Source organism: Uloborus diversus, chromosome 9, assembly GCF_026930045.1.
Source record: "Uloborus diversus isolate 005 chromosome 9, Udiv.v.3.1, whole genome shotgun sequence".
In the NCBI taxonomy this organism is placed as follows: Eukaryota; Metazoa; Arthropoda; class Arachnida; order Araneae; family Uloboridae; genus Uloborus; species Uloborus diversus.
In genome coordinates this window covers 99,705,187-99,993,544 of record NC_072739.1, presented here as the reverse complement: position 1 = coordinate 99,993,544, position 288,358 = coordinate 99,705,187, and the positions used below count along the sequence as shown (strand labels likewise).

At 33.7% G+C, this 288,358-nt stretch overlaps 1 protein-coding gene across 1 annotated transcript; it reads left to right on the top strand.

Moving 5' to 3' along the window:
• Positions 1 to 61,009: 61,009 nt before the first annotated feature.
• LOC129230392 (protogenin B-like) lies at positions 61,010 to 276,324 on the top strand. Its single transcript, XM_054864791.1, has 22 exons — positions 61,010 to 61,132; positions 190,640 to 190,776; positions 193,161 to 193,320; positions 207,990 to 208,137; positions 211,909 to 212,042; positions 213,608 to 213,739; positions 219,112 to 219,273; positions 222,221 to 222,496; positions 225,165 to 225,302; positions 226,882 to 227,034; positions 229,333 to 229,521; positions 229,978 to 230,103; positions 239,017 to 239,205; positions 240,490 to 240,609; positions 243,336 to 243,504; positions 246,767 to 246,897; positions 248,730 to 248,897; positions 251,549 to 251,707; positions 253,102 to 253,207; positions 254,064 to 254,277; positions 256,496 to 256,609; positions 275,767 to 276,324. The coding sequence occupies exons 1-22, from the start codon at positions 61,066 to 61,068 to the stop codon at positions 276,322 to 276,324; spliced, it is 3,750 nt and encodes a 1,249-aa protein (XP_054720766.1). The 5' UTR covers positions 61,010 to 61,065.
• Positions 276,325 to 288,358: the final 12,034 nt, after the last annotated feature.

Here is a 288,358-nt window from a genome sequence, read left to right as displayed (position 1 = left end):
TTTTCAATTATTTTCAGTCTTTAACTATTTTTTTACTTTTTAGTCTTTAACTAATTTCAAGCATTTCAGACTTAGATTATTTTTTTCGTGATTTCGATTTTTTTTTAAATATATTTTAGAGTTTGATCATTTTCTCGCTTGTTTTACCTTTATCGTTTTTTTTTTTTTTTCGATATTTTTAAACTTAGAAATTTTTTACAATTAGTGACAGGAATCGAACTTTCAAATTTTTCGAAACATTATCAGGTCTACAATTTTCATCCAACTATTTTAATTTAAAAACTTGCAATCAATTTACTCTTAGTAGTAATTAACACTCATCATTAACAAATGTTCACGGATTTTTAAAAAATCAAATTAATTTTTTCATGTAAGCAAATTTCGCACTCAAGTTACATTTCATCACTACATATGCTTTTCAAGAGTTTCATTTTATTTATCACATTTTATTTAATCAACTCTAATAATTCTTTTTTGATTAGTATTTAACTTAGTCATTTCATCGCATAGTATTTTACTTTATTTTTTTTTCATACTAGCACTCTTGTTACAATAAAACAAAATTTTCACGAAGTAGATTCACTTTGACTATTTCATTTTCCCAATAATATTTTATTTTACTTTACCATACTTTACTATTTTACTTACTGCGTTTTACTATTTATCATTCATTACAGCTTTTCCAAAATATTACTTTACAACCAACTAATTTCATTAACAGAATTTTCATTACAATTTATAAATTTCAGTTTTATTTAATTATTTTTACCTACGGTAAAATAAAACACATCACATAAAAATCTTAAACATCAATGAAGAACCCAAGAAATGTTAAAATTATAAGTCGAGTATCAAAACTTCATGTCAGCAAATTTTAAAAATAGACTCACCGAAAAATAACTTCTACTGAAATTCATTTCAAAACTTACAATCAATTTACTCTTAGCATTAATAAACACTTATCATTAAGAAATTTTCATGGATTTTAAAAATCATCTTAAATAATTTTTTCATGTAAGCAAATTTCGCGCTCAAGTTACATTTTATCACTACATATGCTTCTCAAGAGTTTTATTGAATTTATCACATTTTATTTAATTATTTTTGATTAGTATTTAACTTAATCATTTTCTTGCTTGTTTTTACTTTATCGTTTTTTTTTTCACCGATATTTTTAAACTTAGAAATTTTTCACAATTAGTAGACCTGATAATGTTTCGAAAAATTTGAAAGTTCGATTCCTGTCACTAATTGTGAAAAATTTCTAAGTTTAAAAATATCGGAAAAAAAAAACGATAAAGGTAAAACAAGCGAGAAAATGATCAAACTCTAAAATATACTTAAAAAAAAATCGAAATCACGAAAAAATAATCTAAGTCTGAAATGCTTGAAATTAGTTAAAGACTAAAAAGTAAAAAAATAGTTAAAGACTGAAAATAATTGAAAAACGCTAAAATAGTGAACAAAAATAATCAAAGTGCTAAATGACAGGAAAAAACGTTAAAGTTCAAAATGTATGAAAGAATATTTAAGTTAATTATTTCTTCGAAAATTTAACAAGTAAGAAAAAATATTTTGTTGTATGAAAGTAAAAAAAAAAATTGATTTCATTTTTATTCGTAATAAAAATAAAAAAAAATTACGAGTAAGAAAAAAATAGTTAAGAAAATTATTTCTTCGAAATTTTAACAAGTTAGAAAAAATATTTTGTTGTAAGAAAGTAAAAAAAAAAAAAAATTAGTTAAGAAAATTTTTCTTCGAAATTTTTACAAGTTAGAAAACTTATTTTGTAAATTTGACAAAGAAAAAAAAATTAGTTAAGAAAATTTAACAAGTTAGAAAAAATATTTTGTTGTATTAAAGTAAAAAAAAAGAAAAAAACATATTTAAGATGATTTTAAAAAATTCCGTGAAAATTTGTTAATGATAAGTGTTAATTAATGCTAAGAGTAAATTGATTGCAAGTTTTGAAATTCATGCAAAGAATCAATGTTGTAAAAAAAAAAAAAAATGATAAAGTTTGAAATGCATGAAAAAGAAAATCAAAGTTTAAAATATATTTCAAGTCCACAAAGCATTGAAATAAATCTAAAATCTCGAATGGGTTGTATTTAAATAAATCTTTACTTAAGTGAAAAACTTTGTTATTATAAAAAATAATAATAATGATGATAGTTTCAATTATGAGCTGAAATTTAGTTAATGATGTGCCATAATTAGTACTAAAGATTAAATTAATTGATGGTTTTAAATTTAATTTAATTGTAATATTCGTTGTCATGGTACAGATTCACATTAAGACTGAAAAAGTAAAAGGAAATATAGCATAGTGGTTAGCATACGTTTTTGCTAACTCAAAGTTTGGGTGTTACGATTCCCAACTCCGACACTCTAAAAATAAAAATAATTAAATTCAGGGAAATATTCTAAGTCCGGAAAAAAAATCAAAGTTACGATAGATGGCGCCACGAACGATCTTAAAAGTAAAAATCGAAAAGTTAAAACATAGCAACAAGTGTTGCCAACCGAAAACTAAAAACTCTGGTTGTCATAACGACCAAAACTTTGACGTTGCCATCCAAAAACTTACCTTCTACACAGTGTTGCCATTCCCTAAAAAGGAAAAAACGACAAAGTACAAAAACGCGGGAAAAAAAGCACGCGGGAAAAACCATTGTAACCTTTCATGACGAAGAGCGAAAACGCGGTCGTGCGAAAACCTTCGTATAAGGTTAGAAGAAAAAACGACAAAGTCCAAAAAGGCGCGAAAATATTCAAAAACGCAGGAAAAAACCCCGTCACCTTCTACGGGTTCTCGTGGCGGCCCTGGGAGGCGGCTATCAGGAGGAAGATCAACTCAAGGTCAGAGGGGGAGTGAGAGGCGCAATCAGGGAGTTGGAAGGCGGCTATGAGCCGCAGAGCCGCCTCTTGCAGCAGAACTCTCATTTATATACTACTCGTGTTGCTCCGTACTTAGAGAAAAAATATTAGAAGTTATGATTTGTAAAAGTTTGCTTTCATACTAAATAATTATTACATAAATACGGAAAAAAATAAGTAATAAAAGCATTTTTTATCTAGTAAAAAAAAAGTCAATTCTCCACTTAGCCCATAACTTTGACTCAAAATGTCAAATTTACCTATGATAGAGAACAAATGTTAAGTATAAAAATTTTTAAATATAAATGTGGCTTGCAACAGCCCACATAAGTCACCCTTTGAAACAAAAGACGTTGCTAAAGAAATTTTAATGGATTTTTAGCCCTCAAACTGTAACCACATTGATTACAATAAAACATAAGTTTGGCGTGCGAGTTGAACTATTTTGCTTCTCATAATTTTCAGTCTTGATTGAAATAGTGGCTTGATGGTATTGTGGCTTAATATTTCTAGATTCTAATCTGACTCTTATAAATTCATCCCTTTTGGTTAGAGAACAAACTGTACCTGACACTTCTTTTTCTTATTTTACCTAGTGTCTCACTGCTTTAGTATGACATGTGAGGTTTTGAGTATCTGACACTTCTTTCTCTTATTTTACCAATCGTCTCGCTGCTTTAGTATGACATGAGAGGTTTCGAAAACCATACTACTCAGTAGGTAGGGTCTGGTGGGGTAAAGTGGTCATAAAATCGTAGGTTTTCAACTTAGGTGGATAATAAATGCAACAAATTCTTTAAACACTTCAACTTTTTTTGTTGTTATTTTACATTGCATTATTAAAGAACACGGTACATTGAATTTTAGGAAGAAAAATATTGATTTTAGTACTTTTATAGAACTTTCTTTTCCCTATGTTTTTATGACCACTTTCCCCCGTGGGGTGGGGGAAAGTGGTCATAGCATGGGGTAAAGTGGTCATAGTTAAAAATAGTAGCAAAACCATTACAAAGAACCCTATGACTTGTATATTTCAATTGTATTTTATAATTAAAAGTATATTCACGAGTACATGCGTGTGTACACGAATATATACGTGTCGTGTTATACACGAGTAAACACGTTCCTACATGAGTAGATACATGAATACATCAGATACATGCATGCACGTGCCTACTCAAGTATATACGTGTATATACGAGTATATAAGCATGTATACTTGATTATCTACAGGAGTGTATAGGTGTTTACATGAGTACATACGTATCACATGTATATACGTGTCACGTATATGTACGTGTCACATGTATATACGAGTATATACGCGTATAAACGAACATCATATGCGCGCATGCACTTGTATCTCGAGAAAATATGTGCATACTTGAGTATATATGTGTATAGTAGACGTATATACGCATATATAAGTGTACATGCATACATATACGGGTATACACGAGTTAATTCGAGGATAAATCCAGTGCGTCTTTGTACGTGTCTACTCACGTATATATAATATGGATGCACGAGTATATACACATGTACACGTGTACACACGATTATATACCTGTGTGTTTGTGACCATATGTTCCTTATTAACTCTTGCTTCTTCTCCTCTCCTTTAATACCTTTTATTAATTTGCTCAAGAATGTAAACTCAGCCTGTACACTTTTATATCATATGCTTGTATGTAAGTGTCTACTCGAGTACGTACGCGTATATACGTGTCTACCTGAGTATATAAGTGTTCTTATATATACGAGTATAAGCGAGCATATACGTGTATAGTAGAATGTATAGCTGTGTGGATAAAAAATACTTGCAGATACCCATATATGTATTTATTGGCGCATTTATGTGAATACGTCTATGTACATGTCTACACGAGTATATATGCGTATATATACGCATATACTCGTATATTTAACCCAGTTTACTATAAAAACAATACATATTGAGTAAAATTAATATTTAATTTGTATCTGCCTTATACCTAAAGATTAAGTGACATTAGATTCGTTAAGCCTAATATTATGACCACTTTACCCCATCTTACTTAAATTGTTCTAATAAATTATCTAAAATAGATTCAGCTAACTGCTAATGAGTAAGAGTTCTTGAGAAATGTAGGAAGCTTCCTGTACAGTCAATCTGTTCCTAATTCTAACAAACAAAATTTCCCAAGGATGTTAAAATAGGTGTTTAGATTTTAAAATGTTTCATGTTCACGCAAAATATTTTTTTTTTACCAAATAAAATTTTTCCAGTTGTAAAATTTTGTATTCAAAATGTAGTTTCGAACTGCTTTACTCTAAAATAAAAGTTTCACATTCATTCGAACGTTTATTTCCAAGCTATAGCCATTTATTTGACGTATGACCACTTTACCCCATTGACCACTTTCCCCCACCAGACCCTACTCAAGATACAAGTGCATACACTCATATGATGTTCGTTTACACACATATATACCCGTACATACACGTGACACGTATATACTCGTGTATACACGCATGCACTCCTTTAGCTAATCACGTATGCATGCTTATATACACGTATATGCTTGAGTAGGCACGTGCATGCATGTATCTGATGCATACATGTATCTACTCATATATGAACGTGTTTACTAATGTTTAAACGACACGTATATACTCGTGTATACTCACATATGCTTGTGCATATACTTGTAACTATAAAAATAAGCGAAATATACAAATATTAGGGTTGATTATAATGGTTTTGCATCTATTTTTAACTATGACTACTTTACCCCATGCTATGACCACTTTCCCCCACCCCATGGGGTAAAGTGGTCATAAATACAAAGGGAAAAGAAAGTGTTATAATGCTACTTAAATCAATATTTATCTTCCTAAAACTCAATGTACCGTGTTCTTTAATAATGCAATGTAAAATAAAAATAAAAAAAGTTTAAGTGTTTAAAGAATTTATTGTATTTATTATTCACCTAAGTTGAAAAACCTATGATTTTATGACCACTTTACCCCACAAGACCCTACACCATCCAGCAATTTCTTTCAAAGTTTTATCGGAAGTCCCTTTTTTGAAAGCGGGAGCTGCCGAGTTTTACGAGTTCTGCTTATCGATGAGCTCATAGTAGTCTCTCAGCTTCAAAATTGAAATCTGGAATTATAAATGTTCATTGTCCATCTTCAAACTGGTCGTCGTAATACGTCTCGAAACAAGTTCTCTGATGATGGTCATCTGTAATGCCTGGTGTTATATTTTTTAGATTCTCAAAGTAACCAGTTTGCAGAATAAGAGCTGATGATTCAAACATAGCACAATGGCAAGTTTGAAGAATTCGATTGTATAGCGAAAATTTACAATTCCAGAATTCAACTTGAGTTCTTTGATAAGCAGAAGTGGGAAAACTCGGATGAACTTCTTAAAAAAGGAATATCAGATAAAACTTTAAAAGAAATGGTGCTTGAGGGCGTAACTACTGAATTATATGATTTCCAATACTCACGTTATACTAAAGCAGTGAGACGATGCGCAAAATTAGATGAAGAAGCGTCAACCACAGTTTGTCTAACAAGAGAGATGGATTTCTTAGAGTCAGATTAGAATCCAGAAAATAATACGACTTGCCAGCCAAACTATGTTTTATTGTATGAAATGTGGTTACAGTTTGAGAGCTCAAAAAACACTTAAAGGGGGGTTGTTTTGAGAGGTATTTTTCTCAGTTTTGGAGCGGGGCTCTTGCTTTTGAGGAGGGGGGGGGGGCTCCGAGATATTGAGGGGAGCACCCATGTCCTTAGTGGGTTGGGCACCTCTGGGTACGTGAACGATGCCACACGGACTAGAATAGCCAGATGTTATTCAAGGCCATGCGAGTAGAGGGGATTCTGTAAATAACTGGCTGTCTTTTGAGAGTAAGCAATATCTGGGAAATGGTTTGGTCTTAGAGAAAAAATCATAAGGACCATTTTTATAGAGAATTTTGAGATCTACAACTTTGGTCTGAGGTACTTTTAGATAAAACTTACCGTTTTTGAGAAAAATACAAAAAACCTAAAATTTTGACCTTTGACCCTGAATAACTTTTTTAGCTCACATGGGATCGACGGGGACTTTTGGCACCATTGAGAAGGAATACTAATGGAGGGAGCCATAGCAAATGTCTCAGTGAAATAAGCTTGGGATCCAATGTTTCCCAGGTCAGGTGACTTTTTTGGCTGGGAAGTTGTCGCGTTTTGGCACGCAGTCGTTCTTTTGGCATTAAATATTTTTCAGACGACGCGACGGCGCTTATTATGAAGTCGGGGCTGCAGATCAGAGCAACTCTGGCTCCAACTCCTTTACCGCATAATAATAAATAAATAAATAAATAACGGATACAAATACAGGCCTATCATTCAAATTCCCTCTCCCCACTTCTTTCCGGATTTTAAAATATAATGTAATTGCATTTTTCATGTATTTTGATGTTTATTCCCTAAAATGGCGGGCATGTACAAATAGTTTAAAGTGTTCTGTTATTGACTGAAAATTTATGGATTCATATGTATTGTAATCAATGTTTTGAAATGATTTCATACGCAGGCATACTAGTATTTAAGTTGAAGCATAAAAATAACAAATCTTTATTCTTGCGCATCTGCTGTTCACAGGAGCTTGGCGAGAAAATACACGCCAACAAAGCAAATGTACACAAAATGCTTAAAAGCCGTTAAAATAATTTCTAGATAAGTAAAAAGTGTTTTTATGGAACTAAAATGTTATTTGCACTCAAGATATATAATGTTTTACAACTTTTATAGGTAAAATAAGTACAAAAATTTAAAAATTACAAGCTACTGTGGAATATGTACTCGTTGAATGCATATAAATGTAATTTTTTCTTTCTTTAGAAGTAAACATTTGTACGTGCTAGGGAAAAGTTACTGGACCTCCTGGTGTGGCTTTTTCCTCACAGTTTACAATGCTAGAATACTTCACTATTACTATAAATCTAATTTTTCCCTTCTACAGTTAAAGGTTGTTATCATACATGGCTTCAGCTAATGAAAACTTCTTGTGCGGTTACGGTCAACTCGAAATTGCTCCCCAGGTCACATGGTACTGTTGCCGTATCGGGATAGTAGGGTTGCACTCTCTCAATCTATTCCTTCTCAATGTTTGGCACTTTATTTGTAATGCTAAACCCAAGGTCTCTAAAAAAATTTAGCTTTCCGGGAATTTTTGTTATTTGATCACTATTTTTTTGTCTAAATTGACCGGGCTATATATACTTTAACGGTACTATATATATAATCTGGAACTTCTCTAATCAAAGCCTTCAGTAATCCTCACCAAAATTCTCGTTCTTAAATATTTACTCTCTAACTAGACATAAAACAAGAATAGCAGCATTAGACACATTTCTTGTTTATAGCTTGACAAATACATACAAAACATCTCGCTCTTTTACTTTAACGTTTCAAATAATTTACGCTTAGTTTTGGTGAATAAAATTTATTATTGTCGCTGAACTATCTGCTGTACCTCAGATATAAGCGATAAAGAAGTAAACAACCGCAGCATAAATCTAAATTTCTTGCCATTTTGATTTAAACACTAATATAATGCTATCATTTTAAAAGAGCAAATAAATACTCCGAGAGCATTTCAGGTTATTTGAAGTTTACCAGATGACTTGGAATCTATTTTCTACTTTCCCGACGAAAGAATTTTCTCTGGGGTATTCTTATTTGTTCGAAGAAGCAAATTTCAGCTGATTTAAAGAAAACTTTTCTGACTGAATACAGATTAAAATGTTTTTCTTCGAAAGGGGGGGGGGGGACAATGCAGTCGAAATTATTCTTCTTTGAAGTTTTAATCCATCAAAATTCCCTTGAAGATGGATAGAAGTTTTGCTTCAGATTCAATGTTAAACGGTAATTTTAACTGTGGTTTTCATTTATTACGTGTATATAGAAGATCAGAGACTCCGTGGCCCTGTGGTAGACGCTTTGCTGCGTATGGCGCAGGTTGTGGGTTTGACTTCCACCGTTGGCCTGGGTGTTACTTCCTTCTTTTTGTGTTGTAAATATTTCCTAAAAATAATCCTTTCTTAAAATAAATAACATTTGTTGTTAGTGCAACAGTTTTTATAACTCATTCGAACAGTTTAAACAAATGGAGAACTTTGTTGTTTAATGTATTATTTACTAGCATTAATAAATTAGTTCAATTGGTAATCAATACGTTTTATTAGTGTATTCATAAATCAATTTTATTCTTAAAATGATATATCATTTAATGCTTAAACTGTTTGCTTTAGATTTGTTTCTAGTATTCACATTTTTTTTTTTTTTTTGAAGAAATAGGTTTTTCTTAATTTAAACTATGCAAACAAACTCTTTCATTTCTTCTTTTTTTGGTTAATGACGAAACATTTTGCAATTTCATCCTTAAACGTTTCTTTTTATTAGTTTCTTTAAAATGTAAATACATTCCTCAAAAGTTGCATATTTCGAGATTCACTACCTTGAACTGAAAATTATAGCAAAATGAAATAAAAAATAATAAGGCAGTTGTCTAATGACGAGAAATGTTGTCCCCAACCGTTTTTTTATTAGTTACCAAAAAAAAAGTGAGTGCAATCCTTAAAGGTTGTTTCTCTGCTGGGGTATTGTCAATGCAGAGAAAACAACATATACTCGCCACACTAAACAAATGCTTTCATATTTCGAGATTCACTACCTTGAACTGAAAATTGTAGCAAAATGAAAAAAAGAAAATAATAATAATAATAATAATAATAATAAGGCAGTGGTCTAATGACGAGAAACGTTGTCCCCAACCGTCTTTTTTTATTAGTTACCAAAAAAAAAAAGTGAGTGCATTCCTTAAAAGTTGTTTCTCTGCTGGGGTATTGTCAATGCAGAGAAAACAACATATACTCGCCACACTAAACAAATGCTTTCATATTTCGAGATTCACTACCTTGAACTGAAAATTGTAGCAAAATGAAAAATAATAATAATAATAATAATAATAATAATAATAATAAGGCAGTTGTCTAATGACGAGAAATGTTGTCCCCAACCGTCTTTTTTATTAGTTACCAAAAAAAAAAAGTGAGTGCATTCCTTAAAAGTTGTTTCTCTGCTGGGGTATTGTCAATGCAGAGAAAACAACATATACTCGCCACACTAAACAAATGCTTTCATATTTCGAGATTCACTACCTTAAACTGAAAATTTTAGCAAAATGAAAAAAAAAAATAATAATAAGGCAGTTGTCTAATGACGAGAAATGCTGTCCCCAACCGTCTTTTTTATTAGTTACCAAAAAAAAAAAAAAAAAGTGAGTGCATTCCTTAAAAGTTGCTTCTCTGTTGGGGTATTGTCAATGCAGAGAAAACAACACATACTCGCCACACTAAACAAATGCTTTCATATTTCGAGATTCACTACCTTAAACTGAAAATTGTAGCAAAATAAAATAAAAAATAATAAGGCAGTTGTCTAATGACGAGAAATGTTGTCCCCAACCGTCTTTTTTATTAGTTACCAAAAAAAAAAGTGAGTGCATTCCTTAAAAGTTGTTTTTCTGCTGGGGTACTTGCCAATGCAGGGAAAACATCCAGCATTCTTCACAATGTATAATGCTTTGATAATTATGATATTTCATAACCTTGAGCATGCACATGTTATCCAATAAAATAAAAAAGAGTAGGGCAGTTGTCTTTAAGTACGTTGCATGATAGGTTATGTCAAAATGCTGACAGGCAGTTTCGAGGGGGGACAGGGACCCCGAGAACAGAGGCTGATACAAGAGAAGGTTCATGGGGGTCATGCCTAAACCGCCGATAATGTTATCCATCCACCATCATCGTATATTGTATGCGTGCATAATTTATAAATTACACGCAAGACCGATATCAAATATCATGTAATATATTCTTACACACTGGGTTTAAATGATTAAAGAATAAACAAAATGTTTGTCGCATAATCTTTTCAATTTATTAATTTGTTTAAGTAAATATTTGAAATAATACTTTCCTTCTTGCTTATAAAGTTCATTAATAAAGTTTATGTCGTTATAGGTGCCATATACCTGGCGGATTTAGGGCGCTTTATTGATGCCCAAATAGTTCTCTAAATATTTCGCAACCAAAACTCTATATTTTCCAGCATGAACACCCCTAAAATGCTAGTCTGTGCCCCTGCTTGAGAAGTAATTTTACTAAAATTATCACCCACTCTTATAACAGTTTTGTGGGAATGCAATTGAAGGGAGTGAAGGAAAATACATGGTTTTACTTTGTTAACAAGTTATTATTTCATTACGCTTTGCTTGCGAAATTAAACTAGAATGAATCTTTATTGAGGCAATACTCGTCAAAACACTGTAAAACCAGCAGCGTCAATTTTAAATTTTGTTCAGATGGTACAATCTGTGTCAATCATTGCAGAGAGTTTACCTTCATAGTCTAGAAAGTTTTTGAATTTAGCTTATTGCTCATTTGGAAGAAGAGTGCCTCAGTAGGAAGAAATGAAATTTTACAAGAGAAGAGCGTTTGAAGTTGAACTCTTCAGGCAATTTGCATTAAGAAAAGTAAGTTTGTTGTGCTCTCCAGTGATTAATATTAGAACAAAAAGTCTGATTTTCCAAAGAAGATAACGTCCTTTGAAGGCCTTTAAGCGAAAAAAAAAATTAAATTTCATATTGTGGCACTCTTCTTCCAAACGCGCGATATGTTAAAATACAGAAAACAAAAAGTAAGTTATGGATAAAAACAACGTCAAAAAAGCACAAATTTTCAGAATTACATCATACACGTGTTTTGGCGTTTCAGGGAACGCCTGTTTCAATGCAAAAAGTAAAGAGCTTATGGATGAAAAGACATCCGACATCCTGTCTTTTCATCCACACTCTAAAAACAGCAATTTCAAAAGTGACGAAAAAGTACTCAAATTTGAACATATCGCGAGTCACAATGGCTCCGACTATGTGGTATTCAAATTTGAAACATTCAAATACTCATCAAGTGCTTAAATCAACATGTGTGCTCATTTTTGAGGGATTTGTTCTCATTTGTGAATATGTAATAATTTCAAAACTGAGTATTATGAGTATGAAATGAGATTTTGATGATTTTTGAGTATGAAATAATTCAGCACACAATTTAAAAACATGGGTACTCATATTTGAAACAAAAGGTTTCAAGAAAATTTGAAACCATGAATGTTCTCATTTTTGAAAACTTTATTTTTCTCAGTGCATAAGTTCTTTACTTTTTTGCATTGAAAAAGGCGTTCCCTGAAACGCCGAAACACGTGTATGATGTAATTCTGCAAATTTGTGCTTTTTTGACGTTGTTTTTGTTTACTTTACTGTTCAGCACAAAGGTATTTATTTATCTTAAGTTATGGATATTTTTTTTTTGTTTCCCCTGAAAAACATTCCTGGTCCGAGATACAGCTTGCCGAAGATGGCAACCTGGATGTCATTTCTTACTTCCGATTTTCGACAAAAATGTCAAACAAAATTGCTTTATCTCCAAAATGGTGAACGATACGTATTTTGTTAAAGTTTTCTTAATTTAAGAAGCAAATATAATATTTTCTTTAAAACCATATGCACCATTTCAAAACATGTGCAAAATATTTCTTGCTAAAGCGTTTTAATAATATATATATATATATATATATATATATATATATATATATATATATATATATATATATATTTTTTTTTTTTTTTCAAAAATACCAATTTCAAAAACTTTGATATTTTTAACTGTTGATCGGTATCACTGAATACTACATTCTTCGAAAATTAGAGCTTCCACTAATGAGTTTCACATGTTTTGGAGACATTTGAAAAAATAATTGTATTTTCGGGAACTCTGTAGTCTATATGTAAAAGTAGACGTAAAAATTCCAAATTTTATTCAGCAGCAAGTGGCCAGAAGGTACTTTTAATTTAGTTACATAGTCTCATTTTCATTTTTAGTTGCCACTTTAACCGGAATTTTTATTTTTGTGAAAACAAGAAGACACTATGCTAAGCGAGTCTTTTGGCACTACGCTGAAAGGTTGTGTGAGCAGAAAGGTTTCGATTGAGAAATCGACTAAGGACTGATATGGAATCAATTTTATTCATCAGTTATTTGAATTTAAAGTAAGTAATGTAAATTCTTACTTTAAATGGGGGAGATGTCAGATTGCCACTACTGAAATTTTCAGACTTAAGAGCAGCTACTACTGCATCAAATTTGAGGTTTGTGAAAAAATGGATAAAAGACTGAACAAATTGAAATTCTGGCATTTTTGTAAAATGAGACGATTAAGGAAGAGTTGGGCTATAATTCACTCATTGAGTTTCAAGAAAGGTAATCAATACTGTAGACACACAGTTTAAAAACAATAAAATATGTTTTACTGTGGCCACTATTACTGCATTTTAAACCTGAAGTGTCCACTACTGAAGCACTGGCCACTACTGGTGTGTTTATCTTTTACGAAAAAAAAAGTGTCTACTAGTCACTCACTGCTGATTAAAAGTTTGAATTTTTAAGCCGACCTTTAAATAGAGTATCTGAAAAACCATCATTTTTTCAAATGCCTTTAAAACCTGTTAAACTCAAAAGTAGAAGCTCTTTGTTTCAGGGAATGCAGTATTTAATAATATAAATTAACAGTAAAAAAACTCAAAATTTTTGAAAAATATTATAAAATTATATATATATATATATATATATATATATATATATATATATATATATATATATATATATATATATATATATATATATATATATATATTGAAAACACTGTAGCAAGGAAAAATATACGCAAGTTTCTAAATGATGCATATTGTCTCAAAGAAAAAAATATTTTCTTTCAAATAAACAAAAACCAAAACAAAATTTCTTGCTTCAGTGTAGCTTATAAGGATGCAACGGTGGTTGCCTCCTATTAGGCTACGGGAAAAGTTAGTCTTGCGTATGCGCTTTTTGGACGCTTGCCCGTCTATTTAAAGGGTTCGGTTGCCCATAGAATCGGTTTTCTCTTGTGTATCTCTTAAAGCTACTTCTATGACTGTATCTCGAGCCAGTAAATTTTTCCTGACAAAGAAAAATACCTCAATTTACTTTTTTCCGTGTTTTAGCATACGTCAAACTCAAAACCTTCATAGACTATGAAGGTAAGAGTTTTCCTTTTTTTGTCTGGATTGATATGCCAGATGTTAGTTCGGGTTTATCGGTGGTATATATTGTACAAGGCATTTTGTCTCATGGAAACCCCTACAATTTTACGTTTTTATAATCAATCCAATGTTTTTTCTGTGTATTAAAAAAAAAGTAACGTCAAACAAAATATGAAAGGAAGTCTGTGGCGGAGGTCTGTGTCCAGAAGCCGCCATAGCACCTATATCCTTGAAGCTTGGTGCAAAGTTACTTCGAGCGCCGAGAGTTTGCACCTGGGGTTTTTTATTTTAAATTTCAAATTAGTTTTTTTGTAACTAATTTTTTAAGCTAAAATTTCACGTAAGTTGCCTATTAAAGGGATGAAAGATATCCCACATCCCTTAGCATTCTATGTCGCTCGAAAGAGATTTTCTTTTTCTTGCATCAAATAAAGCTCGTTCAAACTTTCTCAATTAGTTAGAACAGCATATACAGTCAGACCTCAATATAAAGTCACCCGCTTATAAGGTCAACCTGTATGTAAGGTCACTTTTGTGAAGTCCTCGCCCACTGAATAGGAATTCTACGTTATGTCTTATCGGATATATGGTTAGGTCAAAATACATTAATCGCTTATAAGATCAATTCTGTCTGATTTCCTTATATAATTTCAGTGTTTAATGGATTCACATTCAAGAAATTTCCGCGATATACCATCCTTAAAAAAATGTAAGTTGCACATCAGTTTTCTGCTTGGGCATATTTGTATGCAGCTTTACTCTAAATGAAAGTTCTAGAAAATCATTCTAAAATTTCTTATTGATCAAAAAGTTTTAATTGGTTCAAATCTATTAAACTATTATAATCTAATTACTGATATTTTTGAACATATTAAATTTTGAAAAGAATTAATGTACTATATACATGTTTATTTATCAATAAATAAATGTGAATCTGTTATAAAGTCACCCAGCTTATAAGGTCAGTTTCCTGAAATCCTAAGGGGTGGCCTCATATCGAGGTCCGACTGTATAAGGGTTTTCTATTTCAACTTAAAATCTTTGGCTCAACTCAGTTCAAGCAAAATGTCTTACAAGGGACCACAAAATTGAAAGCGACTTTTCAAACGTACAAAACGTACGTTTTGCAATGCTCAAGAGCCCCTTTGCGCCTATAGCTCTGCAAGTTAGTACAAGTTAGTTCAAAACCCAATAAAGGGGTACTTTTTGATCCAATCGGTACGCTTTTTAGTCTGATTCTTTCTAACTGACGATTTAAAACTTCGCGAATCAAATAAGATTGCGAAGCAATCTTCGAGGATTGGTGAGCATCATCAACGAGCAGGGGGCGGAGCCCCAAGTATTGTTTACTGAAAACTTTGATTAAGAAAGGAATGGAAGCAAAACTGAGATGGCAAGACTTACTCGGAATGACTCTCACACATGATATTAAATGAAACCATGCAATAAAAATATAAAAAGAAAATAGTGTATTAAAGGCACGTGTACCGTTTTATCCCTTTTTTGCCTTTCAGGAAAAATCTTATTTGTATTTCCAAGCTTTTATACTAAATAAAGTCTCAAGTTCCAAGACTACTTACTGCCTTTACGAAGAAAAATATCGGATCTTATCTTATGTTAGAAATATTCGTTTTTATGTTTCTGGGTATTATAGATAAAAATATAAATATTTGTTTCATTTATTTACTCCTACAGGTTTCAACTTTTGCGAAGATAATATCCAATGCTGAGATTATAAATTAAAAGTAAAAGCAGGTCTTCACACTTTTAACTATTACTTCGACTAAAAACGATTAACAGCAATGGTGGAGAAACGCCGTTATTTTTCCTTTATAATGATTAAAAGAATGTCTTCAGATTATTTGCTCTTTTGTTTATGTTCGTTCACTGTGTTAAGAGAAATTATTTCTATTAACTTCCGCATGACAACAGCATTAATAAGATTTTTTTCTGGAAAAGAAACTAATACTGGAATTATATTTTCAGCAAGCTATTTTTCAAACTGATAAGACAAGAAAAATGTGTGTTTTTTTTTAAATTCTTAATTGGCTTATTATTAGCAATTTAGTTTAATTTATTCCCCATAGACAATTCTTTTAACTTTTTCATTTTCAATAAAAAGGACTAAAGAGTTTTAATTTGCTGAATTGAGAAAAGCTCGAAGTTTATTTTCATCTTAACTGAGCTACTAAAAATTTTTGTCAGTGATTTTTTCTTTAACTATATGATACATTTTAGAGAAAAAAATATCTCTTTTGGAGAGTTAACGGAAATATTTTCCCTTTTCATCACATTTTATTCAACAAGTATTAGAGGAAACGGAGTAAGATTTATTTAGGCATGGTAAACTGACATACCAGAGTTGTTGTTGTTGTTATGAGTGACTTCACTACGGTCGAAGAAAATGTGAATCTTTACTACTGTGTGCACTCGTAAGAGTTAGTGTAATAGAAACTAGTATACAATTTTGTACGATTAGCTTTTAATGTTCCGTCAACAAAAGGGGCCCCGAACTTAAATTTTTGAGTAGACAAATGTTCTCAATATTTTTCTTGTTTGTGTTTTTCGACGTTTTGTTTTGTGTTTTTCCTTTTTGTTTATTTGTGTCTTATGTTATTCTTGAATTTTTTTTTTGTCTGTTTAAGTTTTTGTGATTTTTACTTACTTTTGTAAGCTTCATGTTATACTTTGTAGTGCGTGAGGAGTTCTGAATAGATCTTAAATAAAAAAAAAAGAGTTCTCAATTTTTCGAATGGAACTTCAAATTTTGTCAAACTTAAAATTCGGGTACGCATACGTACATATGAAAAGGGACTTTCGGACGTTTAAAAATTTTAATTGTGTCCCGAATCGTCGGACAAATTTTGCAGAGTAAAGAAAAGTTTTGGGAGGTCCCAGTGACATCCCACGGAGAGTATCTGTTCCTCAATTTCTCCTTCTTTCAAAATTTTAGTTTCAATTTTAATGCCTGCTTTAGAATTAGCATAGGTGTAAAGAGCAAGAGCAATTTTTTATTGTTATGGTCAATAAGTCGTGTAATAATTCTCTTTTATACTCCTTGTTGGAGGTTAAACCTCTCGGATAACCGAGCCCGTTTTCACAATGCTATCCAATTTAAGGCAGACATGTACGGTTTGCTTTGCATAGCACCATGAGGGGGAAGTCTAATTTAGCTCAGACAGCACACGAAAGATAGAAGCACTATTTATCAATATTTCGATAATTCTGATGCAAATCAGAAGTCAACAACTCCTGGTTCAGCACCACCAAGGGTATTGATTTGGAATGAGGACTTGGAGGATTTTGACCACGATGCATTTAATGTGCACCAATCACCATTAGCGTACACAAAGGGTACATTAGCGTACTACCAGCTAGTATCGAACTCGACTCGCAACCCTTTAACCACGAGCCCCGTGCCTAACTGATCGGACTACTTCGGTCTCATTTCATACTTTTCAGTGCAAATCAAGAGAATGGAAATAATCTTTTGATTAAAATTGATTTTTAAAAACAAATATTTTACTATCTGTTAATTTTCGTTAAGAAATTTAGGGGTTTGTAATTACTGTTGTTCAACCTCTGTTATCAAAGTCAAAAATTTTCTTCCTAGGTAAAAGTGCAGCGCGGGAGAAAAGGGAAGCTTACGAGTGTCCAATTAACGATTATGTTAGATTATAAAGATATAAGGTTTAGTGGAGTTTTCAGCTTCTTCTTTTTTTTTTGAGTTGAGAGCGGTTGTTCTTTCCTCTTTGTAAACTCTTTGACTAAATTTTGATAACTTTCATTATTTAAACTTTTGAACGTTCACAAATAAAATCAGAGTATATAACATGCACTATTGCAAAAACGATTCGATTAATCGATAAATCAAATAATGCGTGTTATCAAATCAGTTTTCTACGTTGAAGCCTCAGTTATCCCAAAAAGGTAGCGGAATCTTTAAAATGAAAAATTGGTTGCATATTAAACTAGCCAATAGATAATATATAGTTTATTGAATTGTATTATCTAACAATGTATTTTTGCTTCCGAATTGATCATGGGGTCCGGGAAAAAGAATAACACGCTGTTAAACACAGAGATGCAAGTCTTAAGACAAGCAAGATGTAAGAATAATCCGCTTAAAGAGGAAGATGCTAAGATGAAAAAAGAAGTCTGTATGAAGATGTTCCAATGGATGATTAAGTTATACCAGACAAATTGTGAAATATGCTTTTTTTTTCTTTTTGAGCAATCACGATTGCTTATTTTTCTCACTTGACTGTTTTTGGCGTTACGCTGATTTTATTTTCCCACCGCCTCCCTCTGCCAGCACCGCCGTCGACCGGCCTCACGATGCTGCTCCTCTAGCGAAAACAGTCTTCAGGTTGCGTCCATATCCTACACACACGCATGCATACGCACACACACACTCACACACACATACCCACACACACCCACACCCTGACACTCATACCTGCACACAGACACAAACACACGCCTACACACATACACGCCTTCACACAAACATAAACACACGCACCTACACACTCACACTCACACACACACATATCCACACACATACACATATATGTACACACACATTCCTGCACACAGACACAAACCCACACGCCTACATACACGCATATTCACACACACACACATACACATGCCTGGCACATGCGTAAAAAACCACGTGATTGCGAAAAACATAATTTGAATTCAACATGTCAAAATTCAAGGTTTTTTTTTTCTTTTTTTCTTTTTTGCTCGCTGAACTCTTAGGACTTGTGCGAAAAAAAATAACATGGTTAAGTTTTTGCATTTCCTCCACTGTCTAGCAGCAGCTAGACATAATCCATGAGATCACGTTATTCTTAGAACGAATGGAGCTTAGGGTGGAAGCTTGAAAAGATCTTATATGGAAAAGGTTACAGATCTTTTTATATAAAAATGGCTGCATGTATGTGTTTGTGTGTATGTGTTGTGCGCGCGTGTTTATGTCGAATCTTTGTCAAATTTGGCACATAGATCCTGAACATTAATGATCAGGAATTCATGTAAAGGGGGTTTCGCTAGAAAATCCGTGAACCTTAATGTTTGCTCCTTTTAATAAAAGTGACTGAATTTTTGGAATTGTAAAAAAATCCAAAGAGGTATAATTTTAAATTTTGAGTTTTAAAATTGGTCTTTGCTACACGTTGACAGGAAATTTTCCACTATTTTGTTTTCTATTATTTAAGCGTGATTGTTGAACATGCGTCACTTGACACAATTTTCGAAGTTAACCGGGCAACGCCGGAAAACACAACTAGTCTATGTTATGTTTAACGCCCAAGAGTACTTCACTCCATACATTGAAAATCAGAAATACGCCCCAAAATTTTAGTCAAGCGTTTTTTGACGCTTTGTTCTTTTAAAATTGTGGATACTGTTGAAAAACAAATTTAAATATTACTTTCGAATATTTTGTTATTACTTATATTCCTGTTACATGGTAAAGGGATTATTGTAATCATGAAAAAAGAAAAAGAAAAGAAATCCCTCAAATTTTAGTCAAAATTTCCTTTTTACTAGCTCTTGAATGAATGTTGAGTTTTTGTACGGACAGTCGAAATGATCATTTTGACGATCCCCGAGTACCCGAGTTAATTATCACGAGTTTTCTTGTGACGTGTAATTGTGCGTATGTATGTACGTATCTCGCATAACTCAAAAACGGTATGCCGTAGAGAATTGAAATTTTATGTGTAGACTCTGAGTGGGGTCTAGTTATGCACCTCCTCTTTTAGTTGCACTCAGATGTTCCAAAATGGGTCTTTTTCACCTTTATGGGGCAAATTGGTGGACATTTCGATACAGATTTAAGTGATGTATAAATTGGCGATAACTTGGCGACAAATCACCAAGCTTTTGGTCTCCAGCGGGATGATATATAGCCAAGTTGGTGACAAAGTCGAAGAAAAATAATGATTTCTTCGTGTCTGGTTTAATTAGGCACTATTGGCGATATTTGACGAGATCCATTCAATCGTGTTAAAATTGTCGATACTTGGAAAATGAATCTCTGTATAAAACTTTTTTGCATTGATTCGTGACAAACTATGGTTGTAATAATGTGAAGTGTTTTCTTGTTCACTCAAAAGCACTATTATATTGTAATTTTGTTCTTTATAACATGTTCAAATGTTTTGTTATCATTGTTTTTATTTGCCCTGACGGTAATAAAAATATCACTTTTATTTACATTGGAAAGTACAATTCTCCACGTCTACCATACTCTTTTTATGGGTAGAAAAATGTCTAAAAAGATATACATTAAAAAAGTAGCGTTTCTAACGTTCGTGCATAAGTACCCGCCCCCTTTTTTCGAGCTATTAAAAAACGTCGATTATTAAATAAACGGCATAAACAGGTGCATCTATTAGTTTTTAGGGATGTCAGCGTTTGCAGATATATGCTAGCCTCTAAATTAAGCAGAGTCTCATTCAAATGAGCGGAACATGAGCATAAAAATTTTTACTTTTCCCCCTCATTCAGATAGACTCGTCTTAACTGGACGTTTGCCAATTCCATACAATCCGTGGTTGGACTGTAAGCAGATATTGTACTCTTAATTTCTTTCCCGACCATCTTCCAATAATTTCATCTTTAAAGACTGTGGTTTTTCTTATGCCCTTGTTTTTTTCTTTTCTTTTCTTTTTTTTTCTTCTAAAATCGATCGCTATAATGGTATGTGCCGCTTTCATATGTTTCATTTTTTTATAATTAATTCCACTTCTCTAAAAGATGTCAAGGAGTTCTTTCACGCCTTAAAAAAAAAGTCCTACAGCTGTATCTCTGAATCATATAGCATCCGCTTCTATGTTCTTATTAACTTTTTGCCTAATTTTTTTCTCTGTTTAAGATTAAAAAATGATTCATACATCAATTTTTGAAGCAACATGGTAATATTAGGTGATTTTTCCTTATCCTATAAGCCTAAGAATTGCTAACTAATCCTCATCTTTAAACCTTATTTTCCAATTTTTAATTTGTCAAAATGTTTTTAATTATTTTATTTATTTATTTATTTGTACTTTGCGATATTTTTACGATGCGTTAAGCCGCTTTTCACATCTTTATTCATATTTTTTTTTGAAGGAAAGTTGGCTAAAAAAAGAAAGCAACATAGTAGGCATTAAATTTGAAGGACAATATTTCGTGAAATTTTTTGAAACTGAAGTTTTTACACTGAACCTATCGTCATTTACTAAAAAGTCTTTGAGAAAAAATTGATCGTTTTAACGCTACTGTGGAGTTATAAGTTGTTTGGAGAAAACAAAGGACGAAATTAAACAAAGTTTGAAAAATACCTACTTAAAAAAATTAGGTTAAAAAACCTTAAAAGACTACCGTCTTTATTAGTTAAGGATTGAATAATATTTCTGAAACGATAAGCCAACGTGACAGATTTTTCCCCCCATTTATTGTTTGAGCATTACGTTAAATGATTTGGATGAGACAAAACACAGCTTTCTTATTTGTCGTTTAAATAAAACATTTCTCCAATAAAGACTATTATGAGCATTCAGAGAAAGAATGTCAGAAAAACTAATCTTTTATACGATAGTTAACTACGGAGTTCAAAAATAGAAAAATCCTCCTTTATTACTCCAGACAGTAATGATTTATGAAATAAACTTACCAGACTCGAGTCAGACATTACCAACTTTTTACTGTTAATAAATACCAAATTATGGAGAAAATGTTGAATTTGAAAGACTGGGAAAATAAATGAACCAAACTCTGAAAAATCCGGTTGACATCGGTGACATCAAAAGGAACTATTAATTATAAGTTGTAGATGAAAAAAAGTAGTCTGATTACCATTACAATTGATGAGAATTTTCTGAAAAGTTTAACTACTTTAAACCGAAAAGTATTGACTGAGCTGATGATGTAGAAAAAATAAATAAATCACTATTTATCCAGAAAACAACATAAAAATGGCGACTGATATTCTTATGAATTTTCAGGAAGTATAGCTGTGAGGCGAGAATGAAAAGCTTCGGGGCGTGTTTGTGTTGGGAGAAGTTGTTAATGTTAATGCAATTTCCTTTGAAGAAACTGGAACTTAAATGCATGTCTAGAATCAAAAATAAACAGTCTGGAAGCTGATAATATATGTTAGGCTCTTTTCTCGCTACCCACTGCGATTTTAGAATTAGTTTCTCAATTAAAGTTTTTAAATTAAACTAACTTTCTGACGAATAAGTTTGCTAATGTGTGTGCATGAAAAAGAAATAGTATGACTATGGCTTCTTAAGTTAATGATATTTCGTTAATGCTTTCAGCTGAAATTGCATGTATATATATATATGATTTAAAAAGGCAGAAAAGTGTAGGTATGTTAACGAATAAAGGTTCACAAACAAACAAACATTATTAGAACAAACAAGCTGCTTCTTCGTCAGTGTTTGTGCTTATAATGTTTGTTTATTTATGAACCTTTATTTGTTTACATACCTACATTTTTCTGCCTTTTTAAATCTTAAATATATGAATATATGATATGATTCTAAGTGCTGCAGTTTGCACCTTGTTTATATTGATCTTTCGTTCGTTTCACGTTCTCTCTCTCTCTCTCTCTCTCTCTCTCTCTCTCTCTCTCTCTCTATATATATATATATATATATATATATATATATATATATATATATATATATATATATATATATATATATATATATATATATAAGCATTATAAGTCAAGTGTGCGACAGTGAGTTAGGGCAGATTACAATTAGTTTTAATAGATGTGAAAAATTAGAGTTTTTACTCAAATTGAAAAAACAATTTTTGAAAATCAACAGAAAAGAATTTTAAAATAATAAAGTAAAAATTTTAAGACTGTTATCTCTAATTTCAGACCGATTTAGCGCTTGAGTGTATAGTGAAAGCAACTCAAGAACTACCTCTACAAATCTCAAACAGTTTGGAAAAGATTACCCATTAAGTAATTGATGCAAAAAAATGTAGTCATTAATATCAACGGTACGACTAATTATATTTTCTCTTTATGCGAAGGCTATAATTTGAACACTAACCGGAAAGAAATTAATAGCTTCAAATGTGGTTTTCTGGCTAGTATCTTGCGATGCATATGCTAAGCAACATTTATCAACCTTTTTTGTCCCGCTGAACGGTAAAGAATTTTTGAAATATTTCATGGATTGTTATTTTTATTTTACTTATTTTTTCTGCAAATGAAGAAACTTTATTAACTTAAAATAATTACATGAGTCAACTGTAAGATCTTTTCATATTATGATTTATACTTACAATAATAATCAAATGTAAAGATAAGTAGTTATTTTAAATTATACATAATGGTGTAGTAAATAATAGTCAAAATAAGGATGGGAAAAACAAAAAACATAAAGTTTTGAAAACTAGTACACACGTATAGAAAGGGAAGAAACCTGTTTCTAAGAAACTTGTTTTTACAGTGTAAAAACAAAAAACTTTTTGAAGATAATTTTACGCTCTTTAATTTATTAATCGACAATTTTGCTCGCTAGTAAAAAGTTTTTTAGACATAAGAGGAAAACGGGAAAAACACACCTAGAATCCAAGATGGCGGCACGAGTCCCCCCCCCCCCCCACTGGGGACTTTTAGTGTGCTCATCAGGAGTCCTTTCTGTACGTGTGTACCGTATTTCAAAACTACGTGTTTTCTTTGTAGTTCGTTGTCCACACTATGAGTGGAAATTTGTTTTGAAAATTACTGTACATAAAGAAAGAACAATGTATTTTATTATAAAACATGTATTGGAACATTATTTTTTATTTCTGACTAAACTTGTGCCTTAAAAAATATATAAATAAATGAAATAAATAAAAATAATAATAATAATCAAAAACAGGCATCATGGGACTGCCGACAGAAGTAAAAACTTAAAAATAAATTTGGTGTGTTTGTGCGCGCGCGCATGTAGGTGTGTGGTGTGTGTGTAATTTTCATTTCAAATTAATTGTAGTTTCAAAAATTAAAATTTTATAATATGCAAAATCAAAACATCAGCTACAGTCTAGTTTTTTCGTTTATCAGCAGTCTGAGCATCAATTATTTACATTTTGGTATGGTCTATTTCAGTTCGTTTATAAAGTTAATATTGATGCAAATATGGGAAATATTTGAAAATAAATTCTTAGTTTGTGTTTTTCACTTTTCTATGAATAAAAATAATTAAAAAAAACACATACTGAACTTTCCACTAATCAATTTACTGTATTACCCCTCTTTAGCCGACGTGCCGTGAGATTGGAGCCATTATGTCGGAAAACTCGAATTTTGAGGCATGCCAGATAATTCGGGGTTCATTTCAAGAAAAAAAAAAGTGACCTTTTTTGGATGAAAATACATTTAGCAAAAGCCAAATGACGATTTGTTTTCCCCGTCAGGGCAAAACAGCATTTATATGTTCAACTATGCATCTATTTTAAGTTTGATTTTAATCTTATGCAGCTGGTTTTGCATGATGATATAAAAAGTTTTGGTGACGTGTTATTTGAAATTTAATGGTTTTTAAATGTTTAAGACATCGATTTTAAGTTTAACTATATTTAAAAGTATAACTTAATCAATCACGAAAACTTCTAAAGCTTTTTTAAAAACTAAAAAAAGAAAAAAAAAAAAAAAAATCCGATTTAAGTATAAAAAATCTAATTTAAATATTTTTTTTAATTAAAAACAATCATGTTTTTTTTTTTTACACACTGATCATTATCATTATTATCACTATGTTCCAAAACTGAAACTATAGATTTATGGTAACTAAAATAGGAAATAAACAATTTTGATTCTTATCTATTTCAATATCTCTTAAAGACTGCATCAATTGTAATTTTATATCTCGTTCTGCTAAGATTGCGATCATTGGACATCGCTAAATTAAATTCTCAATTTAAAAATTCAAGTAATGGATTTTTAGCATCTGCAAAGTTGATGTTGAAATCCCCACTCAAAATCATTGGCAAATAATTAAAGCTCTTCCCAATTTTATCTTGAAGTAATGCAGAAACATCTTTAGAATAAATAAATACATTTTCATACAGAAATTCTCGTATTTCGCTTAAAGACTTATTCGTTGAAATATAAACCGCAACCCGCAATCATTACACGTAGCTGACAATTTTCAGAGTGGCAACTGCAAACACATATCTCACCGATATCAGAAACATTGTTTTTTCTCACCTCTAAAATACCCAATGCGCCTAAAGAAGTTTTCACTTCAAAAATATTATATAAGCTTAATCATGTTTACTTCTAAAGAAGAATTGCAATGCCCCGGGTGAGGATCGTCAGATCTTGAGACTGACGTGCTGCCAACTGCGCTACTGAGGCTGGGAATCCCAACGAAAACTACGAAAGTAAAGGAGCAGAACGAAGCCGCGCATGCTCTGTATTCCAAATGTCGGTGACGGTGTCGTGAAATAATGAATAGTTTTTCCCCACCTCAAAAATGCTCAACGCGCAGAAAGAAGTTTTCATTTTTAAAAAAAAGGAAAATTTTCTTTTTTTTTAATGGGACAAAGTGAAAAATAAAATATTTTTCTGATGAATTATTTTCTATTTGATTGTAAAAAAAAATGTCTTTGATCAAATAAATGACTGAGTAAATAAAAAGGGAATAAATAAATGAAAAGGTAATGAAACAATAAACTAAAAAGCAAATAAAATAATTAATATATGAGGCAAAATAAATGAATGAATAAAATAGTAAATGAATAAGAAAATAAGTTAATGAATGATAAATAAGTGCATTATTAAATGAAGGAATGTATTCTAATAAATTAATGCGCAAGTGATTTACTAAATAGTTGAACGGTAACAGAAATTAACTATTTCGCTTTGCCCCGCATGCATTTGACTCATTGCGCAAAATATTTAAAATACAAATAAGCTTAAGATTAACTTAATAAATACTGCACTGGATATTAATAGGATTCAATTAATATTTAATGTTAGGAGCAAGAACTCTTTACTATTTTATAACAATAAAATTTTTTTTAACTAACAACAAAATATTACTATTTGAGAATTAATTATTGAAAATTGCTTGTATTATCATATGCATGGATCTTCAATGGTAATTTTTTCCTGATTGGACTAGATTTCCTGTATTACAGCATATTTAAAATATTACCAGATAGGTGGTGTTAAAAGCAGAGTAAATATTTTATCATTTCACTTTGCGCTGCTATTTCACAATGAAGCAGCGCACCTTAAATTGCCATCCTGGCTGGTACTAGATAACATCAACAAGTTGCTCTACCTGCAATGACACTGCATAGCAGAGAAACAAATTTTACAAAATTTGTTAACTATATTGAGCATTTACCAGACAAGGACTTCGGCAGCAAAACATTAACATCCCTCAAGAAAAGAGGGAAGAATCTACAACCTTGCTAACCCATGAAAAGCAATCTTCTCTTAAATTTTCAAGATTTCTAAGCAGGAGGTGTAAAAGTGATGCACGAGGGGGAGAGAGAGAGAGAGAGAGATAAGATTTGATTGAGCAGACGAAGTTAGCTTACATTTTATGTGCAAAGTACAGTGACAGTCTGGAAATTCACACCAAGTGATTCAACTGTTGCTGTTGTTGTGTTGTTGTAGTGTGCCAGCTAGGCTGGCAGAGGCCGTGGTGGCCTGATCGGTAAGGCATCGGACTCGTAACCGGTGGGTGACGGGTTTGATGCTAGCCCGTCGAAGATCCACCGTCTTCATTAATGGTGACTGGGGGACGTTAAATATGCTCGAGGTCACAACGTCCTCCAAGTGAAGCGATACCTCTGGGGGTGCTGGACCAGGGATTGCTCGTTTTCTGGTCTAGATAAAAAAATCAGAGCTGTCTTGGTTAAACCACAAATAGTGGTAGGTACGGGGGACTCTGGAGCGAAAAGTGAAAAGAACTGTATAGCTAGGCTGGCAATTTTGGATGCGCTGCTTCACTTTCCCAACTGTACTGTACTTTGGTGTGAAATCCGACTTCCACGGTACACATGCGCCATTAGAGGACCCGTTTATAGGGTAGACAACCATTCACAGCATAACAACACATTCACACAAAGAAAGGAAAAGGACATGAGAGAGAAAGTACATTCATGCCGGAGCTGGGATTCGAACCCAGAACCTCCCCATCTGCAGTCAGATTTCTCTGATCACTAGACAAGGCGGGCGACTCTATTGTGCTTTTGAATGAATTATGTTTTCATGTTTGTTACTGTTTGTAAATAATTTTATTTTCTTTTCTGAATGGTTTTCAGTCATTTAATATCTTCATTTATCCACGTTCAAACTCGGTTCGTCATCGTTGTAACTAGAGACGTACCGAGTAGCACTTTGGCCGAGTAGCCGAGTACCGAGTACTCGGCTTTTCACTACTCGGCCGAGTACCGAGTTACCGAGTACTCGGCCTTTCACTACTCGGCCGAATTACCAAGTACCAATTATGTTTTAAGAAGAACCGCCGACAACCATGTGATGAATTTTGAACGTATTGGAATAGTAGTATAGACCTCCTTGTCCATATAATACTTTTTAAAACTAAATTCCTGCTGAAATTTAATTACGCATTATATATATACATCTTTGTTTGTGTCAAATATTTTACAAAAAAATTATTTTTAAAATTAAAAATAAATAAATAAAAGGTATCATTAATCAAATTGGAATTAAAACAAATTGCAGTAAAATCCCTCTAATGCGAACACTAACGGGACAAAATTTTTTTGTCCGCAATATAGAGGTGTCCGTAGGACAGGGGTTTAATAATGTTATTTGAATTGGAACTGGGGAATTAAAAATTGTCCGCATAAGAGGGGTGTCCGCCTTTGAGGGGTGTCCGTTAGGAGGGGTTTCACTGTATACCAATCAATTATAGTTCTAGTCCGCCAAACATAAATAATTTTTAAAAGCAGATAAAACAAATGTGCAGGAACACTGCAGACACGTGTTTCTGCCCCCCCCCCCCACTTCGTTACAAGGAACGTCTTTTTCAGTGCATAACATGTGAGCTAAAGAACGTAAAGACATTCGACAAAAAAATCCGACTTTTGTCAGATGCCTTTAAATCTACGAGCTCCCATTTTGTGCATTGAAAAAGGAATTCCTTGTAACGCCAAAACACGTGTCTGCAGTGTTCCTGCACTGTGCTTTTAACGTTGTTTTATTTCCTTTTATTTTTTAAGCAAAGGTATTTTTACATTTTTTATAACTAATTTTTTGTTTGTAGCAAGAATCCATTTTTAATATAAAAATTCCATATTTTCTATACTTACCGTTTTTTGCGTAATTTTTAATAAATAAGTTTTATTAACTTTGGGGACATTAAAATAAAGATTTACTCCACTGAAGCATTACAAACTTCATTATTCTCAATATTTAAATTTGACTTATAAATTTTAATTGTAAATGATTGCAGAATATAATGCTTGCTCTTTTTTATGTAAATTTTAGTATCTGTCTTGGACAATATTCAATTTTTTGCAACTACTCGGTATTGGCCGAGTATCTGATCAGAATTTGGCCGAGTTCCGAGTACTCGGCAAATGGGCCGAGTAGGCCGAGTACCGAGTAGTTACCGAGTACTCGCGGTACGTCTCTAGTTGTAACAATAAACCAAATTTTAGAATCAAAAGTGGAGTGTGTTCATAAATTCGCTCGAGATCTCAAAAACTTCTAAGAGTAAGAAAAAAGTTAGGAGAAACAACCTTTTTACAAAGTATACATTTCAAGTGGAAGAGAGGCTTAGTCTTATCCTAGGGATTGCAATACCGGACTAAAAATTCAATACCGGTATTTGGTATTTTTAAAACGCGATACCGAAATACCGGTATTAATATCGGTATTTCAAATTTCTCTAAAAATGCTTGAAAATATTGCGTATAATTTTGTAGAAAAATTGTAATGTTTTTGAAAACGTATTGTAAACAAATGTAAAATCAAGGAACAAACGTCGCATTAAAAAAATAATAAAAGTAAAAAACATAATGCATCTATTGGATTGTCTGAATTCGCGTAGATCGGTGGTACTGTTAACAGTGCGCGATACACTTCCTCTAATTGTCTGGAAGTCTTTCATCTTCAAATAATTCGGTTTCCTGCGTGTTATTTTTGAAAAATCCCTTTTGTGTGTGCGTTTTCTTTTCTTTCTTTTTTTTTTTGGGCGATACAATTATTGCGCGTAATTATCATATATAAACAACAATTGCGCATTATTATGATAAACTTGACTAAATTTAATATTGTTAGTTTCTCTTATTCGTTTTCGCGTTCTTTTCAAATTCTTGACAATTACAATTATGTAAATATCTGAAAATATGTTTCGAATGATTATGATTTACCTCTAAGCAAATTTGCAAGGCACTATAGAATTTCGAAATATTATCTTGCCAATTGTAAAGCAAGACATGACAACAAACCAATACCAATGGCAACAAACTACTATTTGTTTTACTAACAGGAAAAGTTTTTTTGCCAAAATTCAGTACAGTTGGGACAAACACTAATTGCAGCAATACTTTATGAAGTATCATAAATTATTACTGCAATCGATTGTAGGAATAAATTATTCGTAAAAGAAATACATACGAAACTACACTCGAAATTAACTTTCACAAAAGGGAAAGTGAGTGATCAGGGAAACAGAAAAAATAAAAACGCGGTGCACAAAAACGCACAAAACTGCAATTCATTTCACCATCTAGTAATGAAAATCTCATTTTGCAATCTTTCCGCTACCTTTGTTTAGTGATATTCTTAGTTCTTGATTTTAAAGCCAAATTTTTCCATTAATAGATTGATTTTGGTTCTGTATCATGGAAAAAGAAATATAGGTGCATTCAAAATATGAGTAGTTATTTAATTTTATGAATAGCTTTAAGTTTAATTGAGAAAGTTTTTTAATTAAAACTATTTATTATATTCAGCTAATAATGAAAATACCGGTATTTTACCTCAGCAAATATCGGTACTTCAAAATTCCAAAATTCTCGAAATACCGGTATTCAGTATACCGATATGCCGGTATTGCAATCCCTGATCTATACTATATAAGGCACCGGGGTAGTCCATTATTCAAGTTGCAACCAAATTGGGAAGGGCCATACACGATACTGACGTGGTTGAATGATGTCTTCGTCCGCAGCCAAATGTTTCATGACTAACGCATGTCGATGAATAGGTACTGTTTTATGAAAATTAAAGAATATCAGCTGCTCAAAAAGAAGTCCCCCTGTCGCGAGAAACAGGTTGCTTCTCTTGCACTGACCCTGTGATGGCAGAGAAACAGAGTTAATTATTTTTATTTAATTTACATCCGGAGACAATCATTTCATAATGCTTGAAAACAAGCTTCATTGACTCTTTTGAAAATTTATAGAGCCCAAATAAGTCGGTATCGACCGCTCTGGAAAACCCTAATTTCCTCAAACAAAAAGTTAGATCATAAATGCCACTTAAAAAAAAGCACCCTGTACCTTTGAAATTTCAATTTTTACTTTTAATCCGCCTCCAAAATTTAGTCGAACGCAGCTTGATATTTTCAATAAACTACATTAGAAAACGGCGTGCGGAATGCAGTTGAATTTTTTTTTAATATTATTTTTGAATGTTTTGTTCCAGCATCTCAAACATTATCAATGTAAAAAAAACAAACAAACTATTTCTTAATTCCCTGTCGTCTTTCGTTAGAAATTTCATCTTTATTTCCTTATCATTATTATATTCAAGTAGTGTTATAATTTGGCAAACACTTAATGATGTATATCGCTAGTCTTTTGGTCGCCAAGTTTTATCGCCAACTTGGCGACAAATTTGGAGATTTTTTTCTTCTTTTTTTTTTTAAATCTGTTTCAATTTGGCCACTATTGGTGATATTTAGGGAGTAAACTATTGAATCACATTAAAATTGCCATTAATGGGGAAATGATATTAAATTGGAGTAAAAAGAAGTCATGTGATGCACACATCAGCTCGTTTCAGTTACATATTCAGAGAATGTTATGCTTCATCGCATACAGGGGTTCCAATAGTAACTTCCCCGACTAACGAAGCCCTAGCGGCTATTCGTTGAACGAATCGAACCAAAATTTTAGATATGGTTATTTGAAGGTATGCGTTCGAGAGTATGATGATTTTAAACAACACAGTGCTCACAGTTGTAGTTACAGTGAACCAGTTTTTAAATTTTTGAATAGCAACGCCCTTTTTTATCTTGCTCAAATTGATCAGCATATTTAAAAAAACCACAAAAGCGTTGGAACGAATACATTGCCAATCGTTCCAACACCTTGTGCGGTTTTTCAATGTTATCAATTTGCGCAAGGAAAAAGCGGGGTTGTCATTCGAAAATTTCGAGATTTTCAAGCCCACTGTAACCGTAACCGTGAGAACCGCATTGTTTAAAATCCTCACAATTTCGAGTGCATACCTTTAAATAAGCATATTTAAAATTTTATCTCGATTGGTTCAGTGGATAGGGGGGTAAGGGAAGTTACTTTTAAACCACCCTATTAACCTTACCTTAAAATATAACAGGTTGTCCAGCTGCAAAGTATGTGACTTGTAGCTAGGCAGGGGACACACACCCCTGTATAAGACACATGTGAACAATTGAAGACTTATAATCAGTAAATTACCGCCCAATAGCCAGGGCTAAAGCAGAAATTCATAAAATACACCGCCAGCTCAGTCATTTCCAGCCGAGGACTGCAGTTTCGTGCTTATTAGCACTCATCAGCCCGGACTGCCTTAGGAGGAAAATGACTGAGCTGGAGATGGAAAACCTCTTAAGGTAGCCAAGAGTGCCAAACAAACTAGTAGCTAATATAGAATTAACGCAGACTAGACGAGTGACCGAAACAATGGTTCGGTTCAACTCGAATATTGAAGGCAAGGCATGGTATAATCAGTAAATTACCGCCCAATAGCCAGGTCTAAAGCAGAAATTCATGAAATACACCGCCAGCTTAGTCATTTCCAGCCGAGGACTGCAGTTTCGTGCTTATTAGCACTCATCAGCCCGGCATTTTTTTTTTTTTTTTTTGAAAAATAAAGAAATTAAAAAAAAAAAATTTCATAAAAGCCCCCCCCCCCCCCTTTTCTCTCTACATAGAAATTTATAGATGTATATCTCACGTTCTCACGTATATCGGGTTCAAGGGAAAACTTTATTTCTCAAAATGCGATAGCTTTAGTATATATAATGAATATTTTATTAAAGTTTAAAGTTTTGTACATTTGAATAATAGACATATTTGAATATTAAAATACATATGAGAAAATTTTTGTAATAATTTTGCCAATACTGTAGGAAAGTTATACCAATAGAGATCAGATAAATTAAAAACAATGCCAGTTCACTAACTTATTTAATAGGAAATTAAACTAATGGTATCACCTGAATGGGGTTAGTTTTATTTTACGGAAAACAGGCCAGAAGAGACAAGCAAAAATATTTTCTTCCAATAGAATAAAACCTAAAGCTTCGACTTCCGCATAGAAAGAAAATCGCAAAATTATCAATTAAAAAAAAATATATGTGATTGTTAATTCATGTACATTCAGATTTAAATCGTTCCGAAAGAGTAAATTCAATTTTCTTTTTCAAGAAGTCTGGAGAAAATTTCTTGCTCAGATAAATTTTATAGGAGTATATACGTGTATAGTAGACGTATATACGCAAATATAAGTATACATGCACACATAAACGGGTATACACGAGTTAATTCGTGGATACATCCACTGCGTCTTTGTACGTGTCTACTCACGCATTATATATATATATATATATATATATATATATATATATATGGAAGCACGAGTACATACGTATGTATATGTGTAAACAGGATTATATACCTGTATAGATGCATATGCGTGCTATTACGCGCATACACCAGTACATATATGTATACACGAGTATATACCCTTACATACATGTATGTCTACAGAGTGCATCCAAGCTCTTGGGCAAAAATCTAAGGGGTGTGAGAGGGGAGGATAAGAAGCAAAGAATCATAAGGAACTTATGGTCGCTGACGCACTACATGCACACAAAGCCAAAAATTGGTGGATGCAAAACAGGTCACGAATTTGTTGCACAAAGATGATTTTACCCAAAGTTTTAGTTTTAAAGAAATATTTAGAGCAGTTCTTAAAATTTACGGTCTGTAGTAGCTCTAATACAAGCATTGCAACAAAGACGCAGCAACTGATGAAAGTTTTTCATGCGTCTGGTTATTGTAAGAGAGTGATTTGTGATTACGACGGATGTAAGAAACAGCTGGAGGCCGCAAATTTTCATCAATCGCTTTAAAACTTTCTTAAGACCTCAAATGTTGTGTGAAATTGTCTTTGTGTAATAAATTTCTGACCTGTTTTGCATCCATCAGTTCCTGGCTTTGTGTGCATGTAGCGCGTCAGCATTGTGTTTGTGACCATATGTTCTTTATGGTTCTTACTTCTTATTCTCCCCTCTAACTCCTTTTAATAATTTGCTGATGAATGTAAACTCACCCTGTATATTTTTACATCATATGCTTGTATGTAAATGTCTACTCGTGTACGTACGCCTACCTAAGTATATAAGTGTTCGTATCTATACAAGTGTAAGCGAGGATATACGTGTATATATTTATAGAATGTATATATGTATAGATAAAAATACTTGCAGATGCCCTTATTCGTATTTATTGGTGCAGTTATGTGAATACGTTTATATACGTGCCTACACGAGTATATATACGTATGCATACGCATATACTCGTATATTTAACCCCGTTTACTGAAAAAACAATACACATTAAGTGAAATTAATAATTAATTTATATCTGCCTTATACTTAAAGATTAAATGACATTGAAAGAACAATATTCGTTTAAGCCTAATATTATGACCACTTTACCCCATCTTACTTAAACTGTTCTAAAAAATTATCTAAAATGGATTCAGATAACTGCTAATGAGTAAGAGTTCTTGAGATATGTAGGAAGTGACCTGTGCAGTTAATCTGTTCATAATTCCAGCAAACAAAATTTCTCAAGCAAGTTAAAAAAGGTGTTTAGATTTTTAAATTTTTCAAATTCACACACAATAATTTTTCTTACCAAATAAAGTTTTGGCAGTTGTAAAATTTTGTTTTCAAAATGTAGAGTTTCTAACTGTACTACTCTAAAATAAAATTTTCACATTCATTCGAACATATATTTCCAAGCTATAGCCATTTATTTGACGAATGACCACTTTACCCCATTGACCACTTTCCCCCACCAGACCCTAGTCTTTTACCGACGTGTCCATTTACAACAAAAGATAATAGCAAATTTACAAGGCTACAACTTAATAAATTTACGTTTTAGTCTGCATTATTTAACTTTTTATAATGGAATTACGGCTATAACGAACATTTTATTCGGTCCCTTCGCTATAAACCAGCGTTACTGTAAGACGTAATGAAAAATAAATGATGAGAATTAAACTAGAAGAATTGACATTTATACCTATCAGATATTGCTATGCGATATTTGTTCACGTTAACATTTTTAAAAATCATTAAAATAAGACATAAAATATCAAATTCATTAAAAAAGGAGGGTACACGCTATTTCGAAATAAATCAGAAGGTATACGCGTTTACCTTCCAATACGGCACTGTATTTACTGAAGATAAAAGTAAAATATACATTTTATGGGTAATATGTAAAAAAAGTTCATGTGAAAAATCGGAAAGTTCAATGTATTTAACATCAACGTGCAATCGATTAGCTGGCTATGCATCATAAATAGCTGACTTGCAAGTGGACTGGTAAAATTTTGACGCAAAGTACAGGATTCGTTCAAGCCATCAAAGTGATGCCCAGGTAATTTTAAAATTTAATGTCCTCTCAGAAGAAAATTCACCTATTTTCGAAGTTCAGTAGTAGTTTCTAAAATAAAAAAAAAAAGTGGAAGAAAGAAAAATTGAAATTTACCTTATTTGGTACCCCTAAAATAGTGGTGCCTGCAGTACCGTGCGTTAATCAAGCCGTGGCAGTGTATATTAACTAAATTGTTTAGATCCTAAGTAAATAAGGATCATTATTTTAAAAATAATAACTGCTGCTATTCAGAACTAGTAAATAAATCACTTTTATTTATATTGAACTTTTAAAATATTGAGTTGAGCGTCCCCTCCCCCCCCCCCAAATGGATATCAAAAACGCTCTCAAATTACACGCCCCTCCCGATCTCCTTAATTTCATTAGCGCAGTCTGTGTCGTGGATCTCCCCCCCCCCCCACACACACAAGAACCAAACATTCGATAAAATAAATTAAAATAAAAAAAATCTGTTGAAGTCATACGTTATTTTACAGAGGGAAAAATAAGATGTGCACACAGGTCAATTTTTTACTGCAAACATTCCAAGTTTTTGTCCAAATTATTCCAGACATAAATGTCAATGTTTAGTTATTTTAAAAATAAAACTTCGAAAAGGCATAACCTTTGATTCCATAACAATGTAGTTAATAAAAAAATATCTCAATTCGATTGAAAAAAAAAAACCTAAGACAGTTGGATGCAATGCATACAACATACAAGAGGTATTCTCTTAGAATTCAAGCGTTGTAACTATTTCAGCCATTTCCGTATGTCACTTCTTCTCTACATCATTAAAGAAAACGTGTTCTCAGTCTACTAGCTACACTCGTAAATAGTACCTGATTGATATATCAGCACAGAAACTTCAATAAATTGTTGTTTTTACCTAAGGAACAACGTTTGGTAAATTAATCATGAGAATGTTAGCTCCACCATAAAACGAGTCTGGTATCTCCGGTACACATGCAGTTGATGTATTTATTGCACTACTCCAGCCATTTTACCTATGTGAAGTGGAAACATTTCATTCGGATGGTTTCAACAGATATTTTATTTGAAATAGATTCAAGAGAGTTAGGAAAGAACGTAACTGCTAGAAAAGTATTTCTCATCGAACCGGATAGAAGCCTAAAAGCAGTGGCAGCACTTTGCAACAGGGACCTGTCAATGGGAGGTCACCAGGTACCAACTATGACTTTTGAAAGCACTAGGTACGGACTGTGGTCGGTGGCCCTCTCCTCCTTCCACATCCACAGTTTTTGCAATATAATGAAGTAATAAAGTGTTTGGAATTTGTGATTGATAAATGTTTTTAATTTGCTATTTACAATTTTTCTAAAGTGAGATATCAAATAACATTGGAGCGTATACTTTGTTGCTTGAATAACATGTTAAATAATTTACATTAGTGGTTATTGAGACTCTCAATTCAGTCCATACGAAGATACTTACTCAGTAAACCGACAATTTGGATTTATCAGTCATTGCTTTGCATTCACTGTTTTTTTAATACTGAAACACTAAATTACTTCCAACCAGTAACTTAGGAAGATGGTGCGGGGCTGCTGCCCACGCCATCACCAGTTTTAGGGGATGAAAAACATTTCTGTTCAATTAGTGCAACATATTTCGAAAGGAACTTATTAATTCTAGTAAGAAAAACGAAAACCATTAAATATGAAAGATTAAATACTGAATATTGAGCCGAAGAATGTAACGGTCTATATGCATTTCATTACTCTTTGAGACGCCCTGTGGTGCCCCGAAATTAAGTTTTTGGGCGAGCAAAAATTCTCAATTTGCCGAATGGAATTCCAAATTTTGCCGAATGAAATTCCAAATTTCACCGAATGATGATAACTCTTCCGAATAGTACTCCAAATTCTGCCGAATCGTCGGACAAAATTTGCCGAATAAGGAAATTTTGGGGAAGTCACAGTGACCTTCTGTGACTCCCCATCAGGACGCCCCTGAAGACAGCAATCTCTCTGCAAAAACAAAGGTTGTCACAAATTTCGCGACAGTTATGCCCATAAATCAAAAGATGCTTTCTTAAATTACTATTTAACTATTCAAGTCATACTTAAAAGTTTTCCATTTAACTATATATTTTTTAAAAAAGATATTTACTCTCTCTACCGGTTTAGTTTCACTGAAAGTGAACTTGATCATCGGAACAGAGTCAAATGTTCCGAGAACTGCTTCGTAAACCAAATACTAAACGGTAATATATTCGTAGAAACGTATTATATTTCTCACCACTATCGCCACCAGAGTTATCTCCTGGAGGGGGGGAGGAGGGTCATAAAAAGCAACAATTTTCTCCTGGTAGGTAACAGTCACAGCAGTACTTACATGTGTAATGTGTATGATCACTTTGGACATCGATTAACAAGTAGACTATTTTACTGTGTAATTAGCTAGAGATAACATGTCTTTGCAGCATATCCTCATATAAATAACAACCGATGATCGAGTAACCCGTGTGTTTCAACAATGAGACTCGCTCCACGGTAGGATAATTTGATAATATGTTTTGGTAATGTTTAACAAGCTGGGAAAGGCTTTATTGTGACAAGGCTGAACTTGATTCGGTAACTTAACTGTTTTACTGGTAAGACTGTCATTTCAGGAGAATGAGGGAACTAAAAAGCGGTCAACTATGAACGGTATCTACTGAAGTTCAAGGTTAATCCATTGAATTTAGGGTTAAAATTTCAACTACCAAAATATCATCAAACAGGCAATTGCTTCGTTAAAATGTAGAAAAAGAAAAGCAATTTTTACCCGTCATACCTTGATGGGCAACATTCTAGTCGTAAGAATAAAAGTGTATCGTAAATCGTGTTGAATAAACGTAATACAGTTGATTAAGATCAATTTTAGTAAATTAGTCAAAACTAGAAGTTGAAAAAAAAAAAAAAAAACAGGAACGCTAAATGGCTGCAAGGACCAGATTAAGGCATGGGCGCATGGAGCACAGGCCCGGGGCACCGAAGTTTGGGGGGCACCAAATCTGTATCAAAAGGTGGAAAAAAATTTAGTAATTTCATATTACACTATAGCAACATCAACATTAAATCTAAATCCACAATATTTTATTATTGCAATATATTGTAAAAAGGAGGGGGGGGGAGGACCAACTGAAGTTCGTGCCCAGTGTCCTCAAAAGTCATAATCGGGCCCTGATGACTGCGTCTATTATAAGTCTGTTATGGAGAACCATTTTTACATTTTTACTTCATCATCAGCAGTAGTGTTCCCATAGGGTATACTTTATATACGCTGTATACTCTCAAACATCTTAGTGGATTAACCAGCCACCAGTGGTGTTCCTATAGGGTATACTCTACATACGCCGTATACTCTCACACATTTTTTAGACATATAGTGTATAACCCTCAAGCTTCAGAAATCTTCATATTATGACATATTATGTATTACTTACTTATTTACTGGTAAGACTGTCATTTCAGGGGAATGAGGGAACTAAAAAGCGGTCAACTATGAACGGTATCTACTGAAGTTCAAGGTTAATCCATTGAATTTAGGGTTAAAATTTCAACTACCAAAATATCATCAAACAGGCAATTGCTTCGTTAAAATGTAGAAAAAGAGAAGCAATTTTTACCCGTCATACCTTGACGGGCAACATTCTAGTCGTAAGAATAAAAGTGTATCGTAAATCGTGTTGAATAAACGTAATACAGTTGATTAAGATCAATTTTAGTAAATTAGTCAAAACTAGAAGTTGAAAAAAAAAAAAAAAAACAGGAACGCTAAATGGCTGCAAGGACCAGATTAAGGCATGGGCGCATGGAGCACAGGCCCGGGGCACCGAAGTTTGGGGGGCACCAAATCTGTATCAAAAGGTGGAAAAAAATTTAGTAATTTCATATTACACTATAGCAACATCAACATTAAATCTAAATCCACAATATTTTATTATTGCAATATATTGTAAAAAGGAGGGGGGGGAGGACCAACTGAAGTTCGTGCCCAGTGTCCTCAAAAGTCATAATCGGGCCCTGATGACTGCGTCTATTATAAGTCTGTTATGGAGAACCATTTTTACATTTTTACTTCATCATCAGCAGTAGTGTTCCCATAGGGTATACTTTATATACGCTGTATACTCTCAAACATCTTAGTGGATTAACCAGCCACCAGTGGTGTTCCTATAGGGTATACTCTACATACGCCGTATACTCTCACACATTTTTTAGACATATAGTGTATAACCCTCAAGCTTCAGAAATCTTCATATTATGACATATTATGTATATGATCGCATACACATATTGTGCATAACTGATTACTGGGAGTATAATCTCAGAAAATTGATGGGAACAGCACTGATCATCAGTAATAATTCAAACATCTTAGTGGATTAACCAGCCACCAGTTCCTATAGGGTATACTCTACATACGCCGTATACTCTCACACATTTTTTAGACATATAGTGTATAACCCTCAAGCTTCAGAAATCTTCATATTATGACATATTATGTATATGATCGCATACACATATTGTGCATAACTGATTACTGGGAGTATAATCTCAGAAAATTGATGGGAACAGCACTGATCATCAGTAATAATTCAAACATCTTAGTGGATTAACCAGCCACCAGTGGTGTTCCTATAGGGTATACTCTACATACGCCGTATACTCTCACACATTTTTTAGACACATAGTGTATAACCCTCAAGCTTCAGAAATCTTCATAGTATGACATATTATGTATATGATCGCATACACATATTGTGCATAACTGATTACTGGGAGTATAATCTCAGAAAATTGATGGGAACAGAAATGATCATCAGTAATAATTCAAACATCTTAGTGGATTAACCAGCCACCAGTTCCTATAGGGTATACTCTACATACGCCGTATACTCTCACACATTTTTTAGACACATAGTGTATAACCCTCAAGCTTCAGAAATCTTCATATTATGACATATTATGTATATGATCGCATACACATATTGTGCATAACTGATTACTGGGAGTATAATCTCAGAAAATTGATGCGAACAGCACTGATCATCAGTAATAATTCAAACATCTTAGTGGATTAACCAGCCACCAGTGGTGTTCCTATAGGGTATACTCTACATACGCCGTATACTCTCACACATTTTTTAGACATATAGTGTATAACCCTCAAGCTTCAGAAATCTTCATATTATGACATATTATGTATATGATCGCATACACATATTGTGCATAACTGATTACTGGGAGTATAATCTCAGAAAATTGATGGGAACAGCACTGATCATCAGTAATAATTCAAACATCTTAGTGGATTAACCAGCCACCAGTTCCTATAGGGTATACTCTACATACGCCGTATACTCTCACACATTTTTTAGACATATAGTGTATAACCCTCAAGCTTCAGAAATCTTCATATTATGACATATTATGTATATGATCGCATACACATATTGTGCATAACTGATTACTGGGAGTATAATCTCAGAAAATTGATGGGAACAGCACTGATCATCAGTAATAATTCAAACATCTTAGTGGATTAACCAGCCACCAGTGGTGTTCCTATAGGGTATACTCTACATACGCCGTATACTCTCACACATTTTTTAGACACATAGTGTATAACCCTCAAGCTTCAGAAATCTTCATATTATGACATATTATGTATATGATCGCATACACATATTGTGCATAACTGATTACTGGGAGTATAATCTCAGAAAATTGATGGGAACAGCACTGATCATCAGTAATAATTCAAACATCTTAGTGGATTAACCAGCCACCAGTGGTGTTCCTATAGGGTATACTCTACATACGCCGTATACTCTCACACATTTTTTAGACACATAGTGTATAACCCTCAAGCTTCAGAAATCTTCATATTATGACATATTATGTATATGATCGCATACACATATTGTGCATAACTGATTACTGGGAGTATAATCTCAGAAAATTGATGGGAACAGCACTGATCATCAGTAATAATTCAAACATCTTAGTGGATTAACCAGCCACCAGTTCCTATAGGGTATACTCTACATACGCCGTATACTCTCACACATTTTTTAGACATATAGTGTATAACCCTCAAGCTTCAGAAATCTTCATATTATGACATATTATGTATATGATCGCATACACATATTGTGCATAACTGATTACTGGGAGTATAATCTCAGAAAATTGATGGGAACAGCACTGATCATCAGTAATAATTCAAACATCTTAGTGGATTAACCAGCCACCAGTGGTGTTCCTATAGGGTATACTCTACATACGCCGTATACTCTCACACATTTTTTAGACACATAGTGTATAACCCTCAAGCTTCAGAAATCTTCATATTATGACATATTATGTATATGATCGCATACACATATTGTGCATAACTGATTACTGGGAGTATATTCTCAGAAAATTGATGGGAACAGCACTAATCATCAGTAATAATTCCAACATCATGTGTACCAAGCCAATAAAAATTATTATTATTTCTATGCGTTCTTGCAAATTCAGCAGTATTTTTTAAATTTGTATCATCAACTTCCATTATTAGACCTACATAATACTTCATGGTTTTCTTTGATGTGTAAGTTCCACAAATTTTTTCAATTTGTATCATCAACTTCCATTATTAGACCTACATTATACTTTATGGTTTTCTTTGATATAAGTTCCAGAAATACGTAACACCAGCTTTAGCAGTTTTTGTAGTTGAACTAGCAATTCCTACTGGGTCCTCATAGCTATCTTGTATTTCATTAAATATAATTTTTTAATCAGGAATGCTTTTGATTTTTAAATCCTCATTATTATAGGGGGACCCACTTACCTGATAGCGAGGGGACCCACTTACCCCTAATAAAGAAAATTGACGGGATAAGTGAGACCCTTCCGTTTTAACACTTATTAATAATATTTTACACAAAAATTCTTGTTGCAAATTGCACTTTAAGTTAAACCATACGTGCAAGTATAATGATCATAAAAAATAATGGAAACTAACCTGGAAACACTTCTTTGAAAAATATTGCTTGAACTCGTCAAAAATTATTTTTCTCAGTTTTTTTTTTTTTTTTTTTTTGCCTAAGTTCTATGACCTAGAAAAAAATTCCACGAAACCCGAATGCATGCAAAAGCAATCACTGTGATGAAATATTACATTATCAGTGTAAAAAATTATAAAAATCATATGCATATTTTAGTTTTAGGAGGAAGACCGATTTACCCCAGTGACCCACTTCCCTCAACCAACCCTAGATTTTTTAAAAATATTATTTCATCCGTGTAAGACTTTAAAATAACGCCTATTAGTAAGTGAACTGAAATTTAATATCGGTTTTCTCTTAACGTTTTCATACTAACGAATAGTATGTTTTCTCGTGAAATAGATCGATTTTAATCTCAAGAAAACTGTTAAAAAATAAAAAAAAAAACCGTTCTGTAGAAACGCACCTACGTTCTTATATTCAAAAGAACAGGGATGTTAGAAAATATCTTTCTAGAATGAACGACATTTTATGAGAATAAATATTTCGTTTGAACGTGGTCTGTTTTCAGATGCAGAAGGAGAAAAATTTCCTGAAGGTCGCATTTCCTTTCAGCGTTTCTTAAATTGTGTTCCGCGGAGCCCCAGGGTTCCACGAAACTTTCACTTATAATTCAGATTACTTTTAAAATCGACAAAAAATAAGGTTTGAGTGAAACTTTTAATCGGTATTTTTCAAATGACTAATCAAGGAAACATCAAAATGAGATTTGGTTTAAAAATCCATTTATTGTCAATTTACGACATCCGACTACGTCAGTACAATAATACAAAATTTTCATTGAAGGACGTTCAATTATTTCAAGAAATTTTGTGTTACTTTTTTTATTACAAACAGCCCTATTTGAAATCATTTTCGTTTTTATTGCTAGCAAGCTAGTGAGCCATTTTTACTTTCTTTTACAAAAAAGGAAGTAGTGTATTCGCAAAAAAATTTTCACTCAAAAATCGATTTTAATTTCCATTTTGCTCACCCCCGAATAAATGTTGAGTTTTTTTTTTTTTTTTCGACTCAACCACACGTGGATAAGTGCCTAAGAACGTATAGACACGCGAAATATCCATTTTGACGATTCCCGAGTTAGTTACAACGAGTTTTCTCGTGACGTCTGTATTTAAGTATGTGCGTATGTATGTCGCATAATTCAAGAACAGTATGCCCTAGAAAGTTGAAATTTGGTACGTAGACTCCTAGTGGGGTCTAGTTGTGCACCTCCCCTTTTGGTTGCCTTCGGGTGTTTTTAAGGGGAGTTTTTGCCCCTTGGGGGGATCATTGTTAATTTCGATGTAGACTCAAGTGGTGTTACAATTTGGCGGACAATTGGCGATATATCGCCAGTCTTTTGGTCGCCAAGTTTTTTTTCGCCAACTTGGTAACAAATTTGGCGATTTTTTTAATATTTTTTATTTTTTTTAAAATCTGGTTTCAATTTGGCCACTGTTGATGATATTTAGAGAGTAAACTATTGAATCACATTAAAATTACCAATGATGGGGAAATGACATTAAATTGGAGTAAAAGGAAGTCATGTCAGGCACACATCAGCTCGTTAAATTTTGAATTCAAACTATGCAATCGAAGATAAATCAGGGTTCTTTGAAAAAAAAAAGTGAACGTTTAAAAAGGTACCACTTAAGATATAAACTAAGAGACGTTGCCTTGTAGTGATTGATCTTATTTAGTTGCATTTCGTAATAAAAATTTTGGACCAATTGGAATTGTTTTTGGGTAAGACCAGTTGGGAAAATTGGAAACATGTGGTAAATTAAAATTAAAAAAAACCTCTATTACAACCCTAATAGTGATTTTTAAATTGGTGAGTGAGGACTAGGCAACGCAAAGAAGACATTCCGAGAGTTCCGAGTGCATCTAAATAGTATAAGCCAAGAGTCATTATTGTTTGAAAATAATGCCGCGAAAAAGGTTGTTTAAAGTTTAGTGATATTACCTTTTCTTCTCCAGTTGGTCTACAAATGCGAAGTAACTCGTTACAGCTATAGTTTATTATATTTGTTACGTGGAAGGTCATTAAAAACATTTAGTCATGAATTTCATGTTCCCTGCTATTTTCGGTGTGCAATGTAGGTGTTTTACATTTAATTCATATATGCTGTACTGTAGGGTAAATGAAAACAAACTAAGTTTGTCATTCATCCTATTTTACTTTTTTTAATATGTTTATTTTTATTTGGAAGATCGAAGTGTCAATTTAGTGTTTCTTTTACATGAATTTAGCGCATACAGCAATTTCTTGTATGATTTAAAATGATTTTAGATTACGTTTGGAGCGATGGCGCGACCAAGGGTGGCATGAGGCTAAAAAAAAATATGGGTATGAACACACATGCAACGCCTTTCAGCCTTTAATTTCGAAAAATTTCATATGAACCAGCCCCCTCCCCTGAAACATTTCTCGCTACTCCACTGGTTTGCAGGGTTAAGCGGTTCGTATGGGACCTATGGGTTGCATATGAATTTATTGTTGGTGTGGGTCTTCTTAAGCTTTTTAACTGATTGTGTATATCGCGATTATCCACCCACATCAACCTCAAGGGTAAAGAAATCACTGTTTCCATTTACTCCGTATTCTATGGAATAAATGTAAACACGCAAGTTTTTCATAGGCAATTAGGCCTATTACAAACAAAACAGTAAGTTGAATCAACTTTTCGAAAAAGTTGCCTGTCAACTAGTCGACTGTAATTTCTCGTTGTGTTCACTCGAGAAAACTTAGTTGAATCTTTTTTTTTCTTCTAATAACCGAATTTATTCGAGCAGCTGCTCCCATAACGCTGTTAAAACTGAACCGAGTTGATTCTGAACCAGGGATTGCAATACCGGACCACAAATGCAAAACCGGTATTCGGTATTTTTTTAACGTGATACCGGAATTCCGGTATTAATACCGGTATTAGAAATTTCCCAAAAAACATGCAAAAACATAATGTTTCGTTGCCATATTTTATTGTACAAAAAATGCATTATTTACTTACTGAGAACAAATATAAAATGAAGGAACAAATACCATACTAAACAATCAATAATAACAAGAAACATAATTGTCACTGAGCCTGGAACTCATTTTAGTAAAAAATTTCCTGCAGCTAAAAATATTCTTACTGAATTCATGCAGAGCGGTGGTACTGTTAAGAATTTGAAATTTACGATGCATTTGATCTTGTTTGTTTGTTTCTTTTTTTTCCGTTTTCTTTCCGAAATTCTTTACAATTATGTAAATATCTGAAAATATGTTCCAACTTATTATGCCTTACCTCTATGCAAATTTCCAAGACATAACAAATATTATCTCACTTGGTATAAAGTTTAACAGCGAGACAGACAAGCACGCTAATATACCGGCGATAACAAACTAATTTTCGTTGTACTAACAAGAAAAAGTTTTTCTTCCAAATTCAGTTCAGTTGAGACAAGTGTTTCTTATGAAATATCATAAAGAATTGCTGCACTTAATTTTTCGAACAAATTGTTCTTTGCACTAACACATTCGTAATTAAAATTATTTTGACAGGAGAACAGACCAAGGAAATGGAGAAAATAAAAGCGTCACATAAACTCACGAAAGTACGTTTCATCACACCATCTGGTGATGAAAATATCATTTTGTAATGTATTTCCTCTACTTTTATATTCTTTAATATTCTATAAATTCATGCTTTTAAAGCCTAATTTTTACGTCAATTCAATGATTTCGGTACTGTCTCATCGGAAAAGAAACGTATATTTGAGATAACATTATATATATATAATTAGTTAAATTGAAACCTTTTTATTCAAAAGCTATTTATTATTTTTAGCTAATACCGAAAATACCGGTGTTCTACCTAAGAAAATACCGGTATTACGAAATCGCAAAATAGCTCCAAATACCGGTATTCGGTATACCGGTATTGCAATCACTACTCTCAACTAGTTTATTCTCGTGTTAGAGCAAACGCTTGACAATGTCCCGATGAGTTGAAGTGAATCAACTAAACAATTGATTCAACTCATCGGGATGAGAATTGTAGCGGCACATGTGCCTTGCATGCCTGATAAAAAAATTAATGAAAAAATATTACAAAGTTAAATTTAAAAATGAAAATAGTGCGCACTTTTTCTTTCCCTACCATCTTCCATTTCATCCTCGAGAAAGCTCGCTTTTTTTATGGATATATGCTGTGGTCCTCACTTGTTCCGTATATTTCTCTCCTCCAAAATGAATTACACTCATCTAAAAATGTCACGGAGTATTTTCAAGCCTTGGAAATAGTCCTCGCAAATATCTTTGCCTGAAACAACCCAAAAGGTCGGTTTTTCCATTAAACATTAAAATTATATTCCACAATATACATGATGCCCTTTTTAATGATGCGGGTTCCTTCATTATTGAAGAAAAAGGGAAAATAACAGATATGAATAGGAATAAATGCTCAAGAAAATGTCAGATGTAGTTGAAAGAATCAATAAAATCCACAGGAAACGAGCACTTTTTATATAGTAAACCTTTCATTTTTGAGAGCAGAGTTTTAAGACGTGAAAAAGGCAATTTATTCGACTAAGGACGACTTTTCGCTATCAATTTCCAAATTTACGTCTAATTTACTCGAACGAACTTGACATTTTACACCTTGCCATTGAGATTAATGTATTTATGTAGTTGGAATTTTACAAATAAGGATGTGGTCTAAAAGTTGTTGACTTGAAATGTGCTTATCAATGATGTTTTTTATTTATATAGTTGAATTAGAGAATATTTCCCGGGAAACTGTTGATTTTTTCGTTATGAAAAAATATCGAAATTTCAGCTTAGATCTCAAGAACAGCCCTGAAATTATTATTGTTTTATTATTTTTTTGAAGGGGGGGGGGGGGCTTCTCAATTTGCCAAAGGGAACTCAGAATTTTACCGAAGACTTACAAAATAAGAGCAGCCTATTCTACCAGCGTTGTTATTCCTAACACTAATAAATTGAGACTAGATATAACTTTAAAAATAAATAAATAAATAAATAAATAAAGTGCAATCTTGCACTACGATCTTCAAATTTACCAAATCATCATACAAAATCTACCAAACGAAGAATTATTTTTGGAGGCCACAGTGATGATGGCCCTGCTCAAGAACTGACAGCAATCTAAAACTCGCTTTAATTATACTGTTTTATCTTAATAAATTAACTAATATTTAGTATAGGAACTAAACAAATATCTTTGTGCAGGAAAGTAAAAAATTTAAAATAAAAAAGTTTTATTGCACAAAACTTGCAGACTACTTTATACATGTGTATCGTCATTACATGAGCCTCATTTTTCAATGTAAAAGAAGTCATCTTATGGATGAAAGACATCACTTATTTTGCAGAAAAAAGGCGTTCCTTATAACGCCGAAACACGTGTATGCAGTAATCTTCAAATTTTGTGCAGTAAAATGTTGTTATTTTTTAATTTTAATATTTAGTGTTTTTATTAGAAATTTGTTTTTTTTTTTTTTTTTTTTTTTTTGAAATTAATAGTTTGTATTAGGAATGCGCTGAATACAATATTTTGCCAAATACTGAATACCGATTTTTTTTTTAATTTTTTGTCTAATATCTAAATTTTTATTTTATGCCAATTTGAAATTTAAAAAATAAAATTAATCTGCATCTATTTTGTGCCTTTTGTGAAATGCATATGCACATCCATTTAACATTCTAAATTTATGTACATTTAGAATAACTATTAATTCAAAATAAATAAAAAATAAAATTTGGTCCTTCTAAAAGCAAAAGCGAATAATATAGTTAACGTCGAACCATCTTTTTATACATTTGGTGAAATGATTTTTTTAACTACTTATTTTATAAGAAACTAGCAGCTAAATGACTTAACGTATTTATGAGCACTTATTATTATGATTATTTAAATGATATATTAATAATAAGGTTGATGTAATGTGTCATAAGATTTTTAAAAAATTGAAAACAACAAAATTTATATTTAACATCTGAGTGTTTTCTTTTACATGAAAATTACTTTGAATTTGATAATATTACCCAGTTACAATTTGAATTATGCTTGCACAATGGTACCAGGGCCGTGTCCCAGAATTTCAAAAAAGGAGGGGTTTGAACTGTTTTCCTGTTACATCGTCAAAGGAAAACTAATTAAACGTGTTGAACAGCTCTTTTTAGTTCGATAGCTAGATTTTTTTTTACATTTTGTGTTTTTTTAAATAAAATCTTTTTATGAAAAGGTAACACATCATATTCCTTTTATGACACCTATTGCGAGTTTCTCTTTTTGTTGCAACACTTTGTTTTTTTCAGCCATTTTGTTTTATCTCAAGAAATGATTGTCTGAATGTGTCAAGAGAAATCTTTTTGAGGAAAGCATTCTGAAGTTTGCATTATCTGTTATATAAAACTAAAAAAAACAGCGAAGTGTAATTTTAAAGTATAGACAGTCGTTAATAATTAAGAGATATTTTTAGTTGCCACTGGGACATTCCGCGGAAAACGGTAATTTTGTCCCGCACGTGAGGCTTTATACATTTCATAAAAAAGAATAATTTAAAAGAATGATGAACAAAATTTTGTTGCTTAAGAAATCCCAAACGCATGTGTGACTTCTTACGCAAAAACTTTCTTCAAAAATTATTTCTTTTTTATGAAATATAGGAACTGTTACGTGCGGGACAAAAGGACCATTTTTAATGGAATGGGCAAAAACATATTTTTTTCCAATGGTAAAAATAATTATTTCTAAACTAATGTGATATGTTTCCTTTACGTTGGAACCATAGCTTTCAAAATCTACAATTTGTTTCGTCATTGCTGTAATAATAGAGCTAAAATCTTAGCTTATTCGTAAGCAAGTTCCCAGAGGTTGACTTTGGATGTCCCGCACGTGACGCATGTAAATAAATTTTATTTTAAATAACAAAATTGTTTAATAAAAATATTATTGTGTCAGGAGTATCTTTGTATCAAATGTAAAGAATAAAAAAAATGCTCATTCCCCTTTTTCATTAAAATATTAAGAGATATGACGAAATGTTGATGAAATTTAAGCGTATTTTTGTCCCGCACGTGGCGGTGGAATGGCCCCACTGATTGTTAATAATAGAACAAGTATGTTTGTAAAAATCTCATATTAGGAATACTTGATGTTGATCCCTTCGTTTATATAGGGACACATGATCCCAGGGATCAAGTATCCCTATAACAATATAAACACGAAAACAATATAACTGTAGTTTACTTAGCTGACTTTAATTTTTAACATTCGAAGCCATGTTAACGTAATATAATTTGTCATAGTATAAGTGATAGATATAAACAATCACTGCAGAAAATATGCTAAATTTTTAAAATGTCAGTTCGCACCACTAAAATTAAATAAATTCATAATATAAATAAAATTAAATAAATCAATAAAGTAAACCAAATAAATGATTTAAATAAAATAAAATAAAATGAATGAATAAATGAATAAAATGCAATGAAAATAAATCAATAAATAAAATAAAATAAAAATGAATTAATGAATAAATAAATAAAATAAAATTAACATAAATAAATAAAATAAAATAAAAATAAATCTGTGTCATTCAGAAGCAAAGGAGTGTTTGTGCAAAAATTAAAAATTTGGAGATAACCAGTACAAATGGTAGGAAAACATCTCCTTTGCTTTGAGACAAGGGCAAGATGTTGTACTAGTGTTTGCTACTGTAGCCCTAGTAGATACTGCTATACATCATCGCTTAGAAAAAAAAATCATTGAAAGCTTATCAAAGATTTGAGCTTTAAACGCGCTTTACTCTTTACTCAAAACTTTAAACATCCACTTAAATCCTTTTGTCTCTCACTGAGTCACATATAAATAAACAAAATAGAAGAAAAATAAGTGTAAATAAATGAATACGTATGGAAGTAAATAGCTGAATAAGAATACATATAAATAATATACACAACAAATAAATTTAAAAATAATAATCGATAAATCAATGGAATTAAAATAAATAAATAAACAAGACATATCAATATATAAAATAAAACAAAAATGAATGAATAAATAAATAAAATGAACAGAAAATAAATATCAGACATTTAGAAGCGAAGAGGTGTAAGAATTGTGTAATGTAAGAAGAGGTGTAAAAATTGAATAAAAATAAATATAAAGAAATTAATAAATAAATATGAATATAAGTAAATAAATCAATAAGAATAAAAGTATATAAATGAATAAAAAGAGAAGAAGAAAAGCACATAAATGAATGAATTAATAAGAATAAAAGTATAAATGAGTAAGAATCAAAGTGAATAAATGAATAAGTGAGTAATAAAAGTACATAAATAAATGAATGAAGATTATAGTGAATAAATGAGTAATAATTATGGTAAATAAATTAATAAGAATAAAAGAAATTAATGAATGAGAATAATTATGAATAAAAATAAAAGTAAGTAAATAAATAAATAATGAAAAAATACTAACAGTATAGGCAAATGTTATCAAAGACGGAAAATATATAACAATATACCATGTCACTACTATTCGGTTTGGTTTAAATTTCGTTCTCTGATAAAATTTCACAATAAAGCTTTCAGATATTTACTAAAAAGATTAGCGTCTTATTGAAACCTTTAAAAGCTTAGCAAATTTATATCTTAGCAATGTATATAGGCTTAAGGTTATCAAAAAGTAAAAATGTAATAGTTTGTCAAGTATCAAAACTATCCAGTTTCGAACTTTCTATTCCATGGAAAAGCTTTACAATAGCGCTTTGAAAAGTTTATTTTATGCTCTTAACTGTAAATACGAATTCGAGTGCAGACGAGTTAATAGAAATTTCATATTTTAGTGAAGAAAGAGTTGTTTTTTAGTTTACTTTTCCTTAAAAGTTTTTAAAAATTGAAAGAACGCTTAATGAGAGGCAAAAATATCGCTATTCCCTTTAAGTCAAAAATAAATAATTTAACAAACACGGAAAAATAAAAATTTTAAAGTATTATAGTGTTTCGAGATGGAGTTGAGGTAGCATTTGTCAACTTGTCGGCTGTCTGCTTATCAATAATTAATTAAGTAGTAATCTGCTTTTCAATTCATTTTTTTGACTTCTACAAGTTATTTAATTCCTTCAATCTATAGCAAATTTACCCTACTCTACGGTGCAAAATGATTATAATACCAAGCCTAAAAAAGTAATGATAAAACAGGAAGCTTTTTTTGTTCAGAGAAGCAAATAATTTTTTTTTTCTACTTTTAGATAGTGTAATGTTATATATCTGTCAAAAAATTCAAAAATATAAGTGGCTAGAAGTGTAGCTTAAAAAAGTTGATAATTCATGTTTTATTCAATCACAACTTTCATTGCAAAACTAGGTTTTAACCTAGCCCCCCCCCCCCCCCCCCCGAAAAAAAAAGCAAAATCTACAATTCTCAAAAAGTAAAAATACAGCACTTAGTAAAGTAACAATTATTCAATTTCAGCTTCCTTGCCCGTGGTAAAATTTCACAATAAAGCTTGGAGATGTTTATTACTCTTGTTTGTAAACATGAACCTGAGTGTAGGTGTACTAATCGAAATCTCTTTCTTCAAAGTGACGAAGGAGCTCTTTTTGTTTCAAAGTACGTGTACCTACATAATTTTCGTTGCAAATTTATGTTTTAACACCGCCTAATCTCCTTCAAAAAAGTATGTACAGTCAGAGGCGTGCAGGGGGGGGGGGGTGACCCGGACCCGAGCCTGAAGAGGGGCCCGAGATTTTTAAATTGAGGAGCGAAATGTATGTAGGGAAGTAGGATTAAACAATATGGAGGGGGGGGGGGGGGCGTAACAGTCATTTGTGACCGGCCCCGAAATTCTTGTGCACGCCCCTGCGTACAGTTATCTAAGAGTTTTACAGTAAAAATATGAAAATTCATGAAGTTTAAGCAATTTAATCTCATCTTCCTTTTCTGTAGTAAAATTTCTCAATAAAGCTTACAGGTGTTTTTTCACTCTTGATTGCATTAGCAAAGCCAGAAATATCTTCTGGGGGGGGGGGGGGGTGATCAAAAATACCTTCTGAAGGGGGTTTGTGATCAAAAATACCTCCTGGAGTGTTTTTTTTTTTTTTTAATAAAAAAACCTTCTGGAGAGGGTTTTTGATCAAAATACCATCTGGAGGGGGATTTTTTTTAATCAAAAATACCTTCTGGAGGTAGTTTTTTGATGAAACAGCCCTTTCATTTGCCTGTATTAGGTTAGTTAGGTAGGCATTAATGTTAAATCCAATGCCACTAGGGGGTGTATTTACCCTCAACCGCCTTCCCCCCTCGCTGCGCCACTGATTTGATTGTAAACATGACCTTGAGTGTAGGTGTGCTAATCGAGATCCCTCCACAGGAGCACATTCCAAGCACGAGAGATGAATGGAAAACAAGCGATATTGATCTGGGAAAATCTGTTTGAGCCGCCATTCGAGAATGATATCTCGAAAAACACATTCTTATGTTGTGTGCACAGATTTTTTTCGCATCATTGCCCTTTGATAAGAAAGCATTTTTCTTGGTTCAGTGAAGAGCCATCTTTGAAGATTGCCGCTTCCATTTAAGTCAGTTGACAAGTTGGCTGTGTTTAAAAATTACGCTCTCATAAACGTAAATTTTTACGGGCCATTTTCGTCTTCAGTTACGCCAAAATATTATACGATATCAAATGGAGAAAACACCTAATGCATCATTTTTTTTAGTCAAAAATAATAATATTCTTTCTTCTTCTTTTCACGCTTTATTGACGTTTAAAATTGTATTTGCTTTAGGACAATGCTTTTTTTCTTTATTCCCCCCCCCCCCCCCGCTTTATTGAAATTTAAAATTGTACCCATTTTAGAACACTGCTTTTCTTTTCTTTATTTCGTTCTTTTTTTTTTTAATTAAATCTCTTTTTTTTTAGAACAAAGGAAAAAAAATCCATTGCTTCATTAACATTTAAAATTGTATTTTATTTAGAACAATGCTTATTTTTCCTGCTTTATTGAATCATTGTTTAAAACTGTATTTTTTTTTGAGCAAAAAAAATTGTTTTTTTTTTATTTACACTAGGGATGCACCGTTAAGCAAATTGATCGATAACCGATTAATCGGCAAAAGACGATCGGCCGATGCCCATTAATGTAGGCTACCGATTTTTTACAAAGATAATGATTTTTAAAACTACAATTTCACCATCACCTTTTTTAAAAAAATTCGACTGCTCTGAATTAGTTAATAATTTATTTTTGAGAGCGATTATTTTTTCTTCTCCATTTTCATCCATTAAAATTGAATTTTTTGTTCTAGAACAATGCTTTGATGATTTTTTTTTTTTTTGCTTTATTTACATTTACATTTTACTGATCTTAGAACACCGCCGTGTTTCTTTTCTTTCTTCTTCCTTCTTTCTATTAACATTAAAAAGGTTTTTTAGAACAAAACTTAGTTTTTTTTCTCATTGCTTCATTAAATATAATGTTTCAAAATTTTATTCAAATTCTGCGAAGATATTTTATATTATTCTTGATAAAATTTCATCATGTTGTTATCTAGACATAAAATTCAAATATTTTGTTGATAGATCGTTGTGTGTGTGTGTATAGATTTTTTTTTAACTATTAGTAGCCATTTAATGCAGTCTTTTTATTTTTGCAAAAACTATGGTTATATTAAAGCACAGTACTAAAGGTAAGGTGTGTAGAAAAAATATTCAGTGTTTATAAAATTAAAAAAAGTGTATCAAAGCAAATTAAATAACATAAAAAAATTTATTGAATGAAAAGGTGATAATTTTAAAAGAAAATTTTAAAATATATGTCGTAATTGTATGCATAATGGGGAAATGACGGACACAAATACAAACAATTCATAACCTCCTGCCTTTTAAACGACAACTCAATAAATATTTAAAAAAGAATTATTTACCTTCTTAAAATTATATATTCTCATCATTATTATAAATAAATTTTATTTTTAATTACATGTAACCTTTTGTTGCTCAAAATTACATTTTTATTGTTAATGACTTCATTCAGCATAGTTTATTGTTCTAGGCATCCTTGTAGTAATTTTAATGGAAGCAAATATTTTCTGCCGTTTAATTGGTGCATCTCTTATGCTTACTCTGACGGAGGAAGAGACTTTTCTGCATATCAACTGTCAGTTAACTTATAGCTGGAAAAAACAGATTACCAAAATGAATGAAAACCCTTTCGTAAAACAAACCCTTTCATGCAGAACAATAATATGCAAACTTAAGAAATTAAATTTTTTTTACTTAAAATTCTGCATTTTTATGTAGAGTAAAAGGTAAAAAATAAGAAAAGTTTAATGCTTAGTGCGGAAATGACTAAGGAACTTATCAAATGCTGGTAACATATAACTGGTGGCATGGGCGCCCATATGCAAAATTGTAAGGGGGGGGGGGCTCAGATATTTTTACCATGGTTTAGCAAGATATTTTCCTCATGGAAGCAGATTTCAGGACAGATTAGAGTCATTAAAATTTGACATTTTTAATAATTTATTCATTAATGGCTGGAGAAGAAATGTTTTTACTTTTTTGCAAAGAAAAAAAGTATTAAAAGCAAGGAAGTTCTAATTTCTAAGAGAGGGAAGACTCAAGCTCCCCCCCCCCCCTTGCCCACCTATATGGGCACTCTTGACTGGTGGCTATAAAATGTTTGAAAAATATTTTTCAAATAAATATTTTAGAGCATTGTCGACAAGTTTAAAAAAAATGCTTTTAAACGAATTTCAAAAATTAATTACTTGTCAATTATGAAAGACAGGATTTTTTTAAATACATTAAAATTTAAGATGTCAAAGAATAATATTTCTAAAAGTTTAATCAAAACCTGGATGATCAGGTTGAGTGCCTTGCTGATTTGACATGGAATGACATTAATCAGTTAAAGCTAAGAAAGTAGCATTTACATATTAAAAAAAATGCTTTTAAACGAATTTCAAAAATTAATTACTTGCTGATTATAAAAGACAGAATTTTTTTTAAAATACATTCAAATTTAAGATGTCAAAGAATCATATTTCTAAAAGTTTAATCAAAACCTGGATGATCAGGTAGAGTGCCTTGCTGATTTGACATGGAAGGACATTAATCAGTTAAAGCTAAGAGAGTAGCATTTACATGCATACTGCCGTGTGCAGGTAAACGGCAGTATCTGCAGAAATGAATTTTCTACATATTTGAAGAAATGTGTGTCTGATTCAATATTAAATATAGGGAAATCTTGGAATGAGACTTTTTCGCGCGATTTTTTTTTTTTTTTTTTTTCAGCGGAAACCAAATAAGCGAGCTTGTACAATTAAGCTAAATTAAAGTCACTTTGGAAAGGAAAATATTCTTCTAAATATAACTGAAATATATGTCAGACACATTTGGTTTAAAAGCGTATTTTTTTTTTATGCTTGACATTTTTTTATACATAGAGTGAAGCACCATTTGTAACTTTTTCTTTTATACGTTTTTATCAATTATTATACATTTTTTAAATTAGTCCCTGCTCAGTCTAATACATATTAACGTATACCTATTTTTCGTTTTTCATTTGTACGCTTTTTCATACAGTCCCTTCTCAAACGTATAAAGAGTGCTTCACTGTAATTAGAGTTTTATTTATTTTCCACCAACCACCTTCAGTAGCTAGAAGATTCGCTTTTTATGCCATTCTCTTTAATGCTCCAAGACTGGCGTAAAGCAAATTTGGCGGCGCTATAAAAATTATTTCAATCAATATCTATATCTCTGCACACTTATCAATCTATTTAAATGTATCTATCTTTATAACTATCATAATCTGCTTATATCTATCTCTATACTTATATAATTTTCTCTATATATACATCAATTTATACTTATCTAATAATTTCAAGAATTAGATGCTTCACATTCCAAATCGATTAACTCCATAAAACAAAAAGTCGAGAAAAGTGATGAAGAAGATAGCGTTATCCATCGTAGTGAATGGGCCCTCGTGCTACATTTTCTGAAACCAGGATCAGAAATGTACTAAACCAAAAGTTTAATATAAATTCACATTCTAAGCATAGATTAAGCACTATTAAAGCAGAAATGAGGATTTTTCTAAAAAGGGGAGTTAATCGATTTGGCAACTGAGGCATCCATATATCAATCTACAGCTATTTAACTGTCTGTATTTAGTAACCTCTACCTATCCAGAGGCGTGCACAGAAATTTTGGGGCCCTTCACACATGACTTTTACGCCCCCTCCAAATTGTTTACCCCGGCGTCCCTACATATATTTCATCCCTCATTTTGAAAATCTCGGGCCCTCTTCGGGACGGGGCCAACAGGTGTCCCTTCTTCCAGGCCCAATTTCCCAATAGGCAGAGTAGGCAGTTTGTTGCCTAGGGCGGCACATTTTGCTTTAACCACGTTTTTTTTTTTCTGTTTTTTAAGTTATTACACTTGAAGTTAGTATTCTTTCATTTTCCATAGTGACATCCCTTTCTTGAAATTTAATAATGTTTACTTTCACTCATCTTATGAAAATGAAATATTTTTCAAGCATGTGGAAATAGATGTTTGTAAAGCAATAAGTTTGAAGACGAATAGCGGTGTGGATTGAAGAAAAGCAAGTGTCATTGTGTTTGACCAGAAACTCCAACAAGATTGGAGTTTGACAAAGATTTTTAGTGCCACAGTAAAGTTTATTCAGTTATGGTTTCTTCAGTGATTGACGTGTATTTTCTCTTCTACATTATTAATATTTAAAAACTTTTCGCTTAATAGTATTAAATGAAATTGAGCGAAAAAGGCTGAATGATTTTAAATGAAGAAAGCATGCTTAGTTAAAAACCGATGAGCAAAGGGGAGTTTTCAAAAAGTTTAAAAAAAAAATTATACATATTTTTCAAGTCGGCAGTTTTCAAAAGCGGAATCTTTGAGCTTTTTGGAATGTAATCCAGTAGCAATTTAAAAGTGAAATATCATCGAGCAATGAGGAGTGCTTAGAAACGTTAAGTGAGTGAACGTAATAACACAGAGGAAATTATTTAAATCGTTGATCACAGGTGAAAATAATTCTCAATTTGCCGAATGATAAAATACGAGCATGCACGAATATCATACATTCAGAACACCTAATTGGATGGAACGTTAAGCAACATTAAAGAACAATTTTTTAAATTAAAAAAAAAATGATAATAATAATCTGAATGTTGCAATTTTGTCTCTAAATTTTCGAAATAAGTAATTTTTGAGGAGGTCACATGTTTTTTTTTATTCACGGAAATTTTTCATCTTTTTTTTTTTTCGAGGGGGTGGGCGGCCTAGGCCCGGCTCCTGGGGTAGGCGACTAGGCAGCCGCCTAGAGCAGCAGATTTTAGGGGCGGCAAATTTCGAATTTGAAAATTTTTTTTAAATATGAATATCTCTTTCAGCACCATAAAATTCACTGTTTAAATGCTAATAATAATAGTAATAATAATAATTTAGGCTTATAGAGTGTGTACCTGTGCTTTGACATGCAAAGCATAGTTCGGAATTTAACTAGAAATTTCTTTTATAAAAGAATTTAACTAATTTAGAAGTGGGAAATTGCATGATTTTAAAGTCTTTTTAAAATATTAATATATGTTCTACTGCCACAAGATGCACTACTTTAATGTTAAAAAAGATAATTCAAAGTGTGTACGAGTGCTTGGATATGAAAAATCTCGTTTGGAATTTAACTAGAAACTCGCAAAATTTTAAGATAGTATTTCTGTTTTATTAATATACTAGTGGTACCCGCACGGCTTTGCCCGTAATAGAAAAAATAATAGGTCTTTTGGTTCGCCAGTATATTTACAAATAATATATGGTGAATTTTCTCGCCAATTGGCTTGTACCCATGTTACGGTTATACATTATGATAATTTCGTATCTCGCCTATTGGCTTGTGCCCATGTTACCGTTCCACGTTATAATAATTTCGTAACTTACTCTTCCATCTTATGATAATTTTGTTCTTAAAATTGGAATAGAAAAAGAATCACATCGAATTTTCGAAAAATCGCTACGAGGTGCACACCCCCAGCTACAAACTAATTCTGTGCCAAATTTCATGAAAATCGGCCGAACGGTCTAGGCGCTATGCGCGTCACAGAGATCCTGACAGATAGACACAGATCCGGACAGAGAGAGATCCTGACAGACAGAGATCCAGACAGAGAGACTTTCTTTCAGCTTTATTATTAGTAAAGATTATTATTTTTTTAAGTGGGGGGGGGAGGGCGGCACTTGTCAATATCGCCTACTTTAGTTGGCCTTAGATCTGCCTAGAGGCGGCATGGAGCTAAATTCGGCTCTGCCCCCCCCCCCAACCCCATATCTATTTATACATATCTGTATTAATCTCTCTCTATCTGTTCATACTTATTATCAAATCAATATCTATCTATATAAATATTAATTTCAAGAAGTTTTTTGTAAAATATAATTCTTTTCTCATCGTCTTCATCAAAATTGCTCTATATTTCAATCTATGTATCTTTATGGCATAACTCACAATCATGTATTTTTTTTTTAAGCTGAATTCTTGGGGAAAATTTCATTGAAAATTCTTAACATTTGAAGGCAATTAAAGTTAGCTTTGCTATTTGCAACAATACACAATGCACTTACTAGTTCAAACTCTGTTGGATAAAAAGTGCTGAAAATCACAAGTAATATTTAATAATTTTCTGATAGATTTATTGAAAAAATTGGGCTCCGCGGTGCATATAGACTCCAAAATCTACATCCTCAGCTGCATACCAAATTTCATGTTTCTAAGCCATACTGTTTACCCGGGTTACGATCCATAAACGCAAACTACTTATTTCATTTAGATGTAGATGTATAGGTGAAACGGTGAGGCAGTGGCGTAGTCAGAAAGAAAAAAAAAAGGAAAGAGGAAATTTTCTGAATATCGGGGGATGAGAGGGAGGGGGCGGGACGCCCCGCCTTAAGTTTTGCCAGGGTTAACACATACCGCCACAAGTACGCTACTGGTGACGTCTAGTCGTGTTAGCACTAAATTTTTTCTCTGACATCGGCGAATAAATGAAGCTTTGTTTAACATTTAATTTTTTAAAAAAATTTCTTCATTATCCTCTGCATTGTTTTTGTTGTGCTCAGTACGCTGCCAATATACTTCACTTATCGTGTGCTGGTTGGGAGTGAACCGCTGGTTTTATTTTATTGAGCAATCACGATTGCTTATTGTACTCATTTGACTGTTTGATGTGCTATCATTTTATTTTCCCGCCAGCACCCTCTGCAGCACCACCGTCGACCGGCTCCTCACGATGCTGCTCCTATAGCGAAAACCGTCTCCAGGTTGCATCCATATGCTACACACACGCGCATACATACACAGCTACACACACACACACACACACACACGCACATAAATACATACACCTACTACACACACTCAAACACATACATACACACACACGCATAAATAAAGGCACCTACACATACACACACACCTGCACACAACTACCCACACACTCATGCCTGCACACAAACACAAACACATATGCCTACACACACAAACACTCATACACACAACAACCCGCACACACTCATACCTGCACATAGACACAAACACACACATACACATACCCCCTACACACAAACACACATACCCCCCACACACACATAAACACACATGCCTACATAAACACACACACACACACTCGTGATTGCGAAAAACATGAATCGAATTCCGGATGTCAAATTTCAAGTTAATTTTTTTTTATTTATTTTCCTGAAAATAGTTCTGGTACACTCTCATTTTTTCCCCACCACTAACGAGTCCATTCACATTGCAGCGTATTGTTCTTAAATAAATTATTTAGTTGACTTTAATATATTGATGCTTTTGCGCATAGTTGAGTCATGGCTTTTTCTAATTTTTTTTTCCTAAGTTTTTTTTTTTTTTTTTTGGATGCTTATTATTGGAGAGACATTAGGTGCACTGGTTCTACATTTTTTACGGGGCCTCCTCACTAAATCATAATGCGGACCCCTTTCCAGTTCTGCCAAATTGAGAAAAATATAAGGAAAAATAAATTTTAATATCGCTCCGGCTCCATTGCTGTGGTACCCCTTGCCTCCCTCCATGATTAAGCATAATTTATTCGACATCTAATTTCTTTCTATTTTTAAAGTCAAATCTCATAGTAATCTTCCAATTTCTAAACATAATCAAATTTTAAAAATTAAAAAAATATATCAATCAAAATTTTATACACGTGTTTTGTAATTACAATGAATCTTTTCATCAGCGTAAAGAAATGTGAGAAAACCAGTCTTTGCACTCTACTGTTTCCAAACTTCTACGGGGGAATGTAATTTTTGCTTTGGTACATTTATGAGTATTGCCGCTGAAAATTGTTTTTTCAAGAGCATTTAAAAAATAAATAAACAAAAGAAAAAGGGTGTAAAGCATAAATAATTGTATAGAGTTTATCAAATGATATTAAATCAGTTCTAACTTTAATGCTGCGCTTTCCGGGACTTAGAGTTGCTCCGTTAAATTAAAACTATTTTTAAGAATGAAAAATAATTCAATCGTACACACGACAGTGATTGTTGAAAATAGTTACCTATCACAACCCACGCGCTTTTGTTGTGTAGCATTTAGGCGGGAAGCCGTTCACTTACGTTTACATCCTCCATTCACGCAGATACAGAAATCGCTGTCAACCCCTTTACTACAATACTACAACGTCACTAAAAAAAATTTGTAATCTTAGAAAATATGGGAATTATTTAAGCGAAATATCCAGTTTTAATGCAAAAGAGTGTCAATTTAGGAAAGGAAAATGAGTTTTTCGGAAGAACACGTTAAAAGAGAAAGCGAATTATTTGATAGGGGCGCGCGCGGAGTGACGGAACAGCGAGCGCAACAACAAACTACCGTAGAGTGCGTGAGTCGGTCTCCCGTTCTCATGTCATGTATTCCTACTCCGCGTAACACCACCTTATGTTGGAAAGTGGACAAAGTCTTTCTATGGAGTTTCTTAGGAGTGTGGATTTATGGCGCCCAGAATATCATCGCTGTATTGTTTGGTCATAATAGCACTGCTCATCGATTACGGAGAAGGTAAGCTTCCGAATTCCTAGTGCCGCGTACGTGTAGAAGCTCGCATCGCATCTTCGGCGAACGGAAATGTTTTTGGTCGGTCAACCTATCATGGCTGACCCCCTGCTTCCTCTCCTCCCCTTGCTCCCACCTCTCACACTGCGGGAATTAGACCTATCACCCTTTTGGAATGTTCGTCAATGTCCGCGACTTTTTTTGTGATAGCTAACGCTGTGTGGTTAGCGCCTTCTAATGGTTAGTCCGCTTGACCAGAATGTATAGTTTGCGCATAAGCACAGATGACGTCGGATTTCCCCGCGATTCAGCGCAGCGCTCGCAATGTTTTGAATCTCGTATTTTTTTTCCTTCTCTTAGCTTGATGTTTGTTTGGCAAAGAACCATGCTTACATGTACATCGGGAGTTGGCCGACTTTTTAACGATACTTTAAACATCCACTTTCTGAATCTCAGTCCGGTTAATTGCACATAAAACTGCAGTTAGGCTTCGCTCCGTGTTTATTATTATTCTGCACGCAGTTCCCTCTGTTTCCTTTTTTTTCTTGCTTTTGTCAAATCGCCTCAAGTCCGGACATTTGTTATTTTCTTCATTCTCACTTGAAAAATAAAAGCATTTCTATAAAGCGTGTTATATAACACGGTGGCAGAGCCATTACACCTCTAGCAAGAACTCTGCACTTCGTCGTGTTTACATGCGTGCGATGAATCTCAGTAAGAAAAGAATTTGCCAAAATTGCGGATTTGCAAGATCTCCGGTGCAATGCCCTTTGATAAAAATTAAATGGCTTAGCGTGCATTACTTGATACCTTACGTTTTCATTTACTTTTTTGACTATTTTGAGACTTTATCACTGATGTGTCATGTTAACAAGTGGTTCAACTAGCATTGTTTACAATTTCAAAACACTGTGTTCATCTCTTTTCCGATAAACAATAGGAAAAAAATCGTGTTTTATGAGTGAAAATCATTTGAATAATTGTTATTATTATTTGTTTTGAAGTGAATTTTGTGTTCTTGATTTTTGGTTGGATGTTTTAAAATACATAAATTCAAAATCAATTTTAAAGTTGTTAATTTTTTCATGAGTGGTTATATTAGTATTTAAAATTTGTTTTGGCAAAACAAATAAAGGAAAATTGTTGAACTTCGTAGTAAAAAAATAATTTCAAGGTTTATGCATACAACGATTTACAATTAAAAAATTTTAATTAAATTGCATTGCATTTCGTATAAGAAATAAATTTACATCATTAGAGGTACCCACGGGGGGGGGGGGGATCATGGCGTAGATTGTGCCATTGATTTTGGAGGAGCTCTCTTTTCGGGGGAAATACTCCGTAGCATTTGTGCGGTGATGAGCACCCCTGACATCATAATGATTTAGTGTTTGTACCTCTTTCATAATTTTTTCTTAACAAATGTCTAAATGTAAAGAATAAATTGCTAATATCCCAGATTTTCTAAATATACTTGATGTGTGAAATGTGATGAAAATGCTGATGATGATAATTTAATTCGTGAGGTAATTGGAACCGTTTCTTTGTATAAATATTCAACAAAGCATATTTACAGCTGCTAATCAATCCATGTTTGGTTTACATTTCATGAGCATGTGCAAAAACCAGTTTTTTGGATTTTTGCATTTTATTGCAGCTTGCTGGCCCGTCATTTAAAGGGGTCGATTGAGTATTCTATACATCCTTTACCCCTTCCCCCCACCTCACCGAAAAAAATCGAAGTGACATGCCTGTTTTGTTGTGGTTTTTTAATGCATCCTGAGTAAGCTAAATTGCTAGAGTTTTTTTTATTTTTTTTAATTAGTCATTTTATGTGTGCATTGTCATGAATTTAATTACAAAATATTATTTTTCAATGTTGAATAATTCTATGTGTTTTCAAATAATCAAGCTACACCTAAAAATCTCAATGCATGTACTAGTTAGCATTTAAAAACAAGAAGCCGAACGCATATTTTATAATTTTAAATTCATTACCAATACATGTGTTCAAATGTGTTGTTAACTTTCCCCAAAATTTCACAAATGATACTAATTGTTCTGTAAAACAACTTACTAAAATTATTAGAGGGTGTCCATAAATTCTGTTCATGTTTTTCGATCATTTTAGAGCTCCCTCGCTTCCTTGTCACTAAGTGTCATACCTCAGCTTACTCCCTCTCCTTATTACTTATCAACTTGTCATGCTATATTACCTAAACATTATTGCTGTTGGAAATGTTTTTGTTTTAACCAAAAATGTGTGAGGTCGCAATTTTGTTATCTCCTCTCTCCCCCTTGTCAAACTGCCACAATGTCACGAACTCCCCTCCCACCTCAAAGCGGGACATCTGTTGTGGATGTTATTTTTTATTCAGTCCCCTTCTTTAAAACTGTGTAAACACTTATTATAAGTTTTCTCGTTATTAAAATTATTAGTTTACAGTAATAACAGTTTTCCTTAGTTTGCTGAATAAAAATTTTGAAACATATTAATTTCATTCATTGCAAGTTTATTGTGTTCGTATATAACGTGTCACCTGAGCAGATTCTATATTTTATTTCTCTTTAGATTCTTTTTGAAAAAAATTTTCCATTATTCTATCCTGAATCGTAAAAATATGTACTTTTTTTTGAATTAAAAAATAAAAAACTTTGTATCAATATATAAATATTTTTTTGTTAAAAAAACACATTTTTAAATACTTCAAAAAATATTATGGTGTAATAAAAATGCCGTTATATTTGCTACTTGCAAGCGAGTATCGGCGATTGCTGCAGATATGTTGTAATGCACAAGTATAATAGAGTTCCAAAAAAAAAAAAAAAATTCATTGAAATTGTACATCTCGGAAACATCCTTAATAAAACGAGTGAACATAAAAAAAAAGTGTGACCTTTTTTTATAAAGCAATACGCAATCTGTCTATTTTTTCTCTTAAAGTATGAAATTACATTTGGTCGTGAAAATTATGTTATACTATTTTTTTAAAATTCAGTTTAAAAAATAGTTTATTGTTTGTGTGTGCGCGCGCACACTAGTGTACAACGTCAAACTCACTTCCTGGTTTGTCATCCCATGGGCCCCAATTTTTATCCAATATCGGCGGCTATGTCCAGAAGGCCCACATCCCCTAAAAAGCAATTCTCGCCCCTTCAGACTCGGCCAAGCGACACCCCCCCCCCCTCCCCCAAGTACAAGAGTCTCGCTGAAATAGATCTTAAAACCCCTTTAAAAAATTCAATTCCGCGGTCTGAGCCATGCAGCTTTTTGTCCGCACTCCTGGCTTATCGAAGTTACCACAAGTCACCATCATCTCTGGAAATAACGGAAGGAGCTTGAGGCTTAAGTTAAAGATTAGCGGATGCCACTTCCCACGTGGCGACTGAACAAAAAAGTAGAGACTAAAAGATTAAGTGACATATGCACCTCGCTCGCCACTTCATCTAACTCAGCACGTGTTGTCGACTTTCGCTAATGTCGTAAATTATAATTTATATTATTTATGTTTAATATTCCCTAAGCTTTATCCATAATTGCAAGAACTCAGATTATACCGCACTGGAATATCATTCAAATATACACTAAAAATACTTAAAATATGTACAAGAAATAAAAAAATATGCACAAATAATATTTTACTCACGTACAGAAAAGTTTGCCACATCTGAATCAAAATAATTAACCTTTCTATTTCTTTCTCTTTTTTTCAAGGCGATAAATTGTTTATTAAATGAATCAACTATTCACACACACAGAGAAAGCAGCGGCGTACGCAGACAAATCAGTTCGGGGGGGGGGGGGGGCTGAGCTCGAAAGTCTTTGAGCTGGGGGGGGGGATACTTATGAACTGGTAGCTAAGAAAAGTTCATGTATCGCTTTTCTGATATCAATACGAATGTAAGATTTCAAAAATACATCATAAAAAAAAACCTTGTTCTTTATTATAATTTTTATAATTAATTTTGAAAATTTCGGGGGGGGGGGCTGTAGCCCTATCAGCCCACCCCCTGGGTACGCCACTGAGAGAAAGGTACGCTTACGCGCATTAATTACTGTTATTGTAATAAATTGCTATGTGTTAAATCAAAGTTTTCTTCTGTTAGACTTTTCCGTTTTTAATGTTCTAAAATTAAAAATAACGTTTCAACTTCTACAGATGTTGTTAATAATCCCAAAATCTTATTAGCTCAGATCCATTTTAACGTTCTTTAATATTTTTTTCCATCTAATCAAATATTCTAATTTAGGGTCGCTCATTAACCCTCCTCTCCCCGGTATTCACTTTCTTTTCTAAATACGCACTGAAAGGGACAGTAGTCATTTCCACGAAATGGCTTCCTCGGGTCACCTGATTTTTCCTTCTTTGCGAAGAACAAAAAAAAATATTTAGTTTTGAAATTTCTTTCAAAGCAAAAGAATCAAAAACAAGTGAAAAACCTAGAACTTAATCATTTATTTTTCCGTTTTGTGCATTTTTAAGCACCCCCCCCCCACCCCTTAAAAAAAAAAAGAAAGAATAAAAAAGCAATTTGCATATGCACCTATCGGCTCCCCAAACTTTGGGAAGGCGGAAATTCTCAATTTGCCGAATGGAACTCCAAAATTTGCCGAATGATTATAATTTTGCCGCAACGAATCCCTAGTTTTGCCCAATGATGATAATTTTGCTTTTTGGAAGATCACAGTGACTTCGTTTGACCTCTCATTGGGATACACATGTGCATTATGCACATGTGTATCCGGGCTCCAATAATTACCATGATCTTTTTTTTTTTTTTTTTCAAAAATGGACTTTGCCCACTTTCACAATAAACGGTTCATATGTGCGATTCAGTTGTAAAGGATTAAGACAGAAATTGAATAAACGGACGAAGATGATTTTGCCCTGAGAAATTAACTTACCACACTCTCTTTATATTTCCTAATGTCACGTGGTTATAATCTGACCTCTATGTAGATTCACGATTCACATATTCTTCGTAAAGGTAATGTTTAAGCAGGGAGTTAATTAATTTGGCTTGGCAATTGCTCATATATGTTTACTAATAATAAAGCTGAAAGTCTCTCTGTCAGGATCTCTGTGACGCTCGTAGCGCCTAGACCGTTCTGCTGATTTTCATGAAATTGGGCACAGAATTAGTTTATAGCATGGGGGTGTGCACCTCGAAGCGATTTCTCGAAAATTCGATTTTGTTGTTTTCCTATTCCAATTTTAAGAATTTTTCACCAATTTTAAGAATTTATCACAACGTGGGCGAGTAAATTACCAAATTATCATTTCGTGGAACCGTAACATGGGCAAGCATAGCAAATTGGCGAGAAATTCATCATCCATTATTTGTAAATATACAGGCGAACCAAATGACCTTTTAATTTTCTACTGCGGGCAAAGCCGTGCAGGTACCACTAGTAGTATAATAAAGTACACAAAGTACATGTTACTTTTGAGAAGACTTTATATCTACTCAAAATTTATTGAAATTATTTTCTTACAGTAACCTCTATCAGTACCGATTTTTTAATAATATAAATAATAGATTAGACAAAGGCAGATCTAGTAATTTTTCAAGGGGAGGACTATCGATATATTGTACTAATCCTGAATTCTAGTTCCTAGTTCCGAACCTCATCTTTTCCCCAATGCAAAACGAGATGACCCACAATTTTTAAGACTTTCATTCCATTTAAGACTTCAATTCTGAAACTTTTTCGGGGGTGAGCCCCGAACTTCTCTTCCTCTAACATCATCAAAGATCATGTAAGATTGCGTTTTTGACGGTTCAATGTCGAAAATCTGCCGGTGGAAAGTTTTTTTATCTCAGGGGTTCTGAAACACTTAGGTCTTCTCCACCCTTTGAGCACTGATGCAAGATAAGCCCCCTCTCCCTCTATACAAATAGTACATTCGGAATTTGAAAATAAAGCTGATTAGAATAGCTGAAATTGGTGATTTAATTAAAATATAGATAATTTCGTTCACAAAAATCAAAATAACTGCTCTTATCTTTAGTTTCATCATGTTATGATTCGAACTCATGAAATCAAAAACTGAAAAAAAAAAAAAAAAAAAAAGGTATAGTATGTGTAGGTAAATTTGGCATTTCTAAAACTATTCGCTTTCATAAAATCGGTGGGAGGGCTGCCACTGTTTATCTTTCACAAGTTTTTAAATACATTAGCTTGTGACTGTGCACACCCCAAGGAACTTTCAATGTTTAGCTCGATATTTTGACTTTAGTTATGCTAATGTTGAAAATCTAGATTCAGAGGTATGTATGCGGATGAAAACCATACTGGAACTCCCGAAAAAAGTGATAACATTAAAAAAAAATTACGTGTGACTAAAAAAATTAAATAAAACACAGTGTTACTGTTTTACTTCATTTTTTAATACGTTCACGCCTCTCTTGAAATTCTTCTACACCCTTCTAGGGAGCCCCCCCCCCCCCCCCCCCGGTGAAAACCGCTGCTTTACCTGGCCTCCAAGGGGAAGGTAGGGGCGAACGCCCCTACCTCCGGCGTCCCGACCCTTCTTTGCATCCGCGCTTCAGGCTAGTGCAGAAAAGTTAACTTCTATACATTTTTGTATCAAACCATCTGTTATTTTTTACTTTCCATACCATCTTTCTCTTGTCATTATGTTCAAAAGTCTCATGAAAATGTGATACTTAAACATAAGCCTCGAGAATCCACTTAATAGCCTGCTCCTCATCCGTACTTGCCCAGGTCATCAAGAATAACTAATTAATAAAGCTTAAAAGTTCTTATATCTGCATAAAATTTATTTTTGGAATTAAAGAATTAGACCGGGATCTGAAGGGGGTTGAGCATGCATGGAAAGGCTGACGCAATATTATTTCTGATTATTGTTACAGACACGACGGTGATTATGAAACCACATGTCGTCGCCCCCCTGGGTGGTCGACAACCCCGGGGGAGGGGGGGAACGCAGTGTGGGGGGGGGGGGAGCAGTTTGCTAGAACACTCATAGCTCGCGAACTATTTGAAATAAAACACTGAAAAAAGTGGCAGTCGACGCAACACAACAAGGGCTTCATAAAAGTTAAATATGATTATGGACCTATGTTTGTTGGTTTCTGAGTAAAATTCCATTTTTTGCAAACAAGCAAAATTTTTGAATAAAATTCGCAAAACAAACTTTTTTTGACCAAAATGAATTCCAAATCAAAATTATTTGATTTTTTTTTTCAAATAAAGTCCTAAATATCATTATTCAGTTTGTTAAAACTATTTAAGTACTGTTAACGCGTTGAAAATCAAAATTACAGTAGGGGCATTCCACGGTATTTTTGACATTGTGTAGAGTCCGTAACGTGACCTTTTTTTTTGCCATAACTTTTTAATTTACCGTTTGATTTGCAAATTATTTTAATTTGAGCTGGTGTGTTGGTAGGAAAAGATCAAAATAAAATAATATGCTAATCAAACAGTAAATTAAAAAGTTATGGCAAAAAAGGTCACGTTACGGACTCTACATAAATGTCAAAAATACCGTGGAATGCCCCAGTAGCAAGCTCAAACACGATTTGCAGTATAGTTCAGGATCTGAAGGGGGGTTTTGAGCATGCATGGAGGACCTGACGCAAAATTATTTCTGATTAATGTCACAGGCACTATAGTGATTATGAAACCACATGTCGTAGCCCCCTGGGTGGTCGACAACACTGGGGAGGGGGGAAAGCAGTGTGGGGGGGGGAACCGTTTGCTAAAACTCATAACTTGCGAACTATTTGAAATAAAACACTGAAAAAAGTGGCAATCGACGCAACAAAACAAGGGCTTGATAAAAGCTAAATAAGACTATGCTCATATCTTTGTTAGTTTCTGAGTAAAATTCTATTTTTTACAAACAAGCAAAAATTTTGAATAAAATACGCTTTTTTTTTTTCAAATCATCAAAGTTATTTAACTGTTTAGGGATCCAATAAAATCTGAAACATCATTATTCAGTTTGTTTAAAATTACTTAATTATTATCAAAGCGTTGAAAAGTGAAATAAAAGCAAGCTCAAAAAGCATTTGAGGTAATTCACGAGAAAAAAAAAAAAAAAGTTTGCGGAATGTACCTTGAAGACTCGACATAAACCAAAGTAAATTTTGTGACTCTCCTGTTTTGGCGGTTTTGTTTCGTAATATTATCAAAACAATGTCCCAGTTAAGTAATTACTTAATTATTTAACCTTTAACGCATTATAGCTGCTTTGTATGGGTCACAATGGCACTTTAAAAAAAATTAAAACATGCAAGTTTGCAAGTACGAAGTAATTACGGAAAGGATAAACTATCAGGATAACCCTTTTGCAGATTTTACACCTGAGTTATGAAACATAGTGAGCGAGGCTATTGCCACATAAGCAGCATCAAAATTTCAGTGGAACGTTAAAGAAAATGTGAATAGTCTCTTATCCAGAGAAGTCCTGCAATGGCAATGTCTTCAATAGCAACTGCAAAACAGCAAAAGAAAACCAAAAAAAAAAAAAAAAAAACATTTAACCTGGGAAACGTTAGCTGAAAAGTGATGTTAGTTCATCTAAAAATCATTCCTATACAATAAGCCCAATGCTAGGTTAGGTTCATCAGAATGGATCACTGAAGCAAAGCGAAAGGTCCGATTTCGTGAATGTAATTGAAAATGATACTTCTTGCAGCAAAACTCTAGAGGAAGCACCCTATTTTAAGAACTAAGTTCAAGTTATCGATGGAATGACTCGGGTCCATATTGTCCCAAACACTACTTTCAAATGCAGCAAAGATTTTGCAGGTCTCCAAATAAAAAAATAATAAAATTTTCTCTCCAATAGTTAAACTACACGGGTGGACCTCAAACACGATCGGTACATCTCACTGTCGTTTTCATTACTTGAAAACCAGAAGTTCAGGAAAGTCTCCTTCGCTTATAAAAAAAATCACTAGGTACCAAACCAGTGGTTTCGTGTCATAGCCATTCCTGAAAATAAAAAGAACCTTTAAAAGTACATTTCAGAGTATGTAATATGTAACATATCCGTTCCTGCATCCAATCAGCATCTGGTGTCTGGTAACTCTGAAAACGAAAATGAATATTATTTAAAATCTGAGAGCCAAGTAATAAATTTCTCTGAAATGCCCGAGTCCAACCAGGACGAAGCGCGCAACAGAATCTATCTTCCTGCATATGATTCAGTGCAAAATATGGGAAAAAGTAACTAATAGTTTATGGATCAGAAACTAATGAATTCTTATTGGCAATCTTTGTTAAAGGACAGAGGTTGCCATTTCATGTGCTGGTGTTGTGAAAAGGAGAAGAGCTTTAGGATGGCATCTATCTTCAGGAGCACTTACGGAAAAAACATCTAAAATTTTACAAGCTTTTGATGCATTTTGCGATTCAACAAATAAAATAAGAACAAAAAAGTATGCTTTCTCTTTACCAAAAAAGTCGGAAACTGTTTTTTGTACACTAGAGTTATAATTAAAACAATATCTGAGTGCTTCAGAATTTCAACTGCTAGAAGCTGTATTATATAAAAAAAAATTGTCAAGAAAATAGGTATTTCTTGCGAATGCAACCATTACAATAATTTCTTGTCATCCCCCCCCATCAGAAATAAATATAATACCAGCTCTCTACCATGCTCCTGCAATTCTTTCTAACATGTGCTAAGAAGTATTGCTCATTTTTACTATTGAATCAATTCCCCTGTACTTAGCAGTGCCTTTAGATGTAACCAAGTTTAGGTTTCACTTGAATGAAAATAAAACAATAAAGCCCCACACCTTATGATGCAGCCAGTGTTACCAGAGAGTTTAATTCCACCCTGCGCAGGCATGAACTGTAAATAAGATTGTAAATGTTTTATTAATAATTCATCTTGCTGTAAATACTGTGCTATTAAGGCTAAAGCAAAAACCCATAAACTACAAAATACTCGGAAGAGAACGATTCAACAATTACAAGTCAACAAAAAAGAGTTATGATCCAGCTTTCAGAATTTCTGATATATTAATGCTTTATGTATGCATATTGATATTCTGCAATTATTTTTTGATACGCATTATTTTACTAATTTTATTTAATTAGTTTTTTTAGAACTCTAGTGTATAATTTTATATTTATATTCGTTTTCATAAAAGCTCAAAGATGCTTCTCATTTTTTATATTTATTTAGAACATATTATTTCTTGAATCATTGTTCTTTGTTGGGTAAATTATAAAAAACAATATCTGCAAAACAATACCCGCATTATTCTTTTGTGCAAATTTAAAATATAAATTAATAGAAATAAATAAAAATTGAATTGAAATTACTGTGGGCCTGGTTCCCTAGTTCCTCTCAAATTTAGAGCAGTATATAACAAAATTAAAGCCATAATTGAATACTTTGCAATTAGAATAAGTTTGTAAACTGAAGAATGAATAGCTCGTCATAAGGATAATAAGGCTATTTTTTTCTCCTTAGCATACTGCCGTTTTATTCAATGCGCTAACTTAGGCAGTGCTTGGATTTTTTATTTCGCTTTTTAACGCTCACGTTGGTAATAATTAAGTAGTTTTAAACAAACTGAATGATGAAGTTTAAGATTTTATTGATTCCCTAAACTGTTAAATAATTTTGAAAAAGAACATATCTTTGGAAAAAAAGCTTTTCGTATTTTATTCAAAATTTTTGCATGGCTGCTAAAAAAGGAATTTTACTTATAAACCAACAAAGATAGAACTATAAACATATTTAGGCTTTTCAAGCTCTTGTTCTGTTGCATCTTTTGCCACATTTTTAGTGCTTTACCTCCTACGGTTCGCGAGTTATGAGTGTTTTAGTAAACGGCGTCCCCTTACTGCTTTTCCCCTCCCCCGGGGATGTCGACCGCCGAGAGGGGGGACGACATGTGTTTTCATAATTACTATAGTGCCTGTAACAATAATCAAAAATAATTTTTCGTCAGGTCTTCCATGCATGCTCAAAACCCCTCTTCAGATCCTGAACTATACTACAAATAGTGTTCGAGCTTGCTACTGTCATTTTGTTTTTCAACGCGTTAACAGTACTTAAATAGTTTTAACAAACTAAATAATGATATTTAGGACTTTATTTGAAAAAAAAAAATCAAACAATTTTGATTTGGAATTTATTTTGGTCAAAAAAAAAAAAAAGTGTTTTGCGCATTTTATTCAAAAATTTTGCTTGTTTGCGAGAAATGGAATTTTACTCAGAAACCAACAAAGATAGGTCCATAATCATATTTAGCTTTTATGAAGCCCTTGTTTTGTTGCGTCGATTGCCACTTTTTCAGTGTTTTATCTCAAATAGTTCGCGAGTTATGAGTATTTTAGCAAACGGCTCCCCCCACTGCTTTCCCCCCTCCCCCGGGGTTGTCGATCACCCAGGGGGGGGGGCGACGACATGTGGTTTCATAATCACCATCGTGCCTGTAACAATAATCAGAAATAATATTGCGTCAGCCTTTCCATGCATGCTCAACCCCCTTCAGATCCTCTTTTGGCAGAGATACCATCTCTTGAGGGTGCAGCGAAATCGTTGATCTATGTGAGATCCAGGAAACCCCCTATTTATTTTAGACTTACTAATAGTATTATGCTGTTACAGTTCCAGCTTCTTACTCAAATTTTAAGAGGGTGCTCAATGACCCCTTAATTTAATATTAGCCGTACCCTGACAAATGCCAAATTTAGAAACATTTAATTTCCCCAGCTGTTTTTTCGTAAATAATTATTTTAATGCAATGTATATGCATATTACCATTGTATATTATAATTATGTAGCATTGTTTCTTAGTTCAATATATTTTTGTAACCCTCTCCCCATAGGTATGAAGTTTGGGGGAGGGGGTTGAGCACCCTCTTTCAGTTGAAACAGGAAGCTAAAATTCTTCCAGTAAATTTCTATCCACAAGTCTAAAAACATTGAAGAGTGTCCCGGTATCTAGGATGAAGTTTTTTTTTTACATGCTTTTTTGAACCACCCTAGGGGGGCATGCTGAAAAATGCCCCCCCCCCCGCCCATGAATGAACTTATGTGCTTAATTTGCTTGATCCTTAGGATAAATGCTAAAATGGTGGAAATCGGCCAGGAATAAGGCGCATAATTGGGCAGAAACGTTACTAATTAATTTCATAAACAAATGAAAAGAAGTATAGTAGTTCAAGTATTTTCTTTCAAAAATAATTGATAGGAAAGATTACTCAAATCGTTTACATTATATCCATTAAGTGTTTGTGAGAAGGATACACAATGTGGGACAGATAATATTGTCGACGGTTTAGAAGGGGGGGGGGCGAAGGGGGCCCCTAGTTTCTGGCTAGGCTGACGTCGACCTTGAAAGCGTGATTTTTTTTTTTTTTTTACCTCTCCTGTAAAATTCTTAAAAATGAATTCAACTGGTCTTGATACAAAACGCCTGATTTATCATTTTCCCGGTATTTTAAACAAAATTCTCAATTGTGCCAAAATTAAACATTTCATTCAAAAAGAAATCGAGTAAACATAAATTAACATTCTCATCACGCCAAGGCGAGATAAATTATTTAACACGCTTGGACACTCGGCTTTTTTTCCCCCCTTTGACAATGACGTGACCAAAAGTGGAAACAATCTTTGAAGCCCTCCTTTTTTGGAACTCTGAATTCTTGCAAATGGAAACAAGCTGTTTTTTCTCTTGAATCTACTGTTTGCTTCAAAGATAATCCTAAAATGAACAATTCATTTTTTCCCTCTCTTAAGCCGTCATCGGCGCTTTCTGCTACGTCACTGGCAATCCCCAATCGGAAATTAAATTAATGTGTTGAATCATCTGGCAGATGTTCCGAATTAATTTATGAAAGGAGCTTCTTTCTTCTCACTGGTTCAGATGTGTAACAAGGCATTTCCGAAACGATATTAAATTCCTCGTTTTAAGATTCGTGTCGTACTCTTATGTTTGTTTATTTTTGATGTGATTAGTTGTTTATTTTGTGGCATCTCGTTCATACAGGTTTTCTTTTTCGATTTCAAAGGGTTTTTTTTGGAATTGGAAGAAACTGTGCTGAGTTTCACCTTACCCCCTCCCCTTGTCACATGTCACGGTGTTTTTCATTCACGGTGTGACATTTCATTATTAAAATAATGTATGATGTCCATGCACACTTCTTGTTACCACTTCCCTCTCCCTCAATTTAACGTCACCCCCCCCTCCCAAAGGCGTGATACCATTTGTAAACGCGCCCAGAGATGTGTTTATCGTTATAGGTCAGCGATTCTCAACCGGTGGTCCGACCGCAGAAATATTTAACCGGTCCCCAGAAATTGTTGCTCCTCCACGGAAAAAAATGTTCCACATCTTTTACGTGAACTTTGTGATTAATTTTCGTACTTTGATTTTTCAGCAATGTTTATTACTTCTGTATAATCCTCATATAAATAATAGCCGATGATCGAGTAACCTGCGTGTTTCAACAATGAAACTCGCGCTACAGCATGATAATTTGATAAAATGTGTTGGTAATGTTTAACATGCAGGAAAAGGTTTGATTGCGACAAGGCTGAACTCGATCCGGCAACCTAACTGCTTTACTGATGTGTCATTTCAGGGGAATGAAGAAACGAAAAAATGGTCAACAATGAACGCTACCTACTGGAGTTTAAGGTTAATCCACGGGTGTCTTTCTAGTTGTTGCAATAATTACTTATCTTATTCTTAATATTGATATATTGTTGGTAAAAATTCTTTGCATCAAGTTAAGTTCAATTATTTTACCACTAGAGGTACCCGCACGGCTTTGCCCGTAGTTGAAAAATTAAAAAACCATTTGTTCGCCTGTATATTTACAAATGATGGATGACGAATTTCTCGCCAATTTGCTATGTTCATTTGCTCGCCAATGTTACGGTTCCACGATATGATAATTTCGTAATTTACTCTTCCACGTTGTGATAACTTGCTCGGTAAATTTTTCTTGAAATTGGAATATAAGAAGAACAAAATCGAATTTTCGAAAAATCTCTTCGAGGTGCACATCCCCCTGCTACGAATTATGTGCCAAATTTTATGAAAATCGGCCGAACGGTCTCGGCGCTATTCGTGTCACAGACATGCTGATAGACAGAGATCCAGATATCCAGACAGACTTTCAGCTTTATTATTAGTAAAGCTAAAGATTGTGTTTTGTAAAAAAGTAGTTCGCAAATAATTTTCACGAGTATTTGACAGTCCTCAAGTCTGTTCTCCCCTCCCTTTTTCCCCGCAAATAAAGGAAAAAAAAAAAAAACGTCAGCGGGTCAAAAAAAGGTTGTGAAACGATGTTTTAAGAAAAATTATTTTAAGCCTTCCACACACCATTTTCCCATTTATTGTAGAAATAGTTAGTAAAACATATGAAATATCGATGAACATTCGTCATAAGAAAGTTCAATCAGATTTTTTTTTTTTTTTTTGATGAGAGAGGGAAACTTTAGTTGGGGGGTAAATCTAATCTGTCAGTATCGCAATGCTCTGATTGGGATCTGCGTAGCCTTTACGATGCTTCCAGGTTAGGTTTATCCCAACTAAGTAGCTGCCGGTCGCTTCAAAAAAAATCCTCCCGCAAAATAATAATCGTCTTCGTGTTACCTGCAGAAACTTCAACTTCGATTACGACTTCATTTGCTAATCAGCGGTGTCCGAAGTACGCGCGGAGGCGGGGAAGAAGGGCGATTGGCTTCCGCTATTTTGGCCGCGTGCCAAAATGCTTCGGTTATTATTTTGGAGTAACTTAATAGGCTTTTTGAACTTTGGAATAAAAGGAAATAGAATTGAATTATATTGTTGGAATCCTGTTGACCAGCGATCCAGGAAAAACGATTAATTTTCCGTTGAATGATTCTTCTCTGCATTAAGGAGTTGTGTTCTCATCTTAATATCGAGAAGGAAGAGAATCATCATTGAAAGTAGTTATTATTATTATCATTTATTTATTTATCTGGCTTGAAATGAAGATATAAGAATGACAACTTTTCCATAACAATTACATGTCGTTTTTAATAAATATACATTTACACCCGAAACAGGGGCGGATCCAGAAATTTTTACTAGGAGAATCAAATTTCAATGGTCAGCGTTATATTTCCCACGTTAAAAAGTATCTCATCAAAAACAACCCTGTTGTAAAAATTTCCCCGCCAAGAAAACCTTTAACTTTTCCGCACAAAAAAAAAAAAAAAAAAAAAAAAAAAAAAAAAAGATTTCATTTGAAACCCAAAAACTCTCAGCCTTAAAAAGTTATACATCTAGTTTGCCCGCCAAGTATCTGCCAAACTATCATCCTCCCTCTTCTCTTTCATCACACCTACTTCCATTAGAACCTCCTCCCACCTTCAACTCCTCAGAAATGTGGATAGATCCTTAAAATTGTTTATCCTGTTTGGCGGGAAGGTTTTCAAAGTGAAGTGGTTGCTTGGTGGCCTGGCTGTAGTAATTCTGCCGCCCTAGGCGATATTGACAAGTGCCGCTCTCCCTCCCCCCATTGAATAATAATAATAATAATTTAAAATGATAGATTAATAAAATTAAAATAATAGTACAATAGTAAAGTACTTAAAATGAAAGTGATTTTCTAGTAAAATTTCTAACTGGGTTTTGCATATCCAAGCACTGGTACACGTTCTCATTTTAAATTATCTTATTTAACATTAAAGTAGTGCATCTGATGACACTGAAACATATATTGCAGGGTTGTTTGGTTTAAACCACGGTTTAAAACAAACAAATTCGGCAAATAAATTACATTTGTAACTTTTTTTAAATCTTTAAGCAAAATATGCGTTGTTGATCTTTTGATTTTTAAATTTTGATTTTGTTGCATAATGTAGATCAGACTTATGATTCATTTGCAGTTATGCAAAATACTTTCCATGTTTAAGAATGCGTGATTTCAAGTTTTCTTTTTTCTTTATAGTAGATATTTGTGATTATGAGGAAATTAATTTGCCAGAATTTATTCTTGGTAATTAGTAATTAATAATGCCTGAACTATCACAGTAAATTATTTCTTTGATTATTTATACCAAGACCCATTTACGTATTTTTTGTATTAGTTAAAAGATTTTCACAAACAATATTCTCCTACAGAAATATCTAAGTATGAGGAAATGAACTTAATTTTACTCTTAAATTTACTCTTAATTGTTTAATTACGCAAAAATTAGATGCAAATATGAATATTAAACGTTCTTTAACAATTAATTCATAAAATCTTCATGATTTTACTAGAATAAAATTATTTATGTTAGAAATAGTAATAAAAACCAAATAAGCCCGTTAAAAAAAAACCTGGTTTAAACCAAAAAAAAAGGGTTTTTTTTGGTTAATTTTTCAAAAAAAAAAAAAAAAGAAAGAAAAAAAAACTGGTTTTTATACTAACCCTGGTTTTCAAAAAGAATTTTAAATCACACAACTTGCCGCCTCTAAAATTAAATTGAAATTCTTGTTAAATTCCAAGCTATGTTTTGTATATCCAAGCCCTGGTACACCTCTAAATTAGCATTATGATAATTATTATTTTAGCATTGAAGCAGTGAATCTTATGGCGCTGAAATAGACATTCATACTTAAAAAAAAGAAAAATGTTTCAGTTTCGATATTTGCCGCCCTTAAAACCTGCCGCCCTAGGCAGCCGCCTAGGTCGGCACCTCAGTAGCCGGGCCTGCTACACACAGATATATTTTCTCTCCCCTCGTAAATCTAGTGAAATGGTGTTTTTGGTTGTAAGTTGTAAATAATTATTTATTTTGTGGCATTGTCTTCGATTTCGAACTTTTTAAAATTTTATTTGTGTATTTTTTAGTTTAAAATTTTGAAACAAAATGTGTTTAATTCATAAAAAAAGTATTTCGAAAAAAAAAAGAAAATGAAAAATTATACATGCATAAAAAGGCACGTTTTTATAGAAATATGAACTGATAAGTAATCAATATCTTACACAAAGAAACCAAGATCATGTAACTTACAATTCTTAAAATGCATTCAATTTTTTTGTAACCGGCGCTGTTGCAGTTAGTCGATTATTAATCTTAAAAAATGAAAAGGTAAAACAGTGATAATAAATACTAAAATCGGTATTTTTTTTTTGGAACAATTTCTTTAAAATTTGTTTAAAAGTCGTCTAACAATGGGGTGTTTCATTCAGTCAAAAGTACTACGTTTAGTTATTGAAGTTGATAGAATGAGGAAAAAAAAAAACATAGACCCAGAAAATACTTTCATTTTTTCAACAATTAATTTTTAATTAGTTCTTTTTAAATGCTCGATTTTTCAAACAAGGCATGGCCTTTATGACGTCATAAGAGGTGTACTTTGACGCGCATTCAATTGGCGCGCTGAATGTTTACGCTTGCTGTCTACCGCGTTTCCAGGTTATGATAATTCAGAAGCGAATTAAATATTGCGCTCTACGCTTGCTATAAAACTTATCGTTGCCAATACATGTGAGTAAAGAAGCGAATTAAATATTGAGCTCTGCGCTAATGGCATCAGTGAATGGCATTTCATCACTTGTAATGTCATGTGCAGAAGCGTAAAAAATGAAATTGAATCTGCACACCGGTTAAAATAATTGTTAAAAAATACTAAACTTTGTCAAATTATTTAAAGAATGGTCAAATGCTATGTTTTATGCATGCCCTTTCAGAAAAAAATACTTTAAATGGTTTCGAAAACGACCCCATTATCTATGGGTAAATATTCCGCATTTGCCACAAAACTATTGAACTTCATCGCGACAGAAATCGCGTATTACGTAATGTCATTATACATTACATAATTTCATTATGTACAGGGTTCGTACGGGTCATGGAAATCCTGGAAAGTCATGGAAAAAAATAACAGAACTTCAGACCTGGAAAAGTCATGGAAAATTGAAATTTTAATTGAAAGTCATGGAAATTTATTTCAAGTTATGGAAAAATTTCCTGGACAAAGAGAAAGGAACAGTAGCTAAAGGAGCATTAGAAATGAGTGATTTAACAGTATAGCACATAAAAGCTATTAAAAGTGGAAAATTGAAAGATCCAAAAATCAAATCTGAATTTTGAAATCTCATTGCATCCACTTCTGTCGCAGCTGCTTGACATTTTTTGCGATGTGATTTTACTGCCTGGACATCACTTAGTTTGAACTTTCTGTTATTTTCAACACTTCTTATGTTTCATATTCTGTAGTAGCAAAATTTCACGTTCTTAGTTTTGCCACGCCCACTCAAAAAAAAAAAAAAAAAAGCAATTCAATTGCATGCGATTTCGATTCCATCACTTGTAAGGACTTTATTATTAAATTTATCAGAGTTTATCTTAATTTGTTGAATGTTTTAGAAAATAAAGACCTTAAGTCAGGCGATAGAATACAGAAAACGAGGAATTCTAATGCTCTAAAGCAATAGTGCCCAACATACAACACGCAAAACTAATCCATGCGACCCACTGCTACGTTCAATGCCAAGAATCAAACATGTTCTGGAATTTCTGAATCTATTAATTTATATGCATTTAAATATATGCAAATTTGTAAACAAAACAAGTATACTTTTAAATCAGAAGATTAATTCATTACTGAATGGTTTTTTCATGAAAGAGCTGGTTTAGAAACATAAAGAACTAAACTATGTGGCTTTACTTCAAAGAACCAAAATACTGTCAAGTTACGTGGATGATTAAAGGCACTATTGACACTAAAAGGTAACTTTTGAAGCAAATTTATTGAAAGTAAGTGATGACTCATTCAACCTTTGTCCCATTCAATATCATTCTGCCTGTTTTAAAAAAAAAATCAGACATTTAAGCATCATCATATTCGCTTAACTGCATTTTTACTTTACTTAAATTTATATGATGAAGACAAATAAGAATAGTTTAGTTTTTTAAGTGTGCACTTATATTTTCCGTTACGATTAAGTGCTTCAATGAGGCTGTGGCATTCATATAGACGTTTTGCTATTGCTCATTTCCATATATTATCAAGTTTGAGATTAAATAGTGCTATTCTCTTCGTATAAAGAGGTCATGAAAATTTTCATTGAAGTCATGAAAAAGTCTTGGAAAAGTCATGGAATTTTTTCATTCAAATAGAGTATGAACCCTGTATGTAAAACATAATTAAGAAAGGAATTTCAAGGATTCGGCAATTAATTGTTCGATTAACGAATAAGTCTAGTGACAGAGGAGACTAGTCTGATGAGTAAAAAGAAAATCCTAAGAAAATCGTAATGAATGGTAGAGAGAGAGGGAGGGAGGGAATTTACACCCAGGGAAAGAGCGAGAAAGCCCCCCCCCCCTCTTTGTTTCCTACAAATGTAATTATTTTATATTAGTCACATTCCAGCTTGCGTAGCCCAAAAAGCATTTTAGTGAAAATAGTATCTTTTGTTGTTAAACTATTTAATAATGTCTTTTTCATAAATAAAACCCAAAACCCAGAAATCAAAATCCCAAGAACCCACGCTGTTAAAAGTTCAGAAAAATTTTAAGATAATTATCAAAGTAAAATAGAATGTTTATGGTACAGAAAAATGTTACAGTAAATTTTGAGGAAAAAATAAGCGATTGCAGCGTTACGTGACTTGTAACGTAAGGAAGGGAAGGCATAAAATTCCCCATTCCGATTCTGTTCTTGAGTCCCATTCAGTATAGAGACTACCGCGCCGTTCCGTAAACAGTAAGAAGGCTAGTTCGAAGCCCACTGCTTGAATCTTTTTAATCAGCGCAATTTGCCTCAGCTTTCTCCTTTTTCTACCGTAAAGTTGACACCAGTAAAATACCTTCTAGCGTGCAGCCTTAGTTTGTACACACGAATGCAGGGGCGGATACAACGGAAGAGTCATGGGAGTCATGACCCCCTCCCCCCTAAACATTCGAATTAAGTTTCCGTCCACATTGTGCACTAACACTTTATGAATAAAATGTCAACGAGTTCAGTATTCGTTTCAATTCATTAATCATTCTTAAAAGTAAATATTTGAAATAAAATTTCTTTTCATTGTTTATGAAATTAATTTGTAATTTTTATAGCCTATTGATGCATTTTTTCCTGGCCGATTTGGTGCTTTTTATTGGCACACAAACATTTTCAGAAATTTTTCGTACCCAAAACCGCGTAGTTTTGTTGTTTCGTTCATTAGAGGGGGGGGGGGGTCGTTCTTCAGCATGAAAAAACCCCTAAAATCGTAGTCTGTATCCGTCCCCGCGCGAGGTGTCCGTATAGGCACGGATACCTCGGAGCGGACGTGATGGCACATTGGGCCGAGGAAGGCACCGCACTTGGGCCACTGAGCATCAGCTCAGCTTGGAGTTTACCCCATTGTGTGAGTACCATGGTATGGGTCGCACCTCGTAGGTACGTTGTGTTTCCCTAAAATAAGAGTTACTGACAACATGGATGCCTGTTTATTTTATCCTAAATTTTCAGTAAATTTTTTAACAGTGCAAGATTTTTATTGAAAATCCAAGCTGTAGGGGCTCTGGAGCTCAGATCTGCGAATGTTCCGGCAATGACGATCATGACGACAGGGCTATGAAGTCGGGGTCAGGAGTTGATGGTTTAAAGTTCCAAGAGTGGCAGTCTGTTATTATTCCTGAAAGTCGGCAATTCTGCCAGTGCTTGAGGAGTTGGAGTCGGACTGATTTTGGCGTAAAGGAGTCGGAGTAGAAGGTTCTAAAATATCAGGAGCCCGAGTCGGTCATTTTCCCCCCGACTCCGTAACCCAGGTAAATGAGGGCATTGAAATAGGTGGAATCAGTCAGCTAAATTTAACTACAGAAATCGGAAGGGAGGGCATAAGTTCTTCGAGAATAAATAGCTCTGGGATGCTTTTCCTTTATTTTCGGGGAAACGCGGTATGTGCAAAATTTCATATAATTTGAACGTTTTGTAATGAATCAAAATTGAATTGAAAGATTCCATTATGTTCTTACATCTACGATTTACGTCCCGCATTTAACGTTTTTTCATATGGTCCCATCATCAGTTCTGCCCGCTGCTGTATATTTCCCGTATTTTACGCTTTTAACCCAGTCCCTTGAAAAACTTAAAGTTGAGGTTTCGCTGTATTTTAAAAGTTTTGAGACACATTTGATTGCAATTAGAAAAAAGTACGAGGGTCGATCCAAAAGTAAGGTTCTTATCCCTTGCGCAGCCAGATATACCTTCTGGAGGGGTGGGGGGGAAGAGGGTGATCAAAAATACCTTCTGGAGGGGGGTTTTTTGATCAAAAATATATTCTGAAGGTTTTTTTTTTTAAAATCAAAATAGCCCTTTCATATGCATAAACTACTGTATTAGAATTTACATTTATGTTAAAACCAATGACTCGGGGGAGGGGGGGTATCCCCCCTCCTTCGCAAAGCCACTGGTTCCTATCAATTTTCCAAATATACAGCAATGTCTATTCTCATTGAAATTTACATCGTTGGAAAGAAAAACGTTTCTCTAATTTTTCATATCGAGTGTCACAGAATTCCACCGCCAACCGCTGAGGAAGCGTTTCACCCTCTTTTGACTTCGTCGTCACTCCGGAGACGTTGGCCATCAAAGTGTTCCTTAAACTTGGGAAACAAGTGGCAATCACTAAACTCGAGCTCCGGACTGCAATCAAGAACGGAGTGGTTTGTTGACTGTCATGTCCCACTCTGGCTGCGCACAGTGGTTCAAGGGCGGAAAAAATAGCCATTTTTAAGTTTTAAGATAAAAAATATTTCATGCCGTAATTACTTAGCCCTTGAATTGTAGTAACTTACTCCATAAGAGTTTTTTGAAAAAAAAAATTCCTTTTTCACAAAAATAAGCCAAGATTGTTGAACAATTATGTTTTTACTTTTTTCGGACGTACGCCTTATACTTCAGTTTTAATTCATTCGTTCAATAAGGCGGACTAAAATGTAATAAAAGTCATTTCTGATTGATTTTTCACACTTATAGGATGCATATTACATCGTAATTAAAAATTAAAAATTCATCAAAATTGAAAAACTACCTGAATTAAAAAAACATTATTTTCTTAAAAATATAATGAAAATTATTGTGGAATATACTTTTATCGGCGGCTTCCAGTGGGCTAAAATTTACATATATCGATAGTTTAATCCTTCCTGTAAATAAGCAACAACATTTTAGCTGCGACCACCTGCGACTGCAGTCGTGGCAGATGTTTTTGTTTGATCTTCCCTATTTATGAATACCAATATAGTAAGTTAGAAAATAACTTGTAACGGTATGACGGGGGTAAATTGCTTTTTTATCAAAGAAATTGGTCATCAAATTTGACATGCTCCAGACAAACGTATGTCACAGTTTCACTACTTTGCAGGAGAGCCTAAAAACGTTCGTTTACTGTTTCCGAAAGTTGGGGCTTTTGAAACATTCATCAATAAATATAGAGAATTTTTCAAAAACAGATTTACGTTGTTATGGCTTAATGCGGAGCATTATTCTACATGCAATAAAGTAGTAACCTGAAAATAACAATTTTCGGACCCGTTTGGCTTTAAAGAAGATACATATGAGAAAGAAATTTTTAAAATTCATACAGAATTCTATATAAAAAGTTAAATAACCATTCTGTTCGTAAAACAATGAAATTAGAAAATCATTAAACGTTTGAAATTTCTGATTTCCTTTTCGAAATCATTCTAGTATAAAGCTGTTCTCAGTTTGTCAACATTGCCAGAAAAGATTGTTCGAGGGTATCAATTCCAATAAAAACACCTTCCGTGTGGCATACGACTGATTTAATTTATATTTTTCACTAAAAACAGAAATGAATTTGGACTACAGAGAAACCCCGATTTCACGTTTCTCAGAGGCCTGAATCAAACATAAAATACATAAAATATGGGAAAACGTCAATTCAAATCCAAAAACATAAAATATGGGAAAACGTAAAATACGGGAAATCTATAAAAAACAACAATCAGATAAGGAAAATAGTCAGTAATAATGAGTTATTGAATCCAAAGTAAATACAGCATCTTCCAGGGGATTGGAACACTTTGCAAAGTTTTTTCCTGTTCTTTATGATAAAGAAAAGAGTCTTTCACTATTATTAAGCTATTAAATGAAGTATTGAAAGAAGAGATGAGTTGTGTTTCCTCTTCTTCTTGTTCATCTTCATTGGCGGCCGTCGAGTCCATAAGGTCAGCTATGGATGGAGCAGAAGTGTTTCTGTTTTCATGGATTAACTTTCAAGAGAGTGGATTATGTTTAAAAATGCACAGAGGGAAACACTTTCCATCCGGGTTAAATTAATATTATTAGTGCACGGAAAAACTGAGACCTGATGATAAAAAACGTATAATGTGGGGAAAACATAGATTCGAGAGACGTAAAATCGGGGTTTCGCAGTGAATACGATCAGCAAGCATGAAGATAAATATTACCATGCAACAATTTTAACAATTTTCCAAAGCATTTTTTGAGAATATTCAAAGTTATTGAATTTTTTCCTCTTTTTTGTCGTTTTGAACCACTGTGCGGCGGTGGAATTCTGTGGCACTCGATACAGAAGTTAAGGCATCGTCGACAATAATGCACAGAGAAATATGCGATTATGCATAAAAATAGAGAAACGTTTTTTCTTTTCAACGATGTAAATTTCAATGAGAATGGATAGTGCTGTATATTTGTAAAATTGATGGGAACCTTACTTTTGGATCGACTCTCGTATTATTCCCTTTCTATCTGCTGCGAACTTTACTTTCATTTTTCTTTCATTTCAACATATTACTTTCAATTTTTCTGTTTTCATTAATGCAAGGTATCAAGTTTCGATGGGGGAAAAAAAGGGACATGGCCATTTTGGAATCTGATGCTGTAAGTTACTGGGCATGCATCCGGATTTTCAGTGTAATTAATTTTTAATTTGCGATAAAGCTTTTGCTTTGCAATCTCTTATAAACTTACGATCATTCCTTAATGCTTATCTTACGCTTGCTAAAGTTGTTTCTCATATCGCCCTTGATTTATTCATTCAAGTACTTTTGATATTTTCTCAATAATCTTTTATTGATGGCCTGAGTCGTTTCGAAGTAATTATTTTTGATGCTCCTTGTTGCAAATAAAGGCTGAAGTACTGGAAAACAATTTCACTAATGGATCACCAAGATAGTGGAGATTATTAACCTAGTCTTCGTGTTATAATCATAATGACATAGTTTCTAATTATTGCTGCCCATTTTTCTGGTTTTGGTGAAATTATGTGTAGGATTTAGCTTTTAATTGGATTAATATGGAAAAAAAATTGTACATCTTCATTTGAAGCAAACTATATTCTATACTGCATACTTTTTTCTACTTTAAAAACTAGATTAATTGGTTAAAGGGGATTCAAAAATAAAAAATTAAAAATACAATTAAACAAAATAATCCATATAAACAAAACAGAATATATATATGTGTGTGTATGTTCTCTATACAAATCCACAGTTTTCGTCGGTTGTCGACCAAATTTGCCAGGGAGGTACTTGGACACCCGAAAATGAACGTAGGGGTTTTTTTCGAACGCTAAAAAAGAATCGAACGGTTCGAATTTTAATTTTAGTGCGAATTTTAATTAAAAAAAAAGATATAAAACTAGCATAGATTTATAAAATTAGGAAAACCTGTTAGAACGGTTGAAACGTCGACCTTTACTTTCTTCCGGACACCGATTTTGATTTCAACTCAATTAATTTAATAAATATCATCCGAGTTATCATCATCAGATTCAAATCGCAAAAATGTTGAGTGACACATCATAACTTTTACATCTTTAGCGTCTTGTGAGTGGCCACCATCCAGAAGTTTTTCTAGGTTTTGGACTGCTTTCCAAAACGTTTATCACAATTGGGCATTAGAATCATCTTAGTCCGTTAACTAATGATTTATTCTGCGGTTAGCTTTTATTCATAATCGGCATATACTTTAATAAAAAATATTGTTCTGTTTTTAGTCATGAATCTGTGCTGGATTTACGGTTAAAGGTTTTATCAAAACGATAATGATTCTAATTGTTTCAATTTTTCGTGGGTTGCCAGACCTATTTTTTTTTTTTGAAAATATGCGACAGAGAAGCGTGTGTGGCCGTAATACACTGCCAGGGGCAGGGTTTGAAAATATCATGATATTTCCGAAAAATCGAAAATATCCGATATTTTCAGTCAGCACAAATTAATGCCTTGTATTATTAAATGCATCCTCAAATCACTTTTTATATTCTTATATTATTGTTACAATATGGTTCTTTCATTATTTAGATCTAATTTTCATTTTACATTTTTATAAATTTTAATGGAGTTAATTTAGGGTTAGCTGTTTCACCCATTTTTCTTCTACTTTTGCAGTTGCATGATTCAGAAATAAAAAATATGCATTAATCGTTGCACAGTCATAAGCCATTTTCTTTTTCTCTGACCAATATTTAATATTTAACTAGGCATTTTTAATATGAATTAAAATTGTTACATGACTAATTATTTCATGAATATAAAATAAAAAAGAAATATTATATTACTTTTTTATATTAATGATGCATTAATATATCATAAAAATATAGTACCTAACTTTTTGGTTGTTTTAAATGATAAATAAACAGTATCACTATGATTAATGTTTTTTTTTTTTTTTGAAAATACCTTATTTGAAAAAATAACTATCGAAAATATCAAAATATCACGATATTTTCAAAAATCAAAATAAATATCGGATATATATATATCTATATCATGATATATATACCCAGTGAAACAGTATGAAAAAAAAACAGTTTTCTTCCATTTTTTTTTTCCACGTAAGGGTTTATATTTCCACTCGGAAGGAACTGAAATTTTTGAAATTTCTGTCACAAAAAATGTATTCAGAAATTTATAATATTTATATTCCGAAGATTTTTTTAAAAACATATTTTTTACGTTCAGTATACCACATGAAAACACTAACTTTGATCATGCACGATACTTTAATGTCACTGTGCACCAAAGAATACTACCACTAATTGATAAGCTACTCAACAATTAGTGGAAATGTTTCAGTTCAAATTTTAACATATTTTCATTTAATGTGTGTGCAGGTATGTGAATACCCGAAACAAGCTTTTCATAGAGAAAGAAAAACAACTTCTTAGAATCTCACAATTTACAAAAGAAAAATAAATAAATAAATAAATAACTAAAATAAATAAATAAATAAATAAGAAATAATAATTAAAAAAACCCCTCAAATTTGTCAAAAAATGATTTAGCAGTTCATAAAGATCCCTTTCTCAAACTAACTGTCGAATGACGATCTGGTTATTTTGGGTAATTTTTGGATTCAGAAATCTACTGGAAGTTAGAAAAAAGTTTTCCCATGAAAACAACCCCGGAAAAAACTAGTTTTCTTCATCGAGCTTCAAAATTTTCGGGAATTTTACATCTCCAATTTTGACTTAATTTTTCCAGCTTGAAAGCATAACAGTTAAATGAGGGCAGGGGAGGGGGGGGGGGGCGAGGTAGTTTTCAAAATAGTAGCCTTAATAAATTCTTTTTGAATAGATTGTTTAAGTTGAAAGTAAATTTGTCATGATGAAGTATTCCGTGTGAACTTTTTTTTTTTACAGCTTAGTGCAATCAGCTTTAATATTTTGAGTTCTTCTCGAAGAATGCTTTTTGAAATATGAGTTCGGAAAAGTGCCGAAAATTTATTACTCTACTGTCTTATCAAGTGGTTGAGGAGAGCACTTAATGAAAATATTTTTCGCCTTTTCGTTTATTAAACATGCAATTGGAAACGAGCATTTTTGGTATTTATTCTCAATCGCATTAACTTTTTATAACTGGAAAATATTTATGATTTGACTGTGAACTTTGCCAATACCGAGAATCGAATTTTTATAATTGGTTCAGAATATCTGAACCAATATGTGGAGGTGCAAAATTTTAAAAAGCAATTTCTCATTTGCCGTTTTGCATGGCAGAATAAAGCTTAATGAAATATTTTTATAATATAACTAGTGATGCCCGCACGGCTTTGCCCGTAATAGAAAAATCAAAAGGTCTTTTGGTTCGCCTGTATATTTACAAATAATGTATGGTGAATTTTCTCGCCAGTTGGCTTGTACCCATCTTACGGTTCCACGTTATGATAATTTCGTATCTCGCCAATTGGCTTCTGCCCATGTTACGGTTCCACGTTATGATAATTTCGTAATTTACTCGTCCATCTTATGATATTTTTTTTTTCTTAAAATTGGAATAGAAAAGGAACCACATCGAATTTTCAAAAAATCGCTTCGAGGTGCACACCACCATGCTACATACTAACTTTGTGCCAAATTTCATGAATATCGGCCGAACGGTCTAGACGCTATGCGCGTCACAGACATCCTACAGACATCCTACAGACATCCAGACATCCTCCCTTGAAAAATTTCTGGATCCGTCCTTGAACTTCTTGTTACTCCGAAGGGGGCCCAATGTTTTTAAAACTAGGGCTGAAATGTAGGGATAAACAATATGGAGGGGGACCCGGAAAAGTCATTTGTGACGGGCCCGAAAATTTCTGTGCACGCCCCTGATTACCTGTACAAATAGTAGGGGAACATCTCTGTTATGGGGCGGGAGATAGTACTAGTAGTTGTCCCCATAGGTACTGCTATATGCGGCTTGGTTTTGAAAAAATTTTAAAGCCTGCCTAGAATCTGAACTTAAAACGCGTTTTACTCGAAACTGTAAAAAGTCCACATACACCCCCTTGCTTCTCATTTCCTCATTTGTGGACAGCCCCTTAGTCGGAAAAAACTGGGGGCCCGGCTCGAAACCGGAGTAGCATTAGTTTTAAGTTTTATGAGAGGAGTTGATTTTTTTTTTTGGGGGGGGGGGGACATTAGCACGCTTCATTTGTTCTGTCCATAAAAAGTTCTGTTAAAGATCACACTGTGTGCATTATAATCATCATTCATTAGAACCACCCTTTGAAGCATTCCTTTCAAGCAATGTCACTTTAGTACATCAAGATCTATATTTCTGGTTGGAAGTCAAAGTGTTACTTTCTTCGACAACTTATTATACATAAACGGAACATTACGGCAAAGTCTATTACATTCACTCAACGCTATTCGAAAACACTTAGCGCCCTACAAGGAACTCTTAAGGGCAATAATCGCTTAATTTTCCAGAAGAAACATCAATTTGTTCAACGACCTTTTAAATTCTTCCTTATTTCTCCCATCTCCATCCGCTATCCCGCAGTTCGAATAAAAGTAAAAGTTAATAAATTAATGAAAAAAGAAAGAACCCAGAGGGGAGAATGAACCTAAGCAAGCTTTAATGATGCGGTATAAACTGCGGTAGCATATGGCAACAAAAGTGTTATTAGCATAACGGAAAACGAGAGGAACGGAAAAGATTAGTTGGCGACTGAATCAGCAATAAAAGTGCCTATTCTACTATTTGAATAAACTTAACCTGATCAGGTATTTAAATGGTGTTCTACAATGGGAGCCGCTCTTACACGCATCGCTGGCTGCCTGAGCGTTACGTACAAGGGCTTGCATTTGTGTTTGGTGTGTATTAGTTTTCCGGAATTGTGAATACACTTGTATTTAGCTGTCGTTTTTTGTGTGCTCGTTTTATTTTTCGTCCGACGCTTTGTCATCACCTGTTTTGTATTGCGCTTTTTTTCTGTGTAACAGGAGGGTTATCTATTATTTAATTATTCTGCAGCTTTTTGCCTTTGAAATTGGAGCAGTAGATATTCTTATTTAGTCTACCCACAGGGCCGCCTTTGTCAGTTCCTGTCGCTGGAACCCCCCCCCCCCCAAAAAAAAAAGAGAAAAAAAAGGGAAAAAAAAAGAAAAGGAGGCAAGAAGAAAAAAAAAGGAAAAAGAAAAACAAAGGGAAGAAGAAAAATGGGGGGGGGGGGATCAAAACTGCTTAAAACAATTAACTCTATTTTAAGTGCTACAACAGTGAATACGAAAAGAGTAAATTTTACGTAATCTTTACGTTTTCTCTTGTTCGGAGTCCCCCCCTTTTTTTCTTTCTTCCTTTCTTTTTTCTTACTTTTTTTTGCGTCCGTGTCGCCCCCTCCCCCCCAAGGCCCGGGCCCCTAGTTTCCGACTAGGTTGACATAGCCTCTCGTTAGGCCTGTCTACCCGAAACAGTAAATGATATTTGAGCATTGTTTGTTTTTGGTTGTTTGTTTGTTGTCTTGTCCCACAGCTGTGGGAAGAAGGGTGCCATTGCCACACAAGGAGGGTAGATTTATAATAAGAGCAACTTTCACAATGCAACTTTTTTTCACGAACAGGAAGGCACAAGAAATGTTTGTAGAAATTCTTTTTAGTCGACTCAAAACAGTAAAATTTGAGCATTGCTTGTTGTTTGTTTATTTGTTATCCTGTCCCAAAGAAAGGGGAAGAAGAGTGCCATTGCCTCACAAGGAGGGTAGATTTATAAAAATTAAAATATTAACTTGAATTCTGAAATTTTGAATTCAAATTACGTTTTTCGCAATCACGAGTTGCGACAAGACCCTACTCATTGGAGTTATTGTTTCTAGAAACTGCTCCTGTCCCCCCAAACCTGCCCCCCTCCTGGGCGGTTACGTGTGTATATTGGTGTGTGAAGGCGTGTGTGCGTACATGTGTATGCTTGTGTGTGTGCGTAGATCTGTGTGTATGCACGTAGGCGTGTGTGTGAGTTTGTATTTGTGAGAGTGTGCATGCGTATGAGCGTGCCTGTTTGTAAGACATGGACACCACCGACCAGCAGCAGCGGATTCCGGGGGACAGTACTCAGGACCAGAGGCCGGTGGTGCTGCAGAGTCCCCTGGTCCAAGCTGAAAAAGGAACCAAACGCCTAGGACGGTGAAGTGAGAACAATAAGCAATCGTGATTGCTCAAAAAGAGCAACTTTCACAGTGCAACTTTTTTTTCACGAACAGGACAACACAGGAAATGTTAGTAGAAATTCTTCCTTAGTCGACCCAAAACAGTAAAATCTAAGCGTTGCTTGTTGTTTGTTTATTTGTTATCGTGTCCCGAAGAAAAGGGGAGAAGGGTACGTGTGGGAAGAAGGGTACCATTGCCTCACGAGCAGGGTGGATTACTTATACACACAGTAGTACAACTTTTCTTTCTCGAACAGCTCTATCTGAGCATTTGGAAACATACATTAATTGTTATTTTCTAGATTATCCTCGTTCTCGCGTCTTCGAACCTCTCTCCTTCCTTTTCTCTCTTCTTTTTTTTCTCTCCTTTTTTAAACCGGAAGATGAGGATAGTTCTTAATTAAATCATATAAGTCAGAATCTTTCCCGATTTTCATAAAACTTTCATAAATCTTACTTTTTGACATCATAAACGTATATTTGATTTAGAAAAATCTTTCTTTGATAACTGAAGAGTAATTACTTTTAGAAGTTTGCTAAAAGCAGACTCTTTTTGAAAATTTTGAGTGTTTCAATACAAACATTTAATAACTCGTATATTTTTTTCAAAATTTTTTAAAGACACTATCTCCAAATTTTCTGAATTTTTGAACTTTAAAATTTTGTGAAAAGAAAAATCCCTCGTAGTAATGAAAGATAGCTTGACATGTGACGGAGGGAGAGGTTTAAAATGAAACGTGACACTTTATGACGAAGAGGGTAGGGGGGGGGTCAAAAATGTTAAAAACAAGTGTAACATCATTTATGTGCAGCCCCTTATCTAGTATACCCCTTTTATAGTAGTAGTTTTCAGCCCACGGAAGAAAAAAAAATTTTTTTTTTCTTGATATGGAACTCAAGAAAAAATGCTGACGAACTCAATCAAGCTATTTAAAAAAATTCTTTCGAAGCTACTGAAAAAAGAAAATTCCTTGACGTCACTTAGTGAGGCTGAGCTTTGTTTTTCGCCAAATTTTATTGCCAACTCATTGATATTTCACCTTTGATCACAGGAAGGTCGTAATAGCAAACAATTTGCGAGTGCTCAATCCAATTTCCTTCTCTTTCGTTGATGCATTCTTCTACTAAAACCTTCCATCGTCTAGAAATTCCATCGCATCTTCATTCGACGTCAGTTCTCACATTTAACGATTTTGCTGGTGCAGCTTAATTTGTACCGTCGAACATTGCATGAGTTCTGATCGTTTTTCGCAACATTTCCATCAGCTGAGATCCTCCCCCGCGTCGAATGTTCGATAATTAGTTCTTAGGTTACTTGAAGATGATGATTGGCGCGCTGTCGCTAAGTGATAAGTATTTTATGAGGGGTAGCATGTAGCGCGTCATGTACTAGCCAACTTGGATTGGTTGTAGAGATGGCATTTCCCTCTGTGCGGAATTTAAACAAGTTTAATTAAGCCCAGACATGAGCGTATTCGAATATTTTACACTTGCAAATCTTCTGTATCCTAATTAGACAAAGGGGTTCAGGCTATATTTTCCCAAAAGAAGTGTAATATATTGAATGGGCTAGGTGATTAGGTGATGAAGAGTAGGGTCTGGTGGGGTAAAGTGGTCATAAAATCATAGGTTTTCAACTTATGTGAAGAATAGATACAATAAATTCTTTAAATATTTAAACTCTTTTTGTTTTATATTTACATTGCATTATTAAAGAACACAGTACATTGAGTTTTAGGAAAATAAATATTGATTTAAGTAGTTTTATAACACTTTCTTTTCCCTTTGTATTTATGACCACTTTACCCCATAGGGTGGGGGAAAGTGGTCATAGCATGGGGTAAAGTGGTCATAGTTCAAAATTGATGCAAAACCATTATAAACAACCCTAATATTTGTAGATTTCGGTTATTTTTATAGTTACAAGTATATGCACAAGCGTATGTGTGTATACACGAGTATATACGTGTCGTGTAAACATTAGTAAACACGTTCATATATGAGTAGATACATGTGTGCATCAGATGCATGCATGCACGTGCCTACTCAAGTATACGTGTATACACGAGTATATAAGCATGTATACGTGATTACCTACAGGAGTGTATACGTGTCTACACGGGTATATACGTATCACGTGTATATACGGGTCACGTGTACGTACGGGTATATACGAGTGTAAACGAATATCATATGCGTGTATGCACTTGCATATCGAGTACATACGTGCATACCTGAGTATATACGTGTACAGTAGACGTATACACGCATATATAAATGTATATAGACACATATACGGGTATAAACGAGTTAATTCGTGGATACATTTAGTGCGTGTTTGGGGGGGGGGGGTACGTGCCTACTCTCATATATATATTGTGAAGCACGAGTATATACGTATGTACGTGCAAACACGATTATGTCCTGTATAGACGTATATAAGTACATTTACGTGTATACACCAGTACATGTATGTATACACGAGTATATAAGCTTACATACATGTGCGCCTGCAGAATGAGCAAAAGCTCTTAGGCAAAAATCTAAGGAGTGTGAAAGGGGAGGATAAGAAGCAAAGAATTTATATGGAACTTACGTTCACTGACGCGCTACAAGCACACAAAGCCAGAAACTGATGGATGCAAACAAATTGCAATTTTGTTACACAAAAGATGATTTTAACCAACATTTTAGTTTTTAAGAAATATTTTGAGCAGTTGGTAAAAGTTACGGCCTGTAGTAGCTCTAATACAAGCATTGCAACAAAGGCGCAGCGACAGATGAAACTTTTTCAAAAGTCTCGTTATTGCAAGAGAGTGCTTTGTGATTGCGACGCACATGTATTACAGCAGCAGGCAGCAAATTTCATCAATCTCTTTAAAATTTTCTTGAGCCCTACAATGTTGTGTTAAATTTTCTTTGTGTAAGATATAAATTTGTGACTTGTTTTGCATCCATTAGTTTCTGGCTTTGCGTGCATGTAGTGCGTCAGCATTGTGTTTGTGACCATATGTTCCTTATGAATCTTGCTTCTTATCCTCCTCTCTAACACATTTTGAAAATTTGCCTAAAAGTTTAAACTCACCCTGTTTACTTGTATACCATATGCTTGTATGTAAGTGTATACTCGAGTACGTACGCGTATATTCGTGTCTACATGAGTATACAAGTGTTTATACATATACGAGTATAAGCGAGTATGTACGTGTATAGTCGAATGTATATCTGCATAGATTTAAAATACTTGCAGATACTCATATACGTATTTATTGGTGCATTTATGTGAATACTTCTATATACGTCCCTACACGAGTATATGCGTATGCATATGCATATACTCGTAAATTTAACCCCGTTTACTGTAAAAACAATACATATTAAGTGAAATTACTATTTTAATTTATATGTTCCTTATACTTAACGATTAAGTGGCATTAGAAGAACAATATTTGTTAAGCCTAGTATTATGACCACTTTACCCCATCTTACTTAAATTGGTCTAAAAAATTATCTAAAAGAGATTTAGCTAACTGCTAATGAGTAAGAGTTCTTGAGAGATGTAGAAAGCTTTCTATGCAGTCAATCTGTTCATAATTCTAACAAACAAAATTTCCCTAGGAAGTTAAAAGATGTGTTTAGATATTTAAAACTTTTCATATTTACACAAAATATTTTTTTCACCAAATAAAATTTTGCCAGTTGTAAAATTTTATATTCAAAATGTAGTTTCTAACTTCCCTACTCTATAATAAAATTGTCACATTCATTGAAACATTTATTTCCAAGCTATAGTCATTTATTTCACGAATGACCACTTTACCCCATATACCACTTTCCCCCACCAGACCCTATTTAAATATTTCACTCACACATATCTAATTTAAAAAAAAAATCTTATTTTCTTTTCAAAAAAATTTACCAAATAACATATATATATATATATATATATATATTATTTTACTCACATTAACTAAAAAGAAGTTACTTTAAGTTACTTAAGTTACTTTTTAGTTAAGACTTAATTAAAAAGAAGTTAAGATCTTAATTTTCTTTTCAAAAATTTTTACCTGAGCGGACAATGACTTAGCGACATAATTCGCGAACACATAATGCAGATAGCATTTAACTATCATGTGATTAGCAAATTATATAAAAGTAAAGGAAATATATACAAAAATGAGGTTTAGTTAACGATTACAATACCGGACCAAAAATACTATTCCGATGGATACCGACGGAACACCAGGATACCAGTATTGGAGACTTTCAAAAAAGGAACAAACTTATACTCGTTTCATTCCAATATTAGAATTTATTAACAATAAAAATATGAGCAATTTCATTGAGATCAAATGTTGTGATAAAATATTAATAGTAAAAACCGTATAATATAGTTTATTACGTTAGATACAATAAATAAAGTAAAAATGAGCAATTACAAGCAAGTATTATCATTAAATAAATGAATAAAACGTATGGCGTTATTATGAAATAAAGCAAACAGTAACACTTCTTTTTTTACCCGCGAAAATAAGACTTATCACACCAAAAGTGATAAAAACTCCGTGCTTTGATTCTCTGTTGATTTGTGTTTTTAAAGTCAAATTTTGGAATCAATTGATTGCAAAAAATAAAATAAATAAAAATAAAATAAATAAATAAATAAATAAAAATAGATTAATTAATTAATAAATAAAATGAATAAGAGTTGACATGAAGCTCTGAAATAAAAAAAAATCTATTTAGTATTTGCTGCAAATCCCTAAAATATCGATATTTTGCTTTATGAAATAGTAGTGGTACCCGCACGACTTTGCCCGTAGTAGAAAATTAAAAGGGGATATGGTTCACCTGTAAATTAACAAATAATGGATGATGAATTTATCGCCAATTGGCCATGTTAAATGGCTCGCCCCTGTTACGGATCCACGTTATGATGATTTCGTAATTTACTATTCCACTTTGTGATCATTTGCTCGGAAAAATTTTCTTAAAATTGGAATAGAAAAAGAACAAAATCGAATTTTTGAAAAATCGCTTTGAGGTGCACACTTCCATGCTACAAACTAACTCTGCCAAATTTCATGAAAATCGGCCGAACGGTCTAAGCGCTATGCGCGTCACAGAAAAACTGACAGGCAGAGAGAGAGATCCTGGCTGAGAGAGAGAGAGAGATCCGGACAGAGAGACTTACAGCTTTATTGTTAGCAAAGAAGATTGGTTTTACGAAATTGCAAAAGCACTAATAAATACCGGTATTCTTAAATCTGGAGAACCGGTATTGTAATCACTAGGTGTAGTACATTGAATGGATTACATGATTAGGCAGGGGTGCATCCCCCTCCCCAAGAGCAAGGGTGCCCCTTTAAATACCACCAAGACCCCCAAAGCCCCCCCCCCCCCAAAAAAGAGAAAATACCTCTAAATATGAGGCAATTACTGATTTCATTCAGAAAAGAGTCTAGGGAATGTATTTTCTAAAGTGTTATACATTGAATTGACTAATAAATAAATAGAAAATATACTTCGTTAAAATACGTACGAGAGCCTTTGTTTAAATTTTGCACAGACTTACTACGCAGCAAAATTTTATTTTTGCTCTATATTCACAGCAGTATCTAAAACTGGAAACTGCAGATGAAATGAGTTTAAAATTTTAATAACTTTGTTCTTGCGATTCTGACTTACTATTTTCGTGAAATAACCTAAAAGAGCATTTTATTCGCTTTATCGAACGTTTTGAATTATTCATTTCATTGTGAAGTTTCCACGTTCCGGCATGATTTCTTCCGGAAATTTGCAGTTTTTGCTAAAAATGTTTTTTTTTCTTTTTCTTTTTTTCTTCTTGCATCTGCGGAATTCAGGTTCAGTCTTACGATTTATAAGTCGAAAAGTTAATAATCGGAATTCCGATTCATTTTAGACTGCGTCAGCATTTTATAAATTTATTTCTTTATTATTCTTTTATAAATTTATTACTTATACTGTATTTTCATTATGGTTCAGATAATAATCGTTTCTGGTGGGAGTTACCTGTTGCTGTAGCGTCCAATGAAGGTATGTTGTAGCTGGGTTGCCTATCAGAAGGGATCATGGTGCAAATTTGCGCCGTTATAATATTTATGGATATTTTTCTTTTTGGGTTCAGTGGGTGGGGAGAGCTCTAGTTCTGGGGGGGGGGGGGGTGCGAAATCTCCCTTGGAATGCCTTGGAGGAGCATACCAGGGTTCCAATTTCCAAATTTTAAAATGAAATAATCCATTTCATTCACTTATTCAAGCTTTTGTAAAAGCACTTACCTATTCAGTAATTAGTAGTTGTTTCATTTACATTTTTTCATTTAAAAATTCCCTATTTATTCATTTGTTTACTTATTTTCTTACTCATTCACTATTTTATTCATTCGTTTAATATTCTCACACATTCATTTGTTTATCTGTTTATTTATCCGTTTGTTGTTTAATTTTATTTTCATTTATTCGTTCATTCTTTTATTTACTCATTTATTTATAAAAAATATCTTTAACAATCGAATAAAAAATATTTTATTAGAAAAATATTTTATTTTTCACTTTGCTTCATAAAAAAAAAGAAGGGAAGAATTTCCACGTTTTTATAAAAGTACAAATTTGCTGTCCAAGGAAAAAAAAATGTTTAAATGCAAGTTTTGTTATAAAATATATGATCCTTTTTTTGTACTGTTAATTTCAAAACTATTTTCCAATTTGTTCATTTTGAAAAAAAAAAAAAAATACTATTTCACTTTGCCCCACATTCCCCTACTTGATTCTTTTCCTATGAATATTTTACTCAAATTCAATTGTTGTTTTTATGAAAATAAATTTAGTATGCATGGCAAATCAGATGAAGGTTGGTGATCAACATTTCTTTAGGAAAACTATTAAATTTTTCCATTTATCCGTAGAATGCTGTTTTATAAACAAAATAAAATGTTAACTACATTATATTTGATTCTCAGTTTTCATGGTAATAACCTGTACAGGACAGTGTTCTCAAGGGTTTCAACACAAGAATTTCTCAAGGGAGGGGCGGAGGGGGGGGGGGGGGGCTCCAGGATCGAAGGTCCGCTATTCTCATATCATACTCCCAACACGCATCCAAACATTTTTTTTTTTTTTTGATTTTATCGATTTTCGGGTACAAAAAACATTTTGAATAATTGAATAATTAATAAAAATTAATAAAATCAATCAGTAGATAAAATTAATTAATGAATAACAAATACTAAATTAAAACACTAGGAAGCGCAAGAATGAATGTATTTACTTTTCTCATACTAAAAAAATTAAAAACAGCGAAGCAAAATCATCATCCTAGAACAATTTATGTTCACAGTTCGATTTTGTAAGAAAGAGAGAAAATTAATTTAATTTTTTTCATTTATTAAGTCTGAAATAATTTTTGCTTGGAATTATTTTACGTAATGCATACATAGGATTATAGTCCATTAAAAAAACTCAAAGACCCATGGGAGGGATCCGGACCCCCTGGACCCTCCCCTTGTGTGCGCCACTGGTACAGGATACAAATCAAGAAAAAGTAAACTTATTTTTGGTTCCATTAAATTACTTTCGACTTTGATTATCGTTAGTTTAAAGTAATTCTTTCTCTTCGTAATTGATCTGGTTCATTAATTTTCAAATTAATTTATAGTTTCTACTTCTTGGTTCAAGAGTCAGAATTTTATTTCCGTTGTTGATTGCGCACTACTTCCAATGTTTTCGTTTATGTTTTTATCATTACCCTGATACAAAATGTTCCCACGTCATTGTTCTACATTGCATCATTTCTAAAAATATCAACAATCAAACTCCACCACCTGTCGGATGTTCGATTGATTTCTTTCTACAGAAAAGTTCCTTTTACGCCCTTAGTGTTACGAATCACGTTTCCAGTAGGCCTTGCAAAGTGGGACGGACCCCTTTAACTTTGATTTCCGGATAACCTGTCTTTGCTTTGCTTCTTGTTCAGCAGCGTTAGAGGAGGGGGGGGGGAGGTGTTCTGAAAAGATGTCATTAATTTAACCGTTTTTTTTTTTCAAAAAGCAGTCAAGCACCTAGTCTAAAATTTCGAAGAAGCATTTTTAGCGTCCCATAAAAAATATTCTATCAGGATAAAACATTTTAAATTGAAAAAGGATAAACATTTAGTTATGTTCAGGATGTTTATAAAATCTTGCACTGATGGGAAAATTTATTAAAAAAATATACTTCAGAATCATACATTTTTTTAAAATGTATGATATATTGATCCTTATCTCAAACGGTTTTTTTTCGCAACTTCAATACATTTCTACTAGTGCACCGTTCGTAGTTCTGAGAAAATTTAGGCGATTTTCAACTTCGCGTGAGTCGGTAGCGCAGCCAGGATTTACCTTTTGTGGGATGAGGGTTTGGTCATGGCAGTTCTTATATTGATACTAGCAGCGTCGCCCGGCTTTGCACGGTCTACCTCGAGAATAAAAGTAATTTCAAGTGATGCGGTGATGCGTGTTCAACAATCAGGCTTGGGGAAAAAAAAGAAAAAAAAAATCAGTAAAGTTTTGCGGCAGATTGCGTAAGAGTAACCAAAAATGAAACATTTTAAATCCCCGGTTTCAGTAAAAGCCTCAAAACAAAAGCCAGAATTTTATTTGATCATATTCGAGGGGAAAAAATAGCAACAGATCTTTCTTCTCAATGATTTTCTTCAGACTATAAATTTTAATAAAAGCTTTGTTCGGAAAGTTGAGATGAAGCATTGAGTAATAATTTGAATGAAGGAAAGCCATCGAAAAATAGTGATTTTATGTCGAAATCTAAGTATCATAATTAGTAGTTTTTAATTGATATCACAACAACTTATTATTATCGGAGGATTATGTTAAATAGCCAAACATAAAGACGGGGAAATTACGAATCTATCGGTACCTGCTTCGATGGCCAGTTCACTAGCGTTCGGGAGAAGTAACTGGGACATAGATACATAGGTAAAAACATACATAGATACACACGCTCATTTTTTAATTATATAAAATAGACTGTCATAGTATTGGAATTGCCAATACGTGCTAAAACAAGGGTTCTGCGGGATTGACTCTCAAAACCTCCCTTTCAGCGCTCCTGAGAGTTTTTTCTTTGCCAGACGCCATTTTCAGTTTTGGATGTTCACGTTAACCAATATGCCTATGATAATATTGTATTAATGTGGGGAAAAACTTGTAGAAATCAAAATCAAAACTGGGGGGGGGGGGGATGTGTGTCGTAAAGACACACGATGGAAGTGAAACTTTGATCTTTTCTTGTTTTTACATTCTGAACTGTCATTTCAACAGCATTGTTTTCTATCATACCCCGCTCTTGTTATTTTTGCGCAATACTAAGACATATTGACAACAAAATTGTACATTTTAATGAAAAAAATAAATTTAAAGCAACGAGAAAACAAAACAATGCTCGAAATAAGCTTTTTAATTGTTGCCAAAAACAATGAAAATAATAGTCATTATAAAGTTAATTTATTAACAAACTAATTTCAAGGCTGAACCTCAGCAATGTGGATTACGCTTTTAAACTGATCACTTGACTTTTGAATCAAAGAAATCTTCGAAAACCTACATTATTGGTAAAGTTATGCCCAAAATCCAATTATATACTTGCTTAATTACCTCAGCTTTGAAATTTTTTGATTAAATATATTAACAAAACTAACCTTATAATTATATTCAGTAAGTTACCGCCCATTAGCTAGGGCTAAGGCAGAAATACATGAAATACACCGCCAGCTCAGTCATTTCCAGTCGAGGACTGCAGTTTCGTGCTTATTAGCACTCATCAGCCCGGCATAGGAAAGTGACTGAGCTGGAGATGGAAAAACCTCTTAATGAAGCCAAGAGTGCCAAACAAACTGGTAGCTAATATAGAATTAGCTCAGCTATAGAATTAGCTCAGCTAACTTGCCTTGCCTTCAATGTTCGAGTCGAACCGAACCATTGTTTCGGTCACTCGTCTGGTCTGAGCTAACTCTATATTAACTACCAGTTTGTTTGGCACTCTTGGCTTCATTAAGAGGTTTTTCCATCTCCAGCTCAGTCACTTTCCTATGCCGGGCTGCTAATAAGCACGAAACTGCAGCCCTCGGCTGGAAATGACTGAGCTGGCGGTGTATTTCATGTAACCATATAATTACTATTATTTTTCATTGTTTTTGGCAACAATTAAAAAACGAAAGTAATTTAACATTATGATTTTTTTTTTCTCCGTTCTTTTTTGGCAACCATTAAAAATCAACTACGTCGCTTCTGTCTCACAAAAAGCTTGCGGATCGGAATTTCAAAGCACTCGCATAAAAAATTTCACTTCAAAATAAAAAAAAAACACCCTGAAATAGTTTTTTTTTTTCGGAGCAATCTCTATTGCTAATTGATTTCACGACCGTCCTTGTTCTTTTTTCAGCTTGGACCATGAACCTCTACAGCACCAACGCCCGTCGGCCTTTGCAGGCGCGCCTCCTCTGCTCCTGACCACTGTCCCCCGGAATCCGGTAGCGCATGTCTCACACACACGCGCGCTCATATACACACTCAAACACACGCGCGCTCTCATACACACTCACACACACGCGCGCTCTCATACACACACGCGCGCTCATACACACGCGCGTGCCTTTAAGCCTTGGTTTTCTAGGAGCAAATACGCCGATCGTCGACGTCGTTCCTCGCCGAGGCGAAAACTTGATTCTTCTGCGCATGCGCGCCCGAGCTAAATCGACGTCGTGAATGGCCACGCCGGAATCTACTTGACTTTGATTTCAGCGTCACGGCGAGGTGCAATGTCAAAGATCGGCGATTCGCTTCTAGGAAACCAGGGCTTTACACACATACCTACTGACACACACACGCCCGCCTTTACACATACACTCACGCCTACGTGCACACACACAAGCCTAGCCTACACATGCATGCACGTCTACACACGCACACGCCTGCACACACACACACACACACACAACTAACTATACACACGTAACCGCCCTGGAGGAGGGGCAGGCTTGAAGTTAAGAAACCGTTTCTAGAAACAATAACTCCAATGAGTAGGCTCCTGCCGAAACTCGTGATTGCGAAAAACATAATTTGAATTCAAAATTTCCGAATTCAAATTATTTTTTTAATCAGTTCAACACTTTATAAACGCCCTGCATTTTTTTTCAGTAAAAAGAGCTGTAATCCCCATTATGCAGTTTAATATGATGATATGTTTTTTTTACTCCTGAACTTAGAAAACTTTGCGTTTGCCAAGTTACTTGAAATAAACGATTCAATTTCTTTAATTTTCCTGATTCCCTGAATTTTCACTCACTCCTTGAAAATAATGCACACATGGAACTTCTATGGGTCTTGCATATGTTATGAATTCCTCTCAGGTAAATAAATACACTTGCCTGAAGTGATTCATGCTGTAATTATAATCTTAAACTGAGAATTGTTTAATGACTGCAAAATAATTCTTCAGAACTACGCTTCAGAAATGATTAGCAGCAGCGCAAGCACGTTCAATCCAAATAGCTCCCTAACTATGTTTGCTGGCACATGCTAGATTTGCGAGTCTGGTTCCTAGACAGTTCAGGAGGGACAGAGATTAGCTAAAATGTAAATCAATGAAATCACTGCCTGGACTGAGTGAAGTGGGTGATCTTATGGAAATATTTGAATTTGAATCGAAAATTGTCGATCGGTGAGTGAGTTAGTTGCTAGTTTAGTGTGTTTGTTAATTATTCTGTTGAAGTTGGATAAAATGGTGATTGGGGTGTTGTAAATTGATTCAAACTTGCTTGGTATTTTTTATTTTTTTTATTAGCTTTTGGTATAATTGTTCTGTTGTTGGTACAATTTTTTTAATAGCTGCAGGCAACGAAAATGATTGATAGTAATTACAAAAATGATTGTTAATAAAGTTCATTAAGTTCACACTGAAAGTTCATTCTTCAGTAAAACTGCTCTTGTTTTAGCATTTAAGCTCAATTAGGAAAGATTGTAGGTCATCTTGAAAATTTAACAAGCTAGTCTTTCTGACTAAATTTTGAAATTGTTAATTCTGTACTTTCAAACGAGCTGTTTATTTTTTTACTTCCTTTTTCAAAAAAGGAAGTATTGTATTTGCGAAAAGATTTTCACTCAAAAATCAGCCTTAATTTCCATTTTTCTCACCCCCGAATGAATGTTGAGTTTTTCTTTCGACCCGACCACACGTGGATATATGCCTACAGACACCCGAGTTAATTACAACGAATTTTCTCGTGACGTCCGTATGTACGTATGTATGTGAGTATGTGTGTATGTATCTCGAATAACTCAAAAATGGTATGTCCTAGAGAATTGAAATTTGGTACGTAGACTCCTAGTGGGACCTAGTTGTGCACCTTCCCTTTTGGTTGCATTCGGATGTTCCTAAGGGGGTCTTTTGCCCATTTTTGAGGGAAATCATCGTTCATTTCGATGTAAACTTAAGTGGTATTATAATTTGTCGGACACTTGGCGATATATCGCTAGTCTTTTGGTCGCCAACTTGGTAGGTAAATTTGATGTTTTTTTTTTTTTTTTGTAATTTGGTTTCAATTTGGCCACTGTTAGTGATATTTAGAGAGTAAACAATTGAATCACATTAAAATTGCCAATAATGGGGAAATGACATTAAATTGGAGTTAAAGGAAGTCATGTGATGCACACATCAGCTCGTTTTTTTAAAAATATTAATTGGCCTTTTGTACGTCTGTTTAAACATTACTTCTGTACCGAATTTTTAAAAAATCTGCAATGGTGAGGTGAAAGTTTGCAAAAGAAAGTTAAAAAAACGTTGGTTTGGTGTAGAATAAGCATATCAAATAAAACTCAATGTATGCACATATTGCATCACTTTCATTTACTTATTACAAATCTTTACTGACAATAAAGCTCAAAGTGTATCTGGATCTCTGTCGGGATATCTGTCCGGATCTCTATCTGGATCTCTGTGACACACATAGTGCCTAAACCATTCGGTCGATTTTCATGAAATTTGGCACAAAATTAATTTGTAGCATGAGGGTGTACACCTCGAAGCGATTTTTCGAGAATTCAATTTTGTTCTTTTTCTATTCCAATTTTAAGCCACCATTGGTGGAATTAATTCATCTGCAGCAATAGCGAGCGAATTACCATAACATGGACGAGTAAATTACCACAATATAGACGAGCAAAGTACCATAACATGGACGAGAAAATTAACATTGCATATTGGCGAGAAATTCATCATGCATTATTTGTACATATACAGGCGAACCAAATGACCTTTTTAATTTTCTACTACGGGCAAAGCCGTGCGGGTGCCGCTAGGAAGTAAATAAAAGTTATGCAATATGCTGTGAAACATTTCATTTATTTGTAACGTTCTGATTATTGCGTGCATGCTTTGACTCATTTTTTATCATAAAATTTTAAAACTTTTTAATGCCACACGAATTGATGTAATTCCACAAAATTCTCATTATTCAAATAAACTTGAAATAATAAATGAGACATGAAAGAAAAGGTATAAAAATTCATTGTTATGTTTACTTTACGTTAGTTCTGTTTACATAAGAAGGATAACACGTGCGTTAAAGTTAAGGTGCTATTCCGTCAGAATGTTTTATTGCTTTTCTGAGGTACGCGACTAAAATCTATGTCAAAAAATTCTGTGTTCACATTTTGCTCAATCTATTTGCACGGGTGTAACATTTTTACGCTTGTATTTGTGCTTTGTTCATTTCACTTTAAGCTTTTGCTTCAATTTTATTCGAGTATAAGAAACCATTGTGTATCATACATGAAGTTATCAACGTACAGAAAACTTTCTTGCATTTAAAAAGTAAATGATTTATTTATACGTGTTGCAGGTGTGACTGTACGGTCACACCAGCAACACGTAGAAATCGTTTTTTTCTTCTTTTTACTTCCTTTTACAAAAAAGGAAGTATTGTATTCGCGAAAAAAATTTCACTGAAAAATTGGCCTTAATTTCCATTTTGCTCACCCTCGAATGAATGCTGAGTTTATTTTTCAACCGTGGATCACGGGATATATGCCTCACACGTGGATATATGCCTAAGAACGTATAGACACCCGAAATATCCATTTTGATGATCCCCGAGTTAATTACAACGAGTTTTCTCGTGACGTCTGTATGTACGTATGTATGTGCGTATGTGGGTGTGTGTGTATGTATGTCGCATAACTCAAGAATGCAGTGTCCTAGAAAGTTAAAATTTGGTACTTAGACTCCTAGTGGGGTCTAGTTGTCCACCTTCCTTTTTGGTTGCATTCGGATGCTCCAAAGGGGGTCTTCTGTCCTTTTTTGGGGGGAAACCATTGTTAATTTCGATGTAAACTCAAGTGGTGTTACAGTTTGGCGGACACTTGACGATTTCTCGCCAGTCTTTTGGTCGCCAAGTTATGTCGCCAACTTGACGACAAATTTGGCGATTTTTATTTATTTATTTATTTATTTTTAAAAATCTGGTTTCAATTTGGCCACTGTTGGTGATATTTAGAGAAGAAACTATTGAATCACATTAAAACTGCCAAGAGAAAATGACATTAAATTGGAGTAAAAGGAAGTCATGTGATGCACACATCAGCTCGTTGTTTTTTTTTTTTTTTTTTCAAGTACTAAAACCTTTTTTAGAAAGTATAGCAATAGAACTTCGTCTATCCTGTCCCCGTTTATCCGGATCTCCGGTTAATCCGGATAACATTTGTACATTTTAATACTCATATTCACATAAATAATAATTTTAAATTATGATAGCTGAACTATAAGTACGTCGAACATTCTCTTTTCGTTTTGATTAAATGTATAGCTCCTGACTAGATCATGCAATAAATTATAGTAATCTAACAAACATCATTTTATACTCAAAGCGTCAGTTAGACACCACTGCTGTTGAACAATAAATAATGAAGTATTAGCGCGAAACGATCGTATGCGATTTGTAACAAAGCATTGTTTTTTGCTGCAATAAAAGGTATATCCTCTTATATAAGAATTTGTTTTGATTATTAGCAATATTATACGGATTTTCGTTTACCCGGATCACCTTTAGTCCCAGTTCGGATAAACGAGATTGTACTGTACTTCATAATAATTTCATAATGTTCCTTTTGTTCGAATGTAATATCGCAATTGAAAGCCTCAAAGTTGAAATTTGCGGGATTAAAGTGCATATGGGTTAGAACGTCACTCCCATACGAATGGGTTAAGTCCACTTTAGGGGCCTCAGGTTGAGCTTAGGCTTGCCATGCCAGGCTTCTCAGATAGACCGGGACAATCCCGGTTTTCAGACAAAATCCCGGTGTCCCGGTCGATTTATTTCACGTCCCGGAAGAGATAAATTTGATTAGAAAAGACAAAAAATCTAAAAATAATTAGCTGTGAAGTATTATTTAGGCTAATTATTTTATCATTTGCAACGTTAACAAGAAAAAAATCAATAACGGAGTAGCTTATGAAGATTTTTATAACAAGATTAAAACCAAAAAAAAAAAAAAAAAAATCTAAAAATAGGTCCTAGCCAATGAAAAGTATATTTAAATATTGTTCATTTTTTATTCCTCATTCAAAATGTTTCTTTTTACTAAAATAACTTGCAAAAATTAAAATGTAAGGAAAAAAATGTTTAAATTTATCTGTTTTTGTCACTATTTACTACTCCTGTTTTAGGTTTACAATTAGTTACCATTTATTCATAGCATTGAGAATGAACTTCCATATAAAACACTCTAAAAATCAATCAGAGATGTGCACCTTTTGAATACTCGCAACGTAAAGAAGGGGAGGGGGGGGGATCATTACGGTGTCCCGGTTGAACATTTCAGAAATCTGGCAAGCCTATCTCTAGCTGATGCTGTTTCAGGTTTAGAGGGGAGTAATTTGCAACACATTTTCTGTTCAGTTCGATTTTTTAAACTGTTTTAGCTTTAAAGAGGTACAGGTTTCAAAACTACAGTTAGGAACTGTTCATCTTATAGAATTGATGTCACGCTTTTTTAAACATTTTTCTGAGAAAGGCAGGGAGTAACCTGCCTTTCTCACAAAGTGTCACACTTCACCTCACCCCTTTCCGCCCCCTTTGACACATGTCAAGCTATTTTTCATAAAGCATCTTCCTGTAACAAATGCGCGATTTCACATCTTGTTACACCCTCTCTCCTCCATGTCACAAACCACAATTTCACTAATTCCCCCCTCCCCACAAAGTGGGACATCATTTGTGGACAGCCCCTTAGTTTTAATTCACCATCTCCCCCATATCACAAACCACAATTTAACTAATTCCCCCCTCCCCCCCCAAAGTGTGACATCATTTGTGGACAGCCCCTTAGTTTTAATTCACCACGTGAGGTTTTTCGCAACACCTTACGCAAAAATGATACATCAATGCCGCGATCGCTAACTTCCATTACTCACCGATACTCGCTAAATTTGGCTACTTTTCTTAAAAACTCGGCCGACTTGAAGACCTCATATTTCGATAACGGGGCATGAGGGCAAATAATTTATGCGTCCAGAAACATGTTCTACTGCGCTTTAGAATGCTGCTTATTTAAAAAAAAAAAAAAAATATTTTTTCACTATCGTGTAGTTTCCTAACAAGCGGCAGTTCTAAGTAGTGCAACTTCGTACATTCGATCTCCCCCCCCCTCTTTTTTTTCTTTTGCTTTGAAAAATGCGGACGAAGCTGTTTACACTGCCACAGAGAACTGATGTGTATGTTTTTCACGGATAAAATGAATTTAGAGAGAGAGAGAAAAAAAAAAGCGAAATGTGTAAACAAATGTAGTTGTAATCTGGTCGCGTGATGATTTTCCCGCTGGAATAACAATTCATGTTTGGAATATATTCTTCTGAGTTGCTTCTCGTATTAGTTTATTTTCCTCGTGCTTCTACGCCAAGCTCCGTATCTTTGCTGTATTCGTAAAAGTAGCAAAAGGTAAATTTCTGCATAAATTAAAAGAATATAAGAGATTATGCTGTAACTTTATGAGGCTTAGATGAAGGTTACATTCAAATGTGGAAAAAAAGGATCAATTTTTATTTTGCTGAAAATACATCCCATGTAGAAAGGCCCACCCCATGACTCCGCGGCTACAAGTTCTGCAATTTTAGAACTTTCGACTTCGACTCCGTGCACAGAAATTTTGGGGCCCGTCACAAATGACTTTTACGGGCGCCTCTCCACATTGGTTACCCCTACGTCCCTACATATATTTCACCAACTCATTTTTAAAATCTCGGGTCCCTTTTAGGCTCGGGCCCGGACCAACAGGTGTCCCCCCCACCGCTCCTGTTCCGAGTAACTTAAGCAATTTCAAAAGCAATGAGATAAAGTCGTGTTTCAAACATTTACTCCTAAAAATAATTAACTAATTGAAAAGATTACTAGAATCGTTTACACTTTTACATTTTACCCACGAAGTATTTGAACAAAATGTGGATGAATAATACTGCCGATTGTGTGTATGGGGGGGGGGGGTCATGACCCCCATGACCTTCCCCTTGTATCGGCCAGGGAACCCTATCACCTCCGGACTGTCAATGTCTAACAGGTCAATAATGGTACCGTTCGATACAGGACATTCAGAGGAAGCCATTTCGCCCTGTCTCATACCCTTCTAAATCTTAAGGAAATTGATAAAAGTACCATTAAAATCATCAATCATTAATTATGTTCTTAAGCTACGGACGGGGGTTGGCGAGCGAACGAGCAGGGGGCGAAGTTCCCTAGTTGTTCTTTCAAGCAGGGGTTTCCAAATTTTTCCGATTCGCGACACCTATTGAAGAATTAGAATTTCCTCACGGTACCTTACTCTTTCTCTCTGTTTATATAAGCATATATTATTACCATGGGCATCACACGGCACCCCTCGTAGAGCCCCCCTTGAGAACCCCTGATAAAAGTATAAAGTATGACAAACTTACAATGCCTAATGAAAAACAGATGATGAGGATCAAATTAGAAAAACAGACATTTACGTTTGTTAAATATTGCTGTCCGATATTTTTTACGTTGTAAAAAAGTTGTTAAAATAAAACGAAAAAAATCAACTTCGTAAAAAAGCATAAGGTATATGCTGTTTTTTTTCGAAACAAAACATTAGCTATACGCCGTATACCGTCGATTGTATAGTACTTTCAGTACAGCACTGTGAAACGCTCTGCAGTTTCAACTCGAAAATGGAAAAAGAACTTAATCATGAGTGAAATTTGCATTAACAGGTGTCTAAACACTTCGCCATGTCAGAAATTCTTAAATAAAATGAATTATTCGTTCAATTTATTTATTGAATCATCTCTTATGTAATTTCTGCTTTCTAAAGATATTTTCTCTTTGTTTCCTAGTTTTATAACGATTAAGATTCAAAATAGAGTAACGTATAGATCGTTTCTGTTTTCTTTCTTTTCTCTTTTTCTTCGCAGTATGTGCTTCATGTTTTTTAAAATATTTTATTTTAATTCTGAGTAATTTTAAAAATGAAATTTTACATTTTTGCGAAACTTCCTCTTAAAAATCTCAAAAAGCTTCAAATTTTAAGGAAAAGCAGAAAAAAAAAAGATAAAGAGAAAAAGAATGAGAAATAACAGAAAGAAAGCGAACGCCTGAAATTCGCTAAAATCTATGAAGGTTACGGACCATTCATTAATTACGTAAGGGTCTCGAGGGGAAGGGGGGAGGTGTTGAAAAATCTTTACATACCCTTACTTTGGGGGGGGGGGGGGTCAAACCCATTCTTACGTAATATCTCCAAGTTGGTATTTTATATTAGAAATCGCACGATCAATTGGTTTGACAGTGATCATATTTCATTTGCGTCTGGAAGGTAAAAAACGTATTAGGAATAGGATGAACTGTTTTTTTTTTTTTTTTTTTTTTTTTTTTTTTTTTAAATTTGTCTCAGAAAGAATGAATTGTGTAAAATATAATGACAGAATCGTACTATGTATGGCATGTTTTATTTCAATTAGTGTCGCATCATATACAAAAAAATATCGAAAAATCATTAAGTCTAGATTCAACTTCTTAGTAAATATTTCTTTACCCAAAAAGGTTTAATTTAATGATAGTGAATTTCATAACGATTCCAGTGTGATGTAGGATTCATGATTTTATCATTTTAAAAAATGAAATGGAATATTACGTAAGAATAGGGGGAAGGGGTATAAAAAATTTTACGCACCCTTACATGGGGGGAGGGGGAGGGTCAAAAACTGCCAAAATCATCCTTACGTAGTCAGGGGCGGATCCAGAAATTTTTGCAAGGGGAGTCAAGTTCCAATGAACAGACCTCCATCGTAAAAACGTATCAGTTAAGTAGATGTGCCCATCCCTCCAAGGGTTTTGGAGCACCCCTCATATGCTACGGAGCACCCCCCACTTCAAATGAGACAAAAAACATTTCAAATTGCTATCCCTCTCCCTCCTCCTAAAACATTCAATGCCTCAACTGGCACCACGGATCATATTCCCTCAAATTTTCATAAAAAGTCACATTCCTTTAGGCAGACAGGTTGGTCACGTTGGAAAAAGCACGCGCACATACACACATGTGGAAGATGGAAGAGTGCTCTGAAAAAACGTTTTACTTATTAGAAATGATTATTCTTTTGAAAATGAACAAAAAACTGAAAATAGCACTAGCCCAGTAAACGAACCCAGTCAATGATTCGCTGAGAAGAAATACTTTGCAGAACCAAATAAAAAAAATAAAGGTTAACATTGATTACATGTACTATTTTTTCGAATCTAAAAAATTAAATATTAAAAATGACCAGGATAACATTATTGTCACAGGGGGGGGGGGGTCAGTTGACCCTTTGACAATCCCCTGAATCCGCCCCTGTACGTAGTTAATGAATGGCCCCTTACTCTTATTTCTAGAACAAAAAAAAGTAAGAAAAACTATTGAGTCAATGCGCAATCGCAAACTGATACTATTGTTCGAACATCCCCATCCCAGTTTTTTTTTCTTTTCATTTAAAATCCCATGGTACTCAATTATGCTCCGAATTTATGAATTGTTTTAAAGTAATTTCCTCGCACGCTGTGTTGCGACGGTCGTATAAATATATATGTTCTGTCAGAAGAGGAAAAACAGAATGAATCGGGAACAAAATCACCTCCCCCAATCTTTAAGAAAGGAATATTAATTTAGATGTAGGTGACATCAAAAGTGCAGCGCGCTTTATTCAATTTTTACCGCGTATTGACTCCTGCGCTCCCTTTTTCTGAATGCCGTTTCTTGCGTACGTTTAATTTTCTGCGATTCCGTAGGAGCAAAAAGGTAGTAGTACAACTTTTTTTTTTGTTATTTTTATTTTTTACACGTTTGGCAGCGCGCCAAACGATGAGAGGGGGAAATATTTATCTTTTCTTCGTTTTCGATGTGATCTACAATTTTTATTACGGAATCTTGGAAAGCTTTAACATTTTTGGGTACAAATCTAACTTGTGCAAAGATCGAAAACGCAGTTTTTGCATCAGATTATTCTTGCACTTACGAAAACTTAGCGCAGTATCGAATAACTGTTTCGAATAACTGCTTTTAATTGTTAGGAAAGGACATAGAATACTTTTTTGAGAATAATGTTGACGCTTGCGCGGGAACCAAATGTTGGAAAATGACGTTTAATCGCAAACTGGCCCTCAATTTTGCGGACCTTTAATTTGCGAGCAGCTTGGGTGTCCAAAAATGCCTTCTTCTTCTTCTCCTTCTTTATTTTTATTTATTTATTTATTTTAAGGCAGTGCTATTCGATTTAATGAACTCGAGATTTTATGAACGCTTTTCGTGGTCTCAAAAAGTTCGTAAAATCGTGCGTCTTCTGTAATTAAACAGCTTATACCTGTTTCGGGGCTATAAAGAACTATTTTTGCAGTGCTTAAAAAGTTTTGCTTAGTAATTTGCTTAGCTCATAAGATACGTTACTGAGCAGAAAAAATATTCAAACTTTGTTTTTGCATCTTTTTGCTTTCGGTTTTCGTTTTGATTAAATGTACAACACCTGCACAGAGCGTACAACAAAATGTAGTACCAATTTAATAAACAATATGGCGTACTTTGGAGCGTCAGCCCGACATCACTGCAGCTGAACTATACATGATAAAGCATTTGCGAGAAACGGTACTACTTTGTAATTTTGTTAAAAAAACATTTTTTTTACTGTTATAAAAGATACTTCTGCTCGTTTAAGAATGGGTTTTGCCTATTACCCGGATTATCCAGCTTTCCGTTTATCCGGATTGCTTTTGGTCCCAGTTAGGCCGAATCATCGATGGTCCGGATAAACGAGGTTGTACTGTACGTGAACCTACACTTGCTCATATATTACAGCAATAAAGTTTACAAGGGTCTTCAGATCAATTGCATCTATTTTTTAATAAAAAGCTATGACCAAAATCGTGATTAAGTTGCAGTCGTTAAAACAGTCGTTTGCAAATTTTGTACATTCAAAGAAACAGAAAAGGAAAAAGGATTGAAAGAAATTGTTAAAGAAATAATGACAATCATTTTTGTTTACTATAAATGTACTTACCTAGTTTTAGAACTATTTTGGATTTTTTGTCCTGCTGTCCATTTACTAATTTGTTTTTGATATATATATATATAAATAGAACCCTGAAGTTTTTTCAAAATATTGACGGATCTTCTTTTTGAAATGGGTCAAAAAACAAAGAGACAAGATAAATAATACACCACAAAAGTCATCGTACACTCAAATATTTTCGAATAAATTCATGATTAAAATTATCATATGTCGTTTTTTTATTATTTTTGCATTGTGTTGACACTTTAAGTCATTTGGCTTTAATTTTTTGTTTTTTTATTCCTTAATATTGTACTTATTACTTTAAAATGGCTTGTATTCGTAAAAAACCACAAACACCATTCGAAATTTGAATTTTTTTTCTCGCAAAAGCGGTAAATTGGTTTGAAATGTCTCTAAATTAGTTAATTTTTTCCATTCTATAGTAAAGTATGATAAAATGTTTTAAAGAAAAGAATAGGGCCGAAAACAAGGTAAGAAAAGGTCAACCGGCAAAGTTGACAAAGCGTGATCAGAGATTTACAGTTAAAAATTTTATGAAAAATACACATTTGAGTGCAGTAAGAGTTTTTGCAGAGTTAAATGAAAATTTTTGCATTTAATATTCACCTAAAATTGTTCGCCAAGTTCTCTGATTAGCTGGATTAACGGGACTTCTTCCCGCAGGAATTTTCTTGGCCATGAGAAAAACAGAAAGCTTACGCTTTTCGTCGCAAAATCAATGATAAATAAGCTCAAAACGTTTTGGAATTACGTCTTACAGATAAAAATGAATTCAACGTTTTTGGTTAAATTGTTGTGTAATTCTAAGTAGAAAAATACGTTAGGAACTTAATCTTAAGAACTTAGTTGGACCAGTTAATCCCGACGGTGAAGATGTTCTTGTGTGAGGGTGCATATCAGCATCAGGAGTTGGTAGTTTTGAATTTTTTAGTGAAATAATAAATCATGCTGTTCATTTAAATATTTTAAAAATCAATTTTAAAACTCTTAGCCAAAAATTTGGTTATCGGAAACAACTTTGTTTTTTATCAAGATAACGATAAGAAGCACACAGCTTTCAACGTTTGCGTCTAGTGCCTCAAAAATTGTCCTAAAGTTTAGAAAATACCCCTTCAATCTCCAGATTTTAACTTAATGTAACATATTGAGAGATATCTGTTGACTGGATTACGAAAATGCATCTTTGAAATGAAAATAGAGCTAGAAACAGTATGACTCTGGAAGTGTGGTTGAACACTTACTCAGAAATAACGCAAAAAAAAAAAAAAAAAAAAAAAAAAGAAAAAGAAAAGAAAAAAGAATGAAATCTATTTCCAGACGCTTAAAAGGTGTTGTTGATATTGATATTGCATGATATTCTACTAAATAATAACTTAATAAAAAGTTTGATTATTCAATAACTAGCTTTTACCCGCGGCTTCACTCTCGTTGATGTAGTATAAGTTCCCACTTAAATTAGGACAATAGTACAAAAAACTTCTCATTTCGCAAAGAGAAAAATTTCAAAAAGTCTCTATTGGTCTCTGTCAGTGTTTTCAAATAACATTTCCCTTTGATGATCTCAGTCATGATTATTTCAAAAAATATTCATCAGTACAGGTCCGATAGGATAAAAAATAAAAATAAATAAATAAATAAAAATAAAAAAAACAAAATAAAAGAAAAAAAAAGAAAGAAAGAAAGAACAATTTTCTCCATTGCCGCCATTAAAATAGGGGCATTAATTCCACAAAATCCTAATTAGCATCATTAACCCTTAAACATACACACACACAAAAAAAGAAGAAAATGAAAAGTTTTATAAAAATTTTAAATAATTCGCCAATTCACTAACGTAGTCGCCTGGTAAAACTGGAGATAAAAAAAGAATTTGGTGGATTAATTTACATTTTAATAGTAGTTTTAATGTTATTTAAGGGTGTTGTTTCACTAATTTGGCGGATTAATTTTAACTTCAATACCTCATAGTACTTAATGATCTTTTTACCGAAATTAATTTGGCGGAGTTTTTACATTTTAATGCAACTTTTGCAATGGCTCTAGCGCCAAAAATTTTGAACACTCGTCCCGAACGCGTTATCATAACTCTTCCTATCAGAAAAGTTTTGGGGGACGAACTCTATTTCATAACTTTATTTAGTTACCAGATAATTGTACGTAGCAAAAATGCCCGGCGTTGCCTGGATCTGTAATAATTATGAAAAACAATCACTATTTTTATCCGTTTTCTGCTGTAACTGAAACAACTCATAACACACCGCTTTGACATGATTAAAAATAGAGCTTCTTCCTAACCCATAAAAGTAAAATTGCAATAAGTATGAAGAACAAAATAGTACTCTTTTAGAAACGAAAAAACGATATTTAAGCATATACAAATTTGAGAAATTTCCAAATTATGAAATTAAATTTCACTTGTTTAAAAAGATTTATCTTTTTTTTCCGACTCCTCAGCCCTGAAATATATGCACTTAAGTTATGTTACTGTGATACAGTTTACACATTTTTTGCTCCAATACTAGTTATGTTTTTCTGTTTTCCCTTTCATGATTTTTTTTTGCTGCTGTTGTATATTTTTGCATTGCATACCATTATTAAGATTAATTTTGTTCTCTCTTTATTCCAGGTGAGTTGTAACATTTTGGATTTATTTTATAGTGAAGTCTTATGTGGTAAGAGATGAACTCAAAATGCATTTATTTATTTATTATTATTATTATTATTATTATTATTATTATTACTATGTGATATTTTACGGCCATTTCAGAAAAGCTGCAGTTGTGTCCTGCACGTGACAGTTAATATTTTTAATTAAAAAATAATAATTGTTAAAGGGTATTGAGCAAAATCGTTAGTTAAATTCGCAAATACAGTTGTGATTTCTCAAGCTATGAAATTTTGTTTAAATGTCCTTTTAAAATTAGCACTAGGGGGCTCAGTTCCTTGCCCGCTCCGCTCACCAACCCCCGTTCGCCACCTGCTGGTCTAGATGTCCTCAGGACATCCAGCCCCCCAGACTGTATTATTATTATTATTTGCCAGAATTTAGATCAACATGTTCCTAGATCTTCCCACATTTACAAAATAAAGTTACTTATAATTCTGACGCATAATTTTCGCGGGCCCATCGAGCTAGGGGATCCCTTATGGGCTCAATAATGAATCAGGCCGTGACCACTGAAAAATCGCATTAGTGCCTCTTTACTTTTTTTCCCTTACAGGGATCTTTAATTTATATATCTGGTCTCTTTCCCCTTAAAAATCCACTTTTTAGTTTCAAATCCTTAAAATTGCGGATTTTTTTTTTTTTCAAAATGTTTAATTCTTTTTTGCCTTTTTCCCGTTAAAATTCATTTTGAACTTATCATGCAACCTCTTTTGTCCATTTGTATTTTTTCCAAAAAATATGAATGTGTTGTTCACATCACTTACATTGAAATTTTTTAAAATTATGCCTCAGACAGGGCCATGACAGCTGGATCTTGAAGCCATTAGTAGGTACAGTGAAACCTGTGTAAGTTGAACACTCGCGGTGCAGTACTTTGATGGTCAACTTAGACAGGTGGTCAACTTATAAAGGGCGGTAATGATTTTTTTTTTATTTTAATTTTTTGTCATTTCTTGCACCATGTATTCATTTTTTGAGTTATTCACCCTTATTCTTTCTGTTCAATTCACTTTCATTGTTCAACATTATTGAAAGTGAAACAATAATTAAAAATACTATTCAAATAATTTTGTTATTTTTTCCTTGTTTTTAACTATATTAGACTGTAGTTTTAGAAATTCCATATGTACCGGCTAATTTTCTCTGGCTTTCTCCATTTTCAATTAATTTTAACATAATATTTCATACTTTTTATTAATCTCAAGTTCAACTAACTTTCTTTTTCAAGCCTTTTTTGTACAACTTATAGTACAAAGAGCAATAAGCGCGACTCTCCCAGTTCATAAAGGCAAAATTAAATTGTTTTATCTCTTAATCCCTTGCGCCAGAAACATGTAACTTTACCCATTAGCAGGCCCAGATCTGCGTACCCGCGGTGCGAGGGGCCCGCGTCCTTAAAGGGGCTAACGGCCCTAGAAATTGAAGAAGAAATCGAAAAAAACTACCACTAAGACTTATTCACTTTACAAATAGACACAGCTGGCCACTAGGGAGGGGCCCTACACATTTTACTGCAGGGGGGCCCAAAACGTATAGATCTGGGCCTGCTTTTTTTAGCACAATTCATGTGTTGCCACAACATATTGCAACTGAAAGAAAAGACTTTGAACTTTTCTACTGACACCTATTTTCATTGAACAGAGTACAAAAAGCTATCTTATTTAGAACAACAAATGAAAAACAAGTTGAGAATAAAGAGCAGCATAAGCTTTATGCTGCTGTTTAGTTAGTATAATGCTAGTCTGTCATCAAAGCATTAAAAACATTTTTGGAAAGTTATATAAATAATAATAATAATAATAATAATAAATGAATAAATAATAAATAATAAAATAAAATAATTTGCTGAAGAATGTTTAATAAAATAAACCAAGTGGTCAACTTACAAAGGGTTTTTACAATACTCCAAACCAAATTTGGCGTACATTAGTGGTCAAGATAGACAGGTGGTCAAGATAGAGAGGTGGTCAAGTTACGGAGGTTTTCCTTCACTATATGAGATAGGACTAATTCCGTTCCTGACAAAAGCGGTCAACATAGACAAGTGGTCAACTTACAAGGGTGGTCAACTTTACAGGTTTTACTGTATCAGAAATTCGTTCAGCACAATTTCTTGTTCTAGGCAAAAGTAATTTTAATTAAAAATATTTTTTTCTGCCGATTATTCGGTAAAATTGGTCGATTATGAATAATCGGCGAAGTGCCCGATTACCGGTTACTGCTAATTAATGAAGTAATCTAAATTTCACTTTAAAAGGGTAAAGGGATAAAGGTTCCTTTTAGGTTTCTTTTCTAGAATTTAGATCTTACTTCGGTCTCAACTTTGGGAATTTAGGTCCCTTTTCTCCTTGGCAAGCAAAGAATCTATTGCTCTGCCCTTCTCTTACTTTTGTACCCGTGGGAAGAAAAACAAGACAATTAAATTTTATTTAAATTTTTATTCTTATTTTTTCACTTTAATGATGTTTAACCTATAGAGAGAGAGGGAGTTGCGGCCTTCATTGGTGGGTCAAAGCGGATTTTCGTCTTTCGTTCTGCCCACTCTGTGTTGGGCTCCAAATGATGGGCTTTTGTGTTTTGAAACTCGACCAAATAACCGGTTTTGCTCAATTTTCAGATTCCATTCTTGCCGAATTCGCGGTAACGCTGCTACTGTTATTGATCATGAATTATTTTCTCCTGCATTCCTCATCTGGAGCGGAATTTCTCGCATAAACAAGGGGTTGAATTTGCTGCACATTAAGGGGTCGTGTAAATATTTCTGAATTTGGCAAAGTGTTTCTTATTACGGACCCAAGTAACGAATTCCCTATGTTGGGACGACTTCGGCAAAACATCGATTGGTTTTTGCGATATCGCCCGGATGTTCTGTAAATGCCGCTTCATTTTTCAATGGTGTAGGGGGGGGGAGGACAAAGTGGTATTTACAAATTAGGCAACACCTAGGCCAGGTCTAGGAATATGTAATTGAGTTATTTAATGATCAATGTGAACTAATTAGAAAAATTGATAATACTTTTCAAACTAGATATCACGAAAAAAAAAAAAAAAGAACAAATAGGTGTTCTAGTAGAGTGCTTTCCAGCAGATTTACAAGTTTATCATAACGCTTATATTGATAAACACCCCTTTACGATTTTTTGATTCAATTATGAAACATGATTAATGCGAACTAATTAGAAAAATTGATAATACTTTTCAAACTAGATACAATCACGAAAAAAAAAGAACAAATAGGTGTTCTCTAGTAGAGTTATTTTCCAGCTGAATTCAAATTTATCATAACGCTTATATTAATAAACACCCCCTTATGATTTTTTGATTCAATTATGAAATATCGGTATCGAAAAAACATCGATGGAAGAAAAATATCGACCCAATACTTCGATGGTGTAAAAATATCGATAATTTAACCGAGACATCGGTATCAGTGTCGCACTCCTAGTTTTTCTTTGATATTGCGAACTGCGGAATGTCAAAACTTTCACTGATAAATACTTATTACTAGTTTATTAAATAAATATCTGAAGGGCACCGAAGAAATACATCAACGCTTTTGAAAACTGTTTATCTTAAAGTGTTGATAAATATCTAAAGTTCAAGTTTCGTTTTTTAAATCCTTGATGAATGGTGGATATAAATAAATCGTTTTGACAAACTGCTGATATCAAATGAAAAAGCCTCTTAAGTTTAGTTTTGACAGGTCATATTATGACTTTCTTTTCAAAGCGCTTGACAAATTTAATAAACGTTTTAAATTATGGCTCAACGATCAGGAAATAGAAAAGCAACCGTAAATGCGATGCTTATAAGCTTGCACGTTTATTTAGGATTTTCATTTTCGCACATAGTTCTCTCTCCCTCTCTTTTTAATGCCTGTTACTAAATAAATACTGCCTTCGTGGCGGTGTAGAACGTATCTCCATCTCTACTTTTCGATTATTTATTTATTTATTTATTTTGCATGGGATTACGATCTTTATGATAGGGAATGTTTTAGCAGTTAATCTTTTTTTTTTTTTAATTGCGTCCTCAGGGCTCCCAACTGGTCCTTCTTCCTCCTAAAAGTCCCTTCTAGTTTCAAGTCCCCAAAAGTCCGTTTTTTCAAAATCTGGTCCCTTCCTTTTTTTTGCTTTTATCAGTTTATTCCGAAAATTTCTCTTTAACCTTTTATCCATTTGCATTTTTTTTTCTAAAAAGAGAATCACAAATATGAATGTGTTACTCAGGGACGGATACAAGGACAGGGTCATGGGGGTCATGACCCCCGCTCCCCTAAACTATCGACAATTTAGTATCAGTCCACATTGTGTTCTAACCCTTAACGATTAAAATATAAACGATTTCAGTAGCATTTTCAATTCATTAATTATTTTTGAAAGTAAATATTTGAAATGCTGCTTCTTTTCATTGCTTATGAAACTAGTGATTTGTAACGTTAATGCCCTTTTTAGTGCCTTATTACAGGCTGATTTGGTGCTTTTTATTGACACCCAAACACTTCCAGAAATTTTTCGTATCTAAAATGTAGGTTCGTTTGTAGGGGAAGAGGGGGGGATTCCTCGGCATGACCCCTTTAAGTGGTAGTCTGTATCCGCCCTTAATCTATGTTAATATAAGATTTTTTTAAGGCTGCAAATTTGATTCGGATAAACGAGGTTATACTGTATTTACATTTCATTTATTGAGACATTATCGCTAATCTCTTTATAGTAAATAAAAGTAAGGTTTCAAAGAAATTCTGGAAGGAAGTCTGTGGCGGCCCTGCTTCCAGGAGACCCCATAGCACTTACAGCCTTGAAATTTTGTACAAAATTACTTCGAGCCCCGGGGGCGGGGGCATCCTGGGGTTTTATTTTTTAAAATTCGAATTAGTTTTTTTGTAATTAATTTTTTAAGCTCAAATTTCGCCTAAATTGCCTATTATTGCCTATTAAAGGGGTGAAAAATTACTGGAACATATTAATATTATATATCGTTAGAAAGGGTAGAATTTTCTGCGTTCTACTTATTTTTTTTCAATGCTCTAATTTAAATACGGCGGGAGTTATTTGCGTTTTTAGCTCGAACTTTTTTAGGCTTAGCTAAAATTTAGGCACTACTTTCTTCATTAAATCTATCAGTAAAAAGCGAAGGAATTGTCCCGCAATTTTCTTTTTGACACCACTAGAAAGAGCGGCTTTTTTTACTCCAGATTTAACTCGACCTATGCTCGAAAAACTAAGCTTCTATCTCCAAAGGAAAAAAAGTTACTAGCCGTTAATAATCAAGTTCGAATGATCTCATCTACATTAAAATTATTGATGTTTTATTTGGCGTTGCCATCGTTACACCTTTTCGATTCGCATGTTTCTTCTTTCTTATTCACAAACTTTAAGGGTTTTCTATTTTAACGGAAAATCTTAGGCTCAACTCAATTCAAGCTCCGAGCTAAAGAGCAAAATATATTACTAGAGACCACGAATACGAAAGCGACTTTTCAAACGTACAAAACTGCAGTTTTGCAATGCTCATGAGCCCCTAAGCCCTTACGGCTCTGCAAGTTGGTACAATTTATTTGGAAGCCCGGGGATGGGGTGTTTTTTGATCCAAAGGGAGCTCATAATGCGTTTTCAATCTGTTTCTTTCTAATTGACGATTTAAATCTTTGGGAATCAAATAAGATTGCGAAGCAATCTTCGTAGGTTGGGGGCAGAGCTCCCTAGTTATTCAAAACAGCAACTACCCAACAATCCTTTCAAACGAAGCTTTATTTTAAAAGCTAGCTCGTTTTACTAGAAGAAACAGAGAAAAGCAGTTTATTTACCTTTTTATGTTAAAAAGCATTATTAAATGGATCTAGAAAGGCTAAAACATTTCAATAATAACGATATCAACTTGAATAGCTCACGTCAATTGTGCAATTATTATTGTGTTATCGATATTTGACCAGCAGACCAGTGCCCGAACTTTTACATTCATATGGTTACTGGAATAAACATTTGCTTTTTCAATCTTGATTCTAATGCAGACGATTTTTCTTCTAACTATTATTCTGGTATTAAGATCATAATTCTGTTCCTCAGAGCCAGAAGGACGTAAGTCACATTATGTTAATTTTACGGGAGAGAGGAAAAACTTTTTTCTGGCGTATGTAAAGATGGGACGCGCGCTCTTTTAATTCTGGTAAAAAATTTAAAAGGATTTTTTTTTTTTTGAGAATGGGGTCGTTTTTAAAATTTTAAAAGTATTTTTTTTCTGAAAGAGCATGCTTAAAACATAGGATTTGACCATTTTTTAAATAATTTATTTAAGTTTAATATTTTTAAAAAATTACTTAAATCAGTGAGCTTTCATTGTTTACACTTCTGTCGTGTGACGTCACAAATAATGAAATGCCATTCAATGTTGCCATTCACAGAACAAAATATTTAATCCGCATCTTTACTCACGTGCATTGGCAACAATATGGTTGATAGCAAGCGTAGAGGCAATTTTAATTCGCTGCTTAATTATCATAACGTGGAAATACGGTAGATGCGCCATAGTGCGTCATTTGTGACGTCATAAAGACCACGCCTTGTTTGAAGACTTGGACATTTAAAAAAATTAATTAAAACATATCTGTTGGGAAAATGAAAGTATTCTCCGAGTCCATGTTATTTTTTTTGCTTATTCTATCCATTTCAATGACTAAAAGTAGTACTTTTGACTGAAGGAAACCACCCCATTACGTTCACATGGCTTGATGCAGGGCGGTCATTCCAAGCTCGTCAGCTTGCGAGATCGAAATTCTAGCTCACGTGATCGGTTGTGACGTAGAAGTGTCGCAAAGTAGTACTTAATGTACTCGAACCTAGCCGCAAGCGAAGTTCGAGTAGATTAGAATACTACTTTGCGACATTTCTACGTCACAACCAAGCATGTGAGCGAGAATCTCGATCTCGCAAGCTGACGAGCTTGGAATGACCGCCCAGAATCGGCTTCCACACATGCAATGCAGTAATAAACGAGAAAACGCAATTTTCGGAATTACGTCAGTCTGGCTCTGAGGTACAGAATTGAGGAAGTTGTTGAGTTATTCCCATACGAGGTTTATTTCTCCAGAAATATAGAAAACATATGTTTCTTGTAAGTTTTGTAACTATGCAAGCTTTATGTTGAAGTATTAAAAATGAATAAATTAAAAACACAAATTTATGCAAACTTCTGATGCTCGCCGCACACTCCAGGACTGCGGAGTCGAAGGGAAAATGACCGACTCCGACTCTGGGAACTCTAAAGCCGTCGACTACGACTGCTTTAGCCAACCTACGTCCTTCTCCGACTCCACAAGCACTAATAGGGCACCAGCCCTTGTGACCGACTCCGACTTTTGCAGTTTTAAATCGACTCTTGATTCCGACTCCGTTTTCCCAAAATCAGTCTGACTCAACGACTCCGACTCCGCAGCCCTGCCACACACACATTTTCTCTCTTTGCTGTGTTTTGCTTGTTAGGTTTTAAAAATCAATTCTGCTGTTCAATTAATTTCAAATTTCCTAAATTTACTGTATGAATTGGAAGAATTATTGTAGCCGAAAGTATAGGTTCTTTAATGATGTGTGGTGCTGCCAGGGGCGTGAACGGGGGAGGGGATAGAAGAGACACCTGTTGGCCCAGGCCCGAGACTGAAGGGGGCCCAAGATTTCTAAAAAGAGGGGTGGAATATATGTACTGATACGTAGGGGTAAACAAGATATGCAGATTGAAGAGAGCCGTAAGAGTCATTTGTGACGGCCCTCAAAATTTCTGTGCCCGCCCCTTGGTACTGCTGTTGTTATTCTAGCTCTCTCAGATTTTGCAGTGAAACCTCAATTTTACGTTTCTCAAGGAACTGGATTGAAATAACGTAAAATAGGGGAAATACGAAGCATAAATCAAATACAAAAAACAAAAGGTAGTTAAGATGACTCTTCTAAAAGGTATAATATCTATATTTAAGGGGGAAAAACATTATTACACAATCCATTTGAGATCATTTTAATACATTTAGTTGCGAATCCGGGCGTTTAGGGTGAAAATAGTCCGTAATGTAACCGAATGGAGCAGCAGCATTTCTGTTTTCATAGAGATACTTTCAACAGCACGGATTAGCTTTAAAAAAGCACAAAAGGAAATATATTGTTTTTTTAAGAACATTTTTTTCTTATTTTCCAGGGAAAATATAAAATGCGGGAAATTCATAACTAACAAACCTTCCATCCGGCTTAAATTAATGTTATTAGTACAGTGGACGCCGCTTAATCGAATCAGTGGTTAATTGAATCAGCCGCTTTAATGAATATAATTGTCAGAAACAGAATAAAATCCAGCGTTATTGAATTATCCGCTTTATTGAATCAGCCGCTTTGTAGAGTCAAACCTATTTAGAACAAGCGTGATTCATATAAGCGGCGGCCACTGTGTACGAAAAAACTGGAATCTGATGAAAAAAACGTGAAATGCGGGGAAAGCGTAAATTAATAAAGAAACATATTAGTGTCACATAAAAGTTAAAACAGAATTCTGCCATTATTTATCATGTTACTCATTTCCTGTTTCTATGAAGTAGCCCTTCTGAATTCGCCTGTCTATTTTATCTAAAAAATTTGATTTTGAAAAAGTGATTTGTTTTCTATTTGAATCTTGGAAATGTTTACGGTCTGTTTGTTTGAATATGTAAACGAATACGAGATAATAATCTATTTATACACTTACGATAAGCAACGAGTGTTTTGGTTTTATTTTGTGTCAGTATTTCTATTGAAATTGCTTCTTTTCATTACCATGTCATACATAAGTCATTTTTAAGTCGCTAGAAAACTTTTTATCTAAAAATTCGAATCGTGCCAAAATATTTATCGAAAACTCTCAATACCACGCATACCTATGTATTTGGGGAATTTTTTTTTTTTTGTAAAATTCTTTCAGCAGGAATTGCTTTTCAAAAGATGTTTTCCTTTTAAAATTTCCAGCAACTATTTTCATAAAACCCACAGAAACAATGTTCAGTGAATCCTTTGTTTTATGAGCTGTTCACAAATCACTTTTTTTTTCAACAAAATTGATCTCTTCTCCCCTGTGTCATAAAGTGTCACATTTCACCTACCTCCCTTGTTACATGTCAAACTGTTTTCATAAGCATATTATTATAAAAAGAGCGTAATGTCACACTTGTTGTTCAACCTTCCTCCCATGGGCGTAGCCAGAGGGGGGCAGGGAGGGGAACTGCCCCTCCCTAGAAGAGAATCTCTGACTCCGACGCTCTTTCCAAATGTCACCAAAGACAATTTACAATTGCAATCTTTTAGGCTTCAATTTCGCAAAATTTCCGGGGAGAGCCTCATAATCGCTTTTTCAGCAGCCCTCATCTGACAAAAATTAGCATAAATGTGCTTTTTTAGGGGGGAGAGGATAACTATAATTTCAAGCAATTTCGTATTGGGGGAGGGGGGGGGGGAGTAACTGAAAACCACTATCTTTTTGCGCCTATGCTCGCCCCTCCCTAACAGGAATCCTGGCTACATCCATGCTCCCTCCCCTTTGTCACAAACTCTTGATTTCATGAACCTCTCTCTTCCTCAAGGTATGACATTTAGACGGTCCCTAATACCTATTTTGTTTCGAATTAGGTTCATATTAGCCTTAATTCGAATTGGACGATTATGATTTACACGTTTTACAGTCGTAAAAGCTTTAAAAATCTGTAATATTTTGCGAGGCTTTAGCTACTTAAAATGTATATCAAAGCAACTCCCTCTTTATTCTTTGAAAATGAATTTTTATAATGATGTAGGGGTGGATGGGGCGACGGTGGCGATCGCCCCTCCCTTGAGGGGCTCTACAGGCAATTTTTTGACACTGAAGTTCCAAAAATGCAGTTTTTGAGGCTCTTCGATGAATTTAGGGTGCGCTCAACCGGAAATGTTTTCGAACGGAAGACCTGAAAACTTAATGACATAGGTTATATTTGATGCTGCAAAGAGAAGGGATGGGGTTCAGAACTCTCCGCAAAAGTTTTAAATTGAAGTTTTGAAAACGGAATTTTATTTTTAGTGCTGTTTAGGGGGAGGAGAAATTCGCTCGCTTGCCGCCGGATATTTTTCAAAATTTTAGTCTTAAAAACGCAATTATAATAAACACTTTTCAGTAACGTTAGAGGAAGGAATGAGATTCAGGCACTTTCTTTTGTAACAAGTCTTTTTCAAGTAATGTTTCGAAACTGAAATTTCAGAAACACAATGATAAACTATACCTTCGATGATTTTAGAAGATTCGGCAACTCTTCTCGGGAACTTTTCCGAAATTAAAGTTTTAAAAACTCAATTTCGCCCCTCACTTGATGAATTTCTGGATCCGTGCTTGCTTATCTGTAAAATATTATTCTCTCAAAAATTGGCCGCCTTATACACGGGAACATTTTAAGTTCTACCGGACTTAAATTGCATGCTACCGAATGTATTTACTGAGTAAAATCTAATGTGCAGTTCTCTGATTCTGTATATAACAAAGACTTCTCTCTTAAGAAACAGAATAAAATATTAGTTTTTTTTTTAATTACTCAAAGAACAAAACATGAAAGGAGTATTTTTAAAAAGCAAAATGAAGAAAGTTAAATACCTTCAACATATTAGACGATGCGAAAGCTTACGATAGCAAAGAGGGAAATAGTTTTTAAGATGTTTTTGTCGTTTTTTGAAGCAAGCCATTACTCAAATTTACCCCATGGGTCATTCCATACGAAATGAGCAAAATTCCTAAAAAAATTGGTGGCCGTATGGTAACAGATTTTTTTGAAATTTGGTATACAGGTTCCTTTAATGCCTAAAAAATACCTAAAATATTTTGGCTTAACATTTTTTTATTTTAATAATTACATGCGATTGAAAATTGGTCAAATTGAACAGCATTCTCATAATTGCTAAATGTTGCAATTTTGAAAGCTTGTATTTTATTAACTATTTAATCAAAACATAAAAGTTATATATAGTTGTAATCTGGAGTAAGGCAATTCATCTGCTATGAGTAAAATTTTCAAGATTGTCATAGTTAACTTTAACCGTGTTTTAAAAACTGAAAATATTTCAGTTTTCTCATAATTAAGCATTATATTTTTTAATCTCAAGCTTTAAGGAATGTATTAGCTTTGCTGAAACTGAGACCCAATAACATGCTATGTGTCATAAAAGAAATAAATTACATTTGAGGTTGTATTTTAAATCCTTTCGTCTTCAAAATTAGTTGTGAACTTAGTGACATTTTGTAAAATGGCAATTTTCCCCTTCACATAGGCCCAAAAATTTAAATGAGCGAAACTACGTAGCACCAAAATTGGCGAGATACAATTTTTTTTGTTCTGCAAAGCACGAAAATACTCGAAAATTTTGCTCGTGATCAAGTCAACGAAAAAAGGCATGAAAATCCTTAAAACTTCTAGGAAATCTGGAGGAATTGGCAGGCATGATCCACTCATTAAGCACAAAGAATTATGAATGAATATGTATTTTTAAGTCGTTATTTCAATTAGTTCTTAATTAAGTCCGGTTCTTCGATATATCAGACAGATTGAAATCTGAATATCGTTACCCCTGTAATAAATATATATAGATATATTACGCCCAACCCTAACTGTACATTAGAACCTCTCTAATCTAGCACCGTTTTATCTAAATCTCCGGTTTATTCGGATCAAATCGATAGAGTAAAGAATATAAGGACGTTCGGAAAGTAAGTTCTGTTCTTAAATAAAAAATAAAAAGGAACAAATACAGGTACTGCAATGAAATTTATTGCACAAAAATCTACTCACAGATTTTTCGACACAGCTCCCGTGATTTTCCAGGTATTATCCATAGCGTAGTACAAGCTTATGTGAACCCTCTTTGCCGAATGTTGCCGCCTGTGTAGTCAACTATGGGGCAAGGGCGGATAACATGTTTTTAGTACTTTCTTCAAGAGCTTTTGTACCGCCGACCGGCAAGGAAAGACTATAGGGGCCGAAACAAATGAAAGTTGCTGGGAGCGGTGTCTGGGCTGTGCGGAAGATGGCCAATAACGTCCCAGCCAAAGCCCTGTAAGTGTTCTCATGATATAGCAAGGACGGGATTATAAATGCGTCAAATGTTCGCTTTTTATTTTAATTAAATGTACAATTAATTATAGTAATCTAACAAATAACATGATACACTTGGAGCGTCAATCCGATACCACTGCAGCTGAACTATAAATAATAAAGTATTTGCGAGAAACAGTACTATGTAGTTTTGTTACAAAGCATTGTTTTTTGCTGTAATAAAAAATAAGTCTGCTTATTTGAGAATGTGTTTTGCTCATGACCCGGATTATCCGGATTTTCGTTTATCCGGATTGACTTTGGTGCCAGTTAGGTCCATAAACAAGGTTGTGCTGAACTTGCAATTCTTTAGAGAAGCGTTTCTCAACCTTCTTTGATCTATGGACCGGCAAAAGCTTTTGGAAACATTTCGCCGATTTCTGTTATTTTTTCCTTTTTCTTTGAAAAACTCAAGGGCCGTTAAAAAACTTGTGAAATAGTTTGCGAACCATTGTGGGTTTTTGTTTTCTTTTTCTACAGAGTAATACTGCTACAAAAAAGAAATAACAATTGTTATTAAAGAACTGTCACAAAATTACAGAAATGTAAAGATAGTAACTATTGCTATAATTATAAATAAGTAAATAAACTCTTGTGGGAAAAAATAAAATTTCAAAAATAAATGAAAAAATTCCCTTACAAAATAAAAATGTCGCTTAGGATATTATAGTCATTAAAATGGTTCTTTAGTAAAAAAAATTTTTTAAACGTGAACGGCCTAAAATCTATGAAGACCAGTGAAATTTTTCTGCTTTTCCGATGGCAATCCGCCGGATCACACTGTTAAAAAATCAGAAAACTTTATGGTAAATATTACTGTAAAATGGAGTGTTTACAGTACAGAAAAAAAATTACAGTAAATTGTACCGAAAAAACTAAACGATTGCAGCGGCAATTGATAGGGCTCGACCGATGGCATTTTTTGGCCGATGGACCGATGCCGATTGTTGACCGATTGTTCAAAGATGGCCGGTGGCCGATGACCGATTGTTTTCCTCCAAATGACCGATTGCCGATGGCCGATTGGCCGATGCCGTTGGGCAATGGCAAAAAAAAAAAAAAAAAAAATAATAATAATAAATAAAAATAAATTGATAACATTGTCAGGGATTTAAAGGATCATTGATTCATTTCACTTTACTTCCTTGCTCCGAATAAGGAATTGTAATCACAAAAAAAATCAGATTTCGACCTAAATTTCTATTTTACGATCACCCAATTTAAACTTCACAAGTTTTTTCGGCACATCTGTACATGCATATGTACCTAAGAACATATAGATGGCCAAACTGTCCATTTTGAACGCCTCCTTAGTTAATTATCGCAAATTCTCTTGTGATGTATTCATGTGCGTAAACTTGCGTCACTCAAAAACGTTATGAAATAGTAAGTTGAAAACTCATGCGTATGTAGTATGATCTAAAAGTTCGAGGACAAGTTGTATAAATCCTTACCCTGAATAGTTCACATTACCGAAGTACATATCTACAAAATAGTCACCTTGAACGACTATGCACTTCTGCCAACGTTCGTATAGCTTTTAGAAGGACTCCTAACAAGACATTTATCGCAACCTCTTGTAAGGCCTCTTGCGCTGCTGTTTTAACTTCACCGTTGGGAAGAAGTCGACTTTCATGTTGAGGATACACAGTAGGGTGGGCCGAAAAAACTTTTTTTGGAAATCTGTTTTTGGATAGTGCGGAAAAGTTGCTATATGGACCCGTTATTACCCATAAAAAATTTCGCTAAATTTGTTTAATATTTAGCCGGCGCTATTTGACCTTGAAAAACTGAAAAAAAGGGCAAAAATTCACTTTTTTTCAAAAAAAAGGGGGGGGGGGGGCAAAAATAAAAATTTGAAGCTAGTTTCAGCAAACATTAGAAGTATCTGGCAGTGAATTAGTTGAAATCCTCAAAGACTTTTATACATATCGTAGAATATTTAGCTACGCTCCTTTAAGACTAAAACATGGGAAAAATGAAAAAAAAAAAAAAAAAAAAAGTTTCGTATTAAGTAAATACTGAAATGTTACTTAATACGTTACTTAGAAAAAACTGAAAATTCAATCAATTTTATCCGACATTTGTACGCCAATTTTAAAAAATGCACACACTCAAACAAAAAATAGTTATATTAGATGCTAATTTTTTAATCTTCGGTTCCAATTGTTTCTCATGGATAATAAACGGCGCTCAACTGCTTCTATTATTCCTAAGATTATTTTAACACTATTATATATATATATATATATATATGACAAATAGAGACAGACTTTGACAACAAGCCCTAACAACCCTAAATAACAAAAATATGTAGTCGATAAAAACAAAATAAGGATAAAAAAAGGAGCGAGCTAAGAGAAAGGGACTTAAAAGCAGTTACAGGAGCAGCTATAAAGAATTTGTATTTTGACGGCCGCAAAGATGACACCCTTCAAATGACATCTAGCCATCAAAAATTAGCATCTGAAGCACATGTAGCACTGATAGAAGAACCAGGTAGCAAATACATCGGTCATTTATCACTAACAGTTGGTGAAAGTGCAAAAGAAATTTCGCAAGGTATTATAGGCTTTGCAAAAAAGTATAATATGAGCTTACTTAACTTATCGGTTATTGGATGCGAAGGAACAAATGTAAATACGAGATGGAAAGGTGGAGTAATTCGTTTACTTGAGACATACCTCAAAAGACCTTTACAGTGGAACATATGTCCGCTGCATACTAATGAGTTGCCACTGAGGCATCTTTTTCTGGAATTGGACGGTTGCACAAAGGGGCCACATTCATATTCTGGAGCTATCGAACAACTTCTTAGAGGTTGTAAAAAAAATCCGGTGGTCAAATTTGATAAAATTGACTGCAATCCTCTGGTTTCGGACGTGGAAGATTTAAAAAAATTTAAGTCCTGAACAACAATATTTGAACAGAATCTGTTTTGCCGTAAAAAATGGTAGTTGTCCTTCTAGCGTGGCTGTCAGTAGCCCAGGCAAACTCAGTCATGCGCGATGGCTGACAACTGCAAACCGTTTGTTGCGTTTGTATATAGGCACTCTAACTCCATCAGAAAATCTTACAATGCTTGTAAAGCACGTAATGTTAGTTTATGCTCCAATGTGGTTTGAAATAAAAATGAAACCGAACTGCCAGTATGGTGCCCAACATTTTTGGAAAATGATTTCTCTTGCAAGGCAGTTTCCAGACAACGTTAAGGAGATAGTTTTCAAAGTTCACTCAAATAATGCATATTTCGCTCATCCTGAACAGCTACTGTTGACAGTGTTGTTTGACTCAAGAAAATACATTCTGGAATTAGCTGTTAGGCGCATTCTGAACTCTAGATATAAGGAGACGAAGAGCTCGGATGGTGTACGATTTTTTAAGCGTCCTAACTCAATTTTGAAGCCGTTGATTGTGTTGATTTAGTTGATTGGACAAACTGTGTTGTAACAGAGCCAACTCTTACAATGCATCTAAAAAACCAACAATTGAAACAAATGTGCAAAGAACAGCCTACAGAGTTCACTTTCGAGAAATTTCTCTGTCACACGCAAGCTGTGGAACGTTGTGTGAAACTAGTAACCGAAGCTGCAATAAAAGTTCGTGGTGAAACTGCTCGAGATAGATACATTCGTGCCAAACTTCAAGCTAGGAAAGAAATTCCATCATTTGATAACAAGGGGCAATATTATTCCAAAAAATAATATTCATTATGCATGAGGTATTATAAATCAAATTAGAACATTTCTTTCTCTAAATTTTATTATCTCTATGTGTAATTCTAGAAAATGTATGATACTATTGCGTGAAAATAATTGCTATGATTAATAGTGCTATTTAATTAATTTGTCTATGATATATTTTTGGAAAAAAATTTTCACATTTGTTTTTAAAGAATTTCAATTTTTTTCATTTTTCTCCAATTTTTGATATCGGAAAAGAGCGGTTAAATGCTAATTAAAATCAATGAAACATTTTATTGGCTCGAACTGGTTCATTATATAACATTTTAGGTTCATTACAGCAAAATATTTGGAATTTAGTTTTTTTAAAAAAATTTCGACAAAAATTCACTTTTCTCTTTTTTTTTTCGGTTTTTCAGTGTCACATAGCGCCGGCTAGATATTTTTTAATATCCAAGAAATTTTTTGTGAGTTCTAACTAGCTCACTACGCAACTTTTGCGCGCTATCCAAAAATTGATTTCGAAAAAAAAAAAAATTTTCGGCTTATTTCGGCCCACCCTAATACACAGTGCGATTAATCAATACTCTGATATGACAAACAAATAACATAACGTTTCGTCGGACTTAGCTCCGTGTGACTTTTACCTGTTCCCAGCAAAAAAACATTTGCATGGACGCCGCTTTCTTCCGTCAGGAGAAGAGAAAGCTGCATCACAGAAGGTAGCGAAAAAATGGCTTCCAGGATCCAAAAGTTATATGAACACTGGCAGAATTACATAGTCCCTCAAGGTGACATTTTGAAGGTGGATGTGCTTCGGCAATGTGAACTATTCTGGGTAAGGTTTTATACAGCTTGTCCCCCGAACTTTTGGATCGTATTATGTACAATCTGTATAGGGTGTAGATATGCTTCTCCTTTTTTGACTGCTGTATGATAGAAGACAAAGAACAATTAAAAAAAAAAAAAAGAGAGAGAGAAGAAAGGAAGAAAAACAAAGAGACTGTTTAATAACAAATTGTTTTTTCTTTTTTTTTTTGTTAAATTGAACATATAACTAAGATTTCAGTAATATTGTAATAATGTATAGATTTAGGTACACTAAACACAGTTAAAAAACATTAAATTATGTTGTTTAATGATTCAAAAAAAAAAAAAAAAAATAAGGATAAAACTACGAAACCGTCAACAAATTACGCAATTAAAGTGGAAAGATTGCACGTAGACATTTTTTAGTCATCAAATTAAACAAAAAATGTAACAGATAAATTACAATATTAAATCATAACAGGAATATTTCTATGCTAATTTAAAATTTATGAACAGAAAATTTTGTATTTTTCATAAAAGCTATAACAGTGACATAAATTTTGCGGAAAAAAGAAATAGCCATGAAAAGAGCGAGGTTCTTAAAACGCAGCCACAATAAACAAACTCAATATTTACACCAAGTTAATAACTGAATACATATACTACTTGATTTGATGTTTGCACACGTAATATTGAACAATTTGATTGTTTAATCTTTTATGAAGCACTACAAACAAGTTCAAATGAAATTTTTCAATTTAACAATAATTTTCTGAAATTTAAAAAAAATGCATGGTAGAAAATCCATGAAACTTTTCTATAACATATTATTAAAAATATGATGAAAACGAAAATAACTTATTCATTGATTTTATATAAATACATAAAAATAGTTACTTACAGCAGAAAAAAAAAATCGACCACGATTAATGATGCAAAAAAGATGGCTCATTACGAAATATAGGTGAAACAAGTATAAGAAATACGCAAAATTACATTTCTTTACCAAAATTAATAATCGCTAAATATTTAAGAAATGCTTGAAACGACGAGGGTGGGGTAGGGGGTCACCCTTTGATTTTGGAGTAACACACAATATTAAACTTCGGCCCCAACTTCGGCCTTATTTGTTTAATACAGAACCGCTACCACCAACGCCATGGAAGAGTTTCTGAATCTACTTCAGCACTTCTGAAGAAAAAATTCTAAAGTCCCTTTGATTTCCGAATTATGTCACCATTCAAAACGTATTTAATCAATGTCTTACATTAATGCTCTAAATTCTTCCTAAACAATAGATAAAGCTTAAAAAAAAGTCTCCAATTTTTTGAATGGTGTTAGTTTTAAACAACTCAGAAGTACAACTAGAGTCTAATTTCAGAAATTAAGGGAGTGGGAGGAGGGGCACGCAAGTGTTCTCGGAAATACAAAAAATAGTCGTAAAAAATAGTTCAAAATAATCATAAACATTGTGAGCAGAAAAACTTTTAAAACTTGCACCCGAGTTTGTTTTGACGTTCAGTGGCGGATTTAAAATGTAGCAAATGTTGCAATTGCGCGAAAGGCCCCATAACCATAGGGGAACCGTAGGAGTTACAAAAATGCTTGTGATAGATGTTTTACAACTTCTGTGATAGAGAAATAGAGCCCCAAAATGTATTTCAACGGGCCCCAAACTTGTAGTTCCGCCGAAGCGATACAGAAAAGACTGCATTACTGTGATTCATATTACAAATATCGAAAAATTAAAAATTACCGTCGGTTCAACGGGAATCTAACAAAATGAAACAAAACCGATTTCGCCATCTCATATTTGTTTCCATAGTCTCCAATTCGGCAATATATCACCAAATGATCGTCAGTCTGAGATGCTATATTAGTTTTGCATTGAAATAAGTAATTAATAGCCACAAAAAATGAGTAAATAGGCTTTTTAGAACACCTGATCGAAAACAAAAAGGGAAGTGCACAACTGGAACGTACGCACACTCCACATGCGAAAATTTAGCCTTCTACAGCTTACCATTTTTGAGTTATGACTTATGAGAGATACATGCGTACATCCAGCAGCGAGAAACAACGCAACAATTAACTTGTTTGGTACCTGAATGCAGTATTAAAAATTCTTTCAGGGGTGACTAAAATAGAAATTCATACTGAAATTTAAATAAACGATTTTATATGAAAACAATAACTCCCTTTACTTTGTATTAAAAAGTGAAACTACAAAGGTCCTTTTTTTTTTCAAAAACATCGACCAATTCCATCGACTTTTTCATGTTTTTAAGGCCGATGGGCCGATGTTTCCTGCAAGTTAGCATCGCCCGCCAATGCCGATGCCGATGGCTAAATTGTTAAACCATCGGCGCCGATGCATAGGCCAGGCCGATGCATCGGTCGAGTCCTAGCAATTGATACACCACGTTATTTACAGTGCAAAGCAGATAACACCGTATTTCCCCTCGCTTCATATCGCCCGACTGCTATAGTGGTCAGCAAAGCCGCCTGCCAATGCGAAGGTCTCGAGTTCGAACTTGCTGCTTGCATTTTGCGTTTTTTAACTCATGTTTATTCTATTGTAAAATTTTTCTTTAAAATAGGATTTTACGGTTAAAGTTACTAACAACATGGATGCTAGTAACTTTTACCATAAAATTTCAGGATTTTTTTCTAGCAGTGCGCCGATTGAGAATCGCTGCTTTAGAGTAATGTTTATATCCGCGGTAGGGCGAAGATAGATATTTCATTGACCAGCGTATATCAAAAGTTAATACAGTTGAATGCTATTAGAATGAACTTCAAAGAACCGCAAATTTTGTTCGTTGTAAACCCCCTTAGGAGAATGAATATCCCTACTTTATAAAGTATCGTTTCTTCTGTATAACCGTTAAGTGCTTGTCTTTTCACTGTTTGATTCGATTTCAAGCATAATTAATGCATGCGATTAAAAATGAAAGTCAGGAAACTAGAGCAATCTGGGTTTGAGCGCAATATCGAGTAAAATGCGCTGACGAAGCAAGTCTCGCTCTCACCCCCTTTTTTTCGTCAGAAAGGAAAGAAAGAAGAAATAAAAATGATTATGAAAATGGTGCTATGTGTGTGTATTGCGTCGTTTCATTTACATGTGCTCAGGGGTTGAACAGTGCGTTCGGTGTCGAAGTCGAAGGGAAAGTAACTAACGCTGACTCTGAAAACTTAAAAACCTTCGACTTCCGACTCCGACTCCGCAGCCTTGTCGAAAATACCTCAAATTGCCTTATACAGACTACGCTGGAATCCAAAAAAATATATCTTTTGTTTGAAGTGAAAATAAATGATTTATGAAATGTAAACATTGTTTTCTACTGTTGTTTTGTGGTAACATAGCGGTAATAGCTACAATAAGTTGTACCACATTATAGTGGTGCCTAACCTACAGCCCGTGTGCCACATCCGGCCTGCGAAGTTGATTTGTTCAATGTTAAAAATCGAGAAGCACGGTTAGTGATAATGTCACAAATTTGAGCCAAATATTCAAAAATTGATTTCTGAAAAACATGCATTTAATAAAACAAGCATAAATTAACTCATGACAACACTTATTGGCTTGTAATTTTATTACTACTACTATCATTTACTATTTACTACTATTTTGAAATTTTTGATGTGTTCTCTGCTGGCCCGCGAGAATGATTTTAATATGAGTTGTGGCTCTCGGGCAGAAAAAGGTTGGGCAAGGGGCAATACTGCCCTATAATATTCTAATTTGATTTCCAGTTCATTGCTTGAATTCCCTTACAACGACCTCCCCGTTACAGCGAACGGAAGTTGCAATCCCTTGAAGTTCGTTACATCGGGATTTTACTGTATTTTATTTTTAATCACGTTAGTTATATGTAGGCTTGCCAGATTTCTGAAATGCTCAACCGGGACATCGGAATGCTCCCCCCCCCCCCCACAGCGTTGCCAGTAATTAAAAGAGTAAACACCCCTGGCTGGTTTTTAGAGTATTTTACAGGGCAGTTCATTCTCAATAATGCAATGGGTTACTAATTTTGAACTTAAAACAAGTGTAATAAAAAATGTCACAAACAGATAAATTAAAAAATTTTACTTGCATGTTAATATCTCCAATTTATCTTTTTCCGGGACATAAGCCGACCGGAAGTAAACCGACAGGGACCCCGGGATTTTGTCCGAAAACCGTGACTGTCCCGGTCCAACTGGGACGTCTGGCAAGCCTAGTTCTAAGTACAAAAGGTAATTTTTACTAATAATAAAGCGGAAAGTCACTCTGTCTGGATGTCTGTGACGTGCATAGCGCCTAGACCGTTCGGCCGATTTTCATGAAATTTGGCACAAAGTTAGTTTGTAGCATGGGGGTGTGCACCTCGAAGTGATTTTTCAAAAATTCCATTTTATTCTTTTTCTATTTCAATTTTAAGAACATTTTCCGAAGCAAAATTATTATAAGATGTACGAGTAAATTACGAAATTATCATGACGTGGAATGGGAGAGAGAATGAACATAGCCAATTGGCGAGAAATTCGCCATCTTTTATTTGTAAATATACAGGCGAACCGAATGACCTTTTAATTTTCAATTACGTGAAAAGCCGTGCGGGTACCACTAGTACTTCATATTCCGTGCTTTTACTGAAAAATAATTTCCCACAAGCGCCACTACTGTTTTACCTACTTGGTTAATTTTACACTGTTGACATTTTGTGACTTATATTTTCGTAGTGCTTAATAGTTTTAAAGTGATATTTTAAAAAATTTTGCAAGAGAGAGGGGAGGGGGTCCGAAAACTTCTCAAAATTATTCTTGTTTTCAGAAAGGCGTGATATGAAACTACAGTACAATCTCGTTTATCCGGACTAAATGGGACCAAAGGCAATCAGGAAAGTCGGAAATTCGCATCTTAAGCAAAATACATTCCTAAACAAGCAGACATATCTTTCATGACAGGAAAAAACAATGCCTTGTTACAAAACTACATAATACCGTTTCTCGCAAATGCTTTATTATTTATCGTTCAGCTGCAGTGGTGTCGGACTGACGCTCCAAGTGCACCATATTGTTTGTTAAGTTAGTTTTGTGCTTTATTGTACGTTGTATGCAGGAGCTGTACGGTTAATCATAACGAAAACCGAATATTTGGAGTATTTATAGTTCTGTTTTTGCTATCATAAATTTAAATTATTATTTAAATAAGTACATATATTTTTTAATCTACAAATAGGATCCGATAAACCGGATGTCCGGAAAAACAGACGCCGGATAAACGAGATTCTACTGTATACACTAACACGCACCAAAGGAGAGTCCGTAGAGAAATATGATGCACAGACTTCTGATTTGCTTTACATTTTAAATTTTGTTGGTAGAAAAAAAACGATTTTATCTTTTTTTTTTTCCTTTTTTACTCCTAGAATTTCCTCTAAATATACTTTCTATATGGTTTGTGATTTAAAACATTGAATTTCAGTTTCATTCACAAGAGAAGCCGATTTTGTTTTGTTCTGTGTTACTCGATCTTAGATGGAGCATCCGAGTTCGCAGTTGTGTAAATATGACATTTTTCTAAAAGGGCACTGCGAAGCTGCCGAAGTTAACACAAACAACACTCGATTCCGGATGGGGGGGGGGGGACACTGTAAATTACTGGAATAGTCAAGGCAAAGCTCTTTCAAGGTGTTGTGCACTGTTCGCCGAAGATATTGGTAGATTCTTTTGTGATACGAAGGAGTGAAAATACTCTTTGGCGTTTTTTAGCGGAATGAAACTCATTTTAAAAACTAAACTCAGTAGCGCAACAGCCCATGGAGGCGAGGTGTGGATCCAGAGGGGTGTCATGGCCCTTCACCCCTATTTTGGGGGCCTATATTTCAAAAAAAAAAAAAAAAGCGCCCCAGAACGCCTATTTGAGCTCAAAATTGCACTTTGACCCCTTCTTTTCCGATAATGACCCCCACCAAAATCAGAAGCTGGATCCGCCCTTGATGGAGGCCAAGGCGTACTGTGCCCCTTTCAGTTTATGAGACCGAGGTCTCTGGAGTGCAAGGCAGATGTTCTGGTTAGGTGGTTAACCCAACGCGGAACCCACAGCACGATTGGTATTCAAATTCATTTTGGAAGAGTGAAAAATACGAAAAAGCAGTGAAGACCACAATAGGGATCAATTTCACTTACCTTTTAAGGATGAAAAGATTACCTTTTTAAGGATGAAATGAAAAACGCAGTGAAGGAAGTGATGTGCATTATTTTGATTTCTGACATTTAGAATGTTTGACATTTTGAATTTAAAAAAAAATGTAAAAACTTATTTACACAGCTGCCAATTATCCCGATTATTGGGGATCTATAAGGAGATTCCCGAATTGTAATGCCTTCTCCCGAGCTCCCTAATGAAGTAAATATCTCCCGAAGTGATTAGGATTTCTAGAGTAATCCCTTTAGTAAAATGATCGCGATCGCAAAAACGAAATCTTTTCTCGCTTGAGTTTGAAAATCGTACTTTCCCGATCAATTTTTGTTACATGTTTATTTGAATATCTTTCTTTTAAAAATTTTTAGTTCCCAAAAAGGAAAATAAGAGTTTTCGCAAGAACGCAATAACACGAAGAAAAATTGCCGGTCAAAGAACAATTAAGGATGGGGGGGGGGGGGGATTAGGGTGGTTCAAAAATACATGTAAAAAAAAAAAGTTTCTCCTAGATACCAGGAGACCCCTCAATATTTTTAGACTTGTGGATAGCAATATACTGAAGAATTTTGGCTTCCTCTTTCAACTGAAAGAGGTTGCTCAACCCCCTCCCCTAAACTTCATACGTATAGGAAGGGGGGGGGGGAGGTAAAAAAATTCATTGAACTGAAAAAACAATGCTACATATTATAATATGCACCAGCAATATGCATATACATTGCAATAAAATAATTATTTACAAAAAAAAAGCAGAAAAATTAAATGTTTCTAAATTTGTGACATTTTCTATGCTACGGCTAATGTTAAATTGTGGGGTCATTGAGCAGCCTCTTAAAATTTAAGTAAGAAGCTAAAATTTTTACAGATAATACTATTAGTAAGTCTAAAAGAAATAGGGGTGTCCTGGACTCTTGCTGAAAAAAAGTTTTTTTGAACCACCCTAGGGGGTATGTTCCTTAAGCATCATTCGATTTTCTCTTAGAATAAATGTTAGCAGATAGGAGTGCAAAATGAAAATTGCGGGAAATAGGGAAATATTTTTCTTTAACTTAAAAGTCACACCGCGAAAAGCAACAGTTTTCTTCTGGAAAAGGTAAGCAAAAAGCCCCATTTTTAAAGAGGAATTCTTATCCTTCTAACTGCGTGTTGATCGCCAGATGTTAGTGTCGATTCCGAGTGGGGGGTGTTGTGGTTTAATAGAAAGATACATTAAAGAGGAGGAGGAGTATGATAAATTTTTTTTTTTGCTCTTTTTGTCCGGATGCATTTAAGAGAGCTAACTGAAGACACGGATGTTTTTTAATTGTGAAAATTTGATAGTGTTACGCTTCCTCCTTCTTCTCTCTCTCTTTTTTCATTGGGCGTTTTCTTTTGTTTTAGTAGTTGTGTTGTGTTTTATGGTGTTATTTTGTGCTACTACTACATAATGAGATCCGATAGGTGTAAACAAACCTTTTCCCAATTTTTGGAAAAATTAAAATTTTTGACTTCCAACTTTTAAACTCAACTGATCCTAATCCCAATACCTTGAATTTCATTTTAAACTCAATATTTTTTTCCCCTTGCCTTATTAATTTTAGTTGTAAGCGACAACAATAAAAAATACCCCATATAATGTGTTATTACCCTACTTTAACGATCAATCATCCGATCTTAAATTTGTTGTGTGAGAACCCGATCTTTAATCGGTCTTTAATTTGTTGAACAACAACCCGATATTTAATATAATGAGCAACAACTCGGTCTTTTAACGAGCAACAACCCGGTCTTTTAACGAGCAACAACCCCTTCTTTAACTTAATGAGCAACAATTGGGTCTTTAATTTATTGAGCAACAATTCGATATTTAATTTAATGAACGACAACGCGGTCCTTTATCGAGCAACAACCCGTTTTTTAATTTAATGAGTACCAACCTCACTAACAGATTATACAAGTTGAGTGATAATTTTGTCTGCAAAACACAAAATAAATTCCCTTAGCACACACTAACACAACGCAGTATATCTATACACTATACATACAGTTCTTGTGATTTTTCAGTTTAATAAATGCTCATTTTTTTCCGGGAGGAGGGGAGGAGTTTAAAAGAAAAAAGCTTAGACAATAATTATAACAGATAATAATAATAATAATATTACTTTATAATCAACTACCCGCGCAGAACATTTACTCCCTCTTCTTTTTGAAATCAAAAAACTATATCTTGTAGCAAAGCGAAGAAATATTTTAGTATCAGAAGCTTCCGTTCAGTCCTTAACGTCAAGTCCGTCAGAAACGAGTTTTCGTTGGTGTTAGGGTAACGTAGTCTCTTGAGCTTGGCATAGTGTACGATAAACAATGGATTTGAAGCATTATTTTACGCTTTGATAGAACTTTCACTGAAAATTAATATTGAAATATTTATTTGCAGAGTTATTTTAAATTTAAATGGAACGTTCATTTTTTTTAAATTTATTTTTATTTGTTTTTTGTTTTAAGGAGCTCTTTTTCTAGCAATTCTAATCATCTTTTTCAACTGCGTTAAAAAAAGTAATTGTTGAAAAGCGCACTCTCTCTCTCTTGTAAATCAATCAAATCAAACGTTCTGAAGTTCTCAATGGTAATTCTTTCACATTTAACTGTTGCCATTCGACGATAAGTAACAAGCTCAAATCCCGTGCTACGTACCTTAGACAATTATGTATAAGAAATGGTTTAACATGTTTGTGAACTATCAAATACCGTAATGTTTTTTATATTGAAACAGCGAAGGCTGTTACAGACTAAACGAGGTGATGTGCACATATTTTAATTAAAGCCTCCTCATATTTTAATCTCCACCTTCGGTGCCGCTCTCGTACCAAAGTAAAGGAAACAGTAATTATTTTTAAGTATGAGAGTATATTACGTTATCGACGCACCTCATTAGCTGAATTTCGGTAAAAATTGATCACGTCGTGATAGTGTTTAAGGTATTTTTTAACCATTTTTATTTTCCTGATAAACATCATGGTTCTCTTCCTGATAAAGCTGTTATTAGTTTTTTAATATTCGGGAATTGTGTGGTTGATATTATAATTGGTATTGATTAGGCTTTTGCGGTTGAACGATCTTATTACATTAAAACCCAATTAAGTAGAAGCTCCTTCAATTTTGGGATTTCTTTTTTCCCACTATTTTGTTGTATTCAATTTTAAAAATCTTTATAAATGTTTAGTTTTGGCTATTACAATTAGTTTAGGACTAACGCCAAAAAAAAAATGTATCAAAGGGGGCTGTCCATTAATGTCACTTTTTTTTCAAAGAATTTGACCCCCTCCCCCCTGTTACAAAGTGTCACACTTCCTCGTGCATACTCCCTTTCCCGTATCATAGCACAATGTTTTTCATATGCATATTTTTCTTTAAAAAAATGTGTGATTCATGCTTTCTGTCCCCTCTTGTCACCAACAGTCACAATTTCAGGAACCCTTCTGTCCCCTCAAAACGTGACATCATTTGTGGACGACCCCGAAGTTAAATTGATATCAGTTGTGGATCCGATTTCGCGGCATATCGAGGCGTGGTTTAACAAGGTTCTACTGTACACATATCATATATTTGAGAGCTGTTGTGACGGTGTCACACCCCCCCTCCACACTACCTGTCACGTAGTGGCTCACCAGATGGGAGTAATTAGCCCCCCCCCCCTCGCACCAACCCAGAAAAAAATTCTGGCTGAGCCTGTGTGCTGCTGATAACAGGCATGGCTAAAGAATTTCGATCTCTGAAGGGCTCACAAATGATGTCACGCTTTAAGGGGGAGGAGGTGGTTCATGAGCTTGTGACAGTTTGTGACAAGGGGGGAGGGATCGGATTTTAAAAAGTGTGACATCACGCATTTTTTAATAACAATGTGCCCATGATTGTATGAAAAAGGGTTTGACATGTGACAAAGGAGAAGGGTGTTCAGCCAATGTGAAACTTTATGACACACTTTTCACTTTTACGCTCCAGAGTCCTCCGTACCTACCGCTATTTGTGGCTTAACCCGTTGGATGGGACCGTGAAGACAGCTCTGATTTTTTGAACCAGACCAGAAACCGAGCAATCCCGGGTTCAGCACCCCCAGAGGTATCGTTTCACTTGGAGGATTTTGTGACCATGATCATATTCAACGTCCCCGAGTCACCATTAATGAAGACGGTGGATCTTCGACCAGCGATGAAATTTTATGACACAGAGTGGGGGAGGGGAGGGTTCATGAAACTGTAATAGTTTGTGACAAGGGGAAGGGAGGAGATAATAAGAAGCCGAAGCGTGACATCACGCATTTGTGCTAACAATATTCCTTTGGAAAAAAGCTTGACTTGTGACAAAGGGGGAGGGGCGTTGACAAAGTGTTTTTTTGTGACACAGACGGGAGGGAGAGTCAAGTTTGTTGGGGGAAAAAATGTGACATGATTTATGGACAGCCCCTAACATCAAGAAACGAGTGAAGAATTTGTTTTCGATCACACACAACACAATTCTTCCAACGCAGCACCTGACTGCGGGGAAAACAACGGCATGTAGTTCAAGGTTCGAATTCCCATTTTTTCTCCACTTTGCACGCAAACCAAAGAAAGGATGCTGGGGGGGCCTCTTCAAGGGACACGAACCTGCGCTAAAAGGAGAGCAACTGCGGAAAAGAGTAACTAAATTTCATTTGCTGTTCGAAGAGTTGTTGCCTCGGAAAAAAATGGAGAAGGAGAAAAAAATAACCCTGCTTATCGTTTTCCCTTGTGTTATTACGGCTTTGCAGCTGCTTCCAATTTGCACTTGGAAAATATTATGCGTTCTGGTTATTGTACTAGTGGTGAAAGTGAGCATTCTCTGTTTCTTTCACGCTGGATATTTGCTGAAAAAGATAAAGAAAGAAAAATGGGAGAAAGATTTTGTGTGTTTTGGGCAAAGAGGAAGTCGGCTGAATTTTTGAATATGATGCTTGTTAGGAGATCAAGTGCTTCATTTTTTTTTTTTTCTAATTCTATTTCCGTATTCTTTCAAGATGTAAAATGTATTCTAAATATTTTCAGAAACATTTTTACGAACATAAAAGAGTTTATACGTATTCTAACTCTAGAGTTGTGTCTTTTATCATTCTCAACCGTTGTTCTTTTACAGTAGGCAGTTTGAGGTTAGGTTTTGGATTTTTATTCCTTAAATCAGTCTCTTGGCACTAACTGCCGCAGCCAAAATCAAAATAAGACTTCATCACGCAAAAACGACAGTATCAAAAAGTCTATGAAGTCCTCGTCAAAATCTGAGATAAGTTTAACGCATCTACAAGCTAGTTCACGCATTGAAAATATGAGACACGCCTCAAAAATGTTGGCAAGCGTGTTTTCACTTTGTATCTTCAAAATTAAAATTGAGCATCTTGGAAAATAGGTGAAAATGCAGTTAGAATTAATTACATTTGAATGTTTTGTCATTTAAAAAAAAAAAAAAAATGTGAAACATACTAAATGTCAAAAATAAAATTAGTGCATATCTCTTTCTTTGTCATCTTCCAGTTCATGCTTAGAAAGTTAGTTAAAAAAAAATCAATGAAATTGATTTCTATCATGGTTTTATCTTTTATCATTGTGGGGTGTTTGGCCATGATGGCCTGATCGGTAAGGCATCGGACTTGTGACCAGAGGGTCCCGGGTTCGATCCTAGCCGGTCGAAGATCCAGTCTTCATTGATGGAGACTGGGGGACGTTAAATATGCTCGAGATCACAAAGTCCTCCAAGTGAAACGATACCTCTGGGGGCGCTGAACCAGGGATTGCTCGGTTTCTGGCCTGGATCAAAAAATCAGAGTTGTCTTATCCAACTGGTTAAACCACAAATTGTGGTAGGCACTGGGGACCCTAAAGTGAAAATTAACGCGTGTTTGAGAAAGAACTCCCTACTTTGCAAGGCAACGACATAAAAGCCAAACCATGCGAGATAGAAAATTAAAACAAGTGGTATGTTGCACAAGCAGGTCTGAAATTTTTTTTTCACCGGTTTTCAAAAATAGTTCGAAAATTAGACATTAGGGAGTTCTTTAGTCAAATATTTTTAATTTGTGTATGAAAGTGTGCTTATTGAACAGTTATTTTTTACATGAAATCTCAATTCAATGGGTTCGCTATGACCGCTTTTCACAGCGTGATATAACATTTCAACTGCATAATGTTACAGCTGTGAAAGGTGGCCTTATCGAACCCATTACTATGGGATTTGATATTTGACCTGTTCAATAAGCATGAGCACTCTTCCATGCTTCAATCATTTGACTTGACTAATCCAATTTTTGAACTATTTTTGTAAACCGGTGTACAAAAAGTTCCAGACTTATTCTGTCTGACATTGCACTTGTTCCACCTTTCTAATATTTAATTTCTAATTTCTAAAAATAATAAATCTCTCACTGTTTTCCTGTTATATCATTTCAAAGCACACACACACACACAGAGGATTCCTTTTTCAAACATCCTATTTTTCACCTCTCCGAAATCAAATTCACTCCTCTAAAACTCTCTCAATGAGTGTTTTTACGCCTTGAAAAAAATACCATTGCAATATCTCTGGTCAAAATAGTCTCTTCACGTATATTCATTAAAAGGTTTCAGTCGATAAATGTCTTATTTTCTACAATTACATGATAAATCATCCTGAAAGTTTTCATATATCTATCTATTCATGTCTCACACTTTATACAAACACATTTTTACACAGCCGAAAATACAAAATGTTTCCCAAAATCTCTGTGCTCAGTACACTCCTATTTCGTTTTCTGCACTTCTTATCTGTTTAGCAAGATACTTGAAAGCTCTATGACAGGTCGTTTGCAGATATTGCGTTGCCATAAGCCATAGTTCTGCTCAGAAAAAGGTGTTAGTGTTGCTAACTATTTTATCCTGTCGCCCGACGCTCTTGACCGAGTCTAAGCCTTCCATTTTTTATTTATTTTCTCACATGGTACCAGAATGTCCAGGGGAAAAACATTTTCCAAATCTTTTTGTTTGTTGTGAAGATTAATGATTTTGTTTTCTGATTGCTTTCGTTATATTGCTTTACTAGTAAGAAATATTCCACGTAATTTTTATTTCTTTGTACGAAGTAAGAGATGTGTTGTGTTCAGGATACTTGAATTTCAACTTAAATTGCAATTTTAAGCAGCCTTGAATACATTTTGACTAGATTTTTCTAGCCACCTCCATACACATGTACCAAAGTATGGGCAATCAAAAATCCATTTTAGCCATCCCCAAGTCCCTTTTGACGAGTATTGTAAGTACGTATGACGACGTATGTACACAAAAGCAGTTAGTCGTTGAAGGCTGTGGTCGTTCTTTCTTGGTGGCAATAGGATTGTTGTAAAAGGAATATGAATTCGATAAATATTCCTTTTGTCTTAATAAATGAGACTGCAAATTATGAATTCATTAAATTTCTTCTCTTCTTTTGTCAAATAGGTTCATTTCCTCTGCTAACTCTTACTTTGGATAAACAACCATCAATGTCAAAAATATTGGTTTTCTGAAAAGTAGCCTAAAAGTTTCTTATTTTTTCCTGGTTTTATCTAACTTTACTCCCGAGCCGAGTGAAATTTTATTCATTATTATTAGAGACGTACCGAGTAGCACTTTGACCGAGTACCGAGTTACCGATTACCGAATTGCAATTATGTTTTAAGAAATACCACGGACACACATGTGACGAATTATGCGAACTCATTGGAAGAGTAGAATAGACCTCCATGTCCAAATAATAATTTTTAAAACAAAATTTCAGCTGAAATTTAATTATGCATTATTTAAAAGATTTTGATTAAGTCAATAATTTTACAAATAAGTTATTTTTTAAAGTAAAAATAAACAAATACATAAAAGGTAGGATTAATCAAGGTGGAATTAAAACAAATCATATGAATCTATACTTCTAGTCCGGCAAACTTAAATAATTTCTAAAAGCAAATGAAACAACTTTAAAAGCACCAATGTGCAAGAGCACTGTAGACACGTGTTTCGGTATTACAAGGAACATCTTTTTCAGTGCATAAATTGTGAGCTAATGAATGTAAAAAAATCAGATATTTGTCGGATGTCTATAAATCCGTTAGCTCACATTTTGTGCATTGAAAAAAGCATTCCTTGTAATGCCAAAACTCGTGTCTGCAGTGTTCCTGCACATTTGTGCTTTTAATGTTGTTTTATTTTTTAAGAAAAGGTACTTTTATGCTTCTTATAAATCATTTTGGAAGTGGCAAAAATCCTTTTAATAATATATACATTTCATATTTTCTGTACTTACCTTTTTTGCCCCATTTTTAATAAATAAGTTTCATCAACTTAGGGGCATTAAAATATAAGATTTACTCCATTGAAGCATAACAAACTTTATTATTCTCAAAATTTGAATTTTACTCGTACATTTGAATTGTAAATGATTGCAGTATATTACATGCTTGCACTTTTTTATTAATTGTAAAATCTGCTTTGAACAATATTCAACTTTTTACAACTACTCGGTATTGGCCGAGTACCTGATCAAAATTTGGCCGAGTACCGAGTAGTTACCGAGTACTAGGTACATCTCTAATTATTATTGCCTCATGCTACATTAGAAATGTACATTATACTTTTAAATCATTTGTGTTGTACTTGAATTAGCTCCAAGTAAAAACATTAATTGTTGAAAAAACAAAGATTTGAGTGGTTGTGATAACTGTAATTCAACACTAGGGGCTGCATTAGATTAGTTGTTGTTGGACGGAATAGTTTACTACTTCGTGGACTGATTTCAGATTCCTATCATAAATAAAGGTTGGTAAAAATCTAACATTGGCTGTTTTTGCTCGATGTTCTTACAGAATTCTTTTCGTGGATGGACCCACATGTACCACTACAGTTTTCGTTCGAAACGACCTAAAATACCAACACTTCATCCACGTGTCATTACCAAGGCTTTCAGCTCGTTCTTGTGTTAATAGAATTGTAATTACGAAGTTCCAGGTATGTTCTTCCGATTCGATCAATCTTATTTAAGCTAGCCCGAGGCATGCTAAGAACGAGAAACATGGTGAATTTCGAATTAAACTTTCGCTCTCGTCGGTGCGTTTAAGTTGTACATGGTATTTCCCTGGGATGCACCATTTCCTCCTCCTCCGAGGCTGGTATGTCTTTGGAAGATAGGGAATGACAAGTCAGGATGTAACTTGTCACTGATGTTTAGAAACACAACATCGGAGTATAAAAATAGTTGCCTAAACCCTGTTTATCCAGGGTCTTTTTTTTCTCTTCCATAAAAGCGATTACCTGTCGTTGGCATCTTCGAAGATAGCTCAGAGATTAGCTGATGTGCGATTTCGTGGGCAACGTAAATTTATTTGCCTATCTCTGTTCGTAGTTTGTTTACGTCTGGGCGGAAAGACTTCTTGGTCAGTAAGGAATTATTTCATAAATTGCGTCATTTTGGAGTCAGCACATTTGTGTGGGTTCACGTTCTGTTGACGGAAGAGTGACGCCTATCTCTGTTCGTAGTTACTTTACATTTGGGCGGAAAGACTTCTTAGACAGTAAGGAACTACTTCAGAAATTGCGTCATTCTGGTGTTACCACAGTTGTATAGGTTGACGTTCTGGTGACGAAAGAGTGACGCCTATCTCTGTTCGTAGTTTCTTTACATCTGGGCGGAAAGACTTCTTGTTCAGTTAGGAACTATTTCATAAATTGCGTCATTTTGGCGTCAGCACAGTTGTATGGGTTGACGTTCTGTTGACAAAATAATGACCTCATTTCTGACTTAGACATTCAGACCTGCTGTTTTTATACAATGTGTCAAGAATCTACAAGAGTGCTCTAATAAAGTCTTTTTGATGGGCTTTCTTATTTGCAAATTTGAAATTAGTTTTATTGAAATTCAATTTAATTTCAAGTCAAGCCGAAGTAAGAGAAATTTCTGATTTAGAAAGGATCTACTTTCTGCTTCATGAATTATGACATTTTTACGGAAGCACTAGCAAATTTCTGTGAGTTGAGAAAAAACTGAATATTTTTGACCTTCAGATTAAGAATTAATTAATTGCTGTTGTTCTTATGCAAATTTTTCTCCTTTCAATTGTTTCTTAAGTTTAATATGAAAATGCGATTAATTTTCAGCAAAACTAAAAACTCATAATCGGAAAGGTAAATAAAATATTATAACTCAACCCGTGTGAATTTAATTCGATTCATGATAAAGATGCAGTTAAAATTTTTGACAGACGAACCTATTTCAGGAATTGTTTACTATATGAAAGGTTCAGTTTGAAACCTAAATATGGACCTCGATGTGTCACCAATGCTTTATTTTCTTTGCATTTTAAGAGCATTACCCTGAACGAGTAATTGTTTGTTGGAAATACTGCTCCAATTTTTCTTCTCTCGCGGAATTGTTGTTTTTATGTTCTTTAAAAGTTTAATATTACTGTGAAGAAAATTATGCTTAGTAATAGGTCTGTTTAGTATCTTTTTTGGGCTTCAAAGTGTAAAATGTATGAATTCCCGATTCTAACGGGTCGATCTCTGTAACGCACCTTTCACAAAATTTGTGATTACAAAACCGAATCATTCACAAAAATATCGACCGCGGAAATGTCCCCGCAGGACATCGCGATGGCAAAGATTGACCTTTTGCTGAATTGTTGGCGTTCATTAGCATAAAAACAATCTCGTTGAGTGTTCAGATTCATCTGTTATATCAGTTTCATGTGTTTAACCTATTAGTGGGTAGATATTGTTTCAATATTTATGATTTTTTCCCCTTGATTCATCTGTTAATTATTTGTTACGCTTTACGCACAAATGCAAACTAAAGTTCACAAAATGTATCCCGTTTTCACGGAAACCATTAAATGCTAAAATGATTGCCAATGAATGCTAAATGAAGTTGGACCACAATTAATTGCTAAGTTTTAAAGTGATTTGTTTTTCCCATAAGGTGAAATTATATTCATCATTTCTTTAGCATTTAATGGTTTCCGTGAAAATGCGGGCATGAACTGAGGCTGAGTACTCGGTACGCTGTCACTTGCTGAGATTTTAACCGTTCTTTTTTTTAAACCCTACCGACTGTCAGCAAGGGCGGCTCTAGTATTTTTGCCGCCTCAGGCTATGGTGACAAGCAAGGCTGTAGATCGGAAGGAAAATGGCCGACTCCGACTCCTATATTTTGAAACGCCCGACTCCAACGCCTGATTTTTTTATTGTATTTTTTTCAATTCCTCCTCCTCCTTCAGGGAAAGGGGGGCGGGACCTCTAAGCAGATATTAAAATATTAATTCCTTTTTATGAAAATTTCGCATTTAGTATTTTATTGTAAACCCAAGATGCATATACAACGTTAGAAATTCAATTTAAAAATCAAATTTTCCAATAGTTACAAGTTTAAAAGTGAGAAGACTTAAAAATATCCCTTTAGAAATATTGAAAAGGATTACTTGTAATTTGCCCCTTTTTAATGTTTAACAAATAGATATTGATCAACTCGGGTGCTTTCAATTTTTGAAATCTGTAACTTGAGAGAAAAAAAGCTTTATTTCGAAGTTCTTGAGAGGGGGTGGTTTGCACCGGGTGACACCCATCTGGTAGGTGACACTTTAAGTTAATTTCAGAGTTTGTAAAAAATTTTAATATCTTAATTCTGAAAATTTTACCGAATATATTTTAAGTTATATTTTATCAATAAAATTTCAACGAAAATTGGGCACATATACGTCGGGTGCAATTTTTAGACAAAATGCGGCGGTATACAAATTTGTACGAATAATTTTTACTATACCTATGTTTCTTCTTCGCTAAATTTTAACTTAAACTTTATTGGCTGCTTTAGAATTAACCTTAATATGAAGGTTTTAAGATTAACTGCAATTATTGAATGTTTTAACCAAGAAATCATTTACACTTATTTTGTTCCATACTTTTTAGTGAGAACCAAGATTATAGAAATAGTCTTAATAAAAAAATATATATATAAGATTATTTCATCGGATCTTTTGGATTCGTGCTTTTGCGCCAGAACTTATTTGAATTTGCCAAACACCCTCAAAAGTTTCCACCCGAGCTAAGAACCTCAACTTACTAAATTGTTACATTCCTTTTACTATTATATAACTGAGATCGAACAAAACACTATATTTCTATTTTTATTTGAAAGTGATTACTTGAAAATGTTAGGCAACAAAACCGTCTGCTGGCAGTTGCTATTAGTTAAGTTATAAAGAAAGCAAACTAGGGGACGGCTCTAGAAAGTTCGGTAAGCACTCAAGTTAGCTGATTGCCATAATGGCAGTTATTTTCTCATTAACAGCTTTTTATGCACGTAATCGAACCAATTGGTAGTCAGTTTTTAAAAAACGCAAGGAGAGTCAATGAAAATGAAAGAAAAAAAGAAGCCCGGAGTCGGAGTTGGCATGTTTTCTAACGACTCCAACTCCTATACTCCAAAATCAGTCCGACTCCGACTCCATAGTCGTGGTGACTGACAAGTACCACTCTCTTGCCGTACTAATGTATGTAGAAAATCCCCTCTAATGCGGACACTAACGGGACAATTTTTTTTTTGTCCGCAATAGAGAGGTGTCCGCCGGACAGAGGTTTAACAACGTTATTTGCATTGGAATCGGGGAAAAATTGTCCTCATTTGAAGGGTTCCGTTAAAAGGGGTTTTACTGTATGTATTTTAAATTATCGAGCATACTCACATATTGCTGCAATTTGAGCTTCAAAGAAAAAAAAAATAAGAAACAAATTTGATTTTTTTCTTTTTTTTTCGCCTTCTTTTATTTTACTTTTTTTTACACATTACTTTTTTCTTTTGCCATCGGCCATCATGAAATTTGCTACTCCTAAAATCTGCCGCCCTACGCGGTGGCACAGGTGGGTCGCCTACCCCAGGAACCGGGCCTATCGGCAGCTTTAGAGATAATGGTTGGTAATGTTTCGTTCTTGTACAGAATGAAAGGCAATATTTTTCTTCATCAATATAAAGCAAAAAAAAAAAAAAAACTGCAAAAAAGTGGAGCTCTACTCCCCTTTTTACCATCGAGATCTTCAATTAGTTTTTGTATAACTTGGGTACTAAAAGAAAACCATCATCCTCTGTGGGCTCTAAACTTTTGTACTAAAATTGCCCTACTGCACTTCCTTCTTTACTGAGCTGTGGTAAACATATTAAGGTCGCATCCGGAATAATGCTTTAATTTAATTAGCTCCGGAAATGTCGCATGGTAAACGCTTGTTACTTTTGTTTGTCGTGCACCGGATGCTATCTATTGTAAAGATGCGTATCCGCGTTTTGGATGTCACTGATGCCTAAATGGATGTTTAGGGAGTGGTAAATTAGCTCCGTGATCTACAGTTTCGATTTTCTCTTAGCTTTCGTGACATGCCAAATGCCTGTTTGAGTGAAATTCGTCCAAAATGAATTAAAGCAATTTGTTTTTCCGGTATTGTCAAATTATATTCATCGTTTCTGTAAGGGTGGCGGCAGGGGCGGCATTTCAACATTTCGTTTGGGGGGTCGAGTTTCTTGAACATGAATTTCCTCAGAACGGTATAAAATACATATTGTTTAACAAGAACTGATAATTAAATGGTTTTAATGTTAAGAATAATTATGTTTGTAAAGAACAATTAAAATTTTTTCGACCGAAGCTTTAAATTTATTTTGTTATAAGTTATCTCACAAAATATCTCGGTACTAGTTTTTATTTTTTAGTAAAGTTTTAATCTGCTATTTTTGGAGTCAGGAAGAACAGAAAATTTTGTAACTATAGTTAATCAATATCCAATGACTTAATTTATTGCCAGTATAGCTAAAGAGGAAGGTCTTGCTTTGCCTCATTGCGCTTCGAAGGCAATTCTCTAACCTCCTGAGACACGAAAGTCAAAATTGGTTGACGTTCAGTTCTCCTACAACTTTCTGGTTGTGTGCGTAGTTTTTTACACCGATGAAGAGGCTCCATTATTGTAGCCTTGAAATAGCTATATGCTGTATTTTCGTGTAAATTTGTGCTTTATTTACATCGGTTTTTCAATTTAATCACGGAAGTCATCTTTCAAATAACTGACCTGATTGAAACAGTCAAAAAACAATGGAAGCAAGAAAGTTATGTCAAAAAAGCACATTTCCTTTAGATTCCTCTCTTTAAAATAACCAAGAAAGCTTTTTAAATGGGCTAGTATTTATTTTGTCATTAAAAAGAATAGTCACAATTCACAAAACAATTCCTCTTCCCTCATGCTATTACTTATAAGTGTAATATTTTCTTAACCGACCTACATAATATTGAAGTTAAGACCAATAATAAATATATTTCATTAAATCCTGTCTCAGTTTCTTGAGAAACTGAATTGATCAGTTTATTCAAAATATTGATTTAATATTTTGACTAAAGCTTCATCTGGGTTTTGTCACCTCTTCCACATTGGCATACATTAAAAACTGTTACGAAAAGTTCTGTCACAAAGTTCCACACCTGGTTCAGCATTAATGCGAAAATTACTAAGAGTTTCAATTGTCAATCCAAGAATTAAGATTATCGAATTAAAATTTTTATGATAGAGTAGCATTTATCGAAAAAACGCTCCGCAGTATAAATAAAGTCAACAAAAAATTCAGACAAAGGCATACATATTAAAATGACATCAAATTTTTTATCAATGAAAAGGTCGCTTTCCAGTAATTCTTCCAGGGGGCCTTAATAACTCTTGAAGACCATCTTGTGTCACTCAGAGATTGTCAAGTAAAGAGCCTCAAGATACATTTGTTGATGTGAAAGTATTTTTTGATGTGAGATCTTTTTCAAAAATAGCATATCTTTACAAAATGTTCCCATGAAAGCATATGATACACCGAGTTGCTAAAATGTGTTTCTAGTACATGGCGTCAATGAACACTTACTAGCTGAACATTAAGTTATAATATGAGCATAAAAATTTATGTAAAATGACATGGAATTTGCGCGTAAAAATTGCACAGACTCTACACTGTACGGGTATCTCATACAAAATGCTCCATCATAACATAGATTACTCAATTTTGAAATATTTAAACCATATGAAGAGATTACTTCTTTAGTTAAGGCAAACACTTATCCTCCATCAGTTTTTTTCTGTTCTGAAAATTCAGGCAAATGATTTTCTAAGTTATCTAAATTGAATTTTACCATTTTATATTATTCTTAGTGAAAAATTTGGGGGTGCAACCGCCCCCTCTCGCACCCCCTATTTGCCGCCCCTGGGTGGCGGAATGTGTCGATGAACTTGTTTGATAAACGTTACTGTTAGAACGCAGCAACATTGATGCTCTTTTAGTATCTTTAAAGAAATCAACGTTGTTTGACTTTTTTTTTCTTCATACATACACACACACGCTCGTGATTGCGAAAAACATAATTTGAATTCAAGATGCCAAAAATTCAAATTAATATTTTTTTTTTTGTAATTTATGTGATTTATTATACACTTATTTTGAAGTTTATATGATCCGTCTACTGTTTATAGAGAAGATGGACACAGCAGTGCAGAAAAAAATAAAGAAACCTAAATTCATAAAGAAACATAGTCCACTTTTTTTTTTTTTAATATATGGAAAACTTTCGAGAAAATTGTACAAATTGACTTCATAAATAAACTAAACTATCTTTGTATTAGTTCTGTGGAGCATAAAATAATCATAAATTAAAGAGTGTAGGAGGGGAAGGGGGCGGTGAAAACAAAACAAAACAAAACTAGAGGATAACCTATCATCTTTTATCAGTTCTATTTTACATAAAACCTTTTTGAATCAATCAAGCTTTTGTTATTGGGTCATTCCATACGAAATGAGCAAAATTCGCAAAAAAGTGGTGGCCGCAGGGTAACAGATTTTTGTGAAATTTGGTATACAGGTTCCTTTTATGCCTATATAAAAATATTTAAAATATTTTTGCTTAATATTTTTTATTTGAATAGTTATATGCGATTGAAAATTGGTCAAATTGAACATCATTCTCATAAATGCTAAATGTTGCATTTTTGAAGGCTTGTATCTTATTAACTATTTAATGAAAACATAAAAGTTATATGTTGTTGCAATCTATGGAGTAGGGTTATTAATCTGATGTCAGTAAAATTTTCAAAGTTATTATAGTTAACTTTTAACCGAGTTTCAAAAACTAAAAATATTTCAATTTTCTCTTAATTAAGTATTTTATTTTTTAATCTCAATCTTTAAGGAATGCATTAGCTTTGATGAAATTAATACCCAATAATGTGCTAAGTATCATAAAAGAAATACCTTACTTTTGAAGTTGTACTTTAAATCCTTTGTCTTCAAAATCAGTTTTAAACTTAGTGACTTTTTGTAAAATGATGATTTTCCCCTTCACATATACACAAAAATTCAAATAAGGGAAAATTCAGACAACTTTAAAATTTTACAAGAATATAGAGCTGTGTTTCTACTATTTGCTTGAAGAAACTCGAAATTGGTTTTTGATTTCCAAACGTAAAATAAAATTCAGAAAAATTGCATTTTCTTTGTGTTTTATGGGTCAATCCATACAGATTCGACGGATGGGCGCGCTCAACCAATATCATTTTTTTTTTAAATTCGCATATTTAAAAGCTGGATATGAAAGATGTTTAAAACCACTTTTATTTTTTCTCTCAACTGGACCTTAGATTTTTTTAGAGCTCATCAAAAGTGATTTTCGTAGTCAAAAATGGGACTTTTAAATCTGCATTTTGGCCAAAATCTATTTGACTTACGTTTATGTCAGTTAATTTAACGCTTTGATGTTAAAGTACATAAATTGAGAGTCTTACATGCTGATTTACGTAGCTGTAAGTTAATAATTAAAATAACGGCAACAGGTTCAAGTTCAGGGTCAAATGTAAAAATTTTACTCATTTCAAAGGGGGATAACTCGTGTAGGGGACGGAAACACAAAATGAACTAAGGCAAAAACTAATCACTGGAACCATGCTAAAAAGAATATGTAACTGTTGCTGTGTGTTTGTGCACCCGTTATAGATTACAGCTCCTCAAAAATCGGAAAAATAACAAAAATGACATTTTTAGACTCCTGTAAACCAAAAGGTGATGGAATTAAAAATAAAATTTCTTGGCCAATTGAATATTCCATTCAATTATTATAAATGTTATACATATTGTTTTTTGTATTTGGTTTGTAAAAAAGATACAGGTCTTTGAAATTGAGCAATTTTGCTAGTCAATTCACACACTAAAACAGAAATCAAAAGGTGTGAAAATTTCATTGCACCTTCTTCAATTACGTATATTGTGCCCTATATAATACATTATACTGAAAAAACATATTGTAATTTTCAAAATACCCTTATGTGAAACACACACATGTTGACCCTTATGTGAAATTACGAGAATTTAAAAAACTAGATAAACGACTCGATGATGCAAAAGCAAGTATATCTAACATTTATTTCGATTTTTAAAAAATGTACATTTTAGCAAGTACTTCATAAGCATGCTTTTGAGAAAATGAGACACGAAAGAAATGGTTTGTTTGGCTAAACTTACAATAAAGAGAACTAACTAGTGAAATTTTGCCTTAGTTCAAGTTACTCTAGTAACAAAAATACGCTGATATCAATGATTAAAATCTAGTAGCATCTGAAAGACACTTCAATATGTTACGTAGAAAAACTTGAGTAAATTTAGAGCATTCCCTCATCTACAAAAATACATCTGAAATAGAGGAAAAATCAAGATTTCGGAAATTTTAGATTTTTTAAAATACGATTTCGTCATCAAGAAATTCATAAACAATTACTAAACTAGAGCAGATAGTTAGTTATAGATAGTTTTTCAATCTGAATCATTTTTACTGTTATTTTTTCATTAAAAGAGCTAGAAGAGTGATTTGAAATCTGAAGTAAATTGGCAAAATTTCAATATTTGTTAATATCTCAGATTCAAAAAAAGATCCGAATAAGTTTTACTTTGCTCTTTCCCAATACAGATTTGTTTATAGAATGCGGAAATATTTATTTTTTAAGTGTACGTTTATAACTTATGGAGTTATTGAGTCACGAACGGGCAGCAATGAACTCTGAAAATTTAGGCTTAGCGTAAGCATCAACTTCCAATTTCAATAACAAAGCAACAAACAGTTTTTAAACTTCCATACTTTGCATTTCCTCATAGATATGCATGGTTTACCTAAATAAAAATTTTCATTGAAATCTGTGACATGTCAGCCACAGCTGATTTGCTCATTTCGAATGACCCTATTGTTATTCAAAATGAGAGGAAAAGCGAATTCGTTTCATAATAACCTACTGTAGTTTTCGAATTTTTGATGATACTTGGTCCCCAAAACCGGCGTTAAAGAAAGACCTAGACTGCTAAAAGGATTTTTTGATCATCGGAGAAAATGCACATAAAGTATCACTTGCATCATTTGTGGCATTTATTCATCATTTCCTTAGCTTAATTGTTCTACGAATTATTGTCAAAAACCCAAATGATAGTTTTTGGGCTGAAGCAAAAGTTTCTGCTCCTTGTTTTCGTCATGATTACTCCCATAGATTGGCTCTGATAAGTTGCCTCCGGATCCTCTGACTTTTAAACGATTCAAATTTGTACGCAGGAACTAATATTGAATTAAAATTTCAAAAGCCAACAACCCCGAGAGCTGAACCTCATATTAAAATGAATCACTCGAGCCAGAGCACGCAAAAGCAAAATCACGGGGGATAACTGATCTTTTTTTTTTTTTAAATTTAAAACCTTTCATTTGCATTAAAATTAATTACAAGTACTTTATTTGTCAATAAATTGAAAATGGCAACACATAAAAATTTTTAATCATCGAACTTTTTCCGATCTTTGCGAACCATGATCAACTACCAATCGGGTGAAAGGCTTAGATTTTCGTTGCAAATTGATTGACAAAAAAAAGTTATACTCCCAGTTCTATATAGAAAGTTACAAACAAATTCCCCCACACGTAGAAAATTTGGTTCTTTCCAGTAGTATCGATGTTTGAAATGGGGATGTAAGTTTTCACTATCAAAATGGCGAAAGGATGCTAATTCGATTTTTCTTTACAAATAAATAAAGCTGAAAGTCTCTCTGTCTGGATCTCTGTGACGCGCATAGAGCCTAGACCGTTCTGCCGATTTTCATGAAATTTGGCACAAAGTTAGTTTGTAGCATGGGGGTGTGCACCTCGAAGCGATTTTTCAAAAATTCGATGTGGTTCTTTTTCTATTCCAATTTTAAGAACAAAACTATCATAAGATGGACGAGTAAATTACGAAATTATCATAACGTGGAACTGTAACATGGGTACAAGCCAATTGGCGAGATACGAAATTATCATAACGTGGAACCGTAACATGAGTACAAGCCAATTGGCGATAAAATTTACCATACATTATTTGTAAATATACAGGCGAACCAAAAGACCTTTTAATTTTTCTACTACGGGCAAAGCCGTGTGGGTACCACTAGTATTTAATATCTCTGGTAATTAAAGTCTGAAAAAGATGAGACCTAGCTAAAAACATTCTAGATCAAAGCACCTTGCAAACTAAAAAAAATATCGCTTAATACCCGTTTAGTAGCTACGATGCCCCAGACAGACATACAAAGCACGTAGCTAAAAAACCCTTCCTTCCTGCTTCAGAGGTTAAATAGTCGTGGTGAAAGTAGGTTTGCGTTGTGATAACGATTATTGGCGTTGTGCCAATCTAAGAATTTCTCCTTTTTCACCCAAACATAAATGAGCTCGTCCAAGTTCAAGCATCAACTACTTTTCGATTGACCACAGAACGATTACCTCTATGCTCACCTTTATCGTTTTCGATTGTCAACTGCCCTACTTGTCCCCTCTGTGGCAGTGATGCTGATGACTGCGGATCACCTGCTTCTCTGCCTCCTAGGCTAGATGGAGAAAGCTATCTACTCCCGTTATAGTAACTAGAGAACTCTACTTTGTTAAACCTTTTAATTTACTTCCATATTGTTGTTGTTCCCTTTAGTTGCTCTTAGCTTTTGTGAAATTATTTTTGTGTGTGTGTGTGAGTTATTTTATTTATTTATTTATTTATTTATTTATTTTTTTGTATTTTTTGGCTTTGGACTTGTGTTCGTTTAAGCCTGCTGAGACTCCTTGTATTTGAAATAACAAGCATCAATAGTGGGCAAGAGTTAGCTTTTGAAAACAAAGTTGTAAAGGGAAGCGAATCTTTCTCGCTCGTAATGCAGTTCATTTCGACCTGTCTCATATGTTTTCCCAGGTACGTGGCTTTTAGGCGTCCACTGGGGAAAGGGGTATGAAGTTGTTAGAATACATTACTGGAATGAAAAGCCTGTCACTCCAAATTTCATTTTACTGTTTCCAAAACGGAGGCAGTGCCTTGTCTCGTGACGCGTTAATTTGACACAAATGCGAGATCGTCGTTCGTGAAGGAAGATAAATAATCCTAAATTTGTCCTCCCGCCGTAACATCTGTCAACAATTAACATTATGAGACTGCTCTGTTACGCTGGTTTTTCGTCAAAAAAAAAAAAAAAAAAAAAAAAAAAAAAAAAAAAAAAAAAAAAAAAAAAACAAGCTTCTTTTCTTATTTTCCGTGGAAGAGTCTCCATATTTAAAATAAAATTCGAGCAATGCTGGTTGGCCGTTGACGCCATTTTAGATCGAAAATCGTTACTTTGGCGAAAAATGCATTCTACCCACAAACATGGTAGCAGAGGAGAGAGCATATTGATCTTAGGCAGGGGGGGGGGGCCCGAGAGCCAATGTTAGTTTGGTCGGCGGGCCCCCTCTTTACGCTGAAAAACTTTTGAATTTATTCTACTCTGATTCCGAGCTGGGACCTCAAAGGGCCGGGCCCCTAGTTTCCGACTATGCACAGTGCATTTTGTCGAAAGCCATGTTACATCTGAGAACAAAATGTTAACACAACCTCTGGAAATCAGGTAATTCTCCCGGAAATTTTAATTTCTGGAAAAAAATCAGGGAACTATCAGGGTATTTAAAAAAATTCTTTAAATATCAGGGAAAATTACAATTTTCAATCACCAAACTTCTAAAGTTTTCCTCCGTGAAATTTCTTTTTATTTGCACATGAAATTTTTTTTTTCTTTTTTCCAAACGAAACTTGCTAAACATTTAAAAATATTTTTTTAAACTGCTACAAACCAACAAAACCTTGTGATCTAACTCGACAAAAAATGATAAAAATTTGCAAAAAATACCCCAAACCAGTATGTTTCTTTCTTTTTTTTTTTTTTAATTTACTCAAAAATTCTGATAATCATGTCGGTTATTATTAATTATATTTTAATTTCTTTGTTTCGTACAGCTGATGATCTCAATATTTTTGCATCTGTGTTTAGAATTGTATTTTTTTTTTTTACTCTTACGATTATTACAAGTATTAAGCTTTATTAAAAAGCTTGTGAATAAGATTTGTTTAGTTTTCATAATTAAAACTTAAATTCAGAAATATTGAATTGAAATGCTGTGATCATTTTGAGTTCAAAGTTTCAAATGTCACAAGTTAAATATTGAACCGAACAAAATTTAATTGAAAAAAGCGTAGTCTTAAAGTATTTTAAAAGTTAATCTTAATGCTTTCTCTTATGTTTTCTAACATAAAAATTCACTGTTTTTTCTCCTACGTTTTAAACTATAATATACTGCTTATGTTTCTTGCAAAAATTGCAGGTATGCAATATTAATGTGGTTTTATCTTTTAGATATGTGTGATACCCACGGTTTTGAAATCAATGAAATTTTTGGAGCTGAATCAGGGAATTATCAGGGAACTGTTTTTCCGGGATTTTATTACCATTATGGAGAAAGAAATTGATTCAGGTCTGCATACTCAGGGCCGAGAGCGGCCATGTCAGCCTTGTCGGAAAAGAATAAATGCGTGTACTCATAAACGCGCATTCGATGTAATACTTCTTTAATTCATGTTTTTTGACACTTACAAAACCTGTTGATTATAGAGTTAGTCACTTCCAAATTTCCAAGAATTTTTATTTAATTTTATTTATTTATTTTTTAAATTTTTATTTGTTTACTTTTTTTTTTTTTTTGTAAATTAGTGTCAGGTATTAAACATTTAAAGGAAAACGCTGTATTGTTTGGCACGAAATTATAATTATGTTCGCAATAACTACAATAAAAAATACTGTAAATGAATAATAATTTCATTTTACGAGTGAAATTGAAAAATAAAAAATAAAGCAGTGATCTTAATTTTTTTCGGTCAGCAAAAAAGTGTAATAAAAAGCATTTCTTGGAATAGTTTTAAAAAATTTTGGAGGTTGCTTGAACCCAAAAATCCTGCCCCTTAAAATACGGCCACGGGTTGTCTGTTAAAGCTCTTGAAATCGTATTAAATTCTGCAGGGTTCTCGTAACTCGAATTTGTGAGACTTTTTAAAGGATTCCAAGAAGCATTTTGGCAAATAATAACGTAATTGCAAAGTTATTATTGTTATCCTCATAAAGATATCACATCATGCCAACCGACATATTTTCTGCTTTCGGGCCGTCAGCTGAAAACGGTTGGCGAATTCAAAGTTAGACCCTTCTGTAGATAATTTAATTTGCGCCAGACATAATGTCTTTTGTGAAGATGAAAAATAGCTGAAACTTGCATTCATCTCTGTATCTGTCCCAGGCGAATTAATTAATCCTAGAAGACCCAGGCCATTACTCTTGTTGTTGTCTCAATGGGCCAGATTTTGCGTTAGTTTGGGCTCCTCACCCTTGCACTTTTGTTTATAATTTTTTTTTTTAAAGTGTTAGCACATTGTTTCTGATAGCTTTAGTGTTATTGTAGTGTCCTGAAGTTACTGCACAATTGTGACTTCGAAACCTTCTTTTGTTTGAGTTTCCTTTTGCAGAAAATAAATGATCGATAATTTCGATTGTTGAAATTTAAATAAATTATTGGAATGAGACTTGGTTATTTTCGTTCATTGTTTTATCCTTTGCTCGTACTATGAAACGGGCGCCATATGTTGTCAAACAAGCTTTGTAAAATTTACTTGGTGTTGTAATTTATGAAAGTCGATGGCTGCTTAAAAACTCAAACAATTCATTTAGTTTGAAGTTTGGCCGTAAACAAATTTCAATCTATACTTGTCATTATTATTATTATTTTAAAAAAAATCCTACTTAAACATACTTTTTTTTTTATTGAAAAGGACATAAAGCCTTTGAAATACTTTTAGTTTAGTCGTATTGTTCCGAAAAGGGAGAGAGGTTTAAATGATTGTCTAAATTTACGTTTTTTATTTTACGGCAGTGTATTCCGAAAATTTAAAATTTTTTCAAGGCATTCTAAATCTTAATTTTGTAGTTCCTTCTTTTTTTTTTCTTTTGATGTAGTGTGATCGTGTGTAAATAATGTTTTAGGAAAATATTGATACTTAGTGTCGCGTTTTTTGAAAGAACTGCACATAATTAAAAAATTTAATAATTGAAAAAGCAAATTAATAGCTTGAGAACTTACATCGATCGATATACGATATCCATCAATCGATATGACCTGGGGGAAAAAATTTAAAAAAAAAAAAAGTAAAGGACTTCATATTTTTAATTCATTTCGTTTCAGAAGACAAGCCACTTTTATCCTTCTGTCTAATTTTAAATGAATCTATTGCATCAAGTAATTAGCTCTCGAAATAATTACCTAAATAAGTTTCCTTGTAAGATCATTAAGTTTGGATTATTAATTCGAATAGTTGTTCATTATATTAATGATCTAATAAGGAGAAAACTTACCATTGATGGATTTGATCCGTTAAACGTGTAGAATATGTTTAAAAATAAATAGACGATACAATACAGGGACTAAGAGTTAGGGAAACGTGAAATATGACGGAATTCCCGCCAAAATTTCTTGAAGCCACTCCTTAAAAATGATTCTCTATCCTTGAAACTAGAAATATAAGTCCCCGCCCGCAGAGGATTAATCAAAACTTTAAAATTTATTAATTTATTGTCATAAAAAGATAATGTCCCTTAGCCTTTTTAAATTGCTTTGATTACTGTTTTTTAAAAAGTGATACCTTTTACACAGCTTTTTAAAAAGAGATAGCGTCGGTTTACTTCCCAGTCGCCAACACGAAACAAGGTTTTGTTTGATTGTCACGTGACATTTCGTCGCACCGCCAAATTTAAATGGATGCCAATAAATTCAATAATTATTTGTATTACTATGATTATTATTTGTAAGAAATGCTCTGTATAGCTTCGAGTCGACATAATTAAACAATTGATACCCAATGATCGCCAATCAATTGATTGTAATGCCAAGAGATGTCACGTGACAATGAAAAAAAAGTGACAGGTCATCGCGAGTCTTTTCTCACGATTCCAAAATGGATATGCTCTCTCTGTTCAAATACTTCCTTGGAGCTTCGAACCTGGATTTATGGCACGAGTTCACCAGTGCTGTGCCCTTGTGCCCTTGGGTGGTGCAATAGTCGATTTTTTAGTTAGTTCAGGCGGCGTGCGATTGCGAGCACAATTAGAAGCTAACAATTTAATGCGAGCAGTTCAGGGTCATTTTCCCTTCAAAAAATTAAGCTTCCTTTCAGGTTCTTCTTCAAGTTTCACCCCTAAGAACAGTCCCTCTCAGAAAAGCTTAATTTCTTCGCAGAACTAGTTAAAGAAACTGGTATTCACTCCAAGGTTACACCAGGTTACACCAGAGTCTGGTTATCAGGCATCACCCCTTTCGTAGAAATAAGCCTTGAACTTCTTCAGGATGATTATTTTGAAGAAAAGGCGGGGAGAACTTCTCGGAAAGCCCTTATCCCCAAACTCGTAGTGTTTATTGTTTGGTTCGATGGTAATGCATGCGGAAATCATATAGCAGATGAGTGCATTGCCAAGCTTTCTGGAGTCTGAATTATAGGAACGTCTAATGAAAGATTTCTAAGCTTTAGTTTTAATAAATAAAAATATGCTGGGAGATAAAAAATTATGATAGGTAGCGGGGGTTCCCAAACTCTATCAAGTCGTGGCGCCCTGTGAAGAACGAGAATGTTCTTACGGCACCCTAGTAATTTATCTGTGAAAGATGGGCACACAGAGAGACAGATATGTTTTTAAATAAAAATGTAATAAGACAGTCTTTTTCTTTCTTTTCGGTGCATATTGCACAGGTTTATTTTGATGAGGACTGCAATCTGAAGTGTCTTGCCTCCCTTACGCGTAATATATTTTTATTCCATGCAGTACAGAATACGTAGAGACAACACATGAAAGAATTTACATCACAAAAAGGGGAAAGTGCATCCGGAGCGAGTCGAACCCATCGCTTCAAGGGTGTGAAGCAATCGCTCAAACCACTCGGCCACTGAGGCCCAATAAGACAGTCACCACTGTCTTATGTATAATTTATGTTACTAGATTAGGTAAGATTCTGACAAAAACTCGAGATTAATTTAGTTGATCAATTTGGACTGGGTAAAATTCGTACAAAACTTTTTTTGCTATTTTTGACGGTGAAGAAGATAGAGAAAGAGAAAAGATAATCACTAAAGTCTTTGAAAGTGCACTAGTGTTATGGGTTGAAGTTTTTATTCGTGTGTGAATACAAAGCAACATATCGGCTAAAAACTTTGCACATAGGTACTTGTTCCGTTACAATTGCGTTATCCATTGTTGTAAAGGCGAAATTAGAGAAAAAACCATGGGGAAGAGAAAAATGGAGGGAGTAAAGACTTTCAATCGGTGAAGCAAAGACACCGAGTCACGTGATAGATTTTAAAGCAAAGCATCATAGAAGAAATCAAGTTTCTTTCGCTAGTTTCACGCAAAACGTGTTGACATTCGTCGTTGTTGAGTCATGTGATGTTGAGTCACGTGACTTGGGGTCTTTGCCTCAACTTTTGCAAAGCCATGGATTCTCCATTTACTAATTCCTGCTCTTTGATTAAACTTTTAGTTTTTTAAAATTTAGTATTAATAAATATTTCTCATGCATACTTGTAAAAATTGTGTTCCGTTCTAAAAGGTGTTTCCTTTCTGTCCGTTATTTTTCAATTTTTGAAATAGTGGGTAAAACTATCGTTTATTGGAACAAATAATGTGATAACATTTTCGCATATATTATTCTGGACGCGATCCCCTCCCCCCCCCCCCCCCCCCGCTCTAATGTTTCTTTTCTAACCATGTAACGGAGAGAGCTCCATGTTCAAAACAAATTCAAAAAGTTCCTAAGCGTATTCTTCAGGATTATGCATTATTTTTTGAAAATTAGCTTAATTCGAAAGAGGTATCTTCATCTTGTCCCACACAGCTTTTTGGCAAATTGATTTACGAGCTATCAGCCCGTTGTCAGTATTTGACCTTGGTAACCACTTTCCGAGGTCATGTAAGATTTCAAGGTTCCCTTTTCTTTACTATTTGTTCTGAAAACAAATTTCAGCCCCTAGATTTTCCGTTTTTCTTTACGTTGCGTCTGCAAACAGAAATAGCTTTTATTTTCTTTCAGAAGGATTGGGTTTTTTTTATAGAAGCAACAAGTGAAAGCCATCAGAACTATTTAAAATTCAGATTATGACTCAGATAATGTCCTGATGATAACAATTCTGACTGATGACTTTGTAATGAATAAATTTGAGACCTCTAAATTTACCGAAGGCTTTAAGCGACAAAAAGAAATAAAGGGTGCTTTTTTTAGAGGTATAGAACTTTAGGTTCAAATAAAACGCCGTTAAATGATGTAAATTGCCATGAATTTGGCTTTATTCGAAAGATGATTCTTTGCCAATTTTATTGAAATGTGATTTCTGTTATATGGCCACTTCGGCTGGCTTGGAGAAAGTCTAATCGGGAAGTCCAATTTTCTATCACTTTTTGCAGCAATGGGGGCCGTATGTGAGTGATGTGTGGCGAATGTTGGAATTCGGGGCCCGGGCCCAGGGCATCAAAGGAAAGGGGGCACCAAATTTCTGTCATATTTTATGATGGACAATGTGAAGAAGTCATATTAAACTCTAAGCAAAGTTTCAAGGTTTCCTGTTTTTATGTAATCTGTTATAATTTGATTACAAAACTAAAATTCAGGATGTCATCCTATGATGGCATATTAAAGAAATTTTCTTGCTTGTTTGAATGCGACAAGCAAAGTATTCGAGAAAGTGCAAAAGATCTTTAAAAATCTTACTCCTGTGATTTGGAGGAATCTTTTCCTGATGAATTTATTCATATTAGTTCAATTATCGGAAAAGAAAGTTTAATGACCAAAAAGTTAAAACAAATCCATAAACTTGGTAAATGGATACTTTTGCCAATGTAGATACAGCCCTGAAATTGTTTTTGACCTTGCCAATCTCCAATTGTAGTGGAGAACGATCAATTTCGCTATTGAAGAGAACTAAGTGTACTTTGCGTACTCTCATTTCTGATAGTAAATTATCTTCATTAGCGCTATTATCAATAGAAGGAAGTTTGACCGCAAAACTTGGTAATAAGGGCATTATAGAAGAATTTACTACAAGAAAACAAAGGAGAAAACAAAGGAACGCAGAAAGCACATTTTGATTTACCTTAACCATCATAGTTTCTCCATCTGCGACTGTAAAAAATTTTCTTACATGAAAATCAAGAATTTATTTTAGAGTTTTCTTTCTATCAAAATAATATCCAAAAATTACCTTCATTTTTTTTGGAGGGGGGCACCATATTTGTCAGTGCCCCGGGGCACCCAAGCGAGTAAATCGGTCCCTGGGTGTAGACCTGAGACTTCACACAGCCCCACAAAAAATAGTCCAGCGTAGTTAAATCGCATGATCTTGCAGGCCAATTCACGGGTCCATTAAGCGAAATTATTCGTTCACTGAAAGTTTTTTTCAATAAATCAATTGTGACACGCGCTGTGTGGCGTGTTGCACCGTCCTGTTGTCTATTCATGATGAAATGGCAATCCAAACTAAACATAAAACAAGTGACAACTATCAAAATGGCCCACAGATCGAACAGTGTTCCCGACTCAAAGTTCTATACCTCTTTTAAAAAACACCCTGTAAATAGTGAAGGAGGGATTGTGAGAGAGGAGCAATCGACATTTAACTTATCTGAAGCTATTTTGTTCCTTTTAAAATTACGTGCTCCAAAAAAGAATGCTAATCGCGAATAAGAAGGAAATGATTTAGGAAATAGAAATAAAAATTTGAAGTTTTGATAGGCGGTTCAGACTGGTGAGAAATGGAGACGATTAGCATGTAAGCCGACTCTTCACCTGTCCCTAGCCTTAGAATTAGAAACCTTTTAGAATTGCCATATTGGGGGAAAAAGTGGAGGTGATTTTCAGTTTGACTGGTCGTTTCAAGTCGAGTGAGACATTGGCCAAACACTTTTTCGGTGCCCTCTGTTGTCAAACCTCATGAACACAAACAAACATTTACGCTGACAGGATGCGAGAATGAGTCTGCCACACCAAAGAGAAATCTCTGCTAGTTTCATTTTTTTTTCAATTCCGAGGTAAGGGATACGTCGAAGAGAGGTTCAACTTCATTTGCATTTTCTGAAATTTCTAAAGTAGGAAACACACCAAAAAAATTACCTTCCAGTTTTTTTTTTTGAGCTATCACGAATTGCTTATTGTTTTCATTTGACCGTTGAATGACGTCCACATCCTTTGCTTTTTGGAACTGGGCATCAGGGAGCACCACCGTCGACCAGCCCCTGCGTGTGCTGCTCTCTTCTGCCTGGTTCTCCACCAGCAGTACTGTCCACTGGAATCCGCTCCTCTTGTGCGGTTGTGTTCACATCCTACACACGCCTACGCACACAGACACACCACTACACACACACACCTACGCACAGACACACACACATACACGCACTCGTGATTGCGAAAAACATAATTTGAATTCAAGATGTCAAAAATTTATTTATTTATTATTATTATTTTAATTCTGAATACATCATAGAGAGGCCTGCCATTGATATTTTGTCTCAACAAAATTCGTGCCTTCTTGAAAAGCATTGAAAGAAATCGTCTTTTTTCTTCACCCCAATCATTACACCAGTAACGGTAATACGTTACGTCAAGTCGGACTGTTTTCAGGGTGAAGGCGTTAAAGAGTCGAAGGCTTTTTTTAAAACGCCCCAAGTTGGAGTCGGTCATTTTCCCTTAGAGTCCGCAACTCTCCTAGCGCTGCGGAGTCGGAGTGAGCCTGCTCTTGTGGAAAAAGAGTCGGAGTCGGATTCGAAGACTCTAAAATTCCATGTATTTTCCGTCTTACTTCGCAGATCTGACTTCAAGTGATCAATTTCCCATTGTTGGATGTTAAGTTAGGCAATCGTGCAATGCAATATCCCTAGTAAACTTTCCAGCAATCTTTGCCCAAGGAATGTTTTTTTCGCTGCGCAGAAAAACGGAACGGAGTTATTCACCATTATCGCAGCCCAAGGTCAAAGCTGGCGAATCATTTTTCATCATCTCTTCGCACGTGGTATAATTAGGGTCAGTGGCCCCTTCCTGCGCACTGTACTGAACTGGAAGTATTCTTAGGGTATTTGAGACATTCTGAACGTCATTCTAATGTGCTAGCATGTAAGTTTCGATACCAATGTTTACCCTGTTTTTGAAACGGAATTTTTCTCTAACTTATAGTTTAACACCCTCTTTCAAACTTGAAATTCGCAAACGCTCCTCGTTTAGAAGTTACTGTTAGGGTATTTGAGACATTCTGAACGTCATTCTAATGTGCTAGCATGTAAGTTTCGATACCAATGTTTACCCTGTTTTTGAAACGGAATTTTTCTCTAACTTATAGTTTAACACCCTCTTTCAAACTTGAAATTCGCAAACGCTCCTGGTTTAGAAGTTACTGTTAGAGCATTTGAGATCGCTAGTCCGTTTTCTCGGTGATTAAACACCATAGTTGTTCCACTTCACGGGTCACCTGCATAAGAATTACTGTGTGACATTAAAATTAATATCAATTTTGCTTTCTTAATTCAGGTAAAATAAGTATTTCGTTATTCAGCTATTTGTTCCAATAAGATCACAAATTATACAATTACGAAAAGATCACATAAATTTACAAATATTTTTATCTAGATGTTTTACCTCATTGCTGGTGAATCTTTTTTTATGGGTAAGGATTTATTTTTACAATAATTAGTGAAAATAGAAATGTATATCAAATATGTGCACATAATCCTCATATATAATAATAGCCAATGATCGAGTAACGTCATCAACGATGAAACTCGCACCACGACATGATAATTTGATAGTGTGTTTTGGTAATGTTTGACATGAAGGGAAAGGCTTTATTGTGACAATTCTGAAACTAATTTGAAAGTGACGAACTCTATAATTAACTTATTTTGTAAGTGTCAAAATATATGAATTAAAGAAGTATTACATCGAATGCGCGTTTATGTGTACACGCATTTATTCTTTTGAGTTGTTCAGTTTGGTCGCCTGGCACCCTCCCCCAAAAAACCTAACCTAGTTTCGACAAGGCTGACCCATGGCCTCTGGGTATGTAGACCTGAATCAATTTCTTTCTCCATGATGGTAACAAAATCCCAGAAAAACAGTTCCACGATATTTCCCTGATTCAGCTCCAAAAATTTCATTGATTTCAAAACCGTGGGTATCACACACATCTAAAAGATAAAGCCACATTAATATTGCATACCTGAAATTTTTGCAAGAAACATAAGCAGTAGATTATAGTTTGAAAAATAGGAGGAAAAACGGGAATTTTTATGTTAGAAAACATAAGAGAAAGCATTAAGATTAACATTTAAAACACTTTAAGACTTCGCTTTTTTCTATTAAATTTTGTTCGGTTCAATATTTAATTTGTGACATTTGAAACTTTGCGCTCAAAATGATCACAGCATTTCAATTCAATATTACTGAATTTAAGTTTTAATAATGAAAACTAAACAAATTTTATTTACAAGCTTTTTAATAAACCTTAATAATAATCGAAAGTGTAAAAAAAAATACAATTCCAAACACTGATGCAAAATTATTGAGATCATCAGCTGTATGAAACAAAGAAATTAAAATCCTCATATAGGGTAGACCGACCAGTGAGTGAACACCACCCAGTGAATGAACAGCGCGTCATTTATTTTTTAAAAATAAGCTTCCAAAATTTTTTTTCTAAATAAATTCACTACAAAAGTGTTCTTTATTGATATTCTAAGTTATCTGACACCTGATTGGTTACTTTGGATGCGTATTTTTTTTCCTGAAAAAAATTTGAAAGTTTTACTGCCGTGAATCGTTCTTTTTCTCTTTTAAAATAATAAGGCTGGTTTCGCGCAAGCAATTATTTTCATGAATATTATTTTTATTGATAAATTTTATTTTTTAACTTTACGAAAGAAAAATTAAGTATACATATTTAGGTTATGGATTTAAATTGTTTCAGTCAATGCAGAATGCGTAGATTTTCAGGTAGAGGGGTGTTCAGTCACTGGGTTCGAAAAATTGCGAAAACCCAGTGAATGAACAATGACAAAATTTCTTTTGATTTAAAAAGAAATTTGAAGTTTCTTAGAAATATTTTATTTTTCTTACTTTTTTGTAATGCAGATAGTTTTATATGCTTATTTATTTATGTACTAGTGGTACCCGCACGGCTTTGCCCGTAATAGAAAATTTAAAAGGTCTTTTGGTTCGCCTGTATATTTACAAATAATGTATGGTAAATTTTATCGCCAATTGGCTTGTACTCATGTTACGGTTCCACGTTATGATAATTTCGTATCTCGCCAATTGGCTTGTGCCCATGTTACGGTTGAACGTTATGATAATTTCGTAATTTACTCGTCCATCTTATGATATTTTTGTTCTTAAAATTGGAATAGAAAAAGAACCACATTGAATTTTCGAAAAATCGCTTCGAGGTGCACACCCCCATGCTACAAACTACCTTTGTGCCAAATTTCATGAAAATCGGCCGAACGGTCTAGGCGCTATGCGCGTCACTGAGATCCTGACAGACAGAGAGACTTTCAGCTTTATTATTAGTAAAGATTTCATTGTATATTTTATAATTTCTTTATTTTTGTCTTTGTAAACAATGCACTTTTAACTGAGTTTTATCTTATACCTATCTATATCTCTATATGTATATTAACCTACCTACCTACATCTATCTTTCTATATCTTTATCTCTCTTGATAGATAGACAGATAGATAGAGAGATAGAGAAATATAAATATATATACAAAGAGAGAGAATAGATAGGTAGATATGTATGTTTGAATATAGATAGATAGATAGAGGAAGATATAGAGATAGATATATAAAAATTAAGAGGTAAATAGATATATAGGTAGATAAATATAGAGATAGAATAGGTAGGTAGATAGATCGATAGATTTATTGATAGATAAATAGATAGGTAGTGGTTAACAGATAGATAGGTAGATAGAGAGACTAATATAGAGATAGATAGCTAGGTAGAGAGACTGATATAGAGATAGATAATAGGTAGATATATTGACAGGTAGATAGACCGATAGATATAGATTGGTGGATAGATATAGATAGGTAGATATACTGATAAGGAAATAGATAAATATATAGGTAGATAGACAGGTAAAAAAGCAGGTAGATAGATAGATAAATAGATTGATTAAGAGGAACGGTAATAGATTGGTAAATATTTAGATGTACAGATACAGACAGATAAATAGGTAGATAGTTAGGTAGAATGACAGATAGATAAGTAGATAGATGTATAGATAAGTATATAGATAAGTAGAGAGATAAGTAGATAGATAAGTAGATAAATCGTTTGATAAGTAGATAGATAAGTATATAAGTATATAGATAGATAGATAGATAAGTATATAGATAGATAGATAGATAAATAGATAGATAGATAAGTAGAGAGATAGATAGATCGAAAGATAAGTATATAGATAGATAAGTATATAGATAGATCGATAGATAAGTATATAGATAGATAGATAAGTAGATAGATAAATAGATAGATACATAAGTAGAGAGATAGATCGATAGATAAATATATATAGATAGCTAGATACAGATAAGTAGATAGATAGATAGAAAAATAGATAAGTACATTGATAAATAGGTAAATAGATATAGAGATAGATAGATACGATATATAAATAGATAAGATAGATAGATAGATAGATAAATATATATATATATAGATAGATAGATAGATAAATATATATATATAGATAGATAGATAGATATAGATAGTTATATAAATAGATAAATAGATATAGTAGTTATATAGAGAGATAGATAGATAGATCTCAAAGAAACTTAGTTTCTTTTTGAATCAAAATTTATCATGTTCATTCACTGGACCAATTTGTGTTCATTTACTGGTTCGAGGTGTTCATTCACTGGGTCTTTGTGCCATTTTTTCTTTAAAAAAGTCGGAAGCGGAACCATTTAAGTTCCCGCGATTTTTTAGAGATATTTACATAGATCAATTAAAATGTTTTAGCTATCACAATCTGTATAGTATAGAATTTAATAGAGACACAGAGTTCTGGAAATACTACAACGACAAATATTTATTTATTTTTTTAACGATTGTTAATTTTTTTTAATGGCTCTATGTATGAGTTTGTTTCATGGACATAGCCAGGAAGCCAGGAGTCCCGTTCGGGAGGGACAAGCACAGGCGCAACCAGAGGTGCCCCCCCCCAAGGGCAGAGGCACACACCCCTCAATATCGCGGTGATCCCCCCCAAAAAAGCAAGAGCCTCCCCTTATGAGAAAAATGCCCCTCAAAATACCCCCCTAAAAATTTCAATTACGCCATGACCCCCCCCCCCCCTAGGTGGGCACCTCTGGGCGCAACAAGATTATGGTTTTCAGTTACCCCCCACCCCCTAGTACGGACCTCGGAAATTGCTGGAAATTTTTGTCCTCCTTTCCCCCTAAAAAACATTTCATGCTTTTTTCGGTCAGATGAGGGCAGAAAAATTTATCACGTGGCTCTCTCCCGGAAAATTTTCGAAATTGAAGTCCTAAAATAGCTTTTTTAAAATTATTTTCGGTGGCGTTTGGAAAGAGCATGGGAGTCAGAAGCCCTCTTCTAGGGAGGGGTAATTGCCCCTCCCTGCCCCCCTCTGGCTACGCTCATGGTTAGTTTGTGAAATATTTTTACACTGTGTTTTCTTTGCATATCCTTTAGACATACGGTATTTTTGCATCTCTTTTTTACCACAACTAGATTGCGCAAGAATTAATTCAAGTTATTTCTCACTATCGTGCGGTTTTATTGGCCCTTCTGCTCATCTTCATTACCTCATTAAATCAAAATATTTATCTTTTCCCAGATGTTCAGCGTTATGCGAATTCGCAGTAAAGATGAATGGATGTGGGATTGTTCTTAGGGGGGGGGGGAGTTTTTCTTCTGCCATAAATTTTAAGTAAGGTAATAGAAAGATTGGATTAATTGCTGAGTAAAGAAAGGAATGAAGTGGAGAACATTCTCTGTCACGAGGTTCAAGTTTTGTATAGATGGCAGCTTCGCCCTTTAGTGAGAAATAGAAGAATGGAAAAGGCACTGAAGTGTGTGTCTGGGGGGGGGGGATGAATTGCTTTTGATCTGAAAGGTGTCTGCAGGCATGGTTGTGGAGTCGGAGGAAAATGACCGACCCCAACTCTTGGAATTTTAAATCTTCGACTCCGATTCCTACTCTTTTCCCCCAAAATCAGTCCGACTCCACGACCCCCACTCCCGACTCCGGAGTCCTTGGTGTTCAGGGACGTCCCGAACTTTGTTTCTTTGGAGGTGGGGGAGGGGGGCATTCTCAATTTGCCGAATGGTTTACTTAATATTAGTTTAATTTAATATTTATTCTTGTTAGATTCCTGTTTTAATTTAATATTAGTTTTTGATAACAGAAGCTATGTTTGATTCTTAGAAAAAACTATATGGTTCTTTAAATGTGAAATTCACAATTAATTTTCGAAACAAAGTTTTTTAAGTTATGACGAGAATTGCTATTTATCCTCACTACCTCACTTGACCGTTTTTGATGTTTCCTTGATTTTTCAGATTTCCATGACGACGAAAATAAATATAGCTCGTTGTTTTTAATATTTATCTAGAGAGACTAATTTTCGTCGTCATGGTTACAAATCGTCTGCGATTCATTCAAGGCTTAACTCAAGCAGAGTTTATATTACAAAATAGGGGTGGGGGGTCTGAAATCACGTTTTTTTTTCTGGAAAAACACTAAAATTGATGAACTTAAAAAGAAAAACTCCATCAAAAAATTTTTTTTTCCAGAATTTAAGATTGATGAGAAATAAAAATATCATAATGACATCCGCTGTAAATATAATCTTTATGATGAGTGTACGGCTGCAAATTGACCATAATAACTATATCTTTATTACCGCATCCTAATTACCTTTTTTTTAAATTGATATACTTCATGTTAAGTAATCTAGAAAATCACCAGTCATGAGAGGTGCGAATATTTTCTCCATTTCCATTCCATTCCTTTAATAAAAACACGAATCCCAACTTGTAGGGTTTGAAAGCAATTCGTGATTCGAAAAACAGACCAAGGTTTGTAATAATCCTAAACTTCATACATTGGAAAATTCCCTATTCGGCAAGACGATATGGCATCCCTGAGATTATTTTACCGGATTTTGTGTTAAATTTTAAATTGTTATTCCATGATACCCAATGTTCCTTCTCATTAAATTTTATGTATAATAGGATATGGCGTGCATATACTCAAATCTTATCACTCGGTATCTTCAAGCGGCAAATTCAAGACTTCAAAATTCAAATGAATGGAAGTTTTTTTTTTTTTTTCAAAATAAAGCTACTTGTTATGAAATCGACACTCATTTTTTCCCCCTTTTGTGAACAAATGCGCCTACTTAACCTCATCTATCGTCATCGTAATTAATGAACTTTATCTGATTGGCAGCGGTCCAAAACCTTTTACTCATCAAGCTGTGGGAAAAGATATTTGCGGTTAAAGTGAGAAATAGACAAGGTTAAATGAATTCTTACAAGAAGCGATTTCAAAGAACATCCGTATTCTCTAGATGCCTAAAAAATTTTTCAACTTAAATAATTCTTAATTTATTTTAAATTGGTGGAACATTTAATTTCTATCCTTTTCCCCAGTCGCGGTTTTCTTGTTTGATTTTGAAATCTAGCCAAAAAGTATGACGATAAAGAAGAAGCAGATTTTTCTTCTTCTTTCTCCAGGTCATCAAAAAATATGGCCTAATAATCTATTTTTCTCAGCTGAAATTACTGTTCTTATTCCCAGCCGGAAAAATGCGTCCAAGATGGAATTTCAAGAATGGATGACATTTATTGAACAGTTTACCCCGATCTCCAACCCTTGACTTATTACAGCTCTAAATTCATATTGAGATATTATTAAAATAATTAAACTCTAAAATGTATTGCTTTTTTTTAAAAAAAACATTTGTGTGGTTTCATGTTCTAAAATTAATTAACCACAATGTTTGCATTGAAAGTTTTCATGTTAGTAATGATTTATTATACCCAGGGGCGTGCACAAAAATTTTGCTTCCCATCAAAAATGACTTTCACGGGCCTCCTCCATATTGTTAACCCTTACTTCCCTTCATATATTTCACCCCTCATTTTAAAAATCTCGGGCCCCCTTAGGCTCGGGCCCGGGCTAACAGGTGTCCCTCCCTTTTTGTGCACGCCCCTGATTATACTCACAAATACATACACACACACACCACACACATAAACGAACATCTTATTTTATTTATGTTTTGATGTAAAGGGTAAAAATATGCTTCACTAAATTTTTGAGGCAAATTTTCGATTTTCAACGCGTCAAATACGCTTTTAGGGTCATTAAAATTACCTTTCAGTATAATTGTCATGTGTTGTGCATCAGTTCTTATCAACGAATGATTTTTCAAGCAATTTTCTAAAATCCATACTCGTATTGTAATATTTTGTTGTAAGTCAAAAACTATTTTTGTCATTATCTTCCTATAAATTATAGCCGATGATCGAGTAACTTGCGTGTTTCAACAATGAAACTCGCGCCACGGCTGATAATTTGATAATATGTTTTGGTAATGTTTAACATGCAGGGAATGGCGTTATTGTGACAAGGCTGAACTCGATCCGGTCACTTAACAGTTTTACTGATAAAACTAATTTCAGAGGAATGAAGAAACGAAAACAATGAACACTATACACTGGAGTTAATATTTCAACTATCAAAATATCACCAAGCAGACAATAGCTTCGTTCAAATGTAGAAGCAATTTTCACCCTTGACGGGCGACTTTCTAGTTAAATAATAAAGTTCGTGTTATTAATATTTTAAATATGAATTGAGACTTATTAATATTCGGTACAGTATTTATTTGCTTAATATTAAGCCTATTTGTATTTTAAATGCTTTGTACAGTTAGTCAAGTCTCGCTGGGCGAAGCGGAAGGGGCAAAGTGAAATAGTTCGTTTCGATCACTTATTCAATATCAAATCACTTACGTATTCATTTATTAATTATTTTGTTTACATACCTTCATTTAATAATTCCCTTATTTATTCATTCATTCACTTATTTTCTTATTAATTCACTATTTTATTCATTCGTTCATTTTTTTCCCCGTACATTAACCAGTGTTGCCAGATTGGGGGAAATTTCTCCATTTTGGGGAAATCTGGTGATCTCTGGGGAAATTTCGGGGAAATGAGTTTTGAGGGGAATTCTTAGGGGGAAAAAAATTTTCTTGGGGAAAACCTGGGAAAAGAAAAAACCTCGGGGAAAAAAGAATTTTTTTCGTATTGAGATTCACGACAAGAAGTAGTAGTTACACTGTTAGTATCAAACAGCGTTGGTTTAGCTTTGATCAACTTTATGGAATTCGCATTTCGCATTATGTGGAATATTATGCTACGCAATTCGCATTAATGTTCTGCGTGAGTAACTAGTTGATCCGTGAAACAGGTAAAAATAAGTGTAATGAAGAATGTTCGTGGATAAATAAATAAATTAAAATTAATTTGAATTCTGAAATTTTGAATTCAAATTCTGTTTTTCGCAATCACGAACTGAGACAGGACCCTACTCATTGGAGTTATTGTTTCTAGAAACAGCTCCTCCCCCCTCCCCCCAAGCCTGCCTCTCCTCCTGGGCGGTTACGTGTGCATAGTTGTGTATGCACGTAGGCGTGTTTGTATGTGTGTGAGTGTGCGTGAGTGTAGGACATGAGCGCCTCTGACCAGGAGAAGCGGATAGCTCAGGACCGGAGCAGCCACGCCGCCTGCAGTGGGCGGTGGTGCTGCAGAGGCTTCTGGTTCAAGCTGAAAAAGGCACGGAACATCAAAAGCAGTCAAATGAGAACAGTAAGCAATCGTGATTGCTCAAAAAAAATCATAGTTTAAATATACATACAGAAGCAGAGTAGTAAATGCAAGTAGAAAAAAAACATTTGGCTATTTCTTATCTGTCGGTCAGGCGCTTGTATTTATGACTAGTGGCACCGGCGCGGCTTTGCCCGTAGTAGAAAATTAAAAGGTGTATTGGTTCCCCTGTATATTTACAAATAATGCATGATGAATTTCTCGCCAATTGGCTTGCCCACGTTACGGTTCCACGTTATGATAGCTTGGTAATTTACTCGTCCATCTTATGATAATTTTGCTCGGGAAAATGTTCTTAAAATTAGAATAGAAAAAGAACAAAATCGAATTTTCAAAAAATCGCTTCGAGGTACACACCCCTATGCTACAAATTAATTTTGTGCCAAATTTCATGACGATCGACGTAACGGTGTAGGCGCTATGCGCGTCACAGAGATCCTGATAGACAGAGAGATATCCAGACAGAGAGACTTTCAGCTTTATTATTAGTAAAGATGATAAAGAAGAAGAAAAAATAAATAAATAAATAAAAATGGGAAGAAAAAAAAAAGTTGGGGAATTTTATAAGAAAATTAGACTATTTGGGGGGAAAAAAAATTTCAGGAGGCAAAAATATTAAAGGAAGTCGATTCATTTTATGAAAATATTAGTGGAAAAATAATTTTTGAATTTGAGGAATTTTGATAGAAAACATCGCTTTTTGGGGAAAAGTAGGAAGGGAATTGGGGAAATCTGGATTTGACCATCTGGCAACACTGACATTAACTAGTTTATTTATTCATTACATTTGAACGAAGCAAATGCTTGTTTGGTAATATTTTGTGATAGTTGAAATTGTAACCCTAACTCCAGTGGATTAACCCTAAACCTTAGCAGCTAGCGTTGATTGTTGACCATTTTTCCGTTTCTTCATTCCGCTGAAATGACAGTCTTACCAGTAAAACATTTGAGTTACCGGATCGAGTTCAGCCTTGTCACAATAAAGTTTTCCCCTGCATGTAAAACATAATCAAAACATATCAAATTATCATGCTGTGGTGCGAGTTTCATTATTGAAACATGCGCATTACTTGATCATCGGCTATTACAAATATGTGAGAATTCGTTTATGGTTACATTTCCTCTTCATTTCTTTATTCATTCTTTTGTTTAATTATTTATTTCATCAAAAGTATCTTTGACAATCGAATAAAAAAAATTTCATTGGAAAAATATTTTGTTTCACTTTGCCCATCAAAAAAAAAAAAAAGGTGAAAAATCTCCACCTTTTTAAAGGTACAAATTTACTGCCAAAAATAAAAAAGAATGTGTCAATGCAAGTTTTACTTAAAAAAATATATTGTTTTTTCTAAATGTACCGTAATTATCAGAAAAAATTTCCAATATGTTCCTCTTGAAAAATAAACTTTGAAACTTTGCCCCACATTCCCCTATATATTTTTTCACTTAGCGATTGTGAATTGTGAGGTTGTTTCGTGTTCTCCAAGCAAACCACCGTGTTGATAACAGATCCATTTTTTTTTTAAACTTTTAAAATAATTTAAGAATTTCGATTTGAACCAGTGGCGGTTTCTATTCCATGATTTTCGCTAAAAATCGCGATTTCTATGAACTCGAGCTCCAGGATCTCTCTCGTTCCGCAAATTGGCATCATTCCATCGCCATTTTTCTCTTCAGTTTCAAGGTTTCGATAGGGATTCCATCAACCGCGGAATGTGTCTCCTAAAACAAACAAAAAAGCACTTGATTGTCCTTGTAATTGAGTCATGTTTCGCGGTGGAAAATTTAAAACGAAGATATCGGAGCGTGCGAAAATTGTCCCCCGTTTGAACCATTTTGCTGCGTTTTGATGTTCTATCGTTAGAACCATTTTGATGCGCAATTTTTTTTTCTTTCTAGTTCTTTCCTCCTGTGGAGGAGGGGGGTGGAGGATTATTTTGCTTTGTTGCTTTATTTCGTTTTGTTTCGATGCTGCTCGTGCATGTTAAGCAGGAATATGAATATGTGTTCCGTGCTTGTCCTGGGTAATGATCCACTAAAAGTCAGGGAAGCTGCACGTGTCGTTCGAAAACAAAATCGTGCGCAGTTGCTGCTGTTTATTCTCTCTCTCCCCCTCCCCTCTATCTTTCTCTGTCGATTGTTTTTCTTGATTCTTTTGGAGCTCTTTCATTTATTACCGCGTGGTACTGGATGAGGGGAGCGGGATATAGCCAATGCGAAGAAAGTTGATAAAATCTTAAAACGAATTGAATTGGGTCGTTTCCGAAATTTTAATAGAATTTTTTTCTGAAAGAGCATGCTTAAAAACATCGGACTAAACCATTTTTTAAACATAATTTGACAGAGTTTACTAGTTTAAAAAAAATATTTTAATCGGTGCGCAGACTCAATTTTATTTTTTACGCTTCTGCGCATGACATCACAAATGGTGAACTGCCATTCACTGATGCCATTTGCGCATAGCACAATATTTAATTTGCTTCTTTACTCATGTGTAGTATTTTCTGGATCCAAGTTTTTTTTTTTTTTTTTTTTTTTTGCTCATTCTATCTGCTTTAGTGACTAAAATTAGTACTTTTGAGTGAAGGAAACAACCCTATTTAAAATGATTATTTAAGAAAACATATATACATGTATTTTAATTCCACTAACTTGATCCGGATAAATGGAGTTGTATAAAGGAGGTTCTACTGTATTTTGTTTAATTTGTAAAGTACAGCAACTGGCGGTGGTTAAGACTTTTTTTTCCTGCCATGTTTTTCCCCCTCTTTTTTTTTCATGCAGGAACAATTAGACAGTCATTCGCCATTCTAAAATGCAGTCGAACAATGCAGTTTATTGGTTTTCATATAAGACGAACTACGGTAAAGACATATTGAATTTAAAGGAGCCTTTTAGTTCATTTCAATGAGGTTCGACTGCAGTTACTGATTCATTATTTGAGCCCAGGGAATAAAAAGTCAATCGTTTTTTACAAATAATTTGTTTATCTTTATCTCTACTAATAATAAAGCTGAAAGTCTGAATGTTTGGATATCTGGATCTCTGTCTGTTACGCGCATAGCGCCTAGACCGTTCGACCGATTTTCATGAAATGTGGCGCAAAATTAGTTCGTAGCATAGGGGTGAGCACCTTGAAATGATTTTTGGAAAATTCGATTTTGTTCTTTTTCTATTCCAATTTTAAGAAGATTTTACCTAGCGAATTACCATAACATAGACGAGCAAATTAATATAACATATTGGCGAGAAATTCACCATCTATTATTTGTAAACATACAGGCGAACCAAATGACCTTTCAATTTTCTAGCGAGTACCGATAGTAATTTAATAATTTTCGATAGAATGAAAGAAAGTCGACCTTAACTTTACTTCTGCAGAACTTATCTTTTTTTTTTTTAATTGCAATTTTCCCATTCGGAGAAACAGGTTGAAGAAACTCGAAAGGGCACAACTACCTATCCAAGCTATATTCTCTTTTTTACTAGTGTTCCCAGGGAAAAGAATTTCGCCCATATTCTAGCAAGCCTTAGATTTAAATGCTTTCCGGTAGAGAGCAAATAATTTGACATCGACTTTTCGGATTCTTCAATGCTTCGGGGAGAAAAAAAGAGAACTTCTGAATTCTTCTGGTAAATTAAATTCGGTTGTAGACGCAAGTGCTATCATTACATTTTTAAATTATATGCTTTTAAAGACTCATTCCCTATTAGCATTCCTAAATTTTGTCACTCGCGCATTTTTTTTGCTCTTTGCTGTCGTGTTTGATGGATTGGTTTGCGGATATCCCTTCAAATTATATCATTCGGTTGAAAAGTCTTTTCTGAGTATTAATTTAAAAATAATTTCAGCTAGCCTAGAGTTTCTGAGAAAGCATTTAGATCCGGATATAACTGGCATTCAATGTTGATGATGAGGGTTTGCCGTAATCGGAGGTCTAAGGTATTTACATGTATTCTTAAATATACATAAGAAATGGCATTTGCCTAAAGCTAAATTGGAGTGGAAGCTAGCTCGGTGATGGTGAATTTAGTCATAATGATTGATGGTGGTTTCTTAAAAACTCCTTGAAATTGTTTGTGATGATGTATTTTCTTCTTGTACAAATGCATACTATTATGAGTAATAATAAAAGTAATGATATTTGAGGAATTTAAATGAATTGATTCTGGAAACTTATTTATACGGCATCAATCATTGAAAAGGTAGACGAAATAAAATTGTAATTTCGGCAAGCAGATTTGAAATTTAAATTGAGTACAAGCAATGGCATTAAGAAGTTGGAGGAAAGTAGAACTGTCTCTGATGAACCTCTTGTGACAAAAAATGAAAAAATGAAAAAAAAAAAAAAAAAATAATAATAAATAATAATAATTCTAATAATGTTTTATGTAAACACGAAGATCGTTCAATTTTCAGGAACTTCTTTTTATTTTTGTGGTGTAACGAAATCAAAAGAAAAGTATAAATAGCGACTGCATTTCATATAAAGTATTCCCTCGACTCGTATGCAACCGCCCCTTAATCAGGTACATAGTAAAAATCATGTCAATATGTATCGTGTAATATCGAAACCGTGTTATAATAATCGCAAATTTGGTACCGTGTAATATCGAAACCGTGTTGTACAAGTGCAGTGTTGTACTAGGGACGCCTATATTTAGGGGGATATCAGAATTTAAGCATTTACATAGTATATCCTGAAACTCTTAACTCCACTTTGTGTATCATCCCCCCCCATGTTGGGTGTCTGTTAAACTGAAGCCAACCGCCCCTTCGCCCTCTAGGGATGCATTTTGACTAGTGTACACATTTTTTTTTTTTTTAAACGTTCATATTTTAAGAGAAAACCGCATTTGTATTTCTACAGCGAATCGGGTAACGGATAAACGAATACCCCGCTTATACGAATAAAACTTCTTGGAACCGAATATTTCCCCATTGAGGTAATGTTAAAGATCCCCGCTTAATCGAATAATTTCCCCGGATAATCGAATAATATTTATCAGCTTTCGCAATATTTCGCTAAGAGGTTTTTTTAATAAATTAAAAATTAATTAGGTATGAACAATTAATAACAGATGAGGTTGTAAGTTACATTTTTATAATTTTCTTTTCGCACTTATAATATATGTGGAATTACTATATCTTGTCGTTCACTTAGCTTATTTCAATACATGTTTACCAATAACATCGATTACTTCCATTATATAGTTATTGATTCATTATTATTACGTTTTAAGACAAATGTTGTCCAATTGGTAAGCTAAAGAATATTTCCCCGCTTAATGGAATAATATTTCTTGGAACCGACGGTATTCGATTAAGTGGGGCCGACAGTATCTCTGTGCATGTGTATATGTGTATGTGCTGTAAGAAATTAATATCGTAACTCACAAGAGCTTACAGATCAGTTGAACCGTAGTAAAAACTTCACTTTTGTACATTGAACTAGATTTCATCAATTATTCACAAAAATTAATTAAAACAGTGATTTTTAACCAGTGATAGTGATCCGCGAACAACTAGTGAATTGTAATCTATATCATTTTTAAAGTTATAATTAAATTTATGAAAGAAAATTTTAGGACTTGTCTCATTTCACCAAATGTAATTGTTGTGAAAATTTATTGTATTATTTCTATTGTATGTGGCTCGCTTAGGATTCGAAAAGTTATTAAGTGCAGTGGCGGATACAAGGGTAGGGTCATGGGTGTCATGAACCCCCTCCCCTCCTAAACCTTCTTCAATAGTATCCGATATCCGTCCACATTGGGTTCAAACACTGTATGAATAAAATGTAAACGATTTCACTTGTCTTTTCAATTCATTAATTATTTTTGAAAGTAATTTTTTGAAATTTCTTCTATCATTGCTAATGAAATTAATTTGCGTCATTTATGCCTATTAGTAGCGCTCTATTCTTGACCGATTTCGTACTTTTTATTAACACCCGAGCATTTTAAGAAGGTTTTCGTGTCACAATCGTAGGTTAATTCGGGGAAGAGGGAGTCATTCTGTATCATGACCCCCCTCCCCCTCCTAAAATGGTAGTCAGTATCTGCCCCTGATCAAGTGGTCCTTAGTAGCAGGGGTGCCCATCCCCCCCCCCCCCCCAAGCTCAATGGCGCAAATTCCCCCCCAAAAATTTTCTCGCTTTCGAATTGGATTAAATATAAGTTTTTAGAGTCTGTAATTTCCATTCAAATTCATTGGGGGGGGGGGGGGCGTAGCGCTAACAAATAGTATTTGAACTGAAATATTGTTGTATTGTTGACCGCCTTGCCTTTCCAAATTTTACAACGTGAACCTTGAGTAAACAAGTTTTGGGTACCACTGAATTTTGCTACACTTTTTTTTTTTTTTTTCAAACGTATGAACAATTACAGGAAGAGTGGATTCAACTTTCTTTCTTGGATGGAGTCATTACTAGATGTATACACTATGAATCTATACAATATGAATCTTATTTTATCGTCACTTAGATAGGGGGAGCAAAGGTTTCTCCTCCGGAAAATTTTCGAAATTGTAGTTTTAAAACCACAGTTTTAGACGATCTCTGGTGATGTTTGGGGTAGAAAAGGTTTGGTGTGCCCCTCCCGGGTAATTTTTCAATATTGAAACTTTAAAAGCGCGATTGCAGATAGTTTAACGGTGTGTGAAAGAGAATTTTCCTGTGTTTTAAAAATTGTAGTTCTAAAACGCAGTTTTAGACTATCTGTGGTAATGTTAGGGGAAGAAGAGATTCTAGGACTTGCCCAGGAACATTTTCAAAATTAAAGTCTTAAAAACGATATTTATCTATCTATGGTTTGGGGAAAAGCAGTTTTCTGAAATTGAAGCTCTAAAATCGCAATTATTGCCGATCTTTGTGACGTTAAAAAAACGAGTTTTCGGAAGCTTTCCCGGAATTTTCTCGAAATTGAAGCCCTGAAAACCAAATTTAACACGATTTTTTAATAATGTTGACGAGAGTAGGGAGGGAGAGAGAGGGGTGCTCCACTTAAATTTTCGAACTTGAAGCTTTAAAAACGCAGTTTTGGTAGATCTGGATAATGTTAGTGGAAGGTGAATTTCGGTGCCAATCCCCCGGCAATTGTTTGAAATCTATACTCTAAAAACGCAATTCTAGGCTTGTCTTTGATCGTCTTAAGGAAAGAGGGGGGGGGGGGGAATCAGGGGCTCTCTCCTATAAATTTTTCAAAATTGCAGTTCGACAAACGCAGTTTTAGATGACTCTTGATGATAAAGAGGCAGGGTTGGCAAAAACCCGGGTTTTTTAAAAAAAGCCCGTGGACCCAGGGTTTTTTGGGTTTTTTTAAATAAAACCCAAAAAAACCCAACTGAAGCTGGGTTTTTTAAAAGAAATGTGGTTTTTTTTTTTTTTTTTGTCTTTTTTTAGGGAAAATGTGGGGTACTTGTAACATATTGTAGCTTAAGTATATGGACAAAGTGCAAAAAATGTCTTGGGGTAAAAAAGCTGGAAAACTAGTTAAAATTCAGCGTTTTCTGAAGAAAAGTATAAAAGACGACAAAACCCAAGAATGATGAAGTTTCAATTTTTTACTTCCATGATTACCAACAGTTAAGGCAAAGTTACTTCTCGAGTGATAAAATCTATTGTTCGTTTTAATTACTACGATTTTTTTTTTTTTTTTTTGCATTTTACTTTATTGTACTTCATTTTGTTATGCAAAACTACTGTAGAACCTCAAGTAGTTTAAATCCCTTTTTACTGAATTCCAGCTTAATCAAGACATTTCTTTGAACTTTATGTTGCCTTTTTTTCTATTTCTGTGTACAGAGTAAGAAATATTAAACTTTTTCGTAAGATACTCAAAATACTGTACATCCTATTGTGTTTTCTGTCTGACCGTTTGAGAAACCTGTTGATTTCTAAAAAAATATACCTTGTTTATTCGAGATTTGTGACATGTTCGTTTGCAGAAAATAATTTGCATGAAAGCCTTTTAGCTAGAGTAGTTTCCGCTGTACAATTTAGAGATATTGAGAAAATCAGTGACAGGACTAAGTCAAGATAATTTGAGTTATTTATTGACCAGTTAAAGAAAAAAGTTTAATATATTTATTTAATATCTTTGAGGTATATTTTCAATGCCGTCAAGAGTTAAGAAATTCTATTAAAGTTCTAAATTCATTTTTTATTTTCATTGTCTGTGGTAAAGAACAAATAAAAAATAACTTTAAATTGTGAAAGTATTTAAATTAATCAATTTTTTTAAAAACTTCTCAGAAAATTTAAAAAAACCCAAAAGTGGGCTAAATAATGGGTTTTTTTAAATGGGTTTTTTTCAAAAAAACCCATTGGGTCCAACCCAATTGGGTCCAATCCGGCCAACCCTGTAAAGAGGGTGTTATTCTGGCGCTACAGTGGGGGGCGCTCTCCTGGAAGTTTTCCAAAATTGAAGTTGCATATCCAAAAAAGATGGATCAGACACACCGTGACAGATATGTTTCGGAAATCCTTAAAAATGGATTCAGCTATTCAGCACACATCGAAAATCAGAACTCGAGAAATTTAATGAATCAAATATCCTTCTATACATAGACGAAAGTAAATATGATTTACGAAACATAATTCAAACACCTTAAGAACAGACTGATCTAACCAACATCACTGAAAGTTTTAATAAAAATCGTCTAATGATAAATGGAAACAATCAGTTTAAAAATGGTCGAGAAGATGGGAGTAAAGTGAAATGAGAAAAATTCTTCTCAAGCTCGTTAATGAAGAAAATATATTAATTGTCAATTGGAGGGATAAAAAATATGTTTTTCGCAAACTTCAAAACTAGTTCTTAACGATTGTCGAGGTGCAAATGAATCAATAGAGCATACTAAGCATACTGGTCAGAATTATTGAAAACAATAAAACATTTTTGACCTCTCTCCCTCTTATCATTTTTACACACGCATTCATCATGCAGAATTGTACTACTTCCAGAAAATTTACAAAAAGTTGAAAAGAAATCAAATCGTCTGATCCAGCTTTGAAACGGACACCAACTCCATGCCGTCTATGATGTTCCCTTCATTGAAAAAGAGACACGCTCATTATAAATTTTGGAAAGAGTACCAGGGTCGTCGCTAGGTCAAAAAACTGGGGAGGGGAGGTACGCTTTTGGCGGCCCGTTAATTGTTTCAAACGCATGTTCCAATATGCAGAGAGAGAAGATTTGGCTTCTGGTTTAGCAGGGATAGTCATATTACTAGACCTTAGTACTAGTAATATAAATTTAACCGTAAGGATAATATTCAATCAGAATTAGGGGGTGTCGGAAGGCTACCTTCTTGCATTATTTCGAAATTGAAGACATAAAAATGCAGTTTTAGAGAAAACTTTAAGTTTGGGAGGAAGGGGGATAGGAGGTCCAGGATAACCTCTCCCGATAATTTTTCCAAATTTAAGTTTTCAACACAATCGTACGTTATATTTAATTATGTTCAGAAGAGGGGGTCCGGGGCTCACCCCCGGGAATTTCAAGATTGTTATTTAAAAAAGTTTTACACGACCTATTGTGATGTTAAGGGAGGAAGAGACTCGGGGTCATCGTTCTATATTTTTTCAAAATGCAAACTTCAAGCATTCATTCCTAATTGAATTATCTGTGATTGTGACACGTTAAGGGGGGTCTGGGGGCTCTCCCCCGGGAAAAATCTGAATATTGTAGTTTGAAAAATGCAGTTTTAGATCATCTATATTGATATTAAGGGGAAGAGAGATGCGCCCCCCCCCCCGAATTTTTTTTGAAATTTTGAAGTCTTAAAAACGCGATTGTAGACCTTTTTATTTTTTTAAAATTTAGTGAACCGCCAGTTTCTTGAAATTAAAGCTCCAAAAACGTAATTTAAGCCGACCTTCGATAAAAGGGGGAAGGGGGAGTTTTGAAGGGGCTCGAGACCAGAAATGTTTCGTAATTGAAGCACTAAGAGCGAGATTTAAGACATATTTCGATGATGTCGGCAAGAGAGGGGGGGGGGGGCATTCCCTCGAAAAAATTTCAATTTGTTGAAACCGCAGTTTTAGAAGATTTTTGGTAATGTTAATGGGTGGACAGATTCGGAGTCCTCCCCTGGCAAATTTTCAAAAAGTTAAAATTCAATTAATGCAATCGTAGACGATTTTAAATAATGTTATAGGAATAGAAGGTTTTGGAGATCTCCCCCGAAAAATTTTCTGAATTGAAGCTTTAACAATGAAATTTTTGAGGATCTTCGGTAATATTTGGAGAGCGGCAGTTTCGGGACACCTCAGGAAGTTTTTTTTTAAATTAAAGTCTAAAAGACGAAATTTATTCGACCTTGAATGATGATGAATGATTAATTGTGAGAGCGTTTCTCGGAGGTTACTTTGGGAGCACTCTCACAGCTTTTCGAAATTGCAATCCTAAATACTTTGGTGTGGGCCATCTTTATTGACGTTAGGGTAAGGAATGGGGTTTGAGAACGCTTTTTCAAAACATAAGTTTTAAAAACCCACTTACAGGCCAGCTTTGGTTACGTAAAAAGAAGGGTTTAGAGTTCCACACTCTTCCTTTCAGTTTGGCTACGTCCGTGCTATCTTCATTGTAAATTTCAATAATTGATGAACGAATTGTAGTAATATTTTTTTCCAATTTTTCTGTGCCAAACACGATTATTTGCTTGGATTTTCCAAAATAAAGTTTTCAATTTCCCGCCTAATATTTTTGTTTTCTTGCAATACAAGCGTTTGCGACCTTAGAAAAAAGACTTTTAACATTTTGAACGGATGTGGTAATTTTCAGCGATACCTTAGGTCTCTATTCCACTTCATTTTATTTTAAATATGCCACCTGCATCTCTTCACTAAACTTTGATTTACTTACTATTTTTACATTCAAACATTTAGAACTTTTGGTATGAGTATTCACTATAATACTTTGAATCTCTCTTTGCATTTTACTGTTTTTTTTTCCTCTATCTCTCTATTTCAAATTTATTTCGGCGACCAATACATTTTTCTCCACTTAGGACACACTTCAGGACAACATTTTTCATAAAATAATAAAAAAAGTATCATATGGGAATGTTTCTGCAACCCCTATCCAATGGGCTGTCCTATTTATTTATGTATTTAAATTTTTATTTTTATTTTTTTTTTAAACTGCAGAACCATGAAGCATGGTTTTGTTTTACCAGGGCCGCCGAGAGACAAGGCGTGCAACATGTTAGTTTGGTCGCCTGTCCTCCATCCCATTATGCTAATTTTACTCTATGCACAATACTTTAATTCGAGCCGAGCCCATAGTTTCCGACTTGGCAACATACGCACTCTGCGGCCTAGTGAAGAGTATACTGTACTGAATATATTTTTTTTTCTTGTGTTAATAAAAATGTTTGAAGTGTACATTTCTGCGGCCCTTTTACGTAGATACTCTTGATAAAAGAGAATCATGGATGTTCCTAAATTGTATTTTAAGATTATATTTTCTATTCAAATTTGACAGAAAAAAACTTTTTGTCACTATTATTTCTTTTGTTCATTTATAATTACTATTTAAATTTTTTAAAACAACGAAGAGTTTTCCTTTTTCTTCGTTAGTTGCATCGCTAAAATGAAATTGGCGGCCGCACTTCTGAAAAACGAGGAGGGATGCTTGCTACGGCAACGGCCCTGAAAAGTACGCGGAAAAAGTATTATTAATGCATCTAGTTCTTGTTGAATGAGTTTAAATATTTTTTCTTCCCGAAATTCAAAAATTTCATGTTCTAAATTAAAAAAAAACTTCTGGAAAAAAATTCCCCCCAAAAAATTTGATGGCGCAACTTGCGCCATAATCCCCCCCTGTGAGCACCCCTGCTTAGTAGTGAAAAGGTTCAGAACGAATGGTTAAAAATATAGTATGCGTGGATTTCCGCGGTTACTTTTGCGTGAAAACGGTTTAAAAAGAGACCTGTAATGGAAAAAAAAATCGTGTTCGGTATTATTAAAAAGAACGCATTTTTCCTCAACTAGTTCGAGAAATTCTTCTGTTTAGAATCTTTTGGGAAATGAAGAAAGTTTGAAAAAGAACTTGCAAGCGATGAAGACCCTCCTGATATAACCGCGGAGACAATTTTTCCCTGATACGCTTTTATTGCATTTCATCGGTGCGGGCTCCTCATTCGGTTGTTTTGCCATCTTGTCTTCTTGCGTGGACTATGGAGGTGGTCAAGCTGCGTCGCTGTCGAAATTGATATCGCATCTGCTATCTCTCCTTCAGATGGGAATTGCTTTATTGGCAGAAGAATCCGAATTAAGATGATTGCGATGCTTTCTGATGTTTTTGGTTGAGCTGCAATCATTGTGTTTTTTTTTTCCTCCCAGCGTCGTGTTATTGAAGTCTAAAAAGAGGTGGATAAGGATTTCTTTTCTTTATTTTAAATTAAGAAAACTCTGATATCTGTCGGGCATTCAGAATTTGAATTCCGTCGGCACAATTAACCCTTTGAGGATCATGAGCTTAGTGGTCGAAGCTTAATAAATAAATAAATAAAATAAAATTTGAATTTTTGGTATCTTGAATTCAAATTATGTTTTTCGCAATCACGAGCGTGTGTTTGTGTAGGCCTGTGTGTGTGTACATGTACGTGCGCACGCGTGTGTGTATATATATATGCGCGCGTTTGTATGTAGGCGTGCATGTGTGTATGTAGGCGTGCATGTGTGTATGTAGGCGTGCATGTGTGTAGGCCTTTATGTGTGCAATCGTACGTGAGGTGTATGTGTGTGTGTTTGTGTGCATGCAGGATATGGACGCAACCTGGAGACGGTGCTCACTAGAGGAGCGGCATCGGGAGGGGCCGATCAACGGTGGTGCTGAAGAGGAAGGCGGGGGAGGGGGGGGAATCAAAAGACATCATTCAACAGATAAATAAAAACAATTAGCAGTAAAAAAAAGAAATAATAATAATAATAATAAAAGATTATCGAATACACTATAAAAACAAAGTTCAGATACACAAAATAAACTTTTCAGGTACAACCTAATAATACAAGTTGAGGTTGATAATCAGAATCTTTACACCGAAAAATATTTAAAAACTTTTATTTTTCGGTGGAAGGGGAGAGAGAGAGAGATATCGTTTTTGAGATTAGTTTTTGATACTTTTAGTTGCAATACCCCCTAAGTTTCCCTCCTTGATTGATACAAACTTTTATCTCTTTAGACTTTTCCCATCCATACCCCTTCAGAAGAATGTTAATGGTTAATATAATGCTTCCTTCCAGTCCAAATCAAAAAGACTCTGAAGTTGCCGAAAGTTTAAAAACAAGGAGGGGGGGGAGAAATGGAACTGCTTTCAAAAAGTGATGGGGGGGGGAGGCTGGAGCTGTTTCCAAAAAATGGTGGGGGGAGGGGGGAGAGACTGGAGCTCTTTCCAAAAAATGATGGGGAGAGGGAGACTGAAGCTGTTTCCAAAAAAATAATGGGGGGGGGGAGATCGGATGTCATATTTAGATCCAGGAGGTCATTTTACAAAAGAATAAGCAAGAATGGTGTCAGAAGCAATATTTATGTCCCGCAGTGTAACTAATTCATTTAACATCACCTTTAAAAAAATCATAATTTTTGAGTACAATGCGGAAAACCTAAGTATTACGTCAGAGTAAAACTTTTTTGTCGATAATATTCAACTTCACTGGTTACATAAGTCAACTTGAAAATTTAAAAAAAAAAAACAAAATCCTTAATTAAAAAAAATAATATATATAAAGGAAAAAAAAAGATTTTTTTTTGAAGAAAATTGAGGCCTCGTGCCGGAGGCTTATTTTTTTTATATTTTTAATCTAAATAAATTTTTTGTCGTATTTGAGGGTCTTTAGGACACCTTTTTTATCAACTTAAAATTTTGAATTTCTCAAAAAAAAAAAAAAAAAAGTGTTTTCGATGCACTCAATGTGTAGGTATGCTGAACGAACTTCGAGAATGCAATTGTATGCTCCATCCAAATGAAGAGATTTTAATTCGAGTCATTAAAAACAAAAACACTTGCTGTTTGTGTGCGTATATTACTCCGCAAACTTGCATTTCAACAAGGGTTGCCGCTCGTTTTCGGAAGCGAGTAGTATTTAATTTGTAACATACGAACCTCTATTAAATTTATTATACTTGTACTGAAAATCCACGTTTCTCTCTTTCCAGGAGGTTCCTTGAAACTGAGCTTAGGCTTTTCCACACTCTCCCCACCTGAGGTCATTGCTCTGAAAAATCATCCATTACTGCTCAACTGCTCTGGGTACTCGGAAGAAGGTCCACTTCGGATATCCTGGAGATACCAGGTACACATTTTTTTTTACCATTTCAATTAAACCTATTTTGTTAAAAACTTTTTAAAAAAATGTAAGTTTCATGAAACTTAAATTTTGCTCAAACCTATTCTGTTAGAAATGAAATTAAAAACATTTCATAAATTATACCATTTGCTGAAATCTATTTATTCTTTTGAAAAATGCATTGTGAAGATTTCGTAAAATATTTTTTCAAATCTGTTCTGTGAAAATAAATAAATAAACAGAAATGGTCATAAAATTTAGCATTTGCTCAAATCTATACAAAACTAAATTATTGAAATTTTCGTCAAGCTTACCATTTAGTCACATGCATTTTGTTAATAAAAGAAATTGTTAAATATCTCATTGAATTTTGCATTTATTTAAACTTATTCTGTTAAAAAACTAATAAACTAATAAATAGTAACTTCATAAAACTTGTCACTTGAAGCACCTCGAAGCAAAGAGATGTGAGTTCGAAAATCAAAAATTTGCGAATAGCTAGAACAAACGGTAGAAGAAACTTCCATCTGTTTTGGGGCAAGAGATTGTACTATAGTTGCTCTGGTAGGTGCTGCTCAAGGACGGATACAAGCGATGGGGGCGATCGCCCCTCCATTGAGGTACTCTGCGCAATAAATGTTTCGGAATTGAAGAGGTAAAAACGCAAGTGTAGGCCATCTATATGTTACGGGAATGTATGACTTTAGAAACTCCCTCGCGGCGGAGACTTTCGTAATTAAAGTTTCGAAAAGACAATTTTAGAAGATCTTGGGTGATAATTTGAGAAGGAGAGGGTTTGAGGCATTCCCCTGACATTTTTCAAAATTTAAGTCTTAAAGAACCGGTTGTAGACCATTTCACTTTGGGTTAGGGGAAGGGATGATGTTCAGGTAATTTTTTGAAATTGAGATCCCCCCTTCCTCCCCCCCCCCAAAAAACACCGCAAGTTTAGACTATGTTTGATGATGTTAAGGGAAGGGGGTTCCGAAACATTCTTTGAGTTACTACGATATTGAAGTTATAAAAACGCAATGTTGGATTACCTTTGGAAACAGAAAATTAGTCCGGGAACCTCTTCTCCACCTAGGCTAAATCTCTAAATTTTTGTTCTTTCATATAAAAATTAAGTTGCAACCCCCCCCCCCTCCGAAGCATGTGTAAATCAGATGCGTAGTAAGAAGAGGTGTAGAGGCAAGGAAAAGAATCAATTGCCCTCTCCTTGGGAAATTGCTGAATCCGTCCTTGACGCTGTTATTCAGCATGATTTAGAAAAACTTTTCAAGAAAGGCTGGCTACCTACAGGTTTGAACTTAGCGTTTTACTCAAAACTTACGTCCACTTACATCCCTTTGCTTTTCATTGCCTCGTTTGCTCAAATCTTTTCTGTTAAAATAAAATAATAGAAATACAGTGAAACCCTGATTTGACGTTTCTCTAGTGACTGAGTCTAAGAAACGTAAAATGCGGGAATACATAGAAAGAGAAAATCAAGTTGAGGAAAAGGAAAGATAGTAAAATGACTCTTTCCAAAGGTATAATATATCTATATTTTATCAAAAGAACACCATTATACATACCATTTTAAGATCATTTTAACACATTTAGTTGCAAATCCTGGTGTTTAGGTTAAAAATAATTCGTAATAGTGGACTGCTTTTTAGTCATTGAGTTTAAAGTTAATGCAGCATCTTCCAGGATTGAAATACTTTGACCACACAGAAGACAGGAGTATGTGGAATGCACTTTTGTTTTCCTAATTAACTTTCAACAACGTGGATTAGTATTGAAAAGTACAAAGGAAAAATATTGTTTATTTAAGATCATTTAAAAAAAAAATTACATTCCAATTAAAACGCAAAATGTGGGAAATTCCATAAATAACAAACTTGTAATCTGAGTTAAATTAACATTTTTACTATACGGAAAAACTGGGACCTGATTGGAAAAAACGTAAAATGCGGTGAAACGTAGATTTGAGGGACGTAAAATCGGGGTTTCATTGCAAATAAATGAATAAATAATTCTTAAAACTCCGTGGCGGGTTCACATTTGAGGGCATGATATATCGCTGTACCGGTAGGAACATTGACGTAACTGCAAAATTAATTGAAAATGAGTTATTGTCGTCACTGGATTCAAACGTGGTCAACCCATATGGAGGAATACTGACAGATTTTTTTTTTTTTTTTTTTCAATTTTTAGCCACCAGGACTGTAACTCAACTATTTTTCATTGTATTAGGTTGTTGCATGTATATTTAGTTCTACTGTAAAATAGCACTTTTTGCAGTTGTGTCAGTGTTTCACCGGAACAGCGATATAAGCTTTTTTTTTTTTTTTTTTTTTTTTTTGAGTGTTGGTTAATGGCACCCGCGTTTCCTTCCATTTTAGGATATTGAAATAACAAGGGACAAGCATCTACAGATCTTTCCAAATGGCTCTCTCTTCATAGACAAATTAACTCCTCAGAAAAAAAGAGGAAACTACACTTGCGTGCTACGCAACAATGTGGGCGTCCTGGTCAGCAGACCCATTCACGTAATTTTAGCTCGTAAGTAAATTTTCTGTCTATCTCTCCCCTTTTTTCAGCTACTCGTTCCCACCTCCTCCCCAAAGATATCTCGTTTTTTTTCCATAAAGGAGGGGGGGGGGGGGATGTGCGTCACAGGACGCTCGGCAGAAGTGATAACTTTCATAGGATTAAATTATTGTCATTATTTAATCCTATGAAAGTAACAATTGGCTTAGCTATAATAAGCAATGAAATTTTTGCATTGTATGTTATCTAAAAATCTTGCAAAAACTGCATCAAGTACAGTTCCGTGACTTGTGGTGGCTTCTTCTGGCTTATTAATGATTTGTAATTGTAATTTGGATTACTAAATTTTTAGCTCGATCAGAAGCAAAATCAACATTAAAATCTCCAATAAAAATTAAAGGAATTGTATGATAATCTTCATTAACTAAAGCAAAACCTTCTTGTGTATAATTTAAAAGCTGTTTATGAATAAATTGAATAATACTTGAAATACTTTTGTTTAGAGATATATATATGTTGGCAATAATAAATTTCTTCAATTCAAAATTTAGAGCATTCAAAATTGCTCTAAATGAAAAATAATTTTATTCTTTGATCACCATTCAGACTATACTTTTAAACATAAGTTTTGATGTCGGTGCAAAAACAATAGATTAAATGACGTGTCGTTTCTAAATATTTCATTTATCAGGAAAAACACTCAAAACTTACGAAACATTTTAGATTTTACTCTGTGATAACAAATTAAATGTTTATTTATTATTTTTGTTTCCTCGGCCGTCCCCAACCCCAGCGTTGCGGAGTCTGCGGAGATGAAGTTCGTACAAATTATGTACACCTTATCACAGTTCAAAACTCTAAATGAAGCGACATATTTTTAGTATAACTACTCGCAAAAATGTTTTTGTTTTGAAAATAAATTTAAAGATTAAATGCTGTTTTGAATATATATAATGTTTACAATGTTATTGGTATAGTGTTGTATTATTAAACTCGCCTTTCGTTAGGAGATTGCGTTATGTTGCGACGATCATCCATCTTCTGTCAGTTTCATTACTTTTTCTACTATCACTTAACGCTTAAAGCTGACCCAAAGAGTAAAAAAACAAAATTTTCCCGACCACGCGCACTTCTGTCGTATGCGCGAACGAAAAGAATGCCAGACGAGAGTTTCGCTGTTACGCGCGTTATGTCACAAATCGGTTTACCCTCCCATAAGAAGTTATCACTTCAAAAAAAAAAAAAAAATCTCAACTCGCTACCAGCACAACACCAACAGATTTAAGGACCACTCACCATATTAAGCCCTGGATCACGTGCCCCGCTATCTACCAATCGAAAAGACTATAGAATGAGAAACATCAAGCTACGACAAAGTAAAATCAATAAGTAATTTTAATAGCTCAAAAAAAAAGAAGAAAAAAGTTTTATTTTTTCTTCTTTTATTAACTGCGTACTGTATGTGTTTCTTAGATATATTTTTAAGTTTTTATTATTTTTGTTTTATTTTTAGTATTTACATCGCAATTTTTGTAACTAGTCAGTTAATGGGAAGCAATTATGTACAGTTTAATAAGTTTTGAGGGACATATACATAGTTACGATTTATTTCATTTTGGTAAAATTTTCATGTTTCCAAAATTCAAGATTTGTTATTAGAATTCTAAAACTGGTTTCCCTAAAATTATGTTGCTTACAAGGTTAATTATTTAGGTCAGGAGGGAGCAAGCCTACCTTGCCCTGGGCGGCAATTTCTGGAAGCGTCAAATTTACTCGATTTCTCTGTGTGTGGAGGGGAGGGGGAGTTGCTGGGGTATCGTTAAAATTCGTTATAAAAACTTGAAGGGATATATTTACATATTCACCATTCAAGTTTATTTTAACCTCATGGAAGCCAAGCATCCTCCGCTGGAAAAGCTGCCATTATTTAACTAGAATTAAATTAATTATCTACTAGCGGTACCCGCACAGCTTTGCCCGTAGTAGACGATTAAAAGGTCATTTGGTGAGTGTGTATACATACAAATAATGGATGATAAGTTTCTCGCCAATGTGCTATGTTAATTTGCTCGTCTATGAAATGGTAATTTGCTCGTCCATGTTATGGTAATTTCCTCATCCATGTTATGGTAATTTGCTCGTCCATGTTATGGTAATTTCCTCATCCATGTTATGGTAATTTGCTCGTCCATGTTATGGTAATTTGCTCGTCCATGTTATGGTAATTAGCTCGTCCATGTTATGGTAATTTGCTTGTCCATGCTATGGTAATTTACTCGTAATTCGCTCGGTAAAATGGGTTTAAAATTGTAATAAAAAAAAGAGAAAAATCGAATTTTTGAAAAATCGCTTTGAGATGCCCACCCCTATGCTAATTTCGTGCCGAATTTCATGAAAATCGGCCGAACAAACTAGGCGCTATGCGCGTAACAGAGATCCAGACGTACAGACTTTCAGCTTTATTATTAGTAAAGAGTGAAGAAGAAGCTTAAATATTCCGCATTTACTACAAAACTATTGAATTTCTTCATCGCGACGGAAATCGTGTATTACATAATGTCATTATGCATTACATAATTTCATTATGTAATACATAATAATTAAAAAAGGAAGTTTAAGGATTCGGTAATTAAATGTTAGATTAACGAATTAGTCTAGTGACAGAGAAGACAAGTCTGAGATTTTTGTACACGCTCCTGGTCGAAGAAAAAATACTCAATTATGTGGATTTAAATGAAGCCACTATGTCTCTAAGGGTTCAAATGCATAATAAATACAGGCGTAAAGTTTTCTTTTTTTTTTTTTTTTTCTAAACGACGAATTTTTTTTTTTTTTTTTGGGTATAATCCCCAATCTAATTGCATTTACTCCTTCACGTTTTACGAAGCAATAAATATTGAAAAAGGTAAGTTTTTCTCAAAATGGCTCTGGCTACTGAAAGTCCCGTTTTCAGCTCAGTAATTTCTCTAGAATTGTCCTATAGCGAAACTGTATTTTCTGCTATTTACGTTTCCGCTTCCAGCACTTGTCTTGATAACTAGTCCATATTAGTCATCAGAAAAACATTCGTTCAGTAAACTCCCGATCGTCCGCGAGTCAATCAGCCAGCAGTCAGGAACATGTATTTTCGCAGCAAAAAGCAAATACCACTGGCTGTTTTTTGTCGAAAAATTGTAAATTTAAACTCAATATTGTTTTTATTTTATTAAAGTATTTATTCAGGGTGGCGACAGATCAGGGAAATCAGGGAGATCAGGGAAAAGTCAGGGAACTTTATTAATCAGGGAAATATCAGGGAATTTTGAAAAAATAACAAAAAATCAGGGAAAATTGATTTTATGAAGGAAAAAAAAATGTTTTTTTTTTTTTGCTTTACAAAATTAAATACTCTAATTCCCTACGCATTTTCCGCCAATTATCTGTTCGAAAAAAGTAAAATTAATGAGGTGCGATTATACACTGCCCCATATTTGTGCATCTTTTTTCCTCAACGTCAAAGTATTGAATCTTACTTATTAACCACAGGATGAACTTATTAAGATTGCTTCTGTGTCTGTTAGGTTGTTTATTTTACCTAGCTTGAAATTTCCTTTTACGCTTTCAATGCTACGTAAAATAAACAACCATACAGGCAAAGAGGAAGGCTTCATTAATGCCTTAGCTCCGTTGCCTTTATCCCACTGTCTCGAAGTAATTAGCGTACTGTAATCACGATTTCAAGAAGAAATCTTTGGTTTTTAAATTAATTCTATAAAAGCTTAAAAGTTATTACTTCTTTGGGTTTTTAATTGCTGAAATAGCACTTTCAATTAAAAGAACTTTGTTTTTTGCCGTTATACTATTTGTTGTCACCGCATATTATAAAGGTTTTCTTTTCTTCAGACTTAAGTAATTTTTTAATTTTATAACCAAGTTGTATTCTTTTATATATTTTGATATTAACTAATTGCTTTTTTTTTCTTGCATTCAAAGTTGTTTGTTGCAAAAGCAATCTAAGATTTTTTTTCGTTACATACTGAAATCATTTGAAATAGAGTTAACTTGTGAACTTAAGTAAATATTTTTATTTTTTTATTGTTAAAATGCTGTATTCATTCATTAAAACCTATATTTTAGATTAGAGAAAAGCTCCTTATGAATGGATGTCAAATGGTTTCATCTGTTTTGCATAAATATGTCAATTAGTTAGATAAGAATAACTACATTACTTCTATTCTTTCACTATTGTTATTCTTGCAACAATTATTATACTGTTTGAAAACTTAGTTCAAAATAATTTCAATTACTTTTTAGTTCTATCATAAATACACATATGTTTTTAAGAGTAATTTTAATAGTTTCTTAAATTTCTTATGCTAAGTGGTTTCTGGAAGTAAAGTTTTTTTTTTTTTTTTCTATAATCTTTCCATGTATAAAAATTTAATATACTGTTTTGTTGGTTTTTCCTTCCTTCCAAAAAAATTGTCTTGTTTTTTGTTTTTTTTTAAAAACCATTTTATTAAAAAAGTAGCATCTTCTTAAAATATATCTTTAGTTCAACAACTTTACACAACTTAAAACGTTTAAAATACTGCATTTAATACAAACATACAATGGGTTTCAAGTAGAGCAAAGAAAGAAAACCATTATCATTGGTAACGTAAATCAGGGAAATTTGGTGAACTAAATCAGGGAAAAGTCAGGGAACTTTTTTTCACAGTTCCTATCGCCACCCTGTTATTTTTTGTGCCTTCTTCATCGTATGTACACTTGTTCTATATTGATGATAAGTTCTGTTGTGCAAAAATACAAAACAATTTTACTGTACTGTATAATTTTCACTGTTTGTGGAAAGTATTTTGCATCAATTCAGCCAAGTTTTTGAGGAAGGACAGTTTTTACCTTATTTACCCCTCATTTTAGCCTTTTTGCGGTTTATCCGCTATTTTTATTATCCGCCGCACTTGTGCCACCCAATTGCGTGGATAATCGGGAGTCGATTGTATCCTTAACGATAGGATCACCGAAAAATTGTCAATCATTCTCAAAGAAAAAAAAAAGTCTTACTATAATTGCATGGTTTTTCTCTGTCGGGGGCAGTCTAGTGAAGTAGTTTATGCTAGCGATTCTCTACCTGTAGTCAGGCGGACCGGTAGCGGTCCACAGAAAAATTTGTCCGGTCCTCATGGATCTTTGCCACGTTTACACGTTTAAAAAAAATAATAATAGTAATAATAATAATAGTAATAACAATTTACATAATAATAATGTCCTATGTATTTTACGGGAATTTTGCGATGCATTTTCATTCTATGGTTTTCCTCGAATGTTTAGTTATTAATGTATAGTTGTTGAAATAATCAAAATAAATTCATTTTTAAATACTTATGGTGTCAGTTCATATTAAGAAATGTTTTTTATTTGTTTGTTTATTCCTGTAAAAAAAGCCAAGGGACCTACTAGTTTTTGACTGTTCACAATTCGGAAATTGTTAATTTTTTTTTTCAGGTGTGTGTGTGTGTGTGGGGGGGGATAGCTCACTGGTCTGCGAATTTTTTCAAAATGCCGGTTCGTGGATGTAAAAAGGTTAAGATGGGGGGGGGGGGCTCCCCCCCTTCCCATGGGAAAACTTTGATATGACGAACCTACCCCCCGATAGGTAAAGTTTGGTTGTGCCACTAAGAAAAAGAAACCAACTCTTATTCTCAAGAAGATAATTAGGCTGTGGTTGAGAAACATTTTGACTTCATTTTAAAGAGCATGAAAACAAACTTGTATGCAGTTTTTATAAGTGATACAGATACCAATGAATTTTACCATTCAATAAAAATAAATAACGAAATGTTACAAGGGAAAAAAAGACTTCTCATCACCCATCATCTCCCTTGGGAACACACGTGAATTCAGAAATGGGAGGAATAAAGCTATTCCATCTTTCAGTTGTTTTCCCATGTACCACGATATCTCAGGCATCGATATTTCTCCCCTTTATTTTGCCACACATATCGACATGAAAGGTGAGCGACCGCCACGGAACGCCAAACTCCGCATTCCAAGTTTTAACTCAAGGCTACCTAGTTGTTTCGGCTTTATTCCTCGCTTGCAGATATCAAAACGTTATTTCCTATTCTTTTGCTGTTGTTCCCTTCTTCCCCCTTTTGCCTCATCGTTACAGCTTTTCGAATAGCTGTCAAACGTTTACCACGTGTCAGGTGTTGCAATGATTTTTATTATTATTTTTCTCTCTCTCTCTCTTCTTTTTGGTCGAAAATTGCTGATTGTTTTGTGTAATGACGTTAGTGTGAAATTCCATTTCGGGGTGAAGAGTGGATTTTTTTTTTTTTTTTCACGCTTTCAGCCCCGCGAAACATCCGCCAGAATTTGGAGCATTGAGGAAAATGGCAACTTCGTCCGCTTGAATTCTGGAGTTTTTTTTCAACAAACAAACTTCGCTGATTTTTCTCTGTCGTAGCCAGATAGAATACTATATTAGAATTGGCATTACGTGTTAAAATGTAGGATTCTGCAGGAGCAAACTTTCCCCTCGCTGCCCACCCCCCTGGCAGGTTTGTTCTTGTTTTTCCCAGTCATATGGACACTTAATCAGGACCCCCGACTTATTTTTTTAGAAGGGGGGGGGGGGCGAAAATTTTCAACTTGCCGAATGAAACTCCAAATTTTGCCTAAAATAACTATATATTTTGCAAATGATGATAGCTTTGCCGAACCGTCGAAATTTTTATGGACCTTAGTATGCATTACGTTGTACAATTGGATCCATAACACATTTAATATGATTTGTAAGGAATCATTATAATCTTTATAACTCCATTAAATTCTTAGTTTCAGCTTTGCAAGGAGTTTTGCTTTATAATAAATCACATTGGATTATTTATCCACTTTGCGTATGAAATTAACATTTCAAGGCTTTTAGAAATCAATTTAGTGGACCACATTTTGAGAAACTTTGCTTTATAGGTGAACGAAGTAGTCACATTTGTTTTGCCATCTGTCCTGATATATTTTTTCAGGATCTGTTTGTTGCAAACTTTCGGAACCTTTCCATTTACTGTATTCACATCTAAACAAATCGTTTGATCTGTACTCTGATCGCTTTCCTCAACTACAAATAAATATTATTTAATTGCGCTAAATTTAACCCCTGTAAACCTCTTACATTTTGACACGTTTTTGCCAATTGATCCAGAAACACCTGTTGGTCTATCTAAGTGCTTAATAATAATAATAAAAAGAAGTTGCAAATAGTAGTCCATTGAGAAAAGATAAAATGGAGGGAGTGAATACTTTCATTCGTGAAGGAAAAACCCCTTGTCGCGTGATAAATCTTTAAAAAAAAAAAAAAAAAAAAAAGAGCATTGGAAGAAATCAGGTTTCCTTCTCTAGTTTCACGCAAAACGTGTCAACCATTCGTCGTTGTTGAGTCACGTGACTTGAGTTCTTTGCCCAAGTTTTTGCTTAGCCAATGATTGGACTAGCTCCCTCCATTTACTAATTCCGGCTCTGAAGGTTCAGTCCCGAGCAGTTTGTTGATAAACAAGATAAATTGTTCATCGCTTTATTCTTCAAGTGATCTTGTAATCCTTCCCGTTTGACGGTATTGATAGCTACACACGCGATGGCAATTTCCATATTAATGCTTTGACTAGTCAAATGCCTTACAATAATTGATTTGAAGTGCTCAGGCGAAAGACGTTTTTCGTTCTCAAGACTGCCAGTTACAGAAGGACATACTGCAAGTCGCATCCCACAGTCAAATGAAAAGTGTTTTAAGTTAAATGCTCAGAATAAACAATCATGCTAATGTTACGCTCCACTTTCGTTTCGTTACAATCTCGGCGACTCTTGATGGAGGTGGAACGAATTGTCTCACTGGATTTCAAATTTTGAGGATGATATATCTGCTTGAATAGGCATCTTTTCCACGCTTTTACGATTTGATTTAAAAGAAAAAAAAAATTCTTTTTTTTTTTGTGCCACCCTACTTGCACAGTTGTTTCAAAACACGGTTGCTCTGGTAGTACGTCTTCCGCATGTTTCCTAGTTTTCACTCACTAATAATTTCAAAAATCAACAAAGCTATGGTCGCGCAGTTTATTTCCATTTACTGCAACCCGTAGTTTAACCTATTTATTTTTGAAACTTTTACTGTCTTAGAAATCCTATTCTAAAAATATTTTTGAGTAATTTCATTCCTCGTTTTAGAATATTTATTCCAAAAAATTTTTTGAGGACTATCCCAAGGATCAAACATTTTCTTTTACGTTAACAATCGTTTCCAACAAAAGAAGCCGGTTTTTTTAAATTGACAAATCTTTTTCTTAACAATTGAGTTTTATTTCCCCCCACCGAGTATTGACATCTGTTTTCGTTCATTAACCCAAGGATTTCTTCTTATCTCATTTCGAGCCTTCTAGAACTTTTCGTTGGGAGTTTTGCCATCATGAGAATCCTTGCACGCCCTGTTTTACGCACGGAAAACTCTTCTGGTATCTGGTATCATCATGCACAAACAAATTTATGACACTTATAAAGAAAAACCTCGTTATACGCGCTCACCCGCTTATAAGACCACCCAGCGTTTAATGTTACGTTTGAGAAAACCCGGCTGACTTAATGCGGAATTTCGTATGAATTGTTACCGCATATATGATCATTCCATACTGCTAAGGTTTAATATATCTTTCCAAGCACGATCTTGGAGCCGAGTTTTATGTTATAATGTCATTTTGCAGATTTTGATGTTTTGGGGTCAAGAAATATGAGTCTGTAATTGAAATAAATATATGTATATTATTTAGTTCCTTTCCTCATTTTGGGGTAGGGTGATGGGGACTCCTAGTTCCCTTCTTTAGAGTGAAGCTCAGATGAAGCAACGTCAATCATTTTAATGGCATGGGTTTTAAGTCGAGGCTCTGCAATATCCAAATCCAATAGGACATTCAAAAAGCTGTTTCCTGACAGACAGAAAATATCCAACCTGTAGAATATTGGTGGAAATATTGGTTTTTTACTCAAAAGTAGAAAGTCGCCCGGCAAGGCATGACGGGTGAAAATTGCTTCTACATTTGAACGAAGCCATTGCCTGTTTGGTGATGTTTTGATAGTTGAAATTTTAATCCTAACTTCAGTGGATGAACCCTAAACTCTAATAGGTAGCGTTCATTGTTGACCATTTTTTCGCTTCTTCATTCGCCTGAAATGACAGTGTCTTACCAGTAAAACAGTTAAGTTACCGGATCGAGTTCAGCCTTGTCACAATAAAGCATTTCCCTGCATGTTAAACATTAGCAAACATATTATCAAATTATCATGCCGTAGCGCGAATTTCTTTGTTGAAACACGCGGGTTACTTGATCATAGGCTATTATTTATATGAGGATGTCGAACGATGTTACTTGCGTGCATAAAAAATATGTATTGTTTCAAATTTCTGTAAAAATGACTTGTTCAAGCAAATTCTTTAAACAGGAGCTCTAGGAGATCTATCAAATTCGGACTAATATGACACTAAGAATTTTCTCCCAGCGCACCTTTTCAGTTTGATTAGATCTTTCCAGGATAACTAACAAATAGGTTCCAGGAGCGCCCCGAAGGCAGAAAATCTCTATTTGCGGAATGGAACTGCAAATTGCGCCGAATGATGATAATTTTGCCGCATCGTGAGACAAAATGTGCCAAATAAGGAAATTTTGGGTAAGTCGCAGTGGCCTCCCATCGGAAAGTCACCGGGAGGGTGTCCCTGATCGCTTCTTCTATGAAAGATTGCAGAATCTGGCAGATTTGATATTCTGAATCGTGACCAAAGAAACAAATTGAAATAAACTGGAACCCGAAGTAATGTCTATTTATGGACCAATGAAGAAAATGAAATGAAAAGCATTCGATACGTGCGACAAAGAGGCTGCATTTGATAAATTGTTTAAGATTTCCGAAGATAGGCGACTTCGTGCTCATTTTATAGCGTATGAGATATCATAAGCGTATGAGATATCATTTACAGGGTTCAGTCATAAATCAGGCAGAAAATGTTATGGATCTGGGTATCTTAATAAATCAGGAATTCAAGTTAAGTCAACAGTGCAGTATTGCTAGTAACAAAGCCAACAAAATGCTTGGGTTTATCAATAGATCTATTTCAAACAAATCTAAGAAAGTTCTTCTGCCTTTATATAGGAGTTTAGTAAGACCTCATTTAGAGTACGCTGTTCAGTTTTGGTCGCCTTATCTAAAGAAAGATATTTTTGTATTGGAAAGGGTTCAAAGAAGGGTAACTAAATTAGTAAGGGGACTCTCAGATTTAGATTATGATACCAGACTTAATAGGCTTAACATGTATAGCCTGGAGCAAAGGAGAGTCAGAGGGGACATGATTCAGTTATTTAAATTTATCAAAATGAAAGATGTAAATGGATTAAATTTTTGCGGGGAAAGCAGGACAAGGGGTCATTGTTTTAAGCTATTTAAATCTCAGGCTAACTTGGAAATCAGGAAAAACTACTACTTTAGCAGGGTCGTGGGCACTTGGAATAGCTTACCGGAAGAGACGGTAATGAGCAAGGGGGTGGATAGCTTTAAGAGGGCCATTGATCTTCATTGGGGACTAATTAATTGACTAGGACCAGCCTAGCTGGGCCCGGAGCCTGTTGCTGGTCGTCACATTTGTATTTGTATTGTATTTGTATTTTCTTATTGTTGGGGAGTCCGGGCCTCAAATATCAACAAACCTAAAAGATGGAATCTAAAAATACGGATCTCTGTAATAACCAGGTCATTATTTTCTTCTGATAACTATCTTCATATTCCATCTGATAAAAGCTCATTTATTGATGTAGAGAAATATAAACATCCTTCCATACCTGAATAATTACAATCCTCAATGGATTCTCGGACAGAGAAAGAGTTTATTATTGATGAAACGGAAATTGTGCAATCCCTAGAAAAAACACCAACCAAGAAAGCTTTTGTAAAGAAATAGCAAATATTCGACACCATTAATGAAAATGACGAATGGACGCATTGAGGAAAGAAGAGACAAATATCTTGAAAATTTATTGGGAGTACAGGGGTGCCGAGCAAGGGCGCATCCCTCTAAATATCGCGAGGACTCCCCCCCCCCGAAAGGGAAAGACCCCCAAAACAAAAAATACTCCTCAAAACGACCCCCTAAAAACTTCAATGACGCAGACTGCGCCATGATTCCCCCCTCCCCCATAGATGGGCACCGCTGTCGAAAACACAATCATAAGAAACGATTGATTCTGACAGAAGCTATATTATATTGTTTCATATGATGCCAATGTAACGTATGTACCGGTGGCGCAACCAGAGAGTGGTGGGAGGGGGACAACCCAGATCACCAAAAATACATTCAAAATGCATAAGTGCATTATGTTTTAAAAATGAGTGGAGGGGAGGTAATTACCCCCCCCCCCTCTTGATCGTTCAAATGACGAGCCCGGTAGGAGGCATATTTAGACGGGCACAGTAGGAGGTGGCCCGGTGCCCACCCCAGAATGCTGAGTTGAATGTTTCTCAAAAATATTCTTGCTGAAGAGAAGGAGAGAACAAATCTTGGGAAAATACGTTATTAGAACAGGACAAAAATGTTGAGAAAAAAATCTTCATTCTTCTTAGAAGAAATACTTAAATTATGAAAGTCCAATATACAGTCGACTCCCGCTACAACGCGATCCTACTTACGCGAAATGGCTATAACGCGATTTTTTCACCAGTAAAGAATTTTTTGACCTCACGCGAATTCCTCGCCCGCAACACGAAAATTTTCGAAAGGAATCGCGGTGTGTAAGTATCGGCTTTTTTATTGGCTACTAGAAACTTTTTTTCGTGAATGGACCTTCATCCCTTTAGCATCACTAAGTGCGGAAGTTACTAGTACCGTACTAGTCTAAACATCGCTTATACAAATAACTACTCCTCATTTTCCTTTTATTTCTTTCATTCTAAATGTGAAAGTTGATGAAATATAATGACACCTAAGAGCGCTGATTTATCTAAAGTTTGTAGAGATAGAAAGTTTCTGACAATTAAAGAAAAGCTAAAGATTGTGTGCTTGAACAACTATAAAATGCGTTGAAAGTACCCCGATAATTAGGTATGAGTGAATCTTCTATATCTACAATTGAAAGTCAGGAAAAGGAAATCCGTAAAAGTTCACCGAGTAGTATCTAAGCAAAATACATAAATTATGAAAATGGAAACTGCTCTTGTATTGTGAATTTAAGAAACCAGGAAGAGGGGCGTTGCCATAGATGAAAACGTTATACAGGGGTGATTGTGTTCCGGTATTTTACCGGATTTCCGGTATTTACATCTTGATTTCCGGTATCTTCATCTTCGAAAATACCGGAACCATCCTATATTTTCAGAAAAACCCGCTTTTGTAAAATTTGGGTCGATGTTTAATGAAACGCCGAAAGTCCAAATTATCCTAATATCGTTTCTCTGTTGCATATCTTAATATGCAGATGATGTAACTAGGGTTGCCCATTCCCCCCGACTGCGATGGCACCCCTCAATTTTACCAAGCCCCCCTTTTCCTCAAGAATTGCCACCCACTAATAAAAGGACTTAAATTCTTCTAAATTAAGTTCTCCAAAAGTTTCTGTGGTATAATCTGCTTCATGACGATCCCTCCCCCTCCCCTCCCCACACAAACACATGAAAATCCTTGCTATAACTATATTATTAGATTAAATTGCTGAAATATTTATTCACCAAGATGGCCTATGGCTTTTCTCTGTTGTAGATGCTTATGTAATAGGTTTTACAGTCCCCCTCCCCCATTAAATGTTGAATTTAACGACTTATATATATAGAAAATATCGATATTTGGAGAGCGATATATCGTGGCATTAAAATCCGGATATCGCCTACCCCTATTGCGCAGTGATCATAATACATTCTGCCACTTTTGCCCCAAACTTATTTAATTCTGAAATATTTATGCACTTTTAGAAAATGAATGTAATAAATGGTTAAGGATTCAGATACAATGGAGGAAAATAAAACATTCTTTGAAAAAATTTTAGAAATGAGAAAAATTAAAAGAATTTAATTCTCTCCATGCACATGGACATATTAAGTCCAATTAAAACTTCGAGTTTTAGCCCCAACAAATAATTATGTATATAAATAATGTGTGCATACACGTAATGTGTATATGTATGCCCATCAAAACACTTTTTCTTCTTGGAAAAAAAGTTCAGGTATTTTTTCATGGAGTCACAATCACCCCTGGTTATAAAAGAACTAGTGAAGCAACTGTATTCTGTATTTAACAATATATAAGAATAACGGTTTGATCACGCAGCATAAATCATCATCATCTTCACTTTTTTAAGTTACAAATATCATTATTGGATCTACTGTACAGTACAACTATAGTGCAATCGTTTTTCTTACTACATACTGCACGTACCGTACTGGTTTATTTTTTGTCTTTCTTTGCCATGATCATTAATTTTTTGCATCGTAGCAATATTTTATGCTGAATAAAACGGTTTAAAAAAAAAATAGTTTCTTTATGTAAGAAACAGTAATGTATAGTTAAGAAATGGTTTTAAACAGTTTGAGGTGGTGTTTACAAGTGACTAAAATAATGGCGTATGTTTATAAAAGTTTTTATAGAAACCCTTTTCCACAACGCGAAATTTCTACTTACGCGAGGGGTCTTAACGCATCCCTCGCGTAAGTCGGAACTCGACTGTATTAGATTATTGGTCATTAGTTGGGTACCTTTTTTTTGGATGCAATGGAGTACTTTTAAAGACTTGAATCGGTTTTTACAACTCCATGTTGATTTCGAGTCGTTTTACGTATCATATAAATCATACAAACGAAATATGTTCAACATTGCCGATATTTCTATCGACGTATCAGCAATAGGCAATCTCTAAAACTTTTTCTTGTATCGGTTGCATTAATATAAGGGATGCCAATGTCTAGTCTAGTAGATGTTAAGTAAAAATGTTCTAGTAGTGTAAAACTCGGTTACATTGTATTTTGTCGTCGCGGTGCCACCGCAAGCGTTCGGAAACACTTGCGGTGGAACCGGTGACGTCACCTAACGTCTATATAAACATGGCTTGCAATACCGTTTCTCAGGCTTCAACTTCTAGAAATTTTCGCTGGTCCCCTAAAGCTTTTTCCTGGGTGGTCATTTATTTGACTCAAGAAGTTTGAAATAAAAGTTTCTAACACTATTAAAATTTGTAATTATTAATTAAGTGACATAAATCTTGCATATAATAACAAGGAAATATGTTACAAATTTTCAGGTATGGTTTCAGTTTAAGGAATATAGATGGACAATGGGGATGAAAAATAATGGAGGGGGGGGGCATGACCCTCTTGTATCCGCCGCTGCTTGTAACTTTGTTTTATGTTTCGTGAATCAGTATTCAGGTGCGCTAATAAACATGTTCAAAAAGGATACAAATAAAATATTAGATAATATATTTTTAGAGTTCTACTATTGACTTCCGTTTGTCTGGTTTGATAGGAAGTTATTCTAGGCAGCTTCGAAAACAATACATATTCACTAACCAATTATTCTACCTTTTGAAATATTTCATGAAAGGGAGAATCTGCTTATTGTGTCAATGAAAAATATTTAAAATCTGATTTTGTCAAAAGCAGCTAACATCTTTAATTCTTTTCAGGCATGTCCAAAAGTTTTACTGTTGAACCTCAACCACTAACAGTTTATGAAGGTGGACAGGCTCGATTCAGTTGCCAAATTAGTGCTGTGCCAGCAGCAACCATCTCTTGGTACAGAGATGATATTGAACTACCTCAAAATGACAGCAGGTAATTATTTTTCTTTTCTTTTTATTTTCTTCTATATCTCTACATAGTATATAATGAAGTTCCCAAAAAGCGTCTGTGTGTTTGAACTCGCAAAACTCGAGAACTACCCGTCCGATTTCGGTGAAATTTTCACAGTTTGTTCCTTTAAATTCTGAAAAGGTTTGCCAGTTCGAAAAAAAATTCGATGAATAGTTCTTTTTTTTATTCCAATTTAGGCCCAATTTTCTCATAAATTCCCGATGATGGGGGTGAAAAATTACTTGCATATATTAATATTATATATCGTTGGAAAGAGTAGAATTTTCCGCATTCCATGCAATTTGTTTCATTGATCTAACTTAATTACGACGGGAGTTATTTGCGTTTTTATTTCCAATTTGTTTAGGCTTAGCTGAAATTTAGGCACTACTTTCTTCATTAAATCTATCAATAAAAAATGAAGGGATTGTCCCACAGTTTTCTTTTTAACACCACTGGAAAGAACTGCTTTTTTTACTCCAGATCTAACTTGACCTATGGTCGAAAGTTAAGGGCAATGAACAAACAAGAAGCAATAAATATATTGTTTTAAAGCATTCACACAAGGAAGCAATACTATTAAAAGATATTTTTACACCCTTAGAAGTTAGAAGTAAAGCAATTGATTTCAAGTTCTCGTGATTGTGACAAGAACAACATAAATCAAATAGAAATGAATACCTTTGTGCTAAAATGCAAAAGATAATTAAACAACAAATGAAATGCAGAAAAGTACAGACACATATTTCAGGATCAGAGGAACCAACCCCTTTTTCAATACAAAAGGATTGAACTTGTGGATATCAAATAAAAGATTATCAGATGGGAATTTTTAAAAGATAAAGGGAGTTAGGAAAGAACTGAGCAAAAATTCTAATGGCTGAATTAAAAATTCCAATGACGGAGGAAAATAGTCAGAGAATTAAATAGCAAATTGTAATTACTAAATGAGAGTACATTAGGACTAAGTCAAACTGGAGAGAAAAATTTAATTCTGAAAATCAAACAAGGTAGGCAGTTAATTGTATAGAAGGCTATCCTGGTGCCATCGGTGTAAAATATTTCTCTTCAACTTACACACATTTTAATTCAAATTGTAAACGCTTGTTTAGGGGAACCCCTTTCTCAAAGCAAAAAAAAAAACTATTTTTTTTATTTTACACGTAACTGGTCCCTGCTGCCAGTAACATAGTTAATGCTTTTTAGAAAACTCTAATATGGTGCTGCATTAGGTGCTTTAGTTTTTTGCTGACCCTGTGTGATCCCTCGATATGGCCCTCTACATGGTCTTTCATATGCCACCATTGAGGCACGGATCTCAATGCCACAGAGAACTTTGATGCTCAGTTTCTCACCAGGTGGAGGCACCATTTACTCTCTTCGATAGAAAGTTTCATTAGGGATATACACACACAAAAGTTGGAGCAAATCTATCCCAGCAGCATTGCAATACCGTGATTATGATCTACATAGCCTTCCCAATGCTGCCAGGTCAGGTTTGCCCCAAATATAGTGTTAGAGAAGTGCTAGTGATAAATTGGAAAAGTGCTTAGTGTTGTGTTTTGTGCCTTCAGTATGTCAAAGTTTACACCAAACAAAGAGCATTTGTGGACAGTGATAATTTCTCTGCATTCATTTGAAGAAAACTGCTGCCGAATCATATTGATCACTTCTAGAAGCTTATGATAAACATGCTCCATTGGTGAACGATGATTTTTGTGTCTTAAATGTAGTTAATATGGCAGAAAGGCAAAGCGCTGTGTTTGGTAGGACTAGTGAGCATGGTCTGTTATGAGCTGTTAAAACCTAGGGAAGCAGTTAATACTAGTGATGTGCCGGATTGTCAAAAAAAGTAGCTGATGTGCCGGATTGTCAAAAGTTGATCCGCGGATCCGGATCATTAGTGTCAAGATCCGCGGATACGGATACGGATCTCAATTTTTTTTTTAAACCCAATTCAACTATCCAAATGTTTAATTTGTTACGGAAGGTATTTCCGTCAGCATAATAACACTGCTTCTTCAAAAAATGTCATCTACGGCAAAAATATAATCAAGATTATGATTTACTCTGTAAAGAATTTTGACTCCGTTAAAATTGAGGGAGAGTAGGAAGGAACGGGTCAACACTGCATTAATGCTTAAATAGAATGTGATAGATTATTTCTAGCTTGCTTGGTAGATGCAGGATACAGGAGCAAGAGTGCAAAGCTGCTACTGGACAGGCTAGAAATATTTTTCGCATTTTATTTCAGCATAAATGCAGCGCTGACCCATTCCACATAACTTACTCCTACCGACAGAATAACAGAGCCGGAAACACCTTTACAAACAGTAAATAGAGAATTTAGTCTCACTTTTTTTGAAGAATGCAGAGAAAAACCGAAATGAAGAATAACAGAAACCCCAAATCAATAACAGAAACTAATATTAAACTAAAAATTTTTTTAAAAAATGTCGCAGAGGTCCGATCTGATATTGAGATGGATTTCGCGAGTCAGAACACATATTGTTAACAAATATCAACTGACAGCAGATAGAAATTTTAAATCATTGAGCTTTTCTCCTTATCCGACTATGAAATAGCCACCGATCACGCGTATAAAGGCTTTGAATTGCATTTAAAATTTCCTTAATACGATTTTAGATTTTACTGTATATAACTTGGAAGTTCCAAACAAATATCAAACGCAGAAAACTTAGTTCTTTCAATTTGGGGCCAATATTTTTAATGTACGGGTAAGTTTTTACTACTATAATTCTGAAATACGTTAAGTCAGTTTTTATTAATATTTCCGGTAATTCAAGTTCTGCAAAAACAAGACCAAGCTAAGAACACTTTTGATCAAGTCACCTTTTGAACGAAAAAAGAACTATCAAAATCGGTTCATTTGTTTAGGAGCTACGATGCCACAAATAGACACACAGATACACTTTTAAAACTTATTACCCGTTTCTTTTTGGAACTAGGGGTACGAATTGGCTTCTGAAATGATACCTTATAATTTAAATTGGGAATAAAACCTTATTTAAACGGAATTTAAGAGTCTTTTGTTCAAATATTTAAGAATTTTTAGCATAGAAAAGATCCGTTTAAGATCCGTCAAAAAAGTAGCGGATACGGATACAGATCTTTATTTTCCCTCGGATATCCGCAGATACGGATACGGATATCCGGAACACCACTAGTTAATACTAATCGTTATTAACAGCAATAGGTGGATTTGAACCCTCCACTGCTTGGAAGAAGATCAAAATGCAGAAAGTAGCTGCACAAAGTCAGTTTTTTCCATGCTCATCACAAGCAGAAAACAAATTCACAATATGTTGGAAGCACTCAGCTGTGAAGTTCTACCTCACCCGGCTAACTCACCAGACTTCGCTCATTCCTATTACCACTTGTTTACATCAATGGGTGACGCACTTGCTGAGCAGCTCTTACTACAAGAGCAGCTCTTGTACAAAAATGCGAAAAAAAGCTTGGTGATTTGCAGCAAAAGACTGAAGATTTTTACTCATGTGATAATCGCAAATTGTCTGAAGAATGAAGGGAATGTATAAGAAGTTGTGAAGCATGTTAAGTTTTAAATAAAGAACTTTTAAGGGGGACAGTCCAGAATTTTTTTAAGGCCTTTCATTGTGTTGCTCTAATACTTACACTAGAATTTCTATACTATTTACTTGGTGCAGAATAAAACACAAATTTTCGTATGAAAAGTTATCAAACTGATAAAGCTTTTTTTTTTCTTTTCAGGTACACCCTCCTACCCTCAGGTACACTGCAAATCACAGAGGTTTTGATGAGTGATGCGGGTAAATTCAAATGCCGTTGTACAAATGCAGGAAAGCAAAGGAATAGTTCTGAGGCAGCATTGAATGTTTTGCCAAGTAAGGGAGTGTTTAATCACATGCTCTTTTTCTTTGAAAATAATTATTGCTTCAAAATCTGCACTTCAATTCTTTCATTGCGTATACAGTGAAATCCCGTTGCAACAAAATAACGGTTTAAACGAAATGAATTTTCAGTCCCAATTTAATTTCCATTGCTTTGTTTGAATTTCATTGCAACAGAATTCCCATTATAACGAATGAAATCTGTGGTCCCATGAAGATGATGGCAACAGGATTTCACTGTATTAACTTTCACTGTATTAACTAGTTGGTTCCCGGGCTTGATTTCCATGGGAGCTCACAGGAACTCCTCTCCTACTTTGTTTTCAAATTTATAGGAATTTTTACATATTAGACGGAATTCAGAATATTTACGCATTAAAATAAGTTCTGGAGACAAATAAGCTCTAGCACTTTCAATGGAAATTAAGCCTTTGTTGAGCCTCTCTCAATCCTGATTTGTGTGTGTGTGCGCATATTGTAATAATGATCTTCTCCAAAAATGGAGGCTGGATCAATCCCTCTGGAACTTGTGGAAGGAAAAACATTTCTTAAAAAAACCAATAAGCTGAACTTTAACGTACTGATGGCCCCGGTACCAGAAATGTTTTCAGTCATCTGTGACAGAGATTTAAAGACCCAAAAGTAGTGGGGGCGCCCTGAACTGAAATTTTTGTCTGGGAAGAAATTTACTTTCTCAAATGAAACTTCGTATTTTTCCAAATAATGAATTACATGAGCATAGCATTATTAATTTTTTTTTTAATTGCAATTTGCCTCCAAATTTTTCACATAAGGAAATGTTTGGGAGATCACAGTGACCTCCCATCGGAGGTTTGTTTGTTTTAGAGGTAGGTGCTCATGGATGGTTTCACTGTGTATACATAATTATGCATAGGCACAGAACCAGAAGAAGAGCATGACCCCCCCCCCCCTTTTAAGTAACCAAATACAGTCAACTCGTAACAATTCGAATAATTGTTTATTTCGTAAATTTCATTGGTTAACAATCTTTTGAGAAAGCGGTGTGTACTTCCATAACTCAAACTACCGATAACTCGGAAGGGTTTAGTTATTTTAAAGAAAGTTGAGACTGAGTTATGAAGAATTGACTGTATTGCCTAAAGTTACTTTTGCGGATTTGTGCACTTTGATCCGCCCTTTCCGACAGTGTCCCCCTCCAAAACCTGAAGCTGGATCCACCCATGCATATACAGCTGATTTGCATAAATAGTTTCCTATGTAACTTTACAGTATGCAGGGCATTGTTTGCATGGCAGTTTACAAAAGCTGAGCTCCACTACTTTTTTTTTTTTTTTTTCAAATTTTATTTTTTAAGAATTTTTCCATTTAGATGCCTTTTATTGTTTCAGAAATCTAGCGCGTTAAACAAAATCGGGTGTCACATTGCATGAAAATATAATATTACAGCATCTAGGATGTTAAATCTTCTTGTGCTTTTTTGTTTATCTTCTATTATCAAAGAAATTGTATGAAGTATAATCATTTATGCACAGTTGCTTATCACTTATGGCTTTCCTGGTACGTTTGTTTTAACTTAGGAGTTGAACACTTTCAGTCACCAGTGTTCTTAAGTGCAGGAGGTGAAGTAACAGCAATTGCAGGCAATCCTGCTGTGTTGGAGTGCTTTGCTGATGGATATCCTAAAGTAGAGTACAACTGGAAAAGAGAAGGTACTTGAATTTTCTCTTGAAATTGAAATCATTGTTGCCAGATGGTCAAATCCAGATTTCCCCAATTCCCTTCCAACTTTTCCCCAAAAAGCGATGTTTTCTACCAAAATTCCCCAAATGCAAAAATTATTTTTCCACTAATATTTTCATAAAATGAATCGACTTCCTCTAATATTTTTGTGTCTTAAAAATTTTTTTTTCCCCAAATAGCAAAATTTTCTTATAAAATTCCCCAATTTTTTTTCTTCCCATTTTTGCTGTCTTCTTTATCTTTATCGTTCTTTATCTTTACTAATAAAATAAAACTGAAAGTCACTCTGTCTGGATATCTCTCTGTCCAAATCTCTCTGTCTGTCAGGATCTCTAACACTCATATAGCGCCAAGACCGTTCGGCTGATTTTCATGAAATTTGGCAAAGAATTAGTTTGTAGCATGGGGGTGTGCACCTTTAAGCGATTTTTCAAAAATTTGATTTTGTTCTTTTTCTATTCCAATTTTAAGAACATTTTCCCGAGCAAAATTATCATAAGATGGACAAGTAAATTACGAAGTTATCATAACGTGGAACCGTAACGTGGGCAAGCCAATTGGCGAGAAATTCATCATGCATTATTTGTAAATATACAGGGGGACCAAAGACCTTTTAATTTTCTACTACGAGCAAAGCCGTGTGAGTGCCACTAGTCTTAAATACAAGCGCCTGACCGAGAGATAAGAAATAACCAAAATTTTTTTTCTACTCGCATTTACTACTCTGCTTCTGTTTTTACATTTAAACTATGACTTTTGTATATATTTATCCAAGAACACTCACTCTTCATTACACTTATTTTTACTTGTTTCACGTATCAACTAGTTACTCATGCAGAACATTAATGCGAATTCCATAGCATAATATTCCACATTAATGGAAATGCGAATTCCATAAAAGCTAACCCAACGCTGTTTGATAATGTTCCCACTACTTCTTAACGCAAATTTAAATACGGAAAAAAAAAAATATTTTTTCCCGAGATTCCCCCCCCCCAGGTTTTCCCCAAGGAAAAAAATTTTCCCCAAAGAATTCCCCTCAAAACCCATTTCCCCAAAATTTCCCCAGAGAGCACCAGATTTCCCCAAAATGGGGAAATTTCCCCCTATCTGGCAACACTGATTGAAATAAAGAGACATAAAATACAATGTTTCATTATTGTACAGAAAATCTTATTACAGTGAACAAAACTTTCTGAAATATTCATGTCTGAGAAAAAGGAATGGAATATTCTGCATTATGGGCCTGCCCGAAACCTTGTATTATATTTATGAATGACATCAATGAAAATATTTCTGGAAGCATGAATTGTTTTGCTGACGATGTAAAAGTTATGGGGATTGTCGAAAATGAAGAACAAGTAAAACAGCTGCAAGAGGATTTAGATCATATTACTAAGTGGGCAGATAAATGGGGTATGGCAGTTAATGTAGGGAAATGTCAAGTGCTACACTTAGGTCATGGAAATAAGCGTATGAGATATCGTTTACAGGGTTCAGTCATAAATCAGGCAGAAAATGTTATGGATCTGGGTGTCTTTATAAATCAGGACTTCAAGTTTAGTCAACAGTGCAGTATTGCTAGTAACAAAGCCAACAAAATGCTTGGGTTCATCAATAGATCTATTTCAAACAAATCTAAGAAAGTTCTTCTGCCTTTATATAGGAGTTTAGTAAGACCTTATTTGGAGTATGCTGTGCAGTTCTGGTCGCCTTATCTGAAGAAAGATATTTTTGTATTGGAAAGGGTTCAAAGAAGGGTAACTAAATTAGTAAGGGGACTCTCAGATTTAGATTATGATACCAGACTTAATAGGCTTAACATGTATAGCCTAGAGCAAAGGAGAGTCAGAGGGGACATGATTCAGTTATTTAAATTTATCAAAATGAAAGATGTAAATGGATTAAATTTTTGCGGGGAAAGCAGGACAAGGGGTCATTGTTTTAAGCTATTTAAATCTCAGGCTAAATTGGAAATCAGGAAAAACTACTACTTTAGCAGGGTCGTGGGCACTTGGAATAGCTTACCGGAAGAGGCGGTAATGAGCAAGGGAGTGGATAGCTTTAAGAGGGCCATTGATCTTCATTGGGGACTAATTAATTGACTAGGACCAGCCTAGCTGGGCCCAGAGCCTGTTGCTGGTCGTCACATTTGTATTTGTATTTGTATTTATAGTACTTTTCAAATGAACTTGACTATACTTTTCCTTCTGCATTTGTTACCATAACTTACTCAAAGTGGCAACACTGAAATTAGAGGGAATACAGAACTACAGAACTGAAATCCCAACTTGTGATATACAAACATTGCCCTCAAGCACATAGCTAGAAAGAAGGGGGGTGGGGTACACGGTTGTACAAATTTTAAAGTTCAAAGGAGAAGAAACGCTAAACCAGAAGCATTAACTGCTAATTACATCAATTATGCTTAATCCAAATCAAAGTAATTATGAAAATTAGCTTAAAAAGTAATTGAATAATTAAATTGGCAGAAACATTACTCAAACTTAAATCAAATTTTATTTAAAGTAGTTAATCAATCATTGTCAGTTTATAAAACTAACATTAAACTAATACATAAAAAAAGTTTTTTCAAACAAAGCCAGCATGCGTGGAAATGGCTGTTTGAAAAACTAGTTCAGTATGTGCCAGGGACAATACCTGAAAACGGATCTGTTCCGTTCAAAATGGGACGTACAGTTAGTTACCTTAGTCAGAGATCACTGAGTTTCACACTCTAAGGGGTTATTCATCTGGGTAGCTATATAGTCATTTTAATGGGTTGTATTTTTGCAAGGAAAGCACAACACGAGTTCATTGTTTTAAGCCATTCAAATCTCATGTTAACCTGGAAATTGTAAAAAAAATACTACTTTAGTTGGGTTGTGGACACTTGGAACAGTTTATCTGAAGAGGCTGTAAGGAGCAAGAGGGGTAGATAGCTTTAAGAGGGCCTTCGATCCTTGTTGTGAAGTAAGAAACTGACTAGGACGAGCCTAGCTGGCCCCAGAGCCTGTTGCTAGTCATCACGTTTGTATTTGTATATTGTGGTGATGACAAATGTCAAACATTTAGACCAGTGGCGGCTCGTGCCTTGAAAAAGTGAGGGGGCCAGATCATGGGTGCACTCCCCCCTCCCCCTGGTTTTTGAATTTGAAAGAAAAAGCAATTTTTTAAAAAATATTTTTTAAATATTTAAATTTTCTTAAAATAATTATTTGTGTTATATGAATGAAATTAAATTCATTCAAAACACGGGACAAGCTATAAAATACTTAAACTACAAAGTAAATCACGAAAGATATTATTATCATGTTTATGTCATGATTGCCGGCAGTGTGCTGTACTTTCATCCCCTGACTTTCAAAAATAAAATTTGATTGATCAGGTAGGGAAAAGCTACAAAATACATCACGAAAATTATTAATCTTACATTTATATCCAGTACGCTTGTCGGTGATGCAGTATGCCTCCCTTGTAGCACCGGTAAGGGGTTGAAAGGGAAGCACTTTCACTCCCTGCGTTTCAAAACAAATAAATAAATTTAAAAAAGCACTATTAATCTAATATTTTTAATAGTAATATTATTTGTAATCTTTTAGCAACTAATTGTTTTGAATGAGTAAAATTAATTTTTTTCTAAGCAAGGCAAATTACAAAAGTGCAAAAATATTGTGATCAGAGAAATATGTAAAAATTTATAAATTAATTAACTTTAACAAAGATGAAAACACATCTCAGTATTTGCTTTAAAATAAATGAAATTAAATTAACAACATTTAAAAAATAAAAAATAAATAAATTTAAAAAACTAGTAAAAGAAAATATTTGCAGTTTACATGTGGGTGGGCCTTTTTGCATATGAGTCTGCTGGTGCCCATGGGGGAGATTCAGAATTTTTATGCAGACAAAAAAAAAAGGAACTCTTTTTATTTTCTTCAAATTACTGATAACTTGTCACATTTTCTTTAAAACTACATGAGCAGGAATTTAAAACAAGTAATAATTTCTGTGCGACAATGGGCAGACATTTTTTGAATAAAAAAATAATCTTGTGATGATATATGCACACAAGTACATACAACACTACACACAACAGTGGAGCAACTAGAAAATAATTCTTAAGGGAGGGGGAGAGGGAAATAGGAAAGAAATCTCATCAATTTATTGATTTGATTTGCTCATCAAATCTCTCAATTTTGAAACTTGTACTTTTAAAAATGCAATTTTAGACAATCTTTGGTTACGTTAGGGGAAAGAAGGGCACAGGGGACTCCGTGGAAATTTGAAGAAATTGAAGCCTTAAAAACACGTTAGGGTAAGGAAGGGAGTTCCAGGACTCTCCCCGATCTTTTTTTTTTTGAAACATAAATAGAAATCAAATCCTCCCCCTCACTTAATTTTTCGAAATTACAGTTCCAAAAACGCAATTGTAGACAAACTTTGAAGGTTTTTATAGGAACGGGTTCTGAAGCTCTCGCCTGGAATTTTTTTCAAAATTAAAATCCTAAAATCGACCTGAAGAAGAACAAAATCTTCGTATAATCCACGGTGGCACGGTGTTTAATCCACGGATAATTCGATGAAAAAAATGAAGTTTTGATTTAACATGCAATTTTAGCAAGTAAATTAAAAATGTGACAAAGTTTTAACTTTTAAGGTATAGCTACTCAAAACTAAAATGAAAAATAATCTAAAAAATAATGATTTCCTCTCGCTAATATATACGCTAGTTTATATATATGCTTATTATAGTACGCTAGACAGAAACAAGAAAAGAGCAAACGGGGGGGGGGGGGGGGGATCTAATCTTGTGCACATGAAGGCTTTACTGTATGTTGTTTTTTTCGCATAGCCTGAATTGCGTAAGAACATTAAAGCTATGTAAAATTAACAACATACATTCAGGATAACGGTCTCAGCGAATCCCGCTGTAAATATTGAGGTTCAATGCATTGGTGTTGAGGGGGAAATAATAACAATAAAAACACTCGCACAAACAAATAATTCTCACCTCACTAATTTGATACTTTTTAAGATAATCTGTAGATTTTAAGCAGAAAAATAAGGTACAATCCATTTTTTTTTAAATTGTAACCATGTACAAAAAAAAAAAAAAAACGAAAATAGATAAAAAGCTATAACATTTTGCCTAAAAGAAGTGAGGGGGCCCAGACCCCCTCTGGCCCCTCCCACCAGCCGCCACTGATTTAGACTTCCAACTTAAGTGTAGGTAGAAAAAAAATTCTACAAAAACTGAGTGAAATAAAAATGACCATGTCAAGGTATTGAATCTGTTGAGCTGCTTGTACTTTAATCTTATCATTTTTATTATTTTCAGATGGAAAAGAAATGCCTGAGCGCTTCCTTGGTAATCAGAACCTCTTTTTTCCTGAAGTTCAACCAGATGACAGTGGATCCTATATTTGTGTTGCAAAATCTATTAACAAAGATGCAAACCAAATAACAACAGCAACGCAAAAATTTTCCTTAAATGTTTATGGTATGTTGTTTGATTAAACTAGCTTGTTTATGTTTAAACAAATAATTTGATTGTGAAATCTTGGTGTTATGATTCCATGCTATTATGTTTAAATTAGGAATTGCATTAAAAATATGTCAGGGGAAAAGTAATTGTCATTGGTGTTCTGAGATTCCCCCCCCCCCCCCTTCCTGAATTAAAAACACACGTGAAATGCACCGCTTACAAAAATTTAGGATCAAATTTCGTACATTAAGAAATTGGTATATAGTACAAAACAATGCGGATGCAGACTACCATTTTAGAGAGGAAGGTCATGCTGTGGAATACCCCCCCCCCCTCTTCCTCTAGAACTCAACCTATGGATTTGGGTACGAAAATTTCTAACACTGCTTGAGTGTCAATAAAAAGCACCAAACCGGCCAGGAACAATGTGCCTAAAAGAGCAAAAACATAACTAATTATTTTCATAAGCAATGAAAGAAAGTAGTATTTCTAATATTTACTTTTAAAATATTAAAATGAATTTAAAAGATTACTGCAATTGTGCATTTTACTCATAAATTGTTTGAACACATTGTAAATGCCTAATAGTGTCGACGGTTTGAGGGGGGGGGGGGTCATGACTCCCATGACTCTCCCCATGTATCCGCCCTGCAAGAACCAGCCTAAAATTATTTTTGGATTTTTTAAAGGCTAAGAGCACAATAGTAAATATAGTAATACAAATATAATAATAATTAATAGTAGTTGTAATATAATAATAATTATGATATCTAATGATACAAATCTCAAATAAATATATATACAGTGGACTCTCAATACTCTGAACACTCATAAAACCGATCGAAAATGTTCAGATTATGGGGGTGCTCATTATAGAGGAGACTGGATTATGTATTCTATTGTGTTAGTGCACTATGTTCAGTACTTTGCCCATTGAGCTATACCAGTAACTGAGGTAGAGATTAGGTAGAGGTATTTGTGGCTAGTGCAATGTCTCATTCAACTCAGTAGGACGTAAACTCTTGCATTTATTTATTTCTTTTTTAGTTTAAAAATTGAACCGTAACGTTCAACAATAAAATAATATTACAATACAGCTATTGGTTCAATACCTGAAAAAAAAAGTTTTCTTTTGCATTGTATCCTAATGCTAGGTATGTACTATCATCAAAGTGAAAATGTTTCCATGTGACTCTCAGTCACATTTTTTTAAAAGGTAATCTTACTTTAAAGGTCTTGAAAACAGCTTGATACTGTCCAACCACGGATTGCATGGAATTTTCAAATATACAGATAAGACGAATCTATGTGAATAAGGGGAAAAAGTAAAAATTTGGTGCGCGTAATCCGCTCATTCGAATGAGACTTTGTTTCTGCAAAAGCTGACATCGATAAAAAATAATAGATTCATCTATTTCTGTCTGTAAAACGGATATTTGTTTTTCCATACAATCCGTGATCAGATAGTACAATGGTTAGATTCTTTAAATATAGTTCAGTGGCAGAAACTTCAGGCTCATATTGCTCAGCTGAATGATTTCATGTGATGCAGTAATATCCAGGAAAGTAATTTTTCTTCTTCCTCCATCCATTTTCGCTTAATGCCATTCACTCAATAAAATAAAATCGTGAATGTATGTCAGGTCTTTCAATGATTCATAGGAATTCCTGAGTACTGATTTTGAACATTTTCAGTATATAAAGAGGTGATAATTGAAGGGGATTGGAAGTAACGTTCATAATACTAGGGTGTTCAGAGTACAGAGAGGTCAGCCTATGTTAAGTCTATAGAGTTTTGCTGGGACCATCAAAATATGTTCAGAATATCGGGGTGTTCACATTAGAGAGTGTTCAGATAGAGGAAGTCCACTTTATTTATTTATATATATATATATATATATATATATATATATATATATATATATATATATATATAAAATAAAGTGAAAAATATTGAAAAGACCACACTAAAAGCCCATAGATGCGCAACGCAGCAAAACTAAAAAGCCAAGTAAATATAAAATAAGCAAGCCAAATTCCAAATATTAAACAAATTATATAAAAATAATGATGATAAAAAGGAAAATTGCAAACAGCTATTAAATAGGAAAAGATAAAGTATGAATCCAGCGCTCATCAGCCATGGAGAATTCATTAAATATGGTCAAAAGACCGAAATTTTTTAACTATGAACTAAAAGAGAATGTTTAAGCTCCAGTACATGCAATATAGAGTAACATTGGGCAAATGCACCACATGCTAAACTATAAACAATAAACAAGAGCTCAAATCTAAAACTAAAAGCAAGGAGTTTCGCCTCGACTAATTAGGAAAACAAGAGTTAGCCATCCACGGGACAGTACTTGCCGATAACAAAATTATCTTACCTTGAGATCCATTATTAAAAAAAACCATTTCAATGTTCAACATGATAGAATTCTTTCCAGTTATCAACATAAAAGTGAAAAACAAATCCATATCCAAGAGATCACTCCAGATCACTGGCATGTTTCTGATCAGGGTTCTGGCATGAAGTTTGTTAATCAGGAGGTTCAATTAGATATTGCAGAATTTCCTGCATCTCTTTCCTTTTCCTCCTAGGCACCAATGTATTAAAAATAAAACACTGTTTTCTGATTTATTTATGCAAATGTTATAGTCTTTTTTTAAATTTTGTTTGTTCATTAAATTTTAAGCATACTAAAAATGTCATAATGTAGTTTATGAGCACCTTACAGTCTCGCCTATTTATAACAAAGCCTTGTGCAGCAAATTATGGCTTTAAAGTAATAGCTCAAATTCCCCTTCATATCTTACTGTGTATTATTTAGTTTTTTGTAATGAAATGGGGGCTATGAAGAAATTTTTATTTGGTCAGTTCGACTTCGCTATAAACGTCAGCAACTGTATATGTCATGTAAAATTCGTTGCAATAGATTAAAATTCTATTTTTTTTTTCCAGTGCCACCAAAATTTACAAAAGTTCCTGTAAGCCAGATAATTCCCACTTCTCAAACTGTTCGCTTTGACTGTGAAGTCGATGGTAATCCAGCTCCCTCCATATATTGGATGAAGGATGGGGAGCAGCTGTACATCAATGGTAGAATAAAGCTCAAACTGGGGAACACACTAGTCGTTTCCCAAACTGTTACTACTGACTCCGGTGTCTACCAATGTGTGGCATCTAATGCAGCTGGTGTACATACTTTAGCCGCAAGACTTCTAGTTAATGCATCTAGTAAGTTCTGTTAAAGCTTTGCCAAATTATTTGAATGTGTTTTTCTTTTCAAAAATTAATGAATTGATTTTGTATCAGTGGCATTAAAGGCATTTGCTTTTTTTTTTATAAATATTATGCTGTGTAAATCCGTGAAGCAAATGAGCAGGTATTACATGTGGTTTTTCCGCTTAAGTAGGGAAATTCTGCAAGTTTCAATTTTCAGATGTGCAGAATTCCGCCTTTATGGTTATTCTGATTTTTTACAACTGAGTAAAAAAAAAAACTGGAATTTTAAAGAAACAAAAAAACATTCTTGTAAAAAATAACTTTGTATTTTACTGCCGTTGGAGGGTCAAGGACAGTATTTGCAAAGTCTTCTTTTTTTTTTCTTTTTGCATTTTTGTCATCTATTGTATCTTAACTTTATTGTACCAGTTTGCTTACTTGGCTTCTGCTGAAAATAAAGCAAGAAAGAACCGTCAACATTTCCCTATTGTCGATATGGAATCTAAAAAATGTTTCTTAATGTACCTCAAAAATGCATTTCTGCAGATTCGCATGTGCACATTACCTTCCCACAGCAGTTTAGCTCTGTGTCCTTTAAATTGTTCATTGTTTAAGAATTAATAACTAATATAGAAAGACAATTAGAAATACTTAGACATTTCTGCTAAGTTTCAGAAATGCTGTAAAATGACTTAAGCATACTTTCCTGAGTGCAAGCAAAATAATATTGGAAAGCGATAGCTTTGTGCAAGGTAAATTAGATAAAAATGGAACAACATTTAAAAGCACAAAAAGGATAAAAAAAATTTAAAAACGCAGACATGCAGTCTTGCATAATATAGACGGACGCGCGAACGGCTTTCGCAGAAAATTCTTGGCTCTGCAGAATTTTTTTTTCAAACTGCTAACGTTGATTTAAAAAAAAAAAAAAAAAAATTTTTTTTTTTAAAGGGAATTTTTAAGAAAATCCCAGAGTTTATTTCTGTTAAAGCCTTTCTCGAAAAGCGTTTTAAAGCACATGTGTAAAAAAAATAATGGTTTTGGCAGTTTTCTTCAGTTTGTGAAAAATAAGCACAAAAAATTGTGCAATTTTTTATTGCAAAAAAAAAAAGATTTAAAGCACTTTTTTTTGGGCCTCTTTCATATTTGAATATAAATTTAATTCTTTATTCAAGGGTGAGTTAGGCAAAATAATTATTTGCAGAAAATTTTCCAGTTAGGATTTGTGTTTGCAGAAAGCTTTTCATTTTATCTAAGTCTGCAGACATGTTTCGGAGGCAATAGCCGCCTTCCTCAGTGCGAAATGAACAAATGGATGAATCAAGGTCAAGGGAGAGTTTAAATGTGTAACCGGAAAAACATTGACCAATCAGCTATCAGCGAGTGCTGAGGCAAAATATGACGTATTCTAACATGTAAGATTGAATAAGATTAGAGAAAAATGCGGAACAGCAAAAGACTCATTGCAAAGATTATTTAAGTTTTTATGAATGTAAAAGGAACCACGTTAAAAAAACAGGAACTGAACAAATCTTCAATTGCTAAACATTGTTGGGACACAGGGCACAATTTTCTCTTTTCGGAAGCCAAGATCATTTGCAGACCTACAACAGTAGGTGAATTAGATTTTCTGGAATCCTTTTACATTCATAAAAACTTAAATAATCTTTGCAATGAGTCTTTTGCTGTTCCACATTTTTCTCCAATCTTATTCAATCTTACATGTTAGAATATGTCATATTTTGCTTCAGCACTCGCTGATAGCTGATTGGTCAATGTTTTTCCGGTTATGCATTTAAACTCTCCCTTGACCTTGATTCATCCATTTGTTCATTTCGCACTGAGGAAGGAGGCTATTGCCTCCGAAACATTTCTGCCTTTTTAAAAAACGTTTTATCCTTTTTGTGCTTTTAAACGTTGTTCCATTTTTATCTAAAATAACGTATGTTGTTTTCAGCACACAATCTTGCATCTGGTGCAAGAATCAAATATTTTCTCAAGCCAACAAGTTCTTCAATTTTGTTACAAAGTAAATAAGTTAGATATCTTTCTAGTTTCATTAAAATTTCAGTTTGAAAATATAGATGCACAATGTGTGATAAGCTAGTAAGAAATGTGTAATAGCAATAAAAAGCTAGTAAATCATTTAAACACCAAGTAATAAAAATAAACTAGAAGAACGCAGTTTATGCTAAGTAATCTGGTGCTAAACTGATCTTCTTTGAAAACATGTTTGTTTCCCCTGGGGTGCCCCCCCTAAAATCAAGGGCTTAACCCCCCCCCCCCCCAAATATCGCGAAGACCCTTCCCCTGAATGCAAGAACCCCCTAAAAATGGAAAAAATACCCCTTAAAACAAACCCCTCTAAAAATTTCGATGGCACAGTCTGCGCCATGACCCCCCCCCCCCCCAGGTGAGCACCCCTGGTTTCCCCAGAATTGAAAAACATAAAATAAAGCATTGTCTGCTAATTATCTGAATTCGAAAGTTTTCAATTTTCAGATTCTTAGAATTCTGTAAAAAAATTTCAGCATTTCCTGTTTTTAAGCAGTTACATGTATGGTGTTTTTATCTTTCAAGTTTTCTGCTGTTGACAGTTGAAAAGTTGATTGTGAGAAGTAGTATAATTAAACAGGAATCATGCGTGCCTCATTCTAATTTTGAACATTTTTTCCTCCAGGTGAACAACCTCATTCTCCTTCTGGCTTGAAAGCATATACAAAGTCAAGCAGTGCCATTTTGTTGACATGGGATCCAGTCTCATCTCCAGCTGTTTCTCCAATTCAAGCGTATACTGTCCATTATGTTCCCACTCGGGGTACGTTTGAAATATTTTTTAAAAAACCTTTTTGCTATACTAGATACAGCGTTTCTTTACATTAGAGAAATAAGCTGAGCCCAAGCAAATGAATAAATTATCAGCCCGGTGTCCAAATTTTGTGTAAAATTAGGCCTTTCATTTTAGAATTGTGATTAGTTTGTTGAGCCCACGCATATGAAACCCTTCTCTCCCCCCCCCCTTTTTTTGTCATAATTTTTATGAATTGTTAAACATTTCTAATTTATTGGGAGACACAGCGTCGCATAGTACACTCATTTAGAATCTTGCTCCAGCCAATGAAAACTCACAGACAGTTGAAAATCTCCTTTAATTCGCCAAGTAAGTTGCTTGTAAGTGCGACATTTTATCTTATGACTCATTTTTTCTTCGGCTCATAATGACGTCATTGTCAAGAAACCTTGCAACCCAGCATCAATTCTTTATACATTTTGAGTTTAATATGATATAAATACATCACCTTTGAACTGATCATAGATTTTTAAAGAGCCTTGTTTTGAGTTTAAAAATGGAATGAAACTTGCTGACATTAATTTTTTTGATTTCTAAGAAATTTAAACTGATGTTAATGTTTTTTGAAATGAAGCCACATGAGAAACAATAATTGCCATATAGCTGCTGAAATATCAATCTAATTATTTTCATGAAAAAGAGATGTGTTGCCTATTCAGACTGCTATTTGTTTTTTCCTCTTCTAAGAAATTTTATGAAATTTCAATTGAAATCATTGAAGATTGAAATCTTAATTTATTATTTTTGTTATTTTGTTTTTTAGATAAATTAATATTTTATTTGTGTAATTAATGTCAAATTTCAAGCTATACCCTTTTTTTTGCTTTGCTTTTTAAACCTTTTCATTTCATTCTTTCTATTTTAATCATTATTGATGAATTTGGTATTTTTTTCTCATTTCAAAATCCATATTTTTACTATTAGGATAACTTTTATCTGTTGAAACATTTCTATGACCAAAACCATGTTTTATTACACACAACTTTTTCTCTCTCTTTTTTTTTTTTTTTGTTATGCATTTTTTGTTTTTAGCATTCGAAGACAGAATATGATGAAAACTGAAATAGATTATGTAATATATTTTGGTATAGTTTTGAATTCAATTCTTGTAGGTCTTAACAGGGCCAGATTTGCAAGTGTGGGGGGCAATGAAGGAGTGGAGGCTCCTAATCAGGGTTCGAAAAGATCATATTTTCCAAAATATCCAATACTTTGATATATATCCAAATATTTTTATATATATATGTATATATCCGATATTTTCGACCCGTGGAAGCTAGGATATTTTGTAAAAAATTTTTGTGGGGGCCCTTTTGTTGTGGAGGCCCCGGGGCAGTAGCCCCACTTGCCCTCCCCTAAATTCGGCCCTGGGTCTTAAAAGTAATATTATATAATTTTAGACTTTTTATTTTTCCAGCTTACACAAATCCAGATTTATCATTTTATTGATGTGTTAGTATATTCTTGTTGAGCTAATAAAGCTTATTGATTTGTTAATTTTAAAATTGTATTTATATTAATATTTGCTAATTTATTTGATAAATAGGTGGCATGGAGCAAGATATTGTAGCTGTTAATACAAGTCTTGTGATTGAGAGATTGAAACCTTTTACTAATTATTCCTTTTATGTTAGAGCGTATAACAACAAAAGTGCGAGTGAGCCATCGCAACCTATAGTACAAATGACTGGAGAAGACGGTGAGAACCAGTTTTTTTTTCTTTTTCTTTTCTTGTTGATGATTTTTTTAGTGCTTCAAGCAGTGGGATACCTAGCATGGGTGACACCCGGGGCGGTAATTTGTGGTGTCACCTCCCCCCTGGAAAATTTTCAAATTTGTAGTCTTAAAAATACATTTTAGCTTTATATTTTTCAAAAACTTTGGGGCGGACCGCACCCCCCCCCCCTGGCGACTCCACTGCTTCAAGTATTTTTATTACTGTTGTGTTTTACAAAAATATATACACTTTCACCTCTTTATAATGAAGCTGTATATAGCAATTTTATGGCTGAGTCATAATACAGTGGGACTTTAAACATTTGAACCCGAGAGTTCTGAAATTCTGGATTATCCAAACAGTTAAATTTAGATTTGAAGGAAAAGAAAATCAATAACTATGTTTCAAAAGCTAAGTTAGATTTTTAATGACAGCTACTTTTAGCAAATATTTCAATATGCAGCTCTGTCAATTGTTAAACTCCATTTCTTTTTTTCCCCCAATCTATCTGTTGCTGACTATAAATGAAGAATCATCATTCACAGCCTTGTTCAGCTGCCTTTCCTGAATAAGTCACAAAAATGTAGCTTCTTCGAGTTTGTTTTTAGCAGAAACTGTTGTGACATTAATTGTGGTGATGTTAAGTTTTATCAATTGGCATAGCGCAGAAATGTACAATTTTAGCAATTTTTCTCAATCACTGATTGTAGCATACTGACAACAAATTCATCAGCCAATTTCGTAGCACTTTCTTCTTTGTCTGGGATTTTTATCACTTCAAGGCTGGTGCATTACACATACAGTATGCATTATACGAATATGTATTAACAGTAGCATTAGAACACTAGCCTTGTACATCTTTATACTGTACTACACACACTTACAAAAATATTCCTTCTACTATAGTGTAGATGACATATCATGCACTCATGCTTTCTCAGAGATAAAATTGCCGTATTATTAACCTAAAACGAACACTGCAGAGCAAATAACAAGATTTAAAAAGTCGTCCCAGAAAAAGATGATGCTAGTTGTAAACATCAAAGGTTTTGGCTTGCACTCTCGGCCCCAAATTGACTCTTCCCACCAGCCACGAACAATGGAGTATGTAACTAATAAATATGGTGTAATGTAAAACTATTTGAACACTCTGTGTTTCCTGAATAGTAGCCACTAGCTACCAGAGTCAAAAAAAAAAAAATAATAGCCACAGTCAACGCAGTCAATTTGCATTGAATTAAAAGTTAAATATCCTGAAGGGACACATGAAATACACCGCCAGCTCAGTCGTTCCAGCCGAGAACTGCAGTTTCATGCTTATTAGCACTCATCAGCCCGGCATAGGAAAGTGACTGAGCTGGAGATGGAAAACCTCTTAAGGAAGTCAGGAGTGCCAAACAAACTGGTAGCTAATATAGAATTAGCAGACCAGACGAGTGATCGAAGTGACGGTTCGGTTCAACTCATAGATTGAAAGCAAGGCACTGATAATTTACTGAATATACCTTGCCTTACCTTAAATCTACAAGTTGAACCGAACCATCGCTTCGGTCACTCGTCTGGTCTGCTAATTCTATATTAGCTACCAGTTCGTTTGGCACTCTTGACTTCCTTAAGAGGTTTTCCATCTCCAGCTCCTGTGCTAATAAACAGGAAACTGCAGTCCTCAGCTGGAATGACTGAGCTGGCGGTGTATTTCATGTATTTCTTCCTTAGCCCTGGCTAATTGGGCAGTAGTTTACTGAATAAACCAAGGGAGTTTGCTCTGAATAACGTTGCCATGGTAGACTTCAACTGGTGCGAGAGGTCTCAGGATTAGAAGCGTGTTGTCATTCACGATATACAATACGAATTTTCACAAATAAAGAAACACATGGGCACGTCACTTATAGATTTTAGGATTTGTTTTTTTCGGTAGCCATTTTCAGTGTCATGGTTGCTAGTTTTTGTCTGGTGACCGCTAATCTAGCGCTTTAGGTAAACGAATTCCACTGTTGCTTCCAACATTGAAGTTTTACTGTGTTATTGAACTTTTTGTTATGAAATTACTGCTGCACCAAAACTTTTATTTAGTCCTTCTTGACACAATGCTATAAACGGGCGGGGCGTATATAGCAGGATAATGTTTGAAATGCATGTATATGGATATTCATTGCAAAACCTTTCGTTGAGAAGGTTTTGCTTACTTTTTAAAAAATTAATGAAAGTGGTAAGTAACTTTTAAGTCCTTTTTTTATTAATGTTTTAATACATTTTCTTTTTTTCCCATTATAATTCCAGTCCCTGTTGAAGCACCAAAAATTAGCTTATCCAGCCTTAGTCCTACAGTACTGCATATTCAATGGAATAAACTTTCAATAGAGAAATCTCGAGGTATCATCACTGGCCATCGCATTTTCTATCGCAAACACAAACAAGCATCTTCTAATGTTGAAACTATAAGTTCAGGAACAGAATATACTATAACAGGTAACACTTATTTCCCTGTGTTTATTTTTTGTTTTTCAGTTATCTAAGTTAAAGCTGCAGAATTTGTGGCTCGCTGTATAGCTATGTGCAGCCCGCGAGTGCATTTAATATTTTTTTTCATAAAAAAAAAATTTTTTGTGAAGGAAAGAAGAAAATGAAAGAAGCTTCTTCAGAGAAGATCTTACAACAGATTAAAATGCTCCAAAATTTGTTTGAAAAAAGCTTTCAGAACTTGAAAGAGAGTAAACCTGAAAATTTCAATTTTCCGTTAAGGCCAGTAGACCCTTTTAGTTTACTGGCCAATTTTTCTGCACACGTAATAATTATTCTAATAACAACCATGCCATTGAAGAAAAAATATGATATTTTAAAAATGTTCCAGTGCTTATGGTCTTTTGTTTAATTCAATTAAAACTCATACATATTTTGATTTGTTTTCTGATAATCATCTTGTAGGTCTACAGCCTAAACAGAAATATGATGTGCGTGTGCTTAGTGGAACCAAAGCAGGGTATCCAGTTCTATCAGATGAAGCATGGCCATGGATTACTTTTGAAATGCCAGACGTGTCCACTTCAAAAGGTAACATATTTATAGTACTTTCCAAGATCTTGCTGGAGCTTTCCACTCACAGCGAAAAAGGTTTTCTGAAAGATGTACTGTATAAACCTGACCAGGAAACCAAGCAATGGTGTAATAAAGAAAAGGAAATTAAATTAGTAGTGTTTGAAAGAGCGCAGTAAAACATGTTTCTAGATGCATAAATTATTTGTCCTTGTGTCCTTATTATCGAAATATAAGGTCATAAAGTCTCCACATTTTAAGAAAAGTCTCCAAATTTAGCAAGTTTTTGTAAGTAATGGGAGACATCTTTCATATGCTTTTCAAATGAATGTACAGCCACATGCAGATGGTGAAATCATTGGCTATGGGAATTCTTGCCAAATCTTTTAATTTGGCACTTTTCTGAAAACTTTAATATTTAAGACGTTATATCTCAATCAGAGGGACGAGGGCAAATACTTTTTGTGTCAAAAAAATGTCTTAGTAACTCTTTTGATTGTTACCTATTTTTTTTTTTTTTTTTTTTTCATTATTACACTATTCATGTGGTTCTCTGGTGAGTAATGTTGCTCCCAATTGTGTTTTTCAATGAGGCTACGTATTAGTTTTTCGCTATTTGCAGACCCAATTGCATTCCCCAGGAACTGGCATCCATTCTTCCATGTGGCAACCCTATTGGTGGATAGCCAAAGCCGTGAGACTTGACTCCCAGTTTCCCTAACAGATGAAGGCACATGGGCTATTTTCAATGTTAAACTGCAATAAGAATTTAATTTTGCCGAGAGTATTCAAATTCATGCAGCTACTGAATGATCTTTTTACATGCGGTGTAATCATGGGACATTGACCACCGACTGGAGCCAGGTTTGAACCTGTGCCTTTGAGCATAAGTGGCCCACACCTAACAACCACTATACTGCTCTCACGGGAAAATATTATAATTATGAACCCCAATATTATCCTCATTCATATTTTGGTGTAGAATTTTAGAAAATGAAAAATGAGTTATTTTCAAAAAATTTTTTCATTTTCCATGTGACATGAAATAACAGCTCAAAATACAGGGGATGCTCTACTGATTAATTAGCCATGGGGCATTCCAAGGTATTTTTGACATTTATGTAGAGTCCGTAACGTGACCTTTCTTGCCATAACTTTTTAATTTACTGTTTGATTAGCATATTATTTTATTTTGATCTTTTCCTAACAACACGCCAGCGCAAATTAAAATAATTTGCAAATCTAACGGTAAATTAAAAAGTTATGGCAAAAAAAGCTCACGTTACGGACTCTACATAATGTCAAAAATACCGTGGAATGCCCCACATACAAACCTACGCTGTGTGATTAAAATTCTTTACTGCAATGCTCACATAATTCCAACTTTTATTCTAAATTTATTCTGCATGTATTCTCCCATTCCGCTTTTTGTGCACTTGAAGTGTTTTGATGTTAATTGATTTATTTGTGTGACATGTTTTGTTTCTTGAAAAAAAAAAAAAAAAAAATTATTCCGTTCTTTTGTTTGTTTTAAAAAATTACTTGAAAAGATCTTCATGGGTCATGTGACATTAGCAGTGATTAATTTATTTTGTCAGTCATTTGATGTATAGTAATCCCATTTTCATATCAACTGACCAACAGCTCTTGGAAACTTGGGAATAGTTTTGAGTTTCCCCAGTAAGCAAACATGTTTCCAATATTCCTAACAATTCTGTAATTTGTGATCATATTGTATGAGATGCATACAAGTGATTCAGCATGCATTTATTTTCAAGAATAAAATTTATTGTTTATTGCACTTCAGCCTATCAACGCCCTTGCACCATAAAAATCAATAGAACCAACTAGGTCAAAATTTCGACTTTCCAACTCGGGTGTTCTCTGTAACTTCAAAAAGAAAGTTACAGTTTGTTACGGTCAATATGAAATCATTATCATCATCAGAAGGACCAGGAGGCCTAGTCTCTGCCCAATACGTAAAAATTTAACGCATGCTACGCCCACCCGTGACGTCACTTTTACGTACGCAACAAAACTCGCTAGTCTCTGCCCTTTCTTACCGGACGCAAAAGGCAGCTGCCGAAAAGCGAATGTACGGTAAATTAACGCCATGATTTTTCTGGCGTAAACCTTTCGTACGTACGTTCAAGAGTCAAAACAAAGATGGCTGCTGTATTCGCCGCGCATTGAGTGTCGTGAAACTTGGTGAACTATTGGAACTTATCGAAAGAAAAGTATTGAAGGATCATCACACACGTTGGATATTTTTGATGCAAGGTTTGTCAAACTTTATAAATAGATCAAAAGTTAAGTGATTAACGCCACAGAAGTGAAACATTGCTTTCCTTCCTGTATAGAGGATTACCAGCTAATTTGCGAGTACTACATTCTTCGTCATACTACAAACACAACATCGTTTTTAACTCTTAGCGTTCATTTATATTTATTGATAAGAGTGAAGTAAAACATCTTGCACTATGGCCCTACGAAATTTGCTGTTGATTTTCTTCGTACAGATTAATTATTTTCCGACAGGTAAGCGGGTCATAAACCAAGCAATAAAATAAACAAAATTCTCCAGCTGATCGTTTCAGATTTTCAAGAAACTTTTAGAAATCCTACTACTCTCTGACAGCTCAAATGTATATAAATTTTAAAAAAAAAACTATCTTACACAGTTGATCAGTAATTAATGTCTGAGTTTGTTAAACACTATTTTCCCGGCAGTGTTTTGAAATGTTATCTAACTCAAGTTTTATGGGAACTTCAGAGTTGCATAATAGCTCATTTTAAAGAAAACTGCATGTGCCTTACTTTGTTATGTAACGACACAAATATTTCAGGTAAAAATATTTTTTCACAATTTTGAATTTTGACATTGTCTCAAAAATTCAGGTTTTTTTTTTTTTTTTTGTAATGTATTATAATGAATGCATCCCAAATGTTCAGAGTGGGCTCAGAACAGTTGCAGCAAATATTGTAGGATAATTTTTGCGAAAAATTGACTTTAAAAAATCCTGACTAGTGATATGCCGGATATCCGAGGGAAGATAAAGATTTGTATCCTTATGTTTTATATGGATTTTAAACAAATCTTTTATATTCTTAAATTTCAACAAATATTTGAATTCTAAATATAGATAGGTATGAAACACTCTTAAATTCTATGTAAGTTATGAGTTTTCATTTAGTTAAATAAAAAGGTATTTCAGAAATTTAAAAAGTTAATTTTTTAAACCCCGACTCTATTAGGAAAGAGTTCAACATGTATATTTGTGTGTGCTTGTGGAATCGTAGCTCCCAAACAGATGAAACGATTTTGTTCATTTTTTTTTACGCTTAAAAGGTGACTTGATCGAAAGTGTTCTTAGCTTGGTCTCGTCTTTGTAACACTAATTAGCCAGGGGTGTCCACCTCTTCCCCAAATACAACAGAGAAAAAACCTCTGAAAACAACCCTCCTAAAATTTTCAATACCGTAGACTGACCTTCCCTTGGTGGACACCTATGAATTAATGATGATATTAATTAAAAACCAACTTAGTGTTTTTCGCAGTTTTGACAGTGAGATCTTATATATGTGCGTTTAAACGTTGGCACTAGTTGTAAGAATGAAATTTTCTGCATTTAATATTTGTTAGGAATTTCCAAGTAGGAGTTATAATCTTGTTTACATAAAAGAAAATTTTGAGTACAATTTTACACCTTTATGCTTTCGAGTATAACAATTTATTTGCTGCTCCACGATTTAAAATTTACCTGCTTTCAGTTTCTTTCGTGTACTAACCCACAAAAAGTTCTCACGGATCTAGACACTAGTGATCCCCATCCGCAGTTCTGAACTTTTAACGATCCTGCACATCACTAGTTATAACTTAAGTTTTTTTTTTTTTTTTGAGCTACAGAGCTGTACAATAGCGCATTTTAAAGATAATTTCATGATCTTTCATCTCTGATTTGTAAGTTAAACATTTTTTTATTCCAATAATTTTAAAATAGTGTACTTTTTAAAATTTTGTTGTAGTCCCACTCTGAAAATTTTTGGCCCTATTCACTAAAATACAGTAAAAATCATGCTCTTTTTTATAAAATGACACTATTCTCATTTTTTTTTAATTTGAAAATTTTGGGAAAGAGAATTTTTTTCCGAAAAGTATTTAAATTACACATTTAACTGAAGTGCGTGTCTTTCTCTTCAAAGTGAGCTATAATACAGCTTTAGCTTTCATAAAGCTTGAATTATAAAATTTTAAGCACTGCCAGTAAGTTAAAAAGAAGTGCTGTGCTTTTTAACAACTTTCAGAAATTAATTACTAATCAAGTATGAAAGTTTTTAAAAAATTATATACAGTAACCCCTCTAATACAACAGACACTAACGGGACAATTTTTTTGTTGGCAAAAGAGGGGTGTCTGCAGGACAGAGATTTAATAATGTTATTTCCCTTGAAATCGGAGAATAAAATATTGTCCACATCAGAGGGGTGGCCGTTAGGAGGGGTTTTACTGTTACATTTAAGATGTTAAAGAGTAGGGCTTCTAAAACTTTCATGAAAATCTGAGACGGTCAGGTTGAGAATTTTATTTATTTATTTATTTATTGATTTGATATGATCTATTTGCGTGTCGAATGATATTAATTTGTGCAAATAAAATAAACAACAATGTTTCTAGGGCCAAGCTGCAAGAGCTTTTACTTCACTCCCATGAATAAATATAAATGAATGCTAGGAATTAAAAATGATGTTGTGTTTGCTAAATGATGAGGTAAATTAGTTAGTAATCCCATAATGATGAAGGAGCAAATGAGTTGGTAATATTGCTGACGGAAAGCAATGTTTCATTGCTGTGAGGTTAATTTGAATATTTTGGTCAGAAAAAAAAGTTTGACAAACTTTGCATCTAAACTATTCAACACATTGTATAAGACTCCTGAAATACTTATCTTTTGATGCATTCCAATATTTCTGCTTCTTGTTGAACACTCAAAGCAGCAAATTCAGCAATCAGTAGCCATCATAGACTTCGCACATAATAGCTGTAAGCTCAGGTACACATGTATACTTCCGTAGGACTCCCTCAAGCTACAGTAGGGTCTCATTTCACAATTTTCCATGGGAGGAGGGGGGCTAAAGATTTGTGCTCAATGGATTATATAGGGAGAAAACAATAAAAATGCATACACAATAATGCCAAATTTGATTGTTTCTAAAATCCAGAGGGTCCCCTTACCACCCAAATGATGGATCTGGAATTTTACATAGTTGCGGAACCAATAAATGCACATTTACATCAATGTTCATCGTTGTTTCTTCAATATGCACTTTATTTGTATTCCTTCGACTGATTTCAAACAAATTTCTTTACTTAAGCTGTCATTTTATTACAAAAAGGAATATTAAAACATATTCTGTACAAACTGCAGTATAGTTGTAATGGAATTTTAGAGGCTCTGCCCCCTGCTCGTTTGGCTCGCAAACCCCCGGTTGCCACCTGTGGGGACTCAAAGCCACTTGCAGCAGGTGACTATTAATGATTTTAGGGGTGTCGAGACATCCCTGGATATCCTCTGGAATGGAGGCCCCTTAAAGGTTTAGAGGGGTGTTAAAGAGTTGAAATGGCTTCCCAGGGCCGGATTTGGAAGTGTGGAGGCTCCGGGCAACGAAGGAGTGGAGGCCCCTAATCAGGTTTTGAAAAGATCATCATATTTTCGAAAATATCCGATACTTTGATATATATCCGATATTTTCGACTCGTGAAAATTAGGATATTTCGTAAAAAATTTACTGTGGGGGCCCCTTTGTTGTGGAGGCCCAGGAGCAGTAGCCCCGCCTGCCCTTCCCTAAATCCGGCCCTGTGGCTTACCCTAGTTGCCCTGTATCCAATGGTACAGGTAGACACGGCCAATCCGGAGAAGATAGTTACAGAAACAGATATAAATAGTTTAGACTAGGGGGCCCCACCCCCCTGCTCGCTTTGCACGCCAACCCGTTTGCCATCCGCCTCAAAGATTTTATGCTTTTTAGGGTATCATGACATCCTTGGATATCCTCAAGGCATAATCAGTACCGGCCCCCTCAAGGTTTAGAGGGGTGAGACAGGGTGCAATAAAATACGGAGATTAACAACCCGTACATCCGACGGTGGGGTGTGTTGGCCATACCGGTAAGGTGTCAGACTCTTAACTCAGGGTGCCCACCTGGAAGGGGTCACGGCACAGACTAATAGAATTTCTAAGGGAGGGGGGATTGAGAGGTATTTTGGGGGGGGGGTGCTTTTGCTCTTGGGGGAGGACCCCTGCTTACCCGAAGGGTCCCAAGTCTAATGCCAGCCGGTCAAAGATCTTCCGCGTTTGTTAATGGTGACTGGGGCAAGTTAAATATGTCGCAGTCCAAGTCCTACAAAGAATTAATACCTCTGGGAGTGCTGGACCAGAGACTGCTCGTATTTTGGCCTGGATCAAAAAACAGCTGTCTTCAGGTCTCCATCCAACAGTTTAGAAAAAAATGGTAGGTACGGGGAATCCTAGAGTGTGATGTATTCAACAGTACCAGTACTGACTTGGCAGACATTTCCAGTCCAGAGGAGATGCGGTTAGTGACAGGCAATCACAGAAATTAATATTATCGACTGTTAGATAATCTGTTATGCAAATTGTTCTGAATGATGTTTTAATTTTCAAACTACTAATAGAAAGAAATTCACGAAAAAACATTTTAGCAATTATTTTTCTTTTCATAATTGCATATGTAAAGCCTAATAAATACAAATTAAATATCATTCATTGGATATTTAAAGGGAGAAGAGTTTCTAAACTAGTTGGGCCTGGGCTCAGTTAGCCCCAGCTCCAGATCTACTTACCCGCAGTGCGGGGCGGCTTACTATACTATAGGGGCTCCTGGCTTTCAGTGGCGTAGAACTCCAGCAGGCAGTTAGGGGCTCTGCTAATTTTTTGCCAGGGGTACCCAAAATTTATAGATCAGAGACTGGTTGGCCCAATCCTTGATCAGGGCCAGACAAGGGTGTCACCATCTCAACATAAAAGGGGAGGGCAGGCCCAGGAGAGCCCCAATGCGAAGTCGTTGTGACATCCCAAAATTTTCCTTGTTCGACAAATTTTTCTGCCAATCCAGCAAAATTGGGAGTTCTATTAGACAAAATTATCCTCATTCAGCGACAATATTTGTAGCGTTCCATTCGGCAAATATTTGAGACTTTTTTCCCTCCCAAAGATTTAAGTTCAGGGTCCTCCTGGGCAGGGCCATAATTTGGACAATTTGGGGACTGGTCTGTTAGCCCTCCCCCCAAGATTTTAGAAGCAATGTAATTTTAAAATGATAGCAGTATTCACACAACACCAATATATTTTTTTAGATGGACTCTGAAGAAGATGTATACACTTTCAAACTCCATTGACAAATGCCCCCCCCCCCCCCCCGTTGGATATGTCCATGGGGCCAGAAGTGCCTGTTTTTCATTTGAGATCTGGCACAAAAGTATTTTGAGCCAAATTCTTAAAAAAATATTATAGTGTTAAAGCTATTTTGATAATGTACAAAACTATTCAAAAGAATGTTTCAAAGAATGATATTTCGCTACATTAGGAATATTTTGTAATTTCATTATCATGTTGACAGATCAATGAAGAAATATTAGAAATGAATTTAATTAGAACCTTCCATTGCTTTGTTTTCTTTGCTAGTTCCTACTTTAATTTTTAGGAACTTGTTACTTAATGCTCCAAAAAATGGTAAAAACTCCAACAAAAATGCTCTTTTTTATTATCATTATGGTTCTTAGGTCAAAAGGTTCTTCTTTTGTGTCCCCTTTTTTCTGATTTGGGTACCCGAGTGGTGTAAGTAACAATAAGAACATTTTTTCCAGGTTTCTGGGATCGGGAGCAGACGTCCGAAGGAGAATCAAAACAAAACAACTGAGGCTAGCCTCGTCTCCTGAGCGTTCTCATGCCAGCGATCCTAATTTTCCATTGGTTTACAGGGACAGGAAAAAAGGCGTGGTTTAATGCTTACCGTACGTTCGTTATCCCAGTGAATATTAACAGACTTCCGGTATTTTTGGGCAGAGACTACGAAAATTACCGTACGTACGGTAAGTGCGTAAGTTGCTAGGGTTCGTTACGAAGCATCCGAGCGATGACGTCATGATTAACGTATGCTATTTACGTATGGGCAGAGACTAGACCTCCAGTTGAGAATGACAACCCTACTTAAACGTTTGGCTGTACTAAACCCTTTAATTCAATTTTCTACACATTGAAGCTCTAGATGTGGAAAATTGAATTGTAATTTAACCAATATTTGATTAAAACAATAATTGGCTAACAATGTTAAATCTTTGATTACAACTCATATCTGAATTTAGGAACCTATTTTCTGGAAGGAATATGAGTGGTATTCAGGACTGTCATTGGAAGATATATCCACAATAGAATAATAAAAAAAATATTTTCTGCATAAAATATTTTTAAAAAAAAATCAAAATGCATGAGTTTAAACATTTTCAGTATTTACCCTTTTTATGTGTGGTTTGAAATGCTGTATGACAATTTTATAATAATATATACAAGTTTATAATTGTATAATAAACTTGATTTAGTTTAACTAACACACATAAAGAATGGTGTTTAATATCAAAAGAAGCATTATGGTTGTAGAAAATATGTTTCTTTAATCTATGATGGAGCAAATTGCAGTCTTTTATAAGGAAATGTTTCATTATTTAGTATTCTATAGAAATAAAACTTGCTAAATAATATAAGATAATCATACACGTTTTCATCTATGTTATACACTTAGGAGGAGGTTGTGCTTTCATTCTGCATTACATGTTTGGAGGGGAAAAAAAGATTTTACTTTGTGATTGTGTTTATTTATTGTAAAATATTCTTGTTATTTTCTTTTCAAATTTAGTACCATCTCCGCCAACTCTGCATCTGACTGTTATGAATGCAACCACTTTAGAAGTAGAATGGCAAATGCCTGCTGAGAATTCATATCCTGTTGAGGGCTTTTATCTCTCATACAGGCAACAGAATCAGCCTCTGAAACACCGGATCAAATTGTCAGACAGCGCTACAAAATATTATTTGCATGATCTTAGTAAGTTTAGTATTCTGATTGTTTTTTTTTTTTTTTTTTTTTCTTAATTTAATTCAGCTTGAAAACTTTATTCACAAGGTTTGCATTGTGATTATCAAACTATATTAAAATAACATTAATAACCTAATTGTTTAAAATTTTAAAAAATTATATAAACCTTGCATCCTAAAATGTTACCCCAAATACAAAAGTGATAACCAGCAACAGGCTCTAGGCCCAGCAAGATTGGTCCTAGTCCCTTTACTAGTCATGGGTGAAGGTCAATCGCCCTTTCAAATCCCTACCCCCTTACTCATTACAGCAACTTATTGGAAAATGTTGTAATGAGCAGGGCGAAGGTAGCTTTAAGAGTATCATTGATCTTCTCTGGGGACTAATGAAATGACTAAGACTAGCTTAACTGGGCCCAGAGCCTGTTGTTAGTCATTACTTTTGTTTATGTAATGTTTTGAGGCAAGCACAGCAGTAAATAATAACAAATAATGTTATATTTGGAGTATTTTGTTGTTGCGAAATAAAGTTTCTGGCTGTAATAAAGAGCTTATAGTTGAATAAAAGCAGTAGCCTGCACAGAAAATTTGGGGCCCATCACAAATGATTTGTCCAGGCCCTCTTCCATATTGTTTACTCCTTTATTTCACCTCTAGTTTTAAAAATATTAGGCCACCTTCAGGCTTGGGCCCTGGCCAAGAAGTGTCCCTTCTCCCCACCCCCTGGGCAAGCCCCTGAATAAAAGCTTTGTGTGAAGTTTTCAATAGACTTCCAAGTAAAGGGCAGAACTGGGGAAAGTCTTATGTCGCCATTGATTGGCAGTAACAATAGAATCTAAATGCTGGAAGGACCTTAAAAGCTTTTAAAATTTTACTATTTTATCTGATATAAACATTGAGAAAATTAAAGCAGCATGAACATTTTTGGTGCTGTACTAAGTTGTTAGTAATATATATTATAATATTATGTAATTGTGCGAAAGTCCTTAAAAACTTCTTTTATTTCCTTCAAAAACACTTTTTGGAAACCTTAGCACATAAAGAGCACAACTTTTTGCTATTCAAAACTTTTAAAGTCTTACCTTTGAACAATCATGTGGACCTTGAGACATAGCTATTGTGGGGAATGTTTGCTTGACTTATAAGTGCCTCTTGTACTCGAAAATTATTAAAGTATTTGATTTTTTTTTCATTGTATTGATTAAAAAAAAAAAAGGTTGTGTTTTTTAAATTTCAAACTATGTATTATCTCATTTTTAATCTTAATTTTCATTTCTGTGTTGTTCATTAAAAGGTCCTCATTCATGGTATGAAGTGTACATTGTCGCATTCAACAAAAATGGCCAAAGCAGAGAATCTGTCCGCACCATCATTACATTTTCCGGAGACAACCCAGATGTGGAAACTGTAGAAGGTATTGCATTTAGCACAATAAAAAATTATTTAAAGTGAAACCAATTTTTAAATTAACAACAGTGTTCATAAAATTATCTTTTGATTAAAATATAAAAAGAAAGGAAGTACTGTCCGTTCTCAAAAGCAAAGACAAGACTACTACTCAGTACAGATTCCATTTCGAAAATTGGCGATAGGTTGAGGATGGGCACTTACTGCTCGCACTTGTTGTCTTTGAACACATTATTTTTAACCTTTTACTTCCAGGTTTCCTTCCCTATTTTGATAAAATCACAGCAAACCTGACGCATGTGCAAATTGGCGCTAAGTCTCCGCTGAGGAAAATGAACAGTATCTCAGATTGATATGTTTATTATTTCTTCATTTCCTTAGCTGTATTTCTGTTTATATCTCATCCTGTCAGGTTCAGTGGATGCGCCACTTCAAAAGTGGGGGTGGGGGGGGGACAAGGGAGGGGAGAAAATGGCAGGAATATTGTTTTTGGATAAATTTTAAAAGTTACTGACAATATTTTTTTTAACAAAGTTTTTTATTTACCCTAGTTTTCTTTCTGTAGTATGACTTGATTTCGTTGATTGGATGGCAATAGCTTCTGTTTTATATGAAACTGCTACATTTATTATTAATCATGTTTTAGCAACCATGCCAGTCTCACCTCTCGCATATGCTGTACATTTTTGCTGCTGGTACCAATGTAGGACAGGATGTTCACCATGTCTTTTTGGAAATTTTTTTAAAGAAATCGAGTTCGTAGACAGTTTTACAGTTTATCTAGGTTCGTTTGTGGCATCATGGTCAGCTGATTCAAATTCATTGGTTTGAAGAGGATTTTCGCCACTTCTTCTTTTTCACATTTTCCATAAATCAACTTTTGGAGAGGGAGAGAATTGAAGAGACCATGTTCATAACACACACAAACTAATTTATTTTTCTACTCATAAAGTTATCCCACTATTCGGTCAGGAGGTTTTTTCCAGTCATGCCTTCACGACTGTCTATAGCCATATAACCCAGGCGCTCTCATGCATCTGCTCAGTAGGCAATTGCGGAAAAAGCCCCATTACACAATTATGCAGATCCCAAGTTGGGATCCCTGTCAAGTGGTACGTAATGTAACCGCGTAGAGCATATAATTTCTTACACTGTTCTGTTGGCACACCATTAATTTCAACGAACTTTTAATAACTTTTCACTTGTGAAATACGAAGATTTGACCATGATTTAAAAACAACAGTGTTCATGTGACTGAGACCTGCATGAGCAGCTGGTGCACCAAAAAAGTGTGGGGTCAGAAAAGATGTGTGGGGGGGGGGGAGGCTTTAAATTTGACTTTTTTTGCAAAAGTAGGCCATATCATTGCATTTTAACATCATTATTGATGTAAAGATCTTCAAAAAAATTCGGTACATGGCCTTGAAAATAAAGACTGATGGCCGCAGTAGGCTCCCTCCTTTCAATTCAAAGATGGTAATAGTGACGTGAGAAATAGAATACACTCTTACTGAATTGATTCTCCTTTGTTTAAACATGTGAATTCATCAATACTAGCTCTTTTTTGATCGATTAATGATTTAGCGCTTGGAAAAGTGAAGGGGCTATCCCCCTCCTTACCCCCCTATACAAGCTGTCTATGGAAGCCTTGTTCCCATTCTGTTGATCTCACTGTGATAACTGTGGAACAGTTCATTAAAAGCACAACACCTTCAGGAACATTTCATCCGCCATATTCAAAAAATCTTGATGTGCAGACAATTTTTTCAAAAATGACAATCAAAGCCATTTGTATAGAGAATGGATTTCTCCTTTATCAAATCCAAAAGTTATTTTTACTGACCAACTGTTTTGTTGGAAATCCAATAGCGCAGCAACAATGCTTTTTTTTTTTTTTGTTTTCTTTTGCTAGAACCACTAGAGATTCTCTAGCAATTTCTGTATTTTAAATTTTACAAACAGTTCCTTAAACTTTTTTATACTAGCAAAGAGCTGATCCTGAATTTTTGAAGTAATCTTTGGATTGTTTATCAAGTTGACCTAAATTTCAAATTAGTCTGTATTGGAGAGAAATCAGGATTTTTAAACGAAATAAAAATAAGTTTTACTTGAAAAAGCAATCTGGAATGGCGTTCCACCTTGTTGAAAAGTGCTGGAGTGCTGTACCAGTGTTTAAGCCCCCGTTACACCACTGTTTATGAGAAACATTCAATACAATTAAATGAGAGAATGTGATTTAACTTTTTCATTAAATAAATTTATATGGATGTAAAATAAAATATATCTGTGCAAAGAAATTTTAGACTATTTTTCTTTTAAAGAAATTTTTCAGTGGAAATAAACATGCTATTTCTTTTTTACCCCATGATAACAATTGCATGTGGTAATATAATGTGTTTTTTTTTCCTTTAATACCTAAGAACTAATATATGTGTTCTTGAAAGATGATTAATTTTCATTTTATTTTAACAAAAACAACCAAAAAGAGTTTTCTTCAAGTTTTTTTTTTTTTTTTTTGTTAATTTATTTATGGCTTCCTGTCATTTCAAACTGTTCGTATAAAAATATCATGTAAATTTATTTGATCTGAAAATTATCATGTTTAAAAATAGATTTATGTATTGTAAATGAATTCCTTTCTTATTTTCATAGTATGTTTTATGTTTACATATGGTAATTAAATATATTTAAATCTGTACATATTGTTAGGTGTACAATCATTGCTTTTTTTAGTTGTGGAACCTCCTCAACAGCTTGAAGGAGAGCCAACCAGTCCCACAAGCATTCGACTTTTCTGGAAAGCACCCATCACAAATAGAAACATCACTGATTATACTGTTCGATATCATCCTGTCTCTTCTACTGGACTAGTCAATGAGTCGAGCATGAACTACATTCGCAGGTGATTTTTTCTGTGATTAATCTATTTTTTTAGATTTAGAAGAAAAACTTCAATTTTTTTTTTCACTTAGTGATGATTCTCATACACTTACACACGCATGTGTGTGGGTTTGTATATATATACTAGAGGACCTGACAGACGTTGTTCTGTTCAAACTTTGCAAATTGAAAAGTTAAAAAATTTCAATAAACTATCAGGTGTTTGAACCGTTCTTTTAAAAAAGAAGACATTAAAAAAATGTTTTAAGCTGCTATGATGTCAGAATTCATGTATTTATTACAACTTGATTTATATAATGCCCACTGAGCAGTTGTTCTTCTCTCGTACTTGAAGGTTTGTTTTTTCAGCCATACTCAAAAGATAAAAAACGTCTTCAGATATTGAGTGAAAAAAATCTAACTACAAATCTAGAACAAACGGGAAATCCCGCTGCAACATCCCCCATATGAAAAAGAATAAAACAATCGAAAGGATATCATTTAGAAAAATGATAAATGTAGAAACAGTTCTCTGAATAAGCGAAAATCACTCATCCCTCCCTCCTCCCCCTCCCGATGCAAAATAAAAATTTATCTTTAACTAAAAAGACTAAAAACTCTTTAAAAATGAAAAACAATTCTTTGCAATTTGAAATATTTCGCCAAATAAACAAAAATTACAAAAAATTACATTAACAATATCTTTAAAATGTAAACAAATGATCGCGCAACTCTATTGTTTATAGCCAAAGTCGCCAAGCCATCATGTTACTGTAATTCAGCCGATCAGTGAGAGAAGCCAACTCCGACCGATTAGCGGTCCGATCTTTTGAACCAACACTTTTTAAGTTTCATATATTGCCTAATTTGTTCTTTCCGTCAAAGATAAAGATTTTCCAGTGAACTGTTCTTTTGTGTACAGAACTACCCTGCTGTAATTTATCTGGATGAAAATAAAATTTGTTTCGTCTTTAAATTCCATCATCTTTTCCTTTAATGTGCTGATTAGTTATATAACCCTTAAAGAATTCTCAACATTGGTGCCAAAACTCAGATGGATTTCAGACGAGAAACAAATATTGCTAGGTACGGTACTTTCTGATCATTTGGTTAGAAAACCTGAAGCACCGATCCAGTCACATGTTCAACTACGACGACAGAATACACATTTTGCGTGAACCTTCCAGTACTTTACTTTAAAATATATCAAGGGATCTAAAATCATTCCTTTCAAGCGAAATGAAGGCTTCACTCTCTCTTTCTACGTTTTATCTATTCTCAATTCACATATTACAGTAGGAAATTTCATTATAAAAAGCAGAGCTGGCTTTCTTATTGTCCTTTGGCAACGAGTTAAATATTTATTTCCGTTCTCTCTCAACAATAGGTTGAAATAAATATTAATCGTTTGAGAGATTTTACCATCCAATGTTTAAATTAATTAATTAATTAACAAAAACGTTTCTGATTCGATCCATCTCGCTTCGAAACCATGCTTGCCACAACTTAATTACATACAAAAAATTTGATCAAAATCGGTCCAGCTGTTTAAAAGCCTTATGGTGACAAACGTACGCACTGAAGATTTTTATATATTAAGATATATATATATATACATATTAAGTGTGTTAAAGTTTGTTCCCCTTTCGACAGGCTAATTTTTTCAGGCTAACCTGGAAAATAGGGAAAATTATTACTTTAGTATGATTGTGTGCACTTGGAACTGCTTACCGGAAGAGGCTGTAATGAGTCAGGGGATAGATAGCTTTGAAGGGCCATTGATCTTCATTGGGGACTAATAAACTGACTAGGACAAGCCAAGCTGTGCCCAGAGCCTGTTGCTGGTCATCACAATGTTATTTGTATTAATTTGTAAAATAACAAAAAGAACTAAGACAAGACTCATCTGTTATATAAAAGTCTCAAAATTATGAAACGGATTCTAAAATGAAAGAATAAGGGTGGAAAAATACAATTTCTCAAAATTACCAAGATAAACAACTGTTCATAAACGAAAACCAATTTAATAAAATTAAAATAAATTAAAATACTGAAGTGGGTTTCTGTTCATGGCCTGCATCAAACAACAAAAATAGACATTTTATTGAGTTAATTTTCTTGTAATTTGTTATGCTTACATTTCTGTACAGTAGCTTTGGCTTTGTGTGATTGGTGAGATATTAGGGTTTAGGTAAGGTTAAGCAACTTATATCAATGAACACCACATCACATAAACTAAAAAATAATATCCACAAAGATGAACAAATGGAGGAAAACGGAACCACCCTGCTTTTCTTTTAACTATTTATTTATTTACTTTTGTTAATTTAAGAGGTAGCTTTTGTTTTCATTTGATTGTGAATTCGAAATGAATTTAAACTAGCATTTTTTTAAAATTTTAACACTTAAATTTTGAGCCATCTTTAAAATAAAAATACCCATAAATTTGTGAAACATTTTTTAAACAAGGCTGAAAACTCCTTTAGAAGCTGTAATGCACCCATGCAAATTCGATTGTTGTAATATTTTGTTTTAGCCAATTATCCTAATCTCTTCAAAGTCATCAGCTGTAAGAAACGTGTCTTCCATTTGATGAATATCTTGTAAATTGCTAACTCTGTTAGCTGTACATTATTAGGATTTGTAATATTTTGCAGATAAATTTGTCGGACCTTGCCCACATATAATTGAGACTCTTTCTACAAAAGCATTGGAACTAGCATTGCAGTAAAAACATATTTAAATTGACGATATCATCCAAACATGTGATCACAAAAGGCAACATTTTTATCAAGATAATTAATTAGGAAGCTTATGACAAAAAAATAAAATGACTTAACAATGACCATGTTAACAATAGGTGGTGATTACTGCACTTTAAAAGAGAATGCATAAAAGCGATATATGTTTCAATGTTTGTTTCCTTGAGATGCATTCATGACACTGAAAAGTTTTTTTGGCAGTTCTTTTAAATTAAGCAACTCTCTGACCTGGTGAACACAAAGGACTACTTGATGTGTTTTTAAATTTGTAGCAGAAATTAATAAAATTTTACATATATGCTTCCCTGTTTATGTGTCTTGTTTATTTTTTTAGTTACTAATTTATTAATTTTAATCTGCATTTGACAATTTTGAACATTGATAGTACAGTGGAACTTTGCTGTATACATCATTAGTAAAAACTACCTACCATTAATTTGAACATATTCTAATACTTAAAGATAAGATGTGCATGCATTTTGCATCTGCTGTTAAGTTTTATATTAAACTTTATATTTTTAGTACAAATACAGAAGTAGTGATTATGGATCTTCAACCTTACACACTCTATGAGTTTTCTGTGAGGTCACATGATAGTAGCAAGCGCCAAGGGCCTTTCAGCCAACCCGTGGAATGTCGTACAAATGAAGCTAGTAAGAACATTTTAAAATCTTTACTCGTTTTATTTTTTTTCTTTGTAAATGGTTAGTATAAGGGTTGCCCAAATGAAAAGTGGATATGAGCAATAAAATCAGAATGAATGATTTAATTAGAGCCCGACTACACAAGTATATGAAGGGTGGTATGAGGTTTGTATCTCAAATGCCATTCAGTGGTTGAACCTGTTTGCAGTGGAGGAAATTGTACAAAATTAAAGTCGTGCTATCCATGGATGCGTCCAGACCGGAAAGCACAGTGGTACGGTTAACGGTGGCAAACGATATCAGATCTGCCGAGATTGAGCCAAGCAAACATCATGATTCGTTAGTTCGATTACCTTCGTTAATGAAATTATCCAAGCTAATCGAAGGATTAAGAGACCAGTGAAATCAGTGACAAACTCAACCTGAGTAAAGGTACGGTTTGCACTATCATCCACAAAGATCATCCCAGGAAACCCAGACCACCCTAAACAAATTTTCCGTTGGGAACTTTTTTAGCACCCCGGTATAATGCGGTCTTGTCGCAATGTGACTTCCACATCTTAAGGCCACATTACTGGGGAAACCTGACGATGAAGTGAAGGAAGCTGTGCAGGTCTTCCTCAGGAATCGGCCCCGATCTTTCTACAGCAAAGGCATCAACCTGCTGCTGCAATGCAGGGACCTGTGCTTCAACGCCTATGACGATTTCTTTTGATTTACGTTGAAAGTATTATGTTTTTCAACCTTTCCACTTTTCATTTGGGCAACCCTTATACTTTGTTGAAAATGCTTTTTAAAATTAAATATTTAGCTGTTTTGGTTGCGTTACTAACATTTTATTGTAAATTACTTGAACGTTTGTGTAATGAAATTACTGAATTATTAAAATGGAATGAATGTGAAATTAAAATCTGACAATAAGAGCTTTTTTCCCCCTTCACATTTTATTAGCATTTCATTCCTTCATTTCTTTCCCTCTAAATATTTTCAGTTTAAGTCTGTTGTTTTGTTTACTCGTTTTTAATGTTGCAAGTGTTAATTGCTTTCTATTAATGTTCCATCATGTCAAGAAGAATGATTTTTTGATTCATTAGATTTTATTATGAATTTGTAGTATACTTTGGCTCTAGTTGGTTAATGCACTATGTTGTGCTAAGTGTGAATTGTCCCTGTGGATTACGTGGGGACCTTATAGCTTAAAATAGAATCTAAACCACCAGAGATAACAATTAAAAGAAACTCTAAACTAGTTAGACTGGATTCCAGATTATGTGCACTAAAAAAATTATTAAAACTGCCTGTGCACTAAAAATTAAAAAATATGTATGAAACATATTTTTATTTAAACATGTGAAAAGCTGTCACATTTCAATTTAAAAAGGGAATCTCCTTATTTTTGCACATTGTTATTACAGCAATAAATGTACATTGAAACTATTATTGACAGAAAATGGTTTCAACATTAATTACCCACTTTTATTCTACTTAACTCGGTGGCATTGTGGCTATCGTCATTGGCAGGAAGTTTCTATGGAGAAGGCGTAGAATAACTGGGGTAACCCACTATGACAAGTATTTGAACATTGGTGGTAACGATGTAGAAAAATAGTTAAAAGTGTGCTCTTTCATGTAAAAATAAAATTGGCTGAAAATCTGATTTTTTTTACCAATTTTTTTTTTTTTTCAAAACTGTACTTACTGCCAAAATACACCTCATAAATCAGCATAGTTCAACTTCAGGTTTCTCACTGTTAACATTATTTGCAATTGATAGACCTTTGGTTTAATCTAAGAAATAATTATTATTATTTTTTTTTTTAAACTTTTATATGCATTTACAGGACCATCTCCACCTGAAGATTTACAATGGGGTCCCATTGACACAAAGTCTGTGCGTTTAAACTGGGTACCTCCAAGACATCCAAATGGAATCATTACATCATATCGTGTACTGTATACCACTCGTTTTGACCAAAATCTTGATGGTTGGCACAGTGTTGACGAAAAAGGTATAATGTTAAAAGGTTTTGAAACTGAATGCACTTTACTTTTTTCTCCTCTCTTCTGTTAGTTTAAACTTAATCCTTTTTTTTTAAATATTTTCTAATTCATATGTTAGTTTTGCACCGGATTAGTTCAGTTGTATTAATATATGTTAGATTGGTCATGTGAGTGTTGTATACTTTTCCTCAATTGTATGGGGAACATTTGGAGTTTTAGGGACAATTTAACTGTTAAGAAAAAAAAACATTCAGATGCGGAAAAATAAATTTTCCACTTTTTCAGTTGGATTTAAATTTATTTTAAACATTTGAATCTCAATTTGTTTGAAAATCAAATACTGATCTCACCATCATGTAAAGGCTCTGAAGATCGCAAAAAAGTTCACAAGTGAAAAATAGAAATTAAAAAAAAACTACAAATGAAGTTGAAAAGTGAAGCATTAAAGTGTGCATTGTAATTGTCAAATAGTACCATGTGTATACACATAAATAAGGTTATGTAGTTTCAAAATGCAAATAGTTCAAGTTACATGTATGTTTTTTGTTAAATATTTTTTATTTTATGAATACTAAGAAGGAAGACTTATGTATCCAAATGTCCTTTGTGTACCCTTTGTGTCCTTTGTTTGTCCAAATGTCCCTGAGTATTACTTGGGATTTTTTTTTTTTTTTTTGAATGCATCGTATTGTTATGCTCCAATACAGTCACACCCCGATTTAACCAATTCACGGTAACCAAAACTTTTATACGTTAAATCGGGATGTGAAAAAGAAATTGAAAAATTGCTCTCACTTTATCTAAAACCCATAATAAGCAACTGCACAAAAATATCCATAATTAGAAAGTGTACACTTTTTATTCATTATTTCGTGACTTATTACAAACTAGTTAATTTGAAACTTTAAACTACTGAGTAATAGATGTTTGACACTGAAATACTGTGTCATTTGCAGCCTGCTGCATGAGATATGTATTTACAGTTTTCAAGCCATGCAAAGCATTTGAAAAGTAACAATTTTAATGGGAGTTTCATTATTGCTTTCTGCATCAGAATCAATATTCGTTGATTGCCACCTCACCCTTCAAAAATGGCCGATTCCAAGAAATGTCTTTTTCTGCTTCTGACAATATGGGTATAACATTTGGAAAACAATCCAATATTTCCTAACTCAAATTAAGAAGAAAAAAAAAATCGGCTGTTAAAAGTAATTCATTAATTCAGGGTTTATCATTCGGTAAGTAGGGATGTTTGCCTTCATTTTTAGTTGGGGGAAAAAGAAAAATTTGCTAAATTAGTTAAATAGAGGTTCTTTAAATCAGGCTATATATATATATATCAAGAGAATTTTTTTTCTGCTTCATCTTGTTAAATTCGATTCAGGCTTGCGAAAAATTAATTTGCTCAACGCTATAGATGACAGCCCTTTACTGAAGGTTTCAAAGGACAGAGGTTAATGTTCGTTCAAAGTGTAAAGTATTTCTATTTATTTATTTTTATCTATGTACTTAATTTTTTATTTATTTATTTATTAAATTTTTACAAAATAATGCTCCACTAGAAGCTGCTACACTAAGTGGCAGTCGCCTCAAGCAAAAATGCAGTGGCTACAAAACTTAAATTTTGCATGCATGTAATTCAAAATATCAATTTTTAACTACTAAGAAAATTTAATTTTGTATTTAACATTTAACTTTTTCAATTTAAAAAAAAGACAATTTTTTGACCCAAACCATCAAAATAACATGACAGTTATAAGGTTAAATATGTCTGTGATCACAAAAGCCCTCCAAGTTCTTATTCCAAATCAGCACCTCTGAAGGTGCTGGATTTGGAATGGAACTCCTGGTCCGGATAAAAAAACAGAACCCTCTTCAGGGTCACCCAACTGGTTAAACCATTTGTTGTAATAGATGTGCGGGACCTTGTTATGTAGTCGAATATGTGTTAGTGAGTCGAATATGGTGTAAATCAATCTTCGAACTGAATGTCGATATTGTATAGATATATTTGTAGGAGAGCCTTGTTTTAAAGTTACAAAATACAATGAAAACAGTTAAACCATGTATAGTGGTAGGTTTGTAGGAGCCTGGAGTGTAATGTACTGTGATTTGTATAAGCGTTTACCATTTCTTCTTCAGCATTTTTGCCACCACTAATTATTTCAGGTCAGATGTTTCTAGTCTTTCTCTGTTGATTTGTGGTTAAATTTTTATCTGCATCAACAAAGTCCTAAGTCGTTGAAAGTACTTGTAGTGAGTCCAGTGGATAAAATTAGCGTATGTTGCGCTTTTAAAATAAATATTTATGATTTAAAAAATGCACCTTTAATGCCATGTTTCCTCTGTCAAATCTCTCCCATCTTTACAACCAAAGTGTAAACTGATCATGATTTCTGCTCTGCGTTCATGTATACGACATCTGCAAGAACTAGCGCAGCCAGAAATACCTTCTGGAAGGTTTTTTTTTTTTAAACAGTCATGTACATGTGGAAAAAATTACTGTATTTGGATTGGCATTAATGCTAAACCAAGGCCTCTGGGGGTTTTTTAACCCCAAAACCCCCCTCTTCATCGCATCACTGTCTGCAAGTAGTATACCAATTTTAGTTAAAAGCAATAATGACTTAAATCAATTGTTTATCCCATTTCTTTTAAGGTTCTGAATCTACTACATTACTCACTGGTCTTGCAAGCAATACTCTTTACTACTTATGTATGAAAGCGAAAAATAAAGCTGGTTTTAGCCCTGCCACTTCAGCAATCACAATAAATATACCTGTTCGGCATAACAACTCTAAATTACCTAGTCAAGAAAGTAAGAAACAATGCTTTTTTCTTTCTTTTTAAAAATTAGTTTTAATGTTTACCATGAATTTATTTTTTAACTTTGAATTTACACTAAAGTAAGAATTAATGTGTATGTATGTGGTATATGTATGAATTTTGAAACAATGAACAGATTAAATCTACACAAAAAATAAACCACATAAATCTGAAATAAGTTCTATTATTTCCAGTCATACAGTTATTTAATTGTCATACCTTGTGTATTCATTATTTTCTGCTTCTTTTAAGTAATTTTTATGCTTTTATTAATTTTTTTTATCAATCTAAAATGTTTCAAGGCGGGGAACAGAACAATGCTCCTTTTTGCAAGTGTATTATTCCGAAAAACAGAAGTTATTTTAGTGTGTAGAAGTTAGTACTCAAGGAAAATAAATTTTCTTTTGTTCCTACCTTATGCACTTTCCTTAATAGTAACTAATTCTCATTAAAACATTTTTGAGTTATTTAATGAGTTACTTTTTCCAAATATAATTTTAAATGGTTTTATGTGCAAATAAAATTTATGCATGAAAAACACTAAATGTTTCTTAACTCATTCACTTGTTCATATCCAGAAAATAATAATAAAATTAAATAAATAATAAAATAAATACTTCAAATCTAAATTATTTTGTTATTTTAAAAAACAAAAATAAAGGGGGGGAGGAGGACTTTCACAGACTTTTCTTGCCTATATTCTTTTCAGTAATGCAGTTTAATTTGCTCTAAAACTTACATTAAAATACTAAATGGCAATATTGACACTGTCAATAGTTGTGAAAAACTCATGTGTCTAACAGTGCTAGAGGTGATCAATTGAATAAGTACAATAGTTCAGTAAGATCAGCCCAGTTAAGCCCCTGCTGCTGGCTGTCTGTTTTGTAATTTGTTCAGTCAGAAACATTCATCCTCATATAAATAATAGCCGATGAGGAAGTAACCCGCGTGTTTCAACACTGAAACTCGCGCCACGGTATGATCATTTGATAATATGTTTTGGTAATATTTAACATGCAGGGAAATGCTTCATCGTGACAAGGCTGAGCTTGATCCGGTGATTTAAATGTTTTACTGGTAAGACTCATTTTAGGAGAATAAAGAAACGTAAAAATTGGTCAACAGTGACCGCTATCTACTGGAGTTAATGTGTAATCCACTGGAATTAGGCCAAATTTAACTTAAACTACCAAAATATCACCAAACAGGCAATCGCTGCGTTCAAATGTACATAGAAGCAAATTTTCACCGGTCATACCATGACGGACGACTTTCTAGTATTAAAATAATTACATGCTGATATCAGTCATTGTGGTGTACATTTAATGCTCAAGTAATTTCATGTGTTCGTTTTCTGTGTTAAACAACATCCTTTTGTGTTTTCAGTGTTTGATGCAGAGCCTCCAGACCCATTTCTTGGTATTGTTTTAGGGATATCTATAGGTGTGGGTTGCATCATTATTTGCGCATTCATCATCATTTGTCGTAGCAGGTATATTTTTCTCGTCTCTTTACCTTTCAAAGAAATCAATTTCCTACATTCCATCATTGCTACGTTTTATATTTATGCTGTTTCAAAAGTTCTGTCTAATGCAATGAATTTAGTGACTTTCAAACATATGTTTGGGCTCTGCAGATTTTAAATGAGACAATAACAATAAATTTTTTGTTACTAACAATAGGCTGTTTTGTTGCCTTGTATATTACAAGATTATTTTGAACATTAAGCACACCAGAGTTTTAAACATTTATAATCTTCAGCCTTTCAATTAAAATTAAGTGTGCTGCTTTTCTGATTATTTTGTAGAAACCAACTTGCAAAACCCATCTGAATGTATCAATACTTGCTTGTATGGGATTGTCATAAAACTGGAATTATGCATAAAGTAATGTTTTAAATAAACGAAACTATGCTGCTTATTGTACAGTGGTCTATTTATAATTTTCAGCAGTTTTACTAATGTCTGCACTAGATTTAGTTTTTTTTTCTGATCAGTCTTAATTGATGTATACTTTATTAAGCTTTAAAAAAAATTCGGAAATAAGTTGCAGCGACGTATGATCTGTGGATGCTATTTTTTATTATTATACATCATGCACAATACCGATCAATAATATTATTAAATTATATTTCTATTAAAAAACAAGCAGCCTGTGTACAGGATCCCCCTAGTTTGGAGAAAAAAAATATGTTTGAGGAAAATCTGGGTTTCGGGTCTTCCGGAACTCTGAAATTAGGATCTTATACTTTGTCTGCAGTTTTTCTTGTCACTATTGCTTTATTTGCATTTTGCATATGCCATGTCTCAAAATTTTATGTATCATGTTTACTTAATTTTTTAAAAAAGATGTTGTCCTACTCCTCCGGAGCCTGGTACCGATGGAAGATATTCCATCTGCTGTGGAAATGGTTATATTCCACAGGTTAATGGCAATATTTTAAGAGGTGGGACCTCTGGAAACAAAAGAACTCCAGATGTTGAAGTTCAAGAAATGGAATGCTTCACACCAATGTTGAATCCCTATCCGAATGGTTCAAATGACCATCATTTGGATACCAAGGTAAATTTAATTTTTAAAAAAAAGTGGGTTCATGTACTTGCATCAGAAATCGTACTTCTTAATCTCCTTTTTTAGGATTTGCAAATTTGGGATGAGTTGTTAGTTAAGATGAGAGTAATTTTAATATGAGGCATACAGAAGTTCTGAATGCGCAAAACAAAAGTTGGTTTCTAACAGAGTTAGTAAATAACAAAAAAAAGAAAAGAAAGTGATTTAATGAAGTGCCCCGAGTAGCATCAACTCATCTGCCATTCATCAAAATCCGATCAAACTTTGATTGACCGATGATCGGATTCCGATGAGTTGTCATCGGAAAGTGCTCCAATATGTCTCATCGGCAATAGTAGAATTTGATCATCGAAATCCGATGAATTTTGCTCCCTATACCGATGAGATTTGGAGCAATATACGAGCAGTACTGTTCCGAGGCGATGAATTTTGGATGAAAATACGATGAGATTTGGAGCAATATACCAGCAGTGCTGTTCCGAGGCGATGAATTTTGAATGAAAATACGATGAGAAGTAGCAATGGCCACGATATAGGGACAAGCAGGAGGAAAACAATTCAACAGTGGGAAGGGGGATCCGCCATCCTGGATAGCCCCCATCTTGGATGATCACGTGACCTGTCCGCCATCTTGTAATCTTTCAGGAGAGGTATTTTCGGATGACATCATTTTGAAATCCGTCATTTGGGACAATTATTTAATATTTTTTTTAATATCTTGATTATTTAATTTCTTAACTATTTAATTTCTAATTTATTACTTTTGATGAACGTGATTCATGAGTTTAAACTAAATTGCTTTGGCCGGGAATCGAACCCTTAGCCTCTGGAGTACGAGCTCCGTATACTAACCACTAGACAAGTAATGTTCTTAGCAAAGGAGGAAAATAATGTGTTAAATGGAAACTCATTTGTGGCGCCATCTATCGGGGGCCAAGGCCATGACAAATTTCTGAACTGAAAGTGAGAATTTTATTCAGTGAATATGCTGGTGGCGCCATCTAGTGAAGAGTCGGAGTCGATAATTTTGTCCGCAAACTGAGTCGAATTTGGTAATTTTGGGAGTCAAATTGAACAGAGTGGAATTGTTTTGGATATAGAGAGAAGTCATTCACGAGTCGGAGCCTCATTTTGTTCGCAATTCCAGTTAGGTAATCGGGGTCGGAATCGTGGAGTTGAAGTTGAATTAATTTTGCAGTAAGTCGCAGTAAATCTTACCAAAATCCAAAAGTTGGATTCGGAGTCAAAGTCTAAGTCTCCGATTCTCAACCCTGAATGTTGGTTGATCGGTATAGCCTTATGTTTGATCAATCGTCAGATATTCGAATAATAAAACGTATCCTATTTTAGCAGTTGGGAGATTTCCAAAAAATTTTAGATTGGGAAAATTTTCATCGGAAAATTTAAACGACCTACTTTTTTTCCGATGAAATGTAACTTGGCAAATTTGCATCAGAAAATTTTATTGTTACGATCTCTTTTTCCGATAAAATGTAGCTCAGCAAATTTTTATCGGAAAATTTGATGGTAAGGATATAGTCTTCCGGTAAAAAATAGCTCATCGAAAACTGGTTCTCGGCTACTGTTCGAAACGATATTTTTTTCTGATGAAATGTAGACCGACAAATTCTAATCAGAAAATTTGATCGTAAGGATATAGTTTTCTGATAAAAAACAGCTCATTGAAAACCGGTTCTCGGATTTTTGTCACAACGATATCAGCGTGCGTTACCCGATGAGTTTAGGAGGAGTCGATGATCGGCCGAGCAAAATCCGATGAGTTGATGCTACTTGGGGCTGTATCAATCACACAATTCTTTTCTTTAAAACTCTTTAAAAACTTAATTTTGTTATTTCATTCAGTTTTAGCAAATAGAAAAACTGATTTAATGAAGAATTTTAATAATATGTGTTAACCTTTTTTCTTTTTTTCCCAGTATATCTTTGAAATTTTCATCTTATAAACTTGAAGTTTTGTAAAGTATGGGAAAATTATTAAGTCTAGAAAGTTTAAATGATTAGTTTGTGTTAAACCGCATGATAACCAATGATGTTGAACCTGATTGCTAGGGTCTGAAATGTAAAACTGTATCATGGATGTCGCGAATCATTAAACTATTGTTAAATTTATCTTACTTGCTAAAAATGTAAAGGGACAAAATAAAGATGTGAAGTTTTGAATAATTTTTAAATATTAATTATTTTTAAGGGTGGTTATCCTACTGCAATGTGCAATGGTCGAGCCAATGGGTTTCCTCAGCAATTGTGTGGTCCCAGCAAATCTTCTTCAAGAAGTAGTGCAGATCCTGTGGAAAATCCTCAGGTAATACTTTCTTTTTACTTCAAGACAATATATTACTTTTCTATGAGAAAGATGATGTTTCAAGTGATGGTTTTTTTTATATGCTATTAGCTATATAGCTGTTTTAAAGCATGCTGTAAATGCTTCTTAAAAAATATATTTGTATCACCCATTTACCACTGAAGTAAAAATATTTTACTTCTCATGAAAATCCTTCTCTTCTTTTTTCAATCAATGAACAAAACTGCAGGCATCGCAGCGTTCCTATATTCCTATATTTTCCTATATTTCTGAATAAGTTCCTATTTTCCTATAATTCCTATATTTTCCTATATTTTTAGTTTCCGATTCCTTTTTTTTTTTTAACTTTTCCCCTCGACTTTTGGCTACCGCCTTTTCCGCGATCCACGTGCAGCTGCCATTTTATCTTTCCTACTGTGCAGGGCTTCCAAATGGTTCGCTTTTCCCGCCAAAGTCCGTATTTTATGGTTGTGAGCATTAAGTGTAGTGAAATTTAGACTTACTACACCGCTAGTAGAAGTGAACTTGCAAAAAAAAATGTCCACAGCCTGAAGTTGGAAAGAAAAACACGTGAAGCATTTTTCCTCATGGAAAATCTGTATTTATTATCCTCAAAGGATTCCTAAAGTTGACGAACAACATCTTCATTGATATTTAAAAACATTTAGAAGAATAGACAAAGATTAGCCGCTAAAATACAACGAAACATTCAGTTTTACGAACATGCTGATTCCAAGGAATATAAGGCATTAACGTAACATACAAAAATAGGCCTAAAGGCGTTTTATGACTTTAAAATTGACATCACGTTGTATTACGCCCTGCCAGGAGTAAAGAGCACTGGCAGACATCACGAAATCACGTACAACACATTTTGCGGCTATGTGAGGTGAGAGAGAGAGCGAAAAAGATCGCTCGAAGTATTTAAAGGTCTTCACATGGCTTTCAAATTAAGAATATGCAAAATACAAGATGTGTTGCCAATGCAAGAAAGTTAAAGATATGTTGCCAATCAAAAAGTAACTCAATCTACAAAGAAATTCTCGCGGTTATAAGATACAATGAACTGGTGACTCGGTTCACCCAAAAGTTCATTCACTTGACTGAGTCATTGCAACCGATCGCACACATGACGTCACAACGTGATGCAATGTTTACATCGAAAAGGGATTGATTCTGCATGATGCAAAAACGTATTTTTAATGTTTTTTTTTTTTCTTTTCAAATTAAGTGATTCTTTCACTTTTTGTGAAAGTTTAAATTAAAAATCTAACAAGCGGCCCCATTTTTGCAACATGCACAACAATCAGAAAAATTCACAATAAATTCAAATTGACAAAGTCACCATTGAATTTCACAAAAATTTTACACACCCAAAAAGTTCAAATTTAGTTTATATATTTTTCCCCCCCAAAAATAATGTCACAAAAATGTCCAAGTTGAGATTTGGTATAAGGTTTTGTCAAAGCATCAGCTAAATTTAATTTAGAACTCACATACATTAATTTAAACAATTTTTCATTTACTAAATTTCTCAAAAAATGATACTTGATATCAATATGTTTACTTCTTTGATTTTGTATAGGACTTTTGGAAAAATCTATTGCAGCAATGTTGTCACAAAATATTTCACAATTTTTCAAAATTAAATTCAAATTTTCATTTTTTAAAATTTTCATGATCCAGACAAATTCTTTAGCAGCCTCTGTCAAAGTGACATATTCGGCTTCCATAGTGGAAAGAGCAATACATTTATGCTTAAAGGTTTTCCACATAATAGGTGCATTATCTAGCAAAATGATGTAACCTCCCGTTGAAACCCTATCATCTCTACTAGCTGCCCAATCTGAATCAGAATAACATTTAATATTTAAATTTGAAATATTTGATAGCTTCAACTTAAGATTTTTCGTATACAAAACATAACCAAGAAGACGAAGTAAACCATGCCAATGTTTTTCACCATAATTAGATTGAAATTGGGAAAATATATTCAGAGCATATGTTATGTCGGGACGAGTTCTACTAGCCAAAAAGGATAAACAGCCAATTAAATTTCGATATGGTAAAGAATTACATTTATCTATTTCTAACTTACTAGTAGGCGAATCAATTTTTGAATAAACCACCCCAACCGAAATAGGAACATTACTAATTGGAATATTATAACTAGAATACAACTCGACAATTTTATTAATATATGTTGTCTGATGAATATACCAATTACCATCAATGTTTTGAAATTCAACACCCAGAAGTTTTCTTATTTCACCCAAAATTTTTAATTCAAAATGATTTCTTAAAAAATTTACAATTTCATTCAAATCAGATTTTAGTTTGCCAAAAAGTATGATATCATCAACATAAAAAAGAAGAATAACCTTATTTTTATATATGTAACAACAATTACACCAATCTAAACTAGTAAAGTTCATTTTCAAAAGTGTTTCATGGAGTTGATAGTACCACATTCTGCCACTTTGGTGTAAACCGTACAAAGCTTTCTTTAACAAACAAACTTTACCAGGCTCTAGTACATATCCACTAGGTTGTTTCATATATACATTAGTATCCAAATTAGCATACAAATAAGCGTTATTTATGTCTACATGCAGATGACACCATTTAAAAAGACATACAAAAATACAGAAAAACAATCTGATTATAGAAAAATCAATGACTGGGCTAAAAACTTCTTGGAATGATTCTCCAGCTTCCTGAAGATAACCTTGGGCACATAACCGAGCACGGTATTTCACAATATTCCCTTGCTGATCTTCTTTTACCGTATATACCCACCGATTTCCCAAAATTTTACTATGTTCAGGTGGATCCACTAACTCCCATACACCGCGATTATATATGGTTTGTATTTCCTGATCCATCGCGTTAATCCAATGTTTAGATTCCCTAGAATTAATGGCTTCTTTAAAATTTAATGGAAGTTTAATTTCAGCAAGATTTCCCTCTAAAATTTCTATTACCTTTCCCTCTTTTAAATTTTTGCCCGAAAAGTCAAAATATGATTCATCAAATTCAATTTTGTTATCATTACAATATTTAATAACTTCATTTAAAGAACGCAAGCGAATATTTGAACCTTCAATCCTATAGTAAATATCAGTTCTATCACCTGATGGTCTAGGAACAGCTTGACGCAACCAATTAATTTCGGAACAAGGTTTTAATTCTTCACTAGGACTATCACCGGAAAGCTCATCCACTCCCTGATTTGAAGTTACAGGATATTCATAATCAAAATTGTCAGGTAAGTATTTCATAACCTTTGGACTACTTGATCCAGAACCTAGTACAACATCTGCCCCTTTAGTTCCCTCATCAAAACTGACATTACATGTTTCTATGATTCTTTGTTCGTCTTCCAGCCAGACACGATAACCTCTAGTATTTTGAGCGTAACCTAACAAAATTCCTGGTTTAGATTTATCGTCCAATTTCTTTCTTTTCTGGCTTGGAACATTTACAAAAGTTAAACAGCCAAAAGTTCTGAGATGTTTCACGTTAGGCTTTTTATTGAAAAACAGTTCAAACGGGGTATGATTGCTCCCATGACAAGACCTATTCCAAACATAAGAAAAACAAAATGCAGCTTCCCCCCAGAATTTCGAAGGTAAGTTACTCTCTTTTAAAAGTGCTCTAACTCCCCCCATTAATGTCTGGTTAAACCGTTCAATTATGCCATTCATCATTGGTGTGTAGGGATTAGTTTTCTCATGCCTAATGCCACGGTTATTCAAGAAAATTTCAAAATTTTGATTGCAAAATTCTTTCCCCCCATCTGTACGAATTGATTTAATTTTCCTCCCTAAAAGCCTTTCATTACGATTTAAAAATCTTACAAAAATATTGAAAACATCCGACTTCAATTTCATAGGGTATACAGCAACGCGTTTTGAAAAATCGTCCATAATGGATAAATAATATTTCTCTCCCCTCAAAGTTAAATTTGGGACTTCACCTACATCCATGTGTATAAGCTCTAAAGGTTTAGAAGATCTCACGGCCCCAATCGATTTAAAAGAAATACTCCTAGCTTTAGTATATTTACAAATTTCACAATAGTTAACATTTTTATTCAATTCAGGAAGACCTCTAACACTATTGTTTTTGCTAGTTCTAGAAATATATTCATAATTAATGTGACAATATCTCTTGTGCCATAAATCTTCAGGTGAAATTTTACCAATTTTTTCAGAAATGTTACAAACAGGCTCAGAATTATCACAATGTTCACTATTTTTCAAATACAAATATCTATTAGGCTTAAAGAAATATAAATTTATGTCATTTCTACGCTTTGCATAAAATAATTGATTCCAATTTTTGTCATAAACTTTAAGAATGGTATTATGACCAACAAATTTGTTACCTTCCTGTTCCAATTTAGATAATGACAATAAATTACGACGGATTTCAGGATTGTACAGAACATCTTTCAAGATAATTTTCCTATGTCTACCATTAATTTTGACCAACAATTGAATTGTACCAATCCCTAAAATATTGCTTTGTTTACCGTCAACAGCCATAGACATTTTTAAGTTATTAACTGGCCTAAAATCAGAGAAAAGATTTTTATTTTTAGTGACATGTGACGTAGCTCCAGAATCGGCAATCCACGTTATATCTGAATCAGATGAAGTAATATTCAAAGCTTCTGACTCATTAATTTCACTCACATTATGTTGAGAATTAGAAGACCCTTGAGATAAATTTTTAGAATTTGACTTTGCCTTAAATTTAAAACAATCAACCTTTTTATGCCCAAAAATCCCACAAAAATTACATTTCCCTTTAAATCTATTTTTACTAAAATTTGACACAGGTTTACAACTACTTTTACAAGGATGGATCTTACCGGCAGGTAGCGAATTCGGAACGGTCACATACACAGCAGGTGTCTGTAGTGGAACGTTCATTTCAGAAATTCTATTTGCTTCGAGCAACAGTTCTTGTTCTATTTTCAATGGGGTAAAGTCCACGTCAGACCATCTGTAGATTTGCTGTACAATGGATGCAAACTCAGGGGGTAAACTCCGGATATACTGGAAACCTATGTAAAGGTCGGACATCGCATGGCCAACTTCTTTTAATTGTGACGCAGCTGCTTTCACTCGGCAGATGAAAAGACCAACAGTTTCGCCTTCTTGAAACTTGACTTGAAAAAATTTATCCAACAGGGATATTAATCTGGCACGGGTGTCAGGTTCAAAATACTTGCACAAGATTTCCCAAGCTATCTTTCCTTCAGTAGTGCATTCGATGAGAGGCTTGAATTCTTCTGACAGGAACTGATAAATGGTAGTATAAGCTCGAGTTCTTCTAAGATTTATTTCCGCTTTATCTCGGAACGTCAATTTTTCTTCTTCAAGTTTCTTTTCTTTTTCGTCAGCTTCGATGAATTCCCAGCTGCCCGAATGACGCAGGACAACTTGTATGTTTCTCTTCCAAGTATTCCAATTATTGGCATTTAGTAAAGGTATTGTAGGGACTTCCATACTTTCAAAAATTTCACGATGTTTTAAAAATTCTTCAGAGTATAAAAATTCAAATTTTCCAAGTTCTTCAGGTTATGGCCAGGAATTGCAAAGTCCAGGTGACCTGGGCCCATAACCACTTGTGAGCATTAAGTGTAGTGAAATTTAGACTTACTACACCGCTAGTAGAAGTGAACTTGCAAAAAAAAATGTCCACAGCCTGAAGTTGGAAAGAAAAACACGTGAAGCATTTTTCCTCATGGAAAATCTGTATTTATTATCCTCAAAGGATTCCTAAAGTTGACGAACAACATCTTCATTGATATTTAAAAACATTTAGAAGAATAGACAAAGATTAGCCGCTAAAATACAACGAAACATTCAGTTTTACGAACATGCTGATTCCAAGGAATATAAGGCATTAACGTAACATACAAAAATAGGCCTAAAGGCGTTTTATGACTTTAAAATTGACATCACGTTGTATTACGCCCTGCCAGGAGTAAAGAGCACTGGCAGACATCACGAAATCACGTACAACACATTTTGCGGCTATGTGAGGTGAGAGAGAGAGCGAAAAAGATCGCTCGAAGTATTTAAAGGTCTTCACATGGCTTTCAAATTAAGAATATGCAAAATACAAGATGTGTTGCCAATGCAAGAAAGTTAAAGATATGTTGCCAATCAAAAAGTAACTCAATCTACAAAGAAATTCTCGCGGTTATAAGATACAATGAACTGGTGACTCGGTTCACCCAAAAGTTCATTCACTTGACTGAGTCATTGCAACCGATCGCACACATGACGTCACAACGTGATGCAATGTTTACATCGAAAAGGGATTGATTCTGCATGATGCAAAAACGTATTTTTAATGTTTTTTTTTTTTTCTTTTCAAATTAAGTGATTCTTTCACTTTTTGTGAAAGTTTAAATTAAAAATCTAACAATGGTAAAGTCCGCTTTAGACTTTTAACATTATGGTCTGATTAGTTCGCTTTTATATTGTTTTTACTTAAATATCAGATTTTAAAAGTTTTTCATTTCGTTAAAAGTTACTGTTCTCCCAAGCACGCCGCCGCAGCGCGTGTTAAACAAAGTTCGTACGCCCATGAAAAACCTTGAAAAGTTGTTGGGGGAAAAAAAAGAGGTCACACACACACATTTTCTAGTGTTTGAAAACCTTGAAAAAGTATGAAAAGTTTCTTTATTGCTTGAATTTATTTATTGTTTGGATTGTGCTTGTAATTCTTTTAAAAATATTTCATTAGTGCAATTTTCTGAACATCCCTAATAGCAAAATTTCTTGCATCAATCTTGACAGATCTTGATATTATACTGACGGCGTCAATATTGACGTGTTTCATAAAGATTAAAAAGCAATATTATAATAACAACACGTATGCAACATTGCATTTATCTTAAAATATCAATATTGATATTACCTTACAATAACAACATTGCATACATGTTGACGCCGCCAAGATGTATTGATTTCATGCTGTCCCCGTCAAGGTAATTAGTACACAATAGAACAGGTGGACCTTCATTGATACTTACGCATGCGCACAGTTCTTTCTACCCAGCGTCCCTCTAATTGCTGGCACATCTTCCTCCTTCGACCTACGATTTCAGTCGGTTCAGAGGAGCTGCACGTGGCGTTGGCGTTGCGTTCTTTAGGCTTCGTTAAGTTGGTTGCTTAGCTTAGTGTGGAATAGTATTGTTTTAGGAATAACTTATGAATGACTGATAACTGCATTTGTTTATTAATATAGTACTAAACAAGTCATATCGCAGACGATGTGCGATCAATGTTAGAAATGGCCGAAAATAACCTTTTTCGTCCCTAGACTTTGAAACGAAGGACATGAAGCCCAGAATTTCGTATTATCACTTCAATCTCATGAGTAAGATTAATTTTATTCAATGGCTATTTATGTTATTCTTTAAGATAAATTCATGTGTTTTGTCCATGGGATATTTTCATATTTTCAATGCTGACATCCATTTGGAAATGTATTTTATTGTATTTATTTACTTATTTATTATTTTGCTTTCTTTACTCTGAAATGTGTTATAAAAACTTCTGCAATTATTCCTAACTAGGCATTTTATGTCTTTATAATACAATTAGAAGCATGAATTTAAAAAATAAGTCAAGTATTACGCAAAACGAAGAAACTTTCATTTTTGAAATTAAATTGCGAGTACTATTAATACCTTTATATGAATTTCCGATCAGATGTCAGCTTTAAGGAAATATTCTTAGGCTAGAAAACGATCTTGAAGAATAACAGAAATAATTAGAGAATGAAATTTAATTCTCGAGTTTCAAGTGAAAATAATACAAATAAATAAAAAGATAAAACACCTTGCAAACGTGCTGATTTCATACTGTCATGTCAATGTATCCTGACATTTTCCTGTCATATCAATACGTATGCAATATTACAAAAGCAAGATCATCTTGCCTAGACCTTGATTTCATGCTGTCATGACAACATCTTGATATTATCCTGTCATATCAATACGTATGCAAGATTACAAAAGCAAGATCATCTTGCCTAGACCTTGATTTCATGCTGTCATGACAACATCTTGATATTATCCTGTCATATCAATATGTATGCAATATTACAAAAGCAGCCTACCTTGATATTTTCCTGATATTATGTTGCATACACCTTGTCAGCCAATATTGTGGCAGCCTGCTGACAGCATAAAGGGAGTAACATAACAACATTGAGGCAGCATTAATGCAAGATGATTTTTCTTGCATGTCAACCTTTATGCAATACTGAGGCAAGATATTTTGCTTACTGGGATATATATTCGATATGATTTATCGCGAAAAATTGCTTTCGTGTTTGAGGTTTCAATCCTTTTTCATCTTGTTAATATTTTGATTCTTTTTACAATCTAAAGTGATTTTGACATGTGCTTACCTTAGCTTAGCTTATTTTTCGTTTAATTTCAATAATTAATGAAGAAATTATTTTGGAAACCATGAACTTACTCGGCTCGGACGCGGAAAAATGCTTCTCGCTTTTGAAATTTCAATCCTTTTGCATCTTGTAAATATGTTGATGTTTTCCACAATTAGAAGTTATTTTAGCATGTGCTACTTAAGTTTAGCTTATTTTTCGTTTGATTTTAATAATTAACGAAGGAAATATTTTGGAAACCATAACAATAACATTGAGCTTATTCGGACTTCGCGGAAAATTGCATCTCGCGTTTGAAATTTCAATCCTTTTGCATCTTGTGAACATTTTGATGTTTTTGGCAATTTGAAGTTATTTTGACGTATGTTTCCATAGATTGGCTTATTTTTCGTTTAATTTCAATAGTTAACGAAGAAAATATTTTGGAAACCATAACAATAACATTGAGCTTATTCGGACTTCGCGGAAAATTGCATCTCGCGTTTGAAATTTCAATCCTTTTGCATCTTGTGAACATTTTGATGTTTTTGACAATTGGAAGTTATTTTGACACATGTTTTTGTAGATTAGCTTATTTTTCGTTTAATTTCAATAGTTAACGAAGGAATTATTTTATAAGCCATGGCAACATTGAACTTACTCGGATTTCGCGGAAAAATGCTTCTCGCGTTGGAAATTTCAATCCTTTTGCGTCTTGTAAATATTTTGATGTTTTCCACTATTGGAAGTTATTTTGACATATGCTACCTTAGTTTAGCTTATTTTTCGTTTAATTTCAATAATTAACGAAGGAATTATTTTGGAAGCCATGGCAACATTGAACTTAATCGGATTTCGCGGAAAAATGCTTCTCGCGTTGGAAATTTCAATCCTTTTGCATCTTGTAAATATTTTGATGTTTTCCACAATTGGAAGTTATTTTGACAAATGCTACCTTATAGTATGTTCCAATCTAAGTTGGCACTGAAGGGAAAGGTACGAGATGTGCTACTCCGCGACGAGAAGTAGTTCTAGTAAATTTGGAGGTTTAAACGGGTGTAAATTCATAAATGATGTGAAAAAAATAGAGACTGTATGTGGTTGAGACATATAGTTGAAGTTGTTGTGTGTTAAATATGCTTAATTTGTAAGAATTTGATTACGAAAGGAAAATCAAAGCGCCGTAACTCGATTTCTGTCTTGGCGAAGACTTGAGTTTTCAAGGTTAACCTTGGTGGACTTCCTGTGGACTGGCAAACCCCCCAGAACTCGTTTCTCCCCACTTCGCATCGCCCAAGGAAAAACATCTGATTGTCATTATGACTCTTGAATGAACTCTCCACATTGTGGTCAAAGCGTTTTCGCTATTTCCGCCTGGTCTGTTTTCTCATTTATGCTTTTCATCGTTATTTCCAAGCAATTGAATACATTTTTAAAAACTGTTTTCGTGAGTAAGAAATAAAAAATGAAATGAAAATATTAGTTTTCAATTATTTACATGCTGAAATTACAAATACACCAGGATTTTGTTTTTTCTTTGAATTTGAGATTTATTTACTTGGTAGTTTTAAATAGCTTTCGCTTCTTACGTAATGAGCCCAAACTTCAAGAAAATTATTGTGAAAAAATGGAAGAAAGCCGAATTTTGTTTGAATGTAATGAATACTTGTTGTGTACAAATCCTTGCTACGGCAAAAGTCTTTTTTTTTTTTTTTTTTTTGGATCGTTTGAAAAGTTTATGGAGGAAAAAAAATAAAATGCTCTCACGTATGTACAGATACACTATTACAAATTTACACCGATGAACTGCTGCATGAAGAAGTTTTACTTTTCATTTTAAATTTGAAACATACACATCTCTCTCGAAATACGAAATTAATTCGCCCCACCCCCTCGAGATTTAGAACCCCTCCTTAAATTATTTTTTTATAGGAAGTAAATTTACTCACTCCCAAAGTATACTTATAAAGTAGGATGCATTAACTACGCTAAGGTAAGTAAAATAATTTTTAATATATTGAGTTTCGGGGTTAGTCATATACTTTCACAGTCACGCAAAATTGAGTGCCATAACTTTTCTATTTGCACAAACCTCGATGCATTTTCGTTTATTATTTTTAACTTTTTTCATAAATAAGTTGAGCTTAAAATCGACCTTTGTTTTTTTTTTTTTTTTTTTGAAAAATTCAAAATTAATATCTTTTCTAAGCTCCGGAATGCAGTAATAGCTAATTGTTTCCATGAAGTTTCTAAGTTTTTTATTTGAATAGAATTTTTTTAAAAGGGCGATCTTTTTTTAATTTTTTTTATCAAAACTGGAGATTTAATCTTTGATCTTCTGCACAAAGGTACTTCTTTGATTCATATACATATGTATAAAAAGACAGAATGGCACCTTTTCCCAATTCCGAAGTAATGGTTGGCATGAATTATTTGTTAATTACTTTGTGACCGATAACTCTCCGCCGCTGTAAAATGAAATCCCATTCACAACCTTGCATTTGTGATAAAAATATGAAATTTTTTGTTGTTTCGTTCTTGGTAGTTTAAATTATTTTTTTTCCCTCGCCAAATTCGGCAAGTCGCGCCGCTGACTGGCACGCGCCCTACGCAGAGTAACCTCGTTTCCTTGACAACGGCTGCAATTCGGCTCGCCTAGCTTTCCCTTCAGTGCCAACTTAATGTGAAACGAAGTATAGTTTAGCTTATTTTTCGTTTAATTTCAATAATTAACGAAGGAAATATTTTGAAAACAATAACAACATTGAGCTTATTCAGACTTCGCGGAAAATAATTTCAATCCTTTTGCATCTTGTAAACATTTAGATGTTTTTGACAATTGGAAGTTATTTTGACATATACTATTTTAGATTAGCTTATTTTTCATTTAATTTCAATAATTAACGTAGGAATTATTTTGGAAACAATGGTAACATTGAACTTACTCGGACTTCGCGGAAAATTGCATCTCGCGTTTGAAATTTCAATCCTTTTGCATCTTGTGAACATTTTGATGTTTTTGGCAATTTGAAGTTATTTTGACGTATGTTTCTATAGATTGGCTTATTTTTCGTTTAATTTCAATAGTTAACGAAGGAAATATTTTGGAAACCATAACAATAACATTGAGCTTATTCGGACTTCGCGGAAAATTGCATCTCGCGTTTGAAATTTCAATCCTTTTGCATCTTGTGAACATTTTGATGTTTTTGACAATTGGAAGTTATTTTGACACATGTTTTTGTAGATTAGCTTATTTTTCGTTTAATTTCAATAGTTAACGAAGGAATTATTTTATAAGCCATGGCAACATTGAACTTACTCGGATTTCGCGGAAAAATGCTTCTCGCGTTGGAAATTTCAATCCTTTTGCGTCTTGTAAATATTTTGATGTTTTCCACTATTGGAAGTTATTTTGACATATGCTACCTTAGTTTAGCTTATTTTTTGTTTAATTTCAATAATTAACGAAGGAAATATTTTGAAAACCATAACAACATTGAGCTTATTCGGAATTCGCAGAAAATAGTTTCAATCCTTTTGCACCTTGTAAACATTTTGATGTTTTTGACAATTGGAAGTTATTTTGACATATGCTACTATAGATTAGCTTATTTTTCGTTTAATTTCAATAATTAACGAAGGAATTATTTTGCAAGCCATGGCAACATTGAACTTAATCGGATATCGCGGAAAAATGCTTCTCGCGTTGGAAATTTCAATCCTTTTGCATCTTGTAAATATTTTGATGTTTTCCACAATTGGAAGTTATTTTGACATATGCTACCTTAGTTTAGCTTATTTTTCGTTTAATTTCAATAATTAACGAAGGAAATATTTTGAAAACAATAACAACATTGAGCTTATTCAGACTTCGCGGAAAATAATTTCAATCCTTTTGCATCTTGTAAACATTTAGATGTTTTTGACAATTGGAAGTTATTTTGACATATACTACTTTAGATTAGCTTATTTTTCATTTAATTTCAATAATTAACGTAGGAATTATTTTGGAAACAATGGTAACATTGAACTTACTCGGACTTCGCGGAAAATTGCTTTTAATGTTTGAAATTTCAATCTTTTTGAATCATGTAAATATTAAAATATTTTGCCCAATCGAATGTTATTTTCCCATATTCCAACCTAGATTAGCATGTTTTAGGTTTAATTTAGTAGAAAATAAATAAATTTATTTTATGGGAAGCATGCGAACATTGAACTTGGTTCGTGAAAATTTGCTTCTCTGAGCTTTCAATCGTTTTGCATCTTATAAATATTTATATATTTATGGCAATTAGAAGTTATTTTGACATGCTACGTCAGATTAACTCGATTAAATTTTTACTTAAATAACTAAAAAATTAATATTTTTTGTGTTGTTTAATTCAAGCTTATTTAGTTTTCCAAACTTAATTTTTATTATCATTAGCTTATTTTTGGTTATTACTGTTTTTTTTTGTGTGGGAGGGGGAGGGGTATTAAATTTATAAACAATTGAGCACATAACATTTTAAAGTAGCATCTGTACATGAAACAAAGTTGAATTATGTAATTATATGAAGTTGAATTTGTACATCATTTCATTGTCATGATGCCTGCTGCTGTTGTTGTCGTGTGCCAGGTAGGCTGGCAATTTGGGGTGCACTGCTTCACTTTTCCAACCAATTTAGTGTGAAGCCCGACTTCTACAGTACACACATGCCATAAGGACCCGTTTATAGGGGACAAGGACAGGAGAGAGAAAGTACGTCCATGCCCGAGCCGGGATTCGAACCCGGACCTTCCTGTCACAGTCAGACTTCTCTGACCACTAGACAAGGCAGGCGGCATGATGCCTGCTAAAGGGGGGAATTTGTTCCCCCCCCCCCCCCCCCCCCCCCGTAAAAGTTCAAAGCACACATGACCCTGCAATCATGGATTATTTTTTTTAATGTAAGCTTTATGATTCTTGAAAATATGCTTTGAATATGAAAATTGCAAAACTATGCCTCATGTGATCTGCTTCTCTTAGTGATTGAGAATTTCAGACATTTTTAGGGAAACTTTCAATACAGTAGATCTGTTTGGTGTGTGATAGATTCATATCGGTGGAGAAGGGATATAATGCTGTTAAGAAGCATTACAATACAGAAAAACACAAAAATAATTTTAAACTATAGAAAGATGAAGCACAGCTTCATCTATCCTTCAGTGAGACTACCAGCATCCTTGGTTCAATTCAAAATGTATCATTACGCCCATTTAGTTCTATGGAGGCTGCCTTAAGTGCTGCGCTAAGTGCCTCCCCCCCCCCCTCCCATCCAAATGTTTGTGTAAATAATGTTATTCAATGGATAAGAAGATCAGTTGTGCAGAAGGTGATAAAGGAATTGTATCATTAAAAATCAGTATTATGGTTAATTAACAAATTATTTTCAGGGATTTAGCAGAGGGCAGCTAATTTGCCTTTTGATGCTTCCTTGGGTTTAAATGAATGGTCCTCTCAAGATCCTCTTTTTAATCCTAACTGGTCCTCTTTAGTCCTCTTTTTGATTGAAATTGGTCCTCTTTTACCCTTTTCTAAAACTAAAATGTGTTGGGAGCCCTGCATTAGTTTCTAGAAAAGTGAAATTTTATCTGCACAATTGCATTCAATCCTCATTGATTTGGAGGCTTTGGTATGAACTTAAAGAAACAATTTTGATTACTAAAATGCAGTTTCCTAACGACTTCTCATTTACTTATTTTGAAGTAATTTAAAAACCTATTTTAACTTAAATTTTCCAAAATGCATGTTTTTGTAAACAAGTGCAAGGTTCTATTTATTAATTTTTTTTATGAAAGTCGTAAAAACTAACCCCCCCCCTCACTTTTTGTACTTTAAAACTTTGGGACAGTGGTGGCCACCAAGTTTTTTAGGTCTGGATTATTTTGCTTTAATGACCAAATATTTCTAAATCAAATATATATTTTACTGGGTGTCCTTGAAAGTCATGGGAAATCGTGGATTTCAACTATGATCGAATTTGGTACTGAAAAGTCAGGATTTTCAGGGGAGGAAAATGGTCAAAAAGTATCATATCAGAGATTTTTCTGAAAAAAAAAAAAATACAGACTATACATTTAAATTTTTAATTTGCATACATTTAAATTTTTACCTGAACACTTTTTTCTAGAAAAGAAATGCTTTTACTGCATTGTCAAGTGATAACATAATTAGAACAGAACTTTTATTCATGAATTTCATTCTAGATCGCAGTATCGGATCATGCAAAATCTTTCATTAAAAATTAGATTAGTGACACAACTATTTTAAGAAAGATTTGTGTTCATTTAGAAAAAGTTTCGTCTATTTTTTTTTTTATTTTTAAAGAAGTATGCCTTAATATGTTATTTAGTACAAATTACAGTTTTACGCTCTTTTACTGTTTGTAAAATTGATTTTGTGTGTATTTTTAGACTTATTTATGCGTATGTATTGCACTTATGTCAGGTAGTGTAATTACATGTTTTTAATCGAATAGTAGTATTGCATTTTGAAAAAAAAAGGCATACTGGCGAGCTTTGTTATCGAAATTCCTGTATATCCTTTTTTTTTTTCAAAATATTCCTATATTATTTCGAAAAATTCCTATATTGTTTGCAGAAAATTCCTATATTTTCCATCGAATTCCTATATTTTTTTCAGAAAATTCCTATATTTTCCTATATTTTTGTTGGCAAATGTCACTTCTATCCCTGAAACTGGTATGTTTTCCAGTCATCTTAATTTGCTATGGCCTAAGCTGCAACTTTGAACTCCCAAAATCAGTAGAATTTTTTTTATTAATTGTTTTGTAACTTAAAAGAACAGTTGGTGAACAGTTTTTTCTTTTTCGATTGCTTCACTAAAAAGTTATTTGATGCAGGGAGTAATCAAAGAAATGGTAAGTGAACATTTTCAAGTTTTGAGTAAAACACCTTTAAAAATAACATCCGAGGTAGACTTTCATTGAAACGTTTTTCTAAGTCATGCTGTATAGTATGCTACTAGTACTATCTCTTGTCCTAAAACAGAGAAGAGGTTCACCTACCATTGTACTGGTTATCTCCAAATTTAAAATTTTTCTCATTTATATTTATATATTTATTTTATTTATTTATTTATTTATTTTTTTGTAGGTGCATACATCATATATTTATATGTTAAATGAATAATAATTTTTAAGGATCTTGGCTATTTTTTAATGACCTTGGCTAAATTGTGTTTTTGCACATATCACTCTCTGATTGTCCCCAACAAATATGATAAAACAAAGGGATAATTGTAGCCTAGAAATTGAATATTTTTTTAATACAGTAAAACCTGTGTAAGTTGACCACTTGCAATGCAGTACTTTCACATTAGAAAGACTGCGTTTTCCGTATACCTAGAAAGACTAGCAGCGGTCATTTTGACCGCCATGCTTAAAAGGTGGGAAATTATTTCTTTTTGAAATTTTTAATCATAGAAAAGTTTTGTTTTGATGTGTCCATAAATTAATTAAATAACTTAATCATAATAAAAACTGTAAATCAGTCTCAGGAAGCTTTTTTTTTTCCTTAATTTTGAAATACACGTATATGCATTACATAATTCATATCGAGAAAGATTAAATTTGGACAAAATAGTGGACATTTTTTAAACATGTAATAACTAACGAGTATTTTCAACCATGCTTGTAATTGGTTTCATACAGCATAAATATCACAATATACCTAAATTACTCCCTTTTACAATATTTACAAATGCTCATTTTTATAACTTTGCGAGTACATGAGTCACAAGCTGTCTTTTTTCAATCAGAATATATGTTCGTTGTTTTTTTTTCCGTATCTTTTCATTTGACATTGTTTTTGTTTTCTCATGAGGTCTAGGTTCCGAAAAATATTTGCAGTCATCTGATGAAAGTAAATTATTTTCGTCGTTAGGAATGTACTTTTCTTCAGATAAGTCAGACGGTTCATCGGAACCAGAAAACCTTTCAGATAGCAACAGTGGTAGGAGTTCATTTTCTGTTAAGTATTTTTACCAACGGCCCTTCACAACATCATGAAGATAATTATGTGACCAGGCACTTCAAGAACATCAAAGGAAATAAATATCTTTGCTTCAAGCAAAGCACATGTTTTTGTTCACAAACAAATTCCAGCACAAGTTTTCAGAATCCACCTGTTTTAAATCAACCCACTTTTAGAACTAATAGAATTTCACATGTCCAGTCACATACCTTTCAAGTTCATCTTTCTCAACTTTGCCCCCCTGTTCTGATAGCAGGGACAAAAGGAGAACGGAACCAACATGTATTTTGCACTTTGTAATGATTCAAAAGACTGCACCTGACCAGCAGGTGCTACCCAAATGTCCTACCTAAAGAATGTTATTCACCCTAACAACAAACAAAAATCCATTGTGCACATATATGACAAGAAAAGTAAATAAAACTGGACGCAAAAATTCAAGTTTGTTGAGCAGTCAAAATGACCGTAGTCTGTCTTTCTAGGTATAATCATTTATAGCGACTATAATTATACGCCTAAAGAAATAAAATTTACTTTTATAAGATCTTAATAAATAGTTAGGAAAAGTCAATAAAGGAAAATGAGTTTGAAAAGTAAGCGCAGCAAATATGTGCATTTGAAAACCGTTTGCGGTCAAAATAACCGCTTCTGTCTTTCTAGTGTTAATGCTTAACTTAGACAGGCTGTCAACTTATAGAGGTTGATATGTATGACGAACATACTTTGTACCTGACTAAAGAGGTCAACTTACAATGGTGGTTTGGTCAATTTTAGGGGTTTTACTGTACCATTTAACTGAAAATAAATTTAAATCTAGCTTTGTTTTCAAACATATTTTGAATTTTAGATTGTTTGCTAGTTGATTGAAAAATATGTTACTTATGTTAAGCATTTGAAAAAAAAATAGAAAAATGGGAATTGAAGCCTTTTGTCTTTGCATCGTTTACCAGCTACTCATTTGTTTTCTAATGAAACATATTTGTACATATAAAGAGGTAATAAGATAATTTTTATGTTTCAAAAATTCTCGTTATGCGAAATTCACGTTTAGGAAAGTTCTTTTGAAAGTTGAAAATTAGCATGACCACCTAAATAATTAACATCAGTTATTTTTTAAATGTCTTAAGGAAAAATTTATTTCGAAAATACTGGTTTTGACTAATACATTGAAAATTCTTATCTTTTTCTTTACAAAGTCTTTAATATCCTATTGTAAAATTTACTACTTTTAAAATTTTAGTAATATATTTTTCAAAACCATGATGTTGTTTCTTGCTAAATGATATCTATTTTAAAAGTGTATTTAAAATGCAACTCTGTTGCTAATTTTTAATGTACCTACACAGCTACAATCTTCTTCTCCTTTTCTTTCCTCAATTTATTTATGTATTTATTTCATTTTTTGAGCATTGACCTTCTTATTTTTGAATGTTATTATTTTTATTTTGTTGTATCCAGAGACATCTTAAAAAGAAAATTCATTTAAATTTTTTTCAGTCTCATTGTTATTGTTAATATGTGCATAGCTTTTACTTAGTGTAATATGATTAAGAAATTAATATTTATAGGTTGTTAAAATATGTCTGGTTCAATACCATGTATGGTAACTTGATGCACCTATTGAAGTTATATCCAGCTATATAACTAAAATTTAATTATTACTGATGAGAGTTTGAGTCTAATTTAGCTACTATTTCCTGTAGCTGGAGGTTATTTTAGAAATTATTTTTTGTACCTTTACTACTGTAGCTACTATTTATTGTATACAAACCCAGTGGCGATTCTGTTACAACAAAAACTTATAATTGATCCTTTGCTAGAAACAACAAATCATTATTAAAATTGATATGCATTGTTTTTTATTTGACAAGAAGAGGAACATTACATATCCCCTTCCCCTCAAAAAATGTTAGAAATCTGAGCTTGATTTACTTTTGTAAAAGCTTTTTAATGCAGTAAAACTCCTCGTAATGGTCAACCGGGTGTGAGGTGGTGAGGTCCCCCCAAGTGAGGACACTCCTCTTAAATAGATAGTTTTTAAGTCACTAAGACATTAAGCCTAATGGCACTAGAAGCCACTCTTATACGGAGACCCTCAAATACGACACTGACACTATTTTGAGAGTCAATTATGTACACTGATGTATCTTTTATTGCAGAAAACTATTTTAGGAATAAAAAATGAATTTCGAGCATAAAATGATCGAACATTGGAAAGTTTATCTTTGATGCAAATTCGACAGTTATGAAATTTAATTCATAGAAGCATTAGTTAACAATCTTATTCTTCACTTTATGTGCAATATTATTTTTTAGCTTGACAATAAAATGGGCTTTTTTAGCAATAAAATACATGATCACCAAAAACAAATGAGTGAAAAAATAAAAATAAAAAGGAAAATGACTATTATGCAAGCTTCTTTCTCTTTACTCTCTCCCTCTTGTTGCTGCCCGCACTCAGTTTCATATAACTCAGCTAGGTAGCGCTGAGTTTTAATTAAAAAGTTGCGTAGATGTTCAAGCTTACGATAAATATATTTATGTAAAGAGCAAAAAATAAATTGATAAAAATTTTAAAAACCCTGTGCTGCGGACACCCTTCTTTTTCCGACAAAAAAGTTTGTCTTGTTAGTGTCCACTCCAGAGGAGTTTTACTGTATCTTATAATTAAATTCTCTACAAAGACAATTTGAAAATTTGTTTATTCTATACAGGCATCTGATTTAGAGGATCACCCAGCGAGCAAACATCGAATGCGTTACAATGCAAATGACTGCAGAGTGCCAGAAAGCAGCTGGCGGGACGAATCTGCAGACATCACCTCATCGACTGTCCTCCTGGAGAGTGAGGAGCAGAATCAGTCTAAAAATACTTCATTGGCTGAAACCAGCACCTCCATACCCTGGGAGAGTGAGTCTCCGTCTCTCGGTGCTAAAAATGAAGCTGAAAGTTCCTGCAATACCGAATCCGCGGATTCGACCTTCAAAGCTACTCCAGAGACTCTCACAACAAGCACAGTGCCACCTGTTTTGCCCACGTCACTTCATCATCTTCCGTCTGACTCTTTCTCTTCAGTAGAAAATGACCAAAATCATGTGCCATCCGACGTCGCTTCAGATGAAAGAGATGCCCGCGGGAAGAAGGACATTTTCGTTAGTGTGGATGACGGTGAGACTTCCCGCCCTTTCTCAGTTAATGCATTTCTCTCCCCCCTCTCTGGTCCCCGTTTCTCACAGTCATCCGGCACTATACCATCGACGGAGCCGACTTAAAGAGATCTGAGCCACCAGTGATCCTCGTGGATAACCTTAACAGTGCAAATTTAAAAAAAGAAAAAGACTCCAAGGGAGGGCTGGCAACTCCTTCAATATTCATAGATTGTCAGAACCGGGTATTTTTTATGGACTATTTTATATTTATGTTAAATATGTTTATGAGACTTGAAAGCATTCACCATTATTTTTCACTTGTACCATAGATACGTATTTGAATTTTATCATTTTTAAATCCATTTGAAATTAATGTTCATTTATGTTTAAATGATAAATATTTTAATAAGCAAGTGAAAATAACACCTGTGCTAGCGGAGGCTAACTGGAGTGCACTGCTGCAAACAGTGCTCAATGCCATTCCCCAGTTGTGTGAAGAATGAAAAATATTATACATATTACATTGACAATACTTTTTAACATGCCGACATTCCATCCTGAAAAAGCATTTCTATAAAGGGCATGAAATATACATATTAGTGCTCAAAGCAAGTTAACAAGTTCAGCAATTTAAACATTTTGATTGTAATTAAGGGCAGGGGAACCAACTAGGTATGTATGACAATAGTGTTCAGTTCTGAAATTCCAAACATAAGTCTATTTTTACTAAAATTTAAAAATTAGTTTGTATCTTAATTGTTATTTATATGTGAGTTAACTATTTGTTGAATGTATTCGGCTCATTATTAATATAACTAAAACCAAAATAAGTAAAGTTTTTATTAATTGACTGTAAGTAATGTGCATAAGTAGTTCCTAAAATCATCACTACATGACTATTTTACTTGCTCCCAATAAAGCAATTAACTCATGGTTTTATGTCAAGAAACATGATCTTTACACATTGCATGTCATGCAATTGTAATTGTTTTGTTATCTTTTTGCATCACTGATTGATTAATTTTGACTACTGCTTTTTTGTTCACTTCAGTTACTTTAAAATATTGTATAAATAGCGAAATATATATTTTTAACATTCAGTGAATCTATAAAACTAACTTTTAAGACATTTTTTTTCTTTGATTAAAAATTGTCAATTTAAAGTTTTTTTTTTTTTTTCAAAAGCAGTTATTTTAATTTGAAAAAAAAAATGTGTTTTTATGTGTCTTCCTTATCTGAGGAAGTTTTTTAAATATTATAATATTATTATTAATAAGCCCTCAATAGAGAGACAAAGCATGACTTAAAAAAATATGTTAGTTACTCGAGATTACGTGCATGATAGTTTTATTTGTTTATGCTTGTTAGAGACTTGTTGATACTAATGTTATGTTTTTGGTTCCTATTTTTACTATTAGCTGAACTTTTCAGCCAGGATTAAAAAGTTCAAGTAATTTTGAAAAACTTTTCATTGCTTATATTTTTCCCTAAAAAGTAGAACTGAAAATTTCTTCAAAGCATGAAAAGACTATATTATGTGAATGATTGATTCATTGTCATGTGTTGTACTATATCTGCTTTTAGATAATTGTAGTGAGACAGAAAAGTTTAATACTAAAGTACGTGAATTAAATTTAAATTGTCAAACTGGGCGAAAGTTTAGGAAACTGTTATAAAAATGTTTGTTACCTATTTATATCTGGTAACAGATTTGATGTTTTTCTTTTTTATAGGCATTGTTTGCTTAATTTATGTTAAAGTATACTAAAATCTGGCCATATTTTATGAGAGAAAAAATTATTAATGACTAAAAAATGAAAGCTAAGTATTTTGTCATCCTTTGTTACTTGCTGAGTTACATTTTGCGATTGGGAAACCCAAAACCATCTAAAAGAGAGAGAATTATGCATTTTGTATATTGAAAAAAAAATATGTATGTATATATTATATACGCAATATCGGTATTTATAATGCATTCAGGGAGAATTGATAGCGGAAGTAAACAAAGAGGGTTGCTGTTTGGCGTCAACATTTGCCACTTTCATGAAATACTCAGTAGATTGGCGATTCTTCTCGGGAACATTTCGCTTATCTAATTGGCAATGTTTTCTCCATCCTATTGTCAATCAGACAACTGTATCGCCAATTGTCACGTTGCTTTATTTATTCACTATCAGTTCTTGCCGAATTCATTATAGTACATTGAAAGAAAGGAAATTTCTTAAAGCAAAACACTGAAGAATTTGTGCAAGAATTAATTGAAAAAATTTTTATTAATTAGGACTCAAGTTCAAATTTTAAAAAAAAATCTTATTTTCCTCTCTCCTTTTATTCAAGAATTTTATATAAACAACAGCAAATAGTGAGAAATGACTGTATTATTTGTATAATTTCCCGTAACTGTTGTTTTTAGAATAAATCCTTGATTATTTTGGAACTGCACGGCACTTGTTAAAACAATGATGTTTAGTATAATATGTTAGATTATTGTAAAATCATTTATTTAAAATAATTTTCCCCTTTCAAAAACCTCCGAAATACAGTTTTTAAATGTCTATTTTAATTATTAATGATACTATGAAACAAAACAAGGAAGTTTTAAATTTTTTAAAGTGTTGAATACATGGTTTGAATTTGTTACTCCAAAAAGTGTTCTATGTATAATTTTTTAACAAAATGGTGATGTTTGATTACATTTGCATGAGATGCAAAGGTGCAACTTCAGTTTTTCTCCCACAGGGGAATAGAAACAGCACTGAATTTTTGCTTACCAGTTTATTTTTTTTTTAATTTGTCTCGCCATTTTTGTGTATTACTATTACTTTCAGTTTACAAGTGAATTTTACACTGGTTATCTTTTTAAAGACTTTTAAAAATATTTTCTCTCTGTTTTAGAATATTGAACTTTTTTAAATGTTGCTTTTATTTATTTCTTTTTTTAGGTGGAAAATAAACTGTTAAATATCAACCCTCTGTTTCTTAGAATTTCCTGTACTTGGGGGGAAAATTGAGGGTGAATTTTTCAAAAAAGCCTAATTGTTCTTCATTTGTATAATATACATCATAATTTCTGTAATATTCATTCTTCTACTATTGGTTAGAAATGAGTTTTTTTACAATACAGTTAATACATTTATTGTATTAATATATTTGATATTGTTTATTTCAACTGAAGTAAGTTTAATGTTCTTTTTTTTTTTTTTTTAATATATCCTATGTTTTCAATGGATTATCTATCCACTATTAGAAGCTCATCTCACTTTTATACACAGTTGTTGAGTTATTTAATGTAAACAACTCCATAGCTAGAAAATTTTGGAAGAGTTTTTGTTTTTAAAGGAAAAATTAGTGAACTAAATTTAGTACCAAAGTTTCTTATTTTTTGATAACTAATGAAATTCTTACAAAAAATCAAACATTTGGTTTTACAATGCGTGAATTATTTTCCAAAACGCATACACTGCCCATCAGGAAATACATTTCGAAAGTGTTTGGTTAATGCTAGATGAATTTCCATTTAGGTTAAATGAATAACTGAACTTTAAGCATGACCTGCCTATCTCTTTGTATTTGAACTTTGAGGCTAAGACTTTTTGAAACATATAAAATTGATTTCCTTGTAATTTAATTAAAAAAACCTTTATAATATAATTTAAAGATAGCTAAAATAATGATAGGATTTTCTGTTAATAATTTATAATTTAAAACTTCTCTCTCTCCCTTCACACAACTGGCAATCATCAATTCAGTGCTGTTAAAAAATGTTTTTGGGTCCTGTTACACTTAGATGCTTCTACCTCATTTTTTCTTTATATATATTATATATATGTTATGTAAAATATTTTGTTGTTTTATTAATTGTAAATGTGGTATTGTATATGTGTATGCGTTTTAATGCTCTTTTTTTCTCCCTTATTGCTATTGGAATTCTTGCTTTTATAACTGGTTGGTTTGATTCTTTTTGAATATCTCCTTTAGTTAAAGTTTTGTTAAAAACCCCTTTTTTTTCATTAAAAAAGTGTATGCTTTGTTTTTGGAAGTGCCCTACCTATTCTATATGTATGGCCTTTATAAACATTATCTTTCAAAAATTTGATGTTGCTCCATTTCCCCCCCCCCTCCCCCTCAAAGCATTTCAGATCTGAGCTTCTTTCAAATATTTTTATGCAATTTGAGAATTTAAATGCATGCATTCCATATTATACATTTACATTGATTCATTTATATTACTATTACAGTATTCATATTACTATTGCAGAACATTCTTGTGCATCCATATTGTCGTGCAAAATTCTAGTATTCATTTCTTTTATATTTATGCACTATTTATACTGTATATTTTTGTAGTAGTACTGAATTTTTCATTAATAACTTATTCATTTACTTCAATGAAAAAGCTAAACTTACCTTTTTTTCGGTGTTCAAGTATTTATGTACTTTTTTTTTTTTCTTTTGAAGTATAATCATACTAAATATTTTTCATAATACTATGCATAAATTATTGTAATATTGTTGGTAGAAATGTAATTAAGTTGAACAAAAATGTTAAGTTGCCATAATGAGTGTCATAAAAAATGAATGAAAATTATTTTATTTTAATAATAAACAAAGGTTACACTTTTAAATATTATTCAAAGAATAATCAATAGCACAGTAATTTAATTAAATGACTATTTTTAAAATACAAGAAGTTAATGAAGTACTAATAGAGGATGTTTTCAAGGATTGTACGTTGGTTTAAAACAAATACCAACTGTAAGGGAGTTAAAAGCAATTTTTCTTTGTATGCTGCATTTAAATAACTAAGTAAATTTTTAAAACAAATGCAGAAATAATTTTTGTAATAATTTAAATATTGTGTTTCCCGGTAAAATATTAGCGATATTTTCTTGATTTCAAATGGGTGGTTGAAAACTTGTGTACAAAACTGCTGCTCACATCAAATGTGTTGATTTATTGTTGATTTTTTTTTCTTTCTTTAAAAACAATTTTTTTTTTTTTATTTGAAGTCTATGCAACCTGCATGCCATTTCAGCTACATGTGGGCTTTCATTAGTCAATTTAAATTTCATTTTCAGCAAATATCTTTAAATTGTGATTCTTAAAGGCAATTGGATATGTATACACTCTTGTAATGTGCATATGATAAGTATATGAAAATCTGAATTTTTCATTAAAGTGATATCCATGTTTTCTAAATATTTAATCAAATTATTAATTGTGTGAATTTCAACCGCTATTTCAAATAAATGAAAATATGCAGGTATCTCATCAAAATTTTTTATTGGAATTGCTTGAAATTTCCCTGCAACAGGATTGTGCTAAATGGAAAACATTTTTTAAAGTGCAGTTATATATAACATTAAAAATCTTGCTGGAGGTTTTATTTTTGAAGTATATAAATTCCTTTGGCTTACTTAGAGTTCATCCAACCATTCTGATAATTGATTTTTATACAAAATTGCTTATTTTCTTCATTATTCTTTTAAATCTTACAAATAACTTATGACTTATAATTAATAACATTCTTAAATGTCTAATATAAAATTGATGTAATTTCATTTAATTAAAAGACCATCAAAACAGAGTATGCTTCCAGCATAGCTATCACATATTATAGATATTTGCTAAAGCTTTAATAGTAAAAGTTAATCTATTATTTTTATTTTAAGTATTATGAAGAAATTCACTTAAACATAAATTATTGATTTACACATCTTAATGTTACATTCAGAAACATTAATATTGATTTTAAATTAATATTTGAACCTTCCATGTTATGCATTTAATGTGGTTATTAATTTAGAAGGCAATTTACTATTCTATTTATTTTTTTCTTAAATGTTACCACTAAAATACTGTATTAAAATGTTTAGCTATACCGTCTGGAAATAAATAACAAAAAGGGTTGATAATCAATGACCTTACATATAAATATATATATGCAGTAGAATCTCGAAAATCCAAGGTAATTGGGGCTCATGCCACCTCGGATTTCTGAAATCTCGGATTATCCGGAAATTCCTCCAGCTTGAAATTTAACACTGTTCGGATGACATAAAGAACACCTTTAACTTCCTTTCATAAAGAAAAGGAAGTATTGTCTCAAAGAAAAATTTATCATTTAAGTTTCGACATAAATTTTGCATTAATTGCCACTAAACGAATTGACATTTTTTTTCTTTCATGATGTCTGTTTGTGTGCAAATGAGTACACAACTAAACATGCATTTTCACTGTGCCCGAATACATTTCGATACTACTTTTTGACTGCAATCAAGTTTTCCAAAAGGCATGTTACACGTTCATTGTGGCAAATCAATGTTGATTTTACGTATCAAGTTGTGATCTGTAAAGCGCATCTCTAAATCTGTGTCAATGAATACTTCCCGCAGCTTAGAAAGTGTTGTTGTTACCAACCTCTCAATGCGTTTTTCATTATTCACTAGTGGTACCCGCACGGCTTTGCCTGTAATAGAAAAATTAGATGGTCTTTTGGTTCTTCTGTATATTTACAAATAATGTATGGTAAAATTTCTCGCCAATTGACTTGTATCCATGTTACGGGTCCACGTTATGATAATTTCGTACTTTACTCGTCCATCTTATGATAATTTTGTTCTTAAAATTGGAATAGAAAAAGAACACATCGAATTTTCGAAAAATCGCTTCAAGGTGCACAACCCCATGCTACAAACCAACTGTGTGCCAAATTTCGTGAAAATCGGCCGAACGGTTTAGGCGCTATGCGCGTCACAGAGATCCTACAGACATCTAGACAGAGAGACTTTCAGCTTTATTATTAGTAAAGATTGTATGTAGTTGAATTAATTTAGCAATGGCGAAATATTTCTACTTTCAGATTTTAAAGAAAATAATATTTAACAACTAAAAAATCGTAACTTAAAATATAAAGAAAGCACCTCGAAATAAGTGGAACCTCAAACTTTCGAGACTCTGATTTTCGTGACTCTACTGTTTATATAAGTTTTTAAATTAAAAAGCAAATTGCCATATCTAACCAACACATTTAACTCTTTCAAATGAACCTTGCAAACAGTCATACAAATCAGTTACATTGCGCTAAATATGTCCATATTTCTGAGGTAACTTAGTTTTTCTCTTTTATGATTTTAGTTGATTATCTTTTTGAGCAAATTATATTGCAATGTGTATATTTTTGCACTTCTTTTGTTTTCAGTTCATCTCTAGAAATCGTCTTATAGAACATAAACTGAGCTTTTACCAACCATTATATAGCAAAAATTTTATGGTAGTTTTTCATCTTAACATCCATCCCTTTAAATCATTCACATACTTCTTTGGTGCCTTGTTGAAAATCACATTAGATTCTCAAAACTTATCACCAATGATATTTTTACCAGTGCTAATTTAGCTCATTTACAAGCAATATAAAATTAGTAATACATTTTTAAAAATTCAACCAATTTTGATGAATTTTCTAAATGCTTTTAAACCACAGGAATGTAATTAAAAAATTTAAGATCATATTAATATTTTATTTGATGTTTTCAATCATGTAACAAATAATTTGCCATTTGCATTTATTTTTCCTCTAATTTGTTTATAAATGCATTTACCAGGTATTATTTTTATTCCTTAAATATTCTTTTAATTATGAATAGACTAGATAAAGAGATGCAAATCTTGCACCGTAACCATAATTTGTATTTTAACTTGTAATCTGTACTTGTATTGCTAGAAATATATATTTTTTAATTCAATACTTTAGAAAATTGTTGCAGAATAATTTTTGTGCTCCAAATTCATGTACTTTATATATTTTCACTAACACGTCTTTTTAATTAAGTGAAAAATGACATATTTTGTAAATCTGTAATTTCAAGCATTTATTTGTTCTAATTAAACTTAACTCATTATTTTCTTTTGGGGATTGATATTATCTGCGCAGAACACCATGAATATATTTTTGCGCTTTTTAAATAGATGAGCTAATCTAAAGCAAAATTTTCATAAAATACATCTTTAATTAAAAATTCAAGCAAATTCATTTAATTCAAATTCAAGCAACCTTTGAATTTCTTTAATATGAATTGCAAAAATAATGATTGTAAATTTCAAGATATTTGAAAAGTTCTTAGTACAGCCTTTTATATAATGAATAATTAAGTCTTCTCAAAAATTCCATTTCTGCAAGACTTTTTTTTTTGGAAAATATTTACTATTATAAATACGAATTTAAAACAAAAAAAATTTTGTATTCAAAGATATAAAGAGCTATTTAGCAAAATGTTGTTTTTTTTTCTTTTTTTTTAACTTATCAATTAAAATTAAATTATATTTAAGAAAAATCATCGTTTAAATAGAGGAAGTCCTAATCAATTTGAATGAAAATTTCAGAAACATCACAAAAACTTACAAAATTCAATTAGAGCTATTAAAGAGACTAAAGCTAGTAATTGCTGACCAACCTATGTAGGTTTAAAACTAGTTTAAAGTTAAGCTTTTGCTTTAATAAATGTGTATGAATCTTCCTTAAATATGTTCAATGACATCAAATGTTAATTATAAGCTGATTTTTATCGTAATGATAAAGTGATGAGAAACATCCATTCAAAAAATTTATTTAATTTTGCTATATAATTCACATGAGACGCTTCTAACATATTCTGTAAATTTTCTTTTTGATGTTTTGTTACAAAACATGAGGTTTTTGAAGTTATCTTTTTACTAACTGTAAAAAAAGAAATTCAAAATATGCATAAGCTAACGAAAAACGTTTTTTATGACAATTGATATTTCAAACGACTTAATTTATATGTTTTTTTTAAATAAAGGTATTTTGTTTTAAGATTGCAAATAGTTTAGGCTTACAAAATATGTCAAATTTCCTCTTCAAAGTCTTTACTTTATTGAAGTTTTGAATTTTAATTGTATTTATTTAGAGTTTCATATCTTACCTTTTAAATTCAATGTGTTGTCTGAATGATGACATGAGTTACAAGTTTACCAATTGGAGGGAAAATACCTACATATATAATATCATTCAATTGTTTCACTTGCAGTACAATAGTTCTCAAATCTTCTGCATATATACAAAAAGAAAAGCTTAAAGTTAAAATATTGCCAGCTTTTGTATTTAATTAACATAACCTCAGTTTAATTATTGCAAACTAAGCATTCACTTAGTAATTTTATGTAGTAATTGTAAAACATAATTAACACAGTGTTACTAAAATGCATTATTCAACATGCTATAACATACAAGAAGTCTCATATTAGATTTTTAGATTTGAACTTTTTTTTTTGGCATGCTAAAAAATTCAGAGGGTTTTTTTTTTTTTTTTTTTGGATGAAAAGTATTTGCTGGAAGAAAAGTTGCGAAAAAAACAAAAGGCTGTTAGAATAATTAGCCAACTTTTTTTTTTTTTTTTGCAACTGACAAGAAAATATTCAGTTATTTATGTTCTTACAATTCTTTAAAAAAAAAAAATTAAAAACATTTTAGAGAATTAATCTTTCGGGCAAAATAGATATCCATAAAATTTTTGCAACTGGATAATTCATATGTACAACCTTCAGTTATTACTAACGTACGCATATTTATTTAATGCTATAAATAATAGCAATTCCAATATCCTTGATCTAAAATTTAGTTCGAAATATACTTGCTTTACCCTCTGTACATTACTAATTACTTACTTCTAAATCTTTCTTTCTGGCTATTGCATAATATTCAATTGCACAAAACCAAACAGTGTTACTGTGTTAATTTTTTCCAAACTTGATGATGTTCTCCTTTTTAAAGAATTTAGTAAAAATGTTCATTCAAACTTTTTGTTGATAAAACATTTCTATCATGTTCAAGCATTTAATGATGTAGTTAAAACTAGCAATAAACCACTCTGACCTAAGATTTGAAAGATTAAATTTGGACATTATCATGTAATTAGATTAAATTTTTTTGCATGCCAAAAAATAGACTGCTTTCTATCTTGGCGGTAGAAATCACCTCTTCCAGCAATGCTGGATGAGTCATTTTCCCTCATTGCTCAATACGTTTGCAAGTCTGTGATTTTTACGCATATATTTGCACTTTATTTCCGGAATTTCAAACTTTGGCTGTTATTTTTTATATATTCGAGTATAAGGAACCATTATGGATCGTAATATAAACTATCGACTTTCTAAGAAATTTTCTAGTATTAAAAAAAAACAACGGCAGTGTCTTGATAAGAAATTTTGTATTACAGGGATCAATCAGTTTTGAGTAGCGGACAATGGGTTTATCATTCAGTTATTTACACAAAATTATATACCTATTTGTCACTGTTCATCATCCTCTTTGGTCTTAAGAGGATAAATACTTCACTCTTTAAATTGCAACTTCACCAGCATGTTTTCTTGTGTGCTGCAATCTTGTTCTTTCTGTGCCCGACTTTGGCATATTCTCAAAGGAATTGTATATTTTAATGAAGAAAATAGATTATAAACAACGAGAACACTAAGCAATACTCGAAATGCATTGGTTATACACACATGCTTCAACAGATGCTCTGTTAATAACCAACAGCTGTACACAATGATAGACCACGCCACCTGGACGCAGTATACGAAACCAGGGACAACAAGAAAGAAAGTGAGAAGAGAGCATGTGGAACTTTTTCGTCACACAAAAAATAACTTTGTCGCTTATGTCACACCAAAAGATAGCGGATCAGAATTTCAAAGCTCTCACATAAAAAGTTTCACTTCAATAGTGATTTGTACGTATTGAGGTTGTGACCATATGGTCACACCCGCAACATACGTGTTGCAGTCGTAATCATACCATCAAACGCGCAACAGGTAAAAATAATTTTTCACATGCAAAATTTTTGTTAAGAAGTTTTATGTTTCATACAGTAAAATCTGTTAAGTTGACCACCTGTCTAAGTTGACCGCTATTTTCAGGCACAGAAGTAGATCTTATCATAAGGGTTTAATACAGGCTGATTTTGCTACCGTTTTTCGGTACCTTCACAAAAATCTTCTATTGAAATCGGTACTTTCACAAAAATCAAGTAATAAAATCAGTAGCTTCACAAAATCATCGAAAATTTCACAAAAATTAGCATTTTAAAATATTAAATTCGTTTCTCTGTTTAAAACAAAATTTACTCATAAAATAAAATTCTAAGCAGGGTTATTTGAACAATCGCTTAAATAGGAACCTTTTTGTAGTATTTTAACTAATTTTTAGCTGTTTCTCACCTAAGTGTATTTATGCAGTATTATCGCAATCTTTCAACATCTGTTTTGGGAAATCGTTTTTCTTATAATTTCCTATATTGTACACAGTACATAGCCTATTAAGCTGAAATTATGATAATATTTTTCATACTTCTTAGGTTTTTAGCTCCCCCCCCCTCCCCAAAAAACGAAATCTGTTGAAAATAATACTAGATGACATTTACACTTTTCAAACTAAAATCTCACTTGTTCTACTTCTCTTTTACAAAAAATAGGATGCCTCTAAAATTTCACAAAAACAATGCTGATAAAAAAAAAAAAAAACTTTTACAAAAATAGAATGATGCAATACTTTCACAAAAATAGGTAGTGGAGAAAAAAATCCTGGATTGGCCCCTGTCATATAATTCAACCTCTGTATGTTGACCACCTGTCGAAGTTGAACACTAAAGTAGTGCACCGCAAGTGGTCAACTTACACAGGTTTCACTTTATTATGACACGTAATGGTTTCTAATATCCGAATAATATATTGAAAATAAAAGCCAAAATTTGAAATTCCGGAAATATGTGCGTTAACATGTCACACACACCCGTGCAAACGGATTGAACATCATATTACATACCTTTATTAAATCATGAAGTGCTTTTCAATTAGTCTGTCGCCGATATTCCCTATAAAATATAGCCACATAGTGTGTGCTTGCCTTATTCAGTACCTAATTAAAACGTTTATAAATGTTTCACTCGTGGCAAAGGTGTAGTCGGAGCCGATTCAAGCAGTTTATTGCGAAGAGGAACTAGAACCTCATATTTTGTCCACAATTTCTCACACTCTTGTGAGGTTTTGACTCTTGCAGTTTTTTACTTACCATTTAAAGGTTGAATTAGTGTCACGGACCTATTACTTTGAATTCTGGAACATATTTTGTGTCGGAGAAACT

Excerpts from the sequence above, each read along its gene's own strand:
- LOC129230392 (XM_054864791.1), top strand. The coding sequence starts at position 61,066 with ATGGCGCCCAGAATATCATCGCTGTATTGTTTGGTCATAATAGCACTG. Across the intron at positions 61,133-190,639 it reads GCTCATCGATTACGGAGAAG|GAGGTTCCTTGAAACTGAGC; the intron begins GTAAGCTTCCGA and ends CTCTCTTTCCAG. Across the intron at positions 225,303-226,881 it reads CCATTATGTTCCCACTCGGG|GTGGCATGGAGCAAGATATT; the intron begins GTACGTTTGAAA and ends TTTGATAAATAG.